General features: G+C 61.2%; 8 protein-coding genes, 1 long non-coding RNA gene, 1 other non-coding gene and 1 pseudogene across 25 annotated transcripts; 8 read left to right on the plus strand and 3 right to left on the minus strand.

The window, feature by feature from the left end:
* Positions 1 to 7,447: 7,447 nt before the first annotated feature.
* LOC133234682 (uncharacterized) lies at positions 7,448 to 15,329 on the minus strand. The gene is made up of 2 exons (XM_061395589.1): positions 14,619 to 15,329; positions 7,448 to 9,887 (listed from the first exon to the last, which is right to left on the minus strand). The coding sequence occupies exon 2, from the start codon at positions 9,659 to 9,661 to the stop codon at positions 8,636 to 8,638; it is 1,026 nt and encodes a 341-aa protein (XP_061251573.1). The 5' UTR covers positions 9,662 to 9,887; positions 14,619 to 15,329; the 3' UTR covers positions 7,448 to 8,635.
* PACS2 (phosphofurin acidic cluster sorting protein 2) lies at positions 14,032 to 78,577 on the plus strand. Of its 7 annotated transcripts, none has more exons than XM_061395583.1 (25): positions 14,036 to 14,208; positions 50,702 to 50,789; positions 53,492 to 53,581; positions 54,866 to 54,991; positions 55,951 to 56,113; positions 56,604 to 56,677; positions 57,030 to 57,110; positions 58,174 to 58,230; positions 61,209 to 61,366; positions 62,833 to 62,923; positions 63,211 to 63,285; positions 64,257 to 64,399; positions 65,604 to 65,736; positions 65,935 to 66,039; positions 66,165 to 66,271; positions 66,364 to 66,518; positions 66,764 to 66,874; positions 67,545 to 67,653; positions 68,257 to 68,289; positions 71,801 to 71,843; positions 73,204 to 73,246; positions 73,545 to 73,680; positions 74,276 to 74,502; positions 74,697 to 74,810; positions 75,505 to 78,577. In XM_061395583.1, the coding sequence occupies exons 1-25, from the start codon at positions 14,090 to 14,092 to the stop codon at positions 75,621 to 75,623; spliced, it is 2,700 nt and encodes an 899-aa protein (XP_061251567.1). In that variant the 5' UTR covers positions 14,036 to 14,089; the 3' UTR covers positions 75,624 to 78,577. The 7 variants fall into 7 exon arrangements, with proteins under 7 accessions (XP_061251572.1, XP_061251567.1, XP_061251568.1 ...); XM_061395584.1 differs by having other exon boundaries at positions 57,030 to 57,086; positions 58,171 to 58,230; XM_061395585.1 differs by having other exon boundaries at positions 57,030 to 57,086.
* A 94-nt stretch (positions 78,578 to 78,671) lies between these two features.
* Positions 78,672 to 93,821, plus strand: TEX22 (testis expressed 22). 3 transcript variants are annotated; one of them, XM_061395592.1, is made up of 4 exons: positions 78,672 to 79,505; positions 79,751 to 79,991; positions 93,411 to 93,542; positions 93,623 to 93,821. In XM_061395592.1, the coding sequence occupies exons 2-4, from the start codon at positions 79,806 to 79,808 to the stop codon at positions 93,800 to 93,802; spliced, it is 498 nt and encodes a 165-aa protein (XP_061251576.1). In that variant the 5' UTR covers positions 78,672 to 79,505; positions 79,751 to 79,805; the 3' UTR covers positions 93,803 to 93,821. The 3 variants fall into 3 exon arrangements, with proteins under 3 accessions (XP_061251576.1, XP_061251577.1, XP_061251578.1); XM_061395593.1 differs by having other exon boundaries at positions 78,672 to 79,379; XM_061395594.1 differs by having other exon boundaries at positions 78,672 to 79,333.
* A 3,484-nt stretch (positions 93,822 to 97,305) lies between these two features.
* On the minus strand, positions 97,306 to 99,048 carry LOC133234686 (uncharacterized). Its single transcript, XR_009732244.1, has 3 exons — positions 98,930 to 99,048; positions 98,468 to 98,616; positions 97,306 to 97,720 (listed from the first exon to the last, which is right to left on the minus strand). It is a non-coding gene; the product is annotated as an uncharacterized LOC133234686 (long non-coding RNA).
* On the plus strand, positions 98,933 to 133,631 carry MTA1 (metastasis associated 1). Of its 6 annotated transcripts, XM_061395575.1 has the most exons (22): positions 98,940 to 100,103; positions 112,996 to 113,063; positions 116,473 to 116,566; positions 118,983 to 119,033; positions 119,434 to 119,560; positions 119,733 to 119,796; positions 121,602 to 121,719; positions 124,518 to 124,620; positions 125,269 to 125,368; positions 125,735 to 125,923; positions 126,983 to 127,057; positions 127,139 to 127,197; positions 127,583 to 127,698; positions 127,930 to 128,081; positions 128,186 to 128,375; positions 128,449 to 128,538; positions 129,238 to 129,390; positions 129,513 to 129,548; positions 131,234 to 131,245; positions 132,483 to 132,514; positions 132,779 to 132,930; positions 133,017 to 133,631. In XM_061395575.1, exons 1-22 carry the CDS (start codon positions 99,020 to 99,022, stop codon positions 133,165 to 133,167), a joined length of 3,216 nt encoding a protein of 1,071 aa, XP_061251559.1. In that variant the 5' UTR covers positions 98,940 to 99,019; the 3' UTR covers positions 133,168 to 133,631. The 6 variants fall into 6 exon arrangements, with proteins under 6 accessions (XP_061251565.1, XP_061251562.1, XP_061251563.1 ...); XM_061395578.1 differs by lacking the exon at positions 118,983 to 119,033 and having other exon boundaries at positions 98,934 to 100,103; XM_061395576.1 differs by lacking the exon at positions 131,234 to 131,245 and having other exon boundaries at positions 98,943 to 100,103.
* A 3,495-nt stretch (positions 133,632 to 137,126) lies between these two features.
* On the plus strand, positions 137,127 to 142,193 carry CRIP2 (cysteine rich protein 2). The gene is made up of 8 exons (XM_061395591.1): positions 137,127 to 137,253; positions 140,118 to 140,212; positions 140,290 to 140,347; positions 140,612 to 140,752; positions 140,824 to 140,892; positions 140,968 to 141,062; positions 141,529 to 141,586; positions 141,660 to 142,193. The coding sequence occupies exons 1-8, from the start codon at positions 137,211 to 137,213 to the stop codon at positions 141,725 to 141,727; spliced, it is 627 nt and encodes a 208-aa protein (XP_061251575.1). The 5' UTR covers positions 137,127 to 137,210; the 3' UTR covers positions 141,728 to 142,193.
* LOC133234685 (cysteine-rich protein 1) lies at positions 142,050 to 150,391 on the plus strand. 2 transcript variants are annotated; one of them, XM_061395596.1, is made up of 5 exons: positions 148,833 to 148,973; positions 149,802 to 149,896; positions 149,987 to 150,044; positions 150,124 to 150,170; positions 150,260 to 150,391. In XM_061395596.1, the coding sequence occupies exons 1-4, from the start codon at positions 148,934 to 148,936 to the stop codon at positions 150,162 to 150,164; spliced, it is 234 nt and encodes a 77-aa protein (XP_061251580.1). In that variant the 5' UTR covers positions 148,833 to 148,933; the 3' UTR covers positions 150,165 to 150,170; positions 150,260 to 150,391. The 2 variants fall into 2 exon arrangements, with proteins under 2 accessions (XP_061251579.1, XP_061251580.1); XM_061395595.1 differs by lacking the exons at positions 148,833 to 148,973; positions 149,987 to 150,044; positions 150,124 to 150,170; positions 150,260 to 150,391 and adding exons at positions 142,050 to 142,285; positions 143,235 to 143,313 and having other exon boundaries at positions 149,802 to 149,889.
* A 94-nt stretch (positions 150,392 to 150,485) lies between these two features.
* Positions 150,486 to 168,771, plus strand: TEDC1 (tubulin epsilon and delta complex 1). 2 transcript variants are annotated; one of them, XM_061395597.1, is made up of 8 exons: positions 150,486 to 153,597; positions 153,695 to 153,773; positions 154,147 to 154,349; positions 154,619 to 154,774; positions 155,659 to 155,757; positions 157,921 to 158,007; positions 158,501 to 158,668; positions 159,170 to 168,771. In XM_061395597.1, exons 1-8 carry the CDS (start codon positions 153,454 to 153,456, stop codon positions 159,491 to 159,493), a joined length of 1,260 nt encoding a protein of 419 aa, XP_061251581.1. In that variant the 5' UTR covers positions 150,486 to 153,453; the 3' UTR covers positions 159,494 to 168,771. The 2 variants fall into 2 exon arrangements, with proteins under 2 accessions (XP_061251581.1, XP_061251583.1); XM_061395599.1 differs by having other exon boundaries at positions 155,659 to 155,777; positions 159,170 to 159,402.
* On the plus strand, positions 162,696 to 168,771 carry LOC133234688 (farnesyl pyrophosphate synthase-like; annotated as a pseudogene).
* A 4,481-nt stretch (positions 168,772 to 173,252) lies between these two features.
* On the plus strand, positions 173,253 to 178,333 carry TMEM121 (transmembrane protein 121). Its single transcript, XM_061395600.1, has 2 exons — positions 173,253 to 174,775; positions 176,870 to 178,333. Exon 2 carries the CDS (start codon positions 177,027 to 177,029, stop codon positions 177,981 to 177,983), a length of 957 nt encoding a protein of 318 aa, XP_061251584.1. The 5' UTR covers positions 173,253 to 174,775; positions 176,870 to 177,026; the 3' UTR covers positions 177,984 to 178,333.
* A 14,205-nt stretch (positions 178,334 to 192,538) lies between these two features.
* Positions 192,539 to 192,645, minus strand: LOC133234854 (U6 spliceosomal RNA). The gene has a single exon (XR_009732345.1). It is a non-coding gene; the product is annotated as a U6 spliceosomal RNA (small nuclear RNA).
* Positions 192,646 to 221,779: the final 29,134 nt, after the last annotated feature.

Raw genomic sequence — 221,779 nt, forward strand, 5'->3', positions numbered from 1 at the left:
ATACTTAAACTCTTCATGAGTCAGTGTGTAAATTCGATTTAATCCCAGCCATAATGTCAACAGGATTTTCACATAACTCAATAAGCCGATCCTAAAGTCATATGAATGACATACTCCACAAGAACAGTCAAGAAAATTCTAAAAAAAAAAAAAAAGAAAGAAAGAAAATTCTAAAAGAAAGAAAGCTTAAGAAGAGGGAAATTAGCCACTGGACAACCAGGGAAGTGTTCTGTGTTTCATCTTGTTGTTTGAAAAGGGCTAGTTGAAAAGTAGATTCTTGTTCCTTGCTTTTGAAAAAACGCTGGAGTCCTGGGCTGAGAGTTTAGATGCTTAATTTCCCCATTTGTTTGACATTGGGTAGTCATTAATCCTCCTGATGCTTCCCTTTCCTTATCTTATTTATTAAAAGATATTTATTTCTTTATTTGAGTGCACCATCTCTTAGTTGTGGCACATGGGATCTTTAGTTGCAGCTTGTAGTCTCTTAATTGCAGCTTGTGGGATCTAGTTCCCTGACCAGGGATCGAACCCAGGTTCCCTGCACTGGGAGCATGGAGTGTTAGCCACAGGACCACCAGGGAAGTCCTTCCTTGTCTTTAAAATGAGGATCTTCTGGTTTAAGTATTCACTGATCCTCTATCTTTACTTTTCCCTAGTAATAATGTTGGAGTAATGTATTCATCTTTAGGTCTTTGGCTAGGGAGAAACCACTGAAAAATAGCTTAGATATGTAGTTACTTAATGGCACCCCACTCCAGTACTTTTGCCTGGAAAATCCCATGGATGGAGGAGCCTGGTAGGCTGCAGTCCATGGGGTCGCTAAGAGTTGGACACGACTGATCGACTTCACTTTCACTTTTCACTTTCATGCATTGGAGAAGGAAATGGCAACCACTCCAGTGTTCTTGCCTGGAGAATCCCAGGGACGGCGGGACCTGGTGGGCTGCCGTCTATGGGGTCGCACAGAGTCAGACACGACTGAAGCAACTTAGCAGCAGCAGCAGCATGTTTGCTGTTTGGCAAGAGCTTTGAAAAATCTTTGTTCATGTGTAAATCTTGTGAATTGGAGTGAATATATTAAGGTCTGTAATACAATAAATATATAAATTAAGAAAAAAAAAAAAGAAGAGGGAAATTGCCCTTCTGTATATGAAAATATTATATCCGGTTATATCCATTAAGCCACATGGTATTTGTACAGGGACAAATGGACTAAAACCCAGAGTACAGACACAACCCCAGCTGTGTGTGGAAATTTAGGGGTCTCGAACCATTGTGGAAAAGACAGACCGTTCAATGGTGTTGGAATTCCCGTTGAGAGGAGGGGAGGGATGAATCGAAGCCCAGTCTCACACTGTTCTAAAACTAAATCCCAAGTGTCACGGAATGGTGAGAGTAGAAACAGGCTCCCACAGTCTGTACAGGAGGGCTGAGCAGCCTCCAGGAGATGGTGCAGGACAGGGGAGCCATGCAGCAGTACAGGAGCACTGAGCAACCTCCAGGAGACAGTGCAGGACCGGGAAGCCACACAGCAGTGCATGGGGTCGCCAAGAGCTGGACGCGACTGGCAGTGTACAGAGCAGGCGGGAACTGCAGTGGGTCTCAGTCTGGGGGAGGGTGGTCTGAGCGTGTCTCGCCCTCCAGGGCATCCTCGCCACAGGGCGTGGAGGCCTAGCCAGTTAAGCTTGATGACGGGCGGGACAGCTAGTCTTTCGTCGGGAAGAGCAGTTTCTGTCTCCCATCTCGTGCTGAGGAAACAGGTTGCTGCCGTGACAAGACACGTCTTCGTGCACGTGTACTTCTTCCTCAGGGAGGACCCCAGAGTATTTCTCCCTTCAACAGACTTCACACAGGCACCTTGATCCCCAGAATTGCCCTATGAAATTACCGCCTCATGGCCCGATATTTCACCGGCCAAATTTCAGTATGTTAGTCATCAATTGTTGCCTTACAAATAACCACAAAAGTTAGCAGTTTAAAATGACAAGCCTTTATCATCTCACAGATTCTGTGGGTCTGGGGTCTGGGAGGGGCTTCACAGGACAGTTCTGGCCTGGGGTCTTCAGAGGCTGTGATCACAGTTTTGGCCAGGGCTTGTCCTCTGAAGACTGGACTGGACTGGGGAGGGCGGTCTGCCTCCAAGCTCCCTCACATGATTCTTGGTGGGGCCTGAGCCTCTCCCAGGGGTCCCTGCAGTGTCCTCACCAGGGGGCGGTGGGCTTCCCCACTGCCAGGGGCCGGGAACCGCAGGACAGAAGCTGTGAGGTTTTGATGACTCACTGTCACTGCACCAGCTCCACCTGGGCGTCAAGCCCACACCCGAGGACAGAGGACCTGGGACATATTTGAAAGCACCCCGAGCTGCCCCCATGCCCCTCCCTGACACATGCATGGGGCCCAGAGGCCCGGGCTGGCCCCGAACTCCAAGCCTGCTGCGGGCTTCTGAGGGCACCAGCGTGGGAACCCCGAGGGAGCCGATGAGAGAGAGACCTGGGGTCTGGGGCGCTGAGAGCGCCTCCCGCCCCACGCAGCAGAGAAAAGGGTCCCAAGACAGAGAGCCAGGCCAGCCCCAGAGCAGCAGCTGCGCAGGACGCTGGACGCTGGACGGCTGTCTCCCTCCTGCACCTGTCACTGGGTAGAGCGGAGGACGAGAGGCCGCCCGGGCACGGGGTGGAGCCCCCCGCCCAGCTGGGCCCTGGAGTCAGAGCAGAGGTCTCCCATCCCCCACCCAGAGCCAGGCTGGACTGGCCCCTCTCTCCTGCAGCCGAGACCATGGGTGCAGATGTACTCTGGGGGTTGGGGTAGAGGGGACGGGGTCTGAAGAGACACCTGCCTTCCTGCAGGGAGTCCCGGGGGGCAGGAGGCCTCTCTCCTCCCCATCCAGTGGGGAGAGGGCCAGGAGTCGTCCCTGGACCTCACGAGGGGGGATGGGGGGCCTGAGGAGGGAGCCCGCCCCTCCCCCTGGCTGGAGGCCTGCCCAGCTGCAGGACTCCACGTGTCTCGTGTGGACCCCGGAGGTGGGGACCTGGGCGGGCCTTGATGAGTGTCTGAGAACATGGGGCGTTTGAGGGACCTTGTGGCTTGGCCACTGCCCTGCGTCAGGGACACAAATAGGAACAGCCAGGCGGCTGGAGAGGGGACAGGGCCTGCAGGAGGGGCTGCTCACGTCCAGGGCACAGCTTGAAGCCATCAGTCACTGCCCTGCAGCACTTTCAAGGCACGTCCCATGCATGGTCTTCTTTGCTTGCATCATTTCTGTTGAAAAATTCTGGGTTTTTGTATTTTGTTGCACTTCAAAGCAAGGTAGAGTTTTTTTCCTAAATGCTTTAAAAATTTTTAAATCTCTTTCTAGGAGTCCAGTTACACCCATGTTGGATTTTTGCTGTGTCCTCTATGCCTGTTGTTTTTAGACTTGTTTTTCTCTCCTTGTTCCCATCTGGGTATTTTCTACTTACATAATTTCCATTTCACTAATCCTCTCTTCTGCTGTGTGTGATCTGCTTTTAAAACCATCTATTCAGTTGTTCACAGGTCTTATTCTATGTATTTTTACCTCTTTTTTCCCCCTTCCTGTTTCCAACTGAGTATTTTCTACTTACATAATTTCCATTTCACTAATCCTCTCTTCTGCTGTGTGTGATCTGCTTTTAAAACCATCTATTCTGTTATTCATTTCAGCTATTTTATATTTCAGTTCTACAATTTCCAAATGATTCTTTTACTTTAGATTTCAGTTCTGTGATGAAATTCTCCATTTGTTTCCATTGATTTTCTCAAACATATTAATCAGATTTTAAGGTTCATTCTAATCATTCCGATATTGGTGACCTATGGATTTACATCTGTGATTTTTCTTGGCTTGTGTGAAACTGTTTTCTGGTGCACCTGATAATTTTGGAATAAATGATGGCCACTATGAAGAAAAACTGTGAGGTTCTGGGAGATGCTTTTGTTATTTAGAGAGATTTTCCTTAGGTCAGTCACACAGGTGGGGCCACACTTGATAGAACTCCAAGCTTTACTCCAGGCTTTGTAGGGCTCTCTGTCTTCCTGCTTCTCGGGCACCTTCGGGCAAAGGCGGTTGCGTCAGCGCATCATCTCACCACACTGCACGCAAACAAATCTCGAGTATTTGACAGCAGGTGGCCCGGGGACAGTTTGCTGCAGGGCTTGCACCTGGACAGACATCTCCTCCAGCAACAAAACACAAAGTAACTATAAGGGACTGAAAATAACTGCCTGCAGGCACAGTTAAGCCAAATTAGGGACAACAAGATACAAAAAGACCAAAAAGCCCAAGCCTACTTCTGAAGAGCCAGCAGTAAAAGCAGGGCGTCAGGAACACGGGCTGGGAACTGCACACACCCCCTGCACGGGCGCGCATGCTCAGCTGCTCAGGGGTGTCCGCCTCCTTGCGACCCCAAGGACTACAGCCCGCCAGGCTCCTCTGTCCATGGGATTCTCCAGGCAAGAACACGGGAATGGGTTGCCATGCCCTCCTCCAGGGGATCTTCCTGACCCAGGGATCAAACCTGTGTCTCCTGTGGCTCCTGCATGGCAGGCAGATTCTTTACCGCTGAGTCACTGGGGAAGCCCCAAGCTCCCTAACCAGGGATCAAATCCAAACCCAGGCCCACCACAGTGAAAGCGCCAAGTCCTAAACACTGGACCCTCAGGGACTTCCCCCCGCTTCTAAGTGAACACATGTGTTAGGGCTGACTGTAACCCTGTCCAGAGGCCTGGGAGGCGGGCGCTGCCTCTGTGCTCTCCCTCAGGCTCCCTCCAGGCAGCCCGCATCTCCCGCAGTGGAGCTTGTGCACACATTCCTGACCTGAATTTCTTGTCTGGCCTCTAGTACTTTCTATTGATTAAGGAGGCCAAGAGCCTGGGTGGGTCACACCCAGGTCACACTTGCCCACGTGCGGCAGTCAGCACAGGTAAGAGACCGGGCTGGGCCCCAGGCTTTCGTCACCTGAACATCACCAGCGCTGTGCCCGCGGGCAGGGCCTCCCCTGAACATCACCAGCTCGGTGCCCGCGGGCAGGGCCTCCAAGTCTTGGTCTCGTCCTCTGCATACCAGAGGCGATGGGGCCTCCATCCCAGCACCGCGCCAGGCAGGCAGTGATGACGGCAGACCCCTGTGCTGCCTGTCCCGCCCACCCCCATCAGGTCCACTGGGGGTGGGGCAGTCCGCCGTCCGCCGCAGAAGCCACGGGCCAGCACCCGCATGTCCCACCTCCTGGGTTCCACCCCACCCCACCACGGGCAGAAGGGGGTTCCTTATGTGGCAGGTCAGCTGATCAGCAGTCACCTGCCCACCCTGGATCTCTCTGGTCCCTCCCGGGGATGGGGTGGACAGCAGCCTGACCTCTTTCTACAGCTCCTTCCAGGCCTGAGCTCTGCAGCATGCCAGTCAGCTCCGGAGCCGCAGGCACCTGGGATGGCCTCAGATATGGCGAGCATCAGCAGGAGCAGGAGCGAGGCCGTGGCTGCTGTCTTTGGGGATAGAATCTTTCCAGGTACCGTCTGCTCCACTGTCAGCAGAATCTTCACGAGGGGCGTGCTGAGGGGCCAGGGAGAGGAACGGCCAGCAGCTCAGCAACCTAGGAGTCACCTGGCCTCACCAGGGAAAGCAGTCAACACGACGCGGTTCCTCTGCCGGCCTGGAGGGGCTGGACTTGGCACAGAGAGTCTAAGAGCACCGGGGCTGCTGCACGCTTTGGCCTCGAGACTGCCTTCAGCCAAGGTGTTGCCTCCGCTGAGCACCCTGAGACGCCCCTGAAGGCCTGGTCAAGTGTCACACTCAGGGTCCAGAGCGTCCGAGAGAGGAGCACAGGCTGCCCCGTGTGGCCCCCTGGATGTCCTCACATCTTGAAGCCTCGGTTGTTCCCCACGACCCCAATATGTGTCTCAAGAAGGAAAGGGCCTGGGGCGGGGACCATCGTCCCGGGTAAGAGCAATCAACATGCAATGTGATTAGAATAGCTGGACCTTCTTTTTTTTTTTTTTTAGATGAACCTGTTTTCCAAACCCCTAGTCTACTGCAAACCTTAGTATTATGTATAAACACATAATCTTCCCCAAAGGGGAAGATGCCAACTAGTTACGATTACAGAAAAGCCCAGCACGGCCAAAAAATCAAATAAATAAATAGAATTTTAAAAAATGAAACAATAAAGCGACTCCCTCCACGGCCTGTCGGGGGCTCTCACTGGCCTGCAGCGCCTGGAGTTTTGTTGGCGTCCAGACACTCTCCCGCTTTTCCTCTGTGTTTGTTTTGCTTTCTGTCCTGCGTCTCCCCCTCAGGAGTTTTGTCCTTTCTCCCGGGAGACCGTCGGTTTCCACGCCTGAGCTGGCGTTCCCTCCTCTCTTCCCATCCACCCCAAACCCGAGGGGTCACCAGGTCACTCTGGTCATCCTCCTGCGGCTGGCCGCCCCCCCGCCCCGGGCAGCAGCAGCACACTCCTGGTGCCCTAGACGTCCCTCCGCCACTGACACCAACCTCAGAAAAAGCGGTGTCCCTCAGGTGTCTTCTTGCTCAAAACTGCACAAAGCCTGGCATTTGGGGCCTGCCTCCACTGCCTGGACTTTATTTCTTCTGCTTGAAAAATAATATTGCTTTTCAGTACCAAAATCATGTTTACTAACTGTGAAACATTATAAAAACAAAAATAAATAAAATGCTAAGGAAACCCAGAAGTCATTCCCAGGTTAATCCGGACAGCTCTGAGGTGGAAGTGCACTCGCGGGCACGGCCACTGCTGCGTCCCACGCTCCGTGAATTATCCGGGAACGTCCACTGTTGGCTTCTCTGTTAGGGCCTTGCTATTTACTTTCCTTTTCCAACGTTTAACTCTTTTTTTTCCTTTTAATTTTTGGTTGTGCTGGGTCTTCACTGCTGGGCACAGGTTTTCTCCACTTGAGGAGAGCAGGGACTTCTCTCTGTCACACTGCGCTGACTTCTCACTGCGGCGGCGGCCCTTGTTACAGAGCACCGGTCCAGGACACACAGGCTTCAGCAGCCGTGGCACACAGACTTAACTGCCCCATAGCACGTGAAGTCTTCCCAGACCAGGAATCAAATCTGTGTCCCCTGCACTGACAGGCGGATTCTCAACCACTGGACCGCCGGCGAAGTCCGGCCAACATGGAAGTCTTGTACTGGCTGATTGTGACACAGTTTCCATTGTGGGAACACAGGGAAGTATCAAAATTTAACTGCAGAGGTGCCCCTTATTCTCGGGGCCCAGAACAACCCCTGGTAAGCAGGGGAGGGCTCCTAGGCGTTATCCTGACCCCAGGTGAGCTGTCCATTCAGCTGCACGGCCTGGGTTTCGAGCGTCATACGTGTGCGCTTTCCCCATGCTGATATGGGTGCGCAGTCACCGGTTTCACTGGGGCCTTTATGTTCCACGGGCTGCAAATACCATGTGAACCACAGACGCTGCCATTATTTTCCTTGCACAATTAATACACATTCACCATAAAGAAAATATGAGATAAAGAGAAGCAAAAAAGCAAAGCTCAATCCACTGAACTCTCTCCAAAGAGATAATTTCTTAACACTTCGGATTCACTTCTAACCTTCTGTGTTTCCCTCGTACATTGAGAGGTCCTTTACATGTATAATCACTTACGTGTAAATATATATTTTACATGTACATGCATTTGCACACATGTTTTGTTAACCAAATAGGATTGTATTATGCATTCTCTTTTAAGCCATGTTTTAACTGACCGTTTCGCACAGCTGTATGTTCCAAGGGGTAGCTGCGCGGCGGCTGACCTGACATCGCCTGGCTCTGCCACCCTGGACTCGACTCCAGGCTTCACTCTTAGAAGTCTCGCTGGCTGGGCGCCCAGCATTCAGACTCCACAGGTCAGAGGTGACCCATGAACCGCTCACCTAGGTGGCCGCAGGGCAGTGCCACTCGCAGCGTCCTGGGCTCCTGCTCCCTCCCCTGAGGTCCCCCCAGAGCTGGCCTGATGCAGCCCCTCTGGGGCAGGGCACCCACTTCCTGCCCGCACCAACACAGGGTCCCGAGGTCCGCTCCTTTAACTCTCAGCACAGAGTAGGCGTCTCTGTACGGGAACTTCAATTCCAGGGATGCCAGCCAACCTGCCCCCATCTTCTGGAACACCTTCTCTGTCTGCATGGCGATTTGTAGCTGTAGGTGGCGATTATGCACCCAGGGTCCCACCCTGGGCCTACCCTATACACGACAGACGTTCTTCTCCCATTTGCCTTTTGACTGTGCTGACAGCGGAATTTTGGTGTTGGAGACAGTGCGCATCTCCAGGTCCACAAACAAGCACTGCCCAGCTGCCAGCGAGCGACCTCCTCGAGTCTGTGCTCAGAGAGTCCCCTCGAGTCTAGAGGCTGCTGTGCCGTATTCGAGGCTCTTTACTTTGTCGTCCACCTGGGTTTCACGCTGACGCTATATGTATATACGTTTATTTGTTTGTTTGGCTGCACCAGATCTTATTGCAGCTTCACTGTGGCATAGGAGCTCTTAGTTGCTGTGTGTGAGATCTCGTTCCCTGACCAGGGATCGAACCCCCACAGTGGAGCGCGGTGCCTTAGCCACTGGCCCACCAGGGAAGTCCCCACTTCGGTGCTTTGCGCAGGGGAGGCTCACACCTGATGCTCTAGCAAACAGCCTGGAGAAGAGCCATCCTCCCGCCTGCTCTGGGCTACCGGCTGCCTCTTGGACCCTTGCCGTGACAGGCGTGCTCTGACCACGGCCACCACACGAGACCCTGAAATACTGGCTAGGACAGCACCCACCCCCCCCAAAAGCCTGCTGGTCGTGGTGCCCGCAGCCTTGCCCTCCTCTCCTGGGCCTTCTGGGCAGCAGCCCCCAGGTTTACATTTGCCCCTGCAGCTGACCCGCGACAGGGCGGAGCAGCCACCGTAGTCACCCCGACTCCCGCGTGAGAAGGCCCAGGACTGTGTCTCAGGCACAGGCTCATGTTTGTTCTTCCAGCTGAAGTTCAGTGTCGGTGTTTTAACCTCTGTAGCAGTCAGAGGTCTCCAGAGACACGGACGAGGGGCATGTGTGCCCCCAGGGAGGTTTATTATGAGGACTTGGCTCCTGTGATGACGGAGGCTGAGAAGTCCCATGAGCTGCTGTTTGCAGGCTGGGAACCAGTAAGCAGGTGGTGTCACCCCAAGTCCGGAGGCCTGAGGACCCGGGGACTGGAGATGGGATGACACCAACTTAACGCTGAGGCAGGTGCAGAAGGGCAAATCCCACCTTCCTCCACCTGCTGTTCTATCCAGACCCTCAGCCGATGGATGAGCCCCATCTGCCCTGGGGAGGCACCTGCCATGGGGAAGCCCACCCACCCTGGGGGGCTGGAGCCCCACCCACCCTGGGGAGGCCCTCCTGAACTGGGGGTGCACCTGTGTTACTGAGACCACCCGTTCCACTGCTGAGCTCACCAAAAACCCCCTCACACACACCCAGAAACTGCTTAACCTGGGCACCTGTGGCCAGTCGGGTGGACACAAAATTACCCGTAGGTCCCTGCAGTGACCGTCTGGGGCCTGTCCATTTGTGGGGACCACTTGATGAGCCCCTCCCAAAGAAGACTTCCCCCCAGCATCGTGGTCCACACACGTAGATACGCCTTTACATATGGGAAGCAATTTTTCCATAGACCAGGATGAGCAGGGATGGTTTCGGGACGACTCAAACACATCATGCACTTACCACGCTCTTTATTTCTAATCTAATGTCGCCGCTGATCTGACAGGAGGTACTGGCCCGCGTCCTGGAGGTCCACAATCAAGCGCACGCTCCTAGCTTCTGCTGGAAGGCAGGGAAATGGGGTCTCTCCTCTCGGGGCCCTGTGTTCAGTCACAGACTGAGAGCTCTGTCCCTCTGGAAGAGGAAAGGAGAGATTCACGTTGTTTTATTGTCTGCTGTTTCTGGGGATGAACAACAAACACCTCTACATCCTATAGCCTGTAACAGTCTCAGTTCTGCTGAGTTATAGCACTTTTCCCGGCTCTTCTCTCACATTTTCTCAGGATATAACCAAATTCTATTAATACTGATGGCATAACTTCTTCCTCCCTTCCTCTAAAACATGAGCTCTTATGAACGTCTTAAGGACTAATCTGACCACTTTAATGGGTTGCCACATATATGCTTTCCCACATACATGATGTTGGCCTAAACCCCTACCCTAAATGGACACCTATGTAAACAGGTTGTACTATATCCAAATCACAGAATGCTATGCATGCTCAGTTGCCCAGTCGTGTCTGACTCTTTGTGACCCCACGGATGTAGCCCAGCAGGGTCCTCTGTCCATTGGATTTTCCAGGCAAGAATACTGGAGTGGATTGCCATTCCCTTCTCCAGGGGATCTTCCCAACCCAGGGATCAAACTCAGGTCTCCTGCATTGCATCTATAACCATCTGTCCCAACGGTTAGATAGCATCACAGACTCAATGAACATGAGTTATGAGCAAACTCTGGGAGATGGTGAAGGATAGGGAAGCCTGGCAGGCTGCAGTTCACGGGGTCGCAAAGAGTCAGACACGACTGAGTGACTGAAAAACAACTCAGGAGATGGATGCTGGGCGCCACCCTGGCCACGAAGCTCAGCCAGGGTGTACATCTTGTGTCTGAATCTCTACCCCTATGTTGAATACCAATGGCTGGAGGGCCAGGGCTGCCCTCGAGCTGAGTCCATCGTCCCTGTGGCTCTTGGGCCAGGTAAGGGCCGTCCCACCTGCCTGGAGCGCCTCAGACAGGCCTCCCCTTCAGGGTTCCCAGCACCACAGCCCTGAGGGGTGAGGGCGCATCTCCCTGGCCATCCTGTCCTCTGCCCAGCCCGCTGTCATTTCCCGTCTTATCCCAGTGATGGTGCCTCTGCCCCACCACAACCTCCACCCACAGGCCTGGATGGGACACAGGTCACGTCAAGGGGGCTCTGCGGGGAGCTTGGGCCGGCCAGGGTCTTGTTCCCCCTCCGTGAGCGGCTTCCCAGCACCGCCCAGGGGAGAGGAGATGCCGCCAAGCTGCGGATTGGAGCGGGAGGGAGCCGTCCAGCTAAGCAGGTGCCTGGGTCCTGCAGGAGGCGCTGGCTGCTCACCTGACCGGCTGGAGCCGCTCCAAAGACCACTAGGCCGAGGAGCACGCCCGCCTCCTCTGAGTCTGCGCTCCCGGGTTTGCGGGCTCTGGGCGCAAGAAGACGCGCCGCGGGGTCCGCACCCAGAGGGGAGTTTCTTGCCGGCAGGGGCCGCGAGGCCTCCCACGCCTGGGGCGATTCATTTTAAGTCAGAGTGAACTGACGGATGAGTTTCCAAGAGCCAGCGGCCCAGAGGGCCCCATAGAAAAGCGAAAGCCGGGGCTGGCCGGCGCAGGGACCCCCAGCGGGTGGGATCGCACCAAGGCGGTTGCCAGCTGCTACGTGGTCCTGTCTTCCTGCATCGGGGCTTCCAGCCTGTGGGCGTCCTAGCACGCCCTTTGGAAAGCCGAGGCCTTAAGGCATTTGAGAACCTTGGCAGGCAGGTGGCGCACTGTCAGAGTCTCAGCACAGGGGTTCAGGGTGCCCTCCTGGGACCTCAGTGCTCTGGACAACCGCGTCCTCCAGCTGCCTCCTGAGCAATGCCACCCCAGTCGTCCAGAGAGGTTCCTCTTTAGCCAAGTTCCTGTTTTACAGAAACAGCCATCCGAAAGGAGAGTGGCGCTCCCAACATTAGTGTGTGTGTCAGGGGCGGGGAGTGTGAGGCTGCGCCACCCCGAGGGGCGTCCTCCCAGCCTTTGGGGCACTCACCCTACGGCACACAGTCTAGTCATTTTCGGATACAGGGAATGATGATGCATGGGACGGGTTCTGATGAGGAAGTGACTCTGACCCCAAAGTGAGATGTCCACTTCTCTGCAACACCACCACCACCATTTTGGTGTCCATATGGTCCCACCATTTATAAACAGAAAATGTAAACAGAGCCACAGATAGAGGGCACACAGCACCCTTCTAGTCTCCCTCCCCACCTCGCAGGAGGAGTTAAGCGTTTCCCTGTCATGGTTATCAGGGCAGCTCCGGACCAGACTGTGTGAGCCCACACCCTGGCTCCTCCCACCAGGGACTGCATAACTGCCTGTGCCTCAGTGTCCCCATCTGTAAAATGGGGATGGGACAGAGCTGTTTGGTCCACGAAGAGCTCACAGTGGTGCTCGGTTTAGACGCAGGGCACGGCTGGTATTGAGCCCCCTCATCTATGGTTTAGTCACCCCAAATTTCCTCACTCGACCCCCAGGTACAGTCCTCTCCTGGGTGAGATGTCAGTGCACACAGACACGACGTGTCAGGTGGCCCCTTCATCTCAGGCCACTGCACCTCTCACTGCCTGGCACCACCACAGGCTGAACACTGAGGTCAGCGGGCCCCTGTCCTCACAAGGGGCTGCGGCACGGTCTCTGGACGTCCCCTCCCCCACCTCGGAGGTATGAGACCCGCGGGCACTCTCTGCCTGGCAGGAGCCACAATGTAAGACAATACCCAGTCAGCTGGCCGGGGACAGCCAGCCCCGCGTGGCTCTCAGCTGCACCCCACCAAAGGCGCAGGAACATGTGGGGAACACAGGTTCTCTTGTTCTCTCTGAAGTGCCACCCCGGCTTTAAGCAGCCACAGCTGTTTGCAGCTCCAGAGAGGGAGTCAGAGCTGGAGGCGAGCTCTTACAAAGTGGGGGAGCCAGCGTGGGGCCCGCTGCAGGAGAAAAGAGCTGACAGGGGCGCTGGAGGGTAAACCCCAAGGGCGAGTCGGTTTGCTGGGGCTGGGCTTGTTTCAGCAGACAACGAGACACAGACAGGAGCGGGGAGGAAAGCAGCTGTGCATACTGTGACTACAAAGAAGCAGAAGAGATGCCAGAACAGCTTTTCCTAAATCTCAGCAGCAGGATCTGGTGACTGACCAGAACCGCAGCCAAGAGGAGGGGGGAGGGGACCCCTCCTTGGGCCCCCAAAACGAGATGCTCTTTTCGAGGACCTTTCCTGACCTCCGCTGCCCCGTTGGCCCAGTGGGCAGCTCTGGTCACTGCCTCCTTGTCTGGGTCCCTGAGTTCACTGGGAGCCCCACACCAAGGGCCGCCTCTGCTCCGACATTTGTTCTCCAGTGTCATCTGTAAAAACCGCAGAAAGGGCACTGCTGGATAATAAGGAGGGTGAGGCAGAAAGAGGACACTCCAGAGGGGATTTGTGGAGGAGCACATCGAGCCCCTGGGCGCCCCAGTGCTCCCGCGGGCAGCAGCTCGGGGTGGGGGAGGGCGATGCGGCTGGCCCCCGCAACCCCGGTGTGCCGGGTCCACGTCCCGCCCAGGCGATCCGCGGGGGCAGTCAGGGCGGGGGTGGGCGCGAGGGGACGCCGGGGGCACAAGGCGGATTCGCGGGGTGGGCGAGCCTCCGGAGGACTCCAGGGGGCCTGGCGGGTGGTCCACGCAGTCGGGGCCGAGGACACGGGGCACGGCAGGGAAAGGGGGGTCGTCAGGGGACGCGGGGAGAGCGTGGGAGCGGGCAGACTCAGGGATGCGTAGCTCTGGGGGTCGGGGACTCGCGGAGGCCGGGCCGGGGGCTGTGGGGCTCAGGGTCGCGGGCGGATCCTGGGGTCTCTCCAGCCCCTCCCTGCCGCTCCCGGGGGGCGGGGCGCGGCGCTCTGGGCGGGGCCTGTGCGCAGGCGCGGGGGCGCGCTCCCGCGGGCCGCGGGCAGGGGGTGGGCGCCTTCTGGGTCGCCGGCGGGAGGGGGCGCGCGAACCTCACTTCCGGTGAGCCCTCCGCGCGCCGTGATTGGGCACGAGTCGGCGAGAGCGCGCGCGCCCAGCCAATGGGCGGCGGCGGCGCGGCCGGGGGCGGGCGCGCGCGGCGGGCGCGCGCGCGGGCGGGGCGGGGCGGGGCGGCCGCAGCCTGGTCGCCGCCCGCGGGCCTGTCCGACGCCCGCCCGGCCGGCCCCACCGCCCGGCAGCCATGTGACCGCGCCGCCGCCCTCCGCGCGCCCGGCCCCCCCGCCCGCCCGCCGCGCGTCCGCGGCCCGGCCGCAGCCCAGGCCGCCGAGGGAGCGGCGGGGGCCGGCGCCATGGCCGAGCGGGGCCGCCTTGGCCTGGCCGGCGCGCCCGCCGCGCTCAACACGCCGGTGCCCATGAACCTGTTCGCCACCTGGGAGGTGGACGGCTCCAGCCCCAGCTGCGTGCCCAGGTACGCCGCCCGCCCGCCGCTTTGTTCCCGCGCGCACCTGCCGGCCCCTGGGACCGGCCCCCGGGGACCTCGCGCCCGGGCCCCCGCCCGGGCCTGCACCCTCGCCCGGCCTCCCGGGACCTGCACACCGGGCCCGCCCAGCGGGCCGTGCACCGGGACCGTACACCCTGGGGTCCCCGCTTGGGACCGACCACCCTGGGACTCCCACCGGCGGCCTGCCCCGGGGGCCGTCCGCTCCGGGATCCCCACCCCGGGCCGTGGCCTTGGCGCCCCACGTCGGGCGCGCGCTTTCTTTGCGCGCGAACCCGGACGCGTGGATGGTCCCTGAGGTCTCGGTCCAGTGCAGCCGAGGAAGCGGCGCCGGCTTTCTCAGGCCCCGCGCGGTCCCCCGGGCTCTCGCGGGCGCTCACCTGGCTCGCGCACGTCCGGCATCCTTGCACCTGCCTACCGGTGCGGTGCCGGTGGAGTTGACTTAGGGTGTGGTGTCTCCTCTCTCCACCGGGTACCATAGATTTCCTTTTGCGTCCGGCCACACTGTCACGCCTGAGTGGCCTGGGAGTCACTCTCGGGGTGCGCAGTGTCCAGAGGACACACATATCTCGAACCACAGCTGTACTGCTTCGTCCTTCGTCCTTCTGAGGGTCTGGCCCTACCCCTCTATCCTGCTGGCCGGAGTGTCCGCCCTTTCTGTGTTTGCTCTGTGCTTTGTAATTTGGGGACTTTCCTGGACATAAACACTGCTCCTTGCATCATGCCATCGCCAGAGACGCTGCCCTCTTTACTTGGTGGGGAAGCGTCCTGTCCCCAGCAGTACAGCTGGAGGAGGCTCACCCACGGGGCAGCGCTGTGGCCAGCCCCTGCTTCTCCTGCCAGCTGGAAGCTCTGTGGGTTTTTTCCCAATCAGTGGTCCTTCCTGAGGAAGCTCCCAGGCTGACGGGGAGAGAGACAAGAGTCATGCCAGGGCCTGGTTCTGCAGTGGACACCAGGCCACGAGGGCTGCGGGCGGGCAGCCAGGAAGAGCTCTCCCTGGGGAGACCTTCCAGCAGGACTGGAGGACGTGGCCGTGTGTGTGGAGGGGTGCGCTCTGCCGCGGTGCCTTCAACAGGTGTGCAGGGCAGGTGCTGGGCACGCAGAGGTGCCGGGGTGCCCTCCAAGCGCGGGGCCCGCAGCTCAGGGTGTGGCTGTGCCCAGTGGAAGACTGGGTGCTTCCCGGCCTCTGTGGGCCTCTGGGAGGGTGGGGTGTTCACAGGACGTCTGCCTGCTTGCCTCCTCTCTGGGAGGTCTCACCTGCCCAGGCCTGGTCTCCACCCTCCTCTCTCCCATCTTGGCTTTGGGCCCAGTGTCGGGTCATGCTGGACCCCTCCCCCCCACAGTGCTGCTTCTCTCTGCTGTCACTGTCAGCACCACCCCCACCAGACCTCTTGCTCTCCCTGGGGGCACAGATGCCCCCCTCCTGGCATGTACATACACCCTTCCTCCCCCCAGAGCTAGGAGTGCAGCCTGCCTTTCCTGCACCTTTCAGCAGCCTCCTGGGGCTCTGAAAAGACCACTGAGGTTTTAACCAGAGTGAGGAGGGGGAGGCGGCGGGGGTCTGGGGCATGGAGCTGGTCTAGGACGCCCACCCTGCTGTGTGTGTGTGGGGAGGGGCGGGATAGGGGGTGGGGCTAGGCAGCGCCAGGGGTCGGGGTTCCACAGCTCTGCGGGGGCTGGGGGGGCAGGGCAGGCAGGGTTGTTCTGTGGGCGTGGGGCCCAGCGGCCGTAGGGTGGGCAGGCACAGAGCATCCCTACCCGTCCCAGCGCAGCCCTCCCCACGGGTGCTGCTGGCCCCACTGCCCTCCGGAGCCGGCAGGCTGTCCACCCTGCCTGTTTGGAGACTGGGCGCAGAGGCGCTGCTCTGACCGTGTGCTCGGCGCGCGCCCGGTTCTGACCGCTGGAGCTGCCGGCTGTGGGTGCTTGCTGGTCCCGATGAGACAGCGGTGCGTCTTCGCTCTGTCTGGGCACTGTGGCTGGCCCCCGGTTTGGACTAGTGATGCGCCCACCCTGGGCCTTCTCACACTGGCAGTAGCGTTTGGGGGGGGGGCGTGTGCTTGTTGTTACTACCAGGAGGCTTCCCGGAGCGGCTGTGCCAGCTCACCCCCACTGGCGTCCCCGCTGCTCTGCATTCTTGCCAGCACTGCCTGACTTTTAATCACTGCCAATCTGGTGGGTGTGAAATGGTATTGTGGTTTTAATTTGAATTTCTCTGATTACTGATGTAGGCCACTTGTACTTCCCCGTCAGCGAAATTCTTGTTCATTTCTCTTGCCAGTTTTTTCCTCCTGCTTTATCCCCCGACTTGAGCCTCAGTGGGTTTTTAAGGGCTAGTAATTCCTTTTCAGCGCTGTGTTGAAAGCACCCTCTTCTCTGCAAGGCCATGCTGCCACCCAACAAGGTGCGCCTGGTGTTGGCCTTGGTCTAGTCCTGTGGTCTGTCCTCCCCAGGGCTGTTGGGAGAGCTCTCTGCTCTCCCTGGGAGCTGGTGCTTGGTTTCCTGGATTTCCTTGGGGGCACAGACCACACCCCCTGCAGTGACCTTCAGCCCTGGTGTCCCGCTGCCCCTGCCCCTGCGGGGATTCCCTGAGCAGCCTCCTGCCGCACTCCCCACCCACCCCTCCACCCGCTTCAGTGGGGTCTCGGGCATTTTGAACCCTTGTACTCATCCCCTAATTTTCCGTCCCGTTGAGGTTTGTGAGTTGACGTCACAGGGTCAGATCTCTGCAAGCTTACTGAGTGCTCACGTTCCTGTGCACCCTCCTGTCGGCCTCCTCTGCCTGGCTCACCCTCCGGAAGGGGCTGCAGCTGGAGTGTAAGCTTTGGCGTCTGCGTGCTGGGTCCGCTGCAGCCCACGGCAGGGCGAGTGCCAATTGCCCGGGCCGTGGCCGCCCTGTGGGCCACGTGCCCCAGGCGTCGCCTGCCTGCCATTCTGTGCGGGTCCTGTGTTAGCCCGTCTTTTCACCTTCAGCCACTTTGGAGGCTGCACTGGGTTTCTCCGTGGGGGCGCGCCGGGCGCTTGTAGTGTGCGGGCGCTGGGTGTGATCAAACACGCAGAGCCGGATGTCGTCCTGCTCCTTTCCCTGCTGATGTGGCTCTTCCAGCATTAAACCTGCCTCTCCCTCTTGGAAACATAGCGGTGTGCCAGCGTGCTGGTGCCCTGGTCCCCTTCCCGCAGGCAGGCAGATGGCATCAGACTTTGCTCAGGACTTCGCATCTCTGCCTGGGGTGTGTAATCTGCTCATCCGCTGCCCTTATCCGATGTTGATGCCAAGACACCTGCAAAGTGAGCTGACCCACGCGTGTCTGTGCGAAGCAGGAGTTGTTTGTTCCCTGAACGTCCAGGCAATGGTGAGATTGCCGGTCAGGGGACCTGACTCCAGGTTGCTTTGGGCCAGGGGTAACTCCTGACTTGACCGCTTTAATGGTTGTAGGACCCCCATCCCTGCCTTTCAGTTAGCTTTAGAAATACATTTTTCTGTGAATTTGTCCATTTTTTCCTGATTTTCAACTTGGTTGGCAAAAAGTTGTCCCTAATGTTCTTTTTCTAAAAAAGTGCCTGCAGGACTTGTAGAGCTGTCCCCTGTGATCCCTCCCATTGACCGAGTGGGTGGGCGTCCACGCGCTGATCCATCTCACCAAGGGTCCATCAGGTTCCTTTTTAATGAACATTCACATCTTCCTTCCTGTTTACGCTCTTTGTTTTCGTTTCGTGTCCGTGTTCTCATCTCTTAGGATGGATACGCGGCTCCTCCTTTTCCCTCCTTTCCTTCTGTGCTCAGTTTTCTAATCACTCGTGTTTTCATTTGCCTTTGGCCTCGCTGGGCCCTCGTTGCCGTGGGGGCTTCCCTGGTTGGGGTGTGCGGGGCTCCTCTGCACCACGGCGCGCGGGCCCCTCTCTGCAGTGGCCTCTTCTGGCGCCCAGTGCGGGCTTAGTCGCTGAGGTGCTCAGGCTTAGTTGGCCCGCAGCAGGTGACATCCTCCCAGACCAGAGATCAAACCTGTGTCCCCTGCATTGGTAGGTGGATTCTTAACCACATAAGCAGGGAAGTCCCTTTTGTAAGATTTTAAAGCTGCAAAATAAGTAATGTTTTGACTGCATTTCACAAGCTTTTATGTGTAGAGTTGTTGAGTTTAAAATCTTCAAAAGATGTTCCGTTTTTCCTTCTTTAACGTGGTGGGATGGATATCTCAGAGTTTCTTCACATCCAGACTTCTTCTCTTATTTTTCCATTGGTGAGTTCATTTCTTCTCCTTTGATTGTTTCTAACTTACTTGTGTTGTGGTCACAGAGGGTGGTCAGTGTGACACCAGGTCCTCAGAATGTTAGGACTTCCTCTGGGGCTCCGTTTGAAGCCAGCGTCCATGCATGCTCTGCTCGTCCTGAAAAGGGCCTTGTGTTTGGCACTTGGTGGTGCCACGTCTGATGCCTGTCCCTGTGGGTCACGCTTGGCTTATAGTGTCTTCAGGTTTTTTACCTTTCTTGTCTACTTGGAAAGCACAGAAGAGTCTCCGAGCCTGGAGGGGGTTGTCTGTTTCCCCCGGAGCTCTGTCTTTAGATCACACGGCTGCGGAATCACAGGCCCTGAGTGGTCAGGGCTGCCCGGCACCCAGCGGAGCTTTTCCTCCAGACAGACTTGGTGACAGTGTAGCGCTCCGCTGTCTGTTGGAAATACCTGCCTGCTCTATCTTTCCCCACCTTGTTGCTTTAAACTTTCCTGTGTCCTCACAGGTTGGCTGTGTGTTTTTTATTTGGCACCATCTAGATTTCGTTTTCATTTAATCTGACAGTCTTTATTTTTCAACCAGGACGTTCAGTCCACTGTTATTTGTCTAAGTTACTGATAGTTGGGTTCACGTCTGCCACTTTATTTTTGTCCTTATCATCCTTTTATTTTCTAAGTTTCGCTTTTTCATTGTGCCTTACTGTGCATGGGTTTTCCCTTCTTCCATTTCTTACTAGTTTGAAACTTGTCACTATTTCTAGTCCTTACGTGGTTACCGTGTAAATTGCACGCTTGCTGTTGTGGTTTGGACTTAACCGTACATTCTTTTCCTGAACAACAGGGACCTTAGACCACGTGAGTCCGACCTGTCGCTCCACGTCTGCGTGCTTTCGTGTGGAGCATTTTAACGTCTTTTTAAGCCCGTATGAGATTATTGTTATTACTTTCTATTGTTAATAGTTGATTAATCTCAAAACTCACCACTTTTTTATTCTTTTTGCATCTCAGAAGTGTGAAGTGAAAGTCGCTCAGTTGTGTGTGACTCTTTGCAACCTCATGGACTCTACAGTCCATGGAATTCTCCAGGCCAGAATACTGGAGTGGGTAGCCTTTCCCTTCTCCAGGGGATCTTCCCAACCCAGGGATTGAACCCAGGTCTCCCGCATTGCAGGCAGATTCTTTACCAGCTTGCCACAAGGGAAGCCCAAAAACACTGAGGTGGGTAGCCTATCCTTTCTCCAGTGGGTCTCCTGCATTGTAGGCCAATTCTTTACCAGTTGAGCTACTAGAGAAGCCCCATCTTCCCTCCTCTTTCTGTCTGAAAGTACATCTTTAGGCTTCTCTTCAGTGAGGGTCTGCAGATAACTCACATTCTTTCAGGGTGTCTGAGATGGTTTCCACTGTCCCAGAGGGTGTCCTGCTGGTTGTGGGGTCCCAGGTGGCGTCTCCCCAGCGTGGCTCTGTTTGGCTCTTGTGAGGTCAGCGTCAGTCGGGTGTGACTGGCTTGAAGGTCTGTCCTTTCTCCCCGGTGGCTCTGTGGTCATCTCTTTGGTGTCCAGGGGAGGTTTCTCTTGTGTGCCTGAGTTGGGGTCACTGGGCTCTGGGGTGGGTGGTTCTCCTGAGTTGGGGTCACTGGGCTCTGGGCGAGTGGTTCTCCTGAGTTGGGGTCACTGGGCTTTGGGCTCTGGGGTGGGTGGTTCTCCTGAGTTGGGCTCACTGGGCTCTGGGCTCTGGGGTGGGTAGTTTTCCTGAGTTGGGGTCACTGGGCTCTGGGCGGTGGTTTTCCTGAGTTGGGGTCACTGGGCTCTGGGCTCTGGGGTGGGTGGTTTTCCTGAGCTGTGGTCACTGGGCTCTGGGGTGGGAGGTTCTCCTGAGTTGGGGTCACTGGGCTCTGGGGTGGGTGGTTCTCCTGAGTTGGGGTCACTGGGCTCTGGGGTGGGTGGTTCTCCTGAGTTGGTCTCGCTGGGCTCTGGGCTCTGGGTGGTGGTTTTCCTGAGTTGGGCTCACTGGGCTCTGGGCTCTGGGAGGGAGGTTCTCAGGACTCCCGGGAAGTCCTCAGGCACTCTCCTCTTCCCAGCTCTCCCCTTGCCTCTGGACTCGGTGGACGTGCGGTTGCCCTCTCCTCTGGCATCACAGACTGGCCGCCGGGCAGGCTCTGCTCCTCCCTGTTTCAGCGGCCAGTCCTCAGTCCTCCTCCCTGCGGAAACGTGCCCATGCGGCTTGGCACCCCAGCCTGCAGGAGGGCCTGCAAGCGGGTGAGATGGGCCATCCCCTCCGCTGGCAGAGCCGTGATGGAGCGGTGCTGGGCAGGTGCCTGTGGCTGAGCATGAGGCCGAGTTTGGAGTTCCTGGGAGGCCGTGGATCTGTTTGGTGGGCATGGATTTAGCTGGAGGCTGAGGCGGGTTGGGTGTGGGTGGGGTCGGGAGGGCAGGTCGGGGTTGAGAGTGGGCTGGGCTTTTGGGGCTCTTAAGAGGCGAGAGCTGCACTGAGGGAGAGACCGGGGCTTGTGACCTCAGCCGTCTGAGCCTGTGGACTGTGGTCTCAGGGGGAGGCCTGGCCCCTTGCTGCGGTCACCACCTTTCCTGCCCCCACGATGGCAGTGTCAGGCCCCGTGCACACCTGGGCGGTGGGCTGCTCCCCCAGCAGGTGGCAAGGAGGGCTCAGCGCCGAGAAGTGCTGCCTTTGAGGGTGAGTGTGGACGGAGGCAGCTGCTTGGGGCAGGTGGTGCCTCCCGTGACGCTTTGTTCCGGGCAGTCAGCTGCATGGGCCCCGCTCACGGGCACACTGCCCTTCCTGTCTTCCCAGGATCCAGGCACCAGCCCTGGCTCCCCCTCCCCACAGCGAGGTGGGTGAGGGGGGCCTCGGTGCGGGTGGACGGGGCCAGGGTCTGCCCCAGAGAGCAGTCTGGAGAGTTGGGGGCTCTGCACGTGGAGACTCCAGTTCGGGTCTTGGGGATCCCTCGGGAGCCTGAGCGTCACTTGCTGTGGCCAGAGTGACCCATGGCCACCGAGGTAGGGGTGCTCGGGCAGGTGGGTGGCAGGATGGGACCCTCTGAGGCCGTGTCCTGGCACCGCTGCCCAGCCAGACCCCACCGGCCCGGCGTGGCCCCTGCGGGCACGGCCTGGGCCCGTCGGACATTGCAGTCCGGCCCCTGGGCTTCCGGCCTCGGTGGGAATTGGCTCACAGCTGTTCCTGCCGGTGCTGGGTATTTTGGGCTCCAGGATACGGAGGGCGGTGAGTGCGTGAGCTGCTGGCTCCTCCCAGCACCTGTGCCTGGTGCCCGACAGTGGCCGAGAGTGGACCCAGAATAGCGCGGGCATCTGTGGAAGCTGAGCCCCGTTCTGCCCCCACGCGGCCTCGGCTGGGGGGCTTTGCGGAGGCCAAGGACGCGTCGCGAGGACCTCCCTGCCTGTGAAACGGGGTTTCTAGTGACGCTCTGTGTACTCCACGTGGCCCCCGCCCGCTGCTGTGCCCCCGGGGTGAGAGGTTCGTGTCCTCTGGGCGCCCCTCAGTGTGGTGGGCACGCAGCAGCCACTCTGCCGGGCTGGTCTTTCTCCCCCTTGGAGGTCAAGCCGAGGTCTAGGGTCTCCTGCATGGTCAGGCCAGCCTGGGTCCTGACAGCACCTGGAGCTGCGCGGTGACGGGGACGCTGTGCACGGGTCTGCCCTTCTTCCCGTTGGGCCCGCGGCAGCTGGCCGGTCCCCACTGCCCCACTGGCCTTCCGTCCTCTCCCCAGCCAGGCCACGGCGCCTCCCTGCTGCGGGGCCGCCCCCAGCTCCGTTCTCAGGAGGCTGCTCCTGGTGGCCTGCACCTTTGTCCCACTGGTGGGGCGTGGGGAGGCAGCGGAGGGGCTGGGACAGGTGAGGTCTGCAGGAGGGGCTCCTGTCTCCAGCAGCGAGGGCCCCCAGTGCAGAGTGGGGCGCCCTGGCCTGGCCTTTTCTGCTCAGGCAGACATGCCGGTCTCTCAGCCTAGTGGCCGCACGTGTCCAGTCTCCCATCCCGGCTCTGTTTTCAGCATTCGTGGGGTGATTCCTGCCCAGCACGGGCAGCCCTGTATGCGCTCGAGGCCTGAGCAGAATCGTGTGGGCTTGGGCGTTGCTGCCCTCGAAGGCAGAGCACTGTAGGCGGGGGTGCCCCTCGGAGGCACTGCCCTTTGCCCAGACGTGGCTGTGACCTTTGGTGGCCTGGGTTCCGGCTGCCTCTGCCCCAGGCCACTTGAACAGGCCGCGTGCCACCTCCTGTTGGCACTGGGCTCCTTTGTCCCCGCCTGCTTTGTCTGTGGGGCACGCGTCCCCATCCGAACAGTGGTGACGCCCCCACAGGGAGGCCCTTAGTGAGGAGCCGTGGACCCACAGCAGCTGGGACCTCGGGCCCGTCTCTTCCCAGAGCCTCGCTGCCCAGCCCTGCAGCCACCCTCGAGGCGATGGTGCCATATCTCTGTTGGGTGGTGGCCAGTCCAGACCTTTCTGCCTTTGCATGCAAAGGGATGGGATGGGATGGGCTCTTCCGTCACAGTTTGCATTCCGGGGCCTTAGCTTGGGTTCCAGATGTTCTGCTCCATCTGGTTGCGACGTGGTTTAAGTGCTGTCACGCTCTGGCAGGTGAGTGGACCACAGTCACCACCTTGAACCGTGTGCCCTCCTGCCAGCCCAGCTCTGGTGGGAGACGAGCTGTTTGTGGAGCGTGTTCACAAATACCGTTGCTGTCCACGTGGTGCTGGGGTGCACACCAGCCGGCCCCCCCAGAGGAGTGTGGGTGGGGCGGGGCCCATCTGGCAGCTGGTGAGGGGGCTCCACTCGGCATGAGCCCCCAGGAGGCTTTCCGGGGTGGGGCTCGGGAAAGGCTGAGTGTCCGGCGCTGATGCCTGAGACGGTGGAGGTCGTCTGGGCCCGTTACTGCCAGCCGAGGCCTGCCCGGGGTGGGGCTGTCATGGAAGGCTTCAGGGGTCTGTTAGTGAGTGACTGAGTTGGGGGGGGCTGCTGCACCCTCGGGGCCATGCTGGGGTCACCACAGCCACAGTGTCATGCTGGCTTTGGGGTGATGGTGGAGGTTGTTCCAGGGGAGCGCTGGCACAGAGGGGGGACCCCCCCTCCCCCGCCTCTGTGGGCAGAGGAGCAAGTCTGTAGGGAACCCACGGTGAGCCTGGCTTTTCTGACCTTGGTCCCCTTTCACAGCCTCCTCCTGGGCACCAGCTCCCCGGAGAGAAAGCTGGCCGCCCTCCCCAGGGCCTTGGGCTTGGCTCAGCCAACGGCCAGCGCTCCATCTGCAGAGGCCACACCAGCCGCTGCTTGGGACGGTCATCGGGGGCTGGGGCGCCCTGTCCTGCACGTGCTCTGGGCCCGATGGGAGCCCAGAGCTGCCGTCCACACGTGGAGGAGGCTCTGGGGCCGCCCACGGGCAGGGGGCCAGCTGCGTAGGCCCCACTGGGCCCTCCTGCTGGAGACGGCTCCTTGGGGGGCCCAGTGGGGTTTCCCGTTAGGTTATTTGCAACAGGAGTAAAGAGATGGGAATAAAGAGGAGACGTGTTGGTCAGACCTTTGAGGAGAGCACTTTCCAGTTCCCTTTTGGAGGAGAGCAAACGCAGTCTTCCTCAGGGCCCGCGACACAGCCCCGGTGACTCGGATCAGTGAGGCTCGGTACAGCGGGCTCCTCTGGGGCTTGACTGGGGGTCTGCAGGCTGACCTTGCCCCCACCCCCGTCAGGTGGCCTGGCGCTGGGCCTGTGCGTGCTGCAGAGCAGCGGCGTGCCGGCCAGGCCTCTGGGAGGCGCTGTGGGTCGTGGGGGGCCCAGCGCGGCTGCGGGCTGCACCCCCCCCCCCCCCCGGCCCTGCCGGCCCCTGGCTCTGACGCGCCCCTCCCCCCACCTCCACACCCCTGTGGCTGGCGCGCAACTCCATTGACGTTGGGGGATTGCCTGCGGTGTCTGGGCGTCCTGGGACTGGGTTGGCTGGTGGCCCAGGAGGGACACTGGGCGTCCAGGGGTGTCAAGGGTGTGTGGACCCCCCGCTCACCTGACCCTGGGGCTCTGGGGCCTGGGCACCTCCTAGGGACTGCTGCAGGGCAGACGAGCAGAGACAGAGCCTGCACTCGCTCCGGGGGCTTCTCTGTGGCTGCGTGAGGTCTAGGTGGGCCAGGGGACACCTGCAGCGCCTTCCCACAGATGCGGACCAGGTGAGCAGCAAGGCCTGGCGTGCCTCGCTGAGAACGAGCCTGCGGGTCCATGGTGCGTTCTCTGGGTTCATTCCCCAGGAGCAGGCGCACCTGGCACCCCGTCTCAGGGGGAGACGCAGGCTCACGGAGCAGGGCAGGGGCCCTGCGGTGGGAAAAGGGAACTTGTCGTGAAGCACCCCAGGGTCCCGGGGCCCCTCTGTGGAGGACAGGCCGTGAGGTGGGGCCCGTGAGCAGATAACAGTGGTGGCTTCACGCCAGGCAAGCGGGGGCCCCGGGCTGACCCTGGGTCTGTGGTGAGAAGCGGCCGAGCCCGGGGCCCCCGCTCAGTGACCCTGCTCTCCCCTGGCTTCAGCCCTGACAGGCCGTCCCCCTCCCAGATGGAAGGCAGTGGTGTGGCTGAGAAGGGGGATGGACCCGGGGTGCCAGGACACAGAGCAGAGGGCAGTCATGCCGCACGGCAGGGCCGAGTGGTTCCAGGAGGGCCGGTGCAGCGGACTGCAGAGGGGACGGGGCCGGGGGGAGTGCCCTTGGCGGGGGGCGCGGTGGGGGACCTGGTGCCGTGATGGAGGGGCTGGGGGGCAGTGGGGGGTGCCATGATGGGGGCCCTGAGGGGGAATTTGGGGGGGTGTGCCGTGATGGGGGCCCTGGGAGGGCAGTGGGGGGACAGGGTGCTGTGATGGGGGGCCAGGAGGGAGCAATGGGGGGTGCTGTGATAGGAGCCCTGGGAGGGCAGTCGGGGGATGGGGTGCATGATGAGGGGCCAGGAGGGAGCAATGGGGGGTGTGCCGTGATGGGGGCCCTGGGGGGAGTAATGGGGGGGTGCCGTGATGGGGGCCCTGGGGGGAGCAGTGGGGGTGTGCCGTGATGGGGGCCCTGGGAGGGCAGTGGGGGGACGGGGTGCTGTGATGGGGGACAAGAGGGAGCAATGGGGGGTGCCGTGATGGGAACCCTGGCAGGGCAGTTGGGGGGGATGTGCCGTGATGGGGGTGCTGGGAACCTCTTGTGAGAAGCTGCTCTTCTCGGGTGGCCCTGCTTCGCAGCAGTGATGGAGTGAGTGAGGCTGGGGCTGTGAGGTATCGGTCCAGGGAGGAGGGGGTCCCCGGGAAACCGGGGGGCTGGACGTCTGTGTCTCAGACCTGCATGGCCATTTGGTGCCAGGGGTTCTCTGGGGCCATGCCCTGTGTCTCTGGTGCAGAGTCTGGGTGAGTGGGAGCCCCAGGAGGGGCCTGAGGAGGGCACACGGGCTGACGATGGGTCCAGTGTGGGGGTCTGAGCGGAGGTGGAGGCACGGCACCTCCTGGGGCCGGGCGGTGCAGGGCGCTCGTGGGCATCTGTGGGACCCTGGGCGCACTGCGTGGGCGTCACTCCAGCTCAGGTCACGGCGGGGACGGGCTGCCCCCCCCCCGCCTCCGACTCCCCGTTGGGTGCTGGGCTCAGGTCACGGCGGGGACGGGCTGCCCCCCTGCCTCCGACTCCCCGTTGGGTGCTGGGTGGGACGGGCTGCCCCCCTGCCTCCGACTCCCCGTTGGGTGCTGGGTGGGACGGGCTGCCCCCCCGGCCTCCGACTCCCCGTTGGGTGCTGGGTGGGGGCCCGCAGCACCCCTGCTCTCCCACTGGCCCCTCCTGAGCACGTGGGGACCTTACAGTGTGGGGCCCTGTCCCCCTGGCCTGGTCCCAGACCCCTCCTCACAAGGGATCAGCCTCCACACGCCCGCCCCCCCAGCTGACGTGCTCTGGCCCTGCACCCTGGGACGGGGGACCCTGGGGGCGGCTCTGACCTGCTTGTGATAAGCCGCCCGCCAGTGGCTCCCCGCGGGGCGTGTGTGCTCTGGCTGCTGGGAAGCACGTCCGGAGTCTGGCTGCCTGGGGTCTGCTGCCACCTGGTTGCTTCCTCCTCCCTGGGACCCCGTGTCTGCCCGGCTCTTGGAGGAACTCTCGTCTGAGGGCCACTTGGACGCCCTGCTTCCTCCCGTCTCTAGTTCCCTTCCTGGACAGGGCCGCGCCCTGCAGTGTCCAGTGCCGGCCCCGAGTGCAAGGGCCAGGCGGGCACTCCCAGGGCCCAGGGGCACCCCTGAGCGGAAGCCCTGCCTTTGCTGAGCCCTCTGGGCGGCTGTGGGGGGCCCAGTGGACGCCGCACCCAGCCCTTGGTGGGGGCCTACTGGGCTCCCTGGGGGAGGCATCTCAGCAGGAGCCTCAGGGCACAGGCAGGAGGAGGTGTGGGTAGAGGAGCCCTGGGTATGGGTTCCGGGCTCAGCGTCCTGCTGGACCACAGCCCGGTGACACCCCCTGCCCCCGCCCCCACCAAGCTGGGGCCATGACTCCTGAGTGAGTTCAGTCCTGGGCACACCTGCCTGCTTGGGGCAGAGGGGAAGTCCTCCTAGGAGACTCGCACCCCATGTCCACCGTAAGCTCAGCGAAGCACCCCGATGTGCGGCTTGGACCCCAGGCCCCTAGTTCTCAGGCTCTGGGGCTTGGACCCCAGGCCCCTAGTTCTCAGGCTCTGGGGTTTGGACCCCAGGCCCCTAGTTCTCAGGCTCTGGGGTTTGGACCTCAGGCCCCTAGTTCTCAGGACGCTGGGGCTTGGACCCCAGGCCCCTAGTTCTCAGGTTTGGGGGCTTGGACCCCAGGCCCCTAGTTCTCAGGCTCTGGGGCTTGGACCCCAGGCCCCTAGTTCTCAGGTTTGGGGGCTTGGACCCCAGGCCCCTAGTTCTCAGGCTCTGGGGCTTGGACCCCAGGTCCCTAATTCTCAGGCTCTGGGGCTTGGACCCCAGGCCCCTAGTTCTCAGGCTCTGGGGCTTGGACCCCAGGCCCCTAGTTCTCAGGCTCTGGGGCTTGGACCCCAGGCTCCTAGTTCTCAGGTTTTGGGGCTTGGACCCCAGGCCCCTAGTTCTCAGGCTTGGACCTCAGGCCCCTAGTTCTCAGGACGCTGGGGCTTGGACCCCAGGCCCCTAGTTCTCAGGCTCTCAAGGCTGGAGGCCCAAGGCCACGGTGCCCGCAGGTTGGTTCAGTGTGTCTCTCTGTTGTGTCCTCACAGAGGGGTCTCGAAGGAGCCCCCTGCAGTCCCTCCACAAGGGCGCTGACCCCCTTCACCAGGGCCCCACCCTCCGCCCTCATCATCCCCAGAAGTCCCTTCTGACAGCATCATGTAGTCTCACGTGGATTTAGGGGGAACCAGAGTCAGAGAAGGCAATGGCACCCCACTCCAGTACTCTTGCCTGGAAAATCCCATGGACGGAGGAGCCTGGTAGGCTCCAGTCCGTGGGGTCGCTAAGAGTCAGGCGCGACTGAGTGACTTCACTTTCACTTTTCACTTTCATGCATTGGAGAAGGCAATGGCACCCCACTCCAGTATTCTTGCCTGGAGAATCCCAGGCACAGAGGAGCCTGGTGGGCTGCCGTCTATGGGGTCGCACAGAGTCGGACACGACTGAAGCGACTTAGCAGTAGCAGCAGAGTCTGCAGCCCCTCTATGCCCCAGAGTCCTTGCGGCGCTGGAGCCTCCGGGCAGGGGGCCGCAGCGGTGTGTGCTGGGAGAGGCTGGGTGTGCCCCCAGCCTGGACCCGCGCCTGTCGGGTGTGAGGACCAGCTGCTGTGAGACGTCAGAGAGGCCTGGGCCCCCGCCCTGCCCTCTGGCTCCCGGACCCCTTCTCATCTGACCTGGAGCCCCCTGACCACCCCAGACAGCCATATCCCACAGCTGGCAGGGCAGGGTCTCTCCTCCCGGGAGCCGGCCTGAGGCGGGGGCGGGGCCTGAGGTGGGGGCTGAAAGTGGGGCGGGGCCTGAGGGCGGGGCGGGGCGGGGCCTGGGCGGGGCCCACAGCTGCCGTTCTGGGGGAGCCTGTCACCGAGGACCGTGCTGCCTGGCCTCGGGGTCCCCAGAGCCGACTGTGGGGAAGCCCAGGGTCGTCGCTCTGAGCCCTGGGGAAGCCGGATGCTAAAGGGGCTGGGACGCGGGCCCCTCCTCACCGCCCCCATGGGAGGTCCCGCCGGGGTACGGTACAGGCCGGTTCTGAGTACGTGGCTGGAGGCGGCCGTGGGCTTCAGCCGGTGCAGGCAGCGCTCCCGGCCCGCTGGGCTCGCGGTCCCCATGTGAGTCTTGCTACCTGGAGGTGGCCTCCTGCGCCACTGATCTGGCCCTGAGGTGCCTGAGGTGCCCAGCTCGCCTCCACGCCCCACGTCCCTTGCTGACCGTGCCGTCCCCCCAAGTAATGCTGCTTGCCTATAGGGACGTGCTGGGCTCGGGCTCTTCCTGACAGGGCCCCTTTGCCCTCACGCCCGGGGTCTCTGGTCGTCACGGCCCACGGATGGGTCCGGATGGCCTTGTTGCTCGCTGGGCACAGGCCCCATGCTGAGATGGCGCTCCGGTGTCTGCCCAGCCCCTTGGGGGCCTCCCGGCTTCGGACATGGGTGCTCTCTCTGGATGGCTGGGCCTATGCGGCTTCTGCGCGGCCCCTATGCCTGTCCGGGCCATCCTGCCACAGCCGGCTCCTCCTGTGCGTGGCTCCTCTGACTTTACACCCACCGCCTGGTGCCCCGGCCCCCATGGGGGCAGCCTGTGCTGCGGCAGGAAATGGGGCTCATGGTGGCCCCTGCCAGGGCCCCGGCCTTGGTGCTGAGGTGCCTGCCTGCCCCTCGCTTCCTGCAAGGCCATCCCAGCCCCACGACAGCAGGCAGGGAAGCGGAGAAGGCACCTCTGACCTTCTCTCCTGATTAGCAGGAAGCAGCCGCGTCCTGAGGCCTGGGCACCGGAGACAGCCGACCTGGGCCAGCTAGAACTGGCAGTCGCCTCCGGCTGGAGCAGGCAACCAGCACTCGGGTGCAGAGGGAGCTGGACACTGCCTGAGGCTCCTGGCCCCGGCCCCGCCCTGGACTGTCCTGAAAGTAAGCGCCTCGGGGCACCCACGCTGCCCGTGTGCACCTGCAGCCTGAGCCCCCAGGGCGCTGCCTGTGGGCCTGTCCTGCCCCCGGGCTGGCCAGTCCCCAGGGTTCAGGCCGGGCCTGGGGTTGCCGGCCACTGCAGGGCCCCAGCCCCCACTGGGGCAGACAGTGACCGTGCAAAGAGGCTCAGCCCCTGGGGACAAAAGGCCCCCTCGTTTTCCCTCCCACTTACGCACAGTCAGTCCATTTGGGGCCACAGAGGTAGCCCCCCAGGTGGCCGCGGCTTGACTGCTGTGGTCTGAGTGCCGGAGGCGAGTCCTCCTGGGAGGCCAGCCCGGCACTGGTGTTTCTTGGAAGCCTAGGGAGCACTGTCCTTGTCCTTCGTGGGCTGCACGCTGTGGGGGCTGGACTCACCAGCCCTGGGGACCCACATGGTCTGCCCTGTGCCAAAGCCTAGCGCTGCTGGTGGGACACGGTGGGGCAGCCTTTCAGAAGCCCGGTGCAGGGTCCAGTGGTTAAGAGTCCACCTTCCAGGGCACGAGTCACAGCTTTGATCCCTGTTCAGAGAACTAAGGTCCTACAGGCCCTGGGGCATGAGAAGACTCCTGAGAGTCCCGTGGACTTGCAAGGAGATCAAACCAGTCCATTCTAAAGGAAACCAACCCTGAATATTCACCGGAAGGACTGATGCTTAAGCTCTAATACTTTGGCCACCTGATGCAAAGGGCTGACTCACTGGAAAAAACCCTGGTGGTGAGAAAGATTGAAGGTAGGAGGAGAAGGGGGCGACAGAGGATGAGATGGTTGGACGGCATCACAGACTCAGTGGACATGGGTTTGAGGAAACTCTGGGAGATGATGAAGGACAGGGAAGCCTGGTGTGCTGCAATCCGTGGGATCACAACAGTCAGACCCGAGTGAGCGACTGAATAGCCAGATGCCACAGGACAAATAAGCCTGCCTTCTGTGACTACTGAGCCCACACACCGCAGTGAGGACCCAGCTCAGCCAAAAACTGTAAAGTAAAAAGGCCTGATGCAGCGTCCCCACGTGGGCAGCAGACCCCTGTTTGAGAGGAGGAACTGGGCTGGAGCCACACTTGCACACATGTGTTCATGGCGGCTGCCCAGACTGCCAAGTGTGTCCTGACTCCTGCCAGGTGGGTGAACGCAGGGCGTGCTGCCCGGCAGAGGAGCTGGCCCCCAAGGCCATGTGTGTGATCCCTTGTATAGATCGTCAGACCACGCCCACCAGGAGAGCCCTGCTGCCACTGCGCGGTCAGGGTGGTGGGGAAGGGCAGGGACCCTGGGCTGGTGAAGCGGTCCTGGACTTAGAGGCGATGGTCGCTCAGCACCGGGAGCATGCTGAGTGCCAGTGGCCTGTGCCCTTGGACGTGGTTAGGCTGGCTGATTGCACGTTGTATGTGTCTGAGTGCAGCAGGGAGTATAACGAGGGTACCGGGACGGTTCTGGACCCAAGGAGACCACGCAGGCAGGCGGGCAGGGTGCCGGGCTCAGGTGTGGAGCGGGTGCCTTGGGAGACAGCCCCTCGCCAGCAGGCAGCGCCCCCTTACTTGGTCTCCTGACGCCCCGGGTTGCCCCCAAATGCCACTGGGAGGGGTCCCTGGTGGCTGATGGGGGGTGTCTGCTGAGGTCTCGTCGCTTTCTTTGGAGCTGCAGCTTTTCCACTTGAACACCGGGGCGACGGGTAGGGTGGTCAGCGTGGGCCCTGCTGGCCCTGGAGGCGGGGTGCCACGGGCGGGGGCCCTGCCCCCCTGGAGCCGCCTGGGTGCCGTCGCCTGCCTCTGTGGGCCGATTGTCTCCCGGCGGTTCCTCTGAGGGCGCCTTTGTGCCGGGACATCAGTCCTTTGTCTGCCGTCGGCACCGCGACGCATCTCACAGCCGTGTCTGTCTCTGCTCACAGTAATGTCCGTGTTTCCGATTTCAGGAAGGGTTAGAGTCCTGAGGAGCAGGGCAGCCCCTGGGTTGGGTGCCTGGCCCCGTCCTCCAGGGACCTGGGCGCGCCCGGAGCTTTCCTCGGCCCGGGCCCAGTGCGTCTCCTGTGGAAATCAGCAGGCAGAATGGCCCCCAGCCCCACTGTCCCACGTTGGGTGAAGGTTCTGAGGGATTGAAAACAGCGTGTTCTCAAGTGTTCCCTCCCTGGGCTCCTTGAGGCACAGGTCACAGGAGCTGAGAGCGGACAGCCACCCAGGCTGTGTTGCTGTGTGAAGGGAAGAGCAAAGACACCAAGACCACACGGGGACGCCGACCCAGCCACGCACTCGGTCCACACGGGGACGCCGACCCGGCCACGCGCTCGGTCCACACGGGGACGCCGACCCGGCCACGCGCTCGGTCCACACGGGGAGAGTGACCCGGCCACGTGCTCGGGCCACACGGAACGCCGACCCGGCCACGTGCTCGGGCCACACGGGGACGCCGACCCGGCCACGCGCTCGGTCCACAGGGGAACACTGACCCGGCCACGCGCTCGGGCCACACGGGGAGAGTGACCCAGCCACGTGCTCGGGCCACACGGGGACGCCAACCCGGCCACATGCTCGGTCCACAGGGGAACACTGACCCAGCCACGCGCTCGGGCCACACGGGGACGCCGACCCGGCCACGCGCTCGGTCCACACGGGGACGCCGACCCAGGCACACGCTCGGTCCACACGGGGACACTGACCCGGCCACGCGCTCGGGCCACACGGGGAGAGTGACCCGGCCACGCACTTGGTCCACACGGGGACGCTGACCCGGCCACGCGCTCGGTCCACAGGCGAACACTGACCCGGCCACACGCTTGGTCCACACGGGGAACACTGATCCGGCCACGTGCTCGGGCCACACGGGAACACTGATCCAGCCACGCGCTCGGGCCACACGGGACGCCGACCCGGCCACGCGCTCGGTCCACAGGGGAACACTGATCCGGCCACGCGCTCGGGCCACACGGGGACACCGACCCGGCTACGTGCTCGGTCCACACGGGGACAATAACCTGGCCACGCGCTCAGTCCACACAGGGAGAGTGACCTGGACACGTGCTCGGTTCACACGGGGACGCCGATCCGGCCACGTGTTCGGTCCACACGGGGAGAGTGACCCGGCCACATGCTCGGTCCACACGGGGAGAGTGACCCGGCCATGCGCTTGGTCACATGGGGACGCCGACCCAGCCACATGCTTGGTCCACACAGGGACAATGACCCGGCCACACGCTCAGTCCACATGGGGAGAGTGACCCGGCCACACGCTCGGGCCACACGGGGAGAGTGGCCTGGCCATGTGCTTGGGCCACACGGGGATGCCGACCCGGCCACGCGCTCGGGCCACACAGGGAGAGTGACCCAGCCACGCGCTCAGGCCACACAGGGATGCCGACCCGGCCACGCGCTCGGTCCACACAGGGAGAGTGACCCGGCCACACGCTCGGGCCACACGGGGACACCGACCCGGCTACGTGCTCGGTCCACACGGGGACAATGACCTGGCCACGCGCTCGGTCCACACAGGGAGAGTGACCTGGACACATGCTCGGTCCACACGGGGACGCCGATCCAGCCACGTGTTCGGTCCACACGGGGAGAGTGACCCGGCCACGTGTTCGGTCCACACGGGGAGAGTGACCCGGCCACGTGCTCGGTCCACACGGGGAGAGTGACCCGGCCACGCGCTTGGTCACATGGGGATGCTGACCCGGCCACGTGCTCGGTCCACACGGGGACAATGACCTGGCCACGCGCTCGGTCCACACGGGGACAGTGGCCCGGCCATGTGCTTGGGCCACATGGGGATGCCGACCCGGCCTTGAAAAGGAAGGCAGAGCTGATAGAGCCCACAGCGCGGGTGGACATGCTGAGTGATGTGGCCAGTCGCGGAGGCCGGTTGTGTGCGATCCTCTTTCAAGGTCCTTGGCACGGTTGGATTAGTAGACCAGAAGCAGAATGGGGGGTCAGGGAGCTGGGGGACAGGGTTCCAGTTTCACAAAGGGAAAGAGGCACAGGTGGTGATGGGGCGTCACAGTGCCAGTGTGCCTGAAGCCACGGGGCCGGCTGCTTGAAGATTGTAAACTTCACGTTACATGTATTTTACCACAGTAGAGAGAGAGGTGGACGTTGGCAGACTTCTTCCTCACAGCTGCAGCAGTTACAGCCTCCAGGGGTGAGGAAGCGTTGAAAGCAGATGCCTGGGGTCTCACCAGCGTGGATCCTTACCGCTGCCCGGCTGGACTCCCAGTGGGGACCCTGGGCGGGGCTTGGGCAGGTCTGCCTGGGGTTCTGCTCAGGGTAGAAGCAGCCTCCAGACCCCCAGGCCTGCCGAGCCTCTTGGAGAAGTTTCCTTGTTCCGCCCCTCACCCCCCTGGGCCCATGGACCCTGCGGAGCTCCGTCCAGACCCTGCCCCACCTAGTCTCGCTCAGCCGAATGCAGCCCAGGCTCAGGGAACTTGGTCTAAAGGAGGTCCCCACCCTGCTCTGTGGGCACGCTCGTGCCCCTGGGCGGCTGGGCCGTAGGCTCCTGTGTCTGCTTGGTGCCCACACGCAGGATGAGGGGCAGTTGGTCTTCTATGGAGAACTGGCTTTGTGCCCTCTGCGGCACCCACTGCCCCAGCATCAGAGCGCAGGCTCTGAAGCAGCTGGGACTCTGCGCTGGGAGTGGGCGCAGGTGCTGGCCAGGTTTGGGGGGCCTCAGGGGGACCCTCAGCCTCCTCCCTGCGGCGGGTGACTTGGGGAGGGCTGGACAGACTGCCTTACCCTCGCCCCTGGCAGGGGTTATCCACTCCCAGTCTTATCCATGGAAACGTCCCATGGGCCTGTGTATAAAAACGTCTGCGAAGCCAGGTTTCCCTGAACTCTCTGAAACATCACTGGTTTTGTAACTCACAGAAACTGAGGGTATCCGGACACGGGGCCCTCTCCTCACCCCTCCCCGACATTCCTTCCCTGACCTCGGGGACCTGCGTAGCCTGAACCCCTGGGCAGAGCCCTGTCCCTGGCGGTCGTGCTCTGCTCTGCGTGGGCCTTGACGGGTGATCCGAGGTCCCTCTGTCCTGCTTTCCCATCCCAGGGCACTCTGATCACCTTCTGCCGCTGGCCTGCCTGCTTTCTGTTCCAGGGCCTGGTGTCCATCCACCCTGGCCCTGACCCCGACCCCGAGCTCAGTGACACCCCCCGCCCCGGCCAGGCCCGGCACCCTGTGTGCCAGGCCCCATGTGAGTCCTCCTCGAGTCAGCTCCAGAGAGGACGCGCCTGACCCTCCCCCAGGGTGCTCCCTCCCCTTTCTCTCCTCTCCCTCCACTCCCCCTCCACTGGCACCTCTCTCTTCCTCCGGACTCTGTGAGCCCAGACAGGCCCTTGTCCTGGGCACGGACGGCTCCATCTGGAAAGGGGCCACATGAGGGCCAACCCCAGGAGGCCTGCCTGCCCTCCAGCTGGGTGGGCACCGAGCAGCAGCCCGGGAGCCCCATTCTGTGAGAATGCACTCTGCGGGGCCCACTGACCTGAGGGCACACGGAAACCTGAGCCCCAAGCGTTGCCTGGAGAGACAGGGGCCCCCAGAGTCAGGGGCTTGGCACTGCCTCCTGGGACCCATCTGGTGGCGAGAGGTGCTCTGAGGGGATCACACTGCCTTTGGCCCAGTTGGAGCCCAGCCTGTCCAGGTGTCCTGGGCTGTGGGCAGTGCTGCAGCTCTGCTGACTCTCACAGCTGACTCCTGCATGCACTCCTTGGTTTCTGCTTTGCCAGTGCCCAGAGACATGTGTCGTCCCCTGGGTGTCTCCATGCTGGCAGTGGTCACGCAGGCTCAGCTCTGCCTGCACAGCTGGAAATAAAGACCCTGGGATTGGAGTGTGTGTCTGGGGCCGTTTCATGCTCATCATGGGCATCCCCTTCTCGTGGGCAGAGATGTCTTCCACACCTGTGTTGAAGGTGGTCCCTGCTGGTGAAGAATCTGCCTGCAATGCCAGATACCTGGGTTTGTTCCTTGGGTTGGGACGATCCCCTGGAGGAGGGCATGACAACCCACTCTAGTGTTCTTGCCTAGAGAATCCCATGGACAGAGGAGCTTGGCGGGCTACAGTCCATGGGGTCAGAACGAGTCAGACACGACTGTGTGACGAAGCACCCCAGACATAGCGGCTCCCCCAACACCGAGCAAAGCCTGTCGGCTGGACAGCCTAATGAGATGCTGCAGGAAGGGGTGAGTGTGCTGTCCATCAACCAGCTGTGAGTCCACCAAACGCAGAAAGACGGAGCAGAAACAGTTGTTCTTCTGTGCGTCCACACTCGGACAGAAGAAGGGGCAGTCCTTCTTGGGACCCTCTGGATGAGGAGGGGCCTGGGCCAGACGGGCCGGGGAGAGACCGGGGGTGGGTAGGCTCAGAGCACGTCTGTGGTGGGGGCTTGTGAAATCAGAGTGCTGGGTGGGTGTTGGGGACCGCCCTTCCTGGGGTTAGGGAACCCTGGCATGGCAGTGCGGCTGCCCTGTGTGGAGGATGGTGGGTGGCCCTGTGCTGTTGAAACCTGAGTTGGTGTCATGTGTGGGTTTGACGCTGAACACTGAGATGCCTCATTTTAAATGCAGATGTTAGAGAGTGAGAGACTAAGCCTTCTGCCGTGGGAGCGCCCAGCTCAAGCTGTATAGAGATCAGGGAGAAGCTTAGGATAAAAACAGAGGAATGGAGATCGCAAGGACCAAAATTTAATGAAATAAAAACAGTATTAAATATTAACAAAAGCCTGAAGTCGACTGCTTGGGGAGACCAATAATATACCAAACTGGCAAAAGTAACGACAGGCAGAAGCACACGTGCTGGGAGGAGCGCGCGGAGGCAGGGCCGAAGCCACCGAGAGTGCTGTCAGTAAACACGGAAAGTAAGGAGGAGGTTTTTCTAGAAATAATATGAATTACTTAGTAACTGGCTTAGTAAAGTAGAAAATGTGGAGAGACCAGTTATATTAAAATCCCTTTTCTTCTCCAGAGAACACCAGATGGTTTTATTTGTAAATTTTACCAGGTCTTCCAAGAATTAAGTTCTGTCTCATATGAAATATTCCAGAGATTGAAAAGATTTTTTAAAAGTGACACTCTCCGTTTTATGAGGGCAATAGAATCATGGAAACACCCAGGGGAAGCGCAACAGTGGGGACCTCATGGACATAGATGTGAAAACCCTGAAGAAAATGACAGGAAAAAAATATCCCTACAAGATAAAAAAAGGCAAAAGTATCTCATGACAGAAATTATCTCAGGAGTATGTGAATGATTTATTTAACCTTAGAGTACTAATTATTTTTATCACATTCAGAGTGAAGAGAAAACTCATATGCTGTATCCAGAAAAAGCATTTGATGGAATTTAAGAGACAGTACTGGGGATATGGGCTGCCCAGGTGGTGCTAGTGGTAAAGAATCCACCTGCCGATGCAGGAGACGCAAGGGACGCGGGTTTGATCCCTGGATCGGGAAGATCTTCTGGAAGAGGAAAGAGCAACCCACTCCAGTATTTTCGCCTGGAGAATCCCGTGGATAGAGGAGCCTGGCAGGCTCACATACAGTCCATGGGGTTGCAAAGAGTCAGTCACGAAAGAGCGTGTGTGCGCGCACACACACACACACACACACACACACACACACACGTTAGGAATATAGAAATAGATAGGAAGTTTAACTTGTCCATAGGCTTCCCTGGTAGCTCAGATGGTAAAGAATCTGCCTGCAAGGTGGGAGACCCAGGTTCGATCCCTGAGTTGGGAAGATCCCCTGGAGAAGGGAATGGCAACCCACAGTATTCTTGCCTAGAGAATTCCATGGACTAAGGGGCCTGGAGGGCTACAGTCCATGGGGTCACAGAGAGTCAGACACGACTGAGTGGCTAACACTTGTAGGTTACCTACTAAAAATCTGCAGACCTGCACGAATTTTAATATATTCACTTACATTTGGCTGTTGATTAATCCATGCACCCACATTAAGGTGTATAATTCAATTCTGTACTTGGCCAGCGTATTTCAAGTGGTAATTACTGACTACCGCATTAAACAGTGCAGTTACAGAACGTTTCCATCATTGCAGAAAGATAACTGGACTTCACTGCTGTACACTTACCATCCTTAAACACTAGAAATATTATCTCTAAAACCAAGAAGAAAGGTGACTGTTATCCTTGAGGAGCTGGACAATGCAACAGGACGTGAAAAGCAGATCAGATGGACAATGCAACAGGACGTGAAAAGCAGATCAGATGGACAATGCAACAGGACGTGAAAAGCAGATCAGATGGACAATGCAACAGGACGTGAAAAGCAGATCAGATGGACAATGCAACAGGACGTGAAAAGCAGATCAGATGGACAATGCAACAGGACGTGAAAAGCAGATCAGATGGACAGTGCAACAGGACGTGAAAAGCAGATCAGATGGACAATGCAACAGGACGTGAAAAGCAGATCAGATGGACAGTGCAACAGGACGTGAAAAGTAGATCAGATGGACAGTGCAACAGGACGTGAAAAGCAGATCAGATTGGGTCGAAAGAAACAACATTGCCATTTGCGATGGCATCGTCGTTCTAATGGACAATGTAAGAGCCTGTAGAAGATGTCTGAACCAGTGACAGTTCCGGAAGGCCGGCTGACAGAAGATGCCACGCAGGACCAGCAGTGCTGAGACGTGCACTTCGCTTCCCCTGGGGGCTTCCATGGTTCTCTTCCCCTTGTAAAATGGGCAGTGTCACGGTTTAGAAAACATCTTTTCAGTCTCTGGAACACTTTATATGAGGTCTGACTTAATTCTTGCAAGACCTGGTAAAATTTACAAACATTTGAAACGAAGAAAAACAGCATAAAAGCAGCTGGTAGCTTATCCATGGATAAGTTGGACAAAGGGCATGACTTTCACCAGAGAAAGGGCTGCCCACTTACTCAAGGACACAAAGCACCTGAGTAAGGAGGCACCAAGGCTCTGTGATGACCTGATGTTACCAGTTCCCCCTAAATGTAATTCAGTTTTATAAAATTCCACAATGGAATTGAACTTGGCAAGTTATGAAGTTTATATGAAGCAGACAAACAATTTTAAAGACAAAGGAGATGTGTTTGTGTTTAGGAAGTGTTTTGCTTAGCAGATGTTTAAGTAAGCTGTGCTCATTAAAACAATAGGCAGTTGGCAGAAATATAGACAGATTGACCCCTGGGACACAGGAAGACACAGAAACACACGCATCTTCAGAGACAGCCTTTAATCTGTAAGGAAGGAGTTTGCTCTTGCAGAACTGGTTGGGGGATAGGTGGGCATCCATAGAGAAAATAATAAAGTCAGGTCCCTACCTCACACCATACACAGAACAGCTCCATGTAGATTAATGACCTCAGTGAAAAGAGTAAAAAAAAAACAAAACTTTGGGAGGAACGGTGTGAAATTGAAGAATATGATATCCAAGAACCATAAATCATAAGACATGTAAATAAACACTTCCTAGAAACCCCGCGTCCGAGGTCAGGGGCGGCGGCCAGGAGGAGATACCCCACGCCCCAAGCCCGAGGCCAGGGGTGGTGGCTGGGAGGACAAACCCCACATCCAAGGAGCCGTGGCTGTGTGGGCACAGGAGGGCCTAGAGAAGCTATCCCACGTTGAAGGCAGGAAGGGTGGCGGTGAGGAGATACCCCTTGTCCAAGGTAAGGAGCAATGGCTGCGCTTTGCTGGAGCAGCCATGAAGAGATACCCCACGCCCAAGGTAAGAGAAACCCAAGTAAGACGGTAGGTGTTGCAAGAGGGCATCAGAGGGCAAACACACTGAAACCATACTCACAGAAAACTAGTCAATCTAATCACACTAGGACCACAGCCTTGTCTAACTCAATGAAACTAAGCCATGCCCCTGGGGCAACCCAAGACGGCGGGTCATGGTGGGGAGATTTGACAGAATGTGGTCCACTGGAGAAGGGAATGGCAAACCACTCCAGTATTCTCGCCTTGAGAACCCCATGAACAGTATGAAAAGGCAAAATGATAGGATACTGAAAGAGGAACTCCTCAGGTCAGTAGGTGTCCAATATGCTACTGGAGATCAGTGGAGAAATAACTCCAGAAAGAATGAAGGGATGGAGCCAAAGCAAAAAGAATACCCAGCTGTGGATGTGACTGGTGATAGAAGCAAGGTCCGATGCTGTAAAGAGCAATATTGCATAGGAACCTGGAAGGTCAGGTCCATGAATCAAGGCAAATTGGAAGTGGTCAAACAAGAGATGGCAAGAGTGAATGTCGACATTCTAGGAATCAGGGAACTGAAATGGACTGGAATGGGTGAATTTAACTCAGATGACCATTATATCTACTACTGCGGGCAGGAATCCCTCGGAAGAAATGGAGTGGCCATCATGGTCAACAAAAGAGTCTGAAATGCAGTACTTGGATGCAATCTCAAAAATGACAGAATGATCTCTGTTCGTTTCCAAGGCAAACTGTTCAATATCACAGTAATCCAAGTCTATGCCCCAACCAGTAACGCTGAAGAAGCTGAAGTTGAACGGTTCTATGAAGACCTACAAGACCTTTTAGAACTAACACCCAAAAAAGATGTCCTTTTCATTATAGGGGACTGGAATGCAAAAGTAGGAAGTCAAGAAACACCTGGAGTAACAGGCAAATTTGGCCTTGGAATACAGAATGAAGCAGGGCAAAGACTAATAGAATTTTGCCAAGAAAATGCACTGGTCATAACAAACATCCTCTTCCAACAACACAAGAGAAGACTCTATACATGGACATCACCAGATGGTCAACACCGAAATCAGATTGATTATATTCTTTGCAGCCAAAGATGGAGAAGCTCTATACCGTCAGCAAAAACAAGACCAGGAGCTGACTGTGGCTCAGACCATGAACTCCTTATTGCCAAATTCAGACTTAAATTGAAGAAAGTGGGGAAAACCACTAGACCATTCAGGTATGACCTAAATCAAATCCCTTATGATTATACAGTGGAAGTGAGAAATAGATTTAAGGGCCTAGATCTGATAGATAGAGTGCCTGATGAATGATGGAATGAGGTTCTTGACATTGTACAGGAGACAGGGATCAAGACCATCCCCATGGAAAAGAAATGCGAAAAAGCAAAATGGCTGTTTGGGGAGGCCTTACAAATAGCTGTGAAAAGAAGAGACGTGAAAATCAAAGGAGAAACAGAAAGATATAAATAACTGAATGCAGAGTTCCAAAGAATAGCAAGAAGAGATAAGAAAGCCTTCTTCAGCAATCAATGCAAAGAAATAGAGGGAAACAACAGAATGGGAAAGACTAGGGATCTCTTCAAGAAAATCAGAGATACCAAAGGAACATTTCATGCAAAGATGAGCTTGATAAAGGACAGAAATGGTATGGACCTAACAGAAGCAGAAGATATTAAGAAGAGATGGCAAGAATACACAGAAGAACTGTACAAAAAAGAGCTTCACGACCCAGATAATCACGATGGTGTGATCACTGACCTAGACCAGACATCCTGGAATGTGAAGTCAAGTGGGCCTTAGAAAGCATCACTACGAACAAAGCTAGTGGAGGTGATGGAATTCCAGTTGAGCTATTCCAAATCCTGAAAGCTGATGCTGTGAAAGTGCTTCACTCAATATGCCAGCAAATTTGGAAAACTCAGCAGTGGCCACAGGACTGGAAAAGGTCAGTTTTCATTCCAATCCCAAAGAAAGGCAATGCCAAAGAATGCTCAAACTACCGCACAATTGCACTCATCTCACACGCTAGTAAAGTAATGCTCAAAATTCTCCAAGCCAGGCTTCAGCAATATGTGAACCGTGAACTTCCTGATGTTCAAGCTGGTTTTAGAAAAGGCAGAGGAACCAGAGATCAAATTGCCAACATCTGCTGGATCATGGAAAAAGCAAGAGAGTTCCAGAAAAACATCTATTTCAGCTTTATTGACTATGCCAAAGCCTTTGACTGTGTGGATCACAATAAACTGTGGAAAATTCTGAAAGAGATGGGAATACCAGAACACGTGATCTGCTTCTTGAGAAATCTGTATGCAGGTCAGGAAGCATCAGTTAGAACTGGACATGGAACAGACTGGTTCCAAACAGGAAAAGGAGTTCGTCAAGGCTGTATATTGTCACTCTGCTTATTTAACTTCTATGCAGAGTACATCATGAGAAACGCTGGACTGGAAGAAGCACAACCTGGAATCAAGATTGCCGGGAGAAATATCAGTAACCTCAGATATGCAGATGACACCACCCTTATGGCAGAAAGTGAAGAGGAACTAAAAGCCTCTTGATGAAAGTGAAAGCGGAGACTGAAAAAGTTGGCTTAAAGCTCAACATTCAGAAAACGAAGATCATGGCATCTGGTCCCACCGCTTCATGGGAAATAGATGGGGAACAGTGGAAACAGTGTCAGACTTTATTTTTCTGGGCTCCAAAATCACTACAGATGGTGACTGCAGCCATGAAATTAAAAGACGCTTACTCCTTGGAAGGAAAGTTATGACCAACCTAGATAGCATATTCAAAAGCAGAGACATTACTTTGCCAACAAAGGTCCGGCTAGTCAAGGCTATGGTTTTTCCTGTGGTCATGTATGAATGTGAGAGTTGGACTGTGAAGAAGGCTGAGTGCCGAAGAATTGATGCTTTTGAAGTGTGGTGTTGGAGAAGACTCTTGAGAGTCTCTTGGACTGCAAGGAGATCAGCCCTGGGATTTCTTTGGAAGGAATGATGCTAAAGCTGAAACTCCAGTCCTTTGGCCACTTCATGCAAAGAGTTGACTCATTAGAAAAGACTCTGATGCTGGGAGGGATTGGGGGCAGGAGGAGAAGGGGACGACAGAGGATGAGATGGCTGGATGGCATCGCTGACTCGACGGACGTGAGTCTCAGTGAACTCCGGGAGTTGGTGATGGACAGGGAGGCCTGGCGTGCTGCAATTCATGGGGTGGCAAAGAGTCGGACATGACTGAGCGACTGATCGGATCTGATCTGAGAAACCCACTCGAATGATGGCCTCCGCCTGGGAGATGACAGGCGTGATGCACGCAGGCCCATGATTGCACCTGGAATAAATGAGGCGCAGTAAGAAGCTGGCAGCAGCCCCCCAGGTTCCGAGTGCCCGGAGTGGACCCGGCAGCCCTTTGCAAGCTGAAGGTGCCGTGTGGCAGGTGAAGGCATGGCCAGGGCAGGTAGTGTCTGCTCACTGCAGCAGCCTGAACGGCCATCACGGGCTTGGGGGGTCAAGACACCGTGTGCCCCTACAGTGAGCAAGTCCACAGCAGGCGTGGGAGGTGCACACGAGTCATGTGAGCACGGCTCTTGAGAGTTGAGGAGGGAGGTCAAGATGCAAGGGCACACTCAGGGCAGTCAGTGTGACTTGAGAAACGTGAATGGGGGTCGCCTCGTCTGTGCAGATGGCGTGAGACTGGGACCTGCCAGTCAGGGCACAGCTGACGTCTCTGACGGAGAGACGTCCCCATCTATTTCCCAGGCTGACGGCTGGTCCAGGGCTGGCTGCCCCTCTGCGTCCTTGGCGTGTGGTTGCCTGGGTCCTGCACCTAGTGGGAGACAGCGAGCAAGGGGCCTGCCACCCGGAAAGAGATCCCTGCGGCTCCAGGGCCTGGCCCACCCGCCCGGGGCAGGACAAGGTCGCTGGCCAGGAGGCCCGCACCCAGCTGGCATGGGGGCGGGGTCTGTTATCAAGGGGCAGCTGGCAGCCTCCTGGAAGAAGAGCCTTCCTCCAGGCGGTGGGTGGGCAGGGAGAGCACACTGGGTTTCCGTGGTGACGGGCGCCTCGTCAGTGCTCCTCTAAGGACGTCTGCAGCTACCGTGGAGAGCGCTGCTTCGTCTTTGTCGGTGTGGGTTTTGTGGCTTCACTCTAGCTTTTCTCTGATTTAGAAGACAGACCAGACCCTTGCTTCCCTGGGTCAGGTGTGGAGCTTGGCTGTGCACACACAGGCAGAGCAGAGGGAACTCTGGCTGTGAGCAAGGCCCCCCTCACGTGGAAGGAGCAGGTTTTCACGTTTTGCAGCAGGAGTTCCCAGCCTCCGGGATCTCATGCCTGGTGATGCGCAATGGAGCTGATGTAATAATAGTGAGTGCATGATAAATACAAAGCTCTTGAATCAGGCTGAAACCACCCCCGACCCTAGTCCGTGAAAAAAAAATGGTCTTCCAGGAAACCAGTGCCTCGTGCCAAAAAGCCTGGGGACTGCTGTCTACAGGGAGGCGAGACCCGCTGGGCTGCCTTTAGAGTCCTGTGAACCTACCCTTTACAATGCAGAGTGCTTTACGGGATAACGGTCCTAGGTCGTGGTGAGTCACTGTTTGTGGGGATTTCGCAGTGTGTGTGTTCATGATTTCCTTGAGGGCCAAGCCTTATGCAATAAATCTCGTCCTGGGCTGCCTGTAATCTAGCCCTCAGGCCCGTCTCTCAAAGCCAACCTCGGATAAAACACAAGCAGCGTTTGTTCTGTTGGTCTGGCTCTGTCTCCGTGCAGGTCACCCTTTGATTCTTTTAATGCTGTTTGCACGGATCCCATCAGCTTGGAGGTGCCTTGCAACACACATGTGCACACACAGAATCCCAAGTGGCTGCAGGTGTCACAGGCACCTGGGAGCCTCACAGGAAGTGAGTCCATCCTGGGTTGAGACGGGCTCCCTGCAGGCCACCGTGCTTGAGCCCCGTGAGCCCTTTTTGTGAGGGGCAGACGGCCTTGTGGGTGCCCAGCTCTGCTTTCTGGAGGGTCACCTCCACTCTGCGGTCTCTGAACACGGGATTCACCCCTCCCCAGCCACACATGGCATGAGGGATGTCGGCTTCTAGAAAGCCCTGAAAGGAGATTGAGACCCTGAGGCCCCCACCCCCAGATAAGGGCTAGGAAGTGTTTTTTTTTTATTTTTTTAGTTTTCTGAATGTTGAGGGTTTTTTTTATTATTTTATTTTTAAACTTTACATAATTGTATTAGTTTTGCCAAATATCAAAATGAATCCGCCACAGGTATACATGTGTTCCCCATCCTGAACCCTCCTCCCTCCTTTTTAATGATTAATTTATTGAAAGCAGGATCCGAATAAGGTGCTTGGTTTGCAACTGCACGCTACATCCTTTAGGTCTGGGTTTTTCTAACTCTTGAAAAGGTACTTTAAAGAGCATACCTGCAGGATAATTCAACCCCTGCCTCCTCTTCTGTCCAAACTCTGACTCCCGTCACCGTCTCAGGCAGGTCAGGACAGCCCAGCCGAGCCTTGTGACGCCCCTGCTGCTCTTTGCCCTGCACCCTCCGCCTGCCCCCCGTGAAGGCACACACGTGGGCAGATGCAGGGCGGGCCCTCTGTGCGCTGCCGCCTCTGGCTTCCCTCCCACACCGTGCGTGTGTGTGTTTCCCTGAACTCGAGTGCCCTTGGCGGTGCCTGGGCTCCGGTTCCCCAGGGGCACTCCCCGGTGTGGATGGCCCAGTGGCTTTGAGGGATGTCTCGGTTTCCAGTCTGGGGTGATGGTGAACTCAGCTGCTGTGGATGTTCATGTCTGAGTCCGTGGGTGGATTCCCAGCAGTGGGGTTGGGGGTCGATGCCCCCAGGCCCTCCACCTGCAGGGTCACGGCCCCGCCTCTCCACCGACTCCCCAGCAGCGGGCCTTTGGATCTTGTTTCCCTGCGGTAACGGGTGTGTGGCGTCTCACTCTGGCTCTAATTTGCATCTCCCTGATAACTAATAGGGACTTCCCGGGTGGCCAGGGGTAAAGAATCCACTTGCCACGCAGGAGACGTGAGTTCAACTCCTGGGTTGGGAAGATCCCCTGGAGAAGGAAATGGCAACCCACTCCATTCTTTACAAGCCAAGTACTCTTGCGTGGAGAATTCCACAGCAGAGGAGGCTGGAGGGCTCTAGTCCATGGGGTTGCAGAAGAGTCAGACACAACTTAGTGAGTAAACAGCAACAGCTAATAAGGTAGAGCATGTTCTAATGTGCTTGTTTATTAGCCACATGGCTTTTTTGGTGAAGAGTCTGTTAAAATGTTTTGCCCATTTTCACTGGACTATTTTCACATTATTGAGATTTGAGCATTCTTTACACATTCCAGATAAAACCCTTTGTCGAAAATGTGATTTGCAAGTATTTTCTCCGACTCTTATCTTGTCTTCTTGTGCCCTTGAGAGGGCTTTTCGCAGAGCAGAGGTCTGCGTGCTGACGCCGTCCCGTTCACTGGGCTTGCTCTGTCGCTCCACGCGCCCGCCCTTGGCCAGCAGCATGCTGTGTTGAGCTGTCGGTTTAGAGCAAGTCTCCGTGTCGGGGTGAGACGTGCCCGACTACGCTGTTTTTCTTTTTCAAAGTCATTGTGTTTTCTACTGAAGTACAGTTGACTTACATTATCATATTAGTTTCAGCATAGCGATTCAATAGTGTCACAGATTAAACTCCGTTTAAAGTTGCTGTAAGGTGCTGGCTCTGCCCCCCCCTGTACAGCGCATCCTTCTAACTTGTCTCCTTTATGCCTGCCGGTTTGTGCCTCCGAGTGCCCTCCTGTCTCAGCCCTCCCCCTGCCGCTGCCCCACTGGTAACCACTGGTGTGTTCTAGCTGAATCTGTTTCTGTTCTGCTCTGTACATTCATTTATGTTATTTTTTAGATTTCACATATACGTGATACCTGGAGTATTTTGTTTTTCTCTGTCCGACTTATTTCTAGGTCCCCCAGAGTTGTAAGTGGCAGAATTTCATTCCTTTTTATGGCCTGGTAATGTTGCACTTTACGCGCGCGCGTGCGCACACACGAACACACACACACACACGCCAGGCCCTCTTTATCCATGCGTCTGCTGATGGCCTCCTTCATTGCTTTCATGCCTTGGCAGTTGTCAAGAATGCTGCTGTGAAAACTGGGATACATGTATCGTTTCAAGTTAGTAGTTTTGTCTCCAACCAGTACGTGCCCGGGAGTGGGTTCCATGCTCACACGATAGCTCTGTTTTTGGTTTTTGAGGAACCTCCGTTGCATTTTCCTTGGTAACTTCAGCGGCTTTCCTTCCCGCCACCAGTGCAGGCAGGCTCCCTTTCTCCACGTGCTCTTCAGCGTGTCTGATGTAGACGTTCTGACGGTGGCCTTTCAGACGGTGGGAGGCGGCGCCTCCTCCAGGCTTAGACTCGCGTTTCCCTGACGGTCGGGGCCGCTGAGTCTCCTCACGGCTGTCGTCCGTCCGGATGTCTTTGGAGAAATGTCTGTTGAGGTCTTCTGCTCATTTTTAATCAGATTGGTGGTTTTCTCAGTGCTGAGGTGTCTGAGCTGTTTGTGTATTTTGGAAGTTAAGCCCTCTCGGTTGCATCGTTCGTAAGTATTTTCCGCCGCCCCACAGGTTGTCGCTTGTTTCGTCGGTGGTTTCCTCTGCAAAAGCTTTTAAGTTTAATCAGGCCCCATTTGTTTGTTTCTGCTTTCCTTTTTCAAAATTATTTCGATTGTTTTAGTTCCTTCACCTTTCCATATACATTGAAAAGTTACTTAACTAGTAATTATAAAAAAGCCTCACGGGGACTTCACTGGAACTGCACCTGGGGCCACATCTGCGGTCTCGTTTGGGGAGAACGAAAGTCCTGAGCCCGGCAGGGGCCCTGACAGCAGTTGGGAGTGCCTAACATGCAGACCCAGCGTTTACTGTATTAGATTTAGGTATTTCTTTTTTTTGTAAATGCAAGGTTTTTTACACCCTGACTCCGTTGCTCGTTGCTCGTATATGGAACTGCGCTGCTTTCCATGTTGGTAACCTCAGTAGTTCCTGGAGCTTGTTTCCACATTCTCCCACATTCCTTGGAACATTCTACATAACGACCCTACCCTCTGCCTCGTCTCCTTTGCCCTGGGCAGGACTTCGGTGCTGTGTGCAGTGGCAGTGCTGCGAGGACGCGCTTGGCCTCGCTCCCAGCTTTAGGGGAGAATATGCCGTCTCTCACCGTCCAGCATGATGTTTGCTGGAGGCCTTTGGACATGCTCTTTATCACGTGGAAGGGATTCTCATCTATTCCTGCTTCACAGATTCAGCTCAGTCATGTCCGACTCTTTGCGACGCCATGGACTGCAGCACGCCAGGCCTCCCTGTCCATCACCAACTCCCAGAGCTTGCTCAAACTCATGTCCATCGAGTCGGTGATGCCATCCAACCATCTCATCCTCTGTCGTCCCCTTCTCCTCCTGCCTTCAATCTTTCCCAGCATCAGGGTTTTTTCCAATGAGTCAGTTCTTCACATGAGGTGGCCAAAGTATTGGAGTTTTCAGCTTTAGCATCAGTCCTTCCAAAGAACACCCAGGACTGATCTCCTTTAGGATGGACTGGTTGGACTTTCTTGCAGTCCAAGGGACTCTCAAGAGTCTTCTCCAACACCACAGTTCAAAAGCATCAATTCTTCGGTGCTCAGCTTTCTTTATAGTCTAACTCTAACATCCATAAACAACTATTGGAAAAACCATAGTTTTGACTGGACGGACCTTTGTTGGCAAAATAATGTCTCTGCTTTTTAATATGCTGTCTAGATTGGTCATAGCTTTTCTTCCAAGGAGACAGCATCTTTTAATTTCATAGCTGCAATTACCATCTGCAGTGATTTTGGAGCCCAAAAATAAAGTCTGTCACTGTTTCCACTATTTCCCTGTCTATTTGCCATGAAATGATGGGACCAGATGCTATGATCTTAGTTTTCTGAATGTTGAGATTTAAGCCACTTTTTCACTCTCCTCTTTCACTTTCATCAAGAGGCTCATTAGTTCTTTGCTTTCTGCCATTAGGGTGGTGTCATCTGCATATCTGAGGTTATTGAAATTTCTCCCCGCAGTCTTGATTCCAGCTTGTGCTTCATCTAGCCGAGCGTTTCTTATGATGTACTCTGCATATAAGTTAAATAAGCAGGGTGACAATATACAGCCTTGATGTACTCCTTTCCCGATTTGGAACCAGTCTAGTGTTTCATGTCCACGTCTAACTGTTGCTTCTTGACCTGCATACACATTTCTCAGGAGGCAGGTCAGGTTGTCTGGTATTCCCATCTCTTGAAGAATTTTCCAGAGTTTGTTGTGATCCACACAGTCAAAGGCTTTGGTGTTAGTCCATAAAGCAGAAGTAGATGTTTTTATGGAACTCTCTTGCTTTTCTATGATCCAGCAGATGTTGGCAGTTTGATCTCTGGTTCCTCTGTCTTTTCTAAATCCAGCTTAAACATCTGGAAGTTCACGGTTCATGTACTGTTGAAGCCTGGCGTGGAGGATTTTTGAGCATTACTTTGCTAGTGTGTGAGATGAGTGCAATTGTGCGGTAGTTTGAGCATTCTTTAGTATTGCCTTTCTTTGGGACTGGAATGAAAACTGACCTTTTCCAGTGCTGTGGCCACTGCTGAGTTTTTAAAATTTTCTGGCATATTGAGTGCAGCACTTTCACAACATCATCTTTTAGGGTTTGAAATAGGTAAACTGGAATCCCATCACCTCCAGTAGCTTTGTTTGTGGTGATACTTCCTAAGGCCCACTTGACTTCGCATTCCAGGATATCTGGCTCTAGGTGAGTGATCATACCATTGTGGTTATCTGGGTCATGAAGCTCTTTTTTGTACAGTTCTTCTGTGTATTCTTGCCATCTCTTCTTGATATCTTCTGCTTCTATTAGGTCCGTACCATTTCTGTCCTTTATCAAGCCCATCTTTGCATGAAATAGTCGCCTGGTATCTCTAATTTTCTTGGAGACCTCTAGTCTTTGCCATTCTGTTGTTTTCCTCTGTTTCTTTGCATTGATCACGGAGGAAGGTTTTCTTATCTCTCCTTGCCTGCAATGCAGGAGACCCGGGTTCGATCCCTGGGTCGGGAAGATCCCCTGGAGAAGGAAATGGCAACCCACTCCAGTGTTCTTGCCTGGAGAATTCCATGGACTGAGGAGCCTGGTGGGCTGCCGTCCAAGGGGCCACAAGAGTCGGACACAACTGAGCGACTTCACTTTTATTTCTTTTGTGTTCCTAGAGTTTTTAATCAAGTCTATTGCTCTTTCCAAAGACCCAGATGTGGGTTTATCTTTTTCTAATTGTGTCTTTGTTTTCAGTTTCGTTGTTCTGCTTTTATTCTCCTCATTTCCTGCCTTCTCACTTTGGGCTTAATTTGCTCTTTCCTAGTGTTGTAAGGTGAAGCTTGGATCGTGCCCTGGAGAGTGTCTTTCTTTCCTCCTGTAAGCACTGAACGCTGTGAGCTCTCCTCTCGGCACCGCGTTAGCCGCGTCCCACAGTCCCTGACACTGTGTTTGTCCCTTTCATCCACACAAAATGTGTCCAATGTCCTTCCAGCCTCCTTTGTGTCCTGCTGGTGATTTAGCAGTGTGTGGTCGTTTCCCAAGTAGCTGATGGGTTCCAGTCGTCTTCCCATAGCTGATTTCTAGCTAACTCCATTCTTGTCAGAGAACATAGAGTATGTGATTCTGGTTCTTTAACGTGTGTGTGGAGCGTTGCTTCATTGCCCAGGATGTGGTCTGTTGTGGTGAACATTAACTCCTTTCGTGAGTCTCCTTCTCTAGCTTTTTCCCTGGCCCTGCCCAGTCAGAGCAGCCCCCGTGGGTGGAGGGGCTGGGCTGGGGGCTGCGAGGGGGGCCCTGCCACGTGCGGGGTCCTGCTGGGTCCCCACCTCACTGCGGAGCGGCAGGGACTGTGGGGCGCGCTGTGTCTCCACGCTGGAGCGCGCGGTTGGAGTGTTTGCTGCCGGGGAGGCCTCGTGTCTGCCTCTTGGCGCCTGTGCACCGGGCGGAGGGCGGATGGATCTCCGTGCAGACAGCTGGGGCGGGCGGGGCCCTACAGAGGAGAGGGCGGGGCCCAGGTGAACCCTGAGAGCAGGGTCCCCGGAATCCTGCAGCTGGGAGTGCGTCCCTGGGGGCTCCCCGGTCTGTGTCTTTGCCGGCTCTCTGCCCTGCCCGTCTGTGGACCCTCTGCAGGGGGGGGCTTGGTCCAACAGCCTCCGCGGCCTGGCGGGGCCTGGGCGGAGCCCCGGGAGGCGCGAGGCCCGTCTCCACGAGTGACCGGGGTGTGGGGGCCCGCGGGGTGGGCGCGGGGGCGTCCGCGCGCACGGCCGCCGCTCTCCTCGAGTGACCGGGGTGCGGGGGCCCGCGGGGTGGGACCAGAGTGTGGGGGCCCGCGGGGCGTCCGCGCGCGGCCGCCGCTGAGCCTGCCTGTGCTCTGGCAGGTTGTGCAGCCTGACCTTGAAGAAGCTGGTGGTCTTCAAGGAGCTGGAGAAGGAGCTCATCTCCGTGGTGATTGCCGTCAAGATGCAGGTGAGGGTTCCCTCTGGCGCCGCCCTGGGGCACTGCGGGTGTGCTTGCTGCCTGGGGACCAGACGGGGCCCTCCCCTGTGCAGACCCCCACCTGGCCGCCCTGGAGGAGGGGTCCTGTTAGCCCCGTGGGGCCCCTGGCCCTCTGAGGGGGCCGGGTCCCGCGTCCACTCTCAGGGCGGCTCTCGGCCCTTTGCAGACCCTGCGGCGGGGGCTGTGCTGGGCCCACCACCACGGCCCCTCCTGCCCCAGCGTGGCTCATGGGTGCCCACGGGCAGCTCCTTGAAGGGGGCACATCCCCGGTGTGGCCTGTCCTCTGAGGACCTCGGAGGGTTAGCCCCTCAGGGTGGAGTCTGGCCTCACCCCCCGACCCCGGGCTGCTGGTGCCCGTGTTTGCAGCCGACCTGAGCGCTCTGACCCTGAGGGTCTGCAGGGCCTCCCGACGGGACCACCGGGAGCACCTCGGGGGCTCGGGGCCAGGCCGCCCTCCAGACTGGAGGTCAGTGTGGAGCCCAGGGCCTGGGGAGGAGAGCCTGGCATCCAAGGAAAGGCTCCTGGCCCGAGGGGCAGTGGCACTCCCAGCTCAGGGGGCAATGCCCACGCAGGAACCGGCCCCGCCGGCCCACGGGTGGCCCGGTCTGCTCGGGGCCCCATGGCCCGGGAACCTCTCTGGGTCAGAGCAAGGGGATGGACCCTTCCTGGCCCCCGATACCCGCGCCATTGACCTCTGACACAGCCGACCCCCCCCCCCGCTGGGGCCCCGTCCCTCCAGCTGCCCTCCCCGTGGTCCCGCCTGGACCCTGTCCCTACGGAACACTTGGCCCCTGGCAGGCCCAGGCCCCCTCGCAGCCGCCTCGCCCGTCCTGCCAGCTCACCTCGGCGCCCGCATTGCCGGCCTGACCCCACGCGGTGTCCTCCCTGGCTTATCCTCGGGCCTCCCGTCCCGCTGGGTCGCCTGCCTTTCAGTCTGCTCCCAGCTCGTCTGCCACCCCCAGGCCCTCAGGGCACATGAGCTGCCCCACCAGCTGACCACTGTGGTCGCTGCTGCCCCTGCCCGCGTCCTTGCTGGGACTCCTCTTCACCTGGCACAGGCCTGTCAGTTGAGGGCCTGACCCAGACGGGCTCAGGAGTACAGGGAGCTTGGGGGCATGGCTGTGATGGGCACAGGGGCGAGGCCAGGGGTGGGGAGTGCCAGGCCACGGGGGTGTCCTCCCTGTGAGCCTGGCGCGGTGCCCTCCCGCTGCGGCTCTGTCAGCATCTTCTCCGGGGCCAGCACCTGCTCCCGCCCTCACCCGTCTCTGCACCCCTTGTCCCGGTTGCACGCTGGGGAGCCGATGTCAGCCGCGGGGTGACCTCTGCTCGCCCGCCCAGCCCTGTGAGCCTGTCTCCTCGCGGTGCTCCCCGGACGCGGGGCTGAGCTAGTCCCACTGTGTCTGCTTCCTGCACTCAGTGGAGCAAGCTCCCGAGGCTGTCTGCATTGGGACAGCTGTTTTTAAGATGATCCTATGGTGAACATCTTTAATCCATTTGGAACTTCATCTGGGCCAAGGTTTGAGGTCGGGACTGGGTGTTCTCTGCGGACCATCTGTCCACGTTATTATGGCCATGTAGTGAATAGCTTTTTCTGTCAGGGGCCTCCCTGGTGGCTCAGCCAGTAAAGAAATCCGCCTACAATGCAGGAGACCTGAGTTCGATCCCTCGGTCGGGAAGATCCCCTGAAGAAGGGAAAGGCTACCCACACCAGTGTTCTGGCCTGGAGAATTCCATGGACTGTAGGGTCTGTGGGCTCGCAAGGAGTAGGACATGACTGAGTGACTTTCACTCTCACCTTCCCGGCCAGCCTGCAGGCTCCCTAGTGTGCTACCCACCGGGTCTGTCTCTGCCTCCATCCCTGGGTCCCCGGGTCTGGTTCCGGCTGGTGCTGCCCTCCCCGTCCTGCGGATGTGCTGCTGGGCTTCAGTCATTGACCACCTCACCCATTCTGCTGTGGGAGTCGGGGGAGGACACCCATCATGGTTCTGCCTTCCTGGGGACACGTGGCCTCTCGCACATCTGCTCATCCACCTTCATGTTCATCCCGCGAGTGCAGGGAGCTTGGCCGTGACCCATCTCAGTCTCGTCTCCTCAGGCGCTGGGACAAACCTGTAGAGGAGGTTGTCCAGTTGCTCAGTCGTGTCCAACTCTCTGTGACCCAATGGGCTGCAGCACGCCAGGCTTCCCTGTCCCTCACTCTCTCCCAGAGCTTGCTCAACCTCAAATCCATCAAGTCAGTGATGCCATCCAACCATCTCATCCTCTGGCGTCCACTTCTCGTCCTGCCTTCAGTCTTTCCCAGCACCAGGGTCTTTTCTAATGAGTCAGTTCTTTGCATCAGGTGGCCAAAGTATTGGAGCTTCAGCATCAGTCCTTCAATGAATATTCAGGGTTGATTTCCTTTAAGATTGACTGGTTTGATCTCCTTGATGTCCAAGGGACTCTCCAGAGTCTTCTCCAGGACCGCAGTTCGAAGAAGGTCAAAGGATGCGGGCTGTTTTAAGGCTGGGGATAAACCCCCGGTGGTGCCTTTGGGAGTCACATGCTCAGGCCTCTCGCCCCCTCCCTGTCGGCAGCTCTTCCGCTGACACTTTGAAATGAACTGACTCTGGCCTTTGCCGTTTCGCTGCAACGTGCCCTCTTCTGAGTCCGGCTTCCTTGTTCTGTGCCAGGGCTCCAAGCGGATCCTGCGGTCCCACGAGATCGTGCTGCCCCCTAGCGGACAAGTGGAGACCGACCTGGCGCTGACCTTCTCTCTGCAGGTGGGCCGCGCCCTCGCCCTGTGCCGGCACAGACTGCCCCTCTCCCACGAGGCGGGCTCTCCAGGGTTAGAAACGTGCTTGGGGTGTTAGGTCGAGTCTTTCCTCACATTCCCAAGATGAAGAGAGGGTGGTGAGGCCAAAATTCAGGTGCTCAGGTTCGGTCATCTCATCCGTGTTTAGAAGAGATGCGGGTTGGGGAGGGGCAGAAAGCAACTCGACATCTCAGACAAAAGGAGGCGGAGAGGGGGTGGGGCCGTGGACAGCCCGCTCTGTAAGTTCAAACCCCTCGGGTGTTCCGGGCTGCGCTGCTGGTGGGCTTTAGACCGGGACCCCCCAACCCTGTGTGAAACAGGGGTCTCCCAGGGGGGCGGGTGCTGGGCAGGCCAGCATTCCCCAGGCTCCTCCTCCCCCCACTTCTCTTTGCATAATTAAGACCCGAGTTGTTTCCATTCAGCCGGTGCAGTTCTGGCTGAGCACACCTGCTGCATTAGCATCAGTGGCTCCAAATCCCAGAAACCCCTGTCGCTGTGAGCCGTAAGATGGGGCTGTGCTGCAGCCAGTCTGCGAGAGCCCTGCCAGCCCGGCTACTGCCCGAGCCCCATGGCGCCTTCTGGGTTTTGTGTTGACTTTTCTTCGTGGGGGTGGTGGTGAGGAGAGTCAGGTTCTATTCTTATTTTATTTATTTATTTGGCCATGTCAAGTGGCTTCTGGGATCTCAGCTCCCCAACCAGGGACTGACACAGGCCCTCGGCAGTGAGAGCCAGAGTCCCGACCGCCAGGGAATGCCGCAGGAATCAGGCCTGTCGAGTGTAACTTCCAAAGCGTGCGGTCCGCTGTCTTCGGGCCTGTGGCTCCCCGGGCATGGACGCGGCTGTGTCCCCTCCACCTCTGCCCCGGCGGAGCGCAGCCCGTGGCCCCCCGGCTTTTACAGTAGGCTGTTAGTTGGGACCCTTGAGGAAATGTGCACGTCTGCCCTGTGCACACGCGCGCACCAGTGTGCACAAGCGCCCCGGTCCTGGGAGCGGGCGTGGCCGCCTGGGCCCGGAGTGCTGGGTGGGCACGGCGCCCTGGACCGCCAGGCAGGTGCCCCGCTGAGCAGTTACCCCAGATGCATGGGCCCCTCCTGAGAGCCTGACCATGTGGCACATGTCTGCCACCAGTGGCCGTTCTTGTGACCACGGCCTGCGATGACCAGCGGGCCGGGAGCCCCCGGGCTCAGGTGCATGATCCGTGGGTGTCGAGGGGCGTGGCCGTCTGTGTCACCGTAGCCCCCCTCCCCCGCAGTACCCCCACTTCCTGAAAAGAGAAGGCAACAAGCTTCAGATCATGCTGCAGCGAAGAAAGAGGTACAAGAACCGAACCATCCTGGGCTACAAGACGCTGGCGGCTGGCTCCATCAACATGGCTGAGGTGAGGGCGGTGGCCAGATGGCCTCCTGTGCCTCCTGGTGGGCAGGGCAGGTGGGGGCGCGTCCCTGCAGGCACCCCGCCCTCACTGCCCCCCTGAGCCTCCTGCCCAGCGGGAAGGAGGCTGCCCGGGTGGGTGGTGGGCCAGGGGCGTTGCCAGCCCCCTTTGTTAACATGGCTTCTTTGGTGACGGTGATAGGAGGCGCTGCTTTTCTCAAAAGCCTCATTTTCTTCCTTGACGAAAGAGCTGGCCGCCCCAGCTGAGTCCCCCAAATTAAAAAATAATCTGGTCCCTAAAACTCCAGCATTAGGCTGGATTTGATCAAATGACCGCAAAAACAGCTTCTAAAACGTGGAGGCATTCATTCGCTGGCTTGTCCTGACAAGGCCTGTCCAGTGAACTGCTTGGGCACCTGGGGTCCTGGTGGGGGGCATAGGCCGGTGCCAGGCGGGGGTGGGGGTCTCTGCTGCCCAGAGAGAGGTCTGCTTGATTCTCTCATGATCAGAGCAGCCCCAGGGCTTCCCCGTCCTGTTGGGCCAAACCCAGGGGGTATCTGCTCTGTGGCACCAGAGCTCCGGCTCACACGGGCCTGTCCTCCTTGGCCCCCCGGGGCCTGGTCCCTGGCATTGAGTCCTGAGGCTCGGGCCCCATCTGGGCTGGCCCTGGGGCTTCACACGCTGCCTGCTGCCACGCCGCTTCTCCTCGACAGCCTTCGGCGCTGGGGGGCCTTCAGCGCTCGGGGACTGGGCCTGGCACTGACTGCCCCACTTGATGTGACAGCTCCCTCGTGGCCCGGCCACTGGCTCCGTGCCCTCTTGTCCTCCTGCCCTGTGCGCCCCCTGCCCCCATGCTTGCCTGGCTGACCACGGCCCCTCTGGTCGCTGCCGAGAGGAAGGCCTGGCGGAGCCCCGCGTGTGCCCCCGGCGTGGGCCAGCAGGGTCTCCAGAGCCGCGCCCCCGCAGGTGCTGCAACAGCCGGCGGAGGGCGGGCAGGTGCTGAGCCTCTGCAGCAACATCAAGGAGGCCGCGGTCAAGGTGGCTGAGATCTGGATCTTCTCGCTGTCCAGCCAGCCCATCGACCACGAGGACAGCGCCATGCAGGCCGGCCCCAAGGCCAAGTCCACCGGTGAGTGCCACCTTGGGCCGCCTCTCTGCCATGGACGCCACCTCCCGGCTATGAGCCTGCAGGCGTGGGGAGCTGGGGAGGTGATGCGAGGGTCTGCAGGCGGCCCTTGGGCGGTGGGCGTCCCAGCCCCGCCCCCACACTGGGACCTAGCCACTGAGCGAGTCTCGGGAAGCTGTGGTGCCTTCTCGGGTCTGGCACCATACTGGGCCGTCTTCTATCACAGCTGGGGTCACTGTCTCCCCTGAGGCGGGGGTGGACAGGCAGGGACCGGTCCAGCAGAAGATCCAGGACCCTGTGGTGGTCAGGAAGGGCCAGACCATGGCGGGGGGGCACGTGGGGGTGAACCCTGTGAGGGGCAGGAAGACCACTGAGGGGCACGTGGGGGCTGTCCACCTGCCGTGCCGGCTGTGGGGGCCGTGTCCTCGCGGCTCCCTGCGCTCTGGGGGTCGGAATCTCAGGGTGCCCTCCCTTCTGTGTGCTCATTCCGCAGAGAACTACTCGGAGGAGGAGTATGAGAGCTTCTCCTCTGAGCAGGAGGCCAGTGACGACGCCGTGCAGGGGCAGGTAGGGGGCCGCGGGGGTAACGGGGTGGGGGCAGGGGCAGGTAGGGGGCCGCGGGGGTAATGGGGGAGTCCCAGGGGGCAGGTAGGGGGCTGAGAGGGTAACGGGGGGGACAGGGGCGGATGGGGCCGAGTGGTAATGGGGGGGCAGGTAGGGGGCTGAGGAGGTACCGGGGGCAGTAGGGGGCCGGGGTCACTGGAGCCACGTGGGGCCCCTGAGGGGATGCCAGGACCCCCAGAGCCGCCAGCACGGTGTCCTGAGGCTTGGGCGCTGCCAGCAGGCGCTCTGACACCCAAAGTCCACGTGGGGGGTCCCTGGGCCCCGTGTAGGGCTCAGGAGCGGCCTGTCTTTGCAGGATTTGGATGAGGATGACTTTGATGTGGGGAAGCCCAAGAAGCAGCGGCGATCGATAGTAAGAACGCCGTCCATGACCAGGGTCGGTGGAGACTGGTTTTACTAACCTGGGGAAGTGGGGGGCGGGGGCCTGGGGTGGGGGCCAAGGGGGCGGGCAGGGTGTGGGGCGGCCGGTCCGATCGCATGCTGCCCCGGAAGCCCGGCTCTGTGGCTTCTCCTGAGGTCCAGCCTCTTCCCCGCAAACAGCGTGAAGGTGGGCGCGGCTCCACGCCATGGCCTCGCCTTGGGAGGAGGGCATCAGCGTGCCAACCCCAGGCTGCGGGCCACAGGCCCAGAGGCAGTGGGCGAGGCCAGTCCCTGAGCAGAGGCCAGTCCCCTAGCAAGCCTGCTGCTTGGCCCGGACACGCCCAGTGTGAGGCCGGCCCCTGTCTCGGCTCTAGGCAGGCGGTCGGGGGCTCGGAAGGGCTGGAGGCCCTTCCTCCAGCAGGGAGGTTCTGGCGGAGCGGAGGCCCGTCCCAGAGTGTCCACCCCTGGTGCCCGCGCTCTCAGGCCAGGCTGTGGCCCCAGGCCAGGCCAGCATGGAGGGCGGCCCAGGAAGCCCCAGTGCTGACCCCTGCCCCAGAGCCTGCCACCTGGCCAGGCTGGGCGGCCACGGGCTGGTTCCCGAACACTGAGTGAACCAGCTGTCTGGACCACAGTGCGTCCGGAACTGCTGGGACAGCATCTGTGTGAGCCTCGGGCCCAGGGCCCGACACCCAGCTTTTGTCGATGGAGCTGGGGCTCCTCCTATAGGGTCGGTGCCCAGAGCTGAGCCCTGTGGCCACGGCTGTACTGGGAGTAGATGGGCCCTCGCACCCTGGCCACCACCGCGGTCCACAGAGGCAGGGTGGGGCCTCACGCGTGGAGGCTTCTGAAGGAGCCGTAGATCCCTCTCCATCCCCGTGTTTGGTCCAGACCACCAGCCTGTCGGTGGGCCCGTTTCCAGGTCTGAGCACAAGTGTGGTTTCATGCTTTGAAAACGCCTGCCGCTGCTGAACTGCGGGCGGCTGGAGGTCACGGGTCTCTGCTGTCTGAGCCGCCCCTGCCCGCCGTCGCTGGGGAGCAGCCCCGCGTGCTCTGACCGCGTCCCGCTTCTCTTGCAGCAGCAAAACTTCAAGCAGAAAGTGGTGGCCCTGCTGCGGAGGTTTAAAGTCTCCGACGAGGTGAGGGGGCGGCCCCCGGCAGCCGGGGCCCTGGTGGGAAGAGGGCCCAGAGGCCAGCTCTGGGCGGGTCTCCAGACGGTGATGTCTTCATCCGGGAGTGTGGACGGTGGGGCCACCCCCAGGGCCGCTCGGGGGTGGGCAGAGGCCCGGGCAGTGCCCATGGTGCTTCCTGAACGATCGCTGGACAGACCTGGAGGAAAGCGGGGTGTTGTATTTGGGGGGGATGACCACGGGCTTTATTTTTTAGGGTAGTTTTAGGTTCACAGAAAAACAGTACAGTTTCCATGTGCCCCGTCACCCCACACGGCCTCCCTGGCTATCAACCGTGTGCTTTAAAATTTCTTCTTTTCGCTTTTTTCTAATCTCCAAATGATGAGTTTGTAGAACTTTGATAACCAGAAGAAAAATGCCTGGTTTTTCTTTAAATGTGATCAGAGGACAGTTCGTCCCCAGGCTCTGGACCCACCCAGGGCATGTGGCATGTAAGTGTCTGAGCCCCAAGGCCTTGTCACCACGTGGGTCCCAGCAGTGAGAGGTTGCTGCTGAGCCGTGAACGATGCTGGGATTCTTGGCCTCCTGAGGACAGGAATTCAATGCGGGGCCAGTGACGAGGCTTGATCGTTCACAGCTTTTGTGTGATAAAGATTTATTAAAGTATAAAAGAGAGACAGCTTCTGACATAGACATCAGAAGAGGGTAGAAAGAGGGCCCCCCTGCTAATCTTTAGGAATAAGTTACATGCCAATCAGGAGGCTGTTAATTAGAGAAAGGAAATGTCTCAATACTCAGAGACTGGCACCAGGTCTCTCACCCACAACATGCATTTTCAGATAACATTGACACAAAGTGAGTTATCCCGGGCCGTAAAATGATTGACGTGAATCTTGAAGAAAGGCAGGTTTCCAAGCAGATACATGGTCTGGATAACACAGCTTAAGAGAACACCTGCGTGGGTAGAACATACTGGCTTGTCAAGTCTGTTCTGAATCTTTGGTGGAACCGACTTGAAGACAGAACCTAGAGTAAATACATCGTTCATTAACACAGCTTAAGAAAAACGTTTCCATAAGAAAAACGCATTGGTTAGCTCAAGGCATGAGAAAAGTTCAGGTGGAACCAGGTGTCGTCATGGCGACACAGAATTTTAAAAGAAGCTTTTAAATTTGTACAGAGAAGGGAAAAAAGTCTGACGCTTGTAATCTGCTGCCTCCTGCCGCTTAAGCGAGAGCAAAAACGTCTGACCCTCGCAGCCTGTTTGCCCGTGTGGAGGCCCCTGGCCTTCCTGCCTGTCGCCCTCCCGACGGCATACGTGATGCCCGGAAGCGGCAGCCGTGTGTCTGCACGCAGGGTGGCGCCGTCCCCTTGCGGTGGCTCCTCACGTGAGCCGAGGTCCTCCCCACACTGGCCTCCAGGTTCACGCGATTCCTGGCAGACCTCCAGCTACCCTTCTGCAGAAACCAACCACCGAGTGCTGGAACTTAGACGTAAATGCAAGGGACCCAGAATCAAGAAGACAGTCGTTGAGGAGGAGCAGACGTGGACGACTCACACTGTCTGTCTTCAGAACTTAGCAAAAGCTACCATCCTCAGCAGATCAGTGAAGTGAGGTTAAGTCGTTCTATTAATGATCAGTTGATTTCCAGGCAGACCGTTCAGTGGGGGAAAATAGCCTTTTCAGCAGGTAGTGCTGGGGCAGTGGGATGCCTGGGTACAGAAGAGGCGCCTCCTCACAGTGCACACAAACATCAACCCCAGGCGACTCAGAGCCCTAAGTGTGTGGGCCCAAACTGTAGACCTCTTAGAAGAAAACAGGAGTATTTGTGAGCTCAGATCAGGCAGTGGCTTTTCAGATATGACACCAAAAGCACGCGCAAACAAAAAACAAGCGAGGTGGATCCATCAAAATGTAGGGTCTGTGCTCCAAACAGTACCAGCAAGAAAAGGAAACAGCAGCTCACACGGTAAAATACTGTGCAAATCACGTATCTGATAAGAGACCTGTAATCCAGAGCATAGAAAGAACACGTACAACTCAGAACAGCACAGTGAAAAAACCGCCCGCTTTAAAAACTGGGCACAGGATCTGAGGAGATACTCCTCCAAAGAAGAGATACAAAGAAGCCAGCAGGCGCACGAGGAGATGCTTGACGTCGCTAGTCATCAGGGAGTGCAGATCACAACCGCAGACCCCTCTCGATTGCCACTGGGCTGGCCGTCCCCAGGGACACGGAAGATACGTGTTGATGGGGATATGTGACCGTTGGAAGCCTCGCATGCTGGAGGGAACATCCATAGTGCCACCACTGCGGAAAAGAGGCTGAACGGGTTAGACACCCTTGCTAGGCACGCAGCAGTGCCCCGTGATTCCCCGTGAGGAGGAGACTCGTCCACACAGGCCGATGGCGTTACAGGAGCTTCCCTGTAGCCACAGAACCTGGGAGCATCGCCCCGTCCCCACCGGCCGACGGCAGACACGCTGTGACCCATTGTGAAGACGCACTGGCAAGGAGGAGCTGGCTGTGGGCGTACACACAGAGGCTCACACTCTGATACACACACCGCTGGGCTAAGGAGGGGACACTGCATGCCAAGTGGTTGCAGCGCGTGCACCCTCCTGGGAAAGGGCCAGTGTGCGGGCCTGGGGGGCTGGCGGGGGCAGGGGTGCCCAGGGAGGGCAGCCTCTCGCATCCGGGTCCTGGGGGGCTGGCGGGGGCAGGGGCGCCCAGGGAGGGCAGCCTCTCGCATCCGGGTCCTGGGGGTGCCGTGGCACAGCTTCTGTTGTGGGAGCGCTGTCGAGTGCTCTGAAGGCCGTGCTGGCGGCGCAGGCTTCCCAGGCTGGGGAGAGAGCCGAGCCAAGCGCCCGGGTGACCAGAGGCCTCCGTGCGATGCCCGCAGGGACCGGCTGGAGGAAGGGTGCCGGGTGGCCGAGCAGTCTCCTCCCGTCTGTCCCGCAGCCTCACACCTCTGGCCTCACGTAGGTCCTGGACTCGGAGCAGGACCCCGCAGAGCATGTCCCTGAGGTCGAGGAAGACCTGGACCTCCTGTACGACACGCTGGACATGGAGAACCCCAGCGACAGCGGCCCCGACATGGAGGATGACGACAGCGTCCTCAGCACCCCCAAGCCGAAGCTCAGGTGGGTCCAGCTGCGCCAGCATCCCGGACGCGGGCACAGCCACCTGCCTTCAGAGCCAGCGGCCGGTAGGGGCGAGCCGCGAGGCGGCCCATCGGGTGGTCCTCGGGGCCGGAAGGGAAGGCGATGTGTGGGGCAGCAGGCCCTCTGGGGTGTGGGCTCTGGGGAGGGGGTGGACAGGAGGCACAGATCCCGAGGGGGCCCTGGGTCTGCGGGGCTTCCAGAGGTGGGGTGTGGCGAAGGGAGAGTCCAGTCTGGAGCCAGCCGGGGTCAGCCCCGCAGGAGGCCGTGTCCGGGAAGGAGGGGCGGGTGGGACGTGGACCTGGGAGGGACCAGTGGTGCCCTGGGGCTGTCCATCCTGTGGGGAGCCGGGGGGGGCACTGGGGGCCCCCCAGGGGCAGGGGTGTGGGACAGCGCTGATGGCAGGGGGCCGGGGGCAGGTGGGGGGCTGCAGCCTGGCCTGGAGCCGGGGGAGCCTAAGTCAGAGGCAGGAAGGTCTGTGGCCTGGCTGATCATTAGATGTTAAACAAGCACAAGTCAGAGCCCGGGGAGCACCCAGGAGGGGGCTGGCATGCTGTCAACTGCCCCTCGTAGCCTCGCAGACCTCTCATGGCAGGATCCCCCCGACGGCAGACCCCTCACAGTGGGACCCCCCTATGGCAGAATCCCCCTCATGGTGGGACCCCTCCACGGCAGCCCCCCCACGGTGTAACCCCCCCACAGCAGGACTCCCCCCACAGTGGGACCCTCCACCGTGTAACCCCCACCACGGCAGCCCCCCCCACCATGGCGGGACCGCGCCCCCACAGCGGGCCCGAGTCCTGACCAGCCAGTGACTGCTGACTTGGTCCCCAGCCTCCTCTTCCTGGAGGAGCTACTGCAGGCTCAGGTTAGGGGTCCCTCTTCCTTTCTGCCCATGCCGCCTCCACTTTCAAGGCCAGCACAGTGGCCCCCCGACCCCTCTCTGCCTTCAGGGGGGCAGGTCTCTGCTTCTGTCAGCCACCGAGGTTACCTCCATGGCCCAGCTGACCCGCGCTGTCCCCACTGGAATCTGCTGCAGGGCGAGCCCCCAGCCAGCCCCCGTCCCAGTCCCGGGACACAGGTGTGGCATCTCGGGCCTCACACACTGGGATCCGGCCTCACGTTTCACGCCCGTGTGGCTTCATCAGCAGACGCTGCAGGGGTCCTGGCCCTCCTTACCTTGACCTTCAGCTCCTGCAGTCTGGCCTGGGGGGCCCAGGCCCCCCCACCCACCAGGCCTCCAAGTGTCAGATGCAGCTGTCGCGGGTGCCCCGGGCGCCCCCCGGGGTTGGGGGGCTTCGGGGCACAGGTGTGCTGGGCGGCTCTCAGGCCCGCAGTGTCCCCGCCTGTGCTGTGGTCCTTGAGGGTGGGGCCTGCTCTGTGCTTAACCCTGCTGGGCCCTGGGGGGTTGTGTGGAGGACAACACACTCTCTGTCCCCATTTCCCAGGCCATACTTCGAAGGCCTGTCCCACTCCAGCTCACAGACGGAGATCGGGAGTGTCCACAGCGCCCGCAGCCAGAGGGAGCCTCCCAGCCCGGTGAGCAGCCCCCGCTGGGGTCCTCGGGCGGGCAGGGGCCACCCTGATCCTCCCGTCTGAGTCACTGGAGGCTCCGACAAGCCCAAGGCTCAGTGCCTCCCGGTTTGCGGTGTGATCTGAGTATCCTGCCCAGTGACTGTTGTGGGGTGGCCCTGAGCCCACAGTCCAGGAAACGCTGGCCAGTCTCCCCAGGCTGCCTCCAAGGCCAGAGTCCCCTGCCCAGAGGTGAGCCAGCCTAGGTACCATTGCCGGACACCTCCTGATTCCCTCCCGACTCATCCACACAGGCCGACGTGCCCGAGAAGACGCGGGTCCTCGGAGGCAAGCAGCCCAGTGACAGCGTGTCCGATTCGGTGGCCCACGTAAGCAGGCGTGGGGCCACCTTCACAGAGCCCACTTACATGTTGCCTTTCGGGGTCTGACCTGTGCCCTGGAGGTCCTCTTCCTCCCGACATCCAGAACCTGCACAGAGATATGATGAGGTTCCCCTGGACTCTCCCCACCCCGAGGGATGGTCAGGGTCCCCCCTGGATTCATCCCACCCCTGGGGGATGGTCAGGGCCCCTGGATTCACCCCACCCCCGAGGGATGGTCAGGGTCCCCCCTGGATTCACCTCACCCCTGGGGGATGGTCAGGACCCCTGGATTCACCCCACCCCCGGGGGATGGTCAGGGCCCCCCTGGACTCACCCCAACCCCGGAGGACGGTCAGGGTACTCCTGGACTCTCCCCACCCCCAGGGGATGGTCAGGGCCCCTGGATTCACCCTAATCCCAAGGGGCAATCAGGGTCCCCTGGACTCACCCCACCCCTGGTGGATGGTCAGGGTCCCCCTGGACTCACCCCACCCCCAGGGGACAGTCAGGGTCCTTCAGGACTCACCACACCCCCAGGGGATGGTCAGGGCCCCTGGAGTCACCCTATCCCCAAGGGGCAGTCAGGGTCCCCTTGGATTCACCCCACCCCCAGGGGATGGTCAGGTCCCCCTGGATTCCCCTTACCCCAGGGGATGGTCAGGGCCCCCCTGCTTTCCTGTCAGGCACAGACCACCACGGCTGCTTCCTGCTGCTCTCGTGCAGGTTCTCAAGGAAGGGGAGGGCAGGGGTGGTGCGGGTCTCCCCACGGCAGGCAGGACTGGGAGCTCTGTGGTTGGAGGTAGAGGTCAGCTGGCTTCGCAGGGCAGCATGTGACCATGTCCACATGCATGGAGTCACCAGCCCAGGAGAGGCCTGAGCACCCTCACCCAAACCAAGGCAGCTTGGGCATGGGAGCACAGCGCCGGGAGGGGGCCCCGGGGGTGTGCGTTCCCGACCACTCCATCCTCTGCCTACAGAGCACGCCCGCTCCCGGGGAGCCGCCAGCACCGCCTGAGGAAAGCCCCGAGGTGGAGACCTCTGCCCTGGACCTGTTCGCCGAGAAGCTGCCGCCCAGCGGGCGGATCACCAAGACGGAATCCCTGGTTATCCCCTCCACCAGGTGACCGGCCGCCCCAGGGAGGCCATGGCCCAGGCAGTGCCCCTGTGGGCCAGTGTGGAGTATGTGTGGGCGCCCCGTGTTGGGGGGCCTGTCTGGCTGCATGATGAGCATCACTCGGGGGGCCCACCTGGGACCCTCACTCACCCCCATCTGGAGCTGGCTGCCGGCTCCAAGGCCAGGGAAGGCCCGCCATCCCCTGTCCCCTGTCCTGGACCCTGTGGTGCCGTCTGGGCTGGGGCAGGCTTGTGCTCGGTGCCCATGATTCCATGGCGCCTGGTGTCAGCGTGGGCGGGGTGTGCCCGCTGGGCGCGGGCCATGCAGACAAGCAGAGCAGCTCTCACACAGTGCGCAGTCCAGTGCAGGGCCTCTGCGTGGCCAGGGGCAGCAGGCCGGGGTCCCGTGGACGCGGGAGCAGCCTCAAACGGCAGAGCCAGGCGCCCTCCTGGCAGAGGACAAGCCCTCTGTGTCCTCCACACACCCTCTCCCCCGCCTCCTCCACGCACCCTCTCCCCCGCCCGGCTCCGCACACTCTCTCCCCCGCCCCCTCCACGGTCAGACTCCCGGCTGTGCCGCAGCTCCCTAAGCACTGACCGGCCCAGTGCTCTGAGCCTTCTGCATGGTCCCTCCGCGAGGTCGGCCCCGGGCCCCCCACTGCTGCAGGGCCTCAGAGCCCACCCCTCAGCTCACTGTGCCCCGAGGGCCCCCTCCACCCTCTCCCAGCTTCCGGCCCCGTATGGCGGACACTGAATGCGCTGCTCCCCGATTTTCATCCTGCGGTCAGCCCGCACTGCCTCCCTGTACACGCCTCCTCCCAGAAACGGGAAGGGAGGCGACATGCACACGGCCTTTGGGACCGAACCTCCCGACCCAGGCCGCGCCTGGCGGGAGCCAGCAGACAGGCATGTCAGCCGCTGGCCTCCGTGAGGCCTTGGCTTTGTTTGTTTCTGGGACAGGAGTCTTCCAGGAGCAGGGCTCTGGTGCTGGCACTACCTGGGGGGGCACAGGGGCCTGTGTCAGGACTGGGAGGGGCACCCTGAGCTCCAGGACGTGGGCACGGTCTGCGCCAGGCGCACCTGGCAGGGGAGGGGCTGGGGTCTCCGTCCTCGTGGCCTGTGGCCCAGCTGCCCGACCACCCCCAGCGCAGCCGTCTCACCGCAGAGAGGTTGGGCCCCCAGGGCAGTGAGTGCCCGCGGCTGCCCCACAGGTCCGAGGGGAAGCAGGCGGGCCGCCGGGGCCGGAGTACGTCCCTGAAGGAACGGCAGCCGGCACGCCCGCAGAACGAGCGGGCCAACAGCCTGGACAACGAGCGCTGCCCCGACACGCGGAGCCAGCTGCAGGTGCCTGCGGGCGGGGGGCTGAGGGGAGGGCCCGGCGGGAGCCCATGCTCCTGCCGCCCGGCCCCGTGGCCTCTGTCCACACGGGGGCTGTATGTCTGCGTGCACCAGGGGTTGGGCTCTCCCGCCTGTCAGCTGGGCAGGCGAGGGGCTGGGCACAGCTTGCCTCAGGGCAGCTGCAGATGAGCCCCGTCTCTCCAGATCCCCAGGAAGACTGTGTACGACCAGTTAAACCACATCCTCATCTCTGACGACCAGCTCCCGGAAAACATCATTCTTGTGAACACCTCGGACTGGCAGGGGCAGGTGGGGAGGGGCCGGGCAGGGCAGGGTGGGGAGGGGGCAGTGTTTCCTCGGTGGGGCCCTGGCCAGCCCTGCCCACCGTGGACGCGAGCGGGGCGCGCGGCTGAGGGTCACCCCCGCCCCCCCAGTTCCTCTCAGAGGTGCTGCAGCGGCACACGCTCCCGGTGGTCTGCACCTGCTCTGCGGCCGACGTCCAGGCGGCCTTCAGCACCATCGTGTCTCGGATTCAGAGATAGTGAGTCCCGGGCGTGAGGGTCTCTGCTCCGCAGCGTCGCGGGATGGGGTGAGGGCCGCTCTCCTGAAGCTCTGCCCCTCGCCCGCCCGCAGCTGCAACTGCAATTCGCAGCCGCCGACGCCCGTGAAGATCGCGGTGGCGGGCGCGCAGCACTACCTCAGCGCCGTGCTGCGGCTCTTCGTGGAGCAGCTGTCGCACAAGACCCCCGACTGGCTGGGCTATATGCGCTTCCTCGTCATCCCGCTGGGTGAGGGGGTCCCCCGCCCTGGGGCCGCGCGGCTGCCCAGGGACGCCGAGGGCGCTGGCGGGGGCTTGCTTATTTATTAACCTTTCAAAGTTCTCAAGACCAAAACTCCCGTTTTTTGGCTTGGCTGAATGTCTGCGCTGGAAGGGGCGGAGTCCTCAGGGAGACCCCCGCCCCGGGGCGAGGCGGGGGGCGGAGAAGCGGGGGCCACGGGCGGGGCCGCGCCTGATGCCCCTCTCGGCCCCCAGGCTCCCACCCCGTGGCCCGGTACCTGGGCTCCGTGGACTACAGGTATAACAACTTCTTCCAGGACCTGGCTTGGAGGGACCTGTTCAACAAGCTGGAGGCGCAGAGCGCCGGTGAGGCCCCGGGCGCACGCGCGCCCACCTCTCCCGTCCCCCGCCCCTCCGGTTCCCGCCTAGGCCGCGGCGCCCCCCCCCCCCCGCCCCCACGACCCCCAGCCCCCCACTCCGCCCCCGCGACCCCGCCCCTTGCGCCTTTCCTCTCCTCCCCTCTTGTCCGCCCCCCCCCGCCCCGCCCCCACCCCCACCAGCCCTCCCGCCCTCGCGCCCACACCCCCCCTGCAACCTGCAGCCGCCCCTGCCCGCTCTGTGCCCCCTTCTCCGCAGGCCCGGTCTGCCCTCCCGCCCACTCCCGCCCCGCGCCCCTCACCCTCGCGCCCCTGCCCTGCTGCCCAGCCCATCACACCTCGTTTTGAAAGTCAGTGGTTTGCTTTGCTCTGAGACACACTTTATGTATCGGGCCTGAGCGCCGGGCAGGTAGCTGGGGTCAGCAGGCATGGTTAGTGGGGGATGGGCCAGGATGTTTCTCTTTGCCTGTGAGCCGCAAAGCTCTTTGGTGACCGGCAGGGGAGGGCTTTTCAGGATTTGGAGAGGCCTCACTGCCTTCCCCAGGATCCCATGAGGGCAGCAGCCAGAGGAGCCTCTCAGCCGTGCCCAGCCTGGCTGCCTGGACCCTGGGTGCTGGGGTGCGCCATGCCCACGGATCCCTTCTGGTCTTCTTCTGCAGTGCAGGACACGCCGGACATCGTGTCAAGAATCACCCAGTACATTTCGGGGGCCAACTGCGCCCACCAGCTGCCCATCGCGGAGGCCATGCTGACCTACAAGCAGAAGAGGTACCTCCTGGGGCCCGGGCAGGCGTGGGGTGGAGACCGCCATACTTCTGCAGTCTTGGCCAGGCGGCCTGCGTCCTCACTGTCCCAGCTCCTCGGGTCACTGACGGGCCAACGGGATGGAAAGAGACCTGGGATGAGGGAAGCCCCCAGTTCTCCTGACCACTGCACCTTTTCCCGACACAAATCAGAGTTAGGATTAGCTGGTTGATCTTTCTTTATCTTTGTACGCGCTGGGATTTTCTGTAACTGGAGTCACAAGAGCAGCAGCCCCGGTGCTGGCCCAGCAGGGACCTGCCTCCTCCAGCAGCCAGTCTCCAGCGGGAGGCCTGGTCCTCACCCTGCCCCGTGCAGGACGATGGCCAGGGGCTGGGCTGATGCCCGTTGGCATGGGGTGGGGCCTTGTGCAGTCTGAGGGGGTCGAGCGGTCCCCTCGCCCGTCTGTGAACAGAGGTGCGGTCAGGGGGTGGCAGGAAGAGGCAGACCGCAGCGGTCTGAGAAGCTCAGCTGCCTTGCCCCCGGCTCTGTGAGGGACCCCCAGTGGGTGCCTCACCGCCCGAGCGCCTAACAGCGTCCTGTCTCTCTCTTTGGCGGCTCTCTGAAAAGGAGAAAGAACTTTCACTTTGACTTTACCCTCAGGTACCGCTGCCCTTGGGTCTGGCCCCCCCCGCCCGCTGGCTGGTCTTTAGGGCTGTTTGGCAGCCTTGGGTCTGGCCCCCTGCTGCCCGCTGGCTGGTCTTTAGGGCTGTTTGGCAGTGTCGGCAGGTGGGGTGGCTCTCAGGTCTCCGTATGGGGGTCGGGAGGCACAGCCTCCATCAGGCAGGCTCCTGGCGCTGCCCGGTCCCTCTCTGGCGCCCACCCAGCCTCAGGGACAAAGTCTGCTGCCTGGCAGCGTGTGAGAGCACGGGTTGGGAAGTGGCCGGCGGAACTCCTCTCTGAGTTGCTGCGTCTCTGAAGCCTGGCATTGCCACCGCTGTTAGCCACAGGGACTGGTTCCACCCCGTGAGCCACCAAGCAAGCACTGGCACCGCTCGGCATGGGCTTTGCTCCCAGTGCCCGCTGCCAGCAGCCAGGGAGAGTGGCTTGGGGCAGCTTCGCAGCTGAGTTTTGGGGTTTACCTGGATGGTGGCCAGACCACTGGGACCTCTGCACACAGCGAGGCTCTTTTTTTTGCCCCCAAGGCGGCGTCTCCTCCGTTTGACCGTTTGTCGGAGCCTAGACCCATGGCCCTGCCGGATAGGTGTCTGGCACTGGGCCCCACGGGGCGTTGCTCTGCCTGAGCCTCAGGGCATTTGCTCTGGAAAAGCCCCAGGGCGAGTCCTTGGGTCCCAGGCCGCCTCTGTGCTGGGCCCCGGGATGGATCAGGAGGAGGGGTGTGAGCCTGTTCAGTTGTCCTGCTAAACAAGCCTCAGGGTCTAGAGAAAGACCAGCCGTGGGGTGCCCCGCTGACCCCGAGCTGTCCTGTGGGCCTGCGCTCGCTCCCCACCCTGCCCACCCCCGTTAGCTGCGCCCCGCTGACCCCGAGCTGTCCTGGGGGCCTGCGCTCGCTCCCCACCCTGCCCACCCCCGTTAGCTGCGCCCCGCTGACCCCGAGCTGTCCTGGGGGCCTGCGCTCGCTCCCCACCCTGCCCACCCCCGTTAGCTGCGCCGGGAGCGCAGCCTGCTTTGCTGCCTGGGCCGCAGCATCTGTCTGTGCCAGGGTGGGCTCCCGTGAGCCACGCCTGTGGCCGGGCCTTGGGAGACCCCGAGCCGCCTCCGTGCTCAGCCCCCAGCCCCGCGTTGCAGTGGTAACACCGGCCCCGGGGTGGGGCTGGTCCCAATGTCCCTGCGCCCCGGCTGGAGCCCCGTGAAAGCCAGTGTGCCATCCAGGCTCAGAGCCCAGGGCCGGAAGGGCAGCGGGCTAGCCTTTGTCTGCAGTGACACAGAACAGGCTGCTGTCCACCCGGAGGGGTCAGGAGACCCAGGAGAGGGTGGGCAGCGGGCACAGCCGTCCCAGGCCTCCTCCAGCTCCAGCCCCACGAGGGCGTCAGCAGGGAGGCTCCCATCTGCTCAGCACCAGCTCCTGGCCTGAGGTCAGACCCACTGGTGGTCCTCCCAGGCAACTGTGTGGGCTGCCCAGCACCCCCACCCTGGCCTCTTGGCTAGTGTGGGCTCCCCTCAGCTTCTGTGCCGCCGATGCCACATGGAGGCACCTCCCCCACACACAGGTCTCATGAGCCATGCCCAGGGGCCTTGGCACGGAGCCGTGGGCTCAGGCCTTAGGAGTCCTGATCTCTGTCCCTGCCAGGAGCACGCATGCCCTCCGCATGCAGGGTCCAGGGTGAGGGGTCCCGATGGAAGCCGGTGTTACCCCGTCTTGTGGGCATGTGCGTGTGGGTGTTGTCTGCATGTCCCAGGAGCACAGCTTGGCTTTGATGCTTGTGTTGTGGAGTCTCCAAGTCCCCTCTCCTTGGGGTTCTCCCCTGTCTGCCTCCCTGCGTGCTGATCATGGAGGGGTGGGCGTGCTAGCGGGCAGTGGCTCGCTGAGGTGGGGGCCCTGTGGGTCGAAGGCCCCTGTGCACTGAGCCAGGGGCGCCCCCAGACTTCCTGCCTCCTCACGCAGGAGGCCCCCGTGCCCTGAGCCAGGGGCGCCGCACACGTCCTGCCTCCGCACGCAGGAGGCCCCTGTGCCCTGAGCCAGGGGCTCCCACATGTCCTGCCTCCGCACACGCAGGAGGAGGTCCAGGCACAAGTTCTGGGTTGTACCGTTAACGAGAACTGGAATGAAGGGAAGTTTTCTTTCTCAACCGTTTGCTTCTTACGATGGGAAGAAAGCCTGGGAATTTGGTAGGCTCCGTTGGAGGGACTGAACCTGGAGGTTCTTTCATCCAGTCGTTTGCCAGGTCTTTTGCAGAGATGGGGGTGGTGCTGGGTGGGTGGGTGGTTCATGGGTGCCCACGTCCAGGGGTGCCCAGGGGAGGGTGTCTCCTGCCAACTGCTGTTCCCTCACATGGGTGGCGTGCTGGGCACGGGGCAGCACCTCCTGCCAAGACTGGGACCTGCATTCTGTACTGACCCCTGGGCCAGGGGCGCTTGTCCAGCTGGTGATCACACTTCACGGGAGCACCCCCAGCCCCAGGCCTCCATCTGCCACAGGGACAGGGAGGGGAGAGCCTCCTGCCAAGCTCTGGTACCCTGGGGCTCCTGGTCCTGAGAGCTGGTGCCCAGGGAGCTGGCTGAGCTGGGCCTGGGTCCCCACCGGCAGGCCTGCCTGGTGCAGAGGCTTCTCCCTGGGTGGCACCCCCGGGCCGCTGCCCTGCTGGGTGTGCGTGTGTGGACTGCTCTGCAGAAGAGTCGCTCTGTGACTTCAAGCTCAGGTTTGGGAGGATGGCTTGGAGAGGGTGCCTGCCCAGGAAGCAGGGCAGGGGGCACCTGTCTGCCCTGTGGCTGGGGGAGGAACCACACAAGGCCCAGGACCAGTTCTGCCTGTGGGATCCAGGTGGAGGTGAGAAGGGGGTGCTCTCTCAGCCGCCAGTGGAGCACAGACCAGGGTGGATACCAGGGGGCAGAGCGGCACCAGCTGAGCTGCAGGACCAGCCCTGGCCCGGGAGGAGTGGGTAGCTCTCCCCTACCCAGGCCCGGGGACTCTGGCTGCCTTCTCCACCAGCGGTCAGGACAGGTGATCCTGGAGAGGCTGGGCTCTGCCAGAAGCTGTGCAGGGCCTGTGGGCGCAGTACAGCAGCATGCACACAGAGCCTCCCCCCGCCCCCGCAGTGGGCACCAACTTCAGACTGTTGAAGGGAAGTCTCAGCCTGACGGGACGGTCACCCCCACCCCCTGGCGGTGGCCCGGGCTGCTCCTGGGGCATCCTGGGGGCACAGGCAGCCCACCCTCTCCTGGGGCCCCGGGGGGCCAGCAGAGTGGCTCCAGGATGGGCCAGCTGCCTGCGCGCCAGGCAGCCCAGAGGGAGGAGCGGATGGCCTCAGGCCGCCCCTCGGGGCTCTGGACCTCATGCGGAGACACATTCAGGCTTCCTGCAGGTCGGCGGGCCCTGCGGTCAGAGGTCCAGGCCGGCACCCGCAGGAGGGCGGGCACGAGTCCGGGTGGGCCGGGCGCTGCAGAGGGCAGCCCCGCCCCTCAGGGAGGCTGACTGTGTGTTTCCCTGTCTCAGCCCCGATGAGGAGTCTTCCCAGAAGTTCATTCCCTTCGTCGGGGTGAGTACCGCCCAGGCAGCCGTCGCCTTGCCCGCCATCCTGCTGCCCAGCTGCTCTGCTGCAGGGCGGCCGCGATCCGCCAACGTGATCAGCGTGTCGTCGTCTTCATGCGACACGGTCCAGAACCTTCTTCAGTTGGAGCAGACGACTTGCCTTCGCATCCCTCCCGCCCTAAAGTCTCTCCTGCATCAAGTGGGGAGTGAGCCCAGGCGCTGCTAGGACTGGACTTGTGGAAGCAGGCGGCCTGCCTGAGGGCGCGGGGCTGGTCCTCAGCTCTGTCCTGGGCAGCGGGGATCAGTGTCAGGCTCGGCTCTTCAGGGGCCACCCAGGGCCGGCCGTCCTCAGGACAGGCCTCTCCTGGGGTCTGGGGCAGAGGACTGCCTCTGTCCTCTGGGAGCCTCAGGGCAGGCTTGCTTGGCTGGAGCGTGGCCTGTAAGTTGGAAGGTTTTACTTTGTCCCTTGGCCAAAGAGCCAGGGCTGCCGCCTGACGGCCGGCTGTGTGTCCACGGCCTGTGGCCCCACTGGGGTCTCCAGCCAGGGCATCTGCTGGGAGAGGCACGCGGCAGCCAGGCAGGCGGCAGGGCCTCTAGGCCGCTCGCTCTGCTCAGGCTAGGGGTGGCTGCTGGCTGTGCTGGGAGGGAGCGCGTCCGGGGCTGTCCTGCGGAAGCTACTGTGGTGACCGCCGGGCCTGTCCTGCTGGCTGCACGTGAGCCGCCGCAGTGTGACCAAGGCCGTGGTCGTCGTCGCGATCTCTTTCACTTGACACAGCTCCCACCCGGTCGGCGTGGGCCGGGACCCCTGGCAGCCCATGGGGAAATGGAGCAGGCCCTGCAGCCACCTTGGTGCCCTGCTGGGCTGGGCGCCCTCGCTCCAGCACCTGACTCGCCGCTGCCTGTGCCTGGCCAGTCACACGCACATGTATTTTGCTGAGGCCGGGGTGTGAGACCTGAGAGGTTCACTCAAGGGGAGAGGGTTCCTCTCCTGCCGGAGGCCATATGCATCCTGAACGCTGGTCACAGGTCAGGGCCAGGCCAGTGGCCAGCTGGCCGGCAGCCTAGGGCCTCTGGGGCCTGTGCCTTCATCCCGGGACTGCAGGATGGCCAAAGCAGGCTGCATCTCGAGGGCGTCTCCCAAACACACCATCTGCAGAGGGCGGGTCCTTCACCAGGGCCTGTGGCACAGCTGACCACATGGACGGTGGCTCCCGTGAGCCCAGCTCTGCCCCTCGCACTGAGGAGCTCGGCCCCGGCTCGGCCCCAGAAGTTCCGCGGGGCAGGGGGGTGTGGCAAGTGGGCAGCGGCGGGGAGCAGGTCCCTACCAGGGTCTGGAGCCCTGCTCAGCAGCTCCTGTTGCCTCCTAGGTGGTGAAAGTGGGGATAGTGGAGCCATCTTCGGCCACGTCAGGTGACTGCGTTCTCCAGGCCCTGGGCTGGGGTGGGGTGGCGGCGGTGGGGGTGTGGCGGGTGGCAGCCCCAGTGCCTGTCTGCTGCAGGGCTTGTGTTCACCAGGAGTGGCCTCCCTTGTCCCTGAGGCCTGACAGCTCCTGCTCAGCTTTGGGGGAGGGGGTCCTCCGGCTTCCCACACGTGCTCCCCCAGCCCATAGCTGCCTGGCCTCCCTGCCATGTTTGGGTGCAGAGGGCCGTGAGCTGCCCAAGCAGAGCCGTGGGGGAAGCTCAGCACCGCCCCCAACTCCTCCCCTAAGGTGACTCAGATGACGCGGCCCCCTCGGGCTCCAGTGTGCTCTCATCCACCCCGCCGTCCACGTCTCCTGCGGCCAAGGAGGCCTCGCCCACCCCGCCCTCCTCCCCGTCGGTGAGCGGAGGCCTGTCCTCCCCCAGGTAAACGCAGCCACGCAGAAGTGCTGCCCCGAGCACAGTAGGGATGGGGCTGAGAACCAGATGGTTCCTTGGGGTCCCTGACCGCACCCCAGGCTGCCTGGAAGCAGAGGGTCAGGGTGGCCTTGCAGGGGACACAGTGGTGTCGACAAGGGCTCACTCAGACAAGTGAACAGGGGTGCCCTACTGTTCAGTCCTGGCCTGATGTCTCCCCACCTGGCCCCCTGCATTCCTGGGGCCGGAACTACAGAGTCTATAAATATAGGGTGCTCTGGACACAGGGAGTTTTGGAAACTCGGATGTGAGTAGCAGACCTGGGATACAGTGGGTGTGGTTATTGGCAGCCCCTCTCGGGTGTCCTCAGGGCTCTCCTGAGCAGAACCCACCCAGACAGGACTGCCACAGGGTCGGGGAGGCCCACCATAGGACCCCCTGGGGCCTGCACCTATGAGGGGCAGCTGGCCTGGGCCCTCAAAACAGAGGTGCTCCCCGACGTCGGGCAGCACAGGCACCAGAGGGCACCCGTTTGCCATGCCAGCCCGGGGTGCTGCCGTCCCCTCCTGAGGACGGAGGGGTGAGCCTCCCTCGTCTTTCACAGCCAGGGCGTCGGCGCTGAGCTCATGGGGCTGCAGGTGGATTACTGGACGGCAGCTCAGCCTGCAGACAGGAAGAGAGACGCGGAGAAGAAGGACTCGCCCACCACCAAAAACACACTCAAGTGCACCTTCCGGTCTCTCCAGGTCAGCAGGCTGCCCAGCAGCGGCGAGGCCGTGGCCACGCCCACCATGTCCATGACCGTGGTCACCAAGGAGAAGAACAAGAAGGGTGAGGAGGGGAGGCGGGCTGACCGTCGGGCCTGGGGGCCGCTTCGTTCCCACACCCCTGGGCAAGGGCCCGCTGGCGGGCGGGTGGTGGCGGTCAGGGTGAGCGTGGAAGGAGGGCCAGAGGAGCGTACAGCCTGCGCTGCCCCCAGCCCTGAAGGAGCAGCAGGAGCACAGCACGGCCCCCTTTCCTCCTAGTGATGTTTTTGCCCAAGAAAACCAAGGACAAGGACGTGGAGTCCAAAAGCCAGTGCATCGAGGGCATCAGCCGCCTGATCTGCACGGCCAAGCACCAGCAGAACATGCTGCGGGGTGAGCCGAGGCGCCCCCGCGGGCGGGGGCGGGGCCTGTGATCAGTGGGCGCGGCTTGGGGCGGGGCCTGTGTCCAACAGGAAACGGAAGTAAACCGGGGCGGGGCGGGGCCGCTTGTGGAAGTTCCCCTCCGGAAATGCTTATTTGGCTGTGATGTCATGTTACGTAGTCTGCGCTCAGAGCACACTGGGGCCAGCCCACCTGTGTGTGTGGAGTGGCTTTTCAAATTCTGAGAAATAATTTCTCAGTCCTTTCTGCTTTATGTCAGAATTTTTATAGAAGATAATCTGCGACTGAGTGGTTGAGAACACGGAGCTCTCGAGTTCTCTCTTTTCCGTGGGCTTGGGTTTGACTACAGTGGCCCAGAGCCAGCCTTTCTCTTGATTTTCTGGCTTAAGTGGAGGGTATTTCAAACCCAGTCTGCAGACCCCTCCGAGGCAGACGGGCTGTGGACACCAGCTCCCCTGAGGTGGCTGGGGAGAGGCTCTCGGGCCATGGGGATGGGGTGGGAGCAGGCGGCAGGAAGGCCAGGAGGGGAGCTGGGGGTCCGCGACCTCCTCCCGCAGGGCCGGTGAGAACCAGCGAGTGTCTCCCGGGAGCCTGGGGGTTCCCACGGGTGTCAGCACCCCCCACCTTGTTCTCGGCCGCGGCCTGGAGCTAGGGGCAGGCGGGTCAGGCGGTCTTGTCCCCACAGTCCTCATCGACGGCGTGGAGTGGAACGACGTCAAGTTCTTCCAGCTGGCGGCCCAGTGGTCCTCCCACGTCAAGCACTTCCCCATCTGCATCTTCGGACACTCCAAGTCCACCTTCTAGCCCCGCCTGCCGGGGGGCCGTGCCAGTTTCTGCTCTGCAGCCCCACGATGGCCGCGGCCTGGAGGGCCCAGCTGCTTTTCTGTTCACACTTCAGTTTACCACAGAGACAGACCCTTAAAACCCCAGAGAGAAACAGTCTTAAGTATGAACGCGCTCACAACCTGGAGACTAACGGGGCGGCCCCCACCGGGAGCCCATAACTGCTCTGCTTATTAACCAGAATGTCCTGGCGGGGGTGGGAGGGCAGGCGGGATCACGGAAGGTGTGTTTTGGCCTCAGGACTACCCCCCCACCCCGACCCAGTCCCCCCAACAAGAAGGGTTCTTGCCTTCGTGTCCTGTCCTTTCTGAAAGCCAGGACTACTCTGCTTCCTCAGGGAGCGGGGGTCCTGCGGGTGGCCCCGTGGACCCCAGGCTGCCTGTGCGCAGGCAGCGAGCTGGGGGGCCAGGGGCCAGAGGCCAGCCTTCTGTCAGGGACGTCCTGAGCGGAACACAGAGGCCAGTCAGCCCCGCCCTGGGCCCCCCGCCCACCAGCCGAGAGGGCCCCAGCGCCGCCGCCCACTCTGGATCCCAATGAACTCCAGCCGCCAGGGGCAGTGGAGGTTTTATAGTAGCGGATATTTTTAATGCTTTTAAATACATGTTATAATGTAGCTGCCAAACAGACGTTGCTCTTCTGAAATCCCAGCAGCCCCTGAGGACTGAGGCAGAGCCAGCCGTGCCGCCCCGGTCCCACCCCCGCTCCCCGCGCCCTTCGCTGCCCCCGAGGCACCGCTTTGCTTCTGCGAGTCATCCTGCCCCGAACAAAGTTGCTGCCTCAGCTCCACCGCCTGCCCCAACACCGGCCCCGCCTGCTGACTGGGGGTGTCTGGGCCAGGCAGTCAGGTGTCTGTCACCTGCACCACTAATGTGGCCAGTGAGGCTCAGGCAAGTGGCCAAACCGTAGGGGCTCAAGCCCCGTTGGAGCCATGGGTGCAGCCGGGGCCCCGCCTGTCTAGGCTAGGCTCCTCAGAGCAAGGGATTTGGGGTTTGGGTCCCCAGGACGCAGGGAGTGGGGGGTGAGTGGAGCACCCTGCCATCCCCCTCCCTGTGCAGTTAGGCAGTGGCTGTCCTGACCCGAGGCCCGGGTCCCTTCCAGTCCTCCTGCTCAGCCCCAGCCCTGCCCCCAGGGCTCCCCAGGAAGAGCCCACCCGCTCCACCTGGCCACTGTGGCTGCAGGCCCGGGGTGCCCACCCAGGGGCTCTGAGCCCAGTTTTCTAGGGCTGAGAAACACACGGGCTGCGCTCAGAAAAACAGTGCCAAACGCAGCCAGGCTGCAGGTCTTCCCCGCTCTGTTGGAGGACAGGACTTCCAACAGCCCGTGGCAAGGAAGGGTCCCCCTTGGGGGTGGAAGACAGTCCATTTTTCTTACCTGTGACCTACCTGCTTACCTCCTCCCCCAGGTGGCTGTTCAGGGTGTGAGTGTCCATGGCCAAGAGCCCTGGGTCTAGCAGGTGGACAGATCTGAGCATGCCCTTGGACCAGGGTCCTTGGACGGGAAGGACCTGGGTGAGAGTGTAGGCCACTGAGCGGAGGAACCCTTGGGCAGCTTGTGCAGTGTCCACCTGTGTCTACACCCAGCAGCTGCCTGGGACCCAGGAGTTTCCCCGCCCTCGTTCCCACCACTGGCTTCAGGGCCCTGAGTACTGCTCCTTGAGTTTCCTTTTCAGAGGTCACACTCAAAAGGAGCTGTGGCTGACACGCCCTTGAGTTGGCTTTCCAGCTGCAGAGCTAGTTTTAGAGGAAGGGGCCAAGAGGGGCTGTCCCGTCCCATCCAGCTGTGAGCTGTCTTCATACCAAGGAGGAGACACCCAGCACCTCCACCCTGGGCAGGCCACACTGTTCCTGGGCCCCGGAGGTCATACAGACAGCCCCAGCCACCATGACTCACTTAGAGACCTGGGCTCCGGTGCCTTGGTTTCCCCATCATCTAATCGGGGATGTAAACACTTCCCCTGCCTACCTCATGGAGCTGTTTTGAGGACACAGATAAAAGCACTTTGTCCCTCAAAGGAAGATGACTCAGAAGCCAAAGCTGCCTGTGACTGAGGCGCAGCCCTGAGTGCACGGAGGGCAGTGTTGGGGCAGCTTGTGAGGAGTGCAGGGCCCAGACCGTGACCCCCAGGACAGGAGCAGCCCCTGCAGAGCAGGAGTTCTCCGCCCACTGGGTGACCAGAGGTCACTGGGACTCAAATGCTAAGCCACTCGTCTCGTTCAGGCAAGGCCAGGCTCCTCACGGGCCTGTGGCACAGTATGGGCAGGCTCCACCCTCACTCAGGCCAGATGGGAGGTCAGCTCCAGCCCTGTATGCAGGCCACTGCTTTCTCCCTCTTTGTGTCAAGTCCCTAGGGTCACCGTCTCCTCAGGGCACGCAGGCCAGTGTCCCGAGTGTCATGGCCGCAGCTCAGGGAGGAGAGGGGCGGCAGGATTAGAGCGGCCAGGGCAAGCTAGGCTGCGCTGTCCTCGCTGGCAGATACCAAGACCTGCCTGGCCTTCCTCCCAGGACGCGTTCCTCATGACAGGACTGCGCCGCTTGCTCCCAGAGGCCAGTTGCCTGACCCCTACATGTGTGCTTTGATCCCCTTCTAGAGACCCCTCCTATCCTGTGGCGGAGAGGAAGCTGAGTTCCTGGGGGAGGCCTCAGGGGCCGGGCTTAGGGGCCCCTTCCCTGGGTCTGGCGCTGCAGGCCAAGGGGCACCGCTGCGTTCCTGCAGACCCCGTCCAGTTTTTGTGCGTTGTTTGGTTTCTAGGATGTACGTGTTGCTAGCTTTTTTTTTTTTTTTTTAATGGAAAACAGGATTAATGTAAATAGCGTTTTTGGGAAACAGATTATAATCTGTCACGTATGTGACCACGTGGACTATTTTAAGGTGCTGATGCGACACTAATAAACCCGGGGAGCACTCCCAGGCCCTCCCTCGCCTGCTGTGTGATTCCTCTCGAGCAGCCTCGCCCCTCCATCCGTCCAGGCGCGGGCGCCGCCCGGTGTCCAGGCACCGCAGGCCGACCTTCCGAGGCCCCCACACGCCGCGTGGACCCAAGGGGACCGGGGGGTCGGGGCGCGGACAGCTGGGGGCATCCCCGAGGAGTGCCTCTCCAGGCAACGCGGGGCCGGGACTCCTCGCGGCCCCGAGATGAAGCTCCGGGTCATGGACGCCGGGGCGGGACAGCGTCCGCGTGGACAGCCGAAGCCCGGCCGGCCCCTGAGGATTGAGGCCAGAGCGCAGGCGCGCCCCGAGCCGGAAGCGGAAGCGGCCGGGCGGAAGCTGTCGAGCGGAAGTTTCCTTAGGCTCGGCTCCGCCTTCTCGGGCCTTCTGGAACCGCTGTGGGCCCCACCCTCTGACCCGCCCGCCATAATGGGCCCGCCCCGCTCCGCCCCGTGTGCCCGCCCCCTCCTCTCATCCCCTCCCCCGGGTACCCCTACAGAAGCCAGCGGACCCACCCATCCCCCGCCCCTCCCTACAGCGTGTGTACCCCGCCATGTGTGTACCCCACTTCTCCCTGTCTTCGTGCCCCCGATGTGTCCCGCGCCTCCCCGACGGTCGCTGCACCCCATGACTCCCTCCCCTTGACCCTCTCTCCTGTTCCCTGACCCCTGCCCTGCCATCCCTCCGCGGAGTGGAGACGGGCGGGCTGCCGTCCGCTGCGGCCCCTTCACGCGTAGTCGTGCAGGTGAAGGGCACGGATCCTGGGCCCTGGGGTGTGGCCTGGCGTCGAGGTGAGGTCACAGGGATCCGGAAGAACAAGGCGGGGAGAGCTGCGGGGGGCCCCTCCTTTCTCCCCTGGTCGTTCTGCCCGCAGGCAGAGTCCCCAGAAGCTGCCCATCCGAGGAGCTGAAGCCACGGTAGGAGAGGGGACGTTCCTGGGGGAGCCTGAGCGGGGGCAGGAGCAGGACGATGGCTGCAGCTGCCCTGGCCTGGGGTGACCATGTGGAGAAAAATGGATGCAGGAGCAGGGGGACCGAGGACACCCTAGGGGATGGACCCTTTGGGGGCTCACTGGCTGAGGTCACCCAGCACTGTCTGGCCAATGGCTGGAAGCTGAGCTCAGCAGACCCTAATGTGACCTTCCTCTGCCTGAGGAGCCCAGGTAGCTGTGGGGACTTCGCCCCAGAGGTGCAGGCCAGCCACCCAGGGGGCTGCAGATGGACAGCAGGGAGTGTTCGCTTAAGGTTCTCTTGAGGAAGAAGGCAGAGTTGCAGCCTTCCCAGGAGAAGGAGCAGCCTTCCCAGGAGAAGGGGCAGCCCTCGGGGCCACCAAGCCCAGCGATGGCCTGGGGCCCACCAGGTGCCCAGAGCAGCAGTCAGCAGGAGCCGCAGACTGAGGACTGGGTAAGCTAGAGGGGGCTCCTCTCTGTAAACCTGGGTCCTGGCGGGGGAGTGTGGGTGGAGAGGGGGCCTCTGGAGCCCGGAGAGGGCCAGAGGGCATCTGATAACAAGCAGGTGCTGGACTGGGGGCCACGCAGAGTGTCAGCATTCTCTCCCCCAGAACCCTGGGTGGGCACCAAGGTGGGCGCGCCCCTTCCAGCCTCCCACAGCTGTGGGCGGTCCACCTCTGCGGGCCACCCCAACCCCGGCTGCCGCCACGTGGAGGGCGCCTGGTCGGGGGAGGCTCTGCGCACAGCCGGGACAGTGTCCTACTGACCAGGTAGGCGGGCGGTCAGCAGGAGACCTGTCAACCAAAGTCATGACTGAAACGTTCCTGGAGGCCCTGCTTGGTGCTGGCCCCAACGTGGAGGAACCCGTCTCACCCCAGCCGGCCAGGTGGGCCGCTGTCCGGTCACCGTGCAGCCCCGCGTGCACAGGCCGCTGCTCCCCTGGCCCCGGGCAGCTTCCCAAGCAAAGGAAGCCAGGCCCCAGAAGTTCCGCACAGCTCCCTGTGCTTCAGGGTCAGAGCCAGGCCTGATGGGTCCAGGCTGAGGCAGGCCAGGCCCAGTGGAGCTCGTGCAGCCGTGTGTTTGGACCCGTCTGTGGGGGTGTCTGCAAGGTCCCGGGTTTCTGTGGAAAGGCCGTAGAGGAGGGAAGCGGGCTCTAGGTGCCGTACCAGCTGCGCCCCCGCCCGAAGCCAGCCACTGCTTGGTTTCTATGTTGGCTTCTATGAGGCCAGCTTCTTAGGACAGGCCATCTAAGACATAAACACACAAGCGTGTTGCCTGTCAGGGGCGAGGACTTCTTGGGAGGGGCCCTGCGGACGGAGGGGCTGGACGACGCCTGGACAGGGGTGACCTCCTGCGTTTGCAGTTCCAAGAGGTGGAGGTGGCTGTGGGGGAGGGGTGCATGGGGACGAGGCCGGGAGGCGGCACAGCGGAGGGGGTTCTGGGGGAGGCAGAGAAGGGGTGCAGACCCCTCTCCACAGACTGCCAGGTTTCTGACTTGGGGGCAGGGAGTCCCGCAGGGTCCCCCAGCCTTGGCCGCCCTGTTGTGCTCTCCTGCCTCATCTCTCTACTGCTCCCCGGCCGCGGGCAGCATCAGCCGTTGGCTGTGGCCTCGAGGGTGCGCTTGCTCACTCTGACTGTCCTGCTGCGTCCGTCCTCTCTGTCCCTCCCTGCTGTGCCGTCAGCAGGGAAGCTCCTCCTCCAGTCTCCCCACATCGGGACGTCATCGTCTTTCAGGGACGAGCCTGGCTGACAGAGGTCAGCCCCCCAGTCCCTTCTTCTCCGGCCTTCCCGGCCCAAGCCCATGCTGGGGGACACATGCTCACAGGGCGGTCTCCTCAGGCTGAGGCCCGGGTCTGAGGAGACAGTCCCCCCCAGCGAGGGTCCCCAGACAGAGGGCCTCGCACAGAGGGCCAGGCACGCCTGTGCCCGTTCGCCTCCCAGCAGGCCCACCAACATGGCTGCAGAGGACCCTGAGAAAGGCAAGAACCCGCGGCACCCGATTGGGTTGGATGACCGGCCCAGAGGAGATGGTGACCCCTGTCCAGTGTGGCCATGGGGCGGGCAGAACAGAGGGGTCAGCTCCCAGCTGCGCGGTAGGGGGCGGCTGAAACAGGAAGCTGCCCTTGCGGCCAGGCCCCAGCCCGCCAATGTTGCTATCAACTCTTAGTCCCTGGGGTAAACGTGAGGAACAGCTGAGGGCACCAGACATTCTGAGAAGATCTCTATCGTGAAAGAGAGCAAGACACCTGGAAAAAAAAAAAAGAGAAGAGCCACAGTGCCAGGCGGGTCAGAGCAAAGCTGGAGGTGGGTCACCGTCCCCAGCGTGGCCTGCGCCTTCTCAGAAGTGTTGGCCCAGCAGCCGAGCAGGGGGGACGGAGCCGGCACCGTGGGAGACGCGCCTGCGCCCCGTTGGTGCGGGGGGTGCACTGGAGCCCGTCCACAGCAGACGGTCCAGGAAGGGGGTGCAAGCGACCGCTTGGAAATAAGCAGCCCTCGCAGACAGATGCTGGGAGACAAACGAGTAAAAAAGGCACGTTTGACAACCGGAATAGACTTAACAGGAGATAACGCAGACCTGTTTGAAACTTGAAAACACCACAGAGCGTTAGCAAGAGACTTGGTAATGGGAAGACACCATGTTCTTGGAGAGCACAACTCACTGGCACAGAGGGTTCTCCCCGGCATTTCACAGCCCACTCTCAGTAACGGTACAAACTGGTAAACCTACATCGTCCCTTTCTTGGGCAAACTGGTCACGTGGAAGAATAAGCACAGGTGTAGCTCTAACAGGTGTGAATTCATATCATAAAACTTCAATTATCAAACTATAGTGTCCTGTCGTGTCATGAGTAACAACAGAGCTGAATAGGAGATCTAGAAACTTACTCCAGTGGGTGCAGACACTTAGTGTAAACTGAAGATGGCATCTCAAACCCATGGAGGGGGGCGTGGGGGTGCAGGATCTTAGTCCCCTGACCTGGGGTGGGACTGGTGCCCCTGCAGTGGAACCATGGTGTGTTAACTACTGGACCGCTGGGGAAGGCCCATGGATGTTTTGGTGAATGCTGAGACGGTGTGTAGCTGTCTAGAAGAAAGGAACTTGTAGGCATACCTCTCACTGAGTACCAGGATGGAGGTGTCAAAGTTTTAAATGTACAAAAAATAAAACCATAAAAATGCTAGAGACTTCCCTGGTGGTCCGGGGGCTAAGACTCTGTGCTCCCAACGCACGGGGCCCAGGTTTGATCCCTGGTCAGGGAACTAGATCCCACGTGATGCAACTAAGACCCAATGCAGCCAAATAAATAAAATAATAATTTTTTTTAAAGTGGTAGAAGAAACCCTGGACAGATCCCTCTGGCCGTGGAGTGTTAGTCGCCTAGCCACGTCTGGCTCTTTGCGACCCCATGGACTGTAGCCCTCCGGACTCATCTGTCCATGCAATTCTCCTAGCAAGAATACTGGAGTGGGTAGCCATTCTCTTCCCCAGGGTATCAGACCTCATCCAGAGATCGAACTTGATTATCCTACATTGCAGGCAGATTCTTTACCATCTGAGCCACCAGGGAGACCTATGACCATGGAAGTACAGGTGACCTTTCCAGTCAAGCCTTTGCGACCCCATGGACTGCAGCACACCAGGCTCCTCTGTCCTCTATTAGATCTCCCGGAGTTTGCTCAGGTTCACGTCCACTGAGTCGATGATGCCATCCAACCATCTCATCCTCTGTTGCCCTCTTCTCCTCCCGCCTTCAGTCTTTCCCAGCATCAGGGGACTCTCAGTCTTCTCCAGCGCCATAGTTGGAAAGCGTCAGTTCTTCGACGTTCAGCTTTCTTTATGGACCAGCTCTTAAATCCATGCATGACTACTGGAAAAACCATAGCTTTGACTATGTGGATCTTTGTTAGCATAGTGATGTCTCTGCTTTGTAATACACTGTCTAAGTTTGTCATAGATTTCCTTCCAAGGAGCAGGCAGCTTTGAATTTCCTGCCTGGGGTCAGCATCCACACTGATTTTGGAGCCTAAGAAAATAAAATCTGTCCCTGCTTCCACTTTTTCCCCTTCTCTTTGTCATGAAGTGATGGGATCAGATGCCATGATCTTAGTTTTTTGAATGTTGAGTTTCAGGCCAGCTTTTTAACTCCTCTTTCACGCTCATCAAGAGACTTTTTAGTTTCTCTTCACTTTCTGCCATTAGAGTGGTATCATCTGCATATCTGAGGTTAATACTTTTCCTGGCAATCTTGACTCCAGCTTGTGATTCACCTAGCCTGGCATTTTGCATGATGTACTCTGCATATAAGTTAAAGAACCCTTAAAACCCAACTATAACAAAAAACCAAGAATTTGACTCAAAAATGGCCAAAGGGCTTGAATAGACACTTCTCCAAGGATGCACAAATGGTCAGCGAACACACGAAAAAAAGGCTCAGCGGCCTTAGTCCCAGGCCCAGGGCCAGGGCAGTGCAAATCAGAACGCAGTGGACACCACCTGAGTCTTGTTAGGATGGCTGTAACGATTTTTAAAAAGGACAAGTGCTGGCAAGAGTGTGGAGAAACTGGAACCTCGTGCTCTGGAGGGAGTGTGAAATGATGCAGCCGACGGAGTTTCCTCAGAAAGTGGAGCACAGAAGTATGGTGTGATCCAGCAATTCCAATTCCGGGTAAATAGCTGAAAAAAATCCAAGGCAGAGAAACAAACAGATACTTGTATATCCACGTTCCCGGGGGGATGCAGTGGAGAGTAACCAAAACCTAGAAGCAACCCAAGTGTCCTTGGACAGATGAAGGCGGTGAAAACAGAGCAGAGCATAACTCAGCCCTCAGAAGGAAGCACACTGTGACACACGGCACAACGTGGGTGGGCCTTGAGGACACAATGCTGAGCGAGATTTCGCAGAACACAGGAGGACAGACACGGGCCCACGCACAGGGTCCCTCGGGTCAGCTTCAGAGAGAGAAAGTAGAGGAGTGGGGTAGGGGCTGGGGGAGGAGTGGGAGCGAGTGTTTCGTGGGGACAGAGTCTCGGTTTGGGGAAATGGCAAGTCCTGGACATCTTGTTGGTGACGGTTGCACAACAGTTTGGATGTGCTTATGCCAGTGAGCTGTACACTTAAAGATGGTCAAAGTGGTCGATTTTACGTTACGCGCATTTTATCACAGTAAAAAAAAAAACCAAAAACAAAACATAAAGGGAGGGAAAGAAAAGGAACAAGAGGTCATCTGATGGTGCATCATGTAATCTAGCTGTCTGCAGGGAGCAGGGGGAAGCCAAAGAAGCTCCCCCAGGCCCAGAGGTGGAGCTTCCTGGAGTCTGTCCCCGCCCAGGAGGAAGGGCTGGTAAATGGGGTGGCCCCGGGGAGTTAACTGAGGACACAGCCCAGCGGCTCGGATGAATGGTGGGCGGGGAATTAGGGCTGGAGGCCGAGGTGAACTTGAGCGCGAGTTCCAGGACAGGAGAGAGGCTGAGTGAGGCCGAGCTGGCCCTGCAGGGCTCGGGGCCAGTCTGGGCTGGATGGATGCCCTGGGCAGCCGGGGCCAGCAGGTTGCAGAGGAAACAGCATGACCGCGAGCAAGCCCGAAGTCCATCCCTGCCCCAGCACCACCCCCAGACAAAGGACCCGCGTGAGGCTCAGAGGGGCACCTGACACAGCGGACAGCAAGCGGACCGTGGGCACACACGCGCACACATCACGCATGCGCACACCACACGCGCACCCATCACGCATGCGCACACCACACGCGCACACATGCCTGCAAGAGAGGCAGATGGTCCCCAGGATGCACAGGCTTTTCACAGAAAGGGAGCCAGAAAGAAAACGAAAAGATATTTGATATCAGGGAAATAAATTGATGAAGATGCGAGAGGCCAGAGTGTTGGACAAGACGCGCGGGGAGCCGGCGCCCCTCGGCGAGAGAGCCCTGGGGCGGCCCAGGCCGGGCCTGAAGAAGGCCAGACTCCAGCCGCCCCGCAGGAGCGCGCACGCGGCCCAGACCCGCCTGTGTCCCTCCCCAGAGCGGGGGTTGTTCGGGTGAGGGCTCCCGCGGCTCCTGTGCTGCAAGCACAGCAGTGCCACTCGCGGGACGAGCCCCGGGAGCCCACGTGGAGATGTCTCGAAAGCAGGTTGCGGGAGCATCGCGGGGGAGCACTCTGTGCCCTGAGGCTCTGGTCACACAGCCCGGCCCTGCGTGGTGTGTGGGCTCGTCGAGGAGCCTGCCCGGGACCAGATCAACGCGGTTTCTTGGGGGAAAGACTGGGAGCAAGTATGGCACTGCTCATTTTGGATCATAGATTCCCAGGTTTTAAAACACTTTCCTGTGCATGTTCTCACGTGGTTACTGTCCCAGTTTTGAACCAAACGCGTGCCTGAAGCCAGGCTGGGGCAGGACAGCCCTTCCACTGGCAGGGCCTGGCGAGCCAGGTCTCCCTGCAGTGGGCACAGGCCCCCCCTCACCTGCGGCGACTCGGCTGCCCCAAGCACAGCCAAGGCCATCGGGCCCCGAAGCCCCTGGCCGGCAGCACGCACAGGGCGGGGACGTCACCGTGCAGGCTCGCCTGGTGGGGAGATAGCAGAGACCCTGAACCCTGCTGATCTGAATCCATGTTACAGAGGGCTTTTCAGGACCCTGAAGAGACTAAGAGCAAAGGAAACTCTAAAGTGAGCCTGGATCTTCCCTAATGAGGGTTCGTGGGTAGGTGTCCCCACGCCCAAGAAGCGAGTCCTCTGCGTTGACGCGGTCCTCACAGCCCAGAGCATCACCCTGGCACCCGTGCCGGCTGACGAGGCGGGGAAAGGAGAGGAGCGATGCCCTCTGACTGAAGCACAAGTTGAAAAGTCCAGAAGTAAATTCAACCACACGGCAAACTCCGCGACCACAGAGGGTAGCCTGGTGCAGGACCGCAGGGGCCCCGCCCTCAGCCTTGCCCCTGGCATCCAGGAGGGCACACGGCACATAGCAGGTGCTCAACGAGCATGCCCTGAGTAAGCGGACTTGCATGAATGCAGGAAAACTGTGGCCCATGGATGAAGTGATTGGAAATCTCCTAATTATGTTCACTGAACTTCCCTGGTGGCCCGGTGGTTAAGACTCTGCACTTCCACTGCAAGAGGCGAGGGTTTGATCCCTGGGTGGGGAGCCACATGCCCACAGTGTGGCCAAAAAGATTTTTTTTTAAGCAAAAACATTTTCTTCATTAGCAAAAGAAGGAAGATCACATGATTATTTCAATGGATGTAGAAAAATAATGATATATTCCAGTCTCCTTCCTTAGGAGAAAAAAATAAAAACTATCCATTCTTAATAGGTAGGAAGAAATGGACATTTCTGTAACCTGGTGAAGGGGAGCCGAGAGCCCACCGTGGTCGTGTTTCCCAAAGCCGCAGCTCGGCCGTCACTGTGATGCCGCTGAGACAGCGCACGCGGCCTGCGCCAAAGTCGGGGGAGTGGAACGGGCCGTGGAAAGACCCAAAGAGCAAAGATGAGCAGTCATTTGCTGTTTGTTCTTCAGTTGCTCAGTTGTCTCTGACTCTTTGCGACCCCATGAACTGCAGCATGCCAGGCTTTCCTGTACTTCACCAGCTCCTGGAATTTGCTCAAACTCGTGTCCATCAAGTTGGTGATGCCATGCAACCGTCTCATCCTCTGTCGTCCCCTTCTCCTGCTGCCTTCAATCTTACCCAGCATCAGGGTCTTTTCCAGTGAGTCGGCTCTTTGCATCAGGGGGCCAAAGTATTGAAGCAGTCACTATCTGTAGCCAATATACTATCTACCTAGAAAGTCCATGCAGGCCAATTCAAATAAAAGATCACTAATCAAGAAGGCTGGATATATGATCACTGTTCAAAGCGTACTAGTTTTCTAGTACACTAAAAATAACCAACCAGGAAATGTAGTAGAAAGGAGGATCCATTCACTTTAGCAACAGGAACCAGGGTTTGTAAATTCTAGGAATAAGTCTTCTTGTTCTTGTTCGATGCCCACACAAAGGACACTGTAAAATGTGGCTCAATGGCAGAGAACTCCTAAGGAAAGTTTGTATCATGTCACTGCGTGGGAAGATTTAGTGTTTTCAACCTGCCAGACTGCCCCAAAATGAATAATTCAGGACAATCCCAACTTTAAAAAACAGTTTTCATGAATCTTGAAAATTGTATCTCAAAGGTATGCTTGTTTCTGGCAGTGTATTAGTTATCTGTTGCTGCGTAAGGAAAATCTCCAGGACCCAGCAGCTTCAGCTGGTTGAGTTCAGTTGTGTCCAACTCTGCGACCCCATGGACTGCAGCACGCCAGGCCTCCCTGTCCATCACCAACACCTGGAGCTTGCTCAAACTCATGTCCATCGAGTCAGTGATGCCATCCAACCATCTCGTCCTCTGTCATCCCCTTCTCCTCCTGCCCTCAACCTTCCCAGCATCAGTAGCTTAGAACAGTAATAAATATTCTCATCCCAGTTTCTATAGATCAGGAAACTGGGAGTTGCTTAGTTGGGTGGCTTTGGCTCAGGGCCTCTTGAGGTTATTCCAAGACACCAGTGAGAGCTGCAGTCACAAGGAAACTCAAGAAAAGCTGGAGAAGGTGCCTACCCGGTCTGGCTGGCAGGTCAGTCCTTGATCCCTGGTGCTGACTGAGCAGCCCTTGGAGACCTGGGTGAGCGGGCACCACAAGTTTCAGTGGCATCACAAGACTGGGAAGTGAGCGCCTCTGAACAAGTGGAGGGGACATGGGCTAGAAACAACACCCGATTGAGCCAGAGGAAGGGGGCAGAGAAAGGCCCTGACACGGGCAAGGCCAGCAAAGCCGGAGACACAGCGGCAGGAGGGGCGGCAGATTCAGTCGAGTCAGAGGCAGCCGTCGTGAGAGTGGACTGAAAACGGCACACGGCCCCGCCCCCCGCCCCGCCCACACGCAGCCGGTGCGGGGGGCCTGGGGCGCTCTCCGGGGCGGGAGGGGCAGGCGGCACACGGTCTGCCTTAGTTCAGAGGCCTGTCGCTGCCAGGCTGGGCCAGTGACCATGGGCTCCAGGGTCAGGGCGGGTGGGAGAGGAGCAAACAGTGGGGTGCCCGCATGAAGGGCTTCCTCTATTCAGGGCTCAGAAATGTGCAGAAGGAAACAGCACCGTTGCAGAGTAACACCACCATTTGAAAAATAAAGATTTAAAGTTTTTTTACTTGGAAGAGAAACCAGGCGAGAGTTTCAAAACAGGAGCAGGGCCTGGCTCGCCTGCTCTGAGCAGAGTCGTGTGGCGCTGGGACGGACGCTGGCCAGGAGGCCCGTAGCCCGCACAGACTACCCAGACGCGGACCCCAGGCTGAATCTGGGAATTTAATCCCCAGTGGGGACACACTTTTCAGTGAATAGCATTGGGGTGGGTGACCGGCCATCCATCTAGAAGATCCCCCAACCCGTCAGACACACACAGACACACGAGCTGCAAGTTAAACCAATCCAGAAATGCCCGGAGAAAGGGGGCCGTGGTGAGAGTCCAAGGGGGAGATGCCCAGGCTAGGCCAGACCGTAGAGTAAAACCCCGACAAACCTGACTGCTGAGTGTGAGGCTGGCACAAAGACAAAGGGCGGCGTGGGACGGGCTGGGGAATGCCTGTAACACTTGGAACATACGAATGTCTCCCATCCAAACGTGTGAAGAGAGGCTTCAGAGCAAAGAGAAAACAGTTTTTAAAACTGAGGAGAAAAGTGTACTGAGTCTGTGGACATACACAGTTCATGAAGAAGCAGCAGGGACCGCCCTGGTGGTCCGGTGGCTGAGACTGTGTGTTCCCGTGCGGGGGGCCAGCTTCGACCCCTGGCCAGGGCTCTATTAATAGACGCCACAGGCCACAGCCGAAACTGGGCGCAGCCAGTGTAAACGAATATTTAATGGAGAAGAAGATGGGCACTAAACACGGAAAGATCGGCAAAATGACGAAGGTGGAGTTGACGACGTGAGGAAGAGTCGTTCTGCTTTAATGGTTTTTCAAAAAACCAGTTTTCGATCACGTCATTGTACTTTTTTTTCATTCTGATTTACTCACCAGTCTTTCCTAATTCTGTTTTGAAACTTTGAGAGTACTTCTTTCGTTTTTGTTTTCCTAGCTTCTTGGATTATTTGCTTGGTCTCTTGTTCCATGGCTTTTTCCCTAATTTTCCAGCATTTAAAGCTGCCTTGTGTCCTCAGAGGCAGCGCTGGCCTCCCTCGTGGCTGGCGGGAGTCCTTCTTGTCCCCTCCTGAGAATCGGGTCCCCTTCCGTGCCTGTGGGAGTTCCTGGTGCGGGTTCCCAGGCGGGCCCACGAGGGGTCTCCTGCCCATGGCCTGAGGCTTGGCCGCTGTTGGTAACAGTGATCCCGTCGGTGAGCACGTGGGCCCCCGTGCGTGCCGTCAGGTCGCTCCACTCCGTAATGCCCGTCTCTCCTCGTAAAGCTGTGCGCCACTCTCGATATCCCACGTGAGCACAGAGCTGAGAAGAGCTGCCCACCGGCCCGGAGGGCTCAGTGGAGCCTCCCACCCTGGGGACACGCATTTGCTGTCTTCCCCGCCCACAGACACCTGCCTCTCTGCAGGTCCTGCTGCCGCGCGCCTGCTCCCCAGCGACCCTGGCCCGGAGCCGAACATGGGCAGCTTCCCTCCGCTGTGAGCGTCACCTCTCAGACAGCTCCTGTGTCTCCTGGAGGTGATGATGGTGCCCTCCTGTCCCTTCTGCATCTTCTGATCCCTCCCAGACTTCCAGCACAGCTGTGGCCTTGTCTCACAAATGCGTGGCACCCCAGGCCCCGGGTCTCGCTCCCGCCGGGTGGGCTGGGCCCCTCCCCGCCTCTGGGAGCTCCTCAGAAGGCCCCGCAGGTGCTCAGTTCCAACTGGACGGCGCTGAAGACACTTTGTTCGGCCTGCACAGCTGAGTGTTGCTGGGGTGGGGACACTTCTAGCGGGAAGCCACCTTCCCGCAGGACTTTGGGGCCGTGGGCTCTCCCGGCCCTGGGGACTCCTCACCCCCCACATGTGCCCGTTTCTCTCTGCCTGGTTCTCAGATGTCCCCCACTGTCTCCTCTCTCGGTCCTGTAGGAACCCTTCCGGCCTGGAGCCTTGCCCCTTTGTGGGGTGTGTGCGTGTCCGTGTCCGTGTGTGTGTGCGCATGTGTGTGTATGTGTGTGCGCGTGCCCGTGTGTGTGTGTGCGTGCCTGTGTGTGCGCGCGTGTGTCCGTGTCCGTGTGCATGCGTGTGTGTCCGTGTGCGCATGTGCCCATGTGTGTGCGCGTGCCCGTGTGTGTGTGTGCGTGCCTGTGTGTGTGTCCGTGTCCGTGTGCATGCATGTGTGTCCGTGTGCGCGTGTGCGTGTATGTGTGTGAGCGTCCGTGTCCGTGTGTGCGTGCGCGCGTGCCCATGTGTGTGTGCGTGTGCGTGTCCGTGTCTGTGTGCATGCATGCGTGTCCGTGTGCGCGTGTGCCCATGGTGTGCATATCCGTGTGTGCGTGCCCGTGTGCATGTGCGCGTGTCTGTGTGTGCGTGTGTCTGCGCGGCCCCTCTGTTCTCTCTGAAAGCTGTTGTTGGCTGTTGGGCCTGCATGTCTGATTCTCCCGTTTCCTCGCGTTCCCTCCCCTTGGCTTTTGGGGTTTGCTGTGGGTCCTGTTGGCCTTTGCTGTGATGATGCTCTGTGACAAACGACTCGACAGCAGACTTGTCTGTCTGCTCACAGGCCAAGGTTGGCGGGTTGGTGCGTCCCCTGCATCTCACCACCGGAGGGCTCCCCGGGAAGGCTGTGCTCGGGTGGACACACGGTCACAGAAGGCCCCCCTCAGGCCACATGGGCCACCCCCGTGCGCCGCCAGCATCCTCGGACCCGCCCCACATCACAGGGAACCCCTGTGACAACGCCTAAAGGCGCTGTGGGCGTCAGTTACGGGGCAGGGGGCGATGCGGGCCGGCAGGCCGCCCCCACCCCCCAGTCTTCTACGGAAGCTTTGGTTCTGACGCCACATTCTAACATTGAAGAGCTCGTCACTGCCCTCGCAGCAGCCCCTCTTCGCTCTGTCCTCTTTCTGTCTCATGAGTCCGTGTCGTCCAGGAGGCGGCGGGAGCGGGGAGGTGGCGCGCTTCCTCCCACTCCCGTCGGAGCCTCTCGGGCCCCGGCCAGTGGCTCTCCCCGGTGTTTCTCAGACCATGGGGGCTGCCCTGGCTGCATCCAGGGGTGGGCCCGTGGGCTGGCTGGAGGCTCCGTGTGCTGAGGGCAGCCCCACCAGCAGTCGCGAACTTCGTGGGGTGATCGGGCAGGTTTCTGGCTGCTCTGCATTGGACGCCCTGGCTCTGTAGGGCTCTTCTCTGGGGCTGGTCTTTTTTCCCAGAAAGGACCCCTCCCCTCTCATAGGTGGAGGGGGTGCTTAGCCAGGCTGCCAGGGTTCTTGGTGCAGAGTGGGAAGAGGGGCTGGGGACTTCACTTTATTCTTTTCCTTTTTTTTTTTTTTTTGCTTAAATAACAGAAATATATTGTTTTGCAGTCTGGAGGCAAGAAGTCCAAAATCTAAGGGCTGGCTCCTCCTGCTGACTGTGCCTCCTGGGCCTGTCCACGCTCCCTTCCCTTGTGTTGCTCACACTATCTTCCTTCTGTGTGTGTTTCTGGCTCCAAGCGTCCACTCCCCCCACCACATCCTGACCATTTTGAAGTGTAAGGTTCAGTAGTGTTAAGCACTGGGCTGGCCAAGAAGTTCGTTTGGGTTTTTCTGTCCCATGGAGACTGGACGTCTGGGCCAGTCTGCTGTACTCGCCTCACTGTGAAGCCTGCAGCGGCTTCCATCCTGCCGCTCTGAAACTCTGTCCCGGTTAAACCACACCCGCCCCTCCCCCAGCCCGGGCAGCCTTGGTGCTGTGTTCTGACTCTGCGAATCTGGTGACTCCAGGTAGCTCACACGAGTGGACTACACAAGACCTGTGTTCTCTTTGCCCATGTCTCTGAGGTTCATCCATGTTGCAGCTTATGCAAAGTGTCTTTCCTTTTTAAGGCTGGATGATACTCCGTCGTATGGACGGGCCACACGAGGCTGATTCATTCATCCGCTGATGGGCATTGTGGTTGCAGCCACTTGTTGGCTACTGTGAACAGTGTGGCTCCAAACACGAGTGCAGAAATATCTCTTTGACTTGCTTTCCATTCCTTTGGATGTATAACCAGAAGTTGGATTGTTGGGTCATATGGTAGTTCTATTTTTAGTTTTTTGAGGAATGGGGACTGAGTTTGTCTTAATCCTCCTTTTATTTTTAGCTTGGCACCTACCCCAGCCGCCATGGCACTCCAGAGGGTGACCTCCTGGACCCCGCAGGGAGGCAGCCAGTTGGCCCCTGACTGGGCAGAGCGGGAGGGGCTCCGGAGCCCTTCAGAGACAGCCCACCTGGGCAGGAGTGGGGTGCGGGTCCTGCAGGATGCCTCCCGGCCTGTCCCGTGAGCCTGTGGAGCCCTGAGCATCATCTCCCCCAATGCCTCTCTGTGGGCATTTCAGAGGGGCCTGGGAGGAGGCTGACCTTTGGGCCCATCTTTCTCAAGGCACCCACAGTCTGGCTGCCTGTTCTGGGGGCCTCCCCAGAGGGTGGGCAGACTGTGCCCAGCCAGGAATAGGCACTAGCCGAGGGCCACGACCTGTGCTGTAACAGCTCCCAGCATCCAGAGGGACAACCCACGCGCAGGAAAGCAGGGCAGGTGCTGGCCTGGGTGTCCAGGTGCTGAGCCACTGAGCAAAGCCATGCACTGCCCGAGCCACGAGCTGAAGCTCTGCCCGCCCGCCGGCACTGGGGCGGCTGAGCGCACCGCCCTTTGTCGGGTGCAGAGGGTTGGCGGGTGCGGGACCCCGGGTGGGGCCGGCGCAGACCCCTGCCTTATCCCCCCAGGTGTGCGAGCCGCAGGACAGCTGGCGCCGGAGCCGCCGCCGCTGGAGCGTCAGCATAGATGAGCGCCGGAGGCTGGCCGTGCTGGGCCGCGGCGAGAAGCTGGGCCTCGCGGGGGCGCCCCCCTCCGGCAGGGTGCGGGGAAGCGCGGGAGCGCCGGGTCCCGCCCCTCCCGACCTGGTCCGGCCCCGCCCCTGACCCCGCCCTCCCCGCAGGACCTCGCGCGGATAGTGGCCCAGCTGGTGTCCGAGGACGTGGACAAGGACGTGCTCTTTCCCCACCCGCCGAGGTCCTCCGAGTCCACCAACGCCTTCCAAGCCTTCCTGGTCCGGAGCAAGCCTTTCTGGCACAACGTGGCTCTGGAGGCCCCGGCCTCGAGGTCGCCGCCCTTCTAAGAGCCGACTCAGCCCAGTGTTTTGTCTTCCGGAGTCTTTCCTGCGGGTGCTGGGGAGGCGGGCCCTGCGCCCTCCCTGTAGCCCTCCAGATAGCCGCCACCGGCCCGGGGATACGAAAACAGGCCTGGGAGGACGTCTGGCTGCCCCCTCCTCAGGACACTCACCCTTGGAGGTCACCTCTGGTTGGGGTGACTTGGCCCAGCCCAGCCTCCAAGAGGCCACCTGGAGGGTCTGGGGGACAGGGCAGAGTGGCCCTCCAGGATGGCCCCCTGGGCTGCCAGCAGAGGGTGCCCATCCCCAGCAGGGCCATCCTCCTGGAACCAGCAGCAGTGGGTGGCCTGGGAGGGCGTGAGGCTCTAGCAGCTCCTCTTCTGGGCCTGCTTCACAGACAGCTGTCAGCAGCCCAGGTGGAAGGGGTCGGGGCTGGGGAGCCTGGCCCCTGAGGTGACTGGGTACCTGCCAGCTGGCGGGCTACAGTCCATAGGATTGCAAGAGTTGGATACGACTGAGGCGACTGAGCACGCATGCACGTGGGCAGTGCGTGGAGCAGTGAGGTGGGGCCACGCTCCCAGCAGGGTGGAGGTTTGGATGTTTGAACTGCTCGGTGCTGGCGCCGCCCAGCCCAGGAGCACCGGGTACTGGGCAGGCCCGTGGGGAGGCGACGTGATGCGGAGAAGGCCAGAGGCCGTGGGGGTCAGGGCGGCTCCCACACAGAGGGAGGCTTCCTGGAGGAGGTGGCGCTGTCCCTTCTCTGCACAGGGAGCTCGTAGGTGGGCCAGGGCCCAGGAGGCAGGGTGGGCAGAGGGCCTGGGGTAGCTGTGAGGAGCTGGCCCTGGCCTGCCGTGGTGTCTGCCTCTGCCTCAAGTTCAGGGGTGGACACGAGGCTTCTGAGCTGCAGGTGACAGTGACGTGGGGCTGCATCTGGGGACACCAGGCTGGCAGCAACGGGAGGTGGAGAAGGGGAACAGGGAGGGGGTCACAGGATCCCAGCCCTGGGGCAGCAGGAGGCTGGCATTGGGCGGGTCATCTCCTGCACTTGGTGACTAACTGACAGCTAGGGGCTGATGGGAGCACTGGGTGGGAGGGGGGCTTTGGGCAGAACGAAGTGGTCCACTCCATCTCCAGGCCCAGGAGGTGGGCAGTGCCCAAGTTCTGGCCTCGCTCGCTCAGAGAGTCGGCTGCTGAGATGACCCTAGCTGCCCGTCCTGGCCTCCTGCTCTGCTTTACCTTAAAGCTCAGCACAGGTTCCTCCTCCGGGAAGCCATCCAAGATCACACAGGTAGCCCCCCAGGCTGCACTCTCTGAGGTCCCGAGTGTACTGTTGTTCCAGGCCTGTGGATTTCCCAGAATCCCCAGGGTGCATGGAGAGGCCCAGGGATTGTGGGGGTGGTGAGTGGGACTAGGGTGGGGTGTCCTAAGAGGTGGGAGAGGAGTGGTGTGAGGTCTAGACAGGGCCTGGGGGGCCTCATGACTTTCCCCTCCTCCTCAAGGACCCCTGATAAAGTGGGGGACAGGTGTCAGGGGCCAGAACCTGCTCTGGGCCAGTCTCTATGCCGGCTGGGAGGACTCCCTCCAGCCCAAGCTGAACTGTCAGCAGTTAAGACAGGTGACAAGTGCTGTGAGTTCTTTGCCCCAGAGGCCTTAGAGGACCCCATGTCTTCACTGAAGACCTGGGCCTTGCTGGGCTCGCCCGGCCGTGTCTCCTGGTCTCGCCCGGGGGCTCTCCGTAGGCCGCGGTTGGTGGCGTGGGTCCAGGCTTGGGCTGGCCGGCCCGCTGCCCTGCAGGCGGTTTCAGGGCCTCTTCTCTGCACCGGTCTCCCCTTGACCACCCGGCTCTCCCCAGCACAGCACAGCAGCCGTGGGGGGCCTCGTGGGGACTGGCAGGCAGCCTGTGGCCCTCTCAGTAGGGCGTGGAGCCTGGGGGAGCTGACGGTGCCTGGAGATGGCTTTGTTGTCGCCCTGGGTGTGTGGGTTTCCTATTGCTGCCCTGACAAGATTCCACAAACTTGGTGTCTTCACACAAACTCATGGACGGTAGATTCTATAGAAATCCGGAATGGGCCTCACTCGGCTACGAGCGGGGTGTGGGCAGGGCTGCAAGGGCTGCCTTCCTCCTGGGGCTCCAGCCATTCCAGCATCTTAGAAGCTGCCCACTTCCCTTGGCTTGTGGCTCCTTCCTCCGTCCTCAGAGCTGCAGAGGAGCCCCCCTCCTCCGCCTCTTCCTCCACGTTCAAGGACCTGTGAAAATGGGACCTGTAAAGATGTCGGGCCACCTGGATGACCCAGGATAGCGTTTCAAGGTCACCTGGTCAGCCACCCTAACTCCTCCCTTGCTGTGTAGCCCAGGATGGTCACAGGTTTGGGGAAAATGTGGCCGTCTTTAAGGGAGGGGCCCTCTGCCTTCCACAGGGGTTCCTGGCACTGAGTGGGTGGGGGCTGGGGATTGCTAAACGTCTCAGGTGCACTGGACAGCCCCTCACTGCTGAGAACCATCAGGCCCCAGATAGCACCAGGGGCCTGTCTGCGAACCCCTGGAAGAGAGGAGAGTCTAAGGGAGCCTGGCAGCCTGGATGAGAGGAGGCAGCTGGCCTGGGAGCAGACAGGTCAGGCAGCACCCACTGATTGGGACACCACCCGTCACCGCCGACAGTGGGCACTGCAGGGCACCTTTACTCCACTTCCCTCCCTGAAGGCACCTCCCCAGACTCACGGGGACACCCCCAGGCAGAGAGGATGGCCCCCCCACTGCATGCCCCCCTTGCACCCTGGCACCCGTCTGTGCTCGAGGGTCGGGGGACTCAGAGCAGGAGCAGAGGCCGCTCTGGACACCCCAAACAGAAAGGGGTGCCCTGCAGCCTAGTTTGCAGGGCGCAGGCCCCCAAGCCCAGCAGGGTACCTGAGCCGTGTGGCCTCCCAAGGGCTGCAGACACTCAGTGCCCAGCGTTGCCCATTGAGAAAGATGACTTCATTGGCTTTGCAAGAATATTTGCTCACTATTCAGCAATAAAATTCAAAAAAAAAATCTCGCCTACAGTTTCATCACCGAGAGGAATGCTGTCAACATGAGGTGAGGGTGGTTCCGATACGTCTAAGGGCCCAGGCAGAGGTGAGGGTACATGGAACTACAGGACAACTGTAGAATTCTTTCAAATTTTTAAAAATTTAAGGGAAAACACGATGCTGAAATTAGATGAATGTTTCTTCATCCGAAGTTCACAAGATTCTCTTACGATTATTTTTAGAAATTACAGCAAACACAGAGCCGGGTGTTGACTGGGTCTGTGTGACGCCCGTCCGCCTGCTGCTGGGTTTTGGACGGTGAGGGGCGCTGGCAGCTCTGTGCCCGCCCGGCCCCCTGTGCCCTGCCGTCCGCCGGAGCCCTGCGCCTGGGCAGCAAGCTCCCCAGCCAGTACTGCCCTGTCTTTGTCTCCATTACAGTCTTATTGGCTGCCTCGAAGGTCAGCTTTTACATTTTTAAAGAACCTTATTTCTCAGGTTCTAGGTTTAAAAATGTTTGCCCAAGGCCTTTAGACTCTCATGGTGGGACCTCTTCACCCACCATTAGGCTCCCAAGGGTGCCTGCTTCGCCAGTGCCCCCACTGTGATCGCCCTGTGCCCTGACCCTCATCACGCTTGTCTTCAAGGCCTCAGCCACCCTGTGTATCATTTGCTCCCTGCTCCCCGCTGGACGGCACCCTCCGCAGGCCGGGGCAGCATTCTTTGGTAAAGTGTTCTCGGCCTCCTGACTTGGTCTTCAGGTCTCAAACGTTGCTGGGGGAACAGGGCTAGCTTTTGTCCTTGCTGCATGTGACATGGGTTTTCTGAAGAGCATCTCTCTCGTCTCTGAGGCTGAGTGAGCAGGCGAGGTGGGCTCCGTGTGACTCAGCCTGCTGTGGTCCTGGGGGCTCCCAGGTGATGCTGGGGAGAGTGGCCTGTGGCGGGTCTTTGAGCCTTTTTCAAACTGCAGCCTCCTGCGCCCTGTGCCTCCCGCTGGGTCACTGGCCTCCACACGCTGCTGCGGGCCCCATCCCTCAGCAAGTGGCCGCCAGGGCCAAAGGTCAGCTCAGGTCACCCAGAGCCCTGCAGGCCCTGCACAGGGACGCTGCCCTGTCCAGTGGCCTCTGGACCCTTTCACCCACCATTAGGCTCCCATGGGTCCCTCCTCACCAGTATCCCCGCCTCTCTAAACAAACAGTGCCCCCACGTGAGCGCTTGTCCCCTGACCCCTCTCATCACTTTGTCCTCAAGGCCTGGACTGCTGTATTTATCACTGCTTCCCCGCTTCCTGCTGGACAGTGACTGCCCCTCCCCCCGGCCCCCAGCATCTGAAGTGTGTGGCTTGAAGTGGGTGCTTAGCAAATGAATGACGAAGCGAGAAGCGATCGTGCTAACTGCTTGGTCTCGCCCCAGCCCACCTCCAGGCTTCCCCGTGCTAGTCACTGCCACCCTGGGCCCCTCGGTTTCCTGTCCTAGCTATGGCGTGACCCTGACCTGTTTCCTCGGCTCTTACATCTCGCTCTCGCTCTGCTGTCTTCTCATCTAACGTCTGACCTCAGATCACGGGGCTCCTGTAGAGGCGACTCCCATCGTCCCTCGCCCCCGCTCCCCACTCTTTATGCTGCCCTTGTGGTCTTGGACATGGCTGCCCCGTCCCACGTGGCATACCCTCGGGGCTCTTTCCTGAATGTCTTCTTGCTCTGCCACTAAATGCGAGAATTCCAAAGTCTTTTCTGCAAGGTGCCTGGGGTCTGTTGCCGTGCCTCTGGGCTGGTGTGAGGTCTGGGCCCTGCAGGCAATCCCCCTTTCTTGTTAGCCTGCAGAGGGGAAAGCAGTGTGACGCCAGAAGAGCAGCGCGCTTTAGTAGACATCGCTCTGCTTTGGGAGGGGGAGACCTGGAATTCCAGCAGCTTCCCTGAGACTTCCGGGGAAAGGCAGCCCTGCCTGCCACTCTCCCCCATCCCCCACCCCGGCCGAAGGAAGGCAGCCTCCGCCCTTCGTGGCTTCGCCCCGCGGCGGGCGGGGGGTGCTGCAGGTGGATGCCCCTCTTGGGGAGACAGGAGCAGGCACTTTACAGGCGGGAAGTGTGGGGCTCTCTGTGCTGCCTGGGCATTTATCTGTGGTTCTTACTGTTTGGTCAGCTTGTTGGGTGCTGGTGGACGGAGGCTTCATGGTACAGCTTTGCTGTCCAGAGAAGGAGACGCAGGTTACTGAGTTAGGATGGGCCGTGGGGAGGGGGACGTTCCTGCCCCCCTCCCCTTAGGGGGGGCCTGCCTGAATGGCCTCAGCGCTAAGCTCCTGCCTTCTAGCCACCCTCAGTCTCCACGACGTGCGGGGCCTGGGGCCTGTCCTGGGCTCTGTCCCCTCGTGTCCCACAGGGATGTCCCCAAGCAGACGGAGCAGTCACCCTGGGCCCCTCACCTCCCTCCCCTGGTCCCCGAGCAGCGGGCTGGTCTAGAATCCCCACTGGGCCCGCTCGCGGCCAGCCGGGCCGCCCCCTCCACCCTCCGCTTTCCCCTGCGGGCAGCACCCGGGCCACCGCCATCGTCAGACTTAAGCCCACACAGCGTGGCAGGTCCTGCCGGGCCTGCGGAGGGCGGGCCGGTGCCTCATCCACGGCCCTTCCACCTCGCTGTCCTCGCACGGACCGCCAGCCCGCCCCCCCATAGCCCCCGCCAGCCCCCCAACACCGCCCCCGCCCCCACCATCCGCGTCGGGTTCCCCCTCCTGCCCCGCTCCCGGGCGGGGCCTCCCAGAGGGTACTCTGGGCACGGCCACCCGGTCCCTTGGCCGGTTCCTCGGGCCGCAGTCCAGGGAGGAGGTGCCCGCGCGGAGGTGGGATGGGGGCCCGCCACCGTCCAGGCGAGGCCGAGGGGCAGGACCGGGGGCAGGGACAAAGACCCCGGGGCCGGGCGCTGGGAGCCGGGGCTCGCGGGCGGCGGAGGCCAGGCGCGGGGAGCGGGGACGCGGGGCGCGCGGGCGGCGGAGCCGGGGGCGCGCGGCGCGGGGCGGGGCGCCCGGGAAACGGCCCCGCGGGGGGCGCGGCGGCGCCCAGGCCCCTCCCTCGCGCGGCCCCTCCTCTTCCTCTCCCGCCCGCCCGCGGCCTCGGTCCCTGCGCGGCCTCGGCGGCCTCGGCGGCGGCGGCGGCGGCGGAGCAGCGCGGCCCCTTTAAACCGCCCGCCCCCGCGCCCGCGCCGCGCCGCGTCCTCCCGGCCGCCCGCGCCGAGCCCCGCGCCCGCCCGGCCCAGCCCGCGGCCCCCGCCGCCGCCGCCGGACATGGCCGCCAACATGTACAGGGTCGGAGGTAAGGCCGCCGCCTGTCCGCCGCCGCCGCCGCCGCCGCCTTTATGCGCCGCGGCCGGGCCCCCGCCGGGCCCCCACCCGGACCCCCCCCCCGGCCCCCGGCCCCCCCCCCCGGGCCCCCCGGACTCCCGGACCCCGGCCCGGCCCCGCCGTCTCTGCCCCCGGCCGGCCTCGGTCCCAAACCGCCGCCCCGGGCCTCGCCATCCCCCGGGCCGCTCTGCACCCCGCGCCGCGGCCCCCGCCCGCCCCCTCCGCGTGTCCCTCCCCCGCCCCTCCCCCCGCCCCCACTCCGGCCCCCTCCCCCGCCTCCGCCCCTCCCCCACTGCAGGCCGGCCTGCCGGGCCGTCCCTCCTCCCCCCGGCCGCCCGCACCCCTCGTCTGCACCGCACCCCGTCTCCTCCCCACCCCATCGTTTCTGAGCAGCCTGCCCTCCACCCCCACCCCGGCCCGGCCACGCTCACTGCGGCCCGAAAGGGCCCCTGGGGCCGCCCCGCGGGAGCCGGCGGGGACTGGGGCCGAGCTGGGGGGGAAGGGGCTGTGCCCACCTGTTGGGGGCGGCCTGTGGTCTGTGAGGAGCTGTGGGGGATGCCAACACCCTTCTGTGAGGGGGTCTGGCCGGAGCCCCGCGCCCCCAGCGGAGCGGAGCACATGGTGCAGGAGGCCCCGGCTGCCCTCCCGGGGTGGGGGCTCTGGGGCGCAGGAGAGAGGAGGGCCCACGGTGTGCGGGGCGGGCTCAGATCTGGGGTGAGGGCCGTGTCCCCTCTGGAGCCCACTCCGCTGAGGGCTTGGGCCTGGAGTATGCTTAGGGGCTGTGTTCTGGGGGATTCCCTCTCCAGAGCCTTAGTAGCCTGTGGTCACCCCGAGCGTGCTTTCAACACACCCCAAACTTTTTGCTGCCTCCTGTTTCCCCAGGGCAGCAGGGAGGTGCTTTGCAGGGGTGTGGATGAGCCAGGTGGTCCCTGCTCCGGATGCTGAGCTGGCCAAGGCCCTGGGGCTCCCCTCCTGGGCTATTCCTCCCCACCTCGGGCCCCAGGAAGCCCCTGGCGTTGGATCTTGCCCCACTTTGTGGTGAGGGGGCTCCAGGAGACTGCACTGCTGGTTTCCCGTGGGGTTCCCAGCTGGTCCATGAATTCACAGGGAGGCGAGGTGCCCTCTGTCTCTGAGATCCTGAGAGGCCCACGTGCCCAGCTTTGGTGGAGCGCGTCAGGCCTGAGAGCAGCCCTGGCCTTGCTGTCCGAGCCACTTCTGTGCACGATCTGCCCTGTTGCTGGCCAGCTGACCCCGAGGGCCAGGCCAGCCTCGTGACCTTGGGTGCACACCCCCACCGGGGCAGTGGGTAGGCAGGACACCTGCCGGCCTGTCAGGCCCTCCCCTGCCCTCTCCGGCTCACAGGTGGTCGCAGGAAGGGGGGCCCGTGCCCCCTGTAGCACAGACCCTTGGTGGACATGTGGGGATCGGGCTGGGGTGCAGCGGCCCTTCAGGGAGGGGCCTGTTCGTTTCCCTCCTTGCGGCAGGAGGTCCCCCGGACCGACTCGCCCCCTCTGTACTGGCAGCCCCAGCCTCCGCCCCCTGCCCAGGTCCCCCGGCCGCCCCAGCAGCTCTTCTCCTGCACAGTGTCCTCTCGGACCACTTTTCCGCATGCAGGTCTCCTCTTTCCCGGCGTGAGACTCCTCCGGTTGGCCCACCCTTCCGGCTTGCCCCGTGCCCCTGAGGTTTACCTGGCCAGAAGCCCCCTGCACGTGTGGTCTCCTCTGCCCTCCCAGGCTTCTGCCGTGGGGCCGCGTTGGGGTGTTGAATAAATGAATGAAAAGAGGCTCCCAGCTCCCGGGTGGAGCCTGGAGGGGGAGGCAGTGGGGTGCTGGGGGCCCTCCGCTGGCCGCCCGCTGCACCTTGGCTCCCTGCCACTCAGGGTGGGACCCCCATTGCGTGCTGTCTCTGCCCTCCCAGGCCATGGGCACCGCAGCCTGCCCTCACGTCCCCACTGTGATGTGTGGGCTCCAGGCCTCCTGGCCGTGCAGTCAACTGGGGCCTGGCCGCACTCAGGCCTTCCTGTGCCTCAGACCCCGGTTTGCCCCGCAGGTCCCGGAGGCCCGCTTCCCCTTGGACTCCAGGTTGGTCACTGCTGCTCCGTCCCCCACCTCTGGACGGGATCCCAAGGCGCTGTCCCCTGGGTCCGCAGGGCCGGTGGGCAGGGTGTCAGCAGGTCGGCGTCCTGTCCCGGGGAGCTGCTGGCTTGGGGTTGGGGGGGCGCCGTCAGGGCCTCTAAGGACCCAGACGGGCAGATGCGCACCTCTCCCTGGGGCTGGGCCCCACTGGGCAGGCTGCCCGCCCTTGGCGCACCGCAGGGATAGAACCCGGGGAAGCCATCTCCACGTGGGACGGCCCACCAGAGCCGCTGGATTCAGCACAAAAAAGTACAGGATGCCTGTTCGGTTTGCAGTTCAGATACAGCGCGTCTTAGCATCTATGTGTCCCCAGTGCCGCAGGGGAGGGACACAAGAAGGTGGTCCGCGGCACCCAGCCTCTCCTGGGCATCCTGTGTCCTGCCTGGCAGGCTGTCCCGAGGCCCTGCCAGGGCGTCTGGGCGGGGCGAAGGCACGGCTGCAGCTTCGTGCCAACTGACCAGCTGGGCGGAGTGGGTCAGCCTGGGAGGGACCGGGCCTGGTTCTTCCCCAGGAAGTGGCCCGGCCTGGACAGAAGGCCTCTTGGGTGGCGCGTGGCGGGCAAGGGATGCCGGTGGTGGGGTCAGGGTCCGTGCCCTGCTGCGGGGTCGGTGCTCTGCAGGAGGGCGGCGGGTTCCCGTCCGGGGTGGCCCTGGGCTGCGGGCACCAAGGACACCTCTTTCTGCCTCTCCGTGAAGGCAGAGCTGACCCGTCAAGCTCTGGGACAGACGGAGGACCGGCGGCCCGGAGCCGCAGGCGCCTCGGTCACCGGGCAGTGGGCGGCTGTGGCTGGTCCCGTCTCCTCTGCTTTTGCTCTCGTTGTGCGGTGTTAACAGCTGTTCTCCTGGACAGCCCGACTTTCAAAAGGTGACAGGGGTCCCCCGCCCTGTGGGCCGCTTGACGGTGCTCCTGCCGCCTCTGCTGCTCTTGCCAGGCTGCGTTCTGCCCTCCGGTTGGAAACGCTTTTGTGCTTGTTTACCTTTCCACGAGGTAAGACGTCGCCAGTCGGGAAAGCTGCACACGCTTCAGGGGCAGTGGGGACACGCTGGGGATCGTGGCGAGGGGAGCGGCAGCCTTGGGCTCTGGGCTGAAGTGGGTGGACCACTGTCACGCGCACACTCACCCGGCAGCCCACCCCCCGTTGGGGGTCTTCTGGGGCCTTCACGTTCCTCTGAGAGGAAACTGCGGCCGTTGCAGCCTGGGGTTACCTGGCGAGGAGCTGTGGCTCGGGTGTCTGGGGCAGGTCCTGGGTTGGGGCCAGGCAGGGCGGTGGGCGCCCTCCTGTTGGGGGTGGCCTTGCTGGGCACCTGGACGGGTGGGCGTCCGTGCCGGACTCGCCAGGGCTGAGGGGGGCTTGGTCGAGGTTGGCGCAGGACCGCCTTCTGGGGCCGAAGTTGGGGTGCCATGTGGATTGGGGGGCTGCCTGCGACTCCGCAGCCGGCCTTCTCTCGAGCCTGGCGTTCTGCACTGTCCTCCGCCTCGCACCTCTGTGCCCCCAGAACCCCTGCCCATCTGTCCTCGGGGAGCAGGTGGGCTGGAGACTGATGGCAGCAGGCCCGCTTCCCTGGGTCTCCAGGGGCCCCGCGTGGACAGAGGAGGCCGCTGGCGCTGTCCCGTCCGGGGCTTGGGGTGGTGGTGTGTCTGGGGGGGCCTGGCGGCCGGGTTCCTGCTCTCCCGGGCCTTGCAGCCCCCTGGCTGCGATCACGGCAGCCTGAGGAGACGACCTTCCGAGCAGCAGGTCTGCCCCATCTCCTCCGCTTCAAACTGCAGGGTCGACTCCCAGCGCCTTGAGGGCCCATCATCTGGCCCTGCCCCCAGCTGGCCCCTTGCAGGCCCGGGTCCCTCTGGCTGACCCATGCGACAGTGACTGCTGGATGTGGGGGTGAGGGCTGCGGGTGCAGAGAGCCCGGGGGGGTCCATGCCCGGCACCTGGGGTCAGGCCTACTGCCTCCCGCCCTCTGCAGGGTGGGCATCCAGGCAGGCCCCTGGGCCCCTGGGGCTCTGTTTGTGGACATCGGGCAGAAGGGGCTACCCTTGGGGAGGGGGAGGTCACCCCTGAGAGGCGGCCACATCCCGTGTGAGGGGACCAGGGTCAGCACAGGGCCACCAGGGTGGGGGGGCATGCTCCAGTGGGCACCGTGTGAGCTCAGGCCTGCAGGTCTGTGTGTGGGTCAGCGTGGGGTCCACAGGGCCTTTTCTGGGGTCCAGGTGGGTACAGTTCTGCCCCTTTGTCCAGAGAGAGCGCGGGGCATCTGAGCTCAGGCCTGGCGCCCGGCCCAATCCCCTGTCACCTCCATCCTCTGACCCCCTGGACGGACGCCGGTCCCTTGGTCATCGGCCACTTCAGCTCCGGGCAGGGTCTGGCCTCCGTCCAGCGGGTGTGTGCACGGGAGGTCTGGCTGGAGAGATGGCGCGGTCCGCACTGGGCCCGAGGGGGTGTTCGTGCCAGGCCCCGGGCCCATGAGGCTCGGCAGGTGAATGTGGATGCCGGCCGGGGCTTGGGGTCGGGCTCCCACAGGCTCCCAGCCCCCGGGCTGAGCCTCTGTGCCCCGCGGCCCTCTGCGGGGTCTGCGGCCGGGGCTGGTGGGAGCCCGTCCCCGAGGTGCTGGCGACCTGGCCCTTCGGGGGTTGCGCTTCCTTCCTGGGGACCTCCCTTCGTCCCGCCCTGCCTCGTCGCTCCTGCCTGCTCGCCTTTGCGAGTCTGCGGGTCCCTCAGGGTAACGCTGCCGGCGGAGCCGCGAGCGAGCAGTCCCCTGGCCTTAGGACTGTGCCGTTGGAGGTTCCGTGCTTTTAGTCAGAGGTTCCCGTGCTTCAGTGGGCCCAGCCACGCCTTGAGGTGCGTCCAGGGTCCCTCAGGGCCGGCAGGCTGCAGCCGTGAACCAGTGGTGTGACGCGAGGCAGGATGCGGCTGTCAGTCTCTGAGCTGAGCTCCGAGAACAGGTGCTGGGCTGTTGATCCCGGAAGAAAGCCTGGCCGGAGGCTGCAGGAGCCTGACCCTGGCCCTGGCCCTGACCCTGACCTCGCCCTGGGCCAGTGGGTCAGCTCAGGAGAATTCAGCGTTACTGATGACCTCAGAAATGCGATCACCGTCGCTAAGGGAGTGAGAGCCAGTTCTGCTGAAGTGCACGCTTACACACCCTTTGCGGCTCAGCTCTTTGATTTGGACACGTGTGCACAGCGTCTGTCACACACGCTTCTAGGTGTGTGGTCTCAGCAGGCCGGGGCGGGGGGACCCCGGCGGTCAGACGGCTGGCACGACCCGCTGGCTTCCCTCTTGCCTTTTGGTCAGCCCCCCACACCGAGCTTGGCTCCGCAGCCCCGAGGGGACCCTGTCGCTCCCGACGCCGCCTACAGGGTGTCACGCAGCGCGTCCAGGGCTCGCCCAGGTGTGGGGAGCGCCTTCCTCTGCCTTCCGATTCGGTTCTGTCGAACGGACATGTCGCGGTGGACTCGGCAGCTGGGGGACGTCGGGTCTGGAGGCCCCAGCCTGAGGGCTGGTCAGCAGCAGAGGCGGCTGCTTGCAATTCTGGAGGCTGCAGGACCCTGGACGCGGTCCAGGCTGCCCCCTGCAGACCTGATATCTTGGGAGAGCCCACTTCCTGGCAGGGAGCTCCAGGGGTCTCCTGTAAGAGTGCGAACCCCCGCTTCCGGGGCTCACCCTCAGGCCTTCCCAGAGGTCCTGCCTCTAGATAGCTGTCTTCAGGGTTGGGATTTCAGCGTGACACTTGAAGGGCACGTTCGCATCACCGCAGAGTCATCTCCAGCTTCTGGTGGCTGTGTCAGTTGTCGTGAGAGTCCCGGGCCGGGGGGGGCCTGGCGGGGCGGGGGCACCCCCTGTGCCCCGGGCCCTCCGCACCCTGGCTGGCTGGGTCTCGTCGGGCCAGTGTCTCTGTCGAGGGTCTGACAGGCGGGCAGGGCGCCTCCAGTCTCCCTGGGTCGAGGCGTGGGGCATCTTTCCACCTGTCGATGGCCTCCTAGCGTCTGGCCAGGTGTCTGCACGAGCCCTCTGCCTGGTTTCTGAGATTGGGAAGAAGCTCGCCACCGAGTTGTGACGCTTTGTTTTATGTTGTATATTTTAGTGCTTTATCAGATATGTGTTTTGCAATTTTTTCCTTTATAATTTCCATATTTTGTGTATAAAATCTGCCAACCCCAAGGTCACAAAGATCTTGTCCTGTGTTCTCGTAGAGTGTTTATAGTTCCGGGTTTTACTTGTAAGTGTGTGACACATTTTGAGCTTGAGGCGAAGGTCCTCAGCTTCTTTCTTGGGCCTGTGAGTGTCCTGTGGCCCGTCGCCACCTCTCGGCCTTGCGACCCCCAACCCGGGGGTGTGAGTGTCCTGTGGCCCGTCTCCACCTCTCGGCCTTCCGACCCCCGACCCGGGGGTGTCCGGTCACCGCTGTTTGCCTGCCCGCACCGTGTGGGCCACTGTGACCCCACAGCAAGCCTGGGTCGGGGGGGCGTCTCCGAGTCGTCCTTTTCTTTCAGCTGCACTTGAGGCTCGCGAGGTCTTAGTTCCCCGACAGGGGTCACACCCGGGGCAGTGACAGTGCTGAGTGCTAACCAGTGGGCGGCCAGGAAGTCCCTGACTTCGTGCTGTTTCCAGATGGTTTCATCTGTTCTGCCGTCTTAGCTGTCCTGTGTAAAGTGCAGGATTGTCTTAACTGACTTTTCTACAGAAAACACTGCGGAGTTTTGATTGGGATTATGGTGAAACTGTGGCTGATATCAGTTTGGGGCAAGGTTGGCATCTTTTCCAGGACTAGTCCCTCCTGCAGGGCCTGGCAGGCTGTGGCCCGCTGACTGTTCTCCTGTGACTCACGAGCTAAGAATGGTTCCTACGTTTTTAAATGGTTGAGGGGGAGAAAATGAAAAGAATACTTTAGGGCAAGTGAAAATTCTGTGAAATACAAGCCTCAGTGTCTCTAAATAAAGTCGTGTCGGGACACGCCATGTGGGTGTGTTTGCCCGTGTCCCTGGGCTGCTGTGGGGTCTTGGCGAAGTCGAGCGGTGGGCGGTGAGGCGGCTGCCCGTGTGCCCACCTGTCTGCCCATCCGGGGGGCCGTCACTGAGTCACACACCCACGTCATAATGTCAGTGTCCCAGAGAGTGGAGCACTGGGCTCAGGAGGGTCCTCGCGGGGCGTGTGTGTGGGGACAGCATGTGCCGGGACAGCGTGTGTGTGGGGACAGCGTGTGTGCGGGGACAGCACGTGTGTGTGGGGACAGTGTGTGTGCGGGGACAGCGTGTGTGTGGGGACAGCACGTGTGTGTATTGGGACAGTGTGTGTGTGCGGGGACAGCGTGTGTGTGCAGGGACAGCGTGCATGTGGGGACAGCGTGCGTGTGGGGACAGCGTGTGTGTGTGTTGGGACAGTGTGTGTGTGCGGGGATAGCGGGTGTGCATTGGGACAGCGTGTGCACGCGGAGACAGCGTGTGTGTCGGGACAGCGTGTGCTGGAATAGCGTGTGTGTGTGTGGGACAGCGTGTGTGTGGGGACAGCGTGTGTGTGGGGATAGCACGTGTGTGTGGGGACAGCGTGTGTGTGTTGGGACTGTGTGTGTATTGGGACAGCGTGTGTGTGCAGGGATAGCGTGTGTGTGTGTGTGCGGACAGTGTGTGTGTATTGGGACAGCGTGTAGTATTGGGACAGCATGTGCGCGCGGGGACAGCGTGTGTGTGTGTGCGGACAGCGTGTGTGCGGGTACAGCGTGTGCTGGAATAGCGTGTGTGTGTGTACGGGACTGTATGTGTGTGCGGGGACAGCGTGTGTGTGTGGGGACAGCGTGTGTGTGCGGGGACAGCGTGTGTGTGCGAGGACAGCGTGTGCTGGAATAGCGTGTGTGTGTGTACGGGACTGGGTGTTTGTGGGGACAGCATGTGTGCGGGGACAGCGTGCGTGTGTGGGGACAGCGTGCGTGTGCGGGGACAGCGTGCGTGTGCGGGGACAGCGTGTGTGTGGGGACAGCATGTGTGTGCGAGGACAGCGTGTGCGGGGACAGCGTGTGTGTGCGGGGACAGCGTGCATGTGGGGACAGCGTGCGTGTGGGGACAGCGTGTGTGTGTGTTGGGACAGTGTGTGTGTGTGGGGATAGCGTGTGTGCATTGGGACAGCGTGTGCACGCGGAGACAGCGTGTGTGTCGGGACAGCGTGTGCTGGAATAGCGTGTGTGCGTGTGTGTGGGGACAGCGTGTGTGTGTTGGGACTGTGTGTGTATTGGGACAGCGTGTGTGTGCAGGGATAGCGTGTGTGTGTGTGTGCGGACAGCGTGTGTGTGTGGGGACTGTGTGTGTGGGGACAGCGTATGTGCGGGGACAGCGTGTGCTGGAATAGCGTGTGTGTGTGTACGGGACTGTGTGTGTGTGGGGACAGCATGTGTGCGGGGACAGCGTGTGTGTGCGGGGACATTGTGTGTGTGGGGACAGCATGTGTGTGCGGGGACAGCGTGTGTGTGCGGGGACAGCGTGTGCTGGAATAGCGTGTGTGTGGGGACAGCGTGTGTGTGGGGACAGTGTGTGTGTGGGCACAGTGTGTGTGTGCAGGGACAGCGTGTGCTGGAATAGCGTGTGTATGTGTGTGGGGACAGCGTGTGTGTGGGGACAGCATGTGTGTGGGGACAGCGTGTGTGTGGGGACAGCGTGTGTGTGCGGGGACAGCGTGTGTGGGAACAGCTGTGGACCTTCCAGCTCAGAGAGGGCCCGTCACAGCTGACCGTCCTTAGCAAGTCCATGAAGAAGACGTGATGGGGTCTCCACGGAACTTTGGCTGGAAAAGCCGGTCCCTGGCCATGACGTCCCTGCGTTGTGCTGGCGGTCGGCTTCCCAGCCTGCGGGCCTGGAGCCCCGGGGTCAGGAGCCTGGCTATGTGAAGAGTCTGCTTGCAGGCACAGCCAAGATGCTCAGGGAAGTTGGGAAACACCAGCCTGGTGCAGTGGAAGCGGGCTCTGCTGGGACGTTGTGTCCAGGGCAGGCTCAGGGCGGCCGGGGTTGTTGTCCCGGGGTTTCCGCCAGGGTGCTTTGGGACAGGTCAGCGCTTTATCTGAGCCCTCCCCACCCGGCTGCGGCACTGCGGGGAGCGGCCGGCTCCTGCTCTTACCCGTGTGTCCGGCCCCTCCTGCCCTCGGGCGGTTCAGGGGCTCCCGGATCTCAGGCTGTCAGACTTGGGCTGACCCTCACCACCAGCCGTCCTGGCCCCTGGCTCGCGGACGGCACGTTGTCTGACCTCTTGGCCTCCGTATCCATGCGAGCTGGCCGGTGGGACAAACTGCTGCATGTGAGTGTGCACACACGCGTGTGTCATGCACACATACGTGCCTCTTCCTGCCGTTGGCTCTGCTTCCCTGGAGAACCCTGGCGGTGGCAGACCTGTCACAGGTGACGGGTCGACAGTGGGGCGTGGCCGGACACTGGGCAGAGTGCGTGAGCGCGCCGGGCAGCTGCTCAGCAGGCGTGTGTGCAGAACACGGGGTCTCCTGCCTCACTCCACCTGTGTGTCCACCATGAGCCGCGTCCGCCTGTGGACTCTGCCGTCGTCAGCTCTGTGGGTCGTATCAGAAGTGGAGGCTGCATATCTTGACTCGCCCTGCTCAGGACAAGGGGAACGGCTCTCAACTGTTTCTCAACCGTTTCGAACGCAGACTGCCTTTGGACGTTAAGTTTTGCTGTGGCTTTGATGATGGTTCTCTATGAATTCGTCTGAAAAGGACATAAAATGGCACTTACTGCAAATTTACACGTCCATTTTGGTGACAACTGACGTCCGAATCACCGACGGCTCTGTGCAGGTTCCTCCTGTCGGAAGGTGAGGCGGGACCTCTGCTCGGACCCACGTGTGCAATGGGTGTGTTTTCTGAGCTCAGGCTGCGGTGCGGGGCGGTGGAGGTGTCCGGGTTTCAGAAGCCGCTCCGCCGCCCACCTCTGAGGTGCTTTGGGTCTGGTCCTTCGCCGACAGGACTCTGAGAACTCGGCGGAGCTGCACTCGAGCTTCAGGTTAGGATCCTTACAGCAGAAGGATGCACACCACAAGCAGCAGAGGAAGAAGGTCACGCTTCCCGCCCGTCTCTCCGGGGCTACAGACAGTGTGACCACTCACACCTTGGTGTCCAGGGTGCTCCTCCCAGCTGGTTGCACAGCCAGGGCTGGCCTGGGGCCTGCTGGGCTGACCCTTCGCTGCACAGATGCTGAAAGGAAGGGTCAGAGAGGAAGCTCAGCAAGTTCGACACAAATGTTCTCAACTCGGCTTTCGCACCGGCAGACAGACACTGGTGCTTCCTGTGTGGAGAGACGCTGAGACCGCGGCACGGGTCGGTGTCAGCAGGGACAGGGCCCTGGGCTTTCGTGATGAAGCACGTGAACTTTGAGCCCTGCTTAAATGAATTGTCCCCCCCCAAACAATTTCTTAGTAGACTAGTATTTTATCAGAAAAAGTGTATTCAATTACTTAATTTTAGATTTCATTGGCAAAATGTTTGTGGAAGTGTATCCTGCGAATAAATAACCTAAAGGGGTATCTTTGGTTTCGCTTCCTGTCCTGTGAGGCCTGCAGTCTTCACTGTCGGGCCCTTTACCGGAAAAGGCTCATGGTCTGTGTTCTAATGATACCTCGTACGTTACTACTCATTTAGACGTTGTTGGTTTTTCTCACTAGCGTTTTGTAGTTTTCAGCACACAGATCTTTGCACAGGACTTTTGATCTTTAAAGATTCGTAGATCGTTAAATTGATACCTCGGTACTGAAGTATTAAGTGGTACCTAAGTTTTTTTATTTATCAGTGTGCTGGGTCTTGGCTGTGCGGGACCGTGGCTGCCGCCGGCAGGACCTCTCTGGCCGTGGCAAGCGGGGCTCCTCCACGTGCTGCACGGTCTCACGGCGCGCCTTCTCCTGCGGCACGTGGGCTTAGCCGCCCCGTGACACATGCCGGCCTCCCAGACCGAGGGTGGACCCTGCGTCCCCTGTGTTGGCTGGCAGATTCTTAACCACTGGACCGCCAGGGGAGTCCTGTAGATGGCGCTTCTGATAGACTTTTGTATCCTGTGAGCGTGTTAAATCCTCCCTCCTGAGCTGCTTTCTTCTAACAAGAGAAAGCAGGTTTATAGAGCAGGCCACCCTGGCCGCGGGCAGCTGAGGTCCTTCCAGCAGGCTGGGGCGGCCCCAGCCTCTCAGTGCTGGCAGCTGTTTGGTCGGCCGGGAATTTCTCTGTGGACAGCCACGTCGTCTGCACGGAGAGCGTCTCTCTCTTCTTTCCAACCTGCACGCCTCTCGTGTATTTACTCTTTCTGCTCGTGGAGCCAGCTGGGTCCTGTGGTGAGCGGCGGCGGGCGGCGGGTGCCCGGTGCCGGGTCCTTCGGTAAAGGTGGCGTACCGTAGGTTTTGGAGAAGCCTGCCAGCGGGCATGGACGTTCCCTGGACGCCTGGTCTGGTGGTGTTGACTGAGGTGGCTAGGTGGCTTTCCGTCTTTATTCCACCACTGTGACCTCTGGGCTGGGGGTGTGGCCCCATCCAGGCTGCCAGCCTGGCTGTGCAGAGGTTGCGCCCTGGGGTGGGGGACTCCACACTGTGGTCCCCGGGGTGCTGGCGGGGGTGTCGGGGCCTCCTGAGCCCCAGGCCCCTCCTCCAGTGCTGCGGGGGGAGTGTGAGTGGACCTGTGGTCGGCCTTCCCTCCGTGTTTGGCGGGCAGTTGGGGGGTTCTTTTTCCTTTCTGTCTCTGCGAGGCTGTTGCTTCTCAGTTCAGGTCCTTGGTGGGTGTCCCTGCAGCCCCCTGCCGCCCGTGGCTGCTCAGGGTCAGGCTGCTGGGCCCACCCTGTCCTGCCCCGTCTGTGCCCACCTTGAAGCCCGCCCTCGGGAGTGCGGGGCCCGGGGGTGCAGCCCCCACCCCTGTCCGGGGAGCTGGGCGCTGCCCCGGACACACGGCACCCGGGGTGTGTGGGCCGTTTCCGGTTCCTGACACATAGGAGCCATTCTTTCAGGTTTAATTTGCTTGTTATCTGGTTTCTTAGAGTGAAAGCTTCGATGGTTGATCTGAGGCCTTTTTGTAAAAACGGCTTTACTGAGCAAATCAACATGTGATAATGCCCGCCCACTGCATGGCCGGCCCGCCCTGGGGCCTCCGCCCCGTCAGCGTGGACGGGCACACCCCTGCTGTGACCCCTCTGGGGTACTGTCCATCCGGGGTCAACTGGGCCTCGTGCAAGCCTCAGCAGAGTCCAGCGGGGCAGCCGTCCCCTGCGGGCGCACGAGGGCCCACGGCTGGGCTGGCAGCCGGTGGCCTGCTGGCTGTCCTGGGCTTCCCCGGGCAGGCCCCCCACTCCCACTGCAGGCCTCCCTGCGCCTACCTCAGGGCTTTGGGGAAACGAACTTCTGTGAAGGGAGTTTGCATGACCTGAGGTCTGGGACCCCACTCCCCTGGGTGCCCGGCCTCCTCCCGCCCCCGCGGGAGTCCAGGACCCCGTCCAGCATGTCCGTCTTTGCAGGGAAGGTGGTGGGTTGCCAGGGCCGGGACTGGTGTGCATGGGGTGGGGTGGGGTCCGGCAGCCCTTCCCTGTGTTGATGTCCTGGGGCCCCACCCATCCGACCCAGGTGCCCCCCCACACTGCAAAGATGTCCCGGGGGCGGGCTGTGGACTCCCGCCCGGAGCGGCAACCCTGCCTCAGCTTACCCGCCCCCACAGTGAGGACCCCAGGGTGGGTGGGGGGCTCTGCACAGCTGACATGCTCTCCCCCGACCCTTTGCAGACTACGTCTACTTCGAGAACTCCTCCAGCAACCCGTACCTGATCCGGAGGATCGAGGAGCTCAACAAGGTAGCGTGTGCCCATCCCTGCTGGGGGTCCTCCTGGAGCCCCTTCCTCGGGGTCCCTGCTGGCTTCGCTGAGGGGGGGATGCAGTGGGCAGGAAGACTCTGGGTAGGATGCCCCTGACCGAGGAGTGACAGCGGAGGACGCCCCTGCCCATCTCCCTGCCCGCTCCACACTGGGGCGGGTGCTCCTGAGCCCTTCCAGCCCCGGGGCTGCGGAGGGAGCGGGCTCCCGGTCGGAGGAGGGGGCCCTGTCCCTGCAGAACGCCCCAGCCCCGGGAGCCGCCCCGCCTCTCCTGCCGGCCACCTTGTTGGCCGCACGGGCGGGGCTGCTGGGGGGCCGCCGAGCGTGCCTCCTCCTCAGCCACCGTGGAGCCCGGTCAGCGGCCCTGGGGCTTGCTGCTCCTCCCTCCCAGGTTCCCGCAGGGGTGGCTGCGGCCCCTTCCCCGAGCAGCCCTCCAAGAAGCTCCATGTCGCCCGTGGAGGCGAGGGTCTGCCTTGCGGGGCCTCTACGCCGGGCCAGTCAGGGCACTTACCCACCAAGGATCAGACTTGGCTGCGGCTGCACCCCAGCCCCACGACCACGCTCGCCACGACCAGGCGTGGGTGGGAGGTCGGGGCCCTCGGAACCCCAGGCTGGGCTGGCTGCAGTGAGCTGGTGCTCCCGGACGGTCTCAGGCTGGGGCTGGGGCCTGGCCAGGACGTGCTGTGGGGCGGCCTCGCTGTTGGAGCCTGGGCCCTGGGCCACCTCCCCTGCCTCCTGTTCATCGCCTGCTGGGGCCACAGGGCAAGAGGGCTCCCCTGTGCCCGCTGCTGTGACAGGAGCAGGTGGTCACCCCCATGTGGTGGGCACTGGTGCCGGTTGGGGGCGCAGCTCAGGGCCAGGCCTCTGCCCCCAGTGTCTCCTTGGCTGGTGGGGCCGTGGCGGCCTGGGTCTCAGGGCGGCCATGGTGCCCTCGCTCTGGCTGTGGCCCTCCCCCTCGATCTCCACCCATGACAGCCACGAGGCACGCGGACCCCGGGGGCTCTGCAGGTGGGGCGGGAGGAAGGCGGCTCCCAGGAGCCAGGGTGCAAGGCTGTCTGGCTGGTCCTCAGCCCTGTGCCCTGCCCGCCTCCCCGCTGTGGGGCACTGGGTTCGGTCCCGGCTGGAGAGGCAGTCGCAGCCCTGGCGAGCGCAGCTCAGGCAGAGGCTGCAGACCGGTCAGCCGGGGGGCTCTCACCTGACTGGCTGGGACCCTGGCAGCCTCAAGCACGTGGGGAGGTGGGGAAGGGTGGTCTCCGGGGCCAGACCTGAGCCGCTCTCCCCGCGAAACGCCTGCCCTTGGCCAGCGGCCTGGTGGGCAGGAAGACGGAAGGGCAGCTTCCTCGTGAGGCCTGTCACGACGGCTGGGGACAGGGCTGACATGGGCGCAGCTGACGAGGGAGACAGGCCAGGTGCGCTGGGCACCCTCAGGGACATGGCCACTGCTGCGGTTGGTGGGGCTGGGAGACTCAGTGAGAAGTAACCCCTGGAAAGGGCTTGCGGAAATGTCAGCCAAGTGGAGGCTCCTCCGGGGGCCCAGCGGCCAGCCAGCAGGGCTCAGAGGGACAGGGACCTCGCAGGCGGAGAAGTAACCGAGGAAATGCTCCCCTACCCCACCTGCCCCCACGGCCTTCCTCCCAGAGCCGCAGGCCCTCCCAGCCCCAGGACGGCGGATGCCCCCACGGAAGGGCGCCCTGCAGGCGGCTGGCCTGCCTCCATGCTGTCCCCCCGGAGCGGCCTGGGGTGGTGTGGGGGTCCCAGCAGGTGGAGCAGACCCTGGAATGAACTGTGACTGGTGGGAGGGGAGTGGGTCGCGTGGCAGGCAGGGCCACCCCCACGCTTTGCCGTAAAGGAGAGCAAGTGGACAGTGAGCTTTCTTTAAGAAAAGCGCAGTTGCTGTCATCCCATGGGTTGGGGTTTGCATCTCTGCTGGTTCACCCCTTCCCCTCCGCCTCCCACAAAGCCCTGACCCTGCAAACCCTCCTCAAGCTGCGCCTGCCATCTTCTCCCCTAGCCCTCCTGGGACTTGGGGCTTTCATGAGCTTGCGAAGGGATTGTTGAGTTTTCTCCTTAGAAGTTTGATTGGGTTTGTATCGGATCTGCCTTGCCTCCATGGAAAATGAAGTCTTTCACCACTGGAGCAGATTACTGTTTTGAAAGGACAGGGAGAGGCCTGCTCTGGGGGTAGGGAGGGGCAGACCCTCGAGGCGGGGGTGAGGGGGGCCCAGCGGGTTCCCCCCAGGAATTAGAAGGCAGATTTCAGAGTGAGGTCAGAGCCTGGGCGCGGGAATCTCCGCAAAGTCCAGCAAGGGGCACAAGCAGGCACTGCCAAGCCCGACAGACGTCCCCCGCGCACCGCGCTGTCTCCTGGTGGAGGGCCCTGCGGGGCGGCTGCTCCCGGGCGGGCCCCCTGGGGGCGCGCTCTGCGATGGAGCCCTGAATACTTGAGCCCGGGTGCTCTGTGGTCAGCCTCCCCGCTCCGTCCAGTCTCTTCTGCCGTCCTGTTGAGGTGCCGGATGTCTGCCTCTGTCAAAGGCCCCTCGTCCTTCCCAGCTCAGCAGACGGCCTCCAGACTGTTTCTAGGGGTGGCTTTTTGGCCTGGGAATCAGCGCGCAAAACTCGGGACACCCGTGTCCTGCGGACTGCGTCCCGATGGGCCGTGCTCCCACGCTCAGGACAGGCGCACCACCCGCGAGCGTTCTGGACCGTAGTTTTCTCTGGAGACATCTTGGTTCTCATCACGTCCCTCATGGACTGGGGGAGGCTGTGTGCCCTCCGAAGTCTCTGTGGCGACCTCGTAAAGCAGCAGAGGGGTAACACTTACTTTAGTCAGGAACGCGCAAAGCCTGGAAGACTTTCTTGAAAGGTTTCTGGTCTAATGGAGTTGAATAACTAGAAGTTAAATGCTTTGTATAAAGGGAGTTTAGTCTAATGTGGAAAACGCTGCACTGTTTTAAATTCTATAAAGGTTAGGATTGTGATACAGCCCTTGTATTATTGTTAAAAATGTCGTAAACGCCTGTTAGTTTAAAAACAGTCTTCTCCATGTGAGGTCAGCACCTCTGGTTTTGCTGCGTCCTGGCTGCTGCTCGGTCGGCGCCTCGTGGGCCTTGACAGCCTGATTGTCCCTGGCCGCAGCGGCCGCTCCTGTCCAGGTGCCCGCGTCCCTGGAGGCTCGGGCTCCACTCACGGGGCGGCAGGGACCAGCACCCTGTCCTCGGCCATGCCCATCTGGTGCCCGCACGCAGGGGCGCAGGTGGCTTTAGGTCCGCTGTGCGTCCCCCCGCCCCCCGGCCCTGGCCCCGGGCCCCGTGTGCGCGGCCCCGCCCCCCGCCCGGCTCCCTGCGTGGGGGCCGCCCCGCGAGGGCGCTCAGAGCCCGCCTTGCTGTTGCAGACGGCCAGTGGGAACGTGGAGGCCAAGGTGGTGTGCTTCTACCGGCGCCGCGACATCTCCAGCAGCCTCATCGCCCTGGCTGACAAGCATGCCAGTGAGTCCCCCTGCCTGCGCCGCCCTGGCCCTCGGAGGGCCCGCGCTCCCGTTCCCTGGGGCCTTCAGCCGGGGGCGAGGTGGGGGCTGTCCGTGTCCTCGATGGGACCGTCCCTTGCACAGTGCAGGGGTCCAGGCCTGGGCTGAGGCCTGGGGGTGGGCCACGTAGGGTGGGTGCCTCCGGTGGGGGCGGGCTCCACCTGTGGGTTCCGGCCGGCGTGCATGCGTGCATACCTCCCATCCACAGCGACCTTGTGGCAGGAGCCTCCGTCCAGTGCAGGACCTGGTGCTGTGCCCAGAGGGGCAGGGGCGGGGTTCAGGGTCACTGGGCCCTCCCAGAGCCTGTGCCTACCAGCTTGGCACTGCCTGCAGCCTCCCGGTGCTGAGCAGAGGAGCCGGATCCTGGGGGTGTGGTGTTAGCGGGCCGGCCCCATTTGCGCCATCCCGTCGGTCAGGGCCCTGAGGCCGGCCGCGGGTCTGTGTGGCCCAGGCGTAGCCAATGGTGGGCGATCTCCCGTGTCCATGCCCAGCCCTGAGTAACTGCAGCCCTGGCCCTCCGCGCACGGTGGTGGCCGTGTCCACGGGCCCAGCTCTTCTGCCCTTGGGCCCCAGGGGAGCTTGTCCAAGCGTTAGGTCACGAGACCTGCAGGGAGTGGGTCCCCCCAAAGGCGGGGGCTGGCAGGGCTGGGGAGGCCCCCAGGCCCAGCTCAGGGCAGGGCCTCCGTCTCCCCCGGACTGTCCATCCCATGGGGCTGGGCTCTCTGAGCCCGCTGCGGCCAGGCTGGGGGGATGCCGGTCCACCCTGCTGCCTGGGACCCGGCCAGCGCCAGGGGAGTGGGAAGGATACTCGGGGGCTCTTCTGGCAGGAGGGATAGAGGCTGGGTGGACGCCCACTGTGTGGTTGGATCTGCTGCTAGAGCTGCTTCTCGGCCCAGAGCCTGAGGCACGAGCTTGCGCCCCTCCCTGTTAGCACAGATGCCCTGGGCCCGTGGGCCTCCCCAGAGCAGGAACGCCCTCACCGGGTCTGCAGGCCTCGGGCTGCCCGCCTGGCCCTGCTCACAGGTGCGTGGGCCTCCCGCAGAGCTATCCTGAGAGCCGGACCTTGCCTGAGGAGTAGTGGGCATGGGACAGGTCCTTCCAGGAACCCCAGAGCAAGTGCGGGGCTCAGGGGAACCGGTGGGGTGTGTGGGTGAGGCCCCAGCTCTGAGCCCAAGGCCAGGACTCACTGGATCCCAGAGAGAGGGGCTTTGGCCCCAGGGGCTGCGTGCCCCTGGGTTCCTCGACGCTGGGCACCACAGCCCACTCATGTCTGCGGGTCCTCGGAGAGTGAGCTCCGGAGCCGTGCAGAGACTCCTGGTCTCCTGGGGGCAGGAGGCCAGCCTGGCCGAAGCCCTGGCTGCCCCTGAGACCACAGTGTGGCCCCTAGCCGCTCCTCGTGATGCTGATGGTTGGGAACCCTGGTGGGCCTGTGTCACCGTGAGGAGGGCGAGGTCTGCGGCCGTGACACGGGCCCCCAGGGCCTGTCTCTGGCCCCGGCTCCTTGCTGCTCTGCCGGGCCAGCCAGGCTGCCCCTGGGTGGTATGAACGCGATCAGTGTGGGTTGGGGGCCCTGTCTGAGTGTGGGTGACGCTCTCACGTGGGGCTGCCCTGGGGTCCCCAGGGGGCAGGGCGTGACATGGCTGCAGTGTGGGTACCCAGGTCCCTGTGGCTCCCACCCAGATAGCCTGGCCCGGCCTCCTCCCCAGCTGCCCGCCCCCTGGCCCTGCCGGCTTCTGTGAGCTGTGGACGCGTTGGGGGCGGCACGGGTCCCTGTACGGCCGCCACAGGGGGGCAGCAGAGGGCTGCAGGCCGCACGGGGCCCGAGCGTGCTCCTCGCAGCCTCCTGGGGGCCTCGGGGTGGAGGCTCATCTGGCTGCAGGCTTGGCTTTCACTGCCCCCTGCGTAGCCCCAGACCACCGCTGCCAAGGGCACCCCCACCCCAGGCCTGCCTGTGCTGAGTCCATACCCTGGAGGCCCCCCACTGCCCCCACATGCCAGACTTCCAGGTTCTTCTTGTGGGCACCAGTGTCCCAGCCATGGGGGGTGGCCGAGGACCCCGGGCAGGAAGCTGTGCTGCTGATCTGGCTTGGGGACCCGTCCCGCCCCCACCTGGCGCCCCGGGCCCGCTTCTCCGGAAGGTCTGGCTCCCTACGACTTTGCCGGGACAGGCTGGCCCAGGCTGGTCTGGGGTCTGCTTGGAGGCGTGGGTGGCGTGGACGTGGGGGTGGGCAGGGCCGAGGTCAGCTAGATGGGACGTCCTCTGGCTTCGGCCGGGTGGTCTGCGGCCCCCTGTCCACCTTGCCTCCCAGCCTCACCCCCTCAGCCAGGCTGGGCCCTGAGGCTGACCTGCTGTCTGGGCACTGTCTGTCGTTGTATAGCCCTGTCAGTCTGCTATAAAACCGGATCGGGGGCCGACACCGGTGAGGAAGGTAAGAGCCGCCCTTGCGGGAGGGTCCTGGCGCCTGTGCGCCGGGCTGCATGCCCGCCCCTGCTTGCCCAAGGCGAGGTGGGCCCGCGGAGGCCCCTGCAGCTTGGCCCTGAGGGGGTTCCGGTGCAGGGAGGGCACGGGACATGGCCCTGGGGTCTCTGCCTCCCGGCCCTGGACATGCAGCAGCGGCCGCCTCGTCTCCCCCGTCTCCCCTGTCTCCCCCGCGGGCTTAGGACACGTCCTCCTTCCTGATGAGACACCCCGGCTGCGGGCTTCTGGGGCGGCTGGGCTAGAACTGGCGCTGCCCGAGCGCCTGCTGGGGCCCCCTGGGGGTGGGGGCCGGGGGAGCCAGCGGGTGGGTCTGTTCGGTGGCCTGAGCCCGTGTCCTCTCTGTCCTTCAGGAGAAATAGAGGAGGAGATGGAGAACCCGGAGATGGTGGACCTGCCCGAGAAGCTCAAGCACCAGCTGCGGCATCGGGAGTTGTTCCTGTCTAGACAGCTGGAATCTCTCCCCGCCACGCACATCAGGTACCGTGGGCCTGGGCAGGGAGCACAGGTCAGGTACCGCAGGCCTGGGCGGGGACCACACGGGGCGGGGACCACACGGGGCGGGGACCACAGGTCAGGTACCGCAGGCCTGGATGGGCACGGGGGGCACCCGCCTCCCCTGATGGACGCCCTCCTGTGTCCTGCCTTGCAGGGGGAAGTGCAGCGTCACTTTGCTGAATGAGACCGAGTCCCTCAAGTCCTACCTGGAACGGGAGGTGAGGCTCCCCTGCCCCCCGAGGGGCACGACTTGTCCTGCTGGGGGTGGGGAGGCCCATGGCAGCTGCCCTGGTTGCTGTCTGGGCTTCCCCAGCAGGCGGGTGCCCACCCAGCCATCCTGGCCGCTGTGTCCCGGCCACACTGTGCCGACCCAGCATTGCCAGCAGGGCAACCGGAAGTGTCTTGAGTTTGTGAAACAGGAATCATCAGTGCTGCCGGGGCCAGGGGACCAACCTCGTCCCACGGGTAGACGGGCCTCACGGTGACGCCCGAGCCCCTCACCCTGCGGCCGCTGTCCTTCCCGCCGTGACCTTCAGGGCGGGTGGTTCTGATGGGCTTGCCTTTCCATTGCCCCCTCTCCCAAGAAACATGACTATCAGAGCCGTCTCCAGAGGACACATGCGTGTCCCCGGAGCAGCAAGATGCATCTTCAGGGAAGCCAGTGGGCCAGCAGGGGTCACTGCAGCAGGGCTCTGGCGTCATCCTGCGAGGGCAGGTCAGGGTATGGCCAAGGGTCAGGGTCCCCTCCACGCATGTCCTAGCGGACACGTGCCTCTGGCTCCCAGGGGACCTGCCCACGGATCCTTGCAGCTCTTGCAGGAGTGTCATCGCCTGCGGGCGGCACCCTCCCTAGGCAAGGCCAGGCTCTCCAGGGGCCCAGAGGAGTGAGCGGAGGGGGCGGCGTGGACTGGGAGCACAGGCGGCCGCCGGTGCCAGCGGTCCAGCGATCCAGCGAGGACAGCCTGGTGCGTGGCCTCCCTGACGCCTGACTCAGGAATTGGAGAACCGCCAGGCGACGGCCTGGAGTTGGCGCAGAGGAGCCGCTGGGGCAGCCCGGGCCCCCAGGAGCCCCTGCCTGTGGGAGGCCTGGTGCGGCCTGGGAAGGTGGCGGGCAGAGCAGGGCCGTGGCCCCAGGCAGCTTCCACTGGGGAGCAGACGCGTGGTCTACAGTTTGGAAAGGTCCCCCGGTGGCAGCCGCCCGAGCAGTGACGTGGACAGCTGACCCTGAGCAAAGGCGGCTGTGAACCAGCCTCAGGAGGCGTGTTGGCCCTGCTCTGGCACCTGCGTGCGTCTCTAGGGTGCACAGCGGGCGTTTCCTGCTGTTCTCCTTCACCCATCTGGGGAGTGGGTGCCTCTGAGGAGCGGGGGATGGCCCAGGCGAGGGGCTGGCAGCACAGGCGCGCAGCTGCAGCCCACGGGACCTACACCCAGGAGCCCTTGGCCCTGACGCGGGGGCAGCCCCTGCCCGCTGCCGCCTGGGGGGTGAGGGCTGTGGAGGAACAGCCGCAAGGGAGTCAAGAAAGGCACAGTGGGGGCACGGGGCCAGGTAGACCCTGCGGGATACGGTGAGGCCCCAGGGGAAGCCCCGGGTCGGCAGGCTTGCTTTCGAGAAGCGGCCCAGGCCAGCTCAGCGTGGCTTCCTGGGGGCCGAGGAGGGTGCGTCGTGCCCGCCGACCCCAGGTGGGCCCGGAGCCGGCAGGAGGGTGCCCACGGGCTGGAGCCGCCGGCTCTGGGCGCCGGGCCCGGGACGTCCTGTACGTGGTCGCTTTCTGTGCGTCTCCTGTGACAACTGCACGGGAGCCTTGCTGTCTCCTTGGAGGCCGCGCCCAGAATCTGTCAGATTTGTTCCCAGATGTCTTCGGAGTTTTGTTGCTGTTAAATGCTTCTATAAACTAAATTTTTAGACTCGCTGCTGACGGGCTTGAGGCAGTCTGGGGAGCTGCCTGCAGCCGCCTGGCCTGTGCCCCGAGCCCGCCTGGCCGTGGTGCCGTGTGCTGACAGCCCCGCCTGTGCTGCTTTCCAGGACTTCTTCTTCTACTCTCTGGTCTACGACCCCCAGCAGAAGACCCTCCTGGCAGACAAAGGGGAGATCCGGGTGGGGAACCGGTACCAGGCGGACATCACCGACCTGCTGAAAGAAGGTGGGTGGGGTGCGGCGGGCCCAGCACCCCCAGCGCCTGTCGCTGGGCCCTCCACGCTACCCGGAGACTGTTTCTTTTTAGCAGTTATTTTCATAACTTTTTAAAAACTCTTTCTCTGTTCAAAGAGCTTGTTTGAGTGATTGCCAGTATCACTGACTTCTGGTGGATGGTGCTGTCCGCCAGGCCACCGTGCTCGGGGGGCAAAATGCCCGGCTCCCCTGCCCACTCAGGCCACCAGCGGCCCAGGGGTCATGGGCGGGCCTGACCCCTTCCTGCAGCTCAGTCTGTCCCCACGCATGCAGCACAGGGAACTCGGGCCCCGGTGACCCCCCCCAGGCCTTGCTTCCTGCAGGGGCCCCGTGGTTGGCAGCAGGCCTGACATGAGCGGCCCTCATCCCTTGGGTGGTGGCCACGGCCAGGCAAGTGGGGCTGACGCAGGGGGCCGCGGGGTCCACACTCGTGGGCATCCTGTCCTCTCCTGTCCTGGTCATGCGGCTCGGTGAGGCAGGCCTTGCTCTCTTTGGAGTCTGTGTCCCTGCAGAGCTGGCCCTGTGTGAGGTGCCCAGGCCGCCCGGGGTCCCTGGGTCCCTTGTGGAGTGCGTGGCCGCTGCTCTCTCGTCCTCAGGTGGCCCTGGCGAGCGTCTCCTGCGTCTGTGGGGCGTGGGCCAGGCCTGGCTCCCCTTCTGCTCTGCACCCCGGGTTCCTCTGTGCAGGAATCCCGAGAAGCTTCCTCTCTGTGGCCACTGCGCCTCCCGATCCCCCAGCTGCTCCACTCGTCCTGGGCTCTGCCCTTGGCCCGTGTGCACGTTTCCTGTTGCACACGTGTGCACACACCTGTGGCACACCTCACTCGGACCTCACCCACACACTCACACCCACCTCCCTTTTGGGGCCTCAGTCTCCGTCTTGGGGCGCCTGCTTGTCTGGTCAGGTGTCAGGGAGGCGCTGAGCCAAGCCCATGGGAAGCGGGTGGTGGGGCGGCTCCCCCGTCTGCCCTGTGTGTCCAGCTCCATCACGGGCAGGCCTGGCCGCTCCTCCCTCCGGCCCTGTGAGCACTCGCATCATCCTGGGCCCCCGCACTGCGTCTCCCGCTGAACCTCCGGCCCTGTGAGCACTCGCATCATCCTAAGGCCCCCTCACTGCGTCTCCCGCTGAAACAGCCAGCCGTGCTGGCTGTGAACCCCCCTCTGGGGTCAGGCATCCTTGGGGGTCCTGGTGAGGCCTCAGGGATGCTGGTGGCTCACGTGTCCAGAGTGCTCACGTTGCTGCTGCCTGGGTGAGCTCACATTGCCCCCTGCCCCCGGCGGGGCTGAGCCTCTGTCCTCAGGTGCCCTGGGCTGGCCCTGCCCACAACCCAGGCCTTTCCCACTCCTGACTCGGGGGCCCTGGCGAAGGCCTCAGCTTGCTGTCTCCCCGCACCTCCTGGGGCATGGGCCCTGCCACTGTGAAGCTGTGCCCCAGCCGTGCGTGTATGTGGCGGCCACAGAGCGTGCCGTGATGCTGCCTGCCAGCCGGCGTGGCGCTGGGACAGGCGTGCCACTGCACCCGGGGCTCTGGGCTTGGCTGCCTGGCCACATCGCTGGGGCCTGGATCCAAGAGGAGGGTCCCCGCCTTACCCGGGGAGGGTCTCAGTGCCAAGGCGCCGCCCGGAGGGAGCGCAGCATGCCCATCCTCCAGACGCCCCATCGCGTCCCACAGCCCCACACCCCAGGCTCTCAGATCTCCGCGCCCCATCCCTGGATCAGCCCTGCATGTCTGCGGTGCCGGGCTCCCTCCCATGGGCCCCTGGCCCAGCGTGCCCCTGTAGCCCGCCAGGGTGACCTCCCCAGGGCGAGGGGGCACGTGTCTCTCCAGTGACTTTAAGCTGTGGCGGCTGTGCTGACCCGCACCCACCCCAGGCTCCACGGGCTTCCCGAATGCGCGGGGGTCCTGGCCCTGGAAGCAGCTTCCTGCCGAGAGTGACCGTGGCTGAAAGCGTCTGCAGACGTTCAGCTCGGGTGCCCGAGTTGAATGTGGGTGTGACATGTCCTCCATGCCAGCCCAGCCACGCCGGGTGGGCGTTCTGCAGACCCTCCTCGTGGTCCCATCCCCACTGCTGACCAGAGCACACCGGCCCTTGGCACAGGTGCTGCCCAGGACAGAAGCGTCCACGGCCGGGCCCTGGGCTCCCCTGTGCCACCCACAGGCTGAGGGAGAAGACGCCCTGAGACGAGGCCTCCGGCCTCAGGGCCCCGGGTGGCGGGCGAGTGTCTGTGCTGAGCCAGCATCAGTGCGCTGGTGGTGAGGGGCTGGCACGGGGGCCCGGCGCAGTGGCACCTGACCCTGTGGCGGCTCGGGGTAAAGAGCTCGACCGATCGTCTCCGAACCGCCCGCGCTTCCCCCAGCGGCTGTGCTGCTGCTCTCCTGGTGGCTCCTCCAAGGGCCTGGGGGCCCAGACCCGGACCCCGTTCCAGAGGCGAAGGCGTGCCCTGTGCCATGCTCGCCCTGGAGCGCTGACCAGACCGCGTCCATGTGTGTGTGTGCCTGCATTCCTGTGTGTGCGTGCTTGTGTCTGTGTGCACGTGTGTGTACACGTGTGTGTATGCGTTTCCGTGTGCTGCTTTGTGTGTGCACACACGCGTGCTGTGTCCCCGCCCCGGATTCACTTACCCTCTCCCTCCCTGCAGAAGGGGGTGCTCCACCCCTCACCCCAGTAGGCCAGGCCCTAAGGGGACCCCTGGGCCCTGAGCTCTCACTAGAGCCTCGGGGCTCCTCCCGCGGCCCCGGCGGCCTCACCCCGCGGCACCCCTTCTCCGCAGGCGAGGAGGACGGCCGAGACCAGTCCAAGCTGGAGACCAAGGTGTGGGAGGCCCGCAATCCACTCGTGGACAAGCAGATTGACCAGTTCCTTGTGGTGGCCCGGTGAGTGCCGGGCAGGCAGGGCACAAGCTGGCACGGCCTTAACTGCTTGCCCACCGTGTGGTGGGTTCTGGGACATCTGTCCCTCGGGGTGTTGCCCAGTGAAGGGCACATGAGGCCGGTGGGGCGGGGCCTGCTCTGTCGTGACCCCTGTGTGGTCCCTGGGGAGGTCTGGCCCTTCCTGCACGCGGAGCTGGCTGAGGGCTGCTCAGAGCCACCCCCCAACAGGCCGGGGCTCTTTCCGAAGACTGCGGGGTGGGACAGGGTGCCCGTCCAGCTTTGGGACTGGGCGAAGGCCGCTGGGGCGGATGTGGCTGAGGTCTGGGCCTCCCGGACATGAACGGATGTGCTCTGCGGAGCTGTCTCTGCTGAGGCCGCCACCCTGGCCCCCGCGGGGCAGGTCTGATGAGCACTCAGGGCTGCATGCTCCCCCACCACCCCGCCCTGGGCCAGGCGCCATCCAGCGCTGGAACCCAAAGGCTGTCTCATGAGAAGAGCTCTGCAGAGACAGGCAGAGTCCCCAAGCTCCAGAGCAGAGCACTCCTCCCCGAGACAGCCGAATCTGGGCCCCTGTGCGTGTCCAGCTCGGCCTGCCTGGCCTCCTGCTTGTCTGCTCCAGCGGTCAGTGTCTCTTCCCACCCCCCCCCCCAGCTCTGTGGGCACCTTTGCCCGGGCCCTGGACTGCAGCAGCTCCGTCCGGCAGCCCAGCCTGCACATGAGCGCCGCGGCCGCCTCCCGGGACATCACCCTGGTAAGCAGGTGCCAGCCGAGCAAGGCCCAGCACGTTTGCTTAGGTCAACCCCCTGGGCACGGCCCCACCCAGGGCAGGGCTCTCGGTGCCCTGGCGTGGCAGCCCCGTCTTCGCACAGGTTCAGGCTGACCTGCCCGTCCTGGGGCCGCCCTGCTCCTTCCTCCCACCCCATCTCGGGCAGCAAGTCTCCCAGAAGGAGGCTCAGGTGCCCCAGGCTGGCCCTGCCTGCCCACGGCTCTCTCCCCACATCCTCCCCAGAGGCCCAAGCCTGTGGCCTTCCACACGTGACCCGGGTGTGTCCGCCACCCGGGCTGGGGGTGGGTCCCAGCGCAGGGCCCAGGTGACCCTGCCTCCCGCCCCACACAGTTCCACGCCATGGACACGCTGCACAGGAGCGTGTATGACGTTGCCAAGGCCATCTCAGCCCTGGTGCCGCAGGGTGGGCCCGTGCTCTGCAGGGACGAGATGGAGGAGTGGTCAGCCTCAGAGGCCAGCCTTTTTGAGGAGGCCCTGGAAAAGTACGGGAAAGACTTCACAGACATTCAGCAAGACTTTGTGAGTACCGCGGGGCGGGCTCAGGGCTGCTCTGCTCCCCAGGTCTCTGTGTTCCGTCCCCTCATCTGTTAGAGGTGACGAGGAGGTCCAGCTCCTCGCTGACCCTCGGGCCCTGGGCATGTCCAGGTCCTCGCTGGCCCTCAGGCCCCGGCCGTGTTTGAGTCCGGTTGTTTTTAACCAGCCGAGCTTCCGCATAGGTCCTTGGAAGTGTCCCCCAGTGAGCACGTGGGAATCAAGTCTGCAGGGACCCCTCCTGCTCTCACAGTCCCTAAAACACACTTGAGCTCATCTGAAAGGAGGCGAAATGCTGGTCACTCAGAGGAGCACGTCCGTGCAGAGAGGGCAGCAGGGTGGCCAGGCCGGCCTGACCACAAGCCCCAGGGAGAGGCCGGGATGCAGCGGCCTTGCCTGCGTCTGATGCCCAGCAGCATCTCCACTGGAACAGATGAAGCTGGTGCCGGGCTCACCGCAGGAGGTGGAGAAGAGGTGTGGCCTGGAGGCCCTCAGGGCCCTGCAGAGCCCTGGTGCCACCGGTGCAGGCTGAGCCCCGAGCCGGCCCCTTGACCGACTTGGTAGAGTGTGCTGAAACCTCAGCAGGGCGGCAAGGCCTCCTCACCAGAAATAAGCGGAGTGCGCCCCCTACAGGTCCCAGGCCCCTCGTGCTCCCGTGTGACGGGCCAGGTGCAGGAGATATGTGCCTGCGGTCAACTCACCCCAGCGGGTGTCGTGGGTGAATGTGCTCAGGGAGGCAGGCCCGCAGGTGGCCTGCGAGCCCGGGGTGACACCAGAACAGCGGGAGCAGACGGCGCTCGGTGTGCAGCCCTCAGCCTGGAGGGGACGGGGGCCTGGGTGCCTCCTCCACCCGCCTCATCCCCGGGCACTGCACCAGGGCTGGAAGCACCCACCCAGCCAGCCAGCCAGCAAGCCGGGCGCAGTCGCTGTGGCAGGAAGGGAACCTGGGGAGGAGCTTCTCTGCCGTGTGGTCTGCCCAGGAGAGGGCGAGCCTGGGCCCTGACAGTGGCCTGGGCGGGGCCCCACTGACATGCCTCCCTTCCACAGCTTCCCTGGAAGTCACTCACCAGCATCATCGAGTATTACTACATGTGGAAGACCACCGACAGATACGTGCAGCAGGTGAGGGCCAGCCGGTGCGGGCGGGGTCTCCCCTCTACAGACCCAGCTGCTGGCCTCTGACCCTATGTTCTGTGTTTTAAGAAACGCTTGAAAGCGGCTGAAGCGGAGAGCAAGTTAAAGCAAGTTTATATCCCCAACTAGTAAGTGCACCCCCAGAACACCGCCCCCGTGTCTCCATGTCCCTGGGTGGGCCAGGCCCGCCGCTGGCTTCACGTGGCCAGGTGGTGCCTCCCTGGCTCAGGGTCTGGGCGAGTCAGGGGCCTGTCCTTGAAGCCCAGGATGGCGGGGGCGGCAGAAGGGCAGGACCCAGCCCTGGCTCTCCCTCGGCCAGTCAGGCAGCACTGGGCACGGAGGCTGGAAGCCGTCCCGCCTGGGGTCAGACTCTGACCCGAGTCCGCGGGGAGAGAGCTGGGGTTGGCGGCTGCCCTGTGGCCAGGCGGATGTGGATGGGGCTGCTGGGGTCCCAGAGCCAAGCTCCCGGGGCTCCATGATCCCGTGACGCCCTCCCTCTCTCCCTTACCCAAGTAACAAGCCAAACCCGAACCAGATCAGCGTCAACAACGTCAAGGCAGGTGTGGTGAACGGCGCAGGGCCGCCAGGCCAGAGCCCTGGGGCCGGCCGGGCCTGCGAGAGCTGTTACAGTAAGTCGCCCCCAGGTGCACCCTAGTCTGCGGCCCTGGGCACCCCTGCACCGTCCCGGGGACCGGCCTGGGGGCGGGGATCGCACTCTGCTTGGAGGAGCCCTGATGGGGAGTGAGGGGAGCGCGGTGCCCAGGCCCGGGGTGGCGTGGGCGGGCGACAGCTGTGGAATGCTCTTTGCCGTCACTGGTTCTGCTTAAGAATCCGTCTATTTTCAACTTTGTTGTCCGTAGCCACCCAGTCTTACCAGTGGTATTCTTGGGGTCCCCCTAACATGCAGTGTCGCCTCTGCGCGTCTTGTTGGACATATTGGAAGAAATATGGTGGCTTGAAAATGCCAACCCGGTTAGATGGAGAGAGGCCGGGACCCAACCGCAGTAACATGGTAAGCCCCGCCCCGCGCCCCGCCCCGCCCGCCCGCGCGCCCCGCCCCTGCGGCCCGGCCCGCGGTCATGGCGCTGTGTCGGGGCGGCGCGCCCCCTTCCGCAGAGCCCCCACGGCATCCCAGCGCGGAGCAGCGGGAGCCCAAAGTTCGCAATGAAGACGAGACAGGCCTTCTACCTGCACACCACCAAGCTCACGCGCATCGCCCGGCGCCTGTGCCGCGAGATCCTGCGCCCCTGGCACGCCGCCCGCCACCCCTACATGCCCATCAACAGCGCGGCTATCAAGGCCGAGTGTGAGTGTCCCTTGGGGCGGGCGGGGTGGGGGTGCTGCCGGCGGGCGAGCGCACTGACCCTGGCCCCCCTCAGGCACGGCTCGGCTGCCGGAAGCCTCCCAGAGCCCGCTGGTGCTGAAGCAGGCCACGCGGAAGCCCTTGGAGGCCGTGCTGCGGTTCCTCGGTGAGCCCGCCCGCCCCGCCCTCCGCAGGGCCCGCCCCGCCCGCCCCCACCCCGCCGCAGGCTCCTGGGAGGATTCGGAGTGGTCTTCCCCATGCTGTTCCCGTTGGGGTGGGCTCCGGGCTGGGTGGGAGGCATGCCCTCCAGGAGGGACGCAGAGAGGGGCGGCCTGGGGCCTTGAGCACCCCATTCGTCCGCGGCCCTTCGTTCTGCTGGGCTGGGCTGGGCTGGGATTCGGTCCCTCCCCCTGTGCCCGCATTCCCTTGTGAAAGACTCTGGGAGCTGGCGGGCGCCCAGGAGACGCAGGCGGCTGTGGCCCCTCCTGCTGTCTGGGCTCTGGCCCCGGAGAGCCGCTGAGGGCTGGGGCGCTTGGCAGGTGTAGGCCTGCGCCTCCTGGAGCCGGTCAGCTGACAGAGCCCCTAGTTCATCATCTGGCCAGTGGCCAGCCTGGGCTGCCAGCTCGGTGGCCACTAAGGGGACCTGCTCATTTGTGGGCACCTGGAGCCTGTAGACTGGTGGTGGTCGCTGGTGGGCCCGTCGGCTGGACCGAGGGGTCTAGCCCCAGCCTCTGTCGCTGCCCTCAGGGTGCCCAGGGCGCCACACTGGTGTGCCTACCGGGGCCTGGGCTGCTCACGCTCTCCCGGGTGGTGGGGCTGCTGCTGAGGAGCGGCCGTGTGCCCACTTGCTGTGTTGGCCCTGCAGAGACGCACCCCCGCCCCCCCAAGCCCGACCCAGTGAAGAGCGTGTCTGGTGTGCTCAGCGGCCTGACCCCCGCCAAGTCGGCCCCTGTCATCAACAACGGCTCCCCTACCATCCTGGGCAAGAGGAGCTACGAGCAGCACAACGGGGTCGACGGTGAGTCCGGGGGGCCTCGGGCTCGGCCGGTGTGGCTGTGGGCCTGGGGTGCCTGGTGCCCGCTGCGCCCGCGCCCGCTGACCGTGTGTTCTCTCCTCTCTCCTGCCGCCGGGCGCTGCCAGGCAACGTGAAGAAGCGCCTCTTGATGCCCAGTAGGGGTAAGGCCCGGCCCTCTGCGCGGGCCTGTGTGCTGTGCTCCCGTGTGTGCGGCGGATGGCTCAGGGCACGTCCAGGGCAGTCCACGCGGGCTGGGCTGCGCCCCGCCGCCCCTAACCCAGCGCCCACCTGTCACTCGGCAGAGGCCCTGGGGCCGCCCCCCACCCCCACCTGGGCGCCCCGGTTCACAAAATGCCTTTCCGTCTGGGCCCAGCGCCGGTCAGTGGACTGTCCTCCGTCAGGCGGCCCTGGTGCCCCCGCCGCCTGCCCGCACTGGCTGCACTGCCGCGCTGTGCCCGCCCGCATGCCGTCAGCCTCAGCTCGTGTGCCGCCCACCCTGTGCTTGTGACCTTGCCCGTGCCCTGCCTGGTGGGGGGCTGTGGGACCCTGGCCCCTCAGGTGCCGACGGGACAGAGCTGTGGTGTGGCTGGCATGGCTGGGTGGGGGTCTGCAAGGCCCAGGGAACGCCCAGGCCAGGGCCCCCCGGGGAGATGCACCCCGGGCTGAGACCGCGGGGCCCTGTCCCAAGTCGGGGTGCACACGCTGGGCAGGCCACCGTGGGGCCCCCTGCTGTCGGGTGTGGCTGGCGTTGGCCTCTGGAGTGTGGCTCCCTCGCCTGTCCAGGGCTGGCTTTGGCTTTCTCAGTGGGGGAGGGGCGTTTGTGGTCCCAGGCTGCTCTAGTAGGGGTCACCACGGTGCCAGTGAGGGGCATTTCAGCCTTGTGGGGGCCAGTGCCCCCAACGGTCAGCCTGTTGCAGGACGGGTGAGGGGGAGGTGAATGGAACCAGCAGAAGGGGAACTTAGGGGAACTCACTCAGAGCTCCTCCCGCCAGCCCCTCCTAGCAGCAAGGTCAGGTCCAGCGTGGGTACCCCCACGCTGCATCCCGGGCAGCCAGCATGGACGTGGCCAGAGCCCTCCCCTGGTCTCAGGACTGGAGACCTGCTGGCCCAGGAAGGCTGGCCTGGGCTTGGTTCTTGGATCTCTGGAAGGTGGTGGGAGGCAGTGGCCATCTGGCCCAGCCCGGTCCCCTGGACACGCCCGTCTCAGTGTGTCCGAGAGCCTGGCAGGCACGTGCTGGGGGTCAGCTGGTGGCACTGAGGTCCAGTCCTCTCACTCCATCTGGACACAGGCTCTTTCTGCCCCAGGCCCCCTGCTGCCTTGCCTGCAACCCCTTGGTGGGGCGCCAGCTCACTCTAGCCTCGCCTCCTCGCTGACCTCCCCCTTCCCCTGGAGCCATCCTTAAGGGGTTCCCACAGTCCCTGGTCTCAGCAGAGCGGCCGGCCCACTCGTCTGCCCACATCCCATGGGAGGGGAAGCGGGTCTTATCAACAGGGCTTGGGGCTTAGGGCTTGACTTGTAAAGAGCTCTTGATAGCAGTGGGATAAACTCCATTGACTTAGGTCAGTTTTTCCAAAATCCACGTGTTCCCGTCGCTACTTCAACCCTAGCCCTGGGTCCCGGGTGGGTGTTGGAGGCCACATTCAGGCCCGCTGGGGTGCCGTGTGGTGGGCGGAGCAGCAGCGGATGGCAGGAGCCGGCTCTAGGCCAGGGCCCTGCCGCCAGGGGTCCTTCACTCCCTAACCTGGCCCTCCGTGGCCTGTGGCTGCCTGCACCCCAGGGCCCCACATGTGCACCCCCCACGCTAACCGTGTGCTTTCTTCTCTCTGCCACTCGTCCCTCTGGTAGGCACCTACCTGGGTAAGTAGCACAGAGCCTTGAGCGCTGTGTACGGCTGTGTACACCCGTGGACAGCTCGTGAGCGCTGCAGGCTGGGTGCCAGGGCCCCTGCCCCTGCCTGCTGGGGTTGTGGGTACCCCAAGTTAGAAGGTGCTGCAAAGGGGGGCTGGACAGCTATTCCAGGCTCATCTAGAGACAGACCTTGGTCAGGAAGCACTTTTGGGAGGAGTTAGATGTGTGCAGCAGGATGCAGGCGATGGAGACTAGCTCATGTGACCACATAGATGCACACTGACAGGCTCACAGCCACATGCACTCACGTGACCCACACTCACGGGCCCATGTACGCACAGCGACACGAGCTCGCGGGCCCGTCTACTCACAGCGACACGAGCTCGCGGGCCCATGTACTCACCAGCACATGCTCACGGGCCGTGTACTCAGATCAACATGCTCACAGGCCCGTGTACTCACACCAGCGTGAGCTCACTGGCCCGTGTACTCACACCAGCGTGAGCTCACTGGCCCGTGTACTCACACCAACATGTGCTCACAGGCGCGTGTACTCAGACCAACATGTGCTCACAGGCCTGTGTACTCACCAGCACGCCCACAGGCCCGTGTACCGATGCTCTCACGGCCACGCACGTGCACTCACTGCGTGTGTGTTTGGGAGTTGCGGATCGTTTTGATTCCCGTTGAGGGTACAGCCTGTGACCTGGGACGATCCTTTTCTGAGCCGCTGGTGGCAGCTCTCACCTCCAGCCCCCCAGCCACAGAGTGGAGCCGCTAGCTGGAGCCTGGCCTACTGACCTCTCCTGGGCACTCCCATCAGCTTCCCGCAGGGCACCTGGCCCCAGGTCCACGCTGGGGACTGGGAGCCCCTTGGGAGGAAGTCTGGTGAAGTCTGAACCTGGGGAGGGCCTGCCCTGCGGGGGGGCTCCCTGCTGCTGTTGTACGTGTAGCTGTGCCAGCTGTCACTTGGCTGCTCTGTAAACCAGGCCACAGTGGTCCTGGCTCCTCGAGAAGTGAGCTCAGATCTGAGGCTCCTACACCGCCCCCTCCCCCCCACCGGGGCCCCTGAGAGCCACCTGGGCAAGGCCAGGACTCGGGAGCTAAGGCCCACCTGGGTGTGGGCTGCAGTTCTGGGGAGATGGAGCTCCGGGCTTCCTGCGTCTCCGCTGTGGGCCCTTGGCACGCGTGTGGGCGCAGCACGTGCCTGCGTGGCCTCACGGCCTGTCCTCCTTCCTCCTGTCAGGTTTGGCGAACCACGGACAGACCAGGCACATGGTGAGCGCGAGGGCCCTGTTCTCCACACGCTTGCACACACACGCTCCGTGGGCCTTCGTAGGGAGGCCCCCAGCCCTGCCAGGCGCTGTGGGAGCATCTGGAAGGCCCCTGGGGACTCGAGGAGGGGCAGGTGTCCAGGTCTTCATGGGGTCTTCATGGCCCTCCGGGGACCCCTGCCCCCACTGCCCCTGGGACGGCCACCATGGGGCTTCTGGGTGCTGCGTGGAGGCCCCGAGCTCCCCTCTCAGGCCTGCCCCACTGCAGGGACCAAGCCGGAACCTCCTGCTCAACGGGAAGGCGTACCCCACCAAGGTGCGCCTCATCCGGGGGGGCTCGCTGCCCCCCGTCAAGCGGCGGCGGATGAACTGGATCGACGCCCCCGACGACGTGTTCTACATGGCCACTGAGGAGACCAGGTGGGGCGGCTGGGCGGGCGGGGCCCGCGGGGGCGGGGGCTCCGTGCCGCCTTGCGTGCCCGCCTCACTGCCCGGCTGCACCGCAGGAAGATCCGCAAGCTGCTCTCGTCCTCCGAGACCAAGCGCGCGGCCCGTAGGCCCTACAAGCCCATCGCCCTGCGCCCGAGCCAGGCCCTGCCGCTGCGGCCGCCGCCGCCCGCGCCCGTCAACGACGAGCCCATCGTCATCGAGGACTAGGCCGCCCGCGCGGCGCTCTGACCGCAGCCCACGCCCAGCCCACGCCCGCCCGCCGCCCGCCGCCCGGTTTTGGTAGTGCCCCTTCCGCCCTCACCCGCAGAGAAGCTGCCCCTCGGCCGCGCGGGGAGGAGCCCGACCCACTCCAGACCCGCCGGGAGCCGTTGTTTTTAGCTTTGTGTTTACTTTTTGGCCAGAGCGGAGCTGAGGAGCCGCCCGAGTGCCCGCCCCGCACGCGGGCTCCAGGGCCGGCCGGGGGTTTTGTTGTTTCTGTTGAAGGTGCCATTTTAAATTTTATTTTTATTACTTTTTTGTAGATGAACTTAAGCTCTGTAACTTACACCTGGAATGTTAGGATCGGCGTGGCCAGCGGCCGGCCGAGCTGCCTGGTGGGGTTGGCCCCTTGTCTTTTCAAGTAATTTTCATATTAAAAAAAACAAAGAAAAAAAAACTTACAAAAACAAAAATCCAACTAGCCCTTCCTGCGTCTGTGTCCTCAGTTCCTCTCTCTGTCTTGGGCCCACCGCACCCCCGTCGCCCTAGAGGAGCCCAGTGCCCCACCCCCCACCCCCTCCGTGGGTCTGGAAGCCACCCCCTGCCCGGGTCTGCCCGGCGTTGGGATGTCCAGGGAGAAGCCTGGGCAGCAGCATGTGGCCCCTGCAGGCTGGCCTGGGGGCACCCCTGCTGCCTCACTTTGGCCCCGTGCCCATCACCTGCCCCATGGGGGCAGAGAAAGGTCCATCAGGGCTCGGGGCTCCCATGTGGGGAGCCGACAACGCCATGTCTGTCCAAGGCAGGGGTGGTCCGGGCCTGGCCTGGGACCCAGACTGGCAGGTGCCAGGCTCCCCTGCTGGGGCGGCCAGGGTGGCAGGGTCAGCCGGGCTGCTGGCCGGCCTGGCAGAGCCTGCTGCAGCTGTCCATGGATGGCTGCCAGGAGCCACGGGGCCGCCTGAAGCAGGTGTGCCGTTTCCTCTGGGAGAGTTTGCTCAGATTTCAGCAAGTCCGTTCTCAGAAACCCTACCTCGGTCCGGCCCCCTGCACACCCGCTCCAGGCCCACTGGACGGGTGCACCCAGGCCAGATGCCAGAGGGAGGGGTCCGCAAGGCCCTTGGAGGGGCCCCTTCCTGAGCTCTGTCTGCTGTGCCTCCAGCCCCACTGTGATGTGTGGACATCTCGGCTGGAGAATTAAAATAGAAGCCACTCTGCTGCCTTACCGGGGACAGATAAGCGGTGTCCTGGCGTCCAAGGGCCTGCTGTGGGCCCCACTGGGTGGTGGGCCAGGGTGTCAGGAGGGGCTGGGGCACGCCACCCCACACGGCTGGCCCACACCCGCCCATCCCCCAGCTCCAGCGGTGGGGCTGGGAGGCCGGGCTGGCGACCTTGACAAAGGCACTACCTTCCATCATACGGTGGGCAGGGGAGGGGCCTCCCCCCAGCCAGCCCTCCCCCTGCCCAGAGACAGGCAGGGCCTGGACTGCATGTCTGAGAGGTCTGTGCCAGGCCTAGAAGTGGGGTGGGAGGTGGCTGCTGGCAAGGAGGAGTGAAGTTTTCAGAACCCGGCTCCTGTGGGCCCAGTAGGGGCCTGCAGCATCCAGCCCCCAGGGCCAAGGGCATCGCAGGTGGGCCCGTCCCCACGAGGGACTCAGCATGCAAGCCTGCCCCGCCTGGGACCTCCCACTGCCCACCACTGGGCACAGCCCTGGGGGCCCTGCGGGAATGTGAGCCTGGTCTCCTGTGTGCCATTTGCCAGTGCCACCAGGACACTGCTCCACTGCAGCCTCACGGGAGGGACCTGCCCCCACGCCTGGCCAGCGGGGCCCCGCCTGCTTCCCTCCAGCCTTGCCATCCTCACTCAGCCCCATGGCCCATGCCTGTCCCAACCTCTAGCTCTGACATGGGGCTCTGTGTCCACTGATCAGTGCCCCTTCCCAGCTGGCCCCGCACAGCCCAGCGCATCAGCCCAAGCCTTGCAGCTGGGAGGCAGGGTGCCCGCGCCACCCACCCCTGCCCAGGGCCTCTGCCAGGGCGGAATGCCATTCCTTGGCTCCACCCCCTCTCTCCAAGCAGGGCTGGGGCCCACAGGTAGCTTCCTTGAGAGGGCTCCTGTGCCCAGCCAGCCTGCCCTCGACAGCAGTCCTGCAAATTTCAGGGTGGGGTGGAGTCACACAGGCTGATATCCTGGGGTCCGGGGGGCTCCCAGGCTCAGAGCACTTGGCAAGGAGTGCCAAGTGGGGGCCCATGAATTATTCAGAGACACCGGACACCCAGCCTGAGCCAGGAGCGGCTGGGGGGCTGACCTGCGGGCCACCTAGCCCAACAGGGGGCCCGCGGAGGCCTCCTCTCCAGTCTCCACCCTGGCTGGCTCAGGGCCAGAGCTGAATGCAGGGAGAGGGCGCCTCCCCACTGGTCAGCAGCTTGAGGGCTCTTGTCCTCACTCATGGAAATGGCAGTGGCTGAAGGGTGTGGGGGGTGGGGGCACCTCAGGGGGGGGTTACCTCAGGGAGGAGGGGGGCACCTCAGGGAGGTGAGGGGCACCTCAGAGAGGAGAGGGGGCGCCTCAGGGAGGTGGGGGCGCCTCAGGGAGGAGGGGAAGCACCTCGGGGTGCCTCAGATGGGGGGCTGCTGTGAAACTGCCCTGCGAGACCAGCTCCCTCACCCACTCTGAACACACTGGCACCAGGGGCCAGAAGCAGGCCCTGGACGCCGCCAGGGAGAGGAACTGGGTGTGGGGGGACCTGGTGTCCAGCAAAGAGCCTCAGAGACACAGGGCAGGGGGTGAGGGAGCTGGAGCCTGCTGCCCAGACTGGATCCAGTCATCTGGGCTTAGGCGTCTGTCCATCTGCCAGACCTGAGGCTCAGCCGGAATGGAGGCCCAGGAAAGAGCCCTTGGGAGATGGCCGCCTTGACCTCCGGGTCCCCAGACCCTGGGGCTCGGGCAGGTTCTGCATGGCACCAGGCAGAGGCAGGGAGGGGTGGGAGAGGCCAGGCAGTCCTGCTGGGAGGGGCTGGAGGCCCCCTGGGGAGAGGCCCTGACCGCTGGCAGATCTCTAGTTCCCCAGCCCTCCAGGAGGCTCTGGGGCCAACAGGCCGAGGTCAGAGGCCCTGGGCCCGATGCTACTGGGTCTGGAGGAGAGATGGGGCGGGCATCCAGGGCGGAATGGCATGGAATGCAGGTGGCAGCGTCTGCCCACGTGGCCGCTGCGCCCGCAGAGGGGGCACCCTAGGGGCCCCACGCCTTCTGCCTCCCGGCTCCCCCGCCATCGCCCTCGGGTGGGAGAGCTTGGGGAGGGCGCCTTCAGAGCCTGCAGTACACACGGCGGGCCCCCTCGCTGCCAGGCACCCTCTCCCTCATCCCCTTCCAGCAGTTTCTCTCGCGCTGTTTTTGGAAGTGGCGGAGGCCCTGCCCTCCACCCGCTGAGGCTCCAGCACCACTGACAGTGCTAGGCGGGGCCGGGACCCGGCCTGGCCCGGGTGGCGCTCCCGCCCGAATCCCGCTCCTGTCCCAGAGCGAGGCCGTTGCTATAGAAACCGAGCAACAAAGGGAAGAGGGCGGCGGCACGCAGCAGGGTGGGGTGGGGTCCTCTGGGGACCCGGACGCCAGCACCGGGCAGGGCGGGCTGCTGCGCCGTCGGGGCGTCAGTCTGCGTGTCCCGACGCCGCCCTTCCGGGCCGAGGCCCCGCTGGCCAGGACGCCCGCCGTCAGGGGGCCGCGGAGTCCCAGCCCCACCCGCGGCCCAGCCGGTTGCCCCGAAGTTGCCATGGAAACAGGCGAGGACCGAGCGGGCCCGGTAGAGGCCACCCTGCGACGGAGGCCAGGGGGCGCCAGGCGGGTCCCGTAGCCCCCAGTCCGCCCCGGCAGGTGCGCCCCTGCCCCCGCGGCGTCCCGGGCGGCCAGACCCCGGGGGCGGGCTCCCGACGCCCCGCCCCGGCCGCAGGCCAATGGGCGAGCGGACAGCCGGGCGGGCGGGGCGGGCGCGGCGGAGGCAGCGGCTGCGGCGGGGAGACGGGCGCGCGCGGAGAACGCGGGGCGACTGGGCGTACGGACCATGGCCTCCAAGTGCCCCAAGTGCGACAAGACCGTGTACTTCGGTGAGTGCCCGGGCCCGGCCGCCCTTGGGGTCAGCTCCCCGCTGCAGAGCCGCGAGCCCCCCGCGCTCGTCGGCCAGCGCCCGGCCGCCACCCCAGGATGCCCGGCCCGGATCCGGCTCGTCCGCTGCCCACGCGGGTGCGGCCGGAGGGTGGAGCGGCGACGAGCTGGGGGCGGCCACGCCCGAACCCCCGAAGTAGCCGATGGGGGCGAGGCGGGGGCCCGAGGCCTGGCGGGCGGGGGCGCGTGGACCCTCCAGAAAGCGGCCGGGCTTGGGGGAGCGCTCTGCGCTCGCGGGCCGATCGCGGTCCTGCCTGGCTGTGCCCAGCGGGGCGGGGTCGGGCGCAGCAGCAAGCTCTGCACGCTTCCAGCGCGCTCCCGCCTTTCTCTGCCCTTTCGCTCGGACCCCAGTCGCGCCACCCACGGACATGTGGCCGGGCCGGCTGGCTTCATGACCCTCAACCCCAGCCCCGACCTCTGCCCACGCTGGGCCAGGTCTAGGCTCTGTCTGGATTCAGCCCATGCGGGGGCGACCTTGGCCTCCACCTCTTACGCGTTCCGACACGCTCCTTTTCTTGGCGCAAGTTCCCCCTGGACTCTCCTGCGGTTGGGGTGAGGAACGAACCCTCACAAGCAGGAGAGGGCGCTGGAACCCAGGTGGCCAGGCCCCCTACCTCCTCAAGGTCAGAACAGTGGCATCCGGGAGGAGAGAGTGGGGAGGAGAGCCTGTCTCTGCCTGGAAGCCCCCTGGGTTGGCAGAGACTGCCTCCCATGGGCGCACCACTCGCTGGCACTCCTAACCTGGTGTCTGGCTCACTCCCCCACTCTCCCTCACCCTGGCTGGTCCTCTCCCCAACTTTGCCAGGGTCCCTGCCCACTAAGCCTCCCACCAACTCCCGCACAGACAGACAGTGGCACAAGTCAGAAGAGCAGGAGAGACAGGGACAGAGAGAAGACCCTTCTCTCGTCATCCTTGGGGCAGTGGCCTGGGTCTGAGGTGGGGACTGGCCGAGGTGAAGATGGCCCCTTGGTTTCCCTGCGGACGGGTGGGAGGAGGAGGCGCAGGCCGTTGTTTGCTGTTCCCAGAGGGGAGGGACCGGATTTGGCCTGGAGTGCTTCTGGCCTGGCTGGAGGCCGCGGAGCTTCCGGCTGCCTGCTGGGGAGCCCGCCCAGCCCTCGGTCCCCATTCGGACAGGACTCATCCCTGTAAGGCTCAGGGTAGGGGCCAGCCCCAGGGTTGTCCTGCCAGCCCCGCTGCCCACATCTTTACTCCGGGCCAGGCCAGCTCAGGGACGGGCCGACAGTCCCGTGGACAACCCGGAAAAGCGCTTCTGCCTGCTTGGGCGGCTGCTGGCTCCCAGCAGAAAACAAAGGCTGGCTTCTCTCCTGGTCTGGAGGCCCTGGTGGAGGAAGGGGCGGGGCCAGGAGGCTGCCACCCCGAGTCCGGCTGCACCCCAGTGGGTGCACGGAGGAGCCGGGCCAGGGCACCCCGCGGTGACCTCAGGATGCCAAGTCTTTGCGTCCCCGACCACGGCAGCTGGGTGGGAGCTGGTTCCTTTCCAAGCCATTAGACTCAGTCGATTCTGCCTTCCCAACGTGGGCTGGTAACGTGTGGCCATTGACCTGCCCGGTGGGTCCGAGGGTCATTCCCCTGCCCCTCAGTGGCCACAGCCTAACAGCTAGCCAGAGCAGCATGGTTCTGGCTGCCCTGAACCGCAGCTGCCTCGGCAACCGCTGGCCAGCGGGAGAGCTGGGAGAGGATGCCAGTCTGGCATGGGATCTGAGCCTGCCTTGGGCTCAGCCAGCTCCTGTCTGCCCTGGCATGGACCTGCAGGAGGCCTGGCCAGTCTGAGCCCTAGCCTCCTAGGGTGGAGTGGCCAGAAAGATCTATAAGCCTGTGGTGCCCCTGGGAAGGGGATGGTGGGTGGGGGTCCCAGAGGCTGCCCCTGGCCAGGCCAGCAGGTGCCACCAGGGTCACTGGAGCCAGAACTCCAAGCCCCGAACCTGAGCCACCAGGAGCACAAGCTGCCCTCCAGGAGCCTCCCAGGCCGCCTGGGCCTGGGGGTGTGCTGGCCCGGCTCCTGCTCCCCGCCCTGCTGGTGCCCTGGGGGAGGCCTGGCCCAAGCAGGGGCCACTCTGGGAAGGAGTCCCCGCTCCCTGGCCAGTCCTGCCCGAGCGGAGGGGCCCCAGCCCACCCACCCCTCTCCTCCCCTTTCCTCTGGCCAGGCCCCTTCCAGTCGGGAGGATTCCAGCTCAGCTCCAGCGGCTTCCTGCCCCGTCCTCCGCCCCTTTCCTGCTGTGCTTCCCTGGGGAAGCCCCAGCTTCCGTCCATCGGGAGACGGCCCAGCAGCCCTGGAGTAGGGGGAGGCAGGGGGCAGGGAGGGCCCCCGACATGACCCTTAGCAGCTGGTCTCAGACCTTGGGCGCCAAAGCCGGAGGCAGGAGGGGCGGTGCTCTCGCAGCTTAGGGTGAGGAGGCCAAATATGGACAGCCAGCGCCCTGCCCTGTCCCCTGGGGGGCCACAGGGACTGGCCTCTCCACCGGGGATCTGGAGGCTTGACGCTACTGCCATCAGCCAGGCTGAGGCTCTGCCAGCTCCTGTAGGGCCCTCCTGGAGGGTCTGGGGCCGTGTGAGGGGCAGGTGTGTGCGGCATGTGTCAGGGAGGGGCAGGTTTGAGCTGGAAGCCCGTCCAGGTCGCCTGGTCCAAGCAGTGACCCAGGGTGATGAGGAGCAGATAGTGGGGGCGGCCACATGGCTCCTGGGGGGTGAAGGGGACCCAGATGCCAAGGCTGCCTGGGACCTGGGGGCAGCGGGGGCTGAGCATGGGGGCTGGGGGCGCGGTGCTGACACTGCCCTCCTGCCCAGCTGAGAAGGTGAGCTCCCTGGGCAAAGACTGGCACAGATTCTGCCTCAGGTGCGAGCACTGCAGCAAGACGCTGACCCCTGGGGGCCATGCCGAGGTGAGCGCCTCCCCCAGGCAGGGAGGGGGCGGGGAGCCGGGCCAGACCCCCGCCCTCAACCCCTGCCCTCTGCCTAGCATGATGGAAAGCCCTTCTGCCACAAGCCCTGCTATGCCACGCTGTTTGGACCCAAAGGTGAGACTGGGTCCCCCATGGGCCAGGCCGGTGGGGACACCCCGCCCAGCTCAGACGGCCCAGGTCCCCTTCTCCCCTTGCCTGTGCGGTCCCCTCCCTCCTGGAAGGACAAGCACTCTCCCTGCCTTCCCCACTGCGGCCCTCTGGGGATGCGGTCCTGGCCCCCCATGGCTGAAGGAGCCTTCCTGGGAAGTTGGGGGTGGCTGAGAGGTGCGGGGGTGGGGAGGGCCCGGGCTCCCGTGTCCAGTGCCTGCCCCCACCCAGGGGTGAACATCGGAGGGGCCGGCTCCTACATCTACGAGAAGCCCTCTGCCGAGAAACCCCAGGTCACCGGCCCCATCGAGGTCCCGGTGGCCCGAACTGAGGAGCGGAAAGCCAGCGGCCCCCCGAAGGGGCCCAGCAAAGGTGGGCGGGGTGAGTGTGTGGCTCAGGGGTGGGGTCGGCGCCGGCAGACCCTGACCCCGCCCCTCCCCCAGCCTCCAGCGTCACCACGTTCACCGGGGAGCCCAACATGTGTCCTCGCTGCAACAAGAGGGTCTACTTCGGTGAGTGGCTGCGCCCGGCCCCTGCCTGGGAGGGCTCCCCGGGCGCCCCGGCGTCATCCTCTGTCCCCTCCCCAGCCGAGAAGGTGACGTCTCTGGGCAAGGACTGGCACCGGCCGTGCCTGCGCTGCGAGCGCTGTGGGAAGACGCTGACCCCGGGCGGGCACGCGGAGGTGAGAGGCGAGCGGCCCCGGACGGCGAGGGGGGCCGGCGCGGGGGGCGAGCGGCGGGCCCGAGGAGGGCTATGAGGGTCCGGGGACGCGAGGGCCCGAGGAGGGTGGGCGGGGGTCTGGGGTGGAGCGGGCGGGCCCCGAAGGGAGAGGCGGGCCGGGAGGGGCGGGCGGGGGCCCGCGGGGGCTGCGGTCTGGGGTGGGCAGGCGGGCCCCGAGGGGAGCTGCGGGCCGGGAGGGGCGGCGCGCGCTGCCCCCTGGAGGCCCGCCTGGCGCGGTGCGCGCACCGCGCACGGACGCTGGTGCGGCGGCGGCGCTGCCGCTGGTGAGGCGGCGGCGCTGCGTCCTCCAAGTCCACCTGGGGAACCGAGGGCTCAGGGTGCCGGGCGCCTGGACGTGGAGGAGGCCACCGGGGGCGGTGGGCGTGGAGTCTGTGGTCCCCTTCTCACCACCCGCACCCTGTCCTTAGCACGATGGCCAGCCCTACTGCCACAAGCCCTGCTACGGAATACTCTTCGGACCCAAGGGTGAGTGTCGGCTGGAGTGTGGGCCGCGGGCCCCCTCCCGCCCTCTCCTCCACCAAGCGGTCTCTCTCTGCAGGAGTGAACACGGGAGCCGTGGGCAGCTACATCTATGACAAGGACCCTGAAGGCAAAGCTCAGCCGTAGGCCCCCGGGCCGCTCTGTGCGGGTCCCTGACCCCAGGCCCACTGCTTGGCTGCGTGGGGAGAGTGCCCGCTGCCCAGGCCGCCTCTGCACCTGCAAGTCCAGGGCCAGAGAGCTGGGGGAGGGCCCTAACCCCAGGACCCTGCCCCGTCCCTGTCTCCGGGTGTATCTGCCTGTGTGTCCCCGACGGCCCGCTGCCCCATTTCGTCCTGGCCCCACGTGTCCCCACGTCGGGGTCTCGTGGCCCCACATGCCCCTGGTGTCTCTGTGGCCTGGGTGACCTTTCTGAGGTGGAGCCGCCCCCATCCCGCCCACAGTGTTATTTATGCCCCACTTGCCAGTGACAGCCACAGCCACGCCCCTCACCGTGTTCCTCCCGCCTGCCTCGCCAGCGCCCGCCCACCGCCCTCACGTGGCTCACACTCTGAGTGCTGGGACTTTTGCTACCAATAAAAGGTCTGAAGGTCAAGGGCGCACGTGTCTGCAACTCTGGGGCCGACTCGCAGCCGAGGGCCCATCGCTCAGTGCAAGTGCCCCCAGCATGCCTGGGCCCGGTTTCAGGTGGGGGCGGGGCCCTGTGCCCAAGGGTGATGCCCATGGGTGGCAGGCAGGGAGGATGTTGTTTGGGCTGGTTTAGGCGAGTGGGGGGCTGGGCCCTTGGGAAGGACTAGAGGGAGGTGGGGAGTGCGGGAGGCTGGGGTCCTGGTGCCCAGAAAGGGGCACTAAAACCAGGCGGTGCCTTGGTCCAGCAGAGAGCTGGAGGGAGGGGAGCTGAGGGCACCCGGTGGAGGGAGGGAGGGACAGACGACCCCTCCTGCAGGGGAGGAGCGGCGAGGGGTGGGCAGGACACCTGAGGCAGAATCTGTGCCAGTCTTTGCCCAGGGAGCTCACCTTCTCAGCTGGGCAGGTGGGAGCCCAGGGACAGAATGCAGGCTGTCTGGAGGGCCTAGTGCTCCTGCCTGAACAGAGTTTCTGCATCTGGTTTGCCGTGTTGATGGAGTCACCTCTGGCCTCTTCAGGCTGACCTTAGCAACCGGGAACCCCTAGCAGCCGGAGGAGCCCCCTAGACTCCCGCCCACGCTCCTGCCTTCCCTTTATCCGCGGCTCCCTAGCAGCCCGCCAGAGGGCGCCTCTTCTCTTCCGCTCCGGGGCAGAGCCCTGGTAGACCCGCCTTCCACGGCTCAGCGCGTGCGCCGGCCTGCTCGCAGTACCGCATCCCCAGAGGCCTGGCCCTCCCGGAGCCAGGAGCTTCGGGACCTGGTCATCTCTGGGCCTGTAGGCACCGTAGGCAGCCGACTCCATATGTGCCTTGCCCCCACCCCCTCACCCCCGGGGCCAGCTCTCAGCACCCCAGCCCCTGGCACAGGCCCCTCCCTGGCTCATTCTCCAGGAAGCAGGTTGAGACAGCTGAGCCAGGCCGGGCTCATTGTCCTTCGAGCAGCCATCCGTGTCCCTCGGGTGGAGCGGCCGGCTCGGTGTCCGCAATCCCAAGCCGCCCTCCCTCCTCCAGGCCCGTCCGGGCGTCCAGCGTGGGCAGCAGTGTCTCCTTGGATTTGGCCGGCGCCGGGAACGCAGCCAGGATGTGCAAGGCGGGTTGGCCTGCCCCGGGGGGTGGGAGGCCCTGGTGCAGGTACCCCAGGGGCGCCCCCACTTTCACCCCGGGCAGAGGTAAGGGGTGCACTCAAGAGGAGCGGCTGGGACGACTCTTCCCATTCCCGCCTCCCTCCTGCTAAGCCGAAGCTCCCTGGTTGGGGGGGTCGTTGGGGGCACCCCCAGGCCCGCCCTTGCCGAGGGCTCCTCTTGCCGGATGGAAACTTCCTGCCGTCCAGCCAGTGGGGGCTGCTGAGAGCACAGCTGGGCCCCTCTTCCTCTGTGAAGCTCCAGTGGAAACTACGCGAGGGAAACGCGATCTTCTGGGAGCCCTTCCCCCAGACCCGGGAGGAGGGGCGCCTATTGTGTGACTGCCGCCTTGCGGGCAGGGTGAGGGGCACCGGGTCCCCCAGAGGGCGGATCGGCGGCAACCTGCTTGGCGCTAGTGCCTCCCACTCGCGGGGTCTGGCCGGGGAGGCCGCGTTCCGTTTCCTGCTCGCGGGAGAGTGCTGAGCCTCCTTGTTTGTTTCCCTGGGGTTGTCATGGAAACCGGGGCGGGGCAGCTCCCGCCGGGCTCCTCGCGGTCGCCGGGTGCCGCCAGTGGGGGCCGCGGGGGCCCCGCGCTGCCGGGGCTCCCTAGGGGACCCCAGCTCCAGGGAGCCAGGTGTTTCCTCGGGCACCCCGCCGGCCAGCGAGGCGGCCCTGAAATGCCATCTAAGCTCCTCTCTCTGCTCCAGAACCCCAGGGCTGGGCAGGGCACCCCGGCCTCCTCTGACACCCTGCTCCCCAGCCTCACCCCCTCCCACCAGTCCAGTCTTCCCCACTTCCTCCACAGGGCCCTCTGAGCCCCCATGCATCCCATCAGGCCCTGGCTGGTGTTCTTTCCCCTGCCCCCCACGCCAGGCATCTCTTCAGCTTCCTCTGTCCCCACTTCCTGAGTCCCGGAATCCCCTGACCCCTGCCCTAGATCCCCCAGCCCCTCTCCCTCCCAGCCCCACCAGCTTCCCCTGGGCCAGTGACCCCCCAGTGCCAGCCCTGGGCTGCCCCTCTGCTGTGAAGGCTCCCTGGGGATCCCGCCCTGCTCAGCTAGCCTCCCTGAGCCCCTCCAGGCCTGGAGGGGGCATGACCTTTCTCCAGCACCAACGCACTGGTAGTGGTTCCAGGAGCTGAGGGTCAAGAAGTCACCGAGTGCCTGTGAGCCTGGCCCTGGGCCGCTGGGGGCGGGGCCAGGGAGGACAGCCGGGAGAGGCGGCCAGGTGCGGGCTGCACACTTTCTCAGGGCCCAGTGGCTGCAGGGGTGGGTCTGGGGCGGTGAACATGCCCAGCTGCGGGACTGGCGAGGCTGGAATCTGAGGCCGTTCTGTATGGCCTTTGGCTCTAGGATACAGAGATTCCTGGCACCAGGCTCATCCTGGGGGGCGGGGGTGGGTAGGGAGGGCAGGGGCACTTCAACAAGCCGAGCTGCAGGCCCTGGCAGGGCTGGCTGAGGGGGCTCACGGGCTCAGGTGCCCCAGCCCCTCTGCATCCCGGGCCTGCTTCCAAGAGAGGAGGGGAGGGACTCTCTCCTGCCTGGGCTGGTCTCAGGCCCGGAGGACAGGGTCGGAGCCCTCCTGGGAAAGCACAGATTCCATCCCCCCCGCCCCCACCTCACGGCCACCTGGGGCAGGACCTTGGGGCAGACAGGGGGTCCTGGGAGACAAGCTGCTAAAAATAGGCCTTGGGAATGTCTGAGTGCCTGTGACTCAGCCTGGCCTGGAGGAAGGGCAGGGAGGGGTGGACTCTGGGGGTAGGCAGCCGGCTCTGGCCCGGGCTCAGCAGTGGTCCCCGAGCACACATTGGAGCCGCAGGGCACTGGGTGCAGGAATGCCAGAGCAGCCCTGCCGGCCTCCAGCCCTCGCAGGGGACAGCCTTACTCTTGTCCATGCTGAGGAGGGCCCAGAGCCTGGGGCGCAGGGTGGAGGCTTCAGGACTGGCTGGCGAAGGCCAGGGGCAAGGGCCACTGTGTATGGCCTGGGGTGGGCGTCTTTGTAGCTCCGAGGGCAGAACTCCCCTGGAAGGCTCCTCAGCGGCCGCTGGGGCCGAGCCTTGCTCCACAAGTTCTCCCAGTGCCTGGAGCCCAGGTGAGCCCGCCTTGGGGCCCCCGCCTGCCCTCTCTGTCCAGAATCCTGCTGTGGGGCAGAGTCCCACCTAGTTCCCGTCTGGGTGGAACACGAGCGGGTGAGGGTGTGGCCGTGTGCACAGAGAGGGTGAGCACGCGCTGGTGGCCTTGGCCAGCAGCCAGAACCCCGCAGCAGCCTCCCCCAGGTCTCAGGGCCCTGGGTGACCTCACGCTGGCAGAGTGTAGGGGGTGTATTCTGGGCACAGAGCAGCCTGGGGCAAGAGGCTGTGCTGGTCGCTCTGTCCCTCACACTCCAGATGCCCACAGCCCTGGGGCCAGTGCTGGGAGGGAGAGCGCGGGGCTGGGTGCTGCCCGCGTGGGGTGCCGTGTCTTGGGATGCGCCTGGTGCTTCACTGTGCCTTCCGTGTGTTCGTGCAGCAGACGCCACTAATGACCCCAAAGGGCCAGGCAGGGCAGGGCTGGGTCTTGAACTGGCCCAGTGGTCCTGAGTTTGGTTGACCTTGGGCCGGGTCAGCGCCCCGCCCCTCCCAAGAGCTTCCTGGGGCAGGTGACCTGATGGAAGCCGGAAGCCTGCTCCTGGAGGGGCTGTTAGGGCCTGGCCGGCACCTCACAGGGAAGCCTCAAATGGGGCCGTGCCTGGCCAGAGAGTCTAGAGGCTGTGGGAGCTGTCCACCCTGCACACTCCCCAGTGCTGGAGGACTGCAGCTTTGGGGGGTCCCTAATTTCACAGACGGGCAGGCAGATAGGGAGCTGGGGGAGCTGAAGCTTTGGGAGGGTTCCAGGGAGAGAGAGAGTGTGTGTGTGTGGTGTGTGCGTGTCTGGAAAAACTGTGCTAAGTACCAACCCAAGGGCTACGCCCATGGGCCTTGGCCCCTCTTGGCCTCCTCCCCACACCAGCCTGCGCTGTGGCTATGGCAACGGCAATAACAGCTGGGCAGGCCAGGAAGAGACTCATCACCCTGGTTTGTAAGAGGGGGGGCTCTTGCTCCCCCACTCCCAGAGTCTGGGGGGCTTGGAGTCCAGTAGGGGGAGGGGTCATCCCCAGGGCCAAGTGTGCAGAAGGAAGCCGAGCCCAGCTCAGGGTGGCCCCCTGCCCCGGAGCCCCCGAGACACTCAGATGGGTGTGCCCACACAGACGTGCCCACAGGCCCTGGACACACGTGCGCATCCTGGGTGCCAGCCGTTCACTGCTCCCTCGGGTTCATCACGCAGGGGGAGCTGACCTCCGCCTGGCACACCTACTCGGGCGGTGCACGCACCATTTGTGGCCTGACCCCAGGGTCTGCCGTGACAGACGCCCACCTCCCCAGACGGTCCTGCCCGGTGCCCCCACCCACCCGGCCCTCTCTGTCACCGGGGGGTCTCGACCCTTCCTCCCCTCTCTGCTTCTGCCTGTCTGTCTGTCTGCCCGTCCCACTCTGGCTGTCTCTCATTTCCACTTCTCTCTTGATCATGAAGCCAGGAGTGGAGGGAACCTGGGCCAACCCTCCTGTTCCTGGCCTGGCCTGGTAGACCAGGCACAAGCCAGGGAGACACCAAGGGCTGGGTGGGGGCAGGTGGGCAGCCACAGCTCCAGAAACCGGGGAGGCACTCCTGTGCCCGGGGGGAGAGGGTGGTGAGGCTCGGGGCAGGGCAGGCTGGTGTGGTTCCTGCAGTGGAGGGTGGGCACCGCTCCTGAGGGCAGCAGGCAGCCAGCCACCTGGGGCTCCAGGGCAGGGCTCGAGCTTTGTGGACCCCAGGGCTTGCGGAGCCCCAGTGGGGGGCAGAGCTGTGGCCTACTCTCAGAGGGGGGTCCCAGGGAGGAGGGAGGACCAGAGTGGTGGGGGAGCATGGGGTCCTGAGCGCTGACCTCCCCGAGGCTGGGGCGTGCTCCACCACCGCGGGGCCTGGCGGGGGGGCAGAGGGCAGGTCGGGTCGGGATGGCGGGGGAGGCCGTAGCTCCCCTCCTCCCAGCGACAGGCCCAGGGGGTGGGGGAGGCGGGGGGGGGGGGGGGGGGCTGGGGGGGAGGGGGAGGGGTTCCCTCCGCTCAGGGCTGAGGGCCTCTCAGAGGATGCTCTCCAGCGCCCTCCGTGGGGACAGGGCCTGGTCAGGCCCAGAGATGACGATTTGTTTTGAGGGATGGGTGTGTCGAGGGGAGCCAAGGACACTGGTGAAGGTTCGGGGTGGGGGCCGGCATGGGGAGAGGACTGAGCGCTGAGGCTCTGCTGAAGCCAGGAGCTGGGTGTGGCTTGAGGGGTCACGGTGGAGCAGAGAGGTGGAGGGTCCACAGGGAGGGTAGCCCCTCCTGCAGCAGAGGGCGAGAGGGGGTGCCCTGGGCGACACTGACCGACAGGAGGGTGGGGCAGGGCAGTGTCCTCCGGGGCGGGGAGCAGGGGGACCCCACCCAGGCCTCCCTGCCTCCGCCTGGGCTGAGGGGCAACGGAAACCCGTCCATCGGCCTCCCCACCAACCCCCGACGCCCGCCATGAGGCCGCAGGCCTCTGCTGGTTAGCGGAGGATGGCCTAGGGCCCTGCAGCCCGCCAGCGCCCGCACCCTTGGCCTTCCCCCATTCCTGGAGCGGGTGGGGCCTGCAGTCTCCGCCTGGCACCGGAGAGGCTCCGGCCGCCCCCCCGTCCTTGGACGTCGGACTTGGACCTCTCCGCCCTCTGCCCTCGGCGCTTCCTGCGGAGATAAGGACCCCTCCCCCGCCGCCGCGCAGCTCCACGGAGGCCTGGGCGTTGCCGCACAGACTCCCCCCACCCCCGACATCCCGCAGAATCTCCAGCCCTGCCGTTGATGGGTGTCCCCGCCTTGGGAGGGGATGTCCCGTCTCGGAATCTCAGGGGAGTTCCGCTGCGGTCCGACGGACATCCAGGGGCGGGCCGAAGCGGGGCTCGGTGGAGACTGGGATGTCCCTTGGGGGTAGGAGACGGGCGGGGCAACCTTCTGGCCCCACGCGTGATGAAGGCGGAGGGCAGTTCGTGGGGGAGGGCTACCAGGCTGAGAATGCCCTGGTAGGTGCCCCCCGCCCTGTATCTAGGGAAAGGCCTGGAAAGGTACGACACGCTCATTTGCATCTCTCTGCATTATAGCGGTTACCTTCGGGGCTCCAGCACTCTGAGGCGGGGGTGGGGCGGGGCGCGTGGGGTGCTCTCTCCCGCTCTGGGGAGCCCCCGCCCAGAGTCCGGGGCGAGGGCGGGGCTCCTCCGGGGTTCCAGCCCAGTCCAGTCGGCGAGAGTGCCCGCCGACCTCCTGGACCCCCTCGGACCGCACTCTGCCGTCGGCCAGGCCCGGGTCTTGCCCCAAGGCGAGAGTGGACCAGATGACCTTTCTTGGCCTGTTGGCTGGAATCCGAGGCCTCCGGGTCCAAGTCCAGGACTCAGGGGGGCGGGGCGCTGGGGGCGTGTCCCAAAGGGGCGGAGCCCAGGGGTCCTTGAAAGACGCGGACCGGGCGCGACCCACCCAGTCCAGCGCTCCGGTCTGCTCCCGCCTGGCCATCTGCCCCGATCCGGCGCCACCATGCCCAAGTGCCCCAAGTGCAGCAAAGAGGTGTACTTTGGTGAGCGCACCCCACCCTCGCCCTCCCCGGCTCGAGCTGAGGCTTCCCCCTCAGCCCCACGCGGAAGCGCGGCCCAGGGTCCATCCCGCGGGGCTGCCCGGGTGGGCCGAGGGCGCAGGGGGACCTTGGGCAGCGCCTCGGGGCGACACCTAGCCTTGCTGGTGGCCGCCTGGTGTGCCGCTCGGGCCTCCGGCGTCTGGTCGCCGTCCATCTCTGCCCCGCTCTCTCTCCGGGTCTCACTGAGTCTCCGGTCTCTGAATCTCCCTGACTCTGGGGTCTCCCTGTCTCCGGGTCCCGCTATCTCGCCCCTTCCCTGGCGCGCCCTGGGCGGGGACCCCGGCGGGTCGGCAGGAACGCGGGGCTCGGGCCGCTTCTCCCATCGTTAAGTAGAAACAGACGCGGAAACCCGCGCCCCGGGCGGCGCAACCCCGGGCGCCGCCTCCCGCCCCGCGCCCCCGAGCCCAGGGGAGGTGGGGGGGCAGGAGGAAGTGGGAGGTCCCTCCCGCCCCAGCACTGCGGTCGCCGGTGCAGCGGCGGGGGAGGGCTCAGTCTGGGAGCCCGGCCCGGTCCTGCCCGAGACCCCCACCTCCTCCTCCTCCAGCCCCACCCAAGCCCTCGGGGCGCCCCGAGGACCAGCGCCCACTCCCGCTCGTTAGGCGCGACGGTCTGGGGACTGGAGGTGCCCCACCCGCGGGGGCACAGGTGCCGCTGAGCCCCTGGGTGGGCCACGGGGCGCTGTGGGCGGGCCTTGGCAGAGGGGTCTGGAGAGCGTGGGTGTGAGCGTGTGCGTGTGCCCCGTTTCACGGAGTCTCATCTGTGCCTCTGCAGCTGAGCGGGTGACTTCCCTGGGGAAGGACTGGCATCGGCCTTGTCTCAAGTGTGAGAAATGTGGGAAGACGCTGACCTCCGGGGGTCATGCCGAGGTCGGTGGTGGGGCCTGGCGGGGCCAGCGGGGAGGCTGAGGGATAGGGGCAGGGCCGGTCGGCAGACTCTCATGGCCGCTCTCCCTGCAGCATGAAGGCAAGCCCTACTGCAACCACCCCTGCTACGCGGCCATGTTCGGACCCAAAGGTATGCTCCCCACGACCTTGCCTGACCCAGCCCTCCACAGCCCCTGGCCACCCCTAACCTGCCCTCTACCTCTCTGCAGGCTTTGGGCGCGGCGGAGCCGAGAGCCACACTTTCAAGTAAACCCAGGTACTTCCCGACGCCTCACCCCGCCCCGCCCAGTGGCCCTGAGAGCACCCTGGACCTGCACTCACCTCTGTCCTTGTGTCTCTGCACAGGTTTTGGAGACCCATCTCCAGCTGCCCGCTGGGCTGCTGTCCTCCAGGCCGATGGCAGGCCTTTCTCCACAGGCACCTGGGGCTCCCCTTATAGACCCCCCCTGCCCTCAATAAATGCGGACACTTGGAAGACCTGCTTGTGTGTTTGCATCCCTGGAGCAACAGTGCAGGGGTGTGGCCAGGGTCCCGACGCCAGGCCACGCCGGGCACTCCTGGGGGTCCTGACGCCAGGCCACGCTGGCACTCCCTCTTCCTGCTGCTGCCAGCCTTGCTGCCTGCTGCCCTGGTCGGGCAGGGGTGCTCTGCGGGGAGCCCTGCTGGACAGCCCCTTGTCCAGCTCTGCAGATGTGCAGCCCTCCTCCCTGGTTCTGGAACAGGTCAGCAGGAACAGAGGGCCACAGGGTGAATCGCTGAGCTGGTTCCGCTTTTGAGAAGCTCTGGGGCGCTGTGGTGGGGAGCCCTTGCCTGCCCTCCCCACTTCCTGTGGCTCCACCCTTGTCTCCATTCCTTACCCCACCCCACCAGATGGAGCCAGCCCCCTCCGTGCATCCACCCAGACACCACCTGCCTCATCTGCCCCCACCCTACACCCAGGGGCTAGCATGTGGCCTCTGCCTGATGGGGGACTGTGAGGACTAGCTGGGGAGCGACGGCTGGGGGCTGTCTGGAAACTCTCATGTCAGCCTGAGCCTCCCTCAGAGCCCTCCCCGTTCCCCCTACTTGGTCACTGCTGCTTTGGCTCTGGCAGACTGCCCCGTCCCAGAACTTGATCTAAAGAGCCCAGAGGGGTCATCTCAGCCTTGTGTGTGGCCTCCGCCCTGCCCCATGGCTTGGCTATGGGTCTGGCAGGCTGGCTCTGGACAGGCGTCGGGGGCCCCAGGGAGGTGTGTGGGGTCACGTGTGTGTGTGTGTGTGTGAGAGAGAGAGATTTGGGTGGTTCAGAGAACTCCGAGGGGTGGGAGCTGGAGAGCCTCTGGGGATGGATGGGACCGAGGAGGAGGGGGCAGAGGAGGCTGAGTGAGCCTGGGTGTCTCAGTGCTGAGGGAGTGGAGGTGTCTTTGGGGCCCAGGGACTGAGGGCTTGTGGGCAGAGCAAGCGCAGAGTGGGGACTGTGTGCACAGGAAAGTCTGCCTTGAGCTGCTGGGAGGCAGCCCTGAAGAGGCAGCTGACTCCTGGCCTCACGGTGTGGTTTGCTGTCTGGGGGTGAGGGGCGGATGAGTGCTTAGAGAGTTGAGGCCTGCAGAAGAGTGGGTCAGCCAAGCCTCAGGCTGGGAAGGAGGATACTCCACGCAGAAGGCCCAGCAGGTGCGAAGACCAGAGAGGGAAAAGGGCTCAGGAACCACTTCGGGCAAAGTCTGCCGGCACTACGGCTGGCGGGCCTAACCAGGATAGTCTCCGAGCTCAGAGACCGAAGACAGCCAGACTGGAAGCCTGTGCTGGTCCCAGCCCTAGTTGAAGGAGGACCCTGGAAGGGACTGAAGTTGGGGGTGAGGGGGCAGACAGCAATGCCCCCATGACCGTGGTGGGAGGAGGACTCTTGGGAGGTAAGCTGCTTGTGGGTGGCCAGTGAAACAGCCTCCTGGGGTTCAGGTGCCTGGGTCAGAGGCCAAGTTCTAGAGAAAGGGGTCACTTCTGCGGGGGACACAAGGGATGAGCAGCTGGCTGTGCCTGAGATGGGGGCAGGCAAAGGTAAGGACTGGGAGGAAGATGGGGGAGTCAGGTGTGACCACACTTCCTGTCGGCTTGGCCAAGGCTGGGGTTGTTTGGGGAGCACTTTCTCTGCCTTCTCTCCCTCCCCTACTCTTGTCCTCTTTACAGCTTTATTGAAGCACAATTTCATGCCATAAAACTCACCTATGCACATTCCGTGCTTTTTAACCAGTTCACAGAGTTCTGCAACCATCAGCACAATCCAACTATAGACCAGTCTCCTTGCCCACAAAAATTCCCTCATGCCCACCTGCTGCCACACCCTGGTCCCAGCCTCTGTCCAGGTCACCTGCTTCCTGTCTCTGTACACTTGCTTTCTGGACTCTTCCTATAGATGAAAAGTAATATTCGTTGGAAGGACTGAGCTGAAGCTCTACTATTATGGCCACCTGATGCAAAGAGCCAACTCGTTGGAAAAGACCCTGACGCTGGGAAAGATTGAAGGCAGGAGGAGGGGGCCACAGAGGATGAGATGGTTGGATGGCATCACCCCCTCAATGGACATGAGTTTGAGCGAATTCTGGGAGATAGTGAAGGACAGGGAAGCCTGGCATGCTGCAGTCCATGGGGTCGCAAAGAGTTGGATACGACTTAAGCAACTGAACAATAACACATCATATAGTGTTTTGTATCTGCCCTCCTCCATGTCTAGGCGAGTCCTCGTAGATTCCCGGCACTTTTATTGTGGGGTCGTCTGGTAAACTTAAGGCTAGCTCTGAAATTACCCAAACTGCTTTCCAAAGTGGCCGTGCGGATCCCGCTCTTCAGTGGTAGGAAGAAGGCTGAAGGGGCAGGACAGAGGCAGGTAGGGGTGGGGTGGGGACGAGGTAAGGGGTAAAGGGGGCTGGCTAGGCAGAGGCTGGACTGGACAGGAAGGGGCCGGGCGGGGGTCTGCAGGCGTAGGTTTGAAGGGGAGAGTCGCCGGCCGGTCAGGAGGAGCACCCTCCTGCGTGGCGCGGGGCTGATCGGTCGAGGGACGTCCCCCGGTGCCCGGGTGCCGGCCCCCGCGTCTGCGGCCTGGTGCGCGCGGCCGGGCCCGGGAGCCCGCAGCGGCCTGGCCCGAGAGGGCTCGAGGAGGCCGAGGATCGCTCCCGGGGTTGTTCGCGCCCAGCAGCGCTGCCCTCCTAGCCGCCGGCGGTTGCCCTGCCGCCGTTTGGAGCAACCGGAGGTGCGGAGCTGATTGGTGGGATCAGGACAAGACGTGTCGGGGCTGCCGAGATTGAGTCGCCCCGCGGAGCTCCCAACGCCGATTGGTGCTCGACGCACCGGAAGTGCCTCCGCAAGGGGCGGCACAGACAGCACCCAATGCCGGAGGCGCCGCTCATTGGGGGAGCTGGAGGCGTGTCCCAGCTTGCGCGGTGACTGGGCGCAGGCCCAGCGGGGGCGGGACATGCGCGGCGATTGGGCGCAGGGACCCCGCGCTCGCGGGGATTGGACGCGCGGAGGCTGTGGCGCGCTGTCCCGGAGAGGCCAGTGGGAGCTCCATGGGGAGGCGGCGGCTGCGCCGGCCCGACCCGGCGGACGCGGCCCGGGCTCTGCCCGAGGCCATCGCTGCGTTGAGCCGGACGCTGCCCGCCGCGCCCAGCCCCGAGACCTTCCGCCGCGCCAAGTTCGACCATCCGGAGGCGGTGAGGCCAGCAGGGCAGGCAGCCGGGCGCGGTGGGCCCGTGGGTGGACGAAGGGAGGTGGCCAGCTCCACTGGCAGTCGTTCTTTGATCCCCGCAGGCCCCCGCGCTCTGGCGGCTGCTCTTTCGTGTGCTCTCGCCGCTGCCCGCCGACGGCGCCTCGGCCTCGCTCGCCCTGGGTAAGCCTTCCCGCCAGGCCCGCCCTGGCCGGCCCCGGCCCCGCCCACCAACCACTCACGGGACAGCCCTCTGCAGAGTCCCGCCCATCTCCCCGCTTCCCCGCCAGACCGGTCCTGGTGGCCCCGCCCCGCCCCTCCCACCATCCACTCAGGGGACAGCTCTCTGCAGAGCCCCGCTCACCTCCCCGCCTCCTCATCGGACCCTCCGTGGTGGCCCCGCCCCTCCCCGCCTCCTGGCTAGGTCCCCGTGTCCCTACGGGACCCTTCCGAGCGTGCTCTCTGCTCTGGGGTCGCGCGTGGGGCCCTTCCTTAGAGTCTGAGGGAGTGTCGCCTCCAGTGGGTGGCCCTCCTGAGCTGGCGTCTCCTATCGCAGAGGCTCAAGCCCGCTGGGTGAAGTCGGCGCTGCGCTCCCAGGGCTACCCGAGGCGGGCGCTGGTGCAGCTCCCGGACGACGGCTCACAGGGTGGCCGCGAGTTGCTGCTGGCCCTGGCCTGGCTCCTGGCCCGCGGGCCCCTGCCCGAGCGGCTGCTGACCCAGAGCCATGTGAGGCTGGGCGACGAGATACCCGTGTGTGAGGTGAGTGCAGGAATCCCAGCCCGGGCCGGAATCTGGGGTGCGGGAGCTGGATCGGCAAGGTCGGTCCTGTGGGGGTCAGCGTTGCCCTCCTGAATGCTCGGGCGAGCACACGGAGGCAGGGCCGGGCCCGGTGTGTCCACAGGGTCTGTCCCCAACTCTTACTGGCACCCCTCAGACCTGGCGGTGGTCACTCGCCTGGGCCTCCTTTCCCTTTTGGGGTACCCTGTGTGGGGTGCAGGGGCAGCGTGTGACCATTGCCCCCTCCGCAGTGTGAGGCCCTGGCCAGCCCTGGCCTGCCTGCTCCGAGTGTGGGAGCAGAAGGCTGTGTGGACATCCGCCACCTGCAGTGGCTGATGGGGAAGCTGCGGCTCCAGTGGCGAAACCTGATGGCCAGTCAGCAGGAGCAGTGCGCCCTCCTGGGCAAGGTAGTGCCGCTCGCGCAGCGCCTCTCTGCTGCACAGGCCTGTCCAGCTTCCCAGCTCAGGATGGGGCTGGTCTTTGGCTGGATGTGGGTCTTCCCAGGCCTGGCTGGGGACTGACTGGTTGGGGGTGGCCCGACGGTGGGACGCTACGGCTCCGGATTGTCCAGGAGGGGCCTTGAGCAGGTGCTGCTGGGCGTCTGTTGGGCAGGGAATCAGGGAAGCCAGCGGGGGGAAGGTACCTTGTCCTCCCACTATCTCCTGGGTGTAGGCTCACAGGCAGTGGGTAGCTCTATCGGGGATCCTAAAGGCTGGTAGGGCTCAGCTGTGGGGGCACAGGGGTCCCCCTACTGGCCTAGGGCATGTTCTGGGCTGAGAAGTGACTGGGTAGGTGGCCTGGGCTCCCTCTAGCACAGGACTCTTTGGTGCTAGAACCCCTGGCAGAGGGTCTTTTGCTCAGCTCGCGTTTCCTGGGACGCCTTCACCCCTTCTTGTCTGGGCTCCCTCTGCTCCTGCTGTGTGGGACGGGCCCCCCTGCTGACCTCCCTGCTGCCCTCAGGCCTCCCCTCGCTGGTGCACCTCCCTGCCCCCCAGACCCAGGTAGTCTGTGTCCCTGCCATTGGCCTCACTGGGCCACCGAGCCTGTCTGGGGCTGTTTCTGCCACCGCCCAGGCCTGCCACTTGATGGTCTGCGGCGGGCACCGGGGTGCAGGAGCTGGGCGGGGGTGCTCCTCCCTCTGCAGGGCCTCCTGGTGGGCCCCGAGCCAGCCTCAGCAGTGCTGACTGCTGTCCCTTGCTGGGCCCTCTCTGAACCCCCTTTCCCGGTCTGTACCTTGCCTAGTGCTGGGGGGCACCCACATGCTCAGCATGGGGTCTGCGCTGCGTTTCAGATCCACTCATACACCCGTGGCTGCCACAGTGACCGCAGCCTTGGCCACCTGTCTGTCACCGAAACGGAGCTGCTCAGAGACCCCGAGGGCGGCCGGCAGGTGAGGCTGGTGGGACCAAGGTGGGTGTGGCCCAAGGTGAGAAGGGGTCTGGGAGGGTGGCACACCCAGGCTGTGGGTGGTCGTCAAGCTCACCGTCTGGCTTGCGTGGGGGATGGGCACAACCTCTGTCCCTCTCCTTGCCCGGGCCTGCCAGTGCCGCCATCAGTGTGTGTGTGGCCGGGTACTGTCTGGGCCGTGGGGACAGCACAGGCATCGGGCGGCTGGCAGCCAGCTGTGGCGGTGGCGGGGGGGATGCTGGAATTAAGGAAGACGCCCAGGGTCTGGGCTGACGGGTGTGGGTGCCTTGAGCCTGTGGAGGTGTCGCCTGGTGATGGGCTGGGAGTGGCCCACTCTCTGCTGACCTTCTTTTCAGGAGCCCCCTCCATTACTGTGTCCTGCCTGGAGGCTCACGTGGCCAGGGGCTCCTGGGACAGACCGGTGGCCACGACTTGAGTACTGGGCTCTGGCCGTCCAGAGTGAGGCTGGCACTGCCTGGCCTGGGGGCACTTGGCCGGGAAGAATGACTGAGGCTCAGGATGGACCCAGCAGGTCTTGGCTGTAGTGCTGTGTGCTCCTGGGGGTCTGCTCCCTGATGTGGGGTCAGGGTGGCCCATGGGGCCCACCTGGCCAGTGTTCCTGGCGGCTGTCTGGCTGGCTCTGTGGGCAGGACTGTGCTTGGCCCTTGAGGTGCTGAGGCAGCATCTGGGTGTACTGAGATGCCCTTGGCCTGGTCCCCATTTGGGGTGACTCAGCGGGGCCCAGGCTTCCTGCCCCTGGTCCCCTGGTCGGGGGAGCATGGGGGCTGTGGCAGCCCCAGCCTGGTGCTGTCTGGGACCCCAGCCTCCGTGGGCGCTGTGGTGGGGGAGCTCCCCCTCCGCCTGGGGGCTGGTGCGAGTTGGTGCCACAGTACTGAAAGCGTCGTCGTGGCCAGGCGGAGGGTTACGTTGACTTCCTCCCAAGGTTTGCGGATGGTCTGCGGGTGGCAGCTGGGAGCAGCCTACTTGAAGGGCCTGTGCTCTTGGGATGGGTCCCAGAAGCTTCTGGGATGGCCTCTGGTGCCGTCAGCGGCCAGGCGCGCTGTGGGCACTGGGCATTGTCCTTGTCCCCAGTCTGCTTCTGTACGGCCTGCCTGTTGGGGGTGTGGGCACCCCCGGGACTGTTCTTGGGAACCAATGAAGCTGCTTTTCTCACTCGCCACTGGGTGTGTGCGTGTGTGTGGTGTGGGCACGTGGCTCCACCCTGCCAGGTCCACAGGCCTCCCCCAGGTCACAGGGCAGTTCTCACCGCAGGTAAGTCTGCCTCTACCCTGCTCCACTGGCTTTGGGCTGGGCCCTTGGCCTGGTGTTCAAGGCACCCCCTCCGTCTGGCCAGGGGTGTCCAGCCCCCGGTGGCATGACGATGGTCGTGGCCTGGGTCTCCGTGCAGCCTCTGAGAGAGAAGGCCATCAGGGCAGCCTCAGTGCTGGCTCCGGCTGCTTGTTGGGTCCCGGAGCACATTCTGGGCTCTCTTCTAGGAGTGGCCTGGGCCTTCCCAGGGGACCAGAGGCCTGGGAGGCTGTGGAGGCCGATGTGTCTGTCGCTTGCCGTGGGCCCTCTGGGTGGCCCACACCTGGCCTCACCCCCTTCGGTTTCCTGAGGCCGTGGCGGCCCGGGCAGGTGGGCGGGGGCTCAGCACAGGGGCCGCCTGGACCCACGCACGCCGGTGCAGGGTCTGTGGGTGCGGGCGTAGGGGCAGGGCGGGGCGCAGGGGGCCGTGCAACTGTGTTCTCCACGCTGGGCCCATGGCCTGTCCTCCGTCACCCTGAGCCAGGCACCGCGCAGCCCCTGCCCTGCCTTCAGGTTTAGGGGGTTACAGGGGAGGGGCTTCCCAGAGCCCAGAAGTCTCTGCTGTCCAGGACCCCCAGCTGCCCAAAGCCTCCAGGGTGCAACCCTCCGTCAGTGGGGATGTGGCGTGGAGTCCCGAGTGAGGGGCACCGGCACTCGGCCCCCACCCGCAGGACCCACGGTTGGGGCGGGCACGGAGGCTCCTGGGGTGGTCGAAGGCCTGAGGGTGCTGGAGGTGAGGCCGCCCGCTCCTCCCGTCGGCCTGCTGTGAGGCAGGAGTGCGGTGAGCATGATGGCGGGGCCCTGCGCTTGGCTCTGACCCGCGGGGCTTGCCTTGCAGCTGTTGCGGCGGCTGGAGATGGAGAATGCGCGGCTGGAGGCGGCCCTGGAGTGGCGGCACCGGGAGCTCATCTTCTGGCAGTGGATGGTCAGGAGGCACCCCCCACCCCCTGCCTGTCCTTCCCCTCCACACCCCTCCCCTCCCATCCCAACCCTCCCCTCCCCTGCCCTGCCCTGCCCTGCCCTGGCCACAGCAGCCCTGGGCCTTGGTGGGTCTTCCCATTTTCCAGGCGAGAAGAGAGGTCTCGGGGACGCCCCCTCACCCAACCCTGAAGCTGGTTTTTCACCTGGGCCTTGGGTTTCGAGTGTGGGGCTCTTTCAGACATCCGTCTGTCCCATCTCCACCCTTCCCAGCTCCTGAGGAGACCCAGGAGGTCCTCAGGGGGTCTCAGCCTTCTGGAAGTTTGCCCTCTGTGCGTCCCTGGTGTCCAGGCCCCTGGGGGTGAGGGTCGGTCCAGCCCCCTCTGTGACCTAGGGGTGGGAGCTGAGCCCTGCTCGCTGTCCCCGCTGGCTGGGGAACCTGGCCCATGGTCGAGGCCCAGGCCTGCCACCCTCCTTCTCACTGAGGTCTCTCCCTGCAGGACACAGTCCTGGACGCCTGCTCCCCGGAGGCCTCACCGCTCACGTTTCTGCCCAGGATCCCCGAGCCAGGGCCTGGAGCGGTGCGGCTGCTGGCGCGGGAGCTGCAGACCTTGCAGGAGGAACTGCGGGAGGCGGCAGAGGCCCGGCGGGCCGCCTGGCAGGCTGTGGTGAGCTGGCTGTGGGCCTGGGCCACTTGACCATGGACTTCCATGCTGGGGTTGCTCCCTTCGCTCTGTTTGGAAGACGTGGGCTCACCTGCCAGACTCCCCGGTGCCTCACCCCAGCAACCCTGTTGGATGGCTGGAGTGCTGGGTGGGGCTGATGGTGGGCTCCCCGGGTCTGTGCCCTGGGCCCTGAGCAGGCCCCTGGGACTCGGCCTGCAGGGAGCAGCCAGGCCCAGTTCCCCGCCACGCCTCAGGGAGGAGCTGGGCCCGAGGCAGGGTGGTGGGCCACGTCCCAGGCGCCTAGTGCCCCCGGCTTGGGGCTGAGGTGCTCGATGAGGGTGAGACAGCCTGGAGGGACCAGGCCTCGGAGCAGTGACGTCTAGGCAACGGGAGGGGCTGCTGCGGGGCTGGGGCGGGGGTCAGGCTCAGTGAGAGCCAGGGAGCCCGGGGAGTGTCCTGGTAGACGGCTCGTCCTTGGCTCACTTGCTGCCGTCTCCTGTGCAGGTTGGTGGCCACGGGCCCGAGTGGAGAGCCACGAGGCGGGCCCTGCAGACGGCTGTGGCGCAGGACCTGGCAGCCCTGCAGCGGGCCTGGGAGCAGGACGAGGGCCGGGCCCGGCCCCACGGGCCCCGCCGGCTGGTGAGGACCGAGGCCAAGGTGCCTGGCGGCCCGGGCCTGTGGGCCGCCGAGGCGACAGAGGCGCTCAGGGCCCGGGAGGCCTGCCTGGAGGCGGTGCTGCGCCAGCTGCAGGGCCAGTGTCGGCAAGAGCTGGCCAGGCTGGCAGGAGCGCGGCCTGGCCTCATCTGGGTCCCGCCGCCCGCACGCTGAGCGCTGCAGGCGCCCCCGCGTCCGCACGGCCTTGGACGGGCAGGGTCCATCCCCCAGCGGTGCAGGCTCTGGGACCCGGGGCCCCACCTTGGGCAGAGCGCGCCTGCGCCCTGCGGGCCTGGAGCAGGCCCCGGCTCTGCCCCCAGGAGGTCGTGGCAGCCCACCGTGGTGCCGTGGGCGTCAGGCCTTGCTGAGCACTCTGAGGAACACTGTGGAGGCCTGCTGGCAGAGCCGAGGCTCCAGCTGGCCTCTCTGGGGAGATGGGCGCCCCTCAGGCCCAGGGAGGGCCCCTGGGCAGGGTGGTGAGGCGGGGCCAGCCCAGGGCTGCCCGGGTGCTGGACAGACGGGCACGGCCTGCAGCATGGGGCAGGTGTTGGGCAGTGTGCCCTGGGTGCCTCTGCACACCCTACTTGGGCCAGCCTGTGCCTGGGACGTGTGTGGTTATGCGTGAGTGTCAGATCAGAATGCCCGACGGGAGCCCTGGGTGGGGGCTCTGCTCTGCCCTTGGGGGCGGTGCCCAGGGCCCAGGGGGGAGGCCGCTGCAGACAGAGCGGCTTTGTTTCCAAGGCCATGCAGGAGCGGGGCCCGCCTGACAAAGAGCCGTCTGTCCGGGGATGTCCCGCCAGAGCCAGCCTGTCCCCATCCTGGGAGCTTGGCTTCTCGTGCTCACGCCCCGCCCCCTGTGGGCACAGATGGGGCCTGGCCTCCTGGACCAGGCTGCCCTGTTCCCCAGGTCCCTGGGCCCCCAGGGTACGTTCTCATTGGTACTTTGCCGTCCACCTGGGGAGCGCTGGCCCATGCCTGGGGGCACCAGCTGGTGCAGGCCTTTGTCCCGGGTGGGGGCATGCCCATGGTGCCTCTGCACTGGCCTCTGGAGCATCGGCCAGAGCCGGCAGCGGTGAGTGGATGCCCCTCTGAGGACTGCCTGTCTGACCCTACCCCGCGGCCGGCCTCTGGGTTCCCTGCACCCCCTCCCTGGCCGGAGCCCTCCTGCCAAAGCTGTGGCTCCCTGCTGCCTGCAGTTGGGGTCCAGGCACCTGACCCAGGCCCTCCACCTCAGGTGTTGAGGCCACTTCTCATTTCCCTGCCACCACCCTCCTGCCTGCCAGACGGTAACAAGTCCACAGAAGGATGCCCTGACTCCTGTGGATCCTCTGGGGCCGTGATGGCCACAGCCTTCGGGGCCCGAGCTTTAGAAACACAAGTGGGAGCTCAGTGCCTCAGGGCTGTCACTGCTCCGCTGACCCGCAGGCCCAGGACACTTCAGCCAGAACCCCCGTGTGTCCGTGTGTCTGTGGGACTTGGGGTGCTGATCCTGAAACATGAGGTGGCCCAGCCTGAGAGGCCAGGCTGGTGGGCGGTGGGGGCCCCTGTGGTGACCCTGAGACAGGAGCTTGCCCAGGTTGCGGGGTGCAGGCTGGGCCCCTGGGGTCGGGCTCCTCCTGCTGTCGTAATAAATGAGCCTGGTCACAATCCGGCCACTCCGGGGGGCTGAGGTCCAGTGGGCAGGCCAGAGGCCCCAGAGAATCTGCCCTGGGCCTCAGACCTCACCGGCTCCTTCTCTGACCCTCCGCTGCCTCTCCACCTCTGCACTCCCCCTGGCCTGCTGGCCACCAGAGTCCCCTTCTGCTTGTGATGTGACAGGTTTACAGGCTGGACCCCTGGGCTCAGATCCTGCCCCCAACCCCTGGCCTCGCGTGGGGCAGCCAGACCCACGTGTGTCCTGGAGCCAGCCCGGCCTCCCACCCGCAGACCCAGCCCTGCAGGACGTGGGCACACCGCGCCCCGCTCGGTGGGGACTCGCTGCATTGAGGCGGAGGCCCGGTCACTGAAAGGAGCTGGAGCGGCAGCTCGTTGCGACACCTGCTGTGTGTCAAGGCTGGAGTGCAGCGGATGGAGCTGTCTGTCCAGGGGCCCCACAGGAGAGAAAACGGGCAATCAGATGAACCTTCGCTGTAACCAGGGGCGACGGGCAGGGCCGCCTGTGGGTGAGGTGTGGGGCGGGGGCGGGGTGCCTGGATTCGAACCGCGCTGCCCCCAAGGAGAGAGGCAAGGAGCGAGGGTCACGGCACGCGGGCCCCCTGCCGAGGCCTCCTGGGGGCCAGGGGCCGAAGCTCCAAGTCTTCTAGAACACAAGCCCGTCGAAGAAGACGTGCAGGAGACCTGCAAGCAGAACAGCCGTGATTCAGGCAGGGAGGGCTCGCCCCCGCCGGGCCTCCCTGGCGGTCCCACCGTGAGACTCCATGCTTCTGCTGCAGGGTGCGCCGGTTCCACCCCCCGGTCGAGGACCTAAGATCCTCGCTTGATGTGGCCAAAAAAAGGCGCTGATCACGCGCATGTGACCTTGGGGACATGTGGCTCTAGGGTCCCACTCGCCCCCATGCCCCTGTCCTGGGTCACCCGTGGCCTTAGAAGGCAGGGCGAGGGCCCAGGTGCCCCCTGCAGCCGGGTGGCTCTGCTGCCGGCGCCCAGACTCTTATCCCCGCCGCTCCGTCTCCATGGTCCTCCGGGCGCTGGACCTCCCTGCCCGCTGGCTGGCCCCCATCTCCCTCGCCTTATCTGCACTGGTCGACCTTGGCCTGGGGGCGTGGCTGACTAGTCAGGACCACAGTCCCCCCAGACGCCCCTCCAGGTGGCTTGAGGGTGTTCCCCGATCCCGCTGAAGTCCAGGTGCGGGTGAGCAGGATCATCTCTGAGTGGCATGTAGGAGACAGTCCCTGTTGGCGGGGCCCAGCTGGCCACCTGTGCCCTCCCCGTGGGTGTGGCTGCTGCCCACGAGGTGCCCGTGAGCTCTGGGGCCTCAGCTGGGTCCTGGCTGCCAAGTGCGGCCGAGCAGCGGGCTCTCCGCTTGGCGGGGTGGGGGCTGATTCTCCACTCGTCCGACAGCCAGGACCACCGCGGTGCCCGTGCCTGCCCTGGGGCTGGGGGCGGGTGGGGGCCACCCCCACCCACCCACCCCCGGTGTCTGGGGGAGAGTGGACACCCAGACGAACCTGCATAAGGGGTAGGGGCGCGCCCTGTGGGGTGGGGAGGCCTGAGGTGACAGCAGTGGTCAGAGCAGCCCCGCCGAGGGTGGGGAATGGGCGGGGAGGACTTAGAGCAGCCCCGCCGGGGGTCAGGTGTGGGGAGTGGGCAGGGAGGACTGGGTGCTGAGTGTCCTGTCCAGGAGCGGGGTCAGGAAAGGGGGTGCTTCTGGGGAGACTGCGTAGGAGCGGCACGGGCTGCAGGCTCTCCTGTCTCTGGTGGGGGAGGTGGTACCCTGTCCAGGGCCAGGTCCCGTCTTGGTTCTGAACGGCCCCTCTGGCCCAGGTGGGGAGCGTCTGGGGCTCAGTGAAGGGTGGGTGAGGGTCGGGCTGGCGCCTGGGGTCTGTCGCTCTCTTGGCTGTCGGGCGTGTCCGCTGGTGGCTTGTCTTTAAAGCTGTTTTTCTTCTTCTAGCCTCTGTCTCTTGTTTTAGCAGCCCTGTGTCTTCACTGTGGCCTGTCCAGCTGGGGCTCTGGGGCTGGGTTGTGGTGTGTGGGACCTGAGATCCCCAGCGAGGGGTTGAATAGGTCCTCCTGCACTGGGAGTGTGGAGTCTCATCCACTGGGCCAACAGGGAATTCCCTCTTCTGGTCTTTATTTACAAGTCCCATCTCCCCTTCCCATTTAGGGACATTATTAAATTGTGGTAAAAAACACAACATTAAATTTGCCATCTTAATCTGCCTGCCAATGTAGCAGACACTGGAGGCACAGGTTCAACCCCTGGGTGGGGAAGATCCCGGGAAGAGGGCATGGCAACCCACTCCAGTGTTCTTGCCTGGAGAATCCCATGGACAGAGGAACCTGGTGGGCTACAGTCCATGGGGTCACAAAGAGTTGGACACGACTGAACGTGAACACAAAATCATTTTTTAAAAATTGAAATATAGATCTGCAACCCGCATCCAGGAACAGAGCATTTTACTCCTCCCTCAGAATGAATGGAGACCAGAAATTGGATGCTTATGCCCAAGAAAGGCAGGATTTCATCCAGCACTTCTCCCAGACTGTGAAGGTGCTGACTGAGGAGGACATTGGGCACCCAGAGATAGGAGATGCCATTACCCGACTCAAGGAGGTCCTGGAATACAATGCCATCGGAGGCAAGTACAATCGGGGTTTGACAGTGGTGGTGACGTTCCGAGAGCTTGTGGAGCCCGGGAAAGAAGATCCTGACAGTCTACAGCAGGCCCTGACGGTGGGCTGGTGTGTGGAACTGCTCCAAGCCTTTTTCCTGGTGTCAGATGACATTATGGACTCATCCCTCACCCGATGGGGGAAGACCTGCTGGTATCAGAAGCCAGGCATAGGTTCGGATGCCATCAATGATGCTTTCCTTCTGGAATCATCCATCCACCGCCTGTTGAAGCTGTACTGTCGGGAGCAGCCCTATTACCTGGACCTGATCGAGATCAAACTGAGATCGGACAGACCTTGGACCTCATCACAGCCCCCCAGGGCAACGTGGATCTTGGCAGATTCACAGAAAAGAGGTATAAGTCTATTGTCAAGTACAAGACAGCTTTCTACTCCTTTTACCTTCCTGTAGCTGCTGCCATGTATATGGCGGGCATTGATGGGGAGAAGGAGCATGCCCATGCCAAGAAGATCGTGCTGGAGATGGGAGAGTTCTTTCAGATTCAGGATGATTACCTCGATCTCTTTGGGGACCCCACTGTGACGGGTAAGATCGGCACAGACATCAGGACAAGTGCAGCTGGCTGGTGGTTCAGTGTCTGCAGCGGGCCTCTCCAGAACAGCGCCAAATCCTGCAGGAGAACTACGGGCAGAAGGAGGCTGAGAAGGTGGCCCGAGTGAAGGCGCTCTACGAGGAGATGAATCTGTCGGCTGTGTACATGCAATACGAGGAAGACAGTTACAACCACATTATGGGTCTCATCGAGCAGTAGGCTGCGCCCCTGCCCCCAGCCATCTTCCTGGGGTTAGCACAAAAGATCTACAAGCGGAAAAAGTGACCTAGAGTCTGTGAAGGTGGGGAAGGGAGGCTTCTCAATAAATTATTGTCTAACCTGTGAAAAAAAAAAATTGAAATATAGTAGATTTATAATACTGTGTTAGTTTTGGGTATATAGCAAAATGATTCAATTATATATATATTTCAGATTCTTCTCCATTACAGGCGATGACAAGATATTGAATGTATTTCCCTGTGTTATACAGTAGATCTTGGTTGCCTATCTGTTTCACATTTAGTAGACTGTATCTTTAATACCATGGAAGTCAAAGTGTCCGTTGCTCAGTTGTGTCTGACTCTGTGACCCCAGGCTCCTCTGTCCTTGGACTTCTCCAGGCAAGAACCCTGGAGAGGGTTGCCATTCCCTCCTCCAGGGGATCTCAATCCCGTATTCCTGACTGATTCTTCCCTACCCCTTTTCCCTTCTGTGACCATAAGGTTTTTTTCCTCCTATGTCTGTGAGTCTGTTTCTTCTTTTTTTAAAATTAATTGGTTGATGACTTTTGGCTGCACTGGGCCTTCGCTGCTGTGTTCAGCCGTCCTCTAGCTGTGGCCTGGGCTGGTCTTTTCTGTGGTGCTCCGGCTTCTCACTGCAGCGGCTTTTCTCCTGCAGCACAGGCTCTAGGCTCACGGGCTTCAGGAGTTGTGGCTTACAGGCTTAGCTGCTCGGCACATGTGGAATCCTCGAAGACCAGGGATCGAAGCCCTGTCCCTTGCACTGGCAGTCAGACTCCCAACCACTCGACCACCAGGGAAGTCCTGAGTCTGTTTCGGTTCTGTAAATAAATTCATCTGTATCATTTTTTAGTTCCCACTCGTGAATGATATACAATATTAATATTTCTCTTTGTGACTTACTTCCCCTAGTAGTATGATGTCTGGATCCACCTATGTTGCGAAAAGTGGCATTATTTCATTCTTTTTTATGCCATCCTAACCATTTATTTATTTTTAAATTTTATTTCAAATATTAATCAGATTGAACGCCACCACCTGAATTAACCGATCCACATGGATTTTTGCCTGATGTTTGCTGACTTTCAAAAATTGCTTTGCAGGAGTTCTTTGAAAATTCAAGATATGAACACATCATTGGTTTCACACATTATAGATATCTTCTCCATTCTGTCCCCCTCGTAGCTCAGTTGATAAAGAATCTGCCTACAATGCAGCAGGTTCCAGTTCGACCCCTGGGTTGGGAAGATCCCCCGGAGAAGGGAAAGGCTACCCACTCCAGTATTCTGGCCTGGAGAATTCCATGGACTGTTTGGACAGGGTCACAAAGAGTCGGACATGACTGAGTGACTTTCACTTTCACTTTCCATTCTGTCGTTGGCTAAAGATTTGCTCATGGTTTCCCTTTGTTGAATAGAAAATTTAAATTTTGTTTTAATTGAATTATGGTTTTGCCTCTTGCTTTTTACAGTTAGCATTTGAAGATGTGTTTCTGTCTTGTGTCATGTTCTCCGCATTTCCTTCTTCAGTTTTTGCTTCATTCCATCCAGAGTCTGCCTCTGTGTGGAATCAGGCAGGAATCCAGATCTCTTCCATGCAGTGAGCCAGTTTCCAACACTGTCTACACACAAGCATGCCCTGGCCTCCTGGCTCTGTGCTGTCAGCTTCTCCACGCTCAGTCCCCTTCTCTCCCACCGGGCAGTTCACGCACCAGCAGCACCCTGCTCTCAGCCCCTGCATTTCGTCAGGGTTCGCCCTTAGGAGCAGAGCCAGTAGAGGTTCTAAATGAAGAGACGTGCTGTCTGCGGTTGCTGGTGTAGAAAGAGCCTGTGGTGGCGGTAGCTTCGTTTTGGCCGTCTTGCTGACGCTTACCAGTCAGCATGGTGGTGCTGTTCTTAGTCTTCAAGGGCACACGCCTCAGGTTTCCCCGTGAAGTACAGCACCATCTGTGCTCTACGTAACTTTGTACAACTTTTAGAAAGTTCCTTCCACTCTTATTTTCCTAAGAGCCTTTTTAGAATCATAACTACCAAATAGTTTATCTTCATTAATTAAGACAGTCATATGATTTTCTCCTTTACTTTATCATAATGAATTGCATTAACACATCAGCACCCCTTCCGAAGTCAAGCCACCCTTGCATTCCTGTGAGAAGTCCTGTTTGATCACAATGCTGTAACATTTAAATATTCAGTTGGTTTTGATTAGGTATAATTTTATTTAGAACATTTATATTGATACTCGAGGGGAAATAGGCCTATGACTTTCTTCTCCGTTTTTCTTTGTATTTCCCTTTTTCTGTTATGACTTTCTTTCTTCTCCGTTTTTCTTTGTATTTCCCTTTTTCTGTTATGACTTTCTTTCTTCTCCGTTTTTCTTTGTATTTCCCTTCTTCTGTTATGACTTTCTTTCTTCTCCGTTTTTCTTTGTATTTCCCTTCTTCTGTTATGACTTTCTTTCTTCTCCGTTTTTCTTTGTATTTCCCTTCTTCTGTTATGACTTTCTTTCTTCTCCGTTTTTCTTTGTATTTCCCTTTTTCTGTTATGGAATCAAGGTTACATTGGCCTCATCATAGCCTCTGCCATCTATTTTTTGGAATAACTTATTAAGATAGGAATTAATTAGGCCTTGAAACTTTTTTCTTGGTCACACTGGGTAGTACTCAGGCTGTTTGTTCCTTGGCCAGGGATTGAACCTGTGCCCCTGCACTGGGAGTGTGGAGCCTTGTTTTTTTAAGCTTTATTTATTTGGCTGCACTGGATCTTCATCGCTGTGCGTGAGCGTTCTCTAGCTGTGGCGCGCAGGAGTGACTGGCGGCGTGCGGGCGTCTCATCGCGTGCTGGGCTTCTCTGTTGTGGAGCGTGGGCTCTGGGCACATGGGCTTGGTCGTTGTGGCGATTGGGCTGAGTTGCCCTGTGGCATGTGGGACCTTCCCAGACCAGGGATCAAACCCTAACCCCTGCATTGGCGGCTGGATCCTTAACCACTAGGCCACCAGGGAAGGCCTGGGAATGTGGAGTGTTAACTCCTGGACCAGGGAAGTCCTGAACTTGACTTTTGCAGAGTAAAGGCTTTTGATTTTGACGAGGTCCCGTTTATCACTTTATCTCTTGTGGGCTGTGCCTTTGGTGTCACGGCTTTTTTTTTTTTTTTTTGACCAGTCCCAGGTCATGAAGATTTCCTTTTATGTTTCCTTCTGCAAATTTATAGTTTTTACATTTAGACATACTAACCACTTGGTGTTAATTTTTGTGTTAGATATTAGGTTAGCTTAAGGATTTTTTTTTTTTTTTTTGCATATGAATGTCCAGTTAGTGAAAATTCTATCCCTTCTCTGTCGAATCACCTTCACACCTTAGTTAGAGCTTATTGGTTGCACTCAACAAAGCAGGAGTGGGAAGCAGCTTCCTCAGGCTGATGGAAGGAACCTGCCGCTTTCAAGAGACTTGTATCCAAAACATAAAAAGAATTCCTTCTTGCAACTCAACAGTAAGAGGACCATAGCACAATGGGAAAATGGGTAGTGGGTTTGAACAGATGTTCTCCACAGAAGATACACACTTGAGCAGTCAGCAGATGAGGGGATGCCCAGCGTCATGAGCCCCAGTGGGAAAGGCAACTCCAGCTGCGAGGAAGTAGATGCCCCTTCACCCCCGGGGGGCTGTGGTCAGAAATACTGACACGTAACAGTCACTGGGGAGAATGTGAAGAAATCGGGGCCCTGATGTGCTGCTGGTGAGAACGTACAACAGTCTGAAAACCAGCAGTTCCTCAGATTGTTAAACGTGGAGTTACCTCATGACCCAGCAATTCCACTCCTGGGCATACACTCAAGAGAAATGAAGACACATGTCCACAGAAAGTCTTGTTCAGAAAAAAAATCTTGTACAAAGTGTCCATCGAAGCATTATTTATAGCCAAAAAGTGGGAACAACATAAATGTCCAACTGATAAATAAATCTGGAGTAAATGATGGAAGGTTACTTGGCAATAAAGAAGAATAAAGTAATGACAGATGCATTTGCTTCCTGAAATAAGTCACAGAAGACCGCATTGTATGAAAAAAAAAAGACCGCATTGTTTGATTCTATTAGCAGGAAGTGTCCAGAATAGGCAAAGAACAGATTAGTGGTTGCCTAGAGTTCGGGAAATTGGGGAAGAATTGGGGAGTGATTGCTAATAAGTCTGAGGCTTCTTTTTGGGGGTGATGAAAATGTTCTATGATCATGACATGTGTCGATATACTAAAAGACTTTGAATTGTAAACTTCAAATGTGTAAATGGCACAGTGTGTGAATTATAATAAGTCTGATTAAAAACTCGATCACACTGCTGTGGGTTTATTTCTGGACTCCAGTTTGTTCATATAGATCCACGTGCTTATCCTTTGACAATACCAACTGTTTTGATTACTTCAGATTTACAATGTCTTTTTTTCAAATTATTTATTTGGCTTCCCTAGGTCTTAGGTGCAGCGTGTGCGATTTAGTTCCCTGACCAAGGATTGAACCTGGGCCCCTTGCGTTGGGAGTAGAGTCTTAGCCACTGGGCCACCAGAGAAGTCCCCTACAATAACTCTTAAAATTGGTTAGTGAGAGTCCTCCAACTTCTCCCCTTCTTTCCAGAATTGTCTTGCTTACTCTCATTCCTTTGCATTTCTATATAAATTTTAGAGTGACCTTGTCTATATCTACAAAATTTCCTCCACGGGTTTTGATTGGAGTTGCATTATATCAGTAGGTCATTTTGGAGGAGACTGGCATCTTGACTACATTGCATCTTCTATCTCATGATCACAGTTTTCTATTTATTTAATCCTTGATTTCTTTCATCAGCATTTTGCAAGTTTCATCACACAGATCCTATACATGTTTTGTTAGATTTATATCAAAGTATTTAATTTTGAGGGGAGCTAAAGTGTTATTCCTCTAAAATTTTTGGTTTTCACTTGTCTGCTTCCAGTAGAAGCAGAATTGAAGTTGTTTTGACCTTGTATCCTACACCCTTATTAAGCTCACTTATTTGTACTTAGATATTTTTAAGTAGAATATTTGGGATTTTCTATATAGACTTTATTGTCATCTATGAATAGAGAGGGGGTTTCCCAGGTAGCTCAGTGGTCAAGAACCTGCCTGCCAATGCAGGAGACAAAAAAGATGTGGGTTTGATCCCTGGGTTGGCAAGATCCCATGCAGAAGGTCATGACAGCCCATTCTAGTATTCCTGCCTGAAGAATCCCATGGACAGAGGAGCCTGATGGGCTACAGGCCATGGGGTCACAAGGAATCAGACACAACTGAAGTGACTTAGCACACACTCACACATGCACGCATGAATAGAAAGAGTCTTCTCACTTTCTATTATGCATGCCATTTATTTTTCTTATTTGATTGCATTGGCCAGGACTGCTAGTCCAATAGTGAATAGTAGTGATTACACCACCTCATGCGAAGAGCTGACTCACTGGAAAAGACTCTGATGCTGGGAGGGATTGGGGGCAGGAGGAAAAGGGGACGACAGAGGATGAGATGGCTGGATGGCATCACCGACTCGACAGATGTGAGTTTGAGTGAACTCTGGGAGTTGGTGATGGACAGGGAGGCCTGGCGTGCTGCGATTCACGGGGTCACAAAGAGTCGGACACGACTGAGCGACTGAACTGAACTGAACTGAACTGAGTGGATACAGAGGACATCTTTGCCTTCTTTCTGATCTTAAAGTAAAACACCCAGTCCTTCAGAATTAACTATCACATTAGCTGTAGATTTGTTTTCTCTCTCTCTCTTTGAGATGTCCTTTATTTAGTAAAGATTTTCCTGTTTCTAGTTTTCTGAGAGTATTTATCATGGGTGGATACTGAATTCTGTCAAATGCTCTCTTTACATGAATTGATATGCTCATACGGTTTCTTCTTTAGACTGCTAATATAGTGGATCATACTGATTTATTTTCCCATGTGGAACCAGCCTTGTTTTTCTGAGATAATCTTCATGTGGTCGTGGTTTTTATTTTTTATGTTGCTTGATTCTATTTGCTAATATTTTGATGAGGATTTTTATGACATGATGACATTGGATTTTCTTTTCCCTTGTGGGTTGGTTGGATTTTTCCTGGTTCTTCATATGCAGAGTAATGTTGGATTGTGTCCTGCACATTTAAACGTTATGTTATAAATATCTGGTTTTGTTTAAATCCCATTGAGAATGGTGACATTTTTCTTTTCGCACACAATCAGCCCAGTTGGGTTCAAGCTGAAAATTCCAAATAGCCTTGTATGGACAGCGGTTTCAGCGTCAGTTCTCCTTTCAAAGCCTTTGCAGTGTCATTTGAATTCTGTCCCGTGTGGGCACTGCCAGGTGACCGGTGTGGGACCTGGGCGATGCTGTGTCCTGCGGTTCACTTCTTGGGCTTGGTGTGACACACACAGCTTGGGGTTGAGCCCAGAAGTCATAAACCACCTCATGGTTGCTCTCTGGAGCCCCTTCTCTGGCTTGTCTCTGTCACTTTCTGGCTGCCTGGGGCTCCACTTTCCAGTCCTCTGGCAGAAGTCTGGGGCTTTACTCAGCCCACCCTCCTGTACACTCCCCCGACTGGGCCTGCATCTTGAGACAGAAAAGGCCTGGCTCTCCCCCTCCCCTCAAAGCAGGTGGGTCCCACTCTCTGGACCATGTCTCCTCTTACTGGAGAGGAGGGTCTTAGCCCTAAAAAGGTGCTTGTGAGCCCCGCTGCCTTGACTGCAACCCGGCTAGAGGTGGGACTGCCCAGGGGCCCCAAACCAGCAAACAGAGCCACCCCTCCCCATCCCTCTTCTTTCCCTCGCTGAGCCAGAACTAGAGGGTTTCTGGAGCTCCCTGTCCTGTCACAGCCCCTGGATGACCGCTGGTGCAGGCAGGTCCAGCCCAGTGACATGGGGGAGACCCTGAAACTCGCCACCAGGTTGGTGCTTCCAGGCGGAGTCCAGCCCAGCGACACAGGGGAGGGCCCTGAAACTGCCACCAGGTTGGCGCTTCCAGTTCTGGCCCCCGCCCCGCCATCTGTCTGCCTCTGCTGTCTTCAGAGGCCTCAGTGCCTCCTGCGCCACCTTCTCTCTGCAGGCGTGCTCGCTGGGAGAGACCGGGCCCGTCTCACCCAAAGCAGGAGCCCAGGAGACGGGAAAGAAAAAGACCACAAACAAACGTAACTCCTTCGTCTTGCCTGGGCAGCTCTTCCTGTCTTGCCACCTTTGGCTTTTCTTTACTGAAGTGAGTGTGTGTGTGTGTGTGTGTGTACACGCACAGCGTATTCTGGACCACTGGAGGGTGAACTGCATGCATCCTGACAGTCCACCTGGACACGTCATCACGCCTCGTCCAGAAATGGTCTCCTGGGGAGCATCCTACCCCGGAGACCCCCGTGGCGATGCCACACGCCACCCTCCTTCAGTGCATATTTGCACGGCCAGTCCTTCCCCATCCACAATCCCATGATTTATATGTGTTTCTTGTAAACAGTATCCATTTTGATTAAAAAAAACAAACAGAACAGACTGCTCATCTTAGTCTTTCCATGGGAATGCTTAGTCCATTTGCATCTAAGGTAATTACTGATAAGTCAGTTTGTGAACCTGCCGTCTTTAGTTTTCCCATTTCTGCAGCTGCTGTTTCCCCCGTCTTTTCTTGTTCACGGGGCTGATTACGGAGAAAAGTTCGTGGTTTCTTCCCACATGTGTGAGCGCTACGGTCTGCTCGTGTTCCTTCGGCTCTGCAGCAAGAAGCTGCCGAGCGCCGTCTTGACTCACTACAGTCAGCTGGCCCTGTGCCTGTCACCTACTTCATGGGCCATTGTGGTTTGTATTTGTCTTCATGTTTTCTAAAACAGGGTCACTCCTAAGCACCTAAAATTTTTAAATGTGCCTCAGTTCACTTTTTTATTTTAAAGAGCCTTTGTTGAATTTGTTACAATATTGCTTCTGTTTTGAGGTTTTGTTTTTTCGGACACGTGGCTTGTGGGATTTCAGCTCCTTGAGCAGGGATCAAACGTGCACCCCCTGCACTGGAAGGTGAGGCCTCAACCACTGGACTTGCAGGGAAACCCCAGTTTACTTATGTTTTAAAAAACATTTATTTGGCTGCGGCAGGTCTTCGTGGCAGCATGTGGGATCTTCGGTCTTCCCTGCAGCACGCAGAACCCGGGCCCATGCATTGGGAGCACGGAGTCTCAGCCGCTGGACCTCCAGGGAAGCCCTGCTAAGCATTTTCATCACTACCGTGAGAGTCTGCGTTAAGACTGCCCCGTGGGTCTGCTGCGTCTTGCGCTCAGCTTTCCCTCCTGTCTCCCTGATCTCATATCTGGGATTCGTTTCTTTGCCCCGAGTGCCTCCTTTAGCAAGCCTGCTACAGCAAACTCTGTCTGAGTAAAGTCAGATTTTAGCTCGGCAGTTGTATTAGTAACCCACTGCTGCTGCGACAAGTCGCCACAGGCGAGCGCAGCACAGATTTAGTCTTACAGTTGTGCAGTCTCACTGGGCTCAAATCCAGGTGCTCTAGAGGAGAGTGGTTGCCCTGCCTTTCCAGCTTCTAGAGGCGCCTGTATTTCTTGGCTCCTGGCCAATCCCCGCACCTTCCAAGCCGGCTGTAGCCTCTTCAGATCTCTCTGACCCTCGCACTCCACCTCCCTCCCACAAGGAGGCTGGTGATGACAAGGCCTGCCCTGGCAATCTGGGATGATCCCAGATCTCAAGGCCTGTGATTTAATCACATCATCCAGAGGGAGCTGGCCTGCGTCCCAAGTGTTCTGGGCCTGGCTGGGGGCGCGGTGTGGGGGGGGGCGCAGGGGGTGGACACACAGATGGGGGATTGGGAGGCAAGAGCTGGGTGCTGGGGCGGTGAGGGGCGCATGGCGTGCAGAGCACTAACGCAGACATGCGGGACTGGGGTAAAGACTGGACTTTCCCAGCAGCCCCTGGGTGAGTGGGGAGGGCAGAGCGAGACAGGAGCTGGGCAGGGAGGCCTGGCGGGCAGCCCTTCCTCGAGGGCAGATGGCGGCTGGAGGTGTGGGCTCAGGGGACCCTGGGGTGCCCTGGTCTCCTCTGCCTCCCCGTCCAGCCAGGGTGGATCTGCCACAGGGTTGCTGGTGGTGCCTGCTGACCAGTCGGAACCTGCACCTCCATGCTGCAGGAAGTGGTCTTGGTACCTGGGCCCCTGGGCTCTGGAGACCTCCCTGGGGAAGGTAAACCATCCTTGTGGATCTGGGGCCCCTCCCTGGGCACAGAGGCAGCTTTGGAGCCCTGACTGCACTTCCTCCAGTGAGAGCCAGTGTATGAGTGGCTGCGGGTGCTGGTATCCGGCAGTCAACCATCCTGAGAGCTCAGCTCCAGAGCATCTCAACGTCTCCCTCATGCCTCTCAGGAACGGGCCAGGACGGCCTGCTGGCTCCAGGGCACCCCTGGAGGGCCTGATGCCGGGGAAGGGCAGTGGAGCCCATCATCTGCACAGACTCAGCCACCTGTGTGGGACCAGGCACTGCCGGGGCCTGGGTGTGAGCAGACAGGTGCAGTGGGTGCCCAGCGGGTCCCTTCACCTTCTGACCTGCTCTTCTCCGTCAGAGGCAGCAGGTAGGCAGCGGGTGCGCGCCCCTCCTCCGTCCCGGGGTGGACGTGGCTGCGATGTTGGGGGCGGTGCTCAGTGAGGGCAGGGTGGGGACTCCGATGGGTGGAAAGCGGCCTGAGCCTCCAAACCCTAGCATGCTCCCCGGATGGCTGCTCACTGCCCCTATTCTTTGGCCTCAGATGAGGACAGGGGAAGGCGGAGGAACCCAGGACCCAGGGTCTCTGGGAGGCGGCACCGCGTCCCCAAACGAGGTCCCGTGGGGCCACCTGCAGATGGGCGGCAGCCACCCGGGCCCGCCTCGGGGCCAGCTCCGCGGTAAGGCCGCCTGTTGCCGGCGATCAGAGTCGCCCTGGTCGGCGGCCTGGGTGTGGGCTGCCGCGGAATTTCAGGGCGCCCGCAGGCCAGTTTTCCTCGGGTTGCGGAGTGACGCGGGTGGAGAGGTTTCCCGGGCCGCGCATGGAGCCCGGGGGCGTCTGGCTTCCTAGTGCCGAGGCCCCGGGCGCCGCTGCCGTGCAGTGCTGTCGCCCTGGCAACCGGCGCCGCTGAGGGGGTGGGGGCGCGGAGACCCCAGTCCGGGTCCGGCGGGCGCGGGCGGCCGGGAGCGTGGGGCGGGGCCTCGGGCCGGGGGCGGGGCGCGCGCGGGCGGGGGGCCGCCGCGGAGCGGAGGAGAGCGCGGCCTCGGCGGGCGCGCAGACAAGCTCCGTGGGGCCGGGCCCCGCGCGCGCAGAATCTGGCCGGCGGCGGGTAGGTGCGGGCAGGGCACGCGGGCAGGGCGCCCCGGTGAGCCCCGAGTGCCCGGCCGCAGGGGTGGCAGGGTGCAGCGGCGGCGCTGCAGGGGTGAGGCCTGGCGGCTGGACTGCCTGGACCAGGCCCTGTCGGGGGAAGCGGGCGGAGCGGACCGAGGAGCCTAGACGCAGGCTGCTGGGAGCAGCCCAACCCCTTCAACGGCCTCACCTCTGTCCGATCGGGCTGCGGGAGGGCCGCCTTTTCCTCTCGCCCTACCACCCCTTGTGGGCACTGAGGGATGCGTGCGAGGCGCCAGGGAAGGGGCGGGCAGCGAAGTGCCCGGAGGCCCCGGAGTCCGTGAGGTCCGGGCAGCCAAGCAGGAGGCCCCGGGCCGGGCTCAGGACGGCTGGGGCAGCAGGGCCTGGGGCTGGTCCCCAGGGAGAGGCCCGGTGGCTGCGGGGGAAGGGCGGCCAGGCCCTGGCTCCGGCCTTCTGGGGCAGGGGCTGGGGTTCCCTGCGTGAGTGCCGGTCGGGACAGGGTCTGTTTGGCCCCGGCGGCCCTGGCCCAGGTCTGATGAACGCGTCAGGGAGTGGAAACGCCCGTGGAGTGGATGGGAGGCGGGGTGCGCGGTGCAGCGGTTCTTTGGCTCGTTGGCCGGGCCAAGGGCTGGGATGAAGGAGATTCCCAGGCCTCTGCTGCAGCCACAGGAGGGGGGGCTTCGTGGGTCAAGTGTGTCCACACAGTGAGGGTGAAGAAGGGGTGTGTGTGTGATGGGGGGCAGGAGCTCATGGAATTGTGGGCGCAGGAGCTAGGCCGATGACCCTCCCAAGGCATCTTCTACTCCAGGCGTCCACACTCAGCATGGTGGGGTCCTGCATGTGGCGGCAGAGACCCTGGGAGGTGGGTGCCAGGTGGGGCAGCAGCCAGGATGAGACCAGGGCTGGAGGTGCCCACTTGGAAGGGGGCCTTCCTCCCCAGGCAGTGGGGGCTGTGGTGTCACCAGGGGAGGCCGAGCACTGGCTCCACAGTCGCGGGTGACATTAAATTTTATGTCTTTGTCTAGACAGGGCAGTAAACAGAGCCCTGGGGCCAGGGGTGCTGTCGGGGAGACCGGAGGGGTGGGGAGCCTGGCTAGGAGTGAGCCTCAAGTGACTTTTGGGTGGATGAGGCCGGGGCCCTCTGTCTTTGCCGAGGGTGTCAGCGGGCACAGGGGTGCTGACCCACAGCCTGGTGTCGGGCTGTGACCAGCTCCGCCGTGACAGCCAGTGCCAGGGGTGTGAGAGGGGCGCAGGGGCTTGTGGCCCCGTGAGGAGCAAAGGAGGCTTCCTAAGATTGCCCCCAAGGCTCGGGGGCAGGGAGCGACTGGGGGCCCACCCCTTCATGGTGAGCAGGGCGAGCTGGCGTCAGGGCTGGGGGAGTTCAGAGGGCAGGAGACGCTGCCAGCGCAGTAGGGCCGCAGGGAGCCACGGTGCGCGCAGGGCGGAAGAGAACGGGCCACACGCCCTGTGGACGGTGGACCAGAGGCGAGACCGAGTTTGCGGAAGCAGGGAGGAAAGATGCCGGGGCTGCGAGGCAGGGGCGGGGTGGGGGGGCGCGGAGGGGCTTTGGGGATGGAGCCCCGGGGACCTGGATGACTCTCAGTCCCGGATCGGAGAACCTGCCCAGAGCCCCGGCTCCTCGCGCCTTCGCTTCTCGCCGAGCCGAGGGCGCAGGCCCGCCTCCCTCCCGGTGCGGCGCCGCGAGCAAGGCCGCCCAAGCGGGAACAGCTGCGGGACGGGACTCCGGGCGAGCGGCGCGGGCCGCGGAGCCGGAGGGACAAACCCTCGGGGCTCCGGGGCCGCGCGCGGCGGGGAGTAGCCGCTTCGGTCCCCGTCCCCCCTCGGCTTCAGCGGGAACGCGGCCCCGGCCTCAGGTGCGGCGGCGGCGCCCCCTGGAGGCCCGGGCTCGGCGCGCGGCCCCTCGTGCGCGCGCGTGCGGCAGAGCCCGGCCTGGGGCCCGGACAGGGTCCCTCGGTGGAAGCGCGCCGGGGGCTGGGGGTCGGCGGGGGGTGGGGGGGGGGGAGGAGCGGCCGCGCGCTCTGCGTGCTGACCCCGTCTGCTCTGATCTCCCCAGATTCCGAGCTCGCCGGCCCGGAGCAGCGGCGCCCTCGGGGCGGCTGGACAGGCCCCGCGCCATGCCCGAGGGCTGAGTGCCGCCGCCGCCGCCGCAGGGCCTCGTCCCGCCTCGCGTGGGACCGCGCGCGCCCAGGTCGGGGCCCAGGCGGCCGACCATGGTGCTGCCTCCCCCGGACCGGCGCCACGTGTGCCTGACCACGCTGGTGATCATGGGCAGCATGGCGGTCATGGACGCTTACCTGGTGGAGCAGAACCAGGGCCCGCGGAAGATCGGCGTGTGCATCATCGTGCTGGTGGGCGACGTGTGCTTCCTGCTGGTGCTGCGCTATGTGGCCGTGTGGGTGGGCGCCGAGGTGCGCACGGCCAAGCGCGGCTACGCCATGATCCTCTGGTTCCTCTACATCTTCGTGCTGGAGATCAAGCTCTACTTCATCTTCCAAAACTACAAGGCGGCGCGGCGCGGCGCGGCCGACCCGGTGGCGCGCAAGGCGCTGACCCTGCTGCTGTCGGTGTGCGTGCCGGGCCTCTTCCTGCTGCTGGTGGCGCTCGACCGCATGGAGTACGTGCGCACCTTCCGGAAGCGCGAGGACCTGCGCGGCCGCCTCTTCTGGGTGGCGCTGGACCTGCTGGACCTGCTGGACATGCAGGCCAGCCTGTGGGAGCCGCCGCGCAGCGGGCTGCCCCTGTGGGCCGAGGGCCTCACCTTCTTCTACTGCTACATGCTGCTGCTGGTGCTGCCGTGCGTGGCGCTCAGCGAGGTGAGCATGCAGGGCGAACACATCGCACCGCAGAAGATGATGCTCTACCCGGTGCTCAGCCTCGCCACCGTCAACGTGGTGGCCGTGCTGGCGCGCGCCGCCAACATGGCTCTGTTCCGCGACAGCCGCGTCTCCGCCATCTTCGTCGGCAAGAACGTGGTGGCGCTGGCCACCAAGGCCTGCACCTTCCTGGAGTACCGGCGCCAGGTGCGCGACTTCCCGCCACCCGCGCTGGCGCTGGAGCTGCAGCCGCCCGCCCCGCAGCGCAACTCGGTGCCGCCGCCCCAGCCGCTGCACGGCCCCCCGGGCCGCCCTCGCGGCCCCTCGCCCACGCGCGATGCCCTGGACACGTGACCGGGACCCCCGGATTCTGAGACGCCTGGCGGCAGGCGCGCGCGGTTTGCATGGGATGGGGTGGGGTCGGGTGCGGAGAGCGCCCCTACCCGCGGGGCCCGCGGCCGCGCCTTCATCTCAGGGATCCCTCGGACCACGGACCTCTGCCCCGGCCCGTGAGCCAGTGTGTGCGGCCGGGGCGGAGCGGGGAGGGTCCCGCCTCCACCCACGGCGTTCTGGGTGGCAAGGGAGCACAGAGTGGGCCGAGGTCTGGTCCCTTGGGGTCCCTCGGTGGGGGCCTCTGGCTCAGCGTTTGGGACCGAGGAGGCCTCTGTCATTTTAAAGACTCGTGTTTACAGTTTTGTATGTAACGTGGCTGTGCTTTGCCTGTTTGATGCGTCCAGTCTCTGACAGCTGGGGAGGGGCGTGGGCGGGTCGGGGTGTGCTCCAGTGATGGCGGGGTGGGGCCTGTGTCCTTCCCAGGCCTCCTCCCAGGGGCCTCTCCCCAGCCCCTGCGCAGGCACAATTGCTCGGGCATTCTGAGACAGACCCTCCAGCCTCCCCGTTCCTGTCGCCACCCCCACCCCTGATCCCCGAGATGCTGGCCCTGTCCCTGCCCCGCCCCCACCCCGTCCCCGCCCCCGCGCCCCCAGCCCAGAAGTGTCCAGCGCCCAGGTTTCTCTGGCACCCTGGGGGCTCTCCCTGGCCAGGACAGCCAGATGCCAGATGGGACCCGGCCCCAGCTTGGCTCCCTGTGGCCCGGGTCAGGGGAGTGGAGCCCAGATGCCTGGGGAGCCGGCGGCACCGGGGGCCCAGGGCTTGGTGCCCAGAGGTGCAGAGCAGCCACCTTGCCAGCTGCTCTGTCTGGAGAGCCCACGGGGCGAAGCCCATCTGCAGGGCTCTCTGTGGCTCTGCCCCGGCCCTTGCACCTGAGACGTGACTCTGGGTACCCAGAAGGCCTGGGAGGGTCTTGTAGCCTCTGGGGAGGGGCCCTTTGCCTTGGGCCTGGTGAGGCTGTGGACCAGGCTGTTTGAGGAGGCCTTGAAGACCTTTCCTGGCTTCCTGAGGTGGCCTCCGGAGGCCAAAAGTGACCCAGCGCCGGCCAGCTGACTGTCCGCCTGTTCTTCCCTCACTCATCAGCTCACAGGTCCTCACTGAGTGTCCACGCCCTGCTGGCCCCGAGCAGACCCTGATGCTGAGCCAGGCAGACTGTCCCTGTGGACGCGGCCAGGCCACGGGGCCTGTCGGGAGGGGTCTGCGCTGGGAGGCCTTCCTCAGAGCAGGTGTGGAGCCCCCGCCGAGGCCCGGGTGGGACAGGCCTGGGAGGAGCTTGACGGGCTCTGAGGCGGCGGGGCCTGGCGGGGCCTGGCGGGGCCTGGCGGGCTCTGGCTCCAGGAGCGGCAGCCCCACCAGACCTGCTCTAAGTTGGGGTGAGGGCTGGGGTCACTGCGTGGGGCCCCTCGGTGGCCCTGGGGGGTTGGGGGCACGGCCAGAAGTGGGGGCACGTACACTAAGGCAGGCGGTGGCAGGTGGGCGGTCACGCAGGAGTTTTGGGGGAAACCAGGAATTTCGTGCGAGGCCCTGTGGAGAGGGTCCTGGGCCTGTCTCAGAAGCAGACGTGGGACTGGACAAGGCCTGGGCCGGGGCCCCCTGGACTCGCAGTGGGGGCGGAACCGCCAGGGTGGAGAGGTGGGCCGAGACACGGCAGGGCAGCTGGGAGGCCACAGGCAACTCTGCAGGCCCAGCCTGGCCTCCTCCAGGGGGCTTGATGTCAGCGTGCATCTGGGGACAGAGAGCCCGCGGCCCAAGGACACACCGTCCCACCGTATTCCCCGGCCCGGGGCACTGCTGATGTCTCGATGTCTCCTGGGCTGTCCCAGGACCGCAGCAGCAGTGAGCCCCACGTTATCTCAGAAGCAGCGTCTGAGCTGCGGAAGGTGGCGGGGGGCTCCCCTTGTGAGCCTCCCCATGTCGCTGGGGGCGTCCTGCAGGGGCCCAGGTCCAGAACTGGGTCCCGGACAGCTGTGCCCTGAGGCTGGCCCCAGGAGCGCGGTCCCTGCCTCATCAGGCCTGGGTGCTGGCAGAAGGTGAGGCTCCTGGCTTCAAGCCGAGGGCCTCGTCTCCTCTCCCAACATTGCGGGCCCCCGCGGGCCCCTTCCTCCTGCAGGGGCGGAGGGTTAGCCGGGCCTCACCTGCCGCGGGGCCCAGGCGGGTTGGTCGCCCCACAGACGCAGCTCCTCCCTCAGGACGAAGATCCGTGGTCTTGTTCCACAGCACGCTCGGTCTTCTGTAGGAAAACAAATTCATGTACTCATAGTAAAAGCCCACCTTGGCAACACTGAAGCCCCTCACATTGAGTAACACCTGCCCCTCACAGTATCAGAGTCCCACGTGTAGTGATGCCCTGGAGACCCCGTGGCTGGTGGGCCCGGGAGAGGCTCGCCCAGCACCCCTGGCTCGGTCAGGACGCCCGCTGTCCGAGGCCTCTGGCTGATGGTGCGGCCGGACGCTCCGGAGTCACCGGCCTCTCCAGACTGAAGGGAGGGCGGCTTAACTGGTGGCAAAAGCCTGGTGACTGCTGTGTCATCAGAGAAAGACGGAGGGGAGGACCCCCAGTTAGGCTGGAAGCTGCCAGGGGCAGGGTTCAGCAGGGCACACGGGTGCCCCGGGGACAGGGAGGAGGGGCGAGTTAGGGATCTGCAGGGGGGAGGAGCCTGTGACTCAGGGGTCTGCGGGGAGGAGGGGCCTGTGAGTCCGGGGTCTGCGGGGAGGAGGGGCCTGTGAGTCCGGGGTCTGCGGGGAGGAGGGGCGAGTTAGTCAGGGGTCTGCAGGGAGGAGGAGCCTGTGAGTCAGGGGTCTGTGGGGAGACAGCTGGTGGGGGTACACCGAGCCTCTGAGCCCTTCAGGCGGCTGGAGGCCGATCGGCCCCGTGACCTGCGGCCTGGGGGCCAGAGGGCAGTGGTGCCGTTCAGTCTGAGTCCCGAGGTCCAGGAGTCTGAGGAAAAGGAGGCAGGTGACAGAGAAGCGCGCGTCACAGGTGGGCAGGGAGGAGGTGGGCAGGCCACTGGGGAGCAGGAGGCTGGGCGGGCAGGTCAGGTCCGCTGAGGAAGACGCCTGCTGGGTTTGCGGGCGGCCACCCTTCATGGTGACCCGGGGCTGGCCTGTGCCTCTCCTCAGCCCTGTGGTCAGCGTGGACTCCGCTCCATCCTTCCCGGCGACGGGTCACGGAGGAAGGCCTGCTGACCTCACCGTGGACTCATCCTCGTTCCCCCAGAGAGATGGGGAGCCGGAGGGGACAGCGGTTAGACAACGTGGACGCTGGTGACGCTCCCACGCGAGTCTGGAGGGTTGTCCAGGCGGCTGGTCCACCCGCCCACGGGGACACGGACACCCGCTCCGGTCCTGTGGCTCCTCCCTGAGTCCCGCTGCAGAGGCGCGGGTTGGGGCTGAAGACCTCAAAGGAATGTGACCCAGCCCGCCTCCCCCACCCCACCCCGCCCGGGTTCTTGGCCTTCTTCACCGATAGAAATTGACGAGAGGCCAGACAGGAGATTCAGGGGAGGCTTTACTGGGGCCCCTGCTTCCGCGGGGAGAGAAGACAAGTAGCAGGCTCCCTCGCTCGCTCCCCGCGGTGGCGAGCTTGCTCTTTATAGGAGTGAGGGCAGGGCGTGGTCCGGGGCTGGGGCCGCGGGGCCCACCGGTGCCCTTGATGGTGCGGTGTGCGGGGGCGTGTGCAGTGCGCTGCTTTTGCCCGGGCTCTGCAAGGAGCAGTTGGGCTTTCTGCATCTTGTCGTCCACGACTCGCCCCAGCTGCTCGGGCCCGCCGCTCTTTTCAGCTCCCTACAGTTCCTTTGTGTTCTGTTGCTGGAGGAGACGTCTGTCCAGGTGCGAGCCCTGCAGCACCGCGTAGGGGCCGCGGGTAGCATCTCTTTCCGTGGTGCTCGGAAGCTGGCCCCAAACCGTGCCCGGCTTAACCCCGCTGTCCTGACCTGGCCACAGGGAGACGATGCCCAGGTGCCCGGGTGAAATTCTGCTCTGGAGGAAGGGGGTCCACACTGGGCCCACTTACGTCTCCCAGAGAGCAGCTCCTTTCAGCTTTCCAGATTCTTCAGTTTTTACCTTGACGTTCTCACCAGCAGAGTATGAGCCTTGTGGTGTCTCCACCCCTGATGCGGGGCGCGTCTCACCCACGTGGTGGGGCTGGAGAGTGAGCCGCACTCACGTTTCCTGCATTAATCGCAAGGTTGAGCATCTTCTCATGTCTCCGTGGAATATTCATGGTCTTCTGTGAATGGCTTGTATTTCCTTTTTCTATACGACTGTGTTTTCCTTACTGGTTTGGAGCCACTCTGTGTAAATTCTGGTCACAGTCTCCTTGTCTTAAATGGACACCAGGTGCAGAGAATCAGGGATCATTACCCTTGCTCCATGATATGCTCCCTTCCTGGGTCCACGCTGGGTGTGCGTTATGCACACAGTTAGTCCTTTAATTTGTTATTTAAATCATAGAGGGACCTGCAAACCCACCACCCAAAACCAAAGCTGAAATCTCGACAGTGACTGCATTTCTCTGAGGCCTACCAACCCATCCCTGCCGTGTTCAGAGGCAGCTTCACCCTCAGTCCTGGGAGTGCCTTTCTTTTCTTTCCATTTGGTGCAGATTTACTGAACCCTGGTCGGGAAGATCCCCTGGAAGAGGGCCTGGCAACCCACTCCAGTATTGCTGCCTGGAGAATCCCACGGACAGAGGAGCCTGGAGAGCTGTGGTCAACAGGGTTGCAAAGAGTCGGACATGACTGACGTGACTTAGCATGCACTTAGCATGTCACCCTATTTATATATTCTCTGACTGACGTTTCACTCCACATTTTACTGAGATTCGTCCTTTTTGTTGTGTGTCTGTTAATGCATTCTGTTGCCAATGAAAGCCTGTGTGAATACTCCACACTCCCATCCCGCCCCATCCACGGGTATTTGGATTTGAGAGATTTTTGCCGACATGAGCCACCCTGCTGTGACTGCTCCTGCATCGCTAACCCGGGGTTGATGTACTCAGGAGCAAAACTGTGGGGTCGCAGGTTGGGGCTGTCACCCCTCCCCAGGTGATACCACTCGGCTTTCCAGAGGCCGTGTTGAGTATCGCCCTCAGCCCCCCCAAGCTTGGTGCTTCCGCATCTAGGGTGGCTGTTGACGGTTTAACAACAGGGTCCTTGATTCTCGGTCTGTGACCTTCGCTTTTTCCCTGTGCGTTTGGAGAGTTGGTCTTGGACAGTCTTGAATCCCTGCCGTGCGTGTGAGCGTGGAGCTGTGCTTCTCGCCCTCGCCTCGCTAAGTCCTGGGAATCGAGCGGAGGCGTCAGGTGTGGGAAATCCATCGCCACCGATTCTGCTGGTTTTGGGCGTGAGTGGCTTGCTTGTCGCCTTGCCGTGCACATCGTCACGCTAGGTTGAGGTTCCTGGAAGTTGGAAACAGGTTCGGTCTTCGCAGTTCCTTTGTTGCTCTGGCTCTCTCTTTGTGATTGCTTATTTTCAAAGCCTGTGGCTGTGCTGGGCCCTCGCTGCTGGGTGGGCTTGCTCTAGCTGCGGTGAGTGGGGGCTCCTCTCTAGCTGGGGGGTGCTGGCTTCTCCCGTTTGCACAGCGCGGGCTCCAGGGCACTGGGCTTCAGTAGCCGTGGTGCCTAGGCTTGGTGGCTCCTCAGCCTGTGGGATCGTCCCAGGCCAGGGACTGAACCCCGTCCCCTGCGTTGGCAGGTGAGTTCTCAACCGCTGGACCAGCCGGGACGCCCTGTGAGTGTCTCGCTTTGTCTCTCCTCATCCTTTGCGCCTCACACTCCGTTCTGCCCTTAGAGAGTTGTGCTGCACAGCCTCGTTTGTGTTTTTGTGCTGTGTGTTCCCTTCATCCTCAAACCCCCTGCTGTGGACCGTGTGCCCACCACCCCCACGCGCTGAAGCCCCACCCCAGCGGGTAGTGTTTGGAGGTGGGGCTGTTGGGAGGTGCTGAGGGTCAGATGAGGTCATGCTGGCAACTTAGTCCAGGACGTCCAGCCTCCAGGGCTCTGAGACCCAGGTGCCTGCTGTGTAAGTCCCTTCTGTGCTGCTTTGTCGTGGCCCTGGGCTGAGGGGGCCGCTCTTCACGGTTCTGTCTCAAAGGTGGACTCTGTTGTTTACATGTTACCTGGAAGTTTCTGCTTGGGAAGACCGGCTTCATCAGTGCTCGTTGGCTGTGAAGGCTGTTCTGTTTGAGCCTCTTTGCCCTGTCTCATCTTACGTGTTTGTCCTCATTTCCCTTAAACTCTCCCCTCTCCACCCCAGTCTGTTAGATCAGCCATGTTTCCTGTCATGCTTTTTTTTTTTTTTTTATGGAAGCAGCCTCTTTTTATTTATTTTTGGTCGTGCTGGGTCTTCATTGCCGCGGGAGCCTTTCTCTGGTTGCGTGCGCGGGCTTCTCTCTGCAACGGCTTCTCTTGCTGTGGGGCTCAGTAGTTTGCGTGGGCTTCGTTGCCCCATGGCACGTGGGATCTCCCCATATCAGGGATGAAACCCGTGTCCCCTGCATTTGCAGGCGGATCCTTCACCAGGGAGCCGCCGGGGAGGTCCTCCATCACACTTTTAAAAGCTAGTTTTACTTATCTGTTTTTGGCCGTGCTGGGTCTCTGTTGCTGTAGGGCGTTTCTTGAGCTGCAGAGCAGGGGCTGCTCGGGTCGCTCCTTGCAGCGGCGTCTCTTGTTGCAGAGCGCAGGCTCTCGGGCGCACGGGCTCAGTAGGTGCAGCTCCTGGGCTCCAGAGCGCAGGCTCAGTAGTTGTGACGCACGGGCTTCTTTGCTCCCTGGCACGTGGGATCCTCCCGGACCAGGGATCAAACCTGCGTCTCCTGCAGAATAATTAACTTTATCCTCCAGGTCCACCTGGCTTCCTAGACGCCAACAGAATAAAGTCCATAGCTCCTGCGAGGGCTGCCAGCCATCCTGGGGCCCCACCTCCTTCCTCACACGTCCTCCTGCCAGAAGGTGTGCGTGGTGGTGGGTCTGAGAACCTGTGCCCGCCTGCCCACCCCGCAGAGTCTCTGACGTGGTTCATGGAGGGTGTTCTGGACTCCGCTCATGTGAGCCGTGCCACTGCTTTCCCTTGCAGTTACACAGCTGTGTTTTGTCCTAATGCACCCAGAAGGGGTTTGGGGCGTCAGTTCTCTTAACCCTCGTATGTCTGGGCATGTCTCTTCTTTCTCTAAGTGATGCTTGCTGGCAGTTAAGTCTGCCGGACCCGTGACCCTGGCCTTCCTGTGCTAACAGGCTGGAGATGGGCGTCTCCAAGCCCTGCCCTGCTTAGTTGGTGCCAGTTCTGGCCAAGAGGATGAAGGTGGACGTCGCTTCCCTGGTTCAAAAGTGACTCGGGAAGTCTGGCGGTTTCCTGACCTTGCGCGTCTGTCCCCTGGTCCTCTGCCCTGAGCACCCCCAGCCTGCCACCCCAGGGCTGTAGTCTGTGTGGCACTGCCATGCAAGGTGGGAGTGTGCTGTTTCCCCTGCTGCTGACTCAGATCTCAGCTTTTGACTCCATCACGCTCTCTTCCTGTAGATTCCAGAATTTCTTCTGCTTCCATCTCCTGTGCCACCCCTGGGGCCCCAGCAGCTTAGCTTGTGAGTCGCGCATCTTTGGCCCTGGCTTCAGATCTCAGCTCTGGAACTCCCAGCAGAGCAACCTGGGTGTGTGGCCTCCTCCTGTCTCCTGGCCTGTACGCTGGAGTCCGTGAGGATCAAGCCTGGTGACCCTGCAGCCCACCCAGGATGGGGACTGGTGCCTGGGAGGGCCCCAGGAGGCGTTTTCTGTATTCTGTTTTTTTAAAAAAGTCTTCGGAGTGTAGCTGATTTAGTTTCAGGTGTTCAGCAAAGTAAGGCTGCCCTGGTGGCTCAGCGGAAAAAGCACCCCACCTGCAGGTCAGGAGATGAACCTCGGTGCGGGTGTGACGCCTGGGTCGGTAAGAGCCCCTGGAGGAGGGCATGGCAACCCACTCCAGCGTTCTTGCCTGGAGAATCCCATGGACAGAGGAGCCTGGCGGGCTACAGCCCGTGGAGTCACAGACTCGGACGAGATTGAGCGACCCATACATTCACACACGGACAGCAAAGTGAAGCAGTTACAGGCATACATATATCCGGAGAAGGCAATGGCACCCCACTCCAGTACTCTTGCCTGGAAAATCCCATGGATGGAGGAGCCTGGAAGGCTGCAGTCCATGGGGTCGCTGAGTGTCGGACTCAACTGAGCGACTTCACTTTCACTTTTATGCATTGGAGAAGGAAATGGCAACCCACTCCAGTGTTCTTGCCTGGAGAATCCCAGGGACGGGGAAGCCTGGTGGGCTGCCGTCCGTGGGGTCACACAGAGTCGGACACGACTGAAGCGACTTAGCAATAGCAATAGCAATACATATATCCACTCTTTTTAAGCTGCTTTTCCCAACTAGGCCATTACACAGTATTGGGTGGAGTTACCTGTGCTGTACAGCAGGCTCTCTTATTAGTTACTTTATATGTTGTAGTGTGTCTATGGGGTTTTGGGAGAGTATGTTTGTAAGTGCCCAGGCTCAATCCTTTATATTTCACTGGCAGTCTCAAAAAAGACTTTCAATCTTTCATTGAATTGAAAAGAAATATTGCAGCTGCAGTAATAAATATGTTGAATGGACAGAGCAAGCAGCCATACGTGGCAACACTCCTTCACCGAATCCAGGCAGGGAGACCCGAGCTCAGCAGGAAGCTTGGCTCCGCAGAGTTTAACCAGGGAACGCTGTTTGTGATGGTCACCGTGGACGGGGAAGACACCCAGGGACGGAAGACATGATGGTGACGTTTGGCCTGATGAACCGTGACCCGTGCATCACGTCTACACTGCAGAGTTCACGTGGACGTGAATCTTTATCCATTTTTTAACGAAATGAGGCAGAAACCGGAGGACATCAGGAATGGTGTGACGCAGCGGAGGGCGAATCCAGGACTTGCCGCCCCCTGGGGGACCCTCGCTCTCTCTGGGGGCGGCTCGGTGTTGGCGCTCACAAGGTGGGGAACAGCCAGGGATGACTGGCAGGCCGACTGCAGGCTGTTGTAGGAAATGCCGGGACCTCGCCCGAGGGGTCGCACGCTTCTCCAGCGACGTGACGCTGGGATTCTGCCACGAGCAGGGATGGCGCGGAGGAGAGGAGCGCCCGCCCGGCCGGGCGGCCAGGACGTGCAGCGGCGCAGTGGCCACCAGGGGGCGCCGGGGGCCCAGGGCTGCCCGCCGGCGCCGCGCCTCGCCAGGCTTAGTCCAGGCGGAGGGACCCTCGCTCCGCAGGAGCGCAGCACGGCGTCACCTCGCACTGAGGCGCGTCCCGGGGACTCGAGCGTGAGAGCCCAGCGTGGAGGAGCTCTTGAGGAGCACGTTTCAACCTCAGAGTTGTTGGCTATCGCGGGGTCGGGTCCCTGCGGTTTGCGGCGTGAAACAAGCTGCTACTTGAACCCAGGTTCTGACAAATAGGTCTGAAAAGGGACCCGCTTTGGGATTGATCCGGACGATCACAGTTTTAAGTTTAATGAGTCAGGGCAGCTGACACATCTGCCGCACACACACCTGCCAACGCAGGTGCCCGGGCACAGCCCCCGAGTGTGTCTGGCTCCCCGTGTGCCCCTTCCCTCGAGGCTGTTCCGAGGACCCCAGAGCTCACCCGCACTGCAAGGACGTGGGGTGGGCACGGGGTCCAGGGTGCACACCCTGACTGGGCTCCAGGGTGAACCTCGATTCCCACCTCCAGGTGGTGCTGGCCACGCCCGCTGCCCCGCCTCTGCTCCGGCCCCAAGGGGCCAGGGTCTGGGCAGAGACTCCTGCGGTCCAGTGCGTGCGATGGTGCTGGTGGCCACACGGGGGCAGCAGAGACCAACGTATTGTCATCCAGTTGCTCAGTCGTGTCCGACTCTGCGATCCCACGGACTGCAGCGTTTCAGGCCTCCCTGTCCATCACCAACTCCCGGAACTTGCTCAAACTCATGTCCATTGAATCGGTGATGCCATCCAACCATCTCATCCTCTGTGGTCCCCTTCTCCTCCTGCGTTCAGTCTTTCCTAGCAACAGGGTCTTTTCCAGAGCTAGCTCTTTGCATCAGGTGGCCAGAGTATTGGCGCTTCAGCTTCAGCATCAGTCCTTCCAATGAATATTCAGGGTTGATTTCCTTTAGGATGGACTGGTTGGATCTCCTTGCAGTCCAAGGGACTTTTCAAGTCTTCTCCAACACTATAGTTCAAAAATATCAGTTCTTTGGTGCTCAGCCATTGAAATAAAAAGACGCTTGCTCCTAGAAAGAAAAGCTATGACAAATCTAGACAGCATATTAAAAAGCAGAGACATAACTTTGCTGACAAAGGTCTGTATAGTCAAAGCTATGGTTTTTCCCAGTAGTCATGTAATGGATGTGAGAGTTGGACCATGAAGCAGGCTAAGCACCAAAGAATTAATGCTTTGAACTGTGGTATTGGAGAAGACTCTTGAGAGTCCCTTGAACTGCACGGAGATCCAACTAGTCAATCCTAAAGGAAGTCAACCCTGAATATTCACTGGAAGGACTGACGCTGAAGCTGAAACTCCAATCCTTTGTCCACCTGATGCAAAGAGCTGACTCATTGGAAAAAACCCTGATGTTGGGAAAGATTGAAGGCAGGAGGAGAAGGGGACGACAGAGGATGAGGTGGTTGGATGGCATCACTGACTCGATGGACATGAGTTTGAGCAAGCTCCGGGAGACGGTGAAGGACAGGGAGGCCTGTGTGCTTCAGTCCATGGCGTTGCAATGAGTTGGACACAACTGAGCTACGGAACGACAACAACAGCCTTCTTTATGGTCCAACTCTCACACCCATACATGACTACTGTAAAAGCCATAGGTTTGACTAGACGGACCTTTTCAACAAAGTGATGTCTCTGTTTTTTGATACACTGTTTTTTGATACATAGCTTTTCTTCTAAGGAGCAAGTGTCTTTTAATTTCATGGCTGCAGTCACTGTCCGCAGGAGCCCAAGAAAATAAAGTCTGTCACTGTTTCAACTTTTTCCCCATCTATTTGCCATGAAGTGATGTGACTGGATGCCATGATCTCCAGGTGGTGCAGGCCACGCCCTCTGCCCCTTGTTCTCTGCCCCTGCCTGCCCAGGGGCCTTGGGTCTGGGCAGAGCCTCCTGCTGGCCCAGTGCATGCATTGCTACTGGTGGCCACACGGTGGCAGCAGAGCCCAACATATTTAGGGGCCCAATCCCTTAAGATTATAAAGTGGAAGTGAGAAATAGATTCAAGGCACTAGATCTGATAGACAGAGTGCCTGATGAACTATGGACAGAGGTCTGTGACATTGTACAGGAGACAGGGATGGAGACCATCCCCAAGAAAGAGAAACGGAAAAAAGCAAAACGGCTGCCTGAGGAAGCCTTACAAATAGCTCTGAAAAGAAGAGATGTGAAAAGCAAAGGAGAAAAGCAAAGATATACCCATTTGAATGCAGAGTTCCAAAGCATAGCAAGGAGAGAGAAGACAGCTAGAGGAGGGGATGGAATTCCAGTGGAGCTGTTTCAAATCCTGAAAGATGATGCTGTGAAAGTGCTGCACTCAGTATGCCAGCAAATGTGGAAAACTCAGCAGTGGCCACAGGACTGGAAAAAGTCAGTTTTCATTTCAATCCCAAAGAAAGGCAATGCCAAAGGATGCTCAAACTATAGCACAATTGCACTCATCTCACACGCTAGTAAAATAATTCTCAAAATTCTCCAAGCCAGGCTTTAGCAATACATGAACCGTGAACTTCCAGATGTTCAAGCTGGTTTTAGAAAAGACAGAGGAACCAGAGATCAAATTGCCAACATCTGCTAGATCATCGAAAAAGCAAGAGAGTTCCAGAAAAACATCTATTTCTGCATTATTGACTATGCCAAAGTCTTTTGACTGTGTGGATGACAATAAACTGTGGAAAATTCTGAAAGAGATGGGAATACCAGACCACCTGACCTGCCTTTTGAGAAATCTGTATGCAGGTCAGGAAGCAACAGTTAGAACTGGACATGGAACAACAGACTGGTTCCAAATAGGAAAAGGAGTACGTCAAGGCTGTATATTGTCACCCTGCTTATGTAACTTCTATGCAGAGTACATCATGAGAAACGCTGGGCTGGATGAAGCACAAGCTGGAATCAAGATTGCTGAGAGAAATATCAATAACCTCAGCTATGCAGATGACCACCCTTATGGCAGAAAGTGAAGAAGAACTAAGGAGCCTCTTGATGAAAGTGAAAGAGGAGAGTGAAAAAGTTGGCTTAAAGCTTAACATTCAGAAAACTAAAATCATGGCATCCAGTCCCATCACTTCATGGGAAATAGATGGGGAAACTGTGGAAACAGTGTCAGACTTTATTTTTTTGGCCTCCAAAATCATTGCAGATGGTGATTGCAGCCATGAAATTAAAAGATGTTTACTCCTTGGAAGGAAAGTTATGACCAACCTAGACAGCATATTAAAAAGCAGAGACATTACTTTGTCAACAAAGATCCATCTAGTCAAGGCTATGTTTCTTCAAGTAGTCATGTAAAGATGTGAGAGTTGGATTATAAAGAAAGCTGAGTGCCAAAGAATTGATGCTTTTGAACTGTGGGGTTGGAGAAGACTCTTGAGAGTCCCTTGGACTGCAAGGAGCTCCAACCAGTCCATTCTGAAGGAGATCAGCCCTGGGATTTCTTTGGAAGGAATGATGCTAAAGCTGAAACACCAGTACTTTGGCCACCTCATGTGAAAAGCTGACTCATTAGAAAAGACCCTGATGCTGGGAAATATTGAAGGCAGGAGGAGAAGGGGACGACAGAGGATGAGATGGTTGGATGGCATCACCGACTGAATGGACATGAGTTTGAGTGAACTCCGTGAATTGGTGATGGACAGGGAGGCCTGGCGTGCTGCAGTCCATGGGGTCGCAAAGAGTCGGACGCGACTGAGCGACTGAACAGTCACAACAGCCTTCTTTATGGTCCAACTCTTACATCCATACATGATTACTGTAAAACCCATAGGTTTGACTGGACGGACCTTTGTTGGCAAAGTGACGTCTCTGTTTTTTAATATGCTGTCTAGATTTATCATAGCTTTTCTTCCAAGGAGCAAGTGTCTTTTAATTTCATGGCTGCATTCACAGTCCTCAGGAGCTCAAGAAAATAAAGTGTGTCACTGTTTCTACTTTTTCTGCGTGTATTTGCCATGAAGTGATGGGACCGGATGCCACGATCTCCAGGCGGTGCAAGCCATACTCTCTGCCCCTGCCTGCTCAGGGCCCCGGGTCTCGGGCGGGCCCAGTGCATGCAGTGCTGCTTGTTGCCACACGGTGGCAGCAGAGCTCAATACATTCAGGGGCCCAACGCCCTCCTCATGGGGCTTCCCCGGCACCAACGCTGGGAGTGGCCAGAGGGGACGCTGCACCGACCAGCCCCAGGTTCCCGAGCCCTAGGTCCCCCGGACCCCACCCCTAGGTTCAGCCTGGACCCCGACCCTTGCCGGGCTGAGCTCACGGCCGCGGGTCACTGGGGGCTGCGGTGGCTGCACCCGTATTGAGTGCCCACTGAGGGCAGCGTTTGGAGAATTCAAGGACACTGGGCCCCCACAGTGAGACTGGTGCTTGGGGAACAGGAAGAGGATCCCCCTCCCTGTCACCTCTCCCGCATCTTCGGGGTGGGCGTCCCTGTGTGGCAGGAGCGGGCGCCTGGTCCCTGCCTGGCAAGGGAGCCTGAGCCTGTGGGGGTGATGCGGGCCTCCGGGGGGGTCTGGTGGCGCCAGTTTGCGGGGGAAGCTGCCGCGTGAAGGACTCAGATTGGAGCAGAGGGGCTGGGGGCCCCAGAGCCTTCTCCGGCTCTCGCACCTGCGCACACGCCTGGCGGGTCTGTCCCGAGAGAGCCAACAGCCTGAGGGGAAACCTTGGCCCTGGTCTTACAGTGCCGGCGGCGAGTGGTGCCTGCAGCGCTGAGAAGGCTGCTCGCCGTGACGCGCAGCTGGCTTTGCACCCGTGGAGAGGAGGGTCCTTCCCGTCCCCATGGAGAGTCTCGCTGAGGCCTGGGACGCGTGCTGGCTCGGGCTGCATCACAAACAGCCCAGCCCGTGTCCGACTGACTGTCCCTCCAGGCGTGTGGTCAGGGGTTAGGCTCAGCTGACATCCTTGGCTCCTCAGGGCACTGAAGGGTCACTTGAACGTGACTGCTGCCAGCTGGTTGTTCCCAAACCTCGGCCGTATATTGGGGTTCCCTCACCTCAGTGACTCAGACTGTAAATAATCTGTCTGCAATGCAGGAGACCTGGGTTCGATTCATGGGTGGGGAAGATCCCCTGGAGGAGGGAGTAGCAACCCACTCCAGTGTTCTTGCCTGGAAAACTCCATAGACAGAGAAGCCTGGCGGGCTACAGCCCAGGGGGTTGCAAAGTGTGGGACAGGACCTAGTGACTAACACTTTCACTTTCAATTCCAATGGTCCCTCCAGCTGGAGGTTGGAAGCCTCACACCGGGGCTCACACCTCCCACTGTCCCTCTTTATTTATTTATTTTTATTTTTATTTTTGCGTGTCATCCTTGCGCAGGGGCCATGCTAATCTTCTCTGTATCGTTCCAATTTTAGTACATGTGCTGCCGAAGCGAGCACCCTCTTTATTATGTCTCTTTAAAGATTTACTTTCTCTAGGTAGCATTAGTTTATTTTTGTGCCTTGTTTTACATCCCTGGATATGTTCCAGTGTCTCCTGGTTTAAGTATATGGGGACTTGGATAGAATTTGTATCCTGCTGTTGTGTGAAAATTCTATACATCTTAATTATGTTAAATTGGTTCACAGTGCTTTTCAGGTCTACTATATCCTTCTACTTTTCTGTCTATTCATTCTATTAAGTTTTGAGAGTTTGGTATTGAAACTCCAACTAAAAATCTTTATTTACTTAAAGAATAATTGTAATATACAGTGGGACCATAGGCAACTTTGTTCTGTATTTTCCAAGTCTTCTGTAAATGTGTTATCAAACTTTCATAATTTAAAAAATAGAAAAGAAAAAATATTGTTTCATATGTTCAATGTATTTCTACTTCTGTATGCCTTACAGCATGCATGCGTGCTAAGTCACTCCAGTTGTGTCTGACTCTTTGCGACCCCATGGACTGTAGCCCGCCAGGCTCCTCTGTCCACAGGATTCTCCAGGCAAGAATACTGGGGTGGGTTGCTATGACAGGGGCTCCAGGGGCTCTTCCCGACTCAGCCATCGAACCCAGGTCTCCTACGGCCCCGGCATCGCAGCCTGATTCTTTACTGCGGAGCCACCGGGGAAGACGCCCCCCCTATGGCATGCTCACCACCAGAAACTCAGTTTCCATCCGTCACGGTAGAGTTGGCCCCCTTTACTCGTCTTGCCTTTCCCACGCCCTCATCCCCTCCCCGTAACCTCTGCTCTGGTCATTGACCCAGTGGGCCTTCATAGCGTGCGGTTCGATCTCCGCACATTGGTTATTTTTGAGCTCTCTTCTTGTAGTTGATTTCTAATTTCATGCTATTGCGATTGGAAAAGACGCTTGATAAGATCTCGACCTTCTTAAATGTATTGAGACTTGTTCTGTGTCCCAAGACACGATCTGGCCTTGAGGAAGTAGCACGTGTGCTTGAGAAGAACGTGTGCTCTGCTGCGTTTGCATGGAGGGTTCTGTACAGGCCTGTCAAGTCCATCTGGCCCGGCGTTTCAGTAAAGCCATGGTCTCCTTGTTGACTTTCTGGTCTGTCCACTGACGTGAGCGGCTGTGAGAGTCCCGACGATCACTGCACTGCTGTCACTTCCTCCCTTTTGGCCTACTAATGATTGCTTTATATATCCTGATGCTTCTCTATCAGGCCTTCCTGGCGGTGTGTGGGCTCCAGAGCCCGGGGGCGCAGTACTCACGGTGCACAGCCTTAGTTGCTGCGTGGTGTGCGGGATCTGCCCAGACCAGGGACTGAAACTGCCTCCCCTGCCTTGCAGGGGAGATTCTTAACCAGATTCTTAACCGTGGACCACGGGAAGTCCCACCTGTCATGTCTTCTTGATGAGCTGTCCCCTTTATCATTATACGCAGTCCATCTTTGTCCCTTGTCACCGTTTTGCCTTGAAGTCTCTTGTCTGATATGAGCGTAGCTATGCACAGTTTGTTTTGGCTGTGCTCGCGGTTTCATGTTCCTTCCCTTCCTGCTGAGCCTGTTTGTCTGCGGAGCTGAGCTGAACTGAGTCTCCGGAGGCAGCATATAGTTGGGTTTTGTTTTTTAACCCATCTGGGCACTCTGTGTCATTTCATTAGTGAATTCAGTCCATTCATATTTAAGGTGATCATTGGTAAGTGAGGGCTGAGGACTGCTATTTTTGTCTTATGGTTGTGCAGTCTCTCCACTGGGGCTTCCTGGTGGCTCAGTGGTAAAGAACCTGCCTGCCCATGCAGAAGCCATAAGAGACGTGGGTTCGATCCCTGGGTCAGGAAGATCTCCTGGAACCCGCTCCAGTATTCTTGCCTGGAGAATCCCACGGACAGGCAGGCTGCAGTCCAGAGGGTTGCAGATCAGAAAGCAACTTAGAACAATCTCTCCACTGCTTTTTCCCTTGTGTTCTCTTTACCATTTAGGGTTGGTGTTTTCTAGGATTTTTTTTTCTTTTTTTAATGTTTCCTGCCTCTGCTTTCAGTGTATGTCTTGTGGTCACCACGAGATTTGTGTAAAACGCCTCACGGATGAAACAGCCCTCGTTCTGCAGACACCATCTATTTTCATTTGTCAAACAGGGTCCATCCTCTTCCCCACATATTTTCGGTGTCTCAAAGTACTGCTTTTTATATTACGAGTTTGTTACCATGTTGAAGTGGCTGCAGTTATTTTTCTGCTTTCCCCCTTATCCTTTATGCTATGGTAAAATGCCTAAAAGCCTATACTGTTAAAGAGCCGCAGATTCCTGATTCTGTCTATTCACCACTTCACTCAGCTTTGTGCACTCTTGTCTTTTTGTTCCTGGTCGGAGATCTCCTTCCAACAGCTCCTGTGAGGCAGGTCTAGTGGTGACGGACTGTCTCAGCTTTTGTCTGTCTGCGGAAGCCTTTATTTCTCCCCCGTATCTGAATGATACCTTTGCTGGATAGAGGAACCTTTCGGTCTCTTGAGAATGCCATTCTGCTCTCTCCTGGCCAAGAGGGTTTCTGCTGATGAATCTGCTAGTAGCCTAAGGGGGTTCCTTTGTAGGTGACCATCTTTTTTTCTGGCTGTCTTTAAAATTCTTTGTCATTGGCTTTTGACAATTTGATATAAGGTGCTTGGAAGGTCTTTTGTGTTGAGGTAACTGGGTGTTCTCTCAGCTTCATGGACTTCTGGACCCGCTTTCTTCCCAGGTTTGGGAGGCTCTCAGCTGTTCTCTTTCTTTCTCGGCTGCACTAAGTGCCTTGCGGGATCTTAGTTCCCGGACCAGGTATCAAACCTGGGCTTGAGGTAGTAAAAGTGCCAAGAGTTAGCCACTGGTCTGCCAGGGAACGCCCAGCTATGGTTTCCTTAAATAAACACCCTGCTCGTTCCCTCTTGCTTTTTCCTGTGGGATTCCCTCACCCTCACTTTGCTCTTCTTAAAAGTCAACTGGAGCTCACAGAGCTTCTCCATTTTCGGTGTCACGATTCTTTTTCCTCTTCTGCCTGTGTCTCTGCCTTTAAGCTCACTAATTCTCCTTTTCGCGCAGGCTGCTGCGTTTCAAGTGCTTTCTAACGCGTCTTTCATCTCATTGACTGAATTCCTCGGCTCCAGCCCTGCTCTTTCGTTAGTTTCTCACTAAGGTTTTAATCTTCCTGGTAGATTATTTTTTGTGTTCATTAAATTTATTTCTGAGCTCACTGAAGTGACCCTCTGAGTTTCCTGTGGCTCGTCGAGTCTCCGTGACAGCTATGCGACTTGCCCGTCAGTTAACTCTCCATACTCCGTGACTTTAAGCTTGGTTTCTGGAGAATCGTCTTCTCTTTGTGGGACAATGTCCCGGCTTCTTCCCGGGACTGGGAGGGGGAATGGGGGTTCCTGATCGGCACCTTCCAAGTGGTGTGAAAGTCGCTCAGTCGTGTCTGACTCTTTGCGACCCCATGGACTGTAGTCCACGGAATTCTCCAGGCCAGAAGACGAGTGCGTAGCCGTGCCCGTCTCCAGGGGATCGAACCCAGGCCTTCAGCTCTGCGGGCTGACTCTGCTCGCTGAGTCCCGGGGAAGCCCCGGCGGTGGTTTGGATCACAGCCCGCCCTCCCTTCCGTCCGGCAGGCGGCGCAGCGCAGGTCTCTGGCCTCGGCGCCCGCGGGCTCGGTTCCGCTAGGGAGGCGCCGCCGCCGCCGCCTCTGTCGGGGGTCGCTGGAGCCCCGTCTTTGCCCCTTGTGCCTTCGGGGTCGTGGGTGCCCCGCTGCTGCCAGTGTCTCTGGCGTCAGCACTTGGAGCCCGGGGAGGGTGGGCTTTGCTCCGCTGCTCCCCGCCCCCCCCGCCTCTCCACACCGCCGCCGCTGCCGCGGGGAGACAGACACGGGGGTCCTGGCTCTGCAGCGGAGAAGGCCGAGGGGCGGGGAGGGTCCCGGGCTGCGGGGCCGCCCGCCGCTCCGGCTCCGCCTCCCTGCTGCCCGGGCTCGCCGTGTCCCGCCCGCCTAGACGCTTAGCTAGAAGCGCAGCGGGCCGCCTCTCCGGTGCCCCCGTGCGTCGGGCAGCTGGGGCGCTTTTGCTGGTTGCGGACTGAAGGGACCCAGGCTGCTCTCGCTGCCCCTTGCTGCTGACCGCCCCCGCCCCGGACGGCCAGGCCGGCCCAGCGGCCTTTGGCTGTGCTCCGTGGCGGACAGCAGGCATGGCCAGCCCTGTCCCTGCGAAGGGCAGGGTGACTCCCCACGCCCGCCCCCGGGCCGCCTGGACCCCTTCTCAAAGGGGTCCGTCCATAGGCCCAAAGTCCCAGCTGCAAGGCCGGACCCCAGGACGACGCGGCTCGTCCGTCCATAGTGAGAGCCCGCCGATCCTACAGAAACCGCAGGGGCATCAGGCGGAACCGTGGACTGCTCCCGGCCCCCCGATATGGACTTATCGCTGTTCCTGGGACTGCTCGGTGGGTGGAGCTAGGGCTATACATGTGTGAACACAGGCACTCTCACACACACACCACACGTGCTCACGTCCAGGTCTGTGCCTCTTGCCGGAGACCCCCTCTCTAGAGCCGAGGGCTGGCTGGGCGTGGCCACCGGGGGCGCTGTCTGCGTGAAATCACGTGGTGCGGGAACACACAGGGCTGTGTGCAGTTCTGCACACGAGATTCTTCGGGGTGTGCGAGTGAAGAGAGCACGCTCCTAGCCCCAGGCCAGCTCGAGAGAGAGCACGGGGGGCTCCAGTCCCTCCATGAAGCAGCGACCGGAGAGTGGCTGCTCCCTACCCGCAGTCTGCGCTCAGGGTCTGTAAAACAGGCGGGCGCAGGAGGAAGCCCCCTGCGCGGGGTGTGGGGGGGTGTTGCCCTCCGCTTGGGGGAGGGGAGCATCTCCGTAGTTGTGGGGTTCTTCTGCAGGGAGAGCTGTCTCTTCTCCCCCATTTAAATTTTTTCATTCAATGCCTTACTCTGAATCCATCATGTGGTTATGTCAGTGTAGACTCAGGGCATTTATGTACACTGTGAGGTCTAGAGGAATACCCAGACGGTGGTCCGTGTGCCAGTAGGGGCTGCCCTGGGACCCCTCGGTCTATTGCATTAGGCCTCACAGTTCAGTCCAGTCGCTCAGTCGTGTCCGACTCTTTGCAACCCCGTGGAGTGCAGCAGGCCAGCCCTCCCTGTCCATCACCAACTCCTGGAGCCTGCTCAAACTCATGTCCATTGAGTCGGTGATGCCATCCAACCATCCCATCCTCTGTCGTCCCCCTTCTCCTCCTACCTTCAATCTTTCCCAGCATCAGGGTCTTTTCAAATGAGTCAGTTCTTCGCATCAGGTGGCCAGAGAATTGGAGTTTCAGCTTCAGCACCAGTCCTTCCAATGAATATTCAGGACTGATTTCCTTTAGGATTGACTGGTTGGATCTCCTTGCTGTCCAAGGGACTTTCAAGAGTCTTCTCCAAAGAGACACAGATGTATAGAACAGTCTCGTGGACTCTGTGGGAGAGGATGAAGGTGGGATGATTTGGGAGAATGGCATTGAAACATGTATATTGACATATGTGAAACGAATCGCCAGTTCAGGTTTGATTCGTGATACAGGATGCTTGGGGCTGGTGCACTGGGATGACCCAGAGGGATGGTATGGGGAGGGAGATGGGAGGGGGGTTCAGGATGGGAACACATGTACACCCGTGGGGGATTCATGTCAGTGTATGGCAAAACCAATACAATATTATAAAGTAAAAAAAAAAAAAAAGGAAACTACAGAAAAAAAAAGTCTTGTCCAATACCACAGACCAAAAGCATCAATTCTTCGGTACTCAGTTTCCTTTATGATCGAACTCTCACATCCATACATGACTACCAGAAAAACCATAGCTTTGCCTAGACATACCTTTTCTGGCAAAGTAATGTTTCTGCTTTTTAATATGCTGCCCAGGTTGGCCATAGCTTTCCTTCCAAGGAGCAAACAATTAGACCTCACAGTGTAAACACCATTGTGTCCACGTGTGCATGTGATGACGCAGGTTGGCCACCAGGGGGCCCCCGAGTCTCGCCCTGGGGTCCCTGCAGGGACAGGACCGGGCATAGGAGCCACGTCCAGACAGGCGGACCTGCCAGTGTGACCTGAGCCCTGGAGCCCTGCCCAGCAGACGCGCTCAGCCTGCCCTGCCTGGCGTGCCTGGCCACCTGCTTCTAAAGTCTTCCGTTTTCTTTTTTTAAGCAATGTATTTATTTAAATTTGAGGATAATTGCTTTACAATATGGTGATGGTGTTTGCTCTCCATGGACACGAATCGGCCACAGGCGAACCTGCACCCCTTCCTCCCGAGCTCCTCCCCCCACAGATTGTCACAGGGCACCCAGTTTGTTCTCCTCAGTGTGTCAGGAATTGCATTTTGTTTTTATTTGATGTCATGGAGGGAACTGTGTCTGCCCAAACTCGGATGTTGCAGCCCTAACCTCCAGGAGCTCAGATTGTGCTGAACTTGGAGATGGGCCTTTATGGAGGTAATCGAGTTGAGATGCAGTCCCTGGGGTGGCCCCAACCCAGTCTGGCTGGTGTTCTCCTAAGAGGAGGACGTAGGACACAGACAGGCCCGGGGGGTGCCCGGGAGAGGACGTGTCTACACGCCACAGCCTTGGGAGGAGCCCAGTGAGGACGTGTCTACACGCCACGGCCTTGGGAGGGGCCCAGTGAGGACGTGTCTACACGCCACGGCCTTGGGAGGAGCCCCAGTCCTCTGGCCTCCAGGACTGGGAGGTGCAGTCCACTTTCTGCTGCCTGGAGTCTGGTGCTGATCACAACAGCCCAAGCGGGCCGGAACCCTGTCCTGATGGGGTCTGCCGGGTCCTCGAGTGTGCCGAGCCCCGTCTCTCTTCTCTTTTGGATGGCTCTGGGCCCTGGCCTCTTGCACGCCCGCTTCTTTGGGAGATGAGTCCCGTGGTGTGGCCTGTTTGCTGCAGGGTCCAGGGCACCTGGTGTTTCTGGCCCACATCCTCTTGCCTGGGGTCTCTGCGCTGCCTTGGAAGCTCAGTTGCTTCAGTCGTGTCTGACTCTTTGTGACCCCATAGAGTGTAGCCTGCCAGGCTCCCCTGTCTGTGGGATTCTCCAGGCAAGAACACTGGAGTGGGTTGCCATGCCCTCCTCCAGGGGATCTTGCTGATCCAGGGGTCGAACCTGCATCTCCTGTGACGCCTGCATGTGACCCCCCTGCTGTGACTTCGCCAACACGAATCCTCGCTCTGGCTGGGTCCTGTGTGCTACCTGTCTGTTTTGACTTCCTTGTCAAACCTTTTTCAGTTCTAGGAGATCTTTTCAAATCTCTTGGTTTATCTCAAACTTTTATCTTATTTTGTCATGTGCTTATCTTTAGAAAGTGCATTATCTTTAGAAAACGACCCTAGACTTCCCCTGAGTGTTCTGTGTCTGATGGTTCTGATAACCGGCTTTTCCTCTCCCTGGGGCCTGACTCTGTGGTTCCTCATTTCACAGGAAACGACAGTTGGTTTCTTGTTTTTCTTCCTTGTGATTTTCGTAGTGGGCTTCCGTCCTCAGATCTCTGTCGCGAGCATTCTTTGAGGCTGAAGGCTGAGTGCCCCGGGTACTCAGGGAGCGATGCTTGTGTCTGCCAGGGCAGTGCTCCCCTCAGCCACCCGCCTCTCACTGGCCATCACAGTGTCCATTCAGAACCACCCCCCCCCCGCCGGCCCTGATACCGACGGGCCACCCAGGCCCCAGACCCAGACTCAGGCTTGGTCCTGCCCTGTCGCAGATGGGCTCGGGGCCTGGGTCTGGGTGCCCTGGAGTGCTGCTGGGTGGGCGCTGCCCGTGGTCCCTGCAGGAGAGCTGGTGAGTCTGCATGTCTGTGATGGACCTGCTCACTCAGTACCGAGTCCTGGCCGGGCCCCAAGAGCAGCTCTGAGCCCCGGCCCCAGTGCAGCTCCAGGGGCACCCCCGTCCCCCTGACTCAGTCCCAGATTTCCCACATGGTGCCCACAGAGCCCCTGCCCAGAGCCCCAGGGCTGTGCGGAGGGCTCTGATGCCCCAGGTTTGGCAGAGCGGCAAAGGTGCAGAATGGCCCCCAGGGGGCACCAAGCCTCGCCTCGGGACACCCGGTGTGACCACCTGCCGGGGGCCTGCTGCGCCGTGGGATGGGCTGCAGGGTAGGGCCTGGATGTCACCTCACGGGCACACAGGGGGCATCCTCGCAAACTGCAGTGACAGATAACAGCAGCCCTGGCGGACCAGGCTGCAGAGCGCGACCCTCGGGCCGTTCCCTCGGCCCTGGGCTGGGCCTGTAGCCCTCAGGGCAGCTGACACACCTGCCGCGCACACACCTGTCAACGCAGGTGCCCGGGCACAGCCCCCGGGTGTGTCTGGCTCCCCGTGTGCCCCTTCCCTCGAAGCTGTTCTGAGGACCCCAGAGCTCACCCGTACTGCAAGGACGTGGGGTGGGCACGGGGTCCAGGGTGCACACCCTGACTGGGCTCCAGGGTGAACCTCGATTCCCACCTCCAGGTGGTGCTGGCCACGCCCGCTGCCCCGCCTCTGCTCCTGCCCCCAGGGCCCGGGTCTGGGCAGAGCCTCCTGCTGTCCAGTGCATGCAATGCTGCTAGTGGCCACACGGGGGCAGCAGAGTCCAGCATGTTCAGGGGCTGGCGGTTCAGCTCCCGGGGCTGCTTTCGTCACCAAGAGTGGCCAGAGGGCACGCGGGCACTGAGGCCAACCCCAGGCTACCCTGAGCCCGGCCCTAGGTCCCACGGACCCCAGCCCCAGGCTTAGCCTGGACCCCGACCCCTGCTAGGCTGGGCTCACTGGCAGTACTGGTCACCCCACGGCCCTGGGTCATCGGGGGCTGCTCTGGCTGCACCCGTACTGAGTGACCACTGAGGGCAGAGTTTGGAGAATTCAGGGACACTGGGCCCCCACGGTGAGACTGGTGCTTGGGGAACAGGAGAGGGGACACCTGTCCTGGTCAGCAGTCTTGACACCTCCGGGTGGGAGTCCCCGTGTGGCAGGAGTTAGGTCCCTGCCTGGGGAGGGAGGCTGGGCCTGTGGGGGGTGCTTGGGCCTTCGAGGGGGTCTGGTGGTGCCGGGTTTCGGGGAGCGTGGCTGCTGCCCTGAAGGACCCATGTTGTAGGTGGAGGGGCTGGGGGACCCCAGAACCGTTTCTCAAGCTTTCACACGTGTGCACATGTGGGCCATGGCCTTGGTCTGCGTGTGCCATCCACCCTAGCCCTGCCCTGCACGAGGCACCCCAGTCCTATGCACCTCAGAGCGGAGCCCCCAGCCTTCCTATCCGGGTCACAGCCTGATGGGAGAGACACCATTTGGGTTTTGCCTGCTGGCTTCCCGTCCTCCCTGGACTGGCCGCTGCTGAGGGACGGGCCCTGTCACCCGGGAGGTGAAACGGCAAAGGGCAGAGCCAAGGTGGGGTCGCTTCCACCAGCAGAGCAGACCCACCTGCTGTGCGCCTGAGTGGGTGGGGAGGAGCGCTAAAATACCGGACTCGAGAAACTAACGTTCCCGCTTTTCTAAAGCAAGACGAGCTGGCCAGAAGGAGAGGGCAGGGCAGGCCAGTTCACCCCGAGAGCAACGGGGCTGTGGTCGGCTGTGGGTTCTAGAACAATCCCCGGGGCACAGATGCCACGAGGATCAACACGGGGCCTCTGAAAGGTGCCCGGCCCAGCAGCCGGGGGACTCAGGCTCAGGGCTGAGGGGACAGGCCCAGGTCAGCTGGACCATGACCCTGGGTGCTCAGCCTCACGGGGCTGGTGGCCAGCTTCCCATGTGTGTGGCTGTGAAGAGTGTGAGTGAACGAGTCCAGGCCCAGACTCATACGTGTGCACACCGTCCCCTGGCTGTGGCACGGGCCGGGGTCTGTGGGGCTCTGGGTGGGTGGGAGGCCCAAATGCGTGTCTGGACCCAGGTCCAGGCTCAGTCCTGACAAAGTGTGACCCAGTCTGAGCGGGTGTCACTGTGCAGAGCTCTGAGGCTCCAGTGCCGGGGGCGATGCCTGGGGCAGGCCTGGCTTCTCCGAGCTGAGCAGGGTTCTCACTTGGGCGCCTCAGGAGCCCACACTGGACTCCCTCACCTGTGGGTCTCAGTGAGTGGCATGTCTACTAAGTCTGTGAGCCTGTGTGAGCTTTTGTGCCCCTGTGAGTCTGTGCACCTGTGTGAGTCTGTGTATCTGTGTGAGCCTTTGTACCTAGGTGAGACTGTGTGATCCTGTGTGAGTCAGTGTAACTGAGTGAGCCTCTGTGTCTGTGTGAGTCTGTGTGTCTCTGTGAGAATGTGTGCCCATGTGAGTCTGTGTGATCCTGTGTGAGCCTTTGTACCTAGGTGAGACTGTGTGATCCTGTGTGGGTCTGTGTATCTGTGTGAGCCTTTGTGCCTGTGTGAGTCAGTGTATCTGTGTGAGCCTTTGTGCCTGTGTGAGTCAGTGTATCTGTGTGAGCCTTTGTGCCTGTGTGAACCTGTGTGTCTCTGTGAGTCTATCTGTGTGAGTCTTTGTTCTTGTGTGAGTCTTTGTGCTTGTGTGAGCCGAGGTGCCAGTGTCAGTCTGTGTGTCTCTGTGTCTGTGTGAGTCTGTGAGCCTTTATGAGCCTGGCTGCCTGTCTGTACCTATGTGATCCTGTGTGAGCCTGTGTACCCGTGTGAACCTGTGTGTCTGTGTGAGCCTGTGTGCCTGTGTGAGCCTGTGTGCCTGTGTGAGCCTGTGGGTCTGTGTGAGCCTGTGTGCCTGTGTGAGCCTGTGTGCCTGTGTGAGCCTGTGGGTCTGTGTGAGCCTGTGTGCCTGTGTGAGCCTGTGGGTCTGTGTGAGCCTGTGGGTCTGTGTGAGCCTGTGTGCCTGTGTGAGCCTGTGGGTCTGTGTGAGCCTGTGTGCCTGTGTGAGCCTGTGTGCCTGTGTGAGCCTGTGGGTCTGTGTGAGCCTGTGGGTCTGTGTGAGCCTGTGTGCCTGTGTGAGCCTGTGTGCCTGTGTGAGCCTGTGGGTCTGTGTGAGCCTGTGTGCCTGTGTGAGCCTGTGTGCCTGTGTGAGCCTGTGGGTCTGTGTGAGCCTGTGTGCCTGTGTGAGCCTGTGGGTCTGTGTGAGCCTGTGGGTCTGTGTGAGCCTGTGTGCCTGTGTGAGCCTGTGGGTCTGTGTGAGCCTGTGGGTCTGTGTGAGCCTGTGTGCCTGTGTGAGCCTGTGGGTCTGTGTGAGCCTGTGTGCCTGTGTGAGCCTGTGTGCCTGTGTGAGCCTGTGGGTCTGTGTGAGCCTGTGTGCCTGTGTGAGCCTGTGGGTCTGTGTGAGCCTGTGTGCCTGTGTGAGCCTGTGGGTCTGTGTGAGCCTGTGTGCCTGTGTGAGCCTGTGTGCCTGTGTGAGCCTGTGGGTCTGTGTGAGCCTGTGTGCCTGTGTGAGCCTGTGTGCCTGTGTGAGCCTGTGGGTCTGTGTGAGCCTGTGTGCCTGTGTGAGCCTGTGTGCCTGTGTGAGCCTGTGGGTCTGTGTGAGCCTGTGTGCCTGTGTGAGCCTGTGTGCCTGTGTGAGCCTGTGGGTCTGTGTGAGCCTGTGTGCCTGTGTGAGCCTGTGTGTCTGTGTGAGCCTGTGGGTCTGTGTGAGCCTGTGTGGTCCTGGTTGCCTGTCTGTGCCTGTGTGATCCTGTGAGAGCCTGGGTCTCTCTGTGAGCCTGTGTGAGTCTGTGGTCTCTGTGGGTCTGGGTGCCTCTGTAAGTGGTGCTGTATGGGTTTGTTTGCCTGTATGTCTGTGCTTCTGTGAGACTGTATGGGTCAGTGTTTGTCCAAGTGTGTTTGTATGAGTCTGTGTTAGTCTGTATGTCTCTGTGATCCCGTGTGGCTGTGTGAGTCTGTGTGCTCTTGTATGGGCCTGTGTTCCTATGTGAGTCTGTGTGATCCTGTGTGAGCATGAGAGCCTGTGAGCCCCTGTGAGCCTAGTTGCCTATCTGTGCCTTTGGGCTCCTGTGTAAGTCTGTCCTGTGAATCTGTGGGTCCTGTGGGCGCCTCTGTAAATAGTGCCTCTATGAGTCTGTTCTTCTGTGAGTCTGTGCCTCTGAGGCGATACGAGTCAGCCTGTGTCCATGTGAGTCTGTGTGACTGTTTGTGTGCCTGTTTGAGTCTGTGTGCCTGTGTGAGCCTCTGAGCCTGTGTGAGCCTGTGACCCTGTGTGAGCCTGTGAGCCTGTGTGAACCTGTGAGTCCATGTGAGCCTGTGAACCTTTGTGAGCCTGTGTGAACCTGTGTGAGCCTGTGTGCCTGTGTGAGTCTATGGGACCCTGTGTAGGCCTGTGTGCCTGTGTGAGTCTGTGTACCTGTGAGGGTCTGCGTGCCTGTATAAGCCTGTGAGTCAGTTGTCTGTGTGAAATGTGAACCCGTGTGAATCTGTGTGCCTCTGTGAGCCTGTGTGCCTGTGTGAACCTGTGAGCCTGTGTGCCTGTGTGAATCTGTGGGATCCTGTGTAGGCCTGTATACCTATGTGAGCCTGTGAGCCAGTGTGCCTGTGTGAAATGTGAACCCGTGTGAATCTGTGTGCCTGTGTGAGCCTGTGTGCCTTGTAAGTCTGTGTGCCTATGAGAATGTGTGTATCTATTTGAGCTTGTGTGCCTGTGAGAATGTGTATCTGTGTGAGTCTGTGTGATCCTGTGGGAGCTTTTTTGCCTCTGTGAGTCCATGTGCCTCTGTGAGTCTGCGAGCCTGGTGTGTGAGTCTCTGTGCCTTTGTGATCCTATAAGCCTGTGTGAGCCTGTGAGCCCATGTGAGCCTATGAGCCTGTGAACCTGTGTGCATCTGTTCCCTGTGTGAGTCTATGAGCCTGTGAGAGCCTGTATGCCTGTGTGAACATGTGACCCTGTGTGCCTGTGAGCCTGTGAGTATGTGTTAATTGGTGTGAGCCTGTGAGCCCAGGTGAGTTTGTGTGCCTGTGACAATGTGTGTATTTGTGTGAGCCTGTGTGCTATGTGCCTGTGTGAGCCTGTCAATGTGTGTGAGCCTGTGTGCATATGTGAACCTGTGTAGGCCTGTGTGAGCCAGTGTGGCTGTCTGAGCCTGTCTGAGCCTGAGGCTGTGTTAGCCTGTGTGCCTTTGTGAGTCTGTGTGCCTGTGTGAGTCTGTGGGATCCTGTGTGAGCCTGTATACCTGTGTGAGTCTGTGTGCTTGTGTGAGCCTGTGTGTCTCTGTGAGTCTGTCTACCTGTGTGAGTTTATGTGCTGGTGTGAGCCTAGGTGCCAGTGTCAGTCTGTGTGTCTCTGTGAGTCTGTGTGCCTGTGTTACTCTGTGTGTGATCCTATGTGAGCCTTTGTGCCTGTGTGAGCCTGTGTGAGCCTGTGTCTGTGTGAGCATGTGTGTCTGTTTTAGCCTGTGTGTCTGTATGAGCATGTGTATCTGTGTGAGCCTGGGTGTCTCTGTGAGTCTGTGTGAGCCTGTGTGCCTGTGTGAGCCTGTGTGCCTGTGTGAGCCTGGGTGTCTGTGTGAGCCTGGGTGTCTGTGTGAGCCTGGGTGTCTCTGTGACCTGTGTGCCTGTGTGAGCCTGTGGGTCTGTGTGAGCCTGTGTGCCTGTGTGAGCCTGTGTGTCTGTGTGAGCCTAGTGTCTGGGTGAGCCTGTGTGCCTGTGTGAGCCTGTGTGCCTGTGTGAGCCTGTGTGTCTGTGTGAGCCTGGTGTCTCTGTGAGCCTGTGTGCCTGTGTGAGCCTGTGTGTCTCTGTGAGCCTGTGTGCCTGTGTGTGCCTGTGTACCTGTGTGAGCCTGTGTGTCTCTGTGAGCCTGGGTGTCTCTGTGAGTCTGTGTGAGCCTGTGTGCCTGTGTGTGCCTGTGTACCTGTGTGAGCCTGTGTGTCTCTGTGAGCCTGGGTGTCTCTGTGAGTCTGTGTGAGCCTGTGTGCCTGTGTGTGCCTGTGTGCCTGTGTGTGCCTGTGTACCTGTGTGAGCCTGTGTGTCTCTGTGAGCCTGGGTGTCTCTGTGAGTCTGTGTGAGCCTGTGTGCCTGTGTGAGCCTGTGTGTCTCTGTGAGCCTGTGTGTCTCTGTGAGCCTGTGAGTCTGTGTGAGCCTTTGTGCCTGTGTGAGCCTGTGTGTCTGTGTGAGTCTTTGTGCCTGTGTGAGCCTGTGTGTCTCTGTGAGGCTGTGTGTCTCTGTGAGCCTGTGGGTCTCTGTGAGTCTGTGTGAGCCTGTGTGCCTGTGTGAGCCTGGGTGTCTCTCTGAGTCTGTGTGAGCTTGTGTGTCTCTGAGTCTGTGTGAGCCTGTGTGTCTGTGTGAGCCTGTGTGTCTGTGTGAGCCTGTGTGTCTGTGTGAGCCTAGGTGTCTGTGTGAGCCTATGTGTCTGTGTGAGCCTGGGTGTCTCTCTGAGTCTGTGTGAGCCTGTGTGCCTGTGTGAGCCTGTGTGCCTGTGTGAGCCTGGGTGTCTCTGTGAGCCTGCGTGTCTGTTTCAGCCTGTGTGTCTCTGTGAGCTTGTGTGCCTGTGTGAGGCTTTGTGCCTGTATGAGCCTGTGTGCCTGTGTGAGTCTTTGTGCCTGTGTGAGCCTGTGTGTCTCTGTGAGCCTGTGTGTCTCTGTGAGTCTGTGTGAGCCTGTGTGCCTGTGTGAGCCTGTGTGCCTGTGTGAGCCTGTGGGTCTGTGTGAGCCTGTATGCCTGTGTGAGCCTGTGGGTCTGTGTGAGCCTGTGTGCCTGTGTGAGCCTGTGGGTCTGTGTGAGCCTGTGGGTCTGTGTGAGCCTGTGTGCCTGTGTGAGCCTGTGGGTCTGTGTGAGCCTGTGTGCCTGTGTGAGCCTGTGGGTCTGTGTGAGCCTGTGGGTCTGTGTGAGCCTGTGTGCCTGTGTGAGCCTGTGGGTCTGTGTGAGCCTGTGTTCCTGTGTGAGCCTGTGTGCCTGTGTGAGCCTGTGTGCCTGTGTGAGCCTGTGGGTCTGTGTGAGCCTGTGTGCCTGTGTGAGCCTGTGTGCCTGTGTGAGCCTGTGGGTCTGTGTGAGCCTGTGTGCCTGTGTGAGCCTGTGTGCCTGTGTGAGCCTGTGGGTCTGTGTGAGCCTGTGTGCCTGTGTGAGCCTGTGTGCCTGTGTGAGCCTGTGGGTCTGTGTGAGCCTGTGTGCCTGTGTGAGCCTGTGTGTCTGTGTGAGCCTGTGGGTCTGTGTGAGCCTGTGTGGTCCTGGTTGCCTGTCTGTGCCTGTGTGATCCTGTGAGAGCCTGGGTCTCTCTGTGAGCCTGTGTGAGTCTGTGGTCTCTGTGGGTCTGGGTGCCTCTGTAAGTGGTGCTGTATGGGTTTGTTTGCCTGTACGTCTGTGCTTCTGTGAGACTGTATGGGTCAGTGTTTGTCCAAGTGTGTTTGTATGAGTCTGTGTTAGTCTGTATGTCTCTGTGATCCCGTGTGGCTGTGTGAGTCTGTGTGCTCTTGTATGGGCCTGTGTTCCTATGTGAGTCTGTGTGATCCTGTGTGAGCATGAGAGCCTGTGAGCCCCTGTGAGCCTAGTTGCCTATCTGTGCCTTTGGGCTCCTGTGTAAGTCTGTCCTGTGAATCTGTGGGTCCTGTGGGCGCCTCTGTAAATAGTGCCTCTATGAGTCTGTTCTTCTGTGAGTCTGTGCCTCTGAGGCGATACGAGTCAGCCTGTGTCCATGTGAGTCTGTGTGACTGTTTGTGTGCCTGTTTGAGTCTGTGTGCCTGTGTGAGCCTCTGAGCCTGTGTGAGCCTGTGACCCTGTGTGAGCCTGTGAGCCTGTGTGAACCTGTGAGTCCATGTGAGCCTGTGAACCTTTGTGAGCCTGTGTGAACCTGTGTGAGCCTGTGTGCCTGTGTGAGTCTATGGGACCCTGTGTAGGCCTGTGTGCCTGTGTGAGTCTGTGTACCTGTGAGGGTCTGCGTGCCTGTATAAGCCTGTGAGTCAGTTGTCTGTGTGAAATGTGAACCCGTGTGAATCTGTGTGCCTCTGTGAGCCTGTGTGCCTGTGTGAACCTGTGAGCCTGTGTGCCTGTGTGAATCTGTGGGATCCTGTGTAGGCCTGTATACCTATGTGAGCCTGTGAGCCAGTGTGCCTGTGTGAAATGTGAACCCGTGTGAATCTGTGTGCCTGTGTGAGCCTGTGTGCCTTGTAAGTCTGTGTGCCTATGAGAATGTGTGTATCTATTTGAGCTTGTGTGCCTGTGAGAATGTGTATCTGTGTGAGTCTGTGTGATCCTGTGGGAGCTTTTTTGCCTCTGTGAGTCCATGTGCCTCTGTGAGTCTGCGAGCCTGGTGTGTGAGTCTCTGTGCCTTTGTGATCCTATAAGCCTGTGTGAGCCTGTGAGCCCATGTGAGCCTATGAGCCTGTGAACCTGTGTGCATCTGTTCCCTGTGTGAGTCTATGAGCCTGTGAGAGCCTGTATGCCTGTGTGAACATGTGACCCTGTGTGCCTGTGAGCCTGTGAGTATGTGTTAATTGGTGTGAGCCTGTGAGCCCAGGTGAGTTTGTGTGCCTGTGACAATGTGTGTATTTGTGTGAGCCTGTGTGCTATGTGCCTGTGTGAGCCTGTCAATGTGTGTGAGCCTGTGTGCATATGTGAACCTGTGTAGGCCTGTGTGAGCCAGTGTGGCTGTCTGAGCCTGTCTGAGCCTGAGGCTGTGTTAGCCTGTGTGCCTTTGTGAGTCTGTGTGCCTGTGTGAGTCTGTGGGATCCTGTGTGAGCCTGTATACCTGTGTGAGTCTGTGTGCTTGTGTGAGCCTGTGTGTCTCTGTGAGTCTGTCTACCTGTGTGAGTTTATGTGCTGGTGTGAGCCTAGGTGCCAGTGTCAGTCTGTGTGTCTCTGTGAGTCTGTGTGCCTGTGTTACTCTGTGTGTGATCCTATGTGAGCCTTTGTGCCTGTGTGAGCCTGTGTGAGCCTGTGTCTGTGTGAGCATGTGTGTCTGTTTTAGCCTGTGTGTCTGTATGAGCATGTGTATCTGTGTGAGCCTGGGTGTCTCTGTGAGTCTGTGTGAGCCTGTGTGCCTGTGTGAGCCTGTGTGCCTGTGTGAGCCTGGGTGTCTGTGTGAGCCTGGGTGTCTGTGTGAGCCTGGGTGTCTCTGTGACCTGTGTGCCTGTGTGAGCCTGTGGGTCTGTGTGAGCCTGTGTGCCTGTGTGAGCCTGTGTGTCTGTGTGAGCCTAGTGTCTGGGTGAGCCTGTGTGCCTGTGTGAGCCTGTGTGCCTGTGTGAGCCTGTGTGTCTGTGTGAGCCTGGTGTCTCTGTGAGCCTGCGTGTATGTGTGAGCCTGTGTGCCTGTGTGAGCCTGTGTGTCTCTGTGAGCCTGTGTGCCTGTGTGAGCCTGTGTGCCTGTGTGAGCCTGTGTGTCTGTGTGAGCCTGTGTGCCTGTGTGTGCCTGTGTACCTGTGTGAGCCTGTGTGTCTCTGTGAGCCTGGGTGTCTCTGTGAGTCTGTGTGAGCCTGTGTGCCTGTGTGTGCCTGTGTACCTGTGTGAGCCTGTGTGTCTCTGTGAGCCTGGGTGTCTCTGTGAGTCTGTGTGAGCCTGTGTGCCTGTGTGTGCCTGTGTACCTGTGTGAGCCTGTGTGTCTCTGTGAGCCTGGGTGTCTCTGTGAGTCTGTGTGAGCCTGTGTGCCTGTGTGAGCCTGTGTGTCTCTGTGAGCCTGTGTGTCTCTGTGAGCCTGTGAGTCTGTGTGAGCCTTTGTGCCTGTGTGAGCCTGTGTGTCTGTGTGAGTCTTTGTGCCTGTGTGAGCCTGTGTGTCTCTGTGAGCCTGTGTGTCTCTGTGAGCCTGTGGGTCTCTGTGAGTCTGTGTGAGCCTGTGTGCCTGTGTGAGCCTGGGTGTCTCTCTGAGTCTGTGTGAGCTTGTGTGTCTCTGAGTCTGTGTGAGCCTGTGTGTCTGTGTGAGCCTGTGTGTCTGTGTGAGCCTAGGTGTCTGTGTGAGCCTATGTGTCTGTGTGAGCCTGGGTGTCTCTCTGAGTCTGTGTGAGCCTGTGTGCCTGTGTGAGCCTGTGTGCCTGTGTGAGCCTGGGTGTCTCTGTGAGCCTGCGTGTCTGTTTCAGCCTGTGTGTCTCTGTGAGCTTGTGTGCCTGTGTGAGGCTTTGTGCCTGTATGAGCCTGTGTGCCTGTGTGAGTCTTTGTGCCTGTGTGAGCCTGTGTGTCTCTGTGAGCCTGTGTGTCTCTGTGAGTCTGTGTGAGCCTGTGTGCCTGTGTGAGCCTGTGTGTCTCTGTGAGCCTCTGTGTCTCTGTGAGTCTGTGTGAGCCTGTGTGCCTGTGTGAGTCTTTGAGCCTGTTTGAGCCTGTGTGTCTGTGTGAGCCTGTGTGTCTGTGTGAGCCTGTGTGTCTCTGTGAGTCTGTGTGAGCCTGTGTGCCTGTGGGAGCCTGTGTGCCTGTGTGAGCCTGTGTGTGTGAGCCTGGGTTCTTTGTGAGCCTGTGTGTCTGTGCGAGCCTGGGTGTCTCAGTGAGCCTGTGTGTCTGTGTGAGCCTGTGTGTCTGTGTGAGCCTAGTGTCTGTGTGAGCCTGTGTGCCTGTGTGAACCTGTGTGCCTGTGTGAGCCTGTGTGTGTGAGCCTGGGTGTCTTTGTGAGCCTGTGTGTCTGTGTGAGCCTGTGTGTCTGTGAGCCTAGGTGTCTGTGTGAGCCAGTGTTTCTGTGTGAGCCTGGGTGTCTGTGTGAGCCTGGGTGTCTGTGTGAGCCTGTGTGTCTTTGTGAGCCTGTGTGCCTGTGTGAGCCTGTGGGTCTGTGTGAGCCTGGGTGTCTGTGTGAGCCTGGGTGTCTGTGTGAGCCTGTGTGTCTGTGTGAGCCTTTGTGTCCGTATGAGCCTGTGTGTCTCTGTGAGCCTGGGTGTCTCTGTGAGTCTGTGTGAGCCTGTGTGCCTGTGTGAGCCTGGGTGTCTCTGTGAGCCTGTGTGTCTGTTTGAGCCTGTGTGTCTCTATGAGCCTGTGTGCCTGTGTGAACCTTTGTGCCTGTGTGAGTCTTTGAGCCTGTGTGAGCCTGTGTGTCTCTGTGAGCCTGTGTGTCTCTGTGAGTCTGTGTGAGCCTGTGTGCCTGTGTGAGCCTGTGTGCCTGTGTGAGCCTGTGTATCTGTGTGAGCCGGTGTGTCTGTGTGAGCCTGTGTCTATGTGATCCTGTGTGCCTGTGTGAGCCTGTGTGTCTCTGTGAGTCTGTGAGTCTGTGTGAGCCTTTGTGCCTGTGTGAACCTGTGTGTCTGTGTGAGGCTTTGTGCCTGTGTGAGCCTGTGTGTCTCTGTGAGCCTGTGTGTCTCTGTGAGCCTGTGGGTCTCTGTGAGTCTGTGTGAGCCTGTGTGCCTGTGTGAGCCTGTGTGTCTGTGTGAGCCTGTGTGTCTGTGTGAGCCTAGGTGTCTGTGTCAGCCAGTGTGTCTGTGTGAGCCTGGGTGTCTGTGTGAGCCTGTGTGAGCCTGTGTGCCTGTGTGAGCCTGTGTGCCTGTGTGAGCCTGTGGGTCTGTGTGAGCCTGGGTGTCTCTGTGAGCCTGTGTGTCTGTGTGAGCCTGGGTGTCTGTGTGAGCCTGTGTGTCTGTGTGAGCTTTTGTGTCCATATGAGCCTGTGTATCTCTGTGAGCCTGGGTGTCTCTGTGAGTCTGTGTGAGCCTGTGTGTCTCTGTGAGTCTGTGTGAACCTGTGTGCCTGTGTGAGCCTGAGTGTCTCTGTGAGCCTGTGTGTCTGTTTGAGCCTGTGTGTCTCTGTGAGCTTGTGTGCCTGTGTGAGCCTTTGTGCCTGTGTGAGCCTGTGTGTCTCTATGAGCCTGTGTGCCTGTGTGAACCTTTGTGCCTGTGTGAGTCTTTGAGCCTGTGTAAGCCTGTGTGTCTCTGTGAGCCTGTGTGTCTCTGTGAGTCTGTGTGAGCCTGTGTGCCTGTGTGAGCCTGTGTGCCTGTGTGAGCCTGTGTATCTGTGTGAGCCTGTGTGTCTGTGTGAGCCTAGGTGTCTGTGTCAGCCAGTGTGTCTGTGTGAGCCTGGGTGTCTGTGTGAGCCTGTGTGAGCCTGTGTGTCTTTGTGAGCCTGTGTGCCTGTGTGAGCCTGTGGGTCTGTGTGAGCCTGGGTGTCTCTGTGAGCCTGTGTGTCTGTTTGAGCCTGTGTGTCTCTATGAGCCTGTGTGCCTGTGTGAACCTTTGAGCCTGTGTGAGTCTTTGAGCCTGTGTAAGCCTGTGTGTCTCTGTGAGCCTGTGTGTCTCTGTGAGTCTGTGTGAGCCTGTGTGCCTGTGTGAGCCTGTGTGCCTGTGTGAGCCTGTGTATCTGTGTGAGCCTGTGTGTCTGTGTGAGCCTAGGTGTCTGTGTCAGCCAGTGTGTCTGTGTGAGCCTGGGTGTCTGTGTGAGCCTGTGTGAGCCTGTGTGTCTTTGTGAGCCTGTGTGCCTGTGTGAGCCTGTGGGTCTGTGTGAGCCTGGGTGTCTCTGTGAGCCTGTGTGTCTGTTTGAGCCTGGGTGTCTCTGTGAGCCTGTGTGTCTGTGTGAGCCTGGGTGTCTGTGTGAGCCTGTGTGTCTGTGTGAGCTTTTGTGTCCGTATGAGCCTGTGTATCTCTGTGAGCCTGGGTGTCTCTGTGAGTCTGTGTGAGCCTGTGTGTCTCTGTGAGTCTGTGTGAACCTGTGTGCCTGTGTGAGCCTGAGTGTCTCTGTGAGCCTATGTGTCTGTTTGAGCCTGTGTGTCTCTGTGAGCTTGTGTGCCTTTGTGAGCCTTTGTGCCTGTATGAGCCTGGGTGTCTCTGTGAGCCTGTGTGTCTGTGTGAGCCTGTGTGTCTCTATGAGCCTGTGTGCCTGTGTGAACCTTTGTGCCTGTGTGAGTCTTTGAGCCTGTGTGAGCCTGTGTGTCTCTGTGAGCCTGTGTGTCTCTGTGAGTCTGTGTGAGCCTGTGTGCCTGTGTGAGCCTGTGTGCCTGTGTGAGCCTGTGTATCTGTGTGAGCCTGTGTGTCTGTGTGAGCCTAGGTGTCTGTGTCAGCCAGTGTGTCTGTGTGAGCCTGGGTGTCTGTGTGAGCCTGTGTGAGCCTGTGTGTCTTTGTGAGCCTGTGTGCCTGTGTGAGCCTGTGGGTCTGTGTGAGCCTGGGTGTCTCTGTGAGCCTGTGTGTCTGTGTGAGCCTGTGTGTCTGTGTGAGCCTGTGTGTCTCTGTGAGTCTGTGTGAGCCTGTGTGCCTGTGTGAGCCTGGGTGTCTCTGTGAGCCTGTGTGTCTGTTTGAGCCTGTGTGTCTCTGTGAGCTTGTGTGCCTGTGTGAGCCTTTGTGCCTGTATGAGCCTGTGTGTCTCTGTGAGCCTGTGTGTCTCTGTGAGTCTGTGTGAGCCTGTGTGTCTCTATGAGCCTGTGTGCCTGTGTGAACCTTTGTGCCTGTGTGAGTCTTTGAGCCTGTGTGAGCCTGTGTGTCTCTGTGAGTCTGTGTGAGCCTGTGTGTCTCTGTGAGTCTGTGAGTCTGTGTGAGCCTGTGTATCTGTGTGAGCCGGTGTGTCTGTGTGAGCCTGTGTGCCTATGTGATCCTATGTGCCTGTGTGAGCCTGTGTGTCTCTGTGAGCCTGTGTGTCTCTGTGAGTCTGTGTGAACCTGTGTGCCTGTGTGAGTCTTTGTGCCTGTGTGAGCCTGTGTGTCTGTGTGAGCCTGTGTGTCTCTGTGAGCCTGTGTGAGCCTGTGTGCCTGTGTGAGCCTGTGTGCCTGTGTGAGCCTGTGTGTCTGTGTGAGCCTAGTGTCTGTGTGAGCCTGTGTGCCTGTGTGAGCCTGGGTGTCTCTGTGAGCCTGTGTGTCTGTGTGAGCCTGTGTGTCTGTGTGAGCCTGGGTGTCTCTGTGAGCCTGTGTGTCTGTGTGAGCCTGTGTGTCTGTGTGAGCCTGGATGACTCTGTGAGTCTGTGTGAGCCTGGATGTCTCTGTGAGTCTTTGTGAGCCTGTGTGTCTGTGTGAGCCTGGATGACTCTGTGAGTCTGTGTGAGACTGGATGTCTCTTTGAGTCTGTGTGCCTGTGTGAGCCTGTGTGTCTGTGTGAGCCTGGGTGTCTCTGTGAGCTTTTGTGTCTGTATCAGCCTGTGTGTCTCTGTGAGCCTGGGTGTCTCTCTGAGTCTGTGTGAGCCTGTGTGTCTCTGTGAGCCTGTGTCTGTGTGAGCCTGGATGTCTCTGTGAGTCTGTGTGATCCTGTGTGTCTGTGTAAGCGTGTGTGTCTGTGTGAGCCTAGGTGTCTGTGTGAGCCTGGGTGTCTGTGTGAGCCTGTGTGTCTTGTGAGCCTTGGTGTCTCTGTGAGCCTGTGTGCCTGTGTGAGCCTGTGTGTCTGTGTGAGCCTGTGTGTCTGTGTGAGCATGGGTGTCTCTGTCAGCCTAGGTGTCTCTGTGAGCCTGTGTGTCTCTGTGAGCTTGTGTGCTGGTATGAGCCTTTGTTCCTGTGTGAGCCTGTGTGTCTGTGTGAGGCTGTGTGTCTCTGTGAGCCTGGCTGTCTCTGTAAGTCTGTGTGTCTCTTTGAGCCTGTGTGTCTCTGTGAGCTTGTGTGCCTGTGTGAGCCTTTGTGCTTATATGAGCCTGGGTGTCTCTGTGAGCCTATTTGTCTGTGTGAGCCTGGGTGTCTGTTGAGCCTGGGTGTCTCTGTGAGCCTGTGTGTCTGTGAGCCTTTGTGTCTGTATGAGCCTGTGTGTCTCTGTGAGCCTGGGTGTCTCTCTGAGTCTGTGTCAGCCTGTGTGTCTGTGTGAGCCTGTGTGTCTGTGTGAGCCCGTGTGTCTCTGAGGCTGGGTGTCTCTGTGAGTCTGTGTGAGCCTGTGTGCCTGTGTGAGCCTGTGTGTCTGTGTGAGCCTGTGTGTCTGTGAGCCTGTGTGAGCTTGTGTCTGTGTGAGCCTGTGTGTCTGTTTTAGCCTGGGTGTCTCTGTGAGCCTGTGTGCCTGTGGAGCCTGTGTGTCTCTGTGAGCCTTTGTGCCTGTGTGAGCCTTTGTGCCTGTGTGAGCCTGTGTGTCTCTGTGAGCCTGTGTGTCTCTGTGAGCCTGTGGGTCTCTGTGAGTCTGTGTGAGCCTGTGTGCCTGTGTGAGACTGTGTGTCTCTGTAAGTCTGGGTGTCTCTGTGAGTCTGTGTCAGCCTGTGTGTCTTTGTGAGTCTGTGTGCCTCTGTTAGCCTGTGTTTCTGTGTGAGCCTGTGTTTCTCTGTGAGCCTCTGTGAGACTGTGTGCCTGTTTGAGCCTGTGTCTTTGTGAGTCTATGTGTCTGTGTGAGCCTGTGTATCTGTGTGAGTCTGTGTGTCTGTGTGAGCCTGTGTATCTGTGTGAGTCTGGGTGTCTCTCTGAGCCTATGTGCCTGTGTGAGCCTGTGAGAGCCTGTGTGTCTCTGTGGGCCTGTGTATCTCTGTAAGCCTGGGTGTCTCTGTGTGTCTGTGTGAGCCTGTGTGCCTGTGTGAGCCTGTGTGCCTGTGTGAGCCTGTGTGTCTGTGAGCCTGTGTGTCTATGTGAGTCTGGGTGTCTCTGTGAGTCTGTGTGTCTGTGTGAGCCTGGGTGTCTGTGTGAGCCTGTGTGTCTGTGTGAGCCTTTGTGCCTATATGAGCCTGGGTGTCTGTGTGAGCCTGTGTGTCTCTGTGAGCCTGTGTGCCTGTGTGAGTCTTTGTGCGTGTGTGTCTGTGTGTCTGTGTGAGCTTGTGTGTCTCCGTGAGCCTGTGTGAGCCTGTGTCTGTGTCAGCATGTGTGTCTGTTTTGGCCTGTGTGTCTGTGTGAGCCTGGGTGTCTCTGTGAGCCTGTGTGTCTGTGTTAGCCTGTGTGCCTGTGATAAGTGTGTATCTATGTGAGTTTGTGTGTCTGTGTGAGCCTGTGTGCCTGTGTGCTTGTGTGTCTGTGGGAGTCTGTATGATTCCTGTGTGAGGTTTTCAGCCTGTGTGAGTCTGTGAGCCTGGTTGAGTCTTTGTAGGTCTCTGTGCCCCTGTTGCCTCTGTGAGTCTGAGGGAGTCTGTGTGAGTCTCTGTGCCTTTGTGATACTCTGGGCCTTTGTGAATCTGTGCACCTCTGTGAGCCTGAAAGCCTGTGTGAGCTTGTGTGCCTGTGTGAGCCCGTGATCCTGTGTGAATCTGTGTCCCTGTGTGAGCCTATGAGCCTGTGAGCCTTGTGAGCCTGTGAGCCTTTGTGAGCCTGTGTGCCTGTGTGAGCCTGTGTGCCTGTGTGAGCCTGTGAACCTGTGTGAATCTGTGTCCCTGTGTGAGCCTATGAGAGCCTGTGTGAGCATGTGCACCTGTGTGCACATGTGAGTCTGTATGCCTGTGTGAGCCTGTGTGAATCTGTGTACCTCCGTGAGCCTGAAAGCCTGTGTGAGCCTGTGTTGCTATGTGAATCTATGTGCCTGCATGAGCCTGTGAGCCAGTGAGCCTGTGTGAACCTGTGAACCTGTGTTAGCCTGTGCCTTTGTGAGTCTGTGTGTCTGTGTGAGTCTGTGGGATCCTGTGTGAACCTGTGTGAGTCTGTGTGCCTGTGTGCCTGTGTGAGCCTTGTGAGCCTGTGAGCCTTTGTGAGCCTGTGTGAGCCCATGTAAACCTGTGAGCCTTTGTGAGCCTGTGTGAGCCCATGTAAACCTGTGAGCCTTGTGAGCCTGTGTGCCTGTGTGATCCTGTGAGCCTCTGTGAGCCTATGTGCCTCTGTGAGTCTGAGTGCCTGTGTGAGCCTTTGTGCCTGTATGAGCCTGTGAGCCTGTGAGCCTATGTCAGTTGTGTGTCTATGTGAGCCTGTGTGTCTGTGAGAATGTATGTATCTGTGTGTGCCTGTGTGAACCTAGGTGCCTGTGTGAGTTTTGTAGTCTGTATGCCTCTGTGAGCCTCTGGGCCTATGTGAGCCTTTGTGCCTGTGTGAATCTGTGAGCCTGTGTGTGTGTGTGTTGTGTGAGCCTATGTGAGTGTTTGTAGGTCTCTCTGCCTCTGTGAGCCTGTGTCTTGTGAGCTGGTGTTCCTCTGTGAGCCCTTGTGAGTGTGTGCCCGTGTGCCTGTGTGAGCCTGTGTAAACCTGTGAGCCTTGTGAGCCTGTGTTCCTGTGTGAGCCTGTGTGTCTGTGAGAATGTGTGTATCTGTGTGTGCCTGAGTGCCTGTGTGCCTGTGTGAACCTGGGTGCCATGTGAGTTGTTGTTATCCTGTGTGAGCCTGTGTGAGTTTTGTAGTCTGTATGCCTCTGTGAGCCTTTGGGCCTGTGTGAGCCTTTGTGTCTGTGTGAGCCTTTGAGCCTGTGTGTGTGTGTGAGCCTATCTGAGTCTGTGTAGGTCTCTCTGCCTCTGTGAGCCTGTGTCTTGTGAGCTGGTGTTTCTCTGTGAGCCCTTGTGAGTGTGTGCCCGTGTTAGCCTGTGTTCCTGTGTGAGTCTGTGTTCCTGTGTGAGCCTGTGTAAACCTGTGAGCCTGTGTGTCTGTGTGAGCCTTGTGAGCCTGTGTTCCTGTGTGAGTCCATGTGCCTGTGTGAGCCTGTCTCATGATGGTGGTCAAACATGTTCTTTCACCTCCTGTGAGCCTCTTACAGGTGTGTGTTTGAGGGTGTCTGAGTGCATTTGTTTTTGTGACTGTGGCTGATTGTGAGCCTCTGAGGATGTGCTGGTGGCTGGGAGGTTGCCTCTGTGTATCTGTGTGTGTGTCAGGCTGTGCCAGGGTGTCTGTTCATGTGAGCACACATTTACCTTGTGTGCTTGTGCCTCTGCGGCCTGTGCTGCGTCTGTATGTTAGTAGCTTTTTGTGTGTCCTGTAGTGTGTCTGAGTTCCTGAGTGTGTTTACATCTCTGTGTGTCTCTGTGCATCTCTGTGTGTCTCTGCGTCTCTGTGCACCTCTGTGTCTCTGTCTCTCTGTGTGTCTCTGTGCATCTCTGTGTCTCTCTGTATCTCTGTGTCTCTGTGTCTCTGTATGTCTGTGTGTCACTGTGTCTCTATGTGTCTCTGCGTCTCTGTGCACCTCTGTGTCTCTGTGTCTCTCTATGTGTGTCTCTGTGCATCTCTGTGTCTCTGTGCATCTCTGTGTCTCTGTGTGTCTCTGTGTCTCTGTGTGTCTCTGCATCTCTGTGTGTCTCTGTGTCTTTGTGTGTCTCTGTGTCTCTGTGTGTCTCTGCATCTCTGTGCATCTCTGTGTCTCTGTGTCTCTCTATGTGTGTCTCTGTGCATCTCTGTCTCTGTGTGTGTCTATGTGCCTGCTTGAGTCTGCATGGCCATGTTTGTGGGAGATGGTGTGTGTGAGGAGGACCCACCTAGTGACCCCTGTCCCCCAGGGCACACCTTGGGGTTCTTCCCAGGGCCTTCCCTCAACAGGCGAGCCTCCCTGAGGGCCTGGGCCTGCTGGGGAGGTGGATGCAGGCATGGCTGGCTCCTGCAGACGAGGAACATGTTGGGGCTCCTCTCCACAGTCACTGCACCCTCTCTGGCCCTCTGGGGGTCTCAGTCTGTGGGGCAGGGGGACCCAAGTCTGCCCTGTGAGGGGAGTCTCCCGGGGGCCTTCATGGGCTGAGGTGCGGGCTGTCATGGGTTGGGCAGTGCCTGTTCTGGGCACAGCAGGGACAAAGCTTTGGTGGCAGATGGGCTGTGAAGGGTCCTGAGGCTGGAGCTGCAGGCTGGGTGGGCCCAGAGCCTGGGCCCGGGGCTTCGTCCCTGAGTGGCCTGTGAAGCCCACTCCCAGGGTGCCAGGCGCTGCTTGTGGGGGCTGGACCTGACCTCCCCCGACTCTCAGGGCCCCCTCCACCAGGCAGTTCTCTGGGATGTGGCCTGGGTGTCTGGTCACTCGGGGCCTGGCCGCAGCACAGGCTGGGCCAGCTGCAGGGAGGGGTCGGGGCCGTGGCCTGGGGCCAGGGCCCGGGGGCAGAGTGGTCAGGAACCACCCCAGCAATCTGGCCCAGCCTGGCCCCCTCCCCCAGCGATGCAAATGCCCGGGGTCCGGGTTCTGCTGTTTCGGTCTCAGGGTGAGTGGGGCTTTCCACCCTGGTCCCCACCTGCTCTGCGGTTCGGCCTTGGCCTGTTTTTGGAAACATTTGCAAGTGTGTTTGTTCTGTGTGGGGCAGGGGCGGGGCACAGCCAGTGCCCACTGGGCCTTGCTCCTCAGTCTGGGCTGGGGGAGGGGAGCCCACATCTGGCCTCCCCAGAGAGGGCAGAGGGCAGGACCCCCAGAGAGGGTCCTGGGGGGACCGCAGGGTGTGTGGTCCCTGCCCTAGGCAGCATGTGGAGTCCAGGCCTGGGTTCTGGCCCTGGTGGGGAGGTCTGGGTATGGCCCATGGCTCTGCCAGAGGGAACCTTCCAGAACCACAGTCTCCCTGGGGCGAGGCTGAAAGTGAGGCTCAGAAACAGCAGGCCCGGCCATGCTCTCACAGCCCACGCGTGTGTGCACACACAGCACATACCAGCACACACATGTGCACACACTTGCTGTGGCTTCACACTGCTGCCAGGGGTCCCCAGACACGGGGGACTAGAGCTGCCCGTTAGCCCCACTCCACGTGCCAGGCAGCCCCCTCCCCGTGGCTCTGTGACTGAACTCGGGGTGCCCAGGGGGCTGGGGAAGCCGAGGGGCCCACTCGGCCAGCCTCCTCTGACCCCGGGTGCAAACCTCAGGGCCCAGTCCACTCGTGTGCGTGTGAGTGCGAACATGCCTGTGCGCACGGGAGAGTGTGAAGGCGTGTGATATGAGCATGACCTGCATGGAGTAGGTGTGTGTGGATCTGTAGAGTGTGTGGGTGTGCCCAGGTGTGTGTAGATGTGTATAGGTGTGTAAGGTGTGCAGTGGGGGCTCCTGGCCAGCTCCCTTCATCTTCCAGGCCTGGCTCGTCATCACCCCCAGGACAAGGCCTCTGTCCACGCTCTGGGTCCCTCCTGGTTCCCCGTGTGCCTCTCAGGCCTGGGGATGGCAGCAGGGCTGGGTGGGGGGTTGACGGTGGCCAGGCATAGCCTGTGTCCAGCACAGCCTGGCACAGACAGAGGAGACGTCCGTTTGTGATGGGGGCTCATGCTGGACAATGGCAGGCACGGCCTGGGCAGGTGTGGGGCACAGCCCTGTGTCCGGGCCTGTGTGTGTGTGTCTCTGCACGTGAGTGTCGAGGGCTGAACCCTGTGGGATTGTCCAGCTCTTCTCTGGTTGGAAAGAGTCCCAGACTCCGAGCCCCAAACAGAGCCCCCCTGCCCAGGAGGAGGGGTCGGTGTGTGGGTGCTGAGGAGCCCCTTGGGGTCAGGGTGCAGCTTGAGCTGGGTGGCGGCCCTGCGACTCAGCCTCAGGGTAAGTGAGGGCCTCGGAGCAGGTGTCCTGTGAATACAAGCACACACAACTCACATACACGCACATGGAGAAGCATACTCAGAGACACACACTGAACATAACACCCACCCCTGCTACACTCTCACAAACAGAATACAGACACACATCCCCCAAACTCTCACTGCTCCCTCCCCACACACCCAGAGCATACCGACTCACTCACACACAGAAGGTGAACACATGGACAGCCGCACTCACACACACACTCACCCACATGCTCCTCATTCCAGGCCCTTAGGGCCCCTGGAGCCCCACTCAGACTCACTCAGGCCTGGTCCTGTCCTTTGGGGCTGAGGACCTGCCCAGGTGTCTGTGTCCACTGGCCCCACCACTCACTAGCTGTGTGCCCCTGTCCTGCCTCAGGGGTCCCGTCTGGGAGGTGGGCAAGTGCTCTCTGCCCAGGGAAGGCCCCCCCACACACACTGTGCAGGAGACCAGAGTGGGGGGGGGGCAGAGGTCAGCCGGCGCCTGGGAGCAGCCGAGTGAGCCCTGGGTCAGAGTGGGGCCTGAGCGTAGGTGAGCAGGGCGGCTCAGGGACTCTCCTGCACCTCTGGGGTCCAACCCTGAGGTCTCTGGGATCCCTCAGCCCTCCGCCTTGGGTGCTGACCTCCAGGCCTCGGGGAGAAGCCCACAGGCCTGTCTGGGCCCTGGCTAAGGGGACATCATCTAGGAGGGAGGCCCGGGGACCCTGGGGCACTGGGGCCTGAGCCCCTGGGCTGAGACCTGGGCTGGTGCAGGGCCCCCTCGAGGGGCTGACAGCTGGGTTGGGGACTGCTTCCCCCTGGGTGGGCTCTCACAGGTCCTCAGAGCTGGGCTGTTGGCCAGCCTGGCCTGAGGATGGCGATGGATGCTGCGAGGCCAACAGATGGGGCTCTGGGGGCCATTTCCAGGTGAGGGCCTGGGGGGCTCCATGTGGAGGCTGGTGTCCGAGAGAGGGTCTGACCCGTGAGGGGGGACAATGAATGGGGTGGGGGAGCAGTGAGGAGGGGTGGCAGGGCTGGGGGGGCTGGGGGCCTGGTTTGCTCTGACGGTGCCCAGGTGCAGGCGTGAGCAGCTGGACCCC

The sequence above is a fragment of the Bos javanicus genome, chromosome 21, assembly GCF_032452875.1.
Source record: "Bos javanicus breed banteng chromosome 21, ARS-OSU_banteng_1.0, whole genome shotgun sequence".
Classification (NCBI taxonomy): domain Eukaryota; kingdom Metazoa; phylum Chordata; class Mammalia; order Artiodactyla; family Bovidae; genus Bos; species Bos javanicus.

Bases quoted from the DNA above. Each gene is read 5' to 3' on its own strand.
- TEX22 (XM_061395592.1), top strand. From the start codon at position 79,806: ATGGACAGCAGGGAGTGTTCGCTTAAGGTTCTCTTGAGGAAGAAGGCA. The intron at 79,992-93,410 runs GTAAGCTAGAGG...TTATCCCCCCAG, and splicing joins AGCCGCAGACTGAGGACTGG to GTGTGCGAGCCGCAGGACAG. The intron at 93,543-93,622 runs GTGCGGGGAAGC...CCCTCCCCGCAG, and splicing joins GGGCGCCCCCCTCCGGCAGG to GACCTCGCGCGGATAGTGGC.
- PACS2 (XM_061395582.1), top strand. From the start codon at position 14,090: ATGGCCGAGCGGGGCCGCCTTGGCCTGGCCGGCGCGCCCGCCGCGCTC. The intron at 53,582-54,865 runs GTGGGCCGCGCC...CCTCCCCCGCAG, and splicing joins CGCTGACCTTCTCTCTGCAG to TACCCCCACTTCCTGAAAAG. The intron at 67,654-68,256 runs GTACCTCCTGGG...CTCTCTGAAAAG, and splicing joins CTGACCTACAAGCAGAAGAG to GAGAAAGAACTTTCACTTTG.
- TEDC1 (XM_061395597.1), top strand. From the start codon at position 153,454: ATGGGGAGGCGGCGGCTGCGCCGGCCCGACCCGGCGGACGCGGCCCGG. The intron at 158,008-158,500 runs GTCAGGAGGCAC...CTCTCCCTGCAG, and splicing joins TCATCTTCTGGCAGTGGATG to GACACAGTCCTGGACGCCTG. The intron at 158,669-159,169 runs GTGAGCTGGCTG...TCTCCTGTGCAG, and splicing joins GGGCCGCCTGGCAGGCTGTG to GTTGGTGGCCACGGGCCCGA.
- LOC133234682 (XM_061395589.1), bottom strand. From the start codon at position 9,661: ATGGAAAAATTGCTTCCCATATGTAAAGGCGTATCTACGTGTGTGGAC.
- CRIP2 (XM_061395591.1), top strand. From the start codon at position 137,211: ATGGCCTCCAAGTGCCCCAAGTGCGACAAGACCGTGTACTTCG. The intron at 137,254-140,117 runs GTGAGTGCCCGG...CCTCCTGCCCAG, and splicing joins CGACAAGACCGTGTACTTCG to CTGAGAAGGTGAGCTCCCTG. The intron at 141,063-141,528 runs GTGAGAGGCGAG...CCCTGTCCTTAG, and splicing joins CCCCGGGCGGGCACGCGGAG to CACGATGGCCAGCCCTACTG.
- TMEM121 (XM_061395600.1), top strand. From the start codon at position 177,027: ATGGTGCTGCCTCCCCCGGACCGGCGCCACGTGTGCCTGACCACGCTG.
- LOC133234685 (XM_061395595.1), top strand. From the start codon at position 142,050: ATGCCCCACTTGCCAGTGACAGCCACAGCCACGCCCCTCACCGTGTTC. The intron at 142,286-143,234 runs GTGGGGGCGGGG...TCCCTCCTCCAG, and splicing joins ATGCCTGGGCCCGGTTTCAG to GCCCGTCCGGGCGTCCAGCG.
- MTA1 (XM_061395575.1), top strand. From the start codon at position 99,020: ATGGGCCGTGGGGAGGGGGACGTTCCTGCCCCCCTCCCCTTAGGGGGG. The intron at 125,924-126,982 runs GTGAGTACCGCG...TCCCTTCCACAG, and splicing joins CAGACATTCAGCAAGACTTT to CTTCCCTGGAAGTCACTCAC. The intron at 127,699-127,929 runs GTAAGTCGCCCC...TGTTGTCCGTAG, and splicing joins GGCCTGCGAGAGCTGTTACA to CCACCCAGTCTTACCAGTGG.